This window comes from Hesperophylax consimilis, chromosome 4 (assembly GCF_061612785.1).
Source record: "Hesperophylax consimilis isolate HC1 chromosome 4, BYU_Hcon_1.0, whole genome shotgun sequence".
NCBI classification, from domain to species: domain Eukaryota; kingdom Metazoa; phylum Arthropoda; class Insecta; order Trichoptera; family Limnephilidae; genus Hesperophylax; species Hesperophylax consimilis.
This window is the reverse complement of record NC_142839.1, coordinates 32,881,632-33,169,989: the sequence shown is the minus strand read 5'-3', so window position 1 is coordinate 33,169,989 and position 288,358 is coordinate 32,881,632. Positions and strand designations below refer to the sequence as shown.

Sequence of the window (288,358 nt, the reverse complement as noted above, 5' to 3'; positions counted from 1 at the left end):
AAAAAGTAGTTGGGAGTTAGAACTCTTATGCACTAGGTATAAACAAAAAATGTATATTCAGAAACATTAAAAGTAAATGGGACTCTTATGTAGCATTCGAAAAAAATCAATATTCAGAAATATTGAAAGAATTTGGAAGTAAGAACTCTTATGCAGTAGGTTTTTCCAAAAAAAATATATTCATAAGCATTTTATGTGAATGGGACTTTTATGTAGCATTCACAAAAAATCAATATTATGAAATATTAAGAGTATTTGGAAGTAAGGATTCTTATGCAGCATTCACAAAAAACAATATTCAGAAAGATTTAGTAATTGGGAGTTAGGACTCTTATGCAGTATGTATTCAAACAAATCAATATTAAGAAGTAGTTACGACTCTTATGTAGCATTCACAAAAAACAATATTCAGAAAGATTTAGTAATTGGGAGTTAGGACTCTTATGCAGTCTGTTTTCACAACAAATCAATATTAAGAAGTAGTTACGACACTTATGTAGCATTCACAAAAAACCATATTCAGAAAGATTAAAAGTAATTGGGAGTTAGGACTCTTATGCAGTATGTTTTCACAAAAAAACAATATTCAGAAACATCAAAAGTGGTTGGGACTCATATGTAGCATTCACGAAAAATCATCATTCAAAAACATTAATAGTATTTGGAAGTTAGGACTCTTATGCAGTATGTATACACAAAAAATCAATTTTCAGAAGTAGTTGGGACTCTAATGTAGCATTCACAAAAAACAATATTCTGAAACATTCAAAAGTAGTTGGGACTCATATGTAGCATTCACGAAAAATCATCATTCAAAAACATTAAAAGTATTTGGAAGTACGGACTCTTATGCAGCATGTATACACAAAAAATCAATTTTCAGAAGAAGTTGGGACTCTAATGTAGCATTCACAAAAAAAATATTCTGAAACATTCAAACTAGTTGGCACACTTATGTACCATTCACAAAAAATCAATATTCCGAAACATAAAAGTTATTGGGACCTTGGACTCTTTTGCTGTATTTATTCACAAAAAATCAATATTTAGAAGTAGTTGGGACTCTTACGTAGTATTGACAAATATCAATATTCCGAAACATAAAACTTATTGGGACTTAGGACTCTTTTGCTGTATTTATTCACAAAAAATCAATATTTAGAAGTAGTTGGGACTCTTACGTAGTATTGACAAATATTAATATTCAGAAACATAAAAAGTAGTTCGGAGTTAGAACTCTTATGCACTAGGTATTAACAAAAAATATATATATTCAGAAACATTAAAAGTAAATGGGACTCTTCTGTAGCATTCTCAAAAAATCAATATTCAGAAACATTAAAAGAAATTGGGAGTAAGACACTTATGCAGTATATATTCACAAAAAAACTATATTAAGAAGAAGTTGGGACTCTAATGTAGTATTCACGAAAAATCAATATTCCGAATCATTAAAAGTAATTGGGAGTAAGGACACTTATGCAGTAGGTATTCACAAAAAAACAATATTCAGAAACAATAAAAGTAGTTGGGACTCTTATGTAGCATTCACGAAAAATCATCATTCAAAAATATTAAAAGTATTTGAAAGTAAGGACTCTTATGCAGCATGTATACACAAAAAATCAATTTTCAGAAGAAGTTGGGACTCTAATGTAGCATTAAAAAAACAAAATTCTGAAACATTCAAACTAGTTGGCACACTTATGTACCATTCACAAAAAATCAATATTCCGAAACATATAAGTAATTGGGACTTAGGACTCTTATGCTGTATTTATTCACAAAAAATCAATATTAAGAAGAAGTTGGGACTCTTACGTAGTATTGACAAATATTAATATTCAGAAACATAAAAAGTAGTTGGGAGTTCGAACTCTTATGCACTAGGTATTAACAAAAATATATATATTCAGAAACATTAAAAGTAAATGGGACTCTTATGTAGCATTCTAAAAAAATCAATATTCAGAAACATTGAAAGAATTTGGAAGTTAGAACTCTTATGCAGTATGTATACACAAAAAATCAATATTAAGTAGTAGTTACGACTCTTATGTAGCATTCACAAAAAACCATATTCAGAAAGATTAAAAGTAATTGGGAGTTAGGACTCTCATGCAGTATGTATTCACAACAAATCAATATTAAGAAGTAGTTGGGACTCTTATGTAGTACTCAAGACAAATCAATATTCAGGCACATTTTAAGTACTTGGGAGTTGTTACTTTTATGCAGTTTACACAAAAGAAAACAATATTAAGAAAGATTAAAAGTAATTGGGAGTTAGGACTCTTATGCAGTAGGTATTCACAAAAAAACAATATTCAGAAACATTTAAAGTAGTTGGGACTCTTATGTAGCATTCACAAAGAATCAATATTCTGAAACATTAAAAGTAGTTGGGACACTTATGTAGCATTCACAAAAATCAATATTCCGAAACATAAAAGTAATTCGGACTTAGGACTCTTATGCAGTATGTATTCACAAAAAAACTATATTCAGAAGTAGTATGGACTCTTATGTTGTATTCACGAAAAATCAATATTCCGAATCATTAAAATTAATTGGGAGTTAGGACACTGATGCAGTAGGTATTCACAAAAAAACAATATTCAGAAACAATAAAAGTAGTTGGGACTCTAATGTAGCATTCACGAAAAATCATCATTCAAAAACATTAAAAGTATTTGGAAGTAAAGACTCTTATGCAGCATGTTTACACAAAAAATCAATTTTCAGAAGTAGTTGGGACTCTTACGTAGTATTGACAAATATTAATATTAAGATACATAAAAAGTAGTTGGGAGTTAGAACTCTTATGCACTAGGTATTGACAAAAAATATATATATTCAGAAACATAAAAAGTAAATGGGACTCTTATGTAGAATTCTAAAAAAATCAATATTCAGAAACATTGAAAGAATTTGGAAGTTAGAACTCTTATGCATTAGGTTTTTTACAAAAAAAAATATATTCATAAACATTTAAAGGGAATGGGACTTTAATGTAGCATTCAAAAAAAAATCAATATAATGAAATATTAAAAGTATTTGAAAGTAAGGATTCTTATGCAGCATTCACAAAAAACAATATTCAGAAAGATTTAGTAATTGGGAGTTCGGACTCTTATGCAGTATGTATTCACAACAAATCAATATTAAGAAGTAGTTACGACTCTTATGTAGCATTCACAAAAAACCATATTCAGAGAGATTAAAAGTAATTGGGAGTAAGGACTCTTATGCAGTATGTATTCACAAAAAAACAATATTCAGAAACATCAAAAGTAGTTGGGACTCAAATGTAGCATTCACGAAAAATCATCATTCAAAAACATTAAAAGTATTTGGATGTAAGGACTCTTATGCAGCATGTATACACAAAAAATCAATTTTCAGAAGAAGTTGGGACTCTAATGAAGCATTCACAAAAAAAAAAAATCTGAAACATTCAAACTAGTTGGCACACTTATCTAGAATTCACAAAAAATCAATATTCCGAAACATAAAAGTAATTGGGACTTAAGACTCTTTTGCTGTATTTATTCACAAAAAATCAATATTTAGAAGTAGTTGGGACTCTTACGTAGTATTGACAAATATTAATATTCAGAAACATAAAAAGGAGTTGGGAGTTAGAACTCTTATGCACTAGGTATTTACAAAAAATATATTTATTCATTCAAATTAAAAGTAAATGGGACTCTTATGTAGCATTCTTAAAAAAAATCAATATTTAGAAATATTTTAAGTAATTGAGATTAAGGACTCTTATGCAGTATATATTCACAAAAAAACTATATTTAGAAGTAGTTGGGACTCTAATGTAGTATTCACGAAAAATCAATATTCCGAATCATTAAAAGTAATTGGGAGTTAGGACCCTTATGCAGTAGGAATTCACAAAAAAACAATATTCAGAAACAAAAAAAGTAGTTGGGACTCTTATGTAGCATTCACGAAAAATCATCATTCAAAAACATTAAAAGTATTTGGAAGTAAGGACTCTTATGCAGCATGTATACACAAAAAATTAATTTTCAGAAGAAGTTGGGACTCTAATAGAGCATTCACAAAAAAATATTCTGAAACATTCAAACTAGTTGGCACACTTATGTACCATTCACAAAAAAACAATATTCCGAAACATAAAAGTAATTGGGACTTAGGACTCTAATGCTGTTTTTATTCACAAAAAATCAATATTTAGAAGTAGTTGGGACTCTTACGTAGTATTTACAAATATTAATATTCAGAAACATAAAAAGTAGTTCGGAGTTAGAACTCTTATGCACTAGGTATTTACAAAAAATATATTTATTCATAAAAATTAAAAGTAAATGGGACTCTTATGTAGCATTCTAAAAAAAATCAATATTTAGAAACATTTAAAGTAATTGAGAGTTAGGACTCTTATGCAGTATATATTTACAAAAAAAACTATATTTAGAAGTAGTTGGGACTCTAATGTAGTATTCACGAAAAATCAATATTCCGAAGAGTTTAAAGTAATTGGGAGTTAGGACACTTATGCAGTAGGAATTCACAAAAAAACAATATTCAGAAACAAAAAAAGTAGTTGGGACTCTTATGTAGCATTCACGAAAAATCATCATTCAAAAACATTAAAAGTATTTGGAAGTAAGGACTCTTATGCAGCATGTATACACAAAAAATCAATTTTCAGAAGAAGTTGGGACTCTAATAGAGCATTCACAAAAAAATATTCTGAAACATAAAAGTAATTCGGACTTAGGACTCTTATGCAGTATGTATTCACAAAAAAACTATATTCAGATGTAGTATGGACTCTAATGTTGTATTCACGAAAAATCAATATTCCGAATCATTAAAATTAATTGGGAGTTAGGACACTGATGCAGTAGGTATTCACAAAAAAACAATATTCAGAAACAATAAAAGTAGTTGGGACTCAAATGTAGCATTCACGAAAAATCATCATTCAAAAACATTAAAAGTATTTGGAAGTAAAGACTCTTATGCAGCATGGTAACACAAAAAATCAATTTTCAGAAGTAGTTGGGACTCTTACGTAGTATTGACAAATATTGATATTAAGCATTAATGAAGCATTCACAAAAAAAAAATTCTGAAACATTCAAACTAGTTGGCACACTTATGTAGAATTCACAAAAAATCAATATTCCGAAACATAAAAGTAATTGGGACTTAAGACTCTTTTGCTGTATTTATTCACAAAAAATCAATATTTAGAAGTAGTTGGGACTCTTACGTAGTATTGACAAATATTAATATTCAGAAACATAAAAAGGAGTTGGGAGTTAGAACTCTTATGCACTAGGTATTAACAAAAAAAATATATATTCAGAAACATTAAAAGTAAATGGGACTCTTATGTAGAATTCTAAAAAAATCAATATTCAGAAATATTGAAAGTATTTGGAAGTAAGAACTCTTATGCAGTAGGTTTTTCCAAAAAAATATATTCATAAGCATTTAAAGTAAATGGGACTTTTATGAAGCATTCACAAAAAATCAATATTATGAAATATAAAAAGTATTTGGAAGTAAGGATTCTTATGCAGCATTCACAAAAAACAATATTCAGAAAGATTTAGTATTTGGGAGTTAGGACTCTTATGCAGTATGTATTCACAACAAATCAATATTAAGAAGTAGTTACGACCCTTATGTAGCATTCACAAAAAACCATATTCAGAAAGATTAAAAGTAATTGGGAGTTAGGACTCTTATGCAGTATGTATTCACAAAAAAACAATATTCAGAAACATCAAAAGTGGTTGGGACTCATATGTAGCATTCACGAAAAATCATCATTCAAAAACATTAAAAGTATTTGGAAGTTAGGACTCTTATGCAGTATGTATACACAAAAAATCAATTTTCAGAAGTAGTTGGGACTCTAATGTAGCATTCACAAAAAACAATATTCTGAAACATTCAAAATAGTTGGCACACTTACGTAGCATTCACAAAAAACAATATTCCGAAACATAAAAGTAATTGGGACTTAGGACTCGTATGCAGTATTTATTCACAAAAAATCAATATTCAGAAGTAGTTGGGACTCTTGCGTAGTATTGGCGAAAAATCAATATTCAGAAACATAAAAAGTAGATGGGAATTAGAACTCTTATGCACTAGGTATTTACAAAATATATTTATTCATTAAAATTAAAAGTAAATGGGACTCTTATGTAGCATTCTTAAAAATAATCAATATTTAGAAATATTTTAAGTAATTGAGAGTAAGGACTCTAATGCAGTATATATTCACAAAAAAACTATATTTAGAAGTAGTTGGGACTCTAATGTAGTATTCACGAAAAATCAATATTCCGAATCATTAAAAGTAATTGGGAGTTAGGACCCTTATGCAGTAGGAATTCACAAAAAAACAATATTCAGAAACAAAAAAAGTAGTTGGGACTCTTATGTAGCATTCACGAAAAATCATCATTCAAAAACATTAAAAGTATTTGGAAGTAAGGACTCTTATGCAGCATGTATACACAAAAAATCAATTTTCAGAAGAAGTTGGGACTCTAATAGAGCATTCACAAAAAAATATTCTGAAACATTCAAACTAGTTGGCACACTTATGTACCATTCACAAAAAAACAATATTCCGAAACATAAAAGTAATTGGGACTTAGGACTCTTATGCTGTTTTTATTCACAAAAAATCAATATTTAGAAGTAGTTGGGACTCTTACGTAGTATTTACAAATATTAATATTCAGAAACATAAAAAGTAGTTCGGAGTTAGAACTCTAATGCACTAGGTATTGACTAAAAATATATATATTCAGAAACATTAAAAGTAAATGGGACTCTTATGTAGCATTCACAAAAATCAATATTCCGAAACATAAAAGTAATTCGGACTTAGGACTCTTATGCAGTATGTATTCACAAAAAAAACTATATTCAGAAGTAGTTGGGACTCTTATGTTGTATTCACGAAAAATCAATATTCCGAATCATTCAAATTAATTGGGAGTTAGGAGACTGATGCAGTAGGTATTCACAAAAAAACAATATTCAGAAACAATAAAAGTAGTTGGAACTCTTATGTAGCATTCACGAAAAATCATCATTCAAAAACATTAAAAGTATTTGGAAGTAAGGACTCTTATGCAGCATTTTTACACAAAAAATCAATTTTCAGAAGTAGTTGGGACTCTTACGTAGTATTGACAAATATTAATATTCAGAAACATAAAAAGTAGTTGTGAGTTAGAACTCTTATGCACTAGGTATTGACAAAAAATATATATATTCAGAAACATTAAAAGAAAATGGGAGATTAATGTAGCATTCTAAAAAAATCAATATTCAGAAACATTGAAAGAATTTGGAAGTTAAAACTCTTATGCAGTAGGTTTTTTACAAAAAAAAATATATTCATAAACATTTAAAGTGAATGGGACTTTAATGTAGCATTCACAAAAAATCAATATTATGAAATATTAAAAGTATTTGGAAGTTAGGATTCTTATGCAGCATTCACAAAAAACAATATTCAGAAAGATTTAGTAATTGGGAGTTCGGACTCTTATGCAGTATGTATTCACAACAAATCAATATTAAGAAGTAGTTACGACTCTTATGTAGCATTCACAAAAAACCATATTCAGAAAGATTAAAAGTTATTGGGCGTTAGGACTCTTATGCAGTATGTATTCACAAAAAAACAATATTCAGAAACATCAAAAGTAGTTGGGACTCATATGTAGCATTCACGAAAAATCATCATTCAAAAATAAAAAAAGTATTTGGAAGTACGGACTCTTATGCAGCATGTATACACAAAAAATCAATTTTCAGAAGAGGTTGGGACTCTAATGTAGCATTCACAAAAAAAAAATCTGAAACATTCAAAAATAGTGCACACTTATGTTCCATTCACAATAAATCAATATTCCGAAACATAAAAGTTATTGGGACTTAGGACTCTTTAGCTGTATTTATTCACAAAAAATCAATATTTAGAAGTAGTTGGGACTCTTACGTAGTATTGACAAATATCAATATTCCGAAACATAAAAGTTATTGGGACTTATGACTCTTTTGCTGTATTTTTTCACAAAAAATCAATATTAAGAAGTAGTTGGGACTCTTATGTAGTATTGACAAATATTAATATTCAGAAACATAAAAAGTAGTTGGGAGTTAGAACTCTTATGCACTAGGTATAAACAAAAAATGTATATTCAGAAACATTAAAAGTAAATGGGACTCTTATGTAGCATTCGAAAAAAATCAATATTCAGAAATATTGAAAGTATTTGGAAGTAAGAACTCTTATGCAGTAGGTTTTTCCAAAAAAAATATATATTCATAAGCATTTTAAGTGAATGGGACTTTTATGTAGCATTCACAAAAAATCAATATTATGAAATATTAAGAGTATTTGGAAGTAAGGATTCTTATGCAGCATTCACAAAAAACAATATTCAGAAAGATTTAGTAATTGGGAGTTAGGACTCTTATGCAGTATGTATTCACAACAAATCAATATTAAGAAGTAGTTACGACTCTTATGTAGCATTCACAAAAAACCATATTCAGAAAGATTAAAAGTAATTGGGAGTTAGGACTCTTATGCAGTATGTATTCACAAAAAAACAATATTCAGAAACATCAAAAGTAGTTGGGACTAATATGTAGCATTCACGAAAAATCATCATTCAAAAACATTAAAAGTATTTGGAAGTACGGACTCTTATGCAGCATGTATACACAAAAAATCAATTTTCAGAAGAAGTTGGGACTCTAATGTAGCATTCACAAAAAAAAAATCTGAAACATTCAAACTAGTTGGCACACTTATGTACCATTCACAAAAAATCAATATTCCGAAACATAAAAGTTATTGGGACCTTGGACTCTTTTGCTGTATTTATTCACAAAAAATCAATATTTAGAAGTAGTTGGGACTCTTACGTAGTATTGACAAATATCAATATTCCGAAACATAAAAGTTATTGGGACTTAGGACTCTTTTGCTGTATTAATTCACAAAAAATCAATATTTAGAAGAAGTTGGGACTCTTACGTAGTATTGACAAATATTGATATTCAGAAACATAAAAAGTAGTTGGGAGTTAGAACTCTTATGCACTAGGTATTAACAAAAAATATATATATTCAGAAACATTAAAAGTAAATGGGACTCTTATGTAGCATTCGAAAAAAATCAATATTCAGAAATATTGAAAGTATTTGGAAGTAAGAACTCTTATGCAGTAGGTTTTTCCAAAAAAAATATATTCATAAGCATTTAAAGTGAATGGGACTTTTATGTAGCATTCACAAAAAATCAATATTATAAAATATTAAAAGTATTTGGAAGTAAGGATTCTTATGCAGCATTCACAAAAAACATTATTCAGAAAGATTTAGTAATTGGGAGTTAGGACTCTTGTGCAGTATGTATTCACAACAAATCAATATTAAGAAGTAGTTACGACCCTTATGTAGCATTCACAAAAAACCATATTCAGAAAGATTAAAAGTAATTGGGAGTTAGGACTCTTATGCAGTATGTTTTCACAAAAAAACAATATTCAGAAACATCAAAAGTGGTTGGGACTCATATGTAGCATTCACGAAAAATCATCATTTAAAAACATTAATAGTATTTGGAAGTTAGGACTCTTATGCAGTATGTATACACAAAAAATCAATTTTCAGAAGTAGTTGGGACTCTAATGTAGCATTCACAAAAAACAATATTCTGAAACATTCAAAATAGTTGGCACACTTACGTAGCATTCACAAAAAATCAATATTCCGAAACATAAAAGTAATTGGGACTTAGGACTCGTTTGCAGTATTGATTCACAAAAAATCAATATTCAGAAGTATTTGGGACTCTTGCGTAGTATTGGCGAAAAATCAATATTCAAAAACATAAAAATTAGTTGGGAATTAGAACTCTTATGCACTAGGTTTTTACAAAAAATATATTTATTCATAAAAATTAAAAGTAAATGGGACTCTTATGTAGCATTCTAAAAAAAATCAATATTTAGAAACATTTAAAGTAATTGAGAGTTAGGACTCTTATGCAGTATATATTCACAATAAAACTATATTTAGAAGTAGTTGGGACTCTAATGTAATATTCACGAAAAATCAATATTCCGAAGCATTTAAAGTAATTGGGAGTTAGGACACTTATGCAGTAGGAATTCACAAAAAAACAATATCCAGAAACAATAAAAGTAGTTGGGACTCTTATGTACCATTCACGAAAAATCATCATTCAAAAACATTAAAAGTATTTGGAAGTAAGGACTCTTATGCAGCATGTATACACAAAAAATCAATTTTCAGAAGAAGTTGGGACTCTAATAGAGCATTCACAAAAAAAAATTCTGAAACATTCAAACTAGTTGGCACACTTATGTACCATTCACAAAAAAACAATATTCCGAAACATAAAAGTAATTGGGACTTAGGACTCTTATGCTGTTTTTATTCACAAAAAATCAATATTTAGAAGTAGTTGGGACTCTTACGTAGTATTGACAAATAGTTATATTCAGAAACATAAAAAGTAGTTGGGAGTTAGAACTCTTATGCACTAGGTATTAACAAAAAATATATATATTCAGAAACATTTAAAGTAAATGGGACTCTTATGTAGCATTCTAAAAAAATCAATATTCAGAAACATTGAAAGAATTTGGAAGTTAGAACTCTTATGCAGTAGGTTGTTTACAAAAAAAAAATTATTCATGAACATTTAAAGTGAATGGGACTTTAATGTAGCATTCACAAAAAATCAATATAATGAAATATTAAAAGTATTTGGAAGTTAGGATTCTTATGCAGCATTCACAAAAAACGATATTCAGAAAGATTTAGTAATTGGGAGTTAGGACTCTTATGCAGTATGTATTCTTAACAAATCAATATTAAGAAGTAGTTACGACCCTTATGTAGAATTCACAAAAAACCATATTCAGAAAGATTAAAAGTAATTGGGAGTTAGGACTCTTATGCAGTATGTTTTCACAAAAAAACAATATTCAGAAACATCAAAAGTGGTTGGGACTCATATGTAGCATTCACGAAAAATCATCATTCAAAAACATTAATAGTATTTGGAAGTTAGGACTCTTATGCAGTATGTATACACAAAAAATCAATTTTCAGAAGTAGTTGGGACTCTAATGTAGCATTCACAAAAAACAATATTCTGAAACATTCAAAATAGTTGGCACACTTACGTAGCATTCACAAAAAATCAATATTCCGAAACATAAAAGTAATTGGGACTTAGGACTCGTATGCAGTATTGATTCACAAAAAATCAATATTCAGAAGTATTTGGGACTCTTGCGTAGTAATGGCGAAAAATCAATATTCAAAAACATAAAAATTAGTTGGGAATTAGAACTCTTATGCACTAGGTATTTACAAAAAATATATTTATTCATAAAAATTAAAAGTAAATGGGACTCTTATGTAGCATTCTAAAAAAAATCAATATTTAGAAACATTTAAAGTAATTGAGAGTTAGGACTCTTATGCAGTATATATTCACAAAAAAACTATATTTAGAAGTAGTTGGGACTCTAATGTAGTATTCACGAAAAATCAATATTCCGAAGCATTTTAAGTAATTGGGAGTTAGGACACTTATGCAGTAGGAATTCACAAAAAAACAATATTCAGAAACAATAAAAGTAGTTGGGACTCTTATGTAGCATTCACGAAAAATCATCATTCAAAAACATTAAAAGTATTTGGAAGTAAGGACTCTTATGCAGCATGTATACACAAAAAATCAATTTTCAGAAGAAGTTGGGACTCTAATAGAGCATTCACAAAAAAAAATTCTGAAACATTCAAACTAGTTGGCACACTTATGTACCATTCACAAAAAAACAATATTCCGAAACATAAAAGTAATTGGGACTTAGGACTCTTATGCTGTTTTTATTCACAAAAAATCAATATTTAGAAGTAGTTGGGACTCTTACGTAGTATTGACAAATAGTCATATTCAGAAACATAAAAAGTAGTTGGGAGTTAGAACTCTTATGCACTAGGTATTAACAAAAAATATATATATATTCAGAAACATTAAAAGTAAATGGGACTCTTATGTAGCATTCTAAAAAAATCAATATCCAGAAACATTGAAAGAATTTGGAAGTTAGAACTCTTATGCAGTAGGTTTTTTACAAAAAAAAAATATATTCATAAACATTTTTAGTGAATGGGACTTTATGTAGCATTTACAAAAAATCAATATTATGAAATATTAAAAGTATTTGGAAGTTAGGATTCTTATGCAGCATTCACAAAAAACAATATTCAGAAAGATTTAGTAATTGGGAGTTAGGACTCTTATGCAGTATGTATTCACAACAAATCAATATTAAGAAGTATTTGGGAGTCTTATGTAGTATTCACGAAAAATCAATATTCAGGCACATTTAAAGTACTTTGGAGTTGGTTCTTTTATGATGTTTACACAAAAGAAAACAATATTCAGAAAAATTAAAAGTAGTTGGGAGTTAGGACTCTTATGCAGTAGGTATTCACAAAAAAACAATATTCAGAAACATAAAATGTAGTTGGGACCCTTATGTAGCATTCACAAAAAATTAATATTCTGAAACATTAAAAGTAGTTGGGACACTTATGTAGCATTCACAAAAATCAATATTCCGAAACATAAAAGTTATTCGGACTTAGGACTCTTATGCAGTATGTATTCACAAAAAAACTATTTTCAGAAGTAGTTGGGACTCTAATGTTGTATTCACGAAAAATCAATATTCAGAATCATTAAAATTAATTGGGAGTTAGGACACTGATGCAGTAGGTATTCACAAAAAAACAATATTCAGAAACAATAAAAGTAGTTGGGACTCTTATGTAGCATTCACGAAAAATCATCATTCAAAAACATTAAAAGTTTTTGGAAGTATTCAAAATTAAAGTATATATATTATATATAAAAAAAAAATATATCATTCAAAAACATTAAAAGTTTTTGGAAGTATTTTTCGTGAATGCTACATAAGAGTCCCAACTACTTTTATTGTTTCTGAATATTGTTTTTTTATGAATACCTACTGCATCAGTGTCCTAACTCCCAATTAATTTTAATGATTCTGAATATTGATTTTTCGTGAATACAACATTAGAGTCCCAACTACTTCTGAAAATAGTTTTTTTGTGAATACATACTGCAAAAGAGTCCTAAGTCCGAATTACTTTTATGTTTCGGAATATTGATTTTTGTGAATGCTACATAAGTGTCCCAACTACTTTTAATGTTTCAGAATATTAATTTTTTGTGAATGCTACATAAGAGTCCCAACTACATTTAATGTTTCTGAATATTGTTTTTTTGTGAATACCTACTGCATAAGAGTCCTAACTCCCAACTACTTTTAATTTTTCTGAATATTGTTTTCTTTTGTGTAAACTGCATAAAAGAACCAACTCCAAAGTACTTTAAATGTGCCTGAATATTGATTTTTCGTGAATACTACAAAAGACTCCCAAATACTTCTTAATATTGATTTGTTGTGAATACATACTGCATAAGAGTCCTAACTCCCAATTACTAAATCTTTCTGAATATTGTTTTTTGTGAATGCTGCATAAGAATCCTAACTTCCAAATACTTTTAATATTTCATAATATTGATTTTTTGTGAATGCTACATAAAAGTCCCATTCACTTAAAATGTTTATGAATATATTTTTTTTTGTAAAAAACCTTCTGCATAAGAGTTCTAACTTCCAAATTCTTTCAATGTTTCTGGATATTGATTTTTTTAGAATGCTACATAAGAGTCCCATTTACTTTTAATGTTTCTGAATATATATATTTTTTGTTAATACCTAGTGCATAAGAGTTCTAACTCCCAACTACTTTTTATGTTTCTGAATGTTACTATTTGTCAATACTACGTAAGAGTCCCAACTACTTCTAAATATTGATTTTTTGTGAATAAAAACAGCATAAGAGTCCTAAGTCCCAATTACTTTTATGTTTCGTAATATTGTTTTTTTGTGAATGGTACATAAGTGTGCCAACTAGTTTGAATGTTTCAGAATTTTTTTTTGTGAATGCTCTATTAGAGTCCCAACTTCTTCTGAAAATTGATTTTTTGTGTATACATGCTGCATAAGAGTCCTTACTTCCAAATACTTTTAATGTTTTTGAATGATGATTTTTCGTGAATGCTACATAAGAGTCCCAACTACTTTTATTGTTTCTGAATATTGTTTTTTTGTGAATTCCTACTGCATAAGTGTCCTAACTCCCAATTACTTTAAATGCTTCGGAATATTGATTTTTCGTGAATACTACATTAGAGTCCCAACTACTTCTTAATATAGTTTTTTTGTGAATATATACTGCATAAGAGTCCTAACTCTCAATTACTTTAAATGTTTCTAAATATTGATTTTTTTTAGAATGCTACATAAGAGTCCCATTTACTTTTAATTTTTATGAATAAATATATTTTTTGTAAATACCTAGTGCATAAGAGTTCTAATTCCCAACTAATTTTTATGTTTTTGAATATTGATTTTTCGCCATTACTACGCAAGAGTCCCAAATACTTCTGAATATTGATTTTTTGTGAATCAATACTGCATACGAGTCCTAGGTCCCAACTACTTTTATGTTTCGGAATATTGATTTTTTGTGAATGCTACGTAAGTGTGCCAACTATTTTGAATGTTTCAGAATATTGTTTTTTGTGAATGCTACATTAGAGTCCCAACTACTTCTGAAAATTGATTTTTTGTGTATACATACTGCATAAGAGTCCTAACTTCCAAATACTATTAATGTTTTTGAATGATGATTTTTCGTGAATGCTACATATGAGTCCCAACCACTTTTGATGTTTCTGAATATTGTTTTTTTATATTTTTTTATGTAGTATTCATGAAAAATCAATATTCCGAAGCATTTAAAGTAATTGGGAGTTAGGACACTTATGCAGTAGGAATTCACAAAAAAACAATATTCAGAAACAATAAAAGTAGTTGGGACTCTTATGTAGCATTCACGAAAAATCATCATTCAAAAACATTAAAAGTATTTGGAAGTAAGGACTCTTATGCAGCATGTATACACAAAAAATCAATTTTCAGAAGAAGTTGGGACTCTAATAGAGCATTCACAAAAAAAAATTCTGAAACATTCAAACTAGTTGGCACACTTATGTACCATTCACAAAAAAACAATATTCCGAAACATAAAAGTAATTGGGACTTAGGACTCTTATGCTGTTTTAATTCACAAAAAATCAATATTAAGAAGTAGTTGGGACTCTTACGTAGTATTGACAAATAGTAATATTCAGAAACATAAAAAGTAGTTGGGAGTTAGAACTCTTATGCACTAGGTATTAACAAAAAATATATATATTCAGAAACATTAAAAGTAAATGGGACTCTTATGTAGCATTCTAAAAAAATCAATATCCAGAAACATTGAAAGAATTTGGAAGTTAGAACTCTTATGCAGAAGGTTTTTTACAAAAAAAATATATTTATAAACATTTTAAGTGAATGGGACTTTTATGTAGCATTCACAAAAAATCAATATTATGAAATATTAAAAGTATTTGGAAGTTAGGATTCTTATGCAGCATTCACAAAAAACAATATTCAGAAAGATTTAGTAATTGGGAGTTAGGACTCTTATGCAGTATGTATTCACAACAAATCAATATTAAGAAGTATTTGGGAGTCTTATGTAGTATTCACGAAAAATCAATATTCAGGCACATTTAAAGTACTTTGGAGTTGGTTCTTTCATGCAGTTTACACAAAAGAAAACAATATTCAGAAAAATTAAAAGTAGTTGGGAGTTAGGACTCTTATGCAGTAGGTATTCACAAACAAACAATATTCAGAAACATTTAATGTAGTTGGGACTCTTATGTAGCATTCACAAAAAATTAATATTCTGAAACATTAAAAGTAGTTGGGACACTTATGTAGCATTCACAAAAATCAATATTTCGAAACATAAAAGTTATTCGGACTTAGGACTCTTATGCAGTATGTATTCACAAAAAAACTATTTTCAGAAGTAGTTGGGACTCTAATGTTGTATTCACGAAAAATCAATATTCAGAATCATTAAAATTAATTGGGAGTTAGGACACTGATGCAGTAGGTATTCACAAAAAAACAATATTCAGAAACAATAAAAGTAGTTGGGACTCTTATGTAGCATTCACGAAAAATCATCATTCAAAAACATTAAAAAATTTTGGAAGAAAGGACTCTTATGCAGCATGTTTACACAAAAAATCAATTTTCAGAAGTAATTGGGACTCTTACGTAGTATTGACAAATATTAATATTCAGAAACATTAAACGTAGTTGGGAGTTAGAACTCTTATGCACTAGGTATTGAAAAAAAATATATATATTCAGAAACATTAAAAGTAAATGGGACTCTTATGTAGCATTCTAAAAAAATCAATATTCAGAAACAGTGAAAGAATTTGGAAGTTAGAACTCTTATGCAGTAGGTTGTTTACAAAAAAAAAATTATTCATGAACATTTAAAGTGAATGGGACTTTAATGTAGCATTCACAAAAAATCAATATAATGAAATATTAAAAGTATTTGGAAGTTAGGATTCTTATGCAGCATTCACAAAAAACAATATTCAGAAAGATTTAGTAATTGGGAGTTAGGACTCTTATGCAGTATGTATTCACAACAAATCAATATTAAGAAGTAGTTACGACCCTTATGTAGCATTCACAAAAAACCATATTCAGAAAGATTAAAAGTAATTGGGAGTTAGGACTCTTATGCAGTATGTTTTCACAAAAAAACAATATTCAGAAACATCAAAAGTGGTTGGGACTCATATGTAGCATTCACGAAAAATCATCATTCAAAAACATTAATAGTATTTGGAAGTTAGGACTCTTATGCAGTATGTATACACAAAAAATCAATTTTCAGAAGTAGTTGGGACTCTAATGTAGCATTCACAAAAAACAATATTCTGAAACATTCAAAATAGTTGGCACACTTACGTAGCATTCACAAAAAATCAATATTCCGAAACATAAAAGTAATTGGGACTTAGGACTCGTATGCAGTATTGATTCACAAAAAATCAATATTCAGAAGTATTTGGGACTCTTGCGTAGTATTGGCGAAAAATCAATATTCAAAAACATAAAAATTAGTTGGGAATTAGAACTCTTATGCACTAGGTATTTACAAAAAATATATTAATTCATAAAAATTAAAAGTAAATGGGACTCTTATGTAGCATTCTAAAAAAAATCAATATTTAGAAACATTTAAAGTAATTGAGAGTTAGGACTCTTATGCAGTATATATTCACAAAAAAACTATATTTAGAAGTAGTTGGGACTCTAATGTAGTATTCACGAAAAATCAATATTCCGAAGCATTTAAAGTAATTGGGAGTTAGGACACTTATGCAGTAGGAATTCACAAAAAAACAATATTCAGAAACAATAAAAGTATTTGGGACTCTTATGTAGCATTCACGAAAAATCATCATTCAAAAACATTAAAAGTATTTGGAAGTAAGGACTCTTATGCAGCATGTATACACAAAAAATCAATTTTCAGAAAAGTTGGGACTCTAATAGAGCATTCACAAAAAAAAATTCTGAAACATTCAAACTAGTTGGCACACTTATGTACCATTCACAAAAAAACAATATTCCGAAACATAAAAGTAATTGGGACTTAGGACTCTTATGCTGTTTTTATTCACAAAAAATCAATATTTAGAAGTAGTTGGGACTCTTACGTAGTATTGACAAATAGTAATATTCAGAAACATAAAAAGTAGTTGGGAGTTAGAACTCTTATGCACTAGATATTAACAAAAAATATATATATTCAGAAACATTAAAAGTAAATGGGACTCTTATGTAGCATTCTAAAAAAATCAATATCCAGAAACATTGAAAGAATTTGGAAGTTAGAACTCTTATGCAGTAGGTTTTTTACAAAAAAAAATATATTCATAAACATTTTAAGTGAATGGGACTTTTATGTAGCATTCACAAAAAATCAATATTATGAAATATTAAAAGTATTTGGAAGTTAGGATTCTTATGCAGCATTCACAAAAAACAATATTCAGAAAGATTTAGTAATTGGGAGTTAGGACTCTTATGCAGTATGTATTCACAACAAATCAATATTAAGAAGTATTTGGGAGTCTTATGTAGTATTCACGAAAAATCAATATTCAGGCACATTTAAAGTACTTTGGAGTTGGTTCTTTTATGCAGTTTACACAAAAGAAAACAATATTCAGAAAAATTAAAAGTAGTTGAGAGTTAGGACTCTTATGCAGTAGGTATTCACAAAAAAACAATATTCAGAAACATTAAATGTAGTTGGGACTCTTATGTAGCATTCACAAAAAATTAATATTCTGAAACATTAAAAGTAGTTGGGACACTTATGTAGCATTCACAATAATCAATATTCCGAAACATAAAAGTTATTCGGACTTAGGACTCTTATGCAGTATGTATTCACAAAAAAACTATTTTCAGAAGTAGTTGGGACTCTAATTTTGTATTCACAAAAAATCAATATTCAGAATCATTAAAATTAATTGGGAGTTAGGACACTGATGCAGTAGGTATTCACAAAAAAACAATATTCAGAAACAATAAAAGTAGTTGGGACTCTTATGTAGCATTCACGAAAAATCATCATTCAAAAACATTAAAAGTTTTTGGAAGTAAGGACTCTTATGCAGCATGTTTACACAAAAAATCAATTTTCAGAAGTAATTGGGACTCTTACGTAGTATTGACAAATATTAATATTCAGAAACATTAAACGTAGTTGGGAGTTAGAACTCTTATGCACTAGGTATTGACAAAAAATATATATATTCAGAAACATTAAAAGTAAATGGGACTCTTATGTAGCATTCTAAAAAAATCAATATTCAGAAACATTGAAAGAATTTGGAAGTTAGAACTCTTATGCAGTAGGTTGTTTACAAAAAAAAAATTATTCATGAACATTTAAAGTGAATGGGACTTTAATGTAGCATTCACAAAAAATCAATATAATGAAATATTAAAAGTATTTGGAAGTTAGGATTCTTATGCAGCATTCACAAAGAACAATATTCAGAAAGATTCAGTAATTGGGAGTTCGGACTCATATGCAGTATGTTATCACAACAAATCAATATTAAGAAGTAGTTACGACTCTTATGTAGCATTCACAAAAAACCATATTCAGAAAGATTAAAAGTTATTGGGAGTAAGGACTCGTATGCAGTATGTATTTACAAAAAAACAATATTCAGAAACATCAAAAGTAGTTGGGACTCATATGTAGCATTCACGAAAAATCATCATTCAAAAACATTAAAAGTATTTGGAAGTACGGACTCTTATGCAGCATGTATACACAAAAAATCAATTTTCAGAAGAAGTTGGGACTCTAATGTAGCATTCACAAAAAAAAAATTCTGAAACATTCAAACTAGTTGGCACACTTATGTACCATTCACAAAAAATCAATATTCCGAAACATAAAAGTTATTGGGACCTTGGACTCTTTTGCTGTATTTATTCACAAAAAATCAATATTTAGAAGTAGTTGGGACTCTTACGTAGTATTGACAAATATCAATATTCCGAAACATAAAAGTTATTGGGACTTAGGACTCTTTTGCTGTATTTATTCACAAAAAATCAATATTTAGAAGTAGTTGGGACTCTTACGTAGTATTGACAAATATTAATATTCAGAAACATAAAAAGTAGTTGGGAGTTAGAACTCTTATGCACTAGGTATTAACAAAAAATATATATATTCAGAAACATTAAAAGTAAATGGGACTCTTATGTAGCATTCGAAAAAAATCAATATTCAGAAATATTGAAAGTATTTGGAAGTAAGAACTCTTATGCAGTAGGTTTTTCCAAAAAAAATATATTCATAAGCATTTAAAGTGAATGGGAATTTTATGTAGCATTCACAAAAAATCAATATTATGAAATATTAAAAGTATTTGGAAGTAAGGATTCTCATGCAGCATTCACAAAAAACAATATTCAGAAAGATTTAGTAATTGGGAGTTAGGACTCTTATGCAGTATGTATTCACAACAAATCAATATTAAGAAGTAGTTACGACCCTTATGTAGCATTCACAAAAAACCATATTCAGAAAGATTAAAAGTAATTGGGAGTTAGGACTCTTATGCAGTATGTTTTCACAAAAAAACAATATTCAGAAACATCAAAAGTGGTTGGGACTCATATGTAGCATTAACGAAAAATCATCATTCAAAAACATTAATAGTATTTGGAAGTTAGGACTCTTATGCAGTATGTATAAACAAAAAATCAATTTTCAGAAGTAGTTGGGACTCTAATGTAGCATTCACAAAAAACAATATTCTGAAACATTCAAAATAGTTGGCACACTTACGTAGCATTCACAAAAAATCAATATTCCGAAACATAAAAGTAATTGGGACTTAGGACTCGTATGCAGTATTGATTCACAAAAAATCAATATTCAGAAGTATTTGGGACTCTTGCGTAGTATTGGCGAAAAATCAATATTCAAAAACATAAAAATTAGTTGGGAATTAGAACTCTTATGCACTAGGTCTTTACAAAAAATATATTTATTCATAAAAATTAAAAGTAAATGGGACTCTTATGTAGCATTCTAAAAAAAATCAATATTTAGAAAAATTTAAAGTTATTGAGAGTTAGGACTCTTATGCAGTATATATTCACAAAAAAACTATATTAAGAAGTAGTTGGGACTCTAATGTAGTATTCACGAAAAATCAATATTCCGAAGCATTTAAAGTAATTGGGAGTTAGGACACTTATGCAGTAGGAATTCACAAAAAAACAATATTCAGAAACAATAAAAGTAGTTGGGACTCTTATGTAGCATTCACGAAAAATCATCATTCAAAAACATTAAAAGTATTTGGAAGTAAGGACTCTTATGCAGCATGTTTACACAAAAAATCAATTTTCAGAAGAAGTTGGGACTCTAATAGAGCATTCACAAAAAAAAATTCTGAAACATTCAAACTAGTTGGCACACTTATGTACCATTCACAAAAAAACAATATTCCGAAACATAAAAGTAATTGGGACTTAGGACTCTTATGCTGTTTTTATTCACAAAAAATCAATATTTAGAAGTAGTTGGGACTCTTACGTAGTATTGACAAATAGTAATATTCAGAAACATAAAAAGTAGTTGGGAGTTAGAACTCTTATGCACTAGATATTAACAAAAAATATATATATTCAGAAACATTAAAAGTAAATGGGACTCTTATGTAGCATTCTAAAAAAATCAATATCCAGAAACATTGAAAGAATTTGGAAGTTAGAACTCTTATGCAGTAGGTTTTTTACAAAAAAAAATATATTCATAAACATTTTAAGTGAATGGGACTTTTATGTAGCATTCACAAAAAATCAATATTATGAAATATTAAAAGTATTTGGAAGTTAGGATTCTTATGCAGCATTCACAAAAAACAATATTCAGAAAGATTTAGTAATTGGGAGTTAGGACTCTTATGCAGTATGTATTCACAACAAATCAATATTAAGAAGTATTTGGGAGTCTTATGTAGTATTCACGAAAAATCAATATTCAGGCACATTTAAAGTACTTTGGAGTTGGTTCTTTTATGCAGTTTACACAAAAGAAAACAATATTCAGAAAAATTAAAAGTAGTTGGGAGTTAGGACTCTTATGCAGTAGGTATTCACAAAAAAACAATATTCAGAAACATTAAATGTAGTTGGGACCCTTATGTAGCATTCACAAAAAATTAATATTCTGAAACATTAAAAGTAGTTGGGACACTTATGTAGCATTCACAAAAATCAATATTCCGAAACATAAAAGTTATTCGGACTTAGGACTCTTATGCAGTATGTATTCACAAAAAAACTATTTTCAGAAGTAGTTGGGACTCTAATGTTGTATTCACGAAAAATCAATATTCAGAATCATTAAAATTAATTGGGAGTTAGGACACTGATGCAGTAGGTATTCACAAAAAAACCATATTCAGAAACAATAAAAGTAGTTGGGACTCTTATGTAGCATTCACGAAAAATCATCATTCAAAAACATTAAAAGTTTTTGGAAGTAAGGACTCTTATGCAGCATGTTTACACAAAAAATCAATTTTCAGAAGTAATTGGGACTCTTACGTAGTATTGACAAATATTAATATTCAGAAACATTAAACGTAGTTGGGAGTTAGAACTCTTATGCACTAGGTATTGACAAAAAATATATATATTCAGAAACATTAAAAGTAAATCGGACTCTTATGTAGCATTCTAAAAAAATCAATATTCAGAAACATTGAAAGAATTTGGAAGTTAGAACTCTTATGCAGTAGGTTGTTTACAAAAAAAAAATTATTCATGAACATTTAAAGTGAATGGGACTTTAATGTAGCATTCACAAAAAATCATTATAATGAAATATTAAAAGTATTTGGAAGTTAGGATTCTTATGCAGCATTCACAAAAAACAATATTCAGAAAGATTTAGTAATTGGGAGTTAGGACTCTTATGCAGTATGTATTCACAACAAATCAATATTAAGAAGTAGATACGACCCTTATGTAGCATTCACAAAAAACCATATTCAGAAAGATTAAAAGTAATTGGGAGTTAGGACTCTTATGCAGTATGTTTTCACAAAAAAACAATATTCAGAAACATCAAAAGTGGTTGGGACTCATATGTAGCATTCACGAAAAATCATCATTCAAAAACATTAATAGTATTTGGAAGTTAGGACTCTTATGCAGTATGTATACACAAAAAATCAATTTTCAGAAGTAGTTGGGACTCTAATGTAGCATTCACAAAAAACAATATTCTGAAACATTCAAAATAGTTGGCACACTTACGTAGCATTCACAAAAAATCAATATTCCGAAACATAAAAGTAATTGGGACCTAGGACTCGTATGCAGTATTGATTCACAAAAAATCAATATTCAGAAGTATTTGGGACTCTTGCGTAGTAATGGCGAAAAATCAATATTCAAAAACATAAAAATTAGTTGGGAATTAGAACTCTTATGCACTAGGTATTTACAAAAAATATATTTATTCATAAAAATTAAAAGTAAATGGGACTCTTATGTAGCATTCTAAAAAAAATCAATATTTAGAAACATTTAAAGTAATTGAGAGTTAGGACTCTTATGCAGTATATATTCACAAAAAAACTATATTAAGAAGTAGTTGGGACTCTAATGTAGTATTCACGAAAAATCAATATTCCGAAGCATTTAAAGTAATTGGGAGTTAGGACACTTATGCAGTAGGAATTCACAAAAAAACAATATTCAGAAACAATAAAAGTATTTGGGACTCTTATGTAGCATTCACGAAAAATCATCATTCAAAAACATTAAAAGTATTTGGAAGTAAGGACTCTTATGCAGCATGTATACACAAAAAATCAATTTTCAGAAAAGTTGGGACTCTAATAGAGCATTCACAAAAAAAAATTCTGAAACATTCAAACTAGTTGGCACACTTATGTACCATTCACAAAAAAACAATATTCCGAAACATAAAAGTAATTGGGACTTAGGACTCTTATGCTGTTTTTATTCACAAAAAATCAATATTTAGAAGTAGTTGGGACTCTTACGTAGTATTGACAAATAGTAATATTCAGAAACATAAAAAGTAGTTGGGAGTTAGAACTCTTATGCACTAGATATTAACAAAAAATATATATATTCAGAAACATTAAAAGTAAATGGGACTCTTATGTAGCATTCTAAAAAAATCAATATCCAGAAACATTGAAAGAATTTGGAAGTTAGAACTCTTATGCAGTAGGTTTTTTACAAAAAAAAATATATTCATAAACATTTTAAGTGAATGGGACTTTTATGTAGCATTCACAAAAAATCAATATTATGAAATATTAAAAGTATTTGGAAGTTAGGATTCTTATGCAGCATTCACAAAAAACAATATTCAGAAAGATTTAGTAATTGGGAGTTAGGACTCTTATGCAGTATGTATTCACAACAAATCAATATTAAGAAGTATTTGGGAGTCTTATGTAGTATTCACGAAAAATCAATATTCAGGCACATTTAAAGTACTTTGGAGTTGGTTCTTTTATGCAGTTTACACAAAAGAAAACAATATTCAGAAAAATTAAAAGTAGTTGAGAGTTAGGACTCTTATGCAGTAGGTATTCACAAAAAAACAATATTCAGAAACATTAAATGTAGTTGGGACTCTTATGTAGCATTCACAAAAAATTAATATTCTGAAACATTAAAAGTAGTTGGGACACTTATGTAGCATTCACAATAATCAATATTCCGAAACATAAAAGTTATTCGGACTTAGGACTCTTATGCAGTATGTATTCACAAAAAAACTATTTTCAGAAGTAGTTGGGACTCTAATTTTGTATTCACAAAAAATCAATATTCAGAATCATTAAAATTAATTGGGAGTTAGGACACTGATGCAGTAGGTATTCACAAAAAAACAATATTCAGAAACAATAAAAGTAGTTGGGACTCTTATGTAGCATTCACGAAAAATCATCATTCAAAAACATTAAAAGTTTTTGGAAGTAAGGACTCTTATGCAGCATGTTTACACAAAAAATCAATTTTCAGAAGTAATTGGGACTCTTACGTAGTATTGACAAATATTAATATTCAGAAACATTAAACGTAGTTGGGAGTTAGAACTCTTATGCACTAGGTATTGACAAAAAATATATATATTCAGAAACATTAAAAGTAAATGGGACTCTTATGTAGCATTCTAAAAAAATCAATATTCAGAAACATTGAAAGAATTTGGAAGTTAGAACTCTTATGCAGTAGGTTGTTTACAAAAAAAAAATTATTCATGAACATTTAAAGTGAATGGGACTTTAATGTAGCATTCACAAAAAATCAATATAATGAAATATTAAAAGTATTTGGAAGTTAGGATTCTTATGCAGCATTCACAAAGAACAATATTCAGAAAGATTCAGTAATTGGGAGTTCGGACTCATATGCAGTATGTTATCACAACAAATCAATATTAAGAAGTAGTTACGACTCTTATGTAGCATTCACAAAAAACCATATTCAGAAAGATTAAAAGTTATTGGGAGTAAGGACTCGTATGCAGTATGTATTTACAAAAAAACAATATTCAGAAACATCAAAAGTAGTTGGGACTCATATGTAGCATTCACGAAAAATCATCATTCAAAAACATTAAAAGTATTTGGAAGTACGGACTCTTATGCAGCATGTATACACAAAAAATCAATTTTCAGAAGAAGTTGGGACTCTAATGTAGCATTCACAAAAAAAAAATTCTGAAACATTCAAACTAGTTGGCACACTTATGTACCATTCACAAAAAATCAATATTCCGAAACATAAAAGTTATTGGGACCTTGGACTCTTTTGCTGTATTTATTCACAAAAAATCAATATTTAGAAGTAGTTGGGACTCTTACGTAGTATTGACAAATATCAATATTCCGAAACATAAAAGTTATTGGGACTTAGGACTCTTTTGCTGTATTTATTCACAAAAAATCAATATTTAGAAGTAGTTGGGACTCTTACGTAGTATTGACAAATATTAATATTCAGAAACATAAAAAGTAGTTGGGAGTTAGAACTCTTATGCACTAGGTATTAACAAAAAATATATATATTCAGAAACATTAAAAGTAAATGGGACTCTTATGTAGCATTCGAAAAAAATCAATATTCAGAAATATTGAAAGTATTTGGAAGTAAGAACTCTTATGCAGTAGGTTTTTCCAAAAAAAATATATTCATAAGCATTTAAAGTGAATGGGAATTTTATGTAGCATTCACAAAAAATCAATATTATGAAATATTAAAAGTATTTGGAAGTAAGGATTCTCATGCAGCATTCACAAAAAACAATATTCAGAAAGATTTAGTAATTGGGAGTTAGGACTCTTATGCAGTATGTATTCACAACAAATCAATATTAAGAAGTAGTTACGACCCTTATGTAGCATTCACAAAAAACCATATTCAGAAAGATTAAAAGTAATTGGGAGTTAGGACTCTTATGCAGTATGTTTTCACAAAAAAACAATATTCAGAAACATCAAAAGTGGTTGGGACTCATATGTAGCATTAACGAAAAATCATCATTCAAAAACATTAATAGTATTTGGAAGTTAGGACTCTTATGCAGTATGTATAAACAAAAAATCAATTTTCAGAAGTAGTTGGGACTCTAATGTAGCATTCACAAAAAACAATATTCTGAAACATTCAAAATAGTTGGCACACTTACGTAGCATTCACAAAAAATCAATATTCCGAAACATAAAAGTAATTGGGACTTAGGACTCGTATGCAGTATTGATTCACAAAAAATCAATATTCAGAAGTATTTGGGACTCTTGCGTAGTATTGGCGAAAAATCAATATTCAAAAACATAAAAATTAGTTGGGAATTAGAACTCTTATGCACTAGGTCTTTACAAAAAATATATTTATTCATAAAAATTAAAAGTAAATGGGACTCTTATGTAGCATTCTAAAAAAAATCAATATTTAGAAAAATTTAAAGTTATTGAGAGTTAGGACTCTTATGCAGTATATATTCACAAAAAAACTATATTAAGAAGTAGTTGGGACTCTAATGTAGTATTCACGAAAAATCAATATTCCGAAGCATTTAAAGTAATTGGGAGTTAGGACACTTATGCAGTAGGAATTCACAAAAAAACAATATTCAGAAACAATAAAAGTAGTTGGGACTCTTATGTAGCATTCACGAAAAATCATCATTCAAAAACATTAAAAGTATTTGGAAGTAAGGACTCTTATGCAGCATGTTTACACAAAAAATCAATTTTCAGAAGAAGTTGGGACTCTAATAGAGCATTCACAAAAAAAAATTCTGAAACATTCAAACTAGTTGGCACACTTATGTACCATTCACAAAAAAACAATATTCCGAAACATAAAAGTAATTGGGACTTAGGACTCTTATGCTGTTTTTATTCACAAAAAATCAATATTTAGAAGTAGTTGGGACTCTTACGTAGTATTGACAAATAGTAATATTCAGAAACATAAAAAGTAGTTGGGAGTTAGAACTCTTATGCACTAGATATTAACAAAAAATATATATATTCAGAAACATTAAAAGTAAATGGGACTCTTATGTAGCATTCTAAAAAAATCAATATCCAGAAACATTGAAAGAATTTGGAAGTTAGAACTCTTATGCAGTAGGTTTTTTACAAAAAAAAATATATTCATAAACATTTTAAGTGAATGGGACTTTTATGTAGCATTCACAAAAAATCAATATTATGAAATATTAAAAGTATTTGGAAGTTAGGATTCTTATGCAGCATTCACAAAAAACAATATTCAGAAAGATTTAGTAATTGGGAGTTAGGACTCTTATGCAGTATGTATTCACAACAAATCAATATTAAGAAGTATTTGGGAGTCTTATGTAGTATTCACGAAAAATCAATATTCAGGCACATTTAAAGTACTTTGGAGTTGGTTCTTTTATGCAGTTTACACAAAAGAAAACAATATTCAGAAAAATTAAAAGTAGTTGGGAGTTAGGACTCTTATGCAGTAGGTATTCACAAAAAAACAATATTCAGAAACATTAAATGTAGTTGGGACCCTTATGTAGCATTCACAAAAAATTAATATTCTGAAACATTAAAAGTAGTTGGGACACTTATGTAGCATTCACAAAAATCAATATTCCGAAACATAAAAGTTATTCGGACTTAGGACTCTTATGCAGTATGTATTCACAAAAAAACTATTTTCAGAAGTAGTTGGGACTCTAATGTTGTATTCACGAAAAATCAATATTCAGAATCATTAAAATTAATTGGGAGTTAGGACACTGATGCAGTAGGTATTCACAAAAAAACCATATTCAGAAACAATAAAAGTAGTTGGGACTCTTATGTAGCATTCACGAAAAATCATCATTCAAAAACATTAAAAGTTTTTGGAAGTAAGGACTCTTATGCAGCATGTTTACACAAAAAATCAATTTTCAGAAGTAATTGGGACTCTTACGTAGTATTGACAAATATTAATATTCAGAAACATTAAACGTAGTTGGGAGTTAGAACTCTTATGCACTAGGTATTGACAAAAAATATATATATTCAGAAACATTAAAAGTAAATCGGACTCTTATGTAGCATTCTAAAAAAATCAATATTCAGAAACATTGAAAGAATTTGGAAGTTAGAACTCTTATGCAGTAGGTTGTTTACAAAAAAAAAATTATTCATGAACATTTAAAGTGAATGGGACTTTAATGTAGCATTCACAAAAAATCAATATAATGAAATATTAAAAGTATTTGGAAGTTAGGATTCTTATGCAGCATTCACAAAAAACAATATTCAGAAAGATTTAGTAATTGGGAGTTAGGACTCTTATGCAGTATGTATTCACAACAAATCAATATTAAGAAGTAGATACGACCCTTATGTAGCATTCACAAAAAACCATATTCAGAAAGATTAAAAGTAATTGGGAGTTAGGACTCTTATGCAGTATGTTTTCACAAAAAAACAATATTCAGAAACATCAAAAGTGGTTGGGACTCATATGTAGCATTCACGAAAAATCATCATTCAAAAACATTAATAGTATTTGGAAGTTAGGACTCTTATGCAGTATGTATACACAAAAAATCAATTTTCAGAAGTAGTTGGGACTCTAATGTAGCATTCACAAAAAACAATATTCTGAAACATTCAAAATAGTTGGCACACTTACGTAGCATTCACAAAAAATCAATATTCCGAAACATAAAAGTAATTGGGACCTAGGACTCGTATGCAGTATTGATTCACAAAAAATCAATATTCAGAAGTATTTGGGACTCTTGCGTAGTAATGGCGAAAAATCAATATTCAAAAACATAAAAATTAGTTGGGAATTAGAACTCTTATGCACTAGGTATTTACAAAAAATATATTTATTCATAAAAATTAAAAGTAAATGGGACTCTTATGTAGCATTCTAAAAAAAATCAATATTTAGAAACATTTAAAGTAATTGAGAGTTAGGACTCTTTTGCAGTATATATTCACAAAAAAACTATATTAAGAAGTAGTTGGGACTCTAATGTAGTATTCACGAAAAATCAATATTCCGAAGCATTTAAAGTAATTGGGAGTTAGGACACTTATGCAGTAGGAATTCACAAAAAAACAATATTCAGAAACAATAAAAGTAGTTGGGACTCTTATGTAGCATTCACGAAAAATCATCATTCAAAAACATTAAAAGTATTTGGAAGTAAGGACTCTTATGTAGCATGTATACACAAAAAATCAATTTTCAGAAGAAGTTGGGACTCTAATAGAGCATTCACAAAAAAAAATTCTGAAACATTCAAACTAGTTGGCACACTTATGTACCATTCACAAAAAAACAATATTACGAAACATAAAAGTAATTGGGACTTAGGACTCTTATGCTGTTTTTATTCACAAAAAATCAATATTTAGAAGTAGTTGGGACTCTTACGTAGTATTGACAAATAGTTACATTGATTTGAATGTTTCAGAATATTGTTTTTTGTGAATGCTACATTAGAGTCCCAACTACTTCTGAAAATTGATTTTTTGTGTATACATACTGCATAAGAGTCCTAACTTCCAAATACTATTAATGTTTTTGAATGATGATTTTTCGTGAATGCTACATATGAGTCCCAACCACTTTTGATGTTTCTGAATATTGTTTTTTTGTGAAAACATACTGCATAAGAGTCCTAACTCCCAATTACTTTTAATCTTTCTGAATATGGTTTTTTGTGAATGCTACATAAGGGTCGTAACTACTTCTTAATATTGATTTGTTGTGAATACATACTGCATAAGAGTCCTAACTCCCAATTACTAAATCTTTCTGAATATTGTTTTTTGTGAATGCTGCATAAGAATCCTAACTTCCAAATACTTTTAATATTTCATTATATTGATTTTTTGTGAATGCTACATTAAAGTCCCATTCACATTAAATGTTCATGAATAATTTTTTTTTTGTAAACAACCTACTGCATAAGAGTTCTAACTTCCAAATTCTTTCAATGTTTCTGAATATTGATTTTTTTAGAATGCTACATAAGAGTCCCATTTACTTTTAATGTTTCTGAATATATATATTTTTTGTCAATACCTAGTGCATAAGAGTTCTAACTCCCAACTACGTTTAATGTTTCTGAATATTAATATTTGTCAATACTACGTAAGAGTCCCAATTACTTCTGAAAATTGATTTTTTGTGTAAACATGCTGCATAAGAGTCCTTACTTCCAAAAACTTTTAATGTTTTTGAATGATGATTTTTCGTGAATGCTACATAAGAGTCCCAACTACTTTTATTGTTTCTGAATATTGTTTTTTTATGAATACCTACTGCATCAGTGTCCTAACTCCCAATTAATTTTAATGATTCTGAATATTGATTTTTCGTGAATACAACATTAGAGTCCCAACTACTTCTGAAAATAGTTTTTTTGTGAATACATACTGCAAAAGAGTCCTAAGTCCGAATTACTTTTATGTTTCGGAATATTGATTTTTGTGAATGCTACATAAGTGTCCCAACTACTTTTAATGTTTCAGAATATTAATTTTTTGTGAATGCTACATAAGAGTCCCAACTACATTTAATGTTTCTGAATATTGTTTTTTTGTGAATACCTACTGCATAAGAGTCCTAACTCCCAACTACTTTTAATTTTTCTGAATATTGTTTTCTTTTGTGTAAACTGCATAAAAGAACCAACTCCAAAGTACTTTAAATGTGCCTGAATATTGATTTTTCGTGAATACTACAAAAGACTCCCAAATACTTCTTAATATTGATTTGTTGTGAATACATACTGCATAAGAGTCCTAACTCCCAATTACTAAATCTTTCTGAATATTGTTTTTTGTGAATGCTGCATAAGAATCCTAACTTCCAAATACTTTTAATATTTCATAATATTGATTTTTTGTGAATGCTACATAAAAGTCCCATTCACTTAAAATGTTTATGAATATATTTTTTTTTGTAAAAAACCTTCTGCATAAGAGTTCTAACTTCCAAATTCTTTCAATGTTTCTGGATATTGATTTTTTTAGAATGCTACATAAGAGTCCCATTTACTTTTAATGTTTCTGAATATATATATTTTTTGTTAATACCTAGTGCATAAGAGTTCTAACTCCCAACTACTTTTTATGTTTCTGAATGTTACTATTTGTCAATACTACGTAAGAGTCCCAACTACTTCTAAATATTGATTTTTTGTGAATAAAAACAGCATAAGAGTCCTAAGTCCCAATTACTTTTATGTTTCGTAATATTGTTTTTTTGTGAATGGTACATAAGTGTGCCAACTAGTTTGAATGTTTCAGAATTTTTTTTTGTGAATGCTCTATTAGAGTCCCAACTTCTTCTGAAAATTGATTTTTTGTGTATACATGCTGCATAAGAGTCCTTACTTCCAAATACTTTTAATGTTTTTGAATGATGATTTTTCGTGAATGCTACATAAGAGTCCCAACTACTTTTATTGTTTCTGAATATTGTTTTTTTGTGAATTCCTACTGCATAAGTGTCCTAACTCCCAATTACTTTAAATGCTTCGGAATATTGATTTTTCGTGAATACTACATTAGAGTCCCAACTACTTCTTAATATAGTTTTTTTGTGAATATATACTGCATAAGAGTCCTAACTCTCAATTACTTTAAATGTTTCTAAATATTGATTTTTTTTAGAATGCTACATAAGAGTCCCATTTACTTTTAATTTTTATGAATAAATATATTTTTTGTAAATACCTAGTGCATAAGAGTTCTAATTCCCAACTAATTTTTATGTTTTTGAATATTGATTTTTCGCCATTACTACGCAAGAGTCCCAAATACTTCTGAATATTGATTTTTTGTGAATCAATACTGCATACGAGTCCTAGGTCCCAATTACTTTTATGTTTCGGAATATTGATTTTTTGTGAATGCTACGTAAGTGTGCCAACTATTTTGAATGTTTCAGAATATTGTTTTTTGTGAATGCTACATTAGAGTCCCAACTACTTCTGAAAATTGATTTTTTGTGTATACATACTGCATAAGAGTCCTAACTTCCAAATACTATTAATGTTTTTGAATGATGATTTTTCGTGAATGCTACATATGAGTCCCAACCACTTTTGATGTTTCTGAATATTGTTTTTTTGTGAAAACATACTGCATAAGAGTCCTAACTCCCAATTACTTTTAATCTTTCTGAATATGGTTTTTTGTGAATGCTACATAAGGGTCGTAACTACTTCTTAATATTGATTTGTTGTGAATACATACTGCATAAGAGTCCTAACTCCCAATTACTAAATCTTTCTGAATATTGTTTTTTGTGAATGCTGCATAAGAATCCTAACTTCCAAATACTTTTAATATTTCATTATATTGATTTTTTGTGAATGCTACATTAAAGTCCCATTCACTTTAAATGTTCATGAATAATTTTTTTTTTGTAAACAACCTACTGCATAAGAGTTCTAACTTCCAAATTCTTTCACTGTTTCTGAATATTGATTTTTTTAGAATGCTACATAAGAGTCCCATTTACTTTTAATGTTTCTGAATATATCACAAAAAGTCAATATTCCGAAACATAAAAGTAATTGGGACTTAGGACTCGTATGCAGTATTGATTCACAAAAAATCAATATTCAGAAGTATTTGGGACTCTTGCGTAGTATTGGCGAAAAATCAATATTCAAAAACATAAAAATTAGTTGGGAATTAGAACTCTTATGCACTAGGTATTAACAAAAAATATATTTATTCATAAAAATTAAAAGTAAATGGGACTCTTATGTAGCATTCTAAAAAAAATCAATATTTAGAAACATTTAAAGTAATTGAGAGTTAGGCGTCTTATGCAGTATATATTCACAAAAAAACTATATTTAGAAGTAGTTGGGACTCTAATGTAGTATTCATGAAAAATCAATATTCCGAAGCATTTAAAGTAATTGGGAGTTAGGACACTTATGCAGTAGGAATTCACAAAAAAACAATATTCAGAAACAATAAAAGTAGTTGGGACTCTTATGTAGCATTCACGAAAAATCATCATTCAAAAACATTAAAAGTATTTGGAAGTAAGGACTCTTATGCAGCATGTATACACAAAAAATCAATTTTCAGAAGAAGTTGGGACTCTAATAGAGCATTCACAAAAAAAAATTCTGAAACATTCAAACTAGTTGGCACACTTATGTACCATTCACAAAAAAACAATATTCCGAAACATAAAAGTAATTGGGACTTAGGACTCTTATGCTGTTTTAATTCACAAAAAATCAATATTAAGAAGTAGTTGGGACTCTTACGTAGTATTGACAAATAGTAATATTCAGAAACATAAAAAGTAGTTGGGAGTTAGAACTCTTATGCACTAGGTATTAACAAAAAATATATATATTCAGAAACATTAAAAGTAAATGGGACTCTTATGTAGCATTCTAAAAAAATCAATATCCAGAAACATTGAAAGAATTTGGAAGTTAGAACTCTTATGCAGAAGGTTTTTTACAAAAAAAATATATTTATAAACATTTTAAGTGAATGGGACTTTTATGTAGCATTCACAAAAAATCAATATTATGAAATATTAAAAGTATTTGGAAGTTAGGATTCTTATGCAGCATTCACAAAAAACAATATTCAGAAAGATTTAGTAATTGGGAGTTAGGACTCTTATGCAGTATGTATTCACAACAAATCAATATTAAGAAGTATTTGGGAGTCTTATGTAGTATTCACGAAAAATCAATATTCAGGCACATTTAAAGTACTTTGGAGTTGGTTCTTTCATGCAGTTTACACAAAAGAAAACAATATTCAGAAAAATTAAAAGTAGTTGGGAGTTAGGACTCTTATGCAGTAGGTATTCACAAACAAACAATATTCAGAAACATTTAATGTAGTTGGGACTCTTATGTAGCATTCACAAAAAATTAATATTCTGAAACATTAAAAGTAGTTGGGACACTTATGTAGCATTCACAAAAATCAATATTTCGAAACATAAAAGTTATTCGGACTTAGGACTCTTATGCAGTATGTATTCACAAAAAAACTATTTTCAGAAGTAGTTGGGACTCTAATGTTGTATTCACGAAAAATCAATATTCAGAATCATTAAAATTAATTGGGAGTTAGGACACTGATGCAGTAGGTATTCACAAAAAAACAATATTCAGAAACAATAAAAGTAGTTGGGACTCTTATGTAGCATTCACGAAAAATCATCATTCAAAAACATTAAAAAATTTTGGAAGAAAGGACTCTTATGCAGCATGTTTACACAAAAAATCAATTTTCAGAAGTAATTGGGACTCTTACGTAGTATTGACAAATATTAATATTCAGAAACATTAAACGTAGTTGGGAGTTAGAACTCTTATGCACTAGGTATTGAAAAAAAATATATATATTCAGAAACATTAAAAGTAAATGGGACTCTTATGTAGCATTCTAAAAAAATCAATATTCAGAAACAGTGAAAGAATTTGGAAGTTAGAACTCTTATGCAGTAGGTTGTTTACAAAAAAAAAATTATTCATGAACATTTAAAGTGAATGGGACTTTAATGTAGCATTCACAAAAAATCAATATAATGAAATTTTAAAAGTATTTGGAAGTTAGGATTCTTATGCAGCATTCACAAAAAACAATATTCAGAAAGATTTAGTAATTGGGAGTTAGGACTCTTATGCAGTATGTATTCACAACAAATCAATATTAAGAAGTAGTTACGACCCTTATGTAGCATTCACAAAAAACCATATTCAGAAAGATTAAAAGTAATTGGGAGTTAGGACTCTTATGCAGTATGTTTTCACAAAAAAACAATATTCAGAAACATCAAAAGTGGTTGGGACTCATATGTAGCATTCACGAAAAATCATCATTCAAAAACATTAATAGTATTTGGAAGTTAGGACTCTTATGCAGTATGTATACACAAAAAATCAATTTTCAGAAGTAGTTGGGACTCTAATGTAGCATTCACAAAAAACAATATTCTGAAACATTCAAAATAGTTGGCACACTTACGTAGCATTCACAAAAAATCAATATTCCGAAACATAAAAGTAATTGGGACTTAGGACTCGTATGCAGTATTGATTCACAAAAAATCAATATTCAGAAGTATTTGGGACTCTTGCGTAGTATTGGCGAAAAATCAATATTCAAAAACATAAAAATTAGTTGGGAATTAGAACTCTTATGCACTAGGTATTTACAAAAAATATATTAATTCATAAAAATTAAAAGTAAATGGGACTCTTATGTAGCATTCTAAAAAAAATCAATATTTAGAAACATTTAAAGTAATTGAGAGTTAGGACTCTTATGCAGTATATATTCACAAAAAAACTATATTTAGAAGTAGTTGGGACTCTAATGTAGTATTCACGAAAAATCAATATTCCGAAGCATTTAAAGTAATTGGGAGTTAGGACACTTATGCACTAGGTATTAACAAAAAATATATATATTCAGAAACATTAAAAGTAAATGGGACTCTTATGTAGCATTCTAAAAAAATCAATATCCAGAAACATTGAAAGAATTTGGAAGTTAGAACTCTTATGCAGAAGGTTTTTTACAAAAAAAATATATTTATAAACATTTTAAGTGAATGGGACTTTTATGTAGCATTCACAAAAAATCAATATTATGAAATATTAAAAGTATTTGGAAGTTAGGATTCTTATGCAGCATTCACAAAAAACAATATTCAGAAAGATTTAGTAATTGGGAGTTAGGACTCTTATGCAGTATGTATTCACAACAAATCAATATTAAGAAGTATTTGGGAGTCTTATGTAGTATTCACGAAAAATCAATATTCAGGCACATTTAAAGTACTTTGGAGTTGGTTCTTTCATGCAGTTTACACAAAAGAAAACAATATTCAGAAAAATTAAAAGTAGTTGGGAGTTAGGACTCTTATGCAGTAGGTATTCACAAACAAACAATATTCAGAAACATTTAATGTAGTTGGGACTCTTATGTAGCATTCACAAAAAATTAATATTCTGAAACATTAAAAGTAGTTGGGACACTTATGTAGCATTCACAAAAATCAATATTTCGAAACATAAAAGTTATTCGGACTTAGGACTCTTATGCAGTATGTATTCACAAAAAAACTATTTTCAGAAGTAGTTGGGACTCTAATGTTGTATTCACGAAAAATCAATATTCAGAATCATTAAAATTAATTGGGAGTTAGGACACTGATGCAGTAGGTATTCACAAAAAAACAATATTCAGAAACAATAAAAGTAGTTGGGACTCTTATGTAGCATTCACGAAAAATCATCATTCAAAAACATTAAAAAATTTTGGAAGAAAGGACTCTTATGCAGCATGTTTACACAAAAAATCAATTTTCAGAAGTAATTGGGACTCTTACGTAGTATTGACAAATATTAATATTCAGAAACATTAAACGTAGTTGGGAGTTAGAACTCTTATGCACTAGGTATTGAAAAAAAATATATATATTCAGAAACATTAAAAGTAAATGGGACTCTTATGTAGCATTCTAAAAAAATCAATATTCAGAAACAGTGAAAGAATTTGGAAGTTAGAACTCTTATGCAGTAGGTTGTTTACAAAAAAAAAATTATTCATGAACATTTAAAGTGAATGGGACTTTAATGTAGCATTCACAAAAAATCAATATAATGAAATTTTAAAAGTATTTGGAAGTTAGGATTCTTATGCAGCATTCACAAAAAACAATATTCAGAAAGATTTAGTAATTGGGAGTTAGGACTCTTATGCAGTATGTATTCACAACAAATCAATATTAAGAAGTAGTTACGACCCTTATGTAGCATTCACAAAAAACCATATTCAGAAAGATTAAAAGTAATTGGGAGTTAGGACTCTTATGCAGTATGTTTTCACAAAAAAACAATATTCAGAAACATCAAAAGTGGTTGGGACTCATATGTAGCATTCACGAAAAATCATCATTCAAAAACATTAATAGTATTTGGAAGTTAGGACTCTTATGCAGTATGTATACACAAAAAATCAATTTTCAGAAGTAGTTGGGACTCTAATGTAGCATTCACAAAAAACAATATTCTGAAACATTCAAAATAGTTGGCACACTTACGTAGCATTCACAAAAAATCAATATTCCGAAACATAAAAGTAATTGGGACTTAGGACTCGTATGCAGTATTGATTCACAAAAAATCAATATTCAGAAGTATTTGGGACTCTTGCGTAGTATTGGCGAAAAATCAATATTCAAAAACATAAAAATTAGTTGGGAATTAGAACTCTTATGCACTAGGTATTTACAAAAAATATATTAATTCATAAAAATTAAAAGTAAATGGGACTCTTATGTAGCATTCTAAAAAAAATCAATATTTAGAAACATTTAAAGTAATTGAGAGTTAGGACTCTTATGCAGTATATATTCACAAAAAAACTATATTTAGAAGTAGTTGGGACTCTAATGTAGTATTCACGAAAAATCAATATTCCGAAGCATTTAAAGTAATTGGGAGTTAGGACACTTATGCAGTAGGAATTCACAAAAAAACAATATTCAGAAACAATAAAAGTAGTTGGGACTCTTATGTAGCATTCACGAAAAATCATCATTCAAAAACATTAAAAGTATTTGGAAGTAAGGACTCTTATGCAGCATGTATACACAAAAAATCAATTTTCAGAAAAGTTGGGACTCTAATAGAGCATTCACAAAAAAAAATTCTGAAACATTCAAACTAGTTGGCACACTTATGTACCATTCACAAAAAAACAATATTCCGAAACATAAAAGTAATTGGGACTTAGGACTCTTATGCTGTTTTTATTCACAAAAAATCAATATTTAGAAGTAGTTGGGACTCTTACGTAGTATTGACAAATAGTAATATTCAGAAACATAAAAAGTAGTTGGGAGTTAGAACTCTTATGCACTAGATATTAACAAAAAATATATATATTCAGAAACATTAAAAGTAAATGGGACTCTTATGTAGCATTCTAAAAAAATCAATATCCAGAAACATTGAAAGAATTTGGAAGTTAGAACTCTTATGCAGTAGGTTTTTTACAAAAAAAAATATATTCATAAACATTTTAAGTGAATGGGACTTTTATGTAGCATTCACAAAAAATCAATATTATGAAATATTAAAAGTATTTGGAAGTTAGGATTCTTATGCAGCATTCACAAAAAACAATATTCAGAAAGATTTAGTAATTGGGAGTTAGGACTCTTATGCAGTATGTATTCACAACAAATCAATATTAAGAAGTATTTGGGAGTCTTATGTAGTATTCACGAAAAATCAATATTCAGGCACATTTAAAGTACTTTGGAGTTGGTTCTTTTATGCAGTTTACACAAAAGAAAACAATATTCAGAAAAATTAAAAGTAGTTGGGAGTTAGGACTCTTATGCAGTAGGTATTCACAAAAAAACAATATTCAGAAACATTAAATGTAGTTGGGACTCTTATGTAGCATTCACAAAAAATTAATATTCTGAAACATTAAAAGTAGTTGGGACACTTATGTAGCATTCACAATAATCAATATTCCGAAACATAAAAGTTATTCGGACTTAGGACTCTTATGCAGTATGTATTCACAAAAAAACTATTTTCAGAAGTAGTTGGGACTCTAATGTTGTATTCACGAAAAATCAATATTCAGAATCATTAAAATTAATTGGGAGTTAGGACACTGATGCAGTAGGTATTCATAAAAAAACAATATTCAGAAACAATGAAAGTAGTTGGGACTCTTATGTAGCATTCACGAAAAATCATCATTCAAAAACATTAAAAGTTTTTGGAAGTAAGGACTCTTATGCAGCATGTTTACACAAAAAATCAATTTTCAGAAGTAATTGGGACTCTTACGTAGTATTGACAAATAGTAATATTCAGAAACATTAAACGTAGTTGGGAGTTAGAACTCTTATGCACTAGGTATTGACAAAAAATATATATATTCAGAAACATTAAAAGTAAATGGGACTCTTATGTAGCATTCTAAAAAAATCAATATTCAGAAACATTGAAAGAATTTGGAAGTTAGAACTCTTATGCAGTAGGTTGTTTACAAAAAAAAATTATTCATGAACATTTAATGTGAATGGGACTTTAATGTAGCATTCACAAAAAATCAATATAATGAAATATTAAAAGTATTTGGAAGTTAGGATTCTTATGCAGCATTCACAAAAAACAATATTCAGAAAGATTTAGTAATTGGGAGTTAGGACTCTTATGCAGTATGTATTCACAACAAATCAATATTAAGAAGTAGTTACGACCCTTATGTAGCATTCACAAAAAACCATATTCAGAAGGATTAAAAGTAATTGGGAGTTAGGACTCTTATGCAGTATGTTTTCACAAAAAAACAATATTCAGAAACATCAAAAGTGGTTGGGACTCATATGTAGCATTCACGAAAAATCATCATTCAAAAACATTAATAGTATTTGGAAGTTAGGACTCTTATGCAGTATGTATACACAAAAAATCAATTTTCAGAAGTAGTTGGGACTCTAATGTAGCATTCACAAAAAACAATATTCTGAAACATTCAAAATAGTTGGCACACTTACGTAGCATTCACAAAAAATCAATATTCCGAAACATAAAAGTAATTGGGACTTAGGACTCGTATGCAGTATTGATTCACAAAAAATCAATATTCAGAAGTATTTGGGACTCTTGCGTAGTATTGGCGAAAAATCAATATTCAAAAACATAAAAATTAGTTGGGAATTAGAACTCTTATGCACTAGGTATTTACAAAAAATATATTTATTCATAAAAATTAAAAGTAAATGGGACTCTTATGTAGCATTCTAAAAAAAATCAATATTTAGAAACATTTAAAGTAATTGAGAGTTAGGCGTCTTATGCAGTATATATTCACAAAAAAACTATATTTAGAAGTAGTTGGGACTCTAATGTAGTATTCACGAAAAATCAATATTCCGAAGCATTTAAAGTAATTGGGAGTTAGGACACTTATGCAGTAGGAATTCACAAAAAAACAATATTCAGAAACAATAAAAGTAGTTGGGACTCTTATGTAGCATTCACGAAAAATCATCATTCAAAAACATTAAAAGTATTTGGAAGTAAGGACTCTTATGCAGCATGTATACACAAAAAATCAATTTTCAGAAGAAGTTGGGACTCTAATAGAGCATTCACAAAAAAAAATTCTGAAACATTCAAACTAGTTGGCACACTTATGTACCATTCACAAAAAAACAATATTCCGAAACATAAAAGTAATTGGGACTTAGGACTCTTATGCTGTTTTTATTCACAAAAAATCAATATTTAGAAGTAGTTGGGACTCTTACGTAGTATTGACAAATAGTAATATTCAGAAACATAAAAAGTAGTTGGGAGTTAGAACTCTTATGCACTAGGTATTAACAAAAAATATATATATTCAGAAACATTAAAAGTAAATGGGACTCTTATGTAGCATTCGAAAAAAATCAATTTTCAGAAATATTGAAAGTATTTGGAAGTAAGAACTCTTATGCAGTAGGTTTTTCCAAAAAAAATATATTCATAAGCATTTAAAGTGAATGGGACTTTTATGTAGCATTCACAAAAAATCAATATTATGAAATATTAAAAGTATTTGGAAGTAAGGATTCTTATGCAGCATTCACAAAAAACAATATTCAGAAAGATTTAGTAATTGGGAGTTAGGACTCTTATGCAGTATGTATTCACAACAAATCAATATTAAGAAGTAGTTACGACCCTTATGTAGCATTCACAAAAAACCATATTCAGAAAGATTAAAAGTAATTGGGAGTTAGGACTCTTATGCAGTATGTTTTCACAAAAAAACAATATTCAGAAACATCAAAAGTGGTTGGGACTCATATGTAGCATTCACGAAAAATCATCATTCAAAAACATTAATAGTATTTGGAAGTTAGGACTCTTATGCAGTATGTATAAACAAAAAATCAATTTTCAGAAGTATTTGGGACTCTTATGTAGCATTCACAAAAAACAATATTCTGAAACATTCAAAATAGTTGGCACACTTACGTAGCATTCACAAAAAATCAATATTCCGAAACATAAAAGTAATTGGGACTAAGGACTCGTATGCAGTATTGATTCACAAAAAATCAATATTCAGAAGTATTTGGGACTCTTGCGTAGTATTGGCGAAAAATCAATATTCAAAAACATAAAAATTAGTTGGGAATTAGAACTCTTATGCACTAGGTATTTACAAAAAATATATTTATTCATAAAAATTAAAAGTAAATGGGACTCTTATGTAGCATTCTAAAAAAAATCAATATTTAGAAACATTTAAAGTAATTGAGAGTTAGGCGTCTTATGCAGTATATATTCACAAAAAAACTATATTTAGAAGTAGTTGGGACTCTAATGTAGTATTCACGAAAAATCAATATTCCGAAGCATTTAAAGTAATTGGGAGTTAGGACACTTATGCAGTAGGAATTCACAAAAAAACAATATTCAGAAACAATAAAAGTAGTTGGGACTCTTATGTAGCATTCACGAAAAATCATCATTCAAAAACATTAAAAGTATTTGGAAGTAAGGACTCTTATGCAGCATGTATACACAAAAAATCAATTTTCAGAAGAAGTTGGGACTCTAATAGAGCATTCACAAAAAAAAATTCTGAAACATTCAAACTAGTTGGCACACTTATGTACCATTCACAAAAAAACAATATTCCGAAACATAAAAGTAATTGGGACTTAGGACTCTTATGCCTTTTTAATTCACAAAAAATCAATATTTAGAAGTAGTTGGGACTCTTACGTAGTATTGACAAATAGTAATATTCAGAAACATAAAAAGTAGTTGGGAGTTAGAACTCTTATGCACTAGGTATTAACAAAAAATATATATATTCAGAAACATTAAAAGTAAATGGGACTCTTATGTAGCATTCTAAAAAAATCAATATCCAGAAACATTGAAAGAATTTGGAAGTTAGAACTCTTATGCAGAAGGTTTTTTACAAAAAAAAATATATTTATAAACATTTTAAGTGAATGGGACTTTTATGTAGCATTCACAAAAAATCAATATTATGAAATATTAAAAGTATTTGGAAGTTAGGATTCTTATGCAGCATTCACAAAAAACAATATTCAGAAAGATTTAGTAATTGGGAGTTAGGACTCTTATGCAGTATGTATTCACAACAAATCAATATTAAGAAGTATTTGGGAGTCTTATGTAGTATTCACGAAAAATCAATATTCAGGCACATTTAAAGTACTTTGGAGTTGGTTCTTTCATGCAGTTTACACAAAAGAAAACAATATTCAGAAAAATTAAAAGTAGTTGGGAGTTAGGACTCTTATGCAGTAGGTATTCACAAACAAACAATATTCAGAAACATTTAATGTAGTTGGGACTCTTATGTAGCATTCACAAAAAATTAATATTCTGAAACATTAAAAGTAGTTGGGACACTTATGTAGCATTCACAAAAATCAATATTTCGAAACATAAAAGTTATTCGGACTTAGGACTCTTATGCAGTATGTATTCACAAAAAAACTATTTTCAGAAGTAGTTGGGACTCTAATGTTGTATTCACGAAAAATCAATATTCAGAATCATTAAAATTAATTGGGAGTTAGGACACTGATGCAGTAGGTATTCACAAAAAAACAATATTCAGAAACAATAAAAGTAGTTGGGACTCTTATGTAGCATTCACGAAAAATCATCATTCAAAAACATTAAAAATTTTTGGAAGAAAGGACTCTTATGCAGCATGTTTACACAAAAAATCAATTTTCAGAAGTAATTGGGACTCTTACGTAGTATTGACAAATATTAATATTCAGAAACATTAAACGTAGTTGGGAGTTAGAACTCTTATGCACTAGGTATTGAAAAAAAAAAAATATATTCAGAAACATTAAAAGTAAATGGGACTCTTATGTAGCATTCTAAAAAAATCAATATTCAGAAACAGTGAAAGAATTTGGAAGTTAGAACTCTTATGCAGTAGGTTGTTTACAAAAAAAAAATTATTCATGAACATTTAAAGTGAATGGGACTTTAATGTAGCATTCACAAAAAATCAATATAATGAAATATTAAAAGTATTTGGAAGTTAGGATTCTTATGCAGCATTCACAAAAAACAATATTCAGAAAGATTTAGTAATTGGGAGTTAGGACTCTTATGCAGTCTGTTTTCACAACAAATCAATATTAAGAAGTAGTTACGACACTTATGTAGCATTCACAAAAAACCATATTCAGAAAGATTAAAAGTAATTGGGAGTTAGGACTCTTATGCAGTATGTTTTCACAAAAAAACAATATTCAGAAACATCAAAAGTGGTTGGGACTCATATGTAGCATTCACGAAAAATCATCATTCAAAAACATTAATAGTATTTGGAAGTTAGGACTCTTATGCAGTATGTATACACAAAAAATCAATTTTCAGAAGTAGTTGGGACTCTAATGTAGCATTCACAAAAAACAATATTCTGAAACATTCAAAATAGTTGGCACACTTACGTAGCATTCACAAAAAATCAATATTCCGAAACATAAAAGTAATTGGGACTTAGGACTCGTATGCAGTATTGATTCACAAAAAATCAATATTCAGAAGTATTTGGGACTCTTGCGTAGTATTGGCGAAAAATCAATATTCAAAAACATAAAAATTAGTTGGGAATTAGAACTCTTATGCACTAGGTATTTACAAAAAATATATTTATTCATAAAAATTAAAAGTAAATGGGACTCTTATGTAGCATTCTAAAAAAAATCAATATTTAGAAACATTTAAAGTAATTGAGAGTAAGGACTCTTATGCAGTATATATTCACAAAAAAACTATATTTAGAAGTAGTTGGGACTCTAATGTAGTATTCACGAAAAATCAATATTCCGAAGCATTTAAAGTAATTGGGAGTTAGGACACTTATGCAGTAGGAATTCACAAAAAAACAATATTCAGAAACAATAAAAGTAGTTGGGACTCTTATGAAGCATTCACGAAAAATCATCATTCAAAAACATTAAAAGTATTTGGAAGTTAGGACTCTTATGCAGCATGTATACACAAAAAATCAATTTTCAGAAGAAGTTGGGACTCTAATAGAGCATTCACAAAAAAAAATTCTGAAACATTCAAACTAGTTGGCACACTTATGTACCATTCACAAAAAAACAATATTCCGAAACATAAAAGTAATTGGGACTTAGGACTCTTATGCTGTTTTTATTCACAAAAAATCAATATTTAGAAGTAGTTGGGACTCTTACGTAGTATTGACAAATAGTAATATTCAGAAACATAAAAAGTAGTTGGGAGTTAGAACTCTTATGCACTAGATATTAACAAAAAATATATATATTCAGAAACATTAAAAGTAAATGGGACTCTTATGTAGCATTCTAAAAAAATCAATATCCAGAAACATTGAAAGAATTTGGAAGTTAGAACTCTTATGCAGTAGGTTTTTTACAAAAAAAAATATATTCATAAACATTTTAAGTGAATGGGACTTTTATGTAGCATTCACAAAAAATCAATATTATGAAATATTAAAAGTATTTGGAAGTTAGGATTCTTATGCAGCATTCACAAAAAACAATATTCAGAAAGATTTAGTAATTGGGAGTTAGGACTCTTATGCAGTATGTATTCACAACAAATCAATATTAAGAAGTATTTGGGAGTCTTATGTAGTATTCACGAAAAATCAATATTCAGGCACATTTAAAGTACTTTGGAGTTGGTTCTTTTATGCAGTTTACACAAAAGAAAACAATATTCAGAAAAATTAAAAGTAGTTGGGAGTTAGGACTCTTATGCAGTAGGTATTCACAAAAAAACAATATTCAGAAACATTAAATGTAGTTGGGACTCTTATGTAGCATTCAAAAAAAATTAATATTCTGAAACATTAAAAGTAGTTGGGACACTTATGTAGCATTCACAAAAATCAATATTCCGAAACATAAAAGTTATTCGGACTTAGGACTCTTATGCAGTATGTATTCACAAAAAAACTATTTTCAGAAGTAGTTGGGACTCTAATTTTGTATTCACAAAAAATCAATATTCAGAATCATTAAAATTAATTGGGAGTTAGGACACTGATGCAGTAGGTATTCACAAAAAAACAATATTCAGAAACAATAAAAGTAGTTGGGACTCTTATGTAGCATTCACGAAAAATCATCATTCAAAAACATTAAAAGTTTTTGGAAGTAAGGACTCTTATGCAGCATGTTTACACAAAAAATCAATTTTCAGAAGTAATTGGGACTCTTACGTAGTATTGACAAATATTAATATTCAGAAACATTAAACGTAGTTGGGAGTTAGAACTCTTATGCACTAGGTATTGACAAAAAATATATATATTCAGAAACATTAAAAGTAAATGGGACTCTTATGTAGCATTCTAAAAAAATCAATATTCAGAAACATTTAAAGAATTTGGAAGTTAGAACTCTTATGCAGTAGGTTGTTTACAAAAAAAAAATTATTCATGAACATTTAAAGTGAATGGGACTTTAATGTAGCATTCACAAAAAATCAATATAATGAAATATTAAAAGTATTTGGAAGTTAGGATTCTTATGCAGCATTCACAAAGAACAATATTCAGAAAGATTCAGTAATTGGGAGTTCGGACTCATATGCAGTATGTTTTCACAACAAAACAATATTAAGAAGTAGTTACGACTCTTATGTAGCCTTCACAAAAAACCATATTCAGAAAGATTAAAAGTAATTGGGAGTAAGGACTCTTATGCAGTATGTATTTACAAAAAAACAATATTCAGAAACATCAAAAGTAGTTGGGACTCATATGTAGCATTCACGAAAAATCATCATTCAAAAACATTAAAAGTATTTGGAAGTACGGACTCTTATGCAGCATGTATACACAAAAAATCAATTTTCAGAAGAAGTTGGGACTCTAATGTAGCATTCACAAAAAAAAAATTCTGAAACATTCAAACTAGTTGGCACACTTATGTACCATTCACAAAAAATCAATATTCCGAAACATAAAAGTTATTGGGACCTTGGACTCTTTTGCTGTATTTATTCACAAAAAATCAATATTTAGAAGTAGTTGGGACTCTTACGTAGTATTGACAAATATCAATATTCCGAAACATAAAAGTTATTGGGACTTAGGACTCTTTTGCTGTATTTATTCACAAAAAATCAATATTTAGAAGTAGTTGGGACTCTTACGTAGTATTGACAAATATTAATATTCAGAAACATAAAAAGTAGTTGGGAGTTAGAACTCTTATGCACTAGGTATTAACAAAAAATATATATATTCAGAAACATTAAAAGTAAATGGGACTCTTATGTAGCATTCGAAAAAAATCAATATTCAGAAATATTGAAAGTATTTGGAAGTAAGAACTCTTATGCAGTAGGTTTTTCCAAAAAAAATATATTCATAAGCATTTAAAGTGAATGGGAATTTTATGTAGCATTCACAAAAAATCAATATTTTGAAATATTAAAAGTATTTGGAAGTAAGGATTCTCATGCAGCATTCACAAAAAACAATATTCAGAAAGATTTAGTAATTGGGAGTTAGGACTCTTATGCAGTATGTATTCACAACAAATCAATATTAAGAAGTAGTTACGACCCTTATGTAGCATTCACAAAAAACCATATTCAGAAAGATTAAAAGTAATTGGGAGTTAGGACTCTTATGCAGTATGTTTTCACAAAAAAACAATATTCAGAAACATCAAAAGTGGTTGGGACTCATATGTAGCATTAACGAAAAATCATCATTCAAAAACATTAATAGTATTTGGAAGTTAGGACTCTTATGCAGTATGTATAAACAAAAAATCAATTTTCAGAAGTAGTTGGGACTCTAATGTAGCATTCACAAAAAACAATATTCTGAAACATTCAAAATAGTTGGCACACTTACGTAGCATTCACAAAAAATCAATATTCCGAAACAAAAAAGTAATTGGGACTTAGGACTCGTATGCAGTATTGATTCACAAAAAATCAATATTCAGAAGTATTTGGGACTCTTGCGTAGTATTGGCGAAAAATCAATATTCAAAAACATAAAAATTAGTTGGGAATTAGAACTCTTATGAACTAGGTCTTTACAAAAAATATATTTATTCATAAAAATTAAAAGTAAATGGGACTCTTATGTAGCATTCTAAAAAAAATCAATATTTAGAAACATTTAAAGTTATTGAGAGTTAGGACTCTTATGCAGTATATATTCACAAAAAAACTATATTTAGAAGTAGTTGGGACTCTAATGTAGTATTCACGAAAAATCAATATTCCGAAGCATTTAAAGTAATTGGGAGTTAGGACACTTATGCAGTAGGAATTCACAAAAAAACAATATTCAGAAACAATAAAAGTAGTTGGGACTCTTATGTAGCATTCACGAAAAATCATCATTCAAAAACATTAAAAGTATTTGGAAGTAAGGACTCTTATGCAGCATGTATACACAAAAAATCAATTTTCAGAAGAAGTTGGGACTCTAATAGAGCATTCACAAAAAAAAATTCTGAAACATTCAAACTAGTTGGCACACTTATGTACCATTCACAAAAAAACAATATTCCGAAACATAAAAGTAATTGGGACTTAGGACTCTTATGCTGTTTTTATTCACAAAAAATCAATATTTAGAAGTAGTTGGGACTCTTACGTAGTATTGACAAATAGTAATATTCAGAAACATAAAAAGTAGTTGGGAGTTAGAACTCTTATGCACTAGGTATTAACAAAAAATATATATATTCAGAAACATTAAAAGTAAATGGGACTCTTATGTAGCATTCGAAAAAAATCAATATTCAGAAATATTGAAAGTATTTGGAAGTAAGAACTCTTATGCAGTAGGTTTTTCCAAAAAAAATATATTCATAAGCATTTAAAGTGAATGGGACTTTTATGTAGCATTCACAAAAAATCAATATTATGAAATATTTAAAGTATTTGGAAGTAAGGATTCTTATGCAGCATTCACAAAAAACAATATTCAGAAAGATTTAGTAATTGGGAGTTAGGACTCTTATGCAGTATGTATTCACAACAAATCAATATTAAGAAGTAGTTACGACCCTTATGTAGCATTCACAAAAAACCATATTCAGAAAGATTAAAAGTAATTGGGAGTTAGGACTCTTATGCAGTATGTTTTCACAAAAAAACAATATTCAGAAACATCAAAAGTGGTTGGGACTCATATGTAGCATTCACGAAAAATCATCATTCAAAAACATTAATAGTATTTGGAAGTTAGGACTCTTATGCAGTATGTATAAACAAAAAATCAATTTTCAGAAGTAGTTGGGACTCTAATGTAGCATTCACAAAAAACAATATTCTGAAACATTCAAAATAGTTGGCACACTTACGTAGCATTCACAAAAAATCAATATTCCGAAACATAAAAGTAATTGGGACTTAGGACTCGTATGCAGTATTGATTCACAAAAAATCAATATTCAGAAGTATTTGGGACTCTTGCGTAGTATTGGCGAAAAATCAATATTCAAAAACATAAAAATTAGTTGGGAATTAGAACTCTTATGCACTAGGTATTTACAAAAAATATATTTATTCATAAAAATTAAAAGTTAATGGGACTCTTATGTAGCATTCTAAAAAAAATCAATATTTAGAAACATTTAAAGTAATTGAGAGTTAGGACTCTTATGCAGTATATATTCACAAAAAAACTATATTTAGAAGTAGTTGGGACTCTTATGTTGTATTCACGAAAAATCAATATTTAGGCACATTTAAAGTACTTTGGAGTTGGTTCTTTTATGCAGTTTACACAAAAGAAAACAATATTCAGAAAAATTAAAAGTAGTTGGGAGTTAGGACTCTTATGCAGTAGGTATTCACAAAAAAACAATATTCAGAAACATTAAATGTAGTTGGGACTCTTATGTAGCATTCACAAAAAATTAATATTCTGAAACATTAAAAGTAGTTGGGACACTTATGTAGCATTCACAAAAAACAATATTCCGAAACATAAAAGTTATTCGGACTTAGGACTCTTATGCAGTATGTATTCACAAAAAAACTATTTTCAGAAGTAGTTGGGACTCTAATGTTGTATTCACGAAAAATCAATATTCAGAACCATTAAAATTAATTGGGAGTTAGGACACTGATGCAGTAGGTATTCACAAAAAAACAATATTCAGAAACAATAAAAGTAGTTGGGACTCTTATGTAGCATTCACGAAAAATCATCATTCAAAAACATTAAAAGTTTTTGGAAGTAAGGACTCTTATGCAGCATGTTTACACAAAAAATCAATTTTCAGAAGTAATTGGGACTCTTACGTAGTATTGACAAATATTAATATTCAGAAACATTAAACGTAGTTGGGAGTTAGAACTCTTATGCACTAGGTATTGACAAAAAATATATATATTCAGAAACATTAAAAGTAAATGGGACTCTTATGTAGCATTCTAAAAAAATCAATATTCAGAAACATTGAAAGAATTTGGAAGTTAGAACTCTTATGCAGTAGGTTGTTTACAAAAAAAAAATTATTCATGAACATTTAAAGTGAATGGGACTTTAATGTAGCATTCACAAAAAATCAATATAATGAAATATTAAAAGTATTTGGAAGTTAGGATTCTTATGCAGCATTCACAAAAAATAATATTCAGAAAGATTCAGTAATTGGGAGTTCGGACTCATATGCAGTATGTTATCACAACAAATCAATATTAAGAAGTAGTTACGACTCTTATGTAGCATTCACAAAAAACCATATTCAGAAAGATTAAAAGTAATTGGGAGTTAGGACTCTTATGCAGTATGTATTCACAAAAAAACAATATTCAGAAACATCAAAAGTAGTTGGGACTCATATGTAGCATTCACGAAAAATCATCATTCAAAAACACTAAACGTATTTGGAAGTTAGGATTCTTATGCAGTATGTATACACAAAAAATCAATTTTCAGAAGTAGTTGGGACTCTAATGTAGCATTCACAAAAAACAATATTCTGAAACATTCAAAATAGTTGGCACACTTACGTAGCATTCACAAAAAATCAATATTCCGAAACATTAAAGTAATTGGGACTTAGGACTCGTATGCAGTATTGATTCACAAAAAATCAATATTCAGAAGTATTTGGGACTCTTGCGTAGTATTGGCGAAAAATCAATATTCAAAAACATAAAAATTAGTTGGGAATTAGAACTCTGATGCACTAGGTATTTACAAAAAATATATTTATTCATAAAAATTAAAAGTAAATGGGACTCTTATGTAGCATTCTAAAAAAAATCAATATTTAGAAACATTTAAAGTAATTGAGAGTTAGGACTCTTATGCAGTATATATTCACAAAAAAACTATATTTAGAAGTAGTTGGGACTCTAATGTTGTATTCACGAAAAATCAATATTCCGAATCATTAAAAGTAATTGGGAGTTAGGACACTTATGCAGTAGGAATTCACAAAAAAACAATATTCAGAAACAATAAAAGTAGTTGGGACTCTTATGTAGCATTCACGAAAAATCATCATTCAAAAACATTTAAAGTATTTGGAAGTAAGGACTCTTATGCAGTATGTATACACAAAAAATCAATTTTCAGAAGTAGTTGGGACTCTAATGTAGCATTCACAAAAAACAATATTCGGAAACATTCAAAATAGTTGGCACACTTACGTAGCATTCACAAAAAATTAATATTCCGAAACATAAAAGTAATTGGAACTAAAGACTCTTATGCAGTATTTATTCACAAAAAATCAATATTTAGAAGCAGTTGGGACTCTTACGTAGTATTGACAAATATTAATATTCAGAAACATAAAAAGTAGTTGGGAGTTAGAACTCTTATGCACTAGGTATTTACAAAAAATATATATATTCAGAAACATTAAAAGTAAATGGGACTCTTATGTAGCATTCTAAAAGAATTAATATTCAAAAACATTGAAAGAATTTGGAAGTAAGAACTCTTATACAGTAGGTTTTTTACAAAAAAAAATATATTCATAAACATTTAAAGTGAATGGGACTTTAATGAAGCATTCACAAAAAATCAATATTATGAAATATTAAAAGTATTTGGAAGTTAGGATTCTTATGCAGCATTCACAAAAAACAATATTCAGAAAGATTTAGTAATTGGGAGTTAGGACTCTTATGCAGTATGTATTCACAACAAATCAATATTAAGAAGTAGTTACGACTCTTATGTAGCATTCTCAAAAAATCATATTCAGAAAGATTAAAAGTAATTGGGAGTTAGGACTCTTATGCAGTAGGTATTCACAAAAAAACAATATTCAGAAACATTAAAAGTAGTTGGGACTCTTATGTAGCATTCACAAAAAATCAATATTCTGAAACAATAAAAGTAGTTGGGACACTTATGTAGCATTCACAAAAATCAATATTCCGAAACATAAAAGTAATTGGGACTTAGGACTCTTATGCAGTATTTATTCACAAAAAATCAATATTCAGAAGTAGTTGGGACTCTTGCGTAGTATTGGCGAAAAATCAATATTCAGAAACATAAAAAGTAGTTGGGAATTAGAACTCTTATGCACTAGGTATTTACAAAAAATATATATATTCAGAAAAATTAAAAGTAAATGGGACTCTTATGTAGCATTCTAAAAAAAATCAATATTCAGAAACACATAAAGTAATTGAGAGTTAGGACTCTTATGCAGTATGTATTCACAAAAAAACTATATTCAGAAGTAGTTGGGACTCTAATGTAGTATTCACGAAAAATCAATATTCCGAATCATTTAAAGTAATTGGGAGTTAGGACACTTATGCAGTAGGTATTCACAAAAAAACAATATTCAGAAACATCAAAAGTAGTTGGGACACTTATGCAGCATTCACAAAATTCAATATTCCGAAACATAAAAGTAATTTGGACTTAGGACTCTTATGCTGTATTTATTCACAAAAAATCAATATTTAGAAGTAGTTGGGACTCTTACGTAGTATTGAAAAATATTAATATTCAGAAACATAAAGTGTAGTTGGGAGTTAGAACTCTTATGCACTCGGTATTTACAAAAAATATATATATTCAGAAACATTAAAAGTAAATGGGACTCTTATGTAGCATTCTAAAAAATTCTATATTCAGAAACATTAAAAGTATTTGGAAATTAGAACTCTTATGCAGTAGGTTTTTTACAATAAAAAATAAATTCATAAACATTTAAAGTGAAAGGGACTTTTATGTAGCATTCACAAAAAATCAATATTATGAAATATTAAAAGTATTTGGAAGTTAGGATTCTTATGCAGCATTCACAAAAAACAATATTCAGAAAGATTTAAAGTAATTGGGAGTTAGGACTCTTATGTAGTAGATATTCACAAAAAAACAATATTCAGAAACATTAAAAGTTTGGGACTCTTATGTAGCATTCACAAAAAACAACATTCAGAAACATTTAAAGTAATTGGGAGTTAGGACTCTTATGCAGTATGTATTCACAAAAAATCAATATTCTGAAACATAAAAGTAATTGGGACTTAGCACTCTTATGCAGTATTTATTCACAAAAAAAAACAATATTCAGAAGTAGTTGGGACTCTTATGTAGTGTTGACAAAAAATCAGTATTCCGAAACATTAAAAGTAATTGGGAGTTAGGACTCTTATGCAGTAGGTATTTAGAAAAATATATATTCCGAAACATTAAAAGTAGTTGGGACTCTTATGAAGTATTCACAAAAAATCAATATTCCGAAACATAAAAAGCAGTCGGGAGTCGGGATTCTTATGCAGTAATCACAAAAAACAATGAGATTTCTGCTTCGTAGTAAGTTATGATTTCCAATCGACTATTTTAATTTATAAAAGTTTTGAAAATCTCTGTTTAACTTCCAAATTGCGTTTTTCCTCCAATAATCTGTGGCAAGAGAACATAGCAGCGCCCTTACGATAGATACTTACTACTGGCGGCTCCTCTACCAACAGCGGTCATTGGCCTCTAATCTTCCTGTCATGTTTGCCGACGATAGCATATACAAGTTGTCCGGTGTTCGCTATCCCGCTTCTTGTTAAATATTATATTTAATTATAAGTGCCAAACTATATAAGCGTTCTTATTTGATTTTTTGACAACCTTTGAAAAAAAAAATAACACAACGATTTATCATATGTTTTATTGTCGATTGAATTTTGGAATAATAAGCCATATTGCGCTTCCTAATATTTCTAAAACCACAATTTCATGCAACCTTGCAGTATACATCATTATAAGTTAATCCGTTTTATCCGCAGACGGCACAGTCCTGCTACTAAAAGCTAACACATGGACGGAAATAAATAACATGTCTAACACAAATAGCAATGAACTAAAAAAATGATTTAACATAAAAGTACCGGCACTAAATAAAAAATAAATTATTGTGTATCATTTTGCATAAAAAAACACAACATTACAAATTTTCAAAGATAATATTCTAAATAATACTGCACTATTAAAAAAAAAAAATGGGTGTGTCAAGCCTACGCAAGACAGAAGTGAAACTTCTAGTATTCTTCTCTCTCTCTCTTTTCATTTCATTCTCTCTTTTTTTCTGTCTATTGACATATTTATAAGTAGCATGTGATAAAAAAATTAAAAGTTATAAAAAAAGAAAAAAAAAATTAGTTAAAGCGGGGATCGAACCTCGGTTCTTCACGACCACAGTCGTGCGCTCTGCCTGTAGACAGCGAAGATGAGTTAGGAGAGTGAGTTAAACTAGGTATATAATATTTACACCTTGCTAATGTTTTCAGTATTATTAGGGCTTTTTTATACTAATTTTCATATATTTATTGGCAGGTAGAGTAGAAATTAATATTGTTTAGCGTTTGCCAACGACCATACCATGTTGAACACACCGGTTCTCGTCCGATCACCGAAGTTAAGCAACATTGGGCGCGGTCAGTACTTGGATGGGTGACCGCTTGGGAACACCGCGTGCCGTTGGCCTATTTTTTATTTTAATTTCATGTTTTTTTTATTTTTTTATCATTACTATAATTAATAATATCATAAAATTCTTTAACTTTTCAAGTATGCTACAGGCCTAAAATATTACTTAGTGGATTGATATTATGGTCAACCATTGAAAAAAAAAATTCCTACAAACTTATTAATGTAATTACGATCTTTTTCAAGCGCGTATGTAATGATTATTTTTATCAACCTCGCACACACCTTGCTAATTTTTTCAATATTATTAGGGCTTTTTTATACTAATTTTCATATATTTATTGGCAGGTAGAATAGAAATTAATATTGTTTAACTTTTGCCAACGACCATACCATTTTGAACACACCGGTTCTCGTCCGATCACCGAAGTTAAGCAACATTGGGCGCGGTCAGTACTTGGATGGGTGACCGCTTGGGAACACCGCGTGCCGTTGGCCCATTTTTTATTTTAATTTTATGTTTTTTTTCATTTTTTTATCGTTAACATCATAAAAAATTTTATATCATTCTTTAACTTTTCAATTATGCTACAGGCCTAAAATATTACTTAGTGGATTGATATTATGGTCAACCATTAAAAAAAAAAAATTCCTTAAAAACAAAAAAATAATATTCCATGGCCGAGAATCGAACTCGGATCAACTGCTTCGAAAGCAACTATGCTGACCATTACACCACCAACGCCAGTTGTCGAGATGAGCTAAGAAGCATTTATATTTTACTTCAAAACTTTTACTACATCAAATGAACTTTAATCGGTCCCGCATTTTCGTTTCGGTCATGAGTTGGTTTTACTCCTCGAAATTGCATGACGCGCGTAAAGAAGTTTCACTTCAAAAAACTCAGACAAACATCAATTATCCCTACTCCAAAATGTAATAAAAAACAACGGGGCAATTCAACTGTCAATATCTTAAAGAGTGAAGTTTTCTTTTTAATTCATTTCCAGTAAGTATCAGAAATATAAATAACAATAAAAAGAAAGTATTAACTAAATAGGAAATGAAATTAAAAGAATTTGGCATTCTCAGACTATAAAAATATTACCATTTGTTATTTCGGCTACTGGCATTATACTTAGCTCTCTCATTCAAAATTTAGGCGTATTAGATTTGTCAAAAATTTATTTAATTAAAATGCGAAAATCAGTCATTTTAAATACATGTAGGATTACGAAAGATTTTTCAAATATTTATATTGAGGGATCAGTAGGATTTATAGGTCCAATTAGAAGTTCTACCGAGCCGAACCCTTTGATATGAAAATATCTGGAGCCGGTGAATTATTTTCCCATTTGATCTCTGGTGATTTGACGTGTTTTTTTATATTATTTTGTATTTATTATGCTTTTATAATGTACTTGCATAATGTGGATTGATTAGTCACTAGATGATCATCTGTGGAAAAGTGTTTTGAAAGGTTTAGTTTTTCCTTTGGGGAAGATTTAACCCGGACATAAAGTCGGAAAAAAAAACACTATAACACATCCCCCATACACAACAGCTTGGTTTCAGTATGGTGGTATGATTTATAAATAACAACAATGGAAATCATTACTTTGTACATGTAAAATATTTCCTGTAAATCCTGTTAGAAGCCTGATTTGAAATTAACTAAATCCCGATACCACAAAGTGTGATTATTTCCGTCACTAAAATCAAACCAAACCAGGTAATTATTTATCGGCCGTATTATTTCGCAGATCAAATCAATCAAAAAGGTCGCGGTGGTATTTTAGCGATAAATCTGGCAGATAATGTAGCTGTTATTCAACCCCAATTATCTGACAACTTAACTAGTAATAATATTGTATTATGTCTATAAATATATAAATAAATACAGAACACACCAAACTACGCAGTAACTTGCGTGTTTAGTATTGATGTACTGAGAACTCCCCATGAACTTACCTTCATGTGAACATAAACCGTGAACTTGACCGACGAGGGAAATTTTGTAAACAACTCACTCCAACATTGCCCCCAGATTTTTCTACGTGACATCCACTAAATATATAATACACACTAGAAATGCTTTCCATCTACATTTGAATGGAAACCCATTTTATTAGCTCATTTAGCATATTTCTGGAAATAGTATATCGTAATCCCTGTAAAAATTAATATTATTTATTGAGTTAGTTTATACCACATTTGAATATAAACTAATATAAACAAGATAATATTTTCAAACTTTAAATATTTTTACAATAAACATAACATTTCTTTTAAATAGATTCATTCTTCAGACTTTCAGGCATACTCATCATACATCTTTAGTCCTTCGTACATTAGACAGTTCTGTGATTTTGATTTCTTCATTTATGGCAATCTAATTCTAGTTACATTTCTGGTTTCGTAATTGTGAACATCTCTATTAAAAACAATTTCATCCTTAAAATATTCTGACATTTGGTTGTTCATAACTTTATGCACAAAAATTAACACATTAAAAAACAGTCTCTTTTTTATTGGAATCCAATTAATCTGCTCTCTTATTTGATTAATGCTTGCGTACTTGCCTTTTTCCAGTAAACATCTCATAGCTCTATTCTGTATAACATCTAGTTTGTTCAAATTTTCTTCATTGGCACAAATATAACATAGTATAGCAATAATCTAAATGTGGAGCAACTATAGTTTTATTAATGAGCTCTGCAGTGTTTCCATTCAGTTTATTTCTTAATCTTCTAAGAAAATTGACTTTTTTATACCTTCTTTAAAAGTGAGTTTTCAATCGAGTATTACACCCAGGTACTTAATTTCATTTAATTTTTCAATTTTTTCATCATTAATTGTCAATTTTAATTCTGTGTTATGCGTTTTGTTGTCTATTTCCATATATTATGTTTTGTTTACGTGTAGTTTTAAATTGTTTAATTTCAGCCATTTCGCTATATTTTGTGGGTCTTCAAATAAAAAGGAATTACTAAATGATAAAATAACACAGCTACTATACAATTAGAATTGCTATTGCGCTTATGATCGAATTGCGTGAGGCTATTAGCATGCAAAAAAACTGTGCGCGGGGATTGAATTCGGTAGTTTACGGTCGTTCGCCATTAAAGTGTTGGAGGTCAAAAAGTAGAACCATCTAAATATATTATAGTATTTCAATGGATTAAACACGAAACTCGCCCACGTCGCATTTCTGGTGGTCTTCTTTATTCTATGGTGACAGCCGACAGAATGCGGAAATATCGTTGGATAATACGTCGTAGAAAATACCCTTCCCCTGTTTGTGCGTGTTATTAAAATAAAACACGAAAGGTTGTCTTTTTATTTATAAAATAGGCGCAATTGTTTTAGAAAATTAGTGAGATAATAATTAATCGTGTTTCCGACAGACATGGATCTCGCTTTCCGTAATGACAAAAATCCACTGAAATAAAGCACTTCTCAGATATAATATCATAAATAAATGTGTAAATGGCATAACGCCTACATATCAGTTATGTTGGTGCCTATTAATGTAGAAAAACGCTTTTTAAAGATTTTAAGTAAATTCACAGGATGTGTACGACGAAAATAACATTTATAATAGTTTTCTGTTTGAATAATTATAATGAATTTTGAAAGTGATTATTTTATTTATCACCGAAAAGACGCAAGTAAAGCCTTATCATTTTGTCATTTTGAAAGTACTGGTGAGTTGATTGTCCGTGATCTTCACACAATTACAAGGAATCCAACGAAATCAATTTTGCAAATCAACCCCAGGGAAGGAAAGAAAAACATACAAATAAAATGTTGGCCAGTGCTCGATAGTATGGATGATCGATTGCTCTACGATTCTTCACGCTTTATTATTTATGGTGTACGTTTTACGGCTCCATAAGTAGTAACTGTTAACTTGACAAGTATACTTGGACTGAAGACTTGCATTTTGAAATCTTTCAGATCAAAACTCTGTGGAAAAATGAATTACCGGATATTGCCGGCAAAGGAGCGATTCCACTGAGGCAACATACAAGCAGAGATGTGCAAAATGGGTACCCAAAACCATTTGAAATGCAAAATGGAAATGGGTCAAAACTTTTCCATTTGAAAATGCAAAATGCAAAATAGTTTTTAGAAAAGCATTTCAAATGCAAAATGCAAAATACCTATTTTCAAAATGCATTGAAAATGCAAAATGGTTTCTCAGGTCAATCAAACAGTTTTGTCATTTAATAATGGACATCAATGTAGAACAAACATATTACATGATGGTAAATCAAAAAATGCCACGACTACGGATTATGAACCACAAAAAATTTGCGCGGGACAAATGTTGCCAACGTAAAAACATAGAAACTGCTATCTAACATTTAATATTACAGCGTCATGGCCCCATGTTCAGTATTTTTTGTAATGGTATCACTCAATTGCCAGGGCTTCCACCAGGGAGCAACTTGACAAATGTAAATTATCTCTCATAGCGAGGTTGACGACCGACTGATATTTGGGGCTTATGAAAAAAAGATGAGTGGAGATAGTAGGAAGAATGTTGCAAAAAAGCATTTAAAATGGAAATGCATTGATAAAAGCATTTAAAATGCAAAATGCAAAATGGTTTTTAGAAAAGCATTTAAAATGCAAAATGGAAAATACCCATTTTGCATTTTGCATTTCCATTTGAAATGGATTTATTTGAAATAAAGTACATCTCTGCATACAAGCAACATGTAGCATACGGCAATGACGCATGCTACGCTCAGTCTTTCAAACGAAGAAATACAAAGCAACAAGAAGCAAGTATATTTGCCGCATGTTATATGTTGATTGTTGTTGCTGAAACGTAAACGTCACCTTTTGACACGTTTCAACATGTCGAACAATATCGCCATTATCAGCGAATCGGTGCGGCTCAAATCAAAGGAATTGGAGTGGAATATTGAAAAATTATCACAATTCACCGGAGTTGTGGAATAATAAAATAAATGGTTATGAAAACAACAGATTGAACTAATAATTGTAAAAATCACCCTGAGATTCTTGACCATCGACATCAACATATAACTATTGACTTCTACACCATCGTTTCTTTCTTCATAGCTATTACCAAATATTTATTTTATTTATGCCCGTCGGACTTTTACATAAAAGAAGAATAATTTAATAACATTACATAATGGATTCAAATTAACATAAGAAATAAATAATAATATTAGTATTCTCAGAATGAATAAATTAATTAATCGATGAATTACCAATTACAACAGCCTCCACGACTTTTTTTAAAGACATGTGGCACCAAAATTATGTTGTCTCCATGGAATCGTTTAGACGCATGACACAAGCGTAGACGACAAACTGCATGACATAGTTAAAATTTGTGGCACACCCAGAAATGGGTAACACTTGGAAATATGTAGCATGCCATTTGTAATTGATGAGTATTGCTTCAGTGGAATTGCGCATTAAGAACTGCCTTTTTTTAGATCTCAGTTGAGCTTACATCGAATAGTTTTTTTTTCTTTCCTCTTGTGATTGGGCACTTTTAAGCATTGATATCAAGACTATAATATTCACCTTTCTTCAGATATTAAAACGTAATTCTCGAAATTCTTTTAATTAATTTACTCTTCCAGCTATACGCATTACTTAAGTAGGAATGTTTGTTTTTTTTGTATTATGTTTTTGAAGCCTTCATTATAAAATGTATTTTTTGTCGGCTTCTCTTCTTGGAATATTTTAATCATTGTTTGAGATTTGAGCCGTGGTAATAAATTAATTAAAATTACCGTTGGTTATTAAAATATGAATAATTAACAGTGTTGTCAAAAAATCAGTGCTCAAAAAGAGTTTTATTTTTGCAATTTCCCAGAATTTTTGAACAGATTATTATTTTTTATGTGGTATCGTAGGTGTTATTTCTCTTGCAACCATAACTGAAAAAAGTTGAAAATTCACTCACAACATTTTTTTTACAACAAACATACCAAATTAGTTTTCTTCGCGACACCAGCACCAAATGGTAGAACATTTTCAGTGTAAATTAATTCGAGTTCTCACAGAATTAAAGAAACTCTCATGGTAAAATAATATTTTGTTACTTGTAATATAAAACCAAAAACGTGATTCGATCGAAGAATCTAAAGCTTGTGTTTGTTTTGTTTCAAGTATTGCTTTACGCTATTATTTGATCACGCAACTGATGATGCGTTTCACTTTATTCCTGGCCTTGAGACTTGTTCACGAGGAAGTTACAAGCAAATAATTTAACATTAGAAAGCTCTTGTTCCTCTTCTGTTTTAGTAGAAAGGTTTCTACTGGGGGTTATTGGTGGTAATACCTATTAGTTTTTTGGCAATTTGATGAAGGTACCAGAAGATACTCCACGTCCCTTATTTGACTAAGAATACCTATGTCAGTGGGCTTCAGTTTAATTAAATTGTGGCCCACGCCTATCTAATGAAGAAGTAATAATATTGTTTCGATTTTTTTTACTAAAATAAATCCATAAACAATATTCATTCCCGAAGGCATCCCAAATTTTGCAAATGCACTTTTAGCATTATGGTGGAGACATAATGTCAACTAGTTCAGGTTTTTTTAATAGTTAGCGGAACATTTAATTAATAAAGACCATACATTTACCCTTGATACAGGAAGTCCAACATAAAAATGGAATAGGTTTAAGACAAAACAATCTTGAAGCTTTTCAAATAAAAAAAATCGGTAAATTCAAAGCTTGAAATCATTAATAACCAATTAAATTTAACTGTCAGCCCAATTCATAGTATGTTCCCCATTACTTCCCTTATCCCACGATCCCCTCCCCCACATCTCTCACACATCTGACGCACTGTCCCTCTTAGTATACTGTCGCTTTATTTTTGATAATATATGTTATTTTATTTATTTTATTTTATTTATAGAATACATGATAATACAATAATACATTTTCTTACATGTGATACATTAAATCACCACACTAGGCGACTGCCTGTCTCGTGGCGACCAATGGTATATAGTTAGTATGTGAGGTCTAGTGTTAACATATGAATTAAATATTTATTCATGTTTAAAGTATGAAAGATTATATTAGAATGAATTATAATGGAAATAGAAAATATAAAAATGTTAAAGTAGAAAGCAGAAGACAAAAAAAAGAAAAATAAAAAGAATAAAGAAGAAATAAAAATAAAAGAAAAACAAAAAAAAAAATTTAGAAGTCTAAGACATGCTATTATGCAGGAAAAGATCAAATACATAAAATGTACTTCTATATTTAATAGCATAATTTTTATAACTGTCCTGATAATGACGGAGGTATCAAAACCGGTGGACTGTAAAATTTATCAATAAAGTGACTTAAAACCAAGTATTTTCATTTCATTTATAAGAACTTTTTAAATCAAAAGGCGTATCAAATATCTTCTCAAATATCGATGTGAGCTACTAGATTTTTTTTTAAATTATAAAACATAGGCATTAAAGAATTCGATTTTTCATGATTTCAGAGGCGATTTTGTTAATTATGTATGAGTTATATTTCGGATCAAAAGAGTATTAGATATCCATAAAAAGTATCACAACTAACCTTTGTACAATCATAAATACTGAGCGCAGGGTAGAGATGGAACATATGTTTAAAACACACCCACACACACACACACACAAACACACACACACACAAACACATACACAAACACACATTACTTCAGATGGCCGAAAATTGAATGACCTCCCCGGCCATGAAACTATGGAACACATTTTTTACTCAAATTCCTGTTTAGGTAACTCAGGATTTCCATACCATAGATTGTGTAGATGTTTCAATGCCATTGAAGCCCAACTTGCAGTATTGTTAAGAGATCCCCTGTATATGTGAATGTGTGTATGGCACAGGCAGTCATGGTAAGAAGGCTGAGAGTGAGGGTGTGAGTATAGCGACCACCCTCTTCCACCCTTTGCGGAATTCCGCAGTCCACAGCTTATGTAAGCAAAACGTGATGGCTTACAGATTGGCAATATACCCAACAGCTTTCATGCTTTCAGAGGCGGACTATTGTTTACTGGTATTCATATTGCATATTATCCGTTTATACCAGTTAATACCATTTTTCCAATCGACGTAATAGTCATTAAAAAGCTTTAAGCTTTTCATAGTTTCGTCGATTTGCAATATATATAATTTTAGACACTCAATTGGTATTTATAGAATGACGTATGAGCTGAAAATATATTTTTTAATTATTTTAAAAATGAAAGACAAACATTTCCACGTTAAGAATGACTAAGAATATTTGAAATATCCCACTATAATCACAGTAAGCGGAAAATGTTTTTTGAGTGGTGATGGAGGACTTAGGTTGGGACCCGTCAACAGTTTTTTTTTTTACATTGGAATTTTAGATTGAAAGGACTGTGTAAAATTTCTGATGGCAAGAGCTCACTGTTTTAGAGCTTTTGCTGCTTCAGCAAACCATTTTATTTTACTAGGAAGTTAAGATATCATATATATAATGGTGAGAGTGAGAACTTATTTATTTTTATTGGGGTATCAAAAGGTATATTTATATTTTTTTTAGTTATTAATCTTCCACTTATACATCTACTTATCAATAAAATCTTTTGAATGAAATATTACATACATATTTTTAAAGTACTTTTTTTCCATTATTTCTGGCTTTCACTCTTCAAGGGTGTTCTTGGCCATCATTTAAAATTATGAAGAAATGAAAGGTGAATTTAAATATTAATTTTATTTAAATAGGCAAATTTCAAAATTTTAATGAAAATTGGAGTCGAGTTCAGATGAGATGTTGAATGGAGGGAAGGCAATTTTAGATAAGGCTCGATGGAAGAGAAGATATTTGTTTAGAGAGGGAGAGCAAAAAAATATGTGATGTAAAGTTCCCACTTCTAGTCCACAGAACGTACAATCTGGGGAGTCAAGGACGAGAATTTTAAAAAGGTGGGAAGAAACGTAACAATGTCCGATCCTCACTCGAATAAGTGAATAAATTTATTTTTTGGAATAATGTGGGAATTGTTGAAACCACGGTTTTGATGGGATAGACCTTTGTATTGAGGCAAAGCTGGCTCTCTTGAATTAACTAGCAATGTGCCAATACTCTGCCAAAACATTTCAGGATCTATCTTTGATGATGGAAAAAATGTCAGATAGAGGAACGTGGTTTACGAGGGTAACAACAGGGTTGGACGCTCCTTATTTTGCCAAGGCATCCGCAATATCATTACCCATGATTCCAACATGTCCAGGAATCCGAATCAGAGTTACAGTTTTTCCAGAACTTTGAATTATATTTTAAGGTAGTTAAAATATTTAAAAAAATTGTAATTAGCCTCATTTTTTTATTTTAAACAAACCCCTCAAAAACTAAATGCGTACAATTGTTCAAAAAAATTTGAAAAAATATAGGTAGAGACGAAGTTGGAGTTCGCGGGTTCAAATCCGGGCGTGAGCAAGTAAATTTTATTTTATTAATTGTGATATTTTACAAATTACTGATTTAAAATAATAATGTAGGAAATTTGCAGCTCATCGAGCAGGAATACAATTCCATATATTATGATAATGTTTCTTTTTAAATATTGATGTATTTTGAACAGCAGTCCATCTAAAAAAAATTCCGTACGCCGCGCCGGGTAGCGAACGCGGAACCTTTGTGTCTGGAGCCAAGGAGATTTGCTTTGCTCTTGAAATTGCCTTTTGGATTGTTACAGTTGTAATTTTTTTTTGGTTATGGTATCTGAAATCCGTACCTGCAGAACTGGCTAAGTAAATACTGAAAAATGGTATCGGCAGAAAATGAGAAACATACCCTGTCAAAAAAACGTTTCAAAACAAACGTTTCTCAGGTATTTTTTAACAAAGTGTCACTAAAAGATCTACGAGTTGACGTTCATTTTATGGATCGGTGCTTAATCTGCGTTCATCTTACCTCGGGGAAAGAGATGCAATGGTTTTTGGGCAATTGCAATAAAATTTTAATATAAAATAATAATTTTGAAACAATTTTCACTTCTTGCCAAAACGTAATAATTTTTTTACTATTTAAGAAAACTTCCACAAATCGAAAGTTTTCTCTTGTCTTGCGCCACGTCGTGTACATAACATTTAGAATTGGGCCGCTAGCAATAACACCCCTTATGTAGATGTCAATACGGTTCAGGCACAAATATTTTAATGTTTTACAATCATTTTCTTAAGAACTTAATTTTCCACATTATACAATAAAACCATAACCGAAAAGTTCTTAACTTGGAGATTTTGAAATTTAACGCTGTTTTACAGGCCTGATATTTTCTTTTTTTCTAAGCTTATAAAAGACTTGCTTTGTATTTCTAGGCCTTAAGGTTAAACGCAACGCTCGTTGTATTCTACGTGTTCACAGATGGCGTTAATTAATTATTTTTGTTTAAATACTCTTTTGCAAGGTATTGCTTTACAGTATTAAGACAAATTATTTGTTTGCGCCCTCATATACGCAATATGAATATGAATAAATAGTTTTGTCCATATAAAAACTCAATTCTATCGAGAAAGGCATACAAATACAATATTGGATTGAATCATCGGTAAAATATTGTATTTGTGTGCCTTTCTCGAAAGAATTAAGTCTTTAAACGAACAAAACTATTGATTCATATTCATATTGCGTATATACGGGCACAAACAAATGATTTGTCTTAATATTGTAAAGCAATACCTTGCAAAAGCGTATTTAAACAAAATTAATTAATTAACGCCATCTGTGAACACGTAGAATACAACGAGCGTTGCGTTTAACCTTAATCAAAATAAATTAGAGACCTTCTAGTATTTTCGGGATCATTGTTATTTGAAATAAAATTAGCACTTCTGACGGCAGCGAACAAAAAGTGTACATAAATTAATTATTTAGCTATATTAACACTCTGAACTCTGAAGACTTTAGGTCACGTCCTGTGGATGGAAACCACTTCAAATCAAACAATACATGATTTCCACTTTGTTTTTTTTTTAAACTTTTTTGTTGGTTTACGTTGAATTCTGATCTATTGTCTTCTACTTGGATGGACATGTATGTACCTAGTAATTGATTGAGTATTGCATTTCGTCTGTCTCTAAATTTGTTTGTACTTTCCATTGAATAAAGTTAGGGTCAAGATTCGTAGAAAATGTATATAACAAGGCTAGCTCGTTTAAGGGGTAGAGCAGTAATTGGCTAGAAGGTCGTGACGTACCTAGAAGCCCATTTTCCACTGGTAGCTTTGAATTTAATACAAAACGAGTGGCGTCAAGCATTGATTGCATTTGCAACGACTTATTTATAATGCGTTGGTAATATAATATTAATTATTGTTGTAATCCCGAACTAATGTTCGGAATTGAGGCGAAAATTCCAGGAATATTTGCAGTGCTACTTACCAATAATTGATGACTAATTTTCGGAATTAAAGCGAAAATTCCAGGAATATTTGCAGTGGTACTTACCAATTGATGATTTAGAATAGAGGTTATTTGTTTGCCTTTGCAGACATTTAAATTTTCAAATTGAAAGTCTCATTTAAAAAACTATCATGATAAAGATATGACAAGGAAGGTGTTGAGAATAATTCAATTTGTACAAAGAGTCGCACATGGTGGTAGATACTCTCAGTATCACCTTGGTGAAAGTCGTGAAAGACCACCATACGTAAACGAAGCATTGCTGGAAATGGCTTTAGCCGTATACGGTGACCATAGGTGAATAGCCAGGCACTTCCCCACCTTCCTCTACCCCATTTCCTTCTCCTCCCCATAACAAAAGAGCCCAATCTCTTTTGATCACAGTTAAATGGAATGATAAAATTTATTTAATGCAGCATAATTATACCGAAATCAGCCAAATTTCCATATGAACAAACGATTCGGGTATCTTTTTAACATTAACTCCACACAGAATGCCTGGAAGAAAAAAAATTCCTTAGTGCTTATGTCATCTTTAGGGATGCTGTGCGGTGGGTTTTTTGAGAAGATGAGTTGTGGAAATGAGTTTTGAAGAGACCCGTTGTACGACTAGTTGTCATGAGATAAATAATGTCAACCAAGTATAAATGTTGGGCACGCGTTTGCCATGTTTCCCTACTATGCTACGGTAGTAATAATCCGGTGCCGAAGGGATAAATAACAATAGTTCCTTGGAGCATCTTCCATTGCAATACCGGTAGAACAAGGGCAGCATTCCTACCTGACGGCTGTGTTCTAAGTTTTGCAATCCGCAACGGACCGCCCGTTTCTGCACTGAGTCAAAGATTTTGTCAAGTATATTGGCGCTCCAGACCAGAGGTGGCTGCCAATTTCAACAATGGTTAAGTAGGTAATGGTTATCTTTTCAAAGTATGTAGTGGTACATTCGAATCAAATCAAACAAATTATATAATTATATAATTATTAATTATAATTATAATTATAATTATAATTATAATTATAATTATAATTATAATTATAATTATAATTATAATTATAATTATAATTATAATTATAATTATAATTAAATAATTATAATTATAATTAAATAATTATAATTATAATTAAACAAATTATTCTAATCAAATCAAACCTTACCCCATGAACCCGGGCACCCCTGCTAAGTAGTGACCTGTAGATAGGTTTATATTATGTAGGTACCTACTTAAAAATCTTACTATTTCAGATGGAATTTTTAGCTGTTGTTTAATAAATAAGAGTAAATTACAAACATAATTTTTTGAACTCGAGGTCTAATGTTTACAGAAATATTAATTATAGTTCTTATACGAGGGGTACGTACTTTCGAATACATTGCATTCTTGATTGGTTGATTAAAGGAACAAAAAGTTTAAATCGAAACATAGTTATTTATTTATTTAAATAGATGTTCTATCGATTATTTATTTCATAAATATATTTGCTATCGATTATTTATTTCATAAATATGTGTGCTATCGATTATTTATTTCATACATATATGTTCTATCAATTATTTATTTCATAAATATATGTTCTATCGATTATCTTGATTTATTTTCGTATACCTTATTATAAAAATGGAGCTGTAAATTATTTAATGTGTTGTAATTTTATTTTGAAAACCAGTTGTTTATCTTACAACAATAATAAAGTGATTTGCAATTAAATCCATTTTAAATTAAAACGCCATAAAATCACACATATATCAGACTCTCTCCGTTTAAGTAGAAAGAAAAAAACTTTAATGGTTACCTTTATATAAAAATAACCCCTACATTCCTGCATATTATATCTATCCATTAAAACTACAACATTTTACAATACATTGCTTATTTATTTCTAATATATTCATATATAAAGCCATATTTATAAAAATACAAAATCATTTTACAATTTTGATATGATTCAAATCCATAATTTTTTTCCTAAACAGTAATTTATTATTTAAAAATACGAAACTTTCTATTTATTTTAGATATATGTTTTATCACAAGACAATAATATCACATTATTCTTTGATCGCGATCGATTTTTCCACTTCTTTGATTGCATCCACCGGAGCATCATTAGTAATCCTCTTTGAGTCATCATCAGGTTTGGTCTCACTAGGAATATCTTTTGGGTCGAATTTGTATCCAAGAGATTCCATTTCTTTGACAATGTTAGGTTTACTTTTGAGAGAGTCAAGCCAAAGGGTGTACGATACGTCCGGTCTGGTTCCGCCGTATCTTTCCGGGAGATATTTGGGCGACACGTGTTTATGCAGAGATTCCATGTTGTTTCCATGGAAGAAGATCTTCTGTCGCATACGGTCGTCCAGCAGCGGCTTGAACATGGAGTAGATGGTGTCGAAGACCCAGGACTGGTTGATGATGTGAAGGGCGTGGGTCTTGATCGGGAAACATGTCTGAAAATGATTAATAATAAATAATTAATGAGTAACATTCGAAATTTAAAAAATGGAAATTCATATGTCATACGGCATATATTATAGTCTAGTAATGTGTAATTTTTATCACCTAAGAAATTCTAAAAATATAGTACTATAGGATTCATATGTCTTATACTGATTTATAAATGTGGAAATTCTAACTATACAATTTTATTGTAAATGTTCTCCTAAATGCCCTGGAAAGAATCTCAGACTTGTGATGTCCCGAAAGAAACCATTCATCTGTTCTGAATGCAATTACTAATGTTATCGAAATTGACCCTGGTAATAAATTACATCTTTGCGATTCTTTCAAGGATAAAGAAACAATGTTCTCAAAATTTGTTTTGACAGCATTGCCATTCCATTGTAAGAATATAATGTACTTAATACACAATTTGGCTGTCCTGAAACGGGAATCCTCCCCAGTTTTACAGACAAAGGTTCATTTTGTTTTGTATTGTTTGTAATTTATATATATAAAATAAATAAATATATAAATGATAAAAAATGTCGATTATTAAATTCAGAGAAGAAATAAAAACATGGCGCTGATCATACTTTATAAATATAAATATTCAACAATTTGATAACCAAATTTTTGATTACATTTTGCATCATTATTTACGATTCAGTTGACAGGTTCATGTTTTCAAATTATGCATTATCTTTATGGTTCTGAACTAAAAAAAAAACATAAAATCTCGTGAAATTGCTTCGTTATAATATGTTTTCAAATCCCTTCACCGAGAGCCATTTTCAAAGTATTTAGTCTTTTTTCTGTATAATCATTGTTATCTTCATTCACAGTACTATTTAATTACTATATAATTTGTACTATTTAAAAGAAGTCAATTTGAAAATCTTGAGGCGATGTACTACGTAGTAATTTAAAATCATGTGTTTTTGGTTTGAAAATTTGGTCACCTAGAAATGTTTCAGATGCTTTAATTAAATACATCCTGGCCTCTGAAATAATCGAGTATTTTTTACAAGCCCAAAAAAATATAATGTATAGGCCTATGAAAACTGCTTTAAAGTTCAAAATCTCATACTTACGATCCCATTTTCGGTTATGGTTTTATTGTATAATGTTGCAAATTAAGTTATTTATAAAATGATCGAAAAACATTTAAATATTTATGCCTGAACATCCACAAAATAAAATAAAAAGCACTTTTTGGCCATGTTTTTTTCTTGTATAAATCAAAACATGTGGATGGTGTGAAGCGGGATTTTAAGCCTTATCGCTATCTACGTAACGAGTGTTATTGATAGCGGCTCGATTCAAAATATTACCCGACGTAGTGCATCGCCTTAAGTAATATAATTCCAACGGTGATGTCAGGGTGTGGCGTTTGCTTTGAGGGAAACAATATTGTTTGTGTATTGATAGGTAGGTACGTATCACTGTCAGCTGCACGACATTGGAGGCCAAGGGAAGGGTGATCTGCCAGGCGTGCTGCATGGAGACCGTGCACAACGTATTTAGCTGACTTATTGATATTTACGTACCTATTACCATTAGTTCCACGACCTTGGAGGCCACAGTAGGGGTGACCTGCCAAGCGTGCTACATTGAGAGGGTACACAATATATTGTTTAGCTGACGTATTAATATTTACGTACCACCATTAGCTGCACGACCTTGGAGGCCACTGAAGGGGTGACCTGCCAGGCGTGCTGCATGGAGAGGTTCTCGAAGTCGAAGAGGCAGACTCCGCCCAGCACTTGCGCCCGCTGTTCCAGGATGCCCAGTTCTAGCACGACCAAGGTGGCCTTGAAAAGTTCCTCCACGGAGTATGCGGATGGGTCCCAGTTCCCTAAAACACATTATTTACTGAATTAAGAATAATTTACATCAATACTGGACCGATTCACACCCAGGTACTGTGAATTCAACTGGATAAGTTCTCCATCACGACACAACTTTCGGCTTAATGGTAGGTAGTAGGAGATTTTTAAATAATCTCAATTTATATAAATTCCCTGGAACTTCTATTTTAGCTCTGTAATTATATTGAACTGATATAACAAAAGAACTTGAAAAGAACTTAGTAATCACCTTTGATAATTGATAAATGGTTCATAATCTGTGTAACTACAGGCCCTAAGAATTTGTTCATATAATTTTCATTATACGCTGATTTTAGGTACATATCAGCTTTCTACTAAATTTTATTAAGCTGAAATTTTAACAACACGATAGTTGTCCTCTTCTGCTGATCACAATTTATTGAAAATCTGATACGGACTTGGAATCTCAACTTTTCAACTGTCAAAAAAAAATGGCGCTGGGGGCCATTTGATGACTTTGTTACACGTGAATTTCTTCGAAACTTGACCCAAGTAATGCTGAATTTTTCATTTGGTTTTGGTGTAGAAACAGCATAAAGAAAAATCTATTGGGTGAAAAAATCTTTAATGCAGGTACCTTTTAATTTGCAATATCTCAAACATACAATTATCCCTATATTCTGATGGTAGTATACTGCACTAGCGCCTACTAGCGGCGCGAGTTGTGAGACTTAGTTTTTTACATTACACAATACATTTTAGCCATGCTAAGCGCCTCTAGCGGCTAACATTGTCACTATTGCCAGCCAATACAGCCTAGCAAATACTGCCAATATATTACTGAAGTTAGGCGTATAATTAATATTCGAGTGTATTTGATTGTACTAAACTAAAACACTTAGAAATCTACTCCTTCAAAAGCAATCAGAGGATTAAAATCATTTTTTTAGGATATCTCCACACAGAACAAAGATCTCTCAAGGCCTACATCGTCTTTAGGAATGCTGTGTGGAGGGTATTTTTATGGAAAGGAAGTTTTGGGAAGAAAAAATGTGTGAGAGGTAAGTAGGAATCTGTCTTGAGAGGTCAAAAGGTCTCCCTCAAACAGTCTATCCCAATTTGGCTCGCCACGCAGTGCTTGAACAAATGCAAGCCGTGTTAATTGATCCGCCGCCAAGATCTAGACAAACCTCACCTCATGAACCCGGGCACCACTGCTAAGTCACTAAACGTAGCGACTCACTTGGGGTGACCTATAGCGGTGACCGGATAAATCATCACAATGATAATTCATCACATCTTTAAAAAATTATATAAAGTCATGGAAAGTTATGAAACAAAAACTTTATTAACTGGGTTAAGTAAGTTAGGTTAGGTTAGGTTAGGTTAGGTTAGGTTAAAAAAATGTTTTTTTTTTCGTCGTTTCTAATGACTTTATATCACTTTTTAAAAGTGTGTTGAGTTATCATGGAACCACTTATGGCAGGGGTGTTGGTTATCCAATAAATGATTCTCGCGCTGCGATTTTTTTTTCGGGCACACTTTTTCGACTCAAATTGTGAAATACCTGACTGGGTTTAAAGGTTACAGTTACTGTAATATTCGAATGCGTATGATTTGTTTTAATGACAATCTTATGAAAAGCAACCCCTTCTGATTTAAAAAAAGTATAAAATATGTTACCGATTCTGTACATCATCCACCGCCGCCCATCTTGATCTCGATATGGCGGAACAGAGAGGACATTAGCATCTCCAATAAACCTCAGCGCAAGTGGCTCCACGTTGTTTTGAATATCTGGGTTATCCTCTTTGAAGGTGCAGTAATTTACGAACTGAAACAAAAAACGGTTGACACATAAACAAAAACGATAATTTTTTTTTTTCAATAATTTGTTTTCATTATTTTTTTAAATAATGCTTTCAGTTATGTGACTTTGTGTAACTACCAAATATAAAAGAATGTACTATCTTTGGTAACTACCGTTCAATGAATGAAACTGAGATTTGATTTGATTTTCAAAATTAGAACTGATTGTCGGAATGATTCAGACTAGCGATAAATTAGGTACCAAAATTTGAAAAACTTTTTCGAAATTAAATCATTAAAATGATTTTACCTTTGATCAAACGGGGATAAATGAGTATTGCTAATTTAAAAACGGGATTGCAGACCCTTAACGAACGAATTGATAGGTTTCCTGATAAACTTCTAGTAAAATTCGAATATATTATTAAGATGTGAGAACATGTATTCATAAAAATAACAATATTTTCGCATATTTCGCCATTATATACCATCAAGGCAAATGCAGCTGCATTAACACGTGTTTATATATATTAGGATTTACTAAAAGTTTTTCGGGAAGTGGCCTGCTATCCCGTTTTTAACCTGACTACCAATAATTTGAAGAGATTCTTAATAAATTGGCGATACTACTCATTTTTCCCCTTGCAACTTTTTATTTATTTATTACTTCGATACACATTCGATAGAATTTTATAAGTGTGTAGTTAAGTACTAAATAACTAAATATATAATATTAGCATTTTATAATAATTAGTTCCACGTGTGCTACAAAAGTTCGAAGGAGTTTTTAATCGATTATCTTCATAGATGACATTTTTAATGGTTTTCAAAAATGTATACGTTTTCCCTCGATAGCAAATTTTGACTGCAGCCAATTTAATTATCAAATTTTGTCATTTATTATTCAAGCAGATATAATAGCTGGCAAATAATCAGATTTCGACTTGTACTGATCATTATTATCATTTTAAACAAACGCAATGTAGTTATTAATTATTCTTTACACACCGGTTGTTCCACACAAGAGGAATTAAAATGAATGCTAGTCACGTGCGGCGCCATACTATCAATGCGATATTTGGGCGTGACCTGTATCGCCATATCACTAGGCTTACAATATCGTACAAACCTCTCACACGAAACAGATAATATACTATATAGAGTGGTGAGAGGAAGATTACATCTTTCTTGTGAGTCAGAACACATCATCTATATAGGCCACGCCCAAATATTGCGTTGATAGTTTAGCACAGTTTGAGACTAGCATTTACCTAACAACGTGTACCTATATTACTCATAATGTATGTATGTACCTATATTATTATATTCGAACATCATAAAACTCGTGAATGAAAATTAATGATAACAATCATTCCATGTTTGAACACGATATCTTTTTTTATACATTATTTGTAGGTAGGGTGTATTGATAATAAAGGGTTTTTATTTTTGGAATAACTTTATTGAGTAAAACCTCAAATTGTAATATTTAATTATTGAAGTCAATATTAGCGATTTGTAAACGAAACTCTGAAACAGAAAAATCAGAAAAGGATACGGTCACATCTAGGACTCGAACCCAGGACCATTGCCTTGCCGGGGCACCGCTCTTTACCACTGAGCTAATGGGACCCTATCCCCTTCGGTCACATTTAACTGTATCATACTTCGAATAAGAACTTCCAACATGTGATTGAGTCTTAGATGGGAACGTGTCCTTTTCTGATTTTTCTGTTTCAGAGTTTCGTTTAGAAATCGCTAATATTGACTTCAATAATTAAATAAAGGGGTTTTTTGTCATAATACTAATGTAATGGTAGTAGTTGATCTGAAAGCATTCTTACCAGTCTGTGAGCTCTTTCAACAATGAAATATCTGGCCCGTAGAAATCTTAGAAGGAAAGCATCGTCCATTCTTTGTGGTGTACATTCTCCACGTTCTGTAAAAGAGACAACATGGGGTATTAAATACGCTTAACAATATCGATACTAAATATTAATGATTATGAAGAACACCTGTCTACGCTTGATTTGTAAACAAACATAAATGCATTTTTGCTGGCCATAATTTTTGCAAGGTTTTTTATTTTATTTAAGAAACAAACAGTCGTGCTATTTATTGTAAACAGTAATTATTCATATGGTCTAGAGTCTAGACCAAGGCTGCCCAACCCCAGGCCCGCGGGCCACAATGTGGCCCGCGAACGAATTATAAGTGGCCCGCGTGAACCATTTTCAAAAAACCCGCCAATCCGCCAATTTGAAAAAGTGTCGCGGGCCCGCGGTAAAACAAACATTGCAGCTTGCGCGCGGTCACCAGTGTTGCCAACGAAGGCGATTTATCGCTATTTAGGCTACCCAGAACGAGAATCAGCGACGAAAAAATCCAACCTGTTGAATTTACTTTTTAAACAAAAATACACCGGTTTTTGATATAATATTTTTCGCGTCCGAAATGGAATCTTGTAGCCACCCCCCCCCCCATGGAATTCGAAAAATTGTTGTGGGGAATCACATGTGATGTTTTTGGGTGCGCGGAATATTTTTTCTCAGCGAAGTTCCGTAACAACCCCCCCCCCCCTCATGGATTTCAAATATTTTGTGGGGAGCACTCACTTTTGATTTTTTTTTGTGGGGAATTATGTTTTATAGAAATTCTCTAACAACCCCCCCCCCCCATGGAAATAGGAACCGTCAGGTATTCAGTGGCCCGCCAGTGATTCAAAATCGTCAATCTGGCCCATCTGTTAAAAAGGTTGGGCAGCCTTGGTCTAGACCAGTGATACTCAACCTTTTTCTTCTGCGGGCCACATTCATATGTTTGTAAAGCTACGCGGGCCGCAACACTATACTGGTCAGTGTTGCCAACGATGTGAGCTTGATTCCCCCTTTTCCGGCCGCGAAAAATATTATATCATATTATATTATAGCCTTCGTTGGTAGTAACACTTATTTGCGCGCATGTTTGTCTGTCAAATTTTTGTTTTTTAGAGATAGATCTAGCGTGTGCAGTTATGGTGTGCAGTAGCAACACTCTTATAGAATATTATATTATATAGATAGTATATTATACTTATACTATCCTCTTCGAGTTTCAACGTCTGTACGTCAAAGTCGCAATTAATCTCAAATTAACGTGATATAGAATGCCAGATTTTGTAAATCATGTTCCTGATATTAAATGTATGGAGGGCCGCACAAAATAGCTCGGCGGGCCGCATGCGGCCCGCGGGCCGCAGGTGGAGTATGACTGGTCTAGACCAATAAAGTTCAATTATGTTTAGTTGTTGATTTATAATTTTTTACCTACACAATATATTTATAAATGACAAAGAAATATAAAAATAAATAATACTATAAGGAATTGCAAAATGTTATAAAACTAGTAAAAACAATTAGTAGTAATACAGTTTTCGCATGATTATTACTAAAACAATAAAATAAACTAAGATTTATTTCACATTATTAAAAATTAAGTTATCAGTTTAGTAAGCTGCATTTCTGCAAAATATGTTTTCCAGTAATAGTTGAAAATGTGTATATCTCTAGAGGCATTGTGATTTTTACAGATAAGTCTTATTAAAGAATTTTGCGCATATTTGGCTTTACAGAGTGGTGTTCTAAATAAGTCGTTCGATCTGGTGTTGTGTTCAGGGCAACGAAATGTAATCATTTCTACCAGATATGATGAATCAAAGATTGTTCACGATTTTGCATAAGAATAGGGCATCAGTAATTTTTCTGCGCTTATATAAAGCAGTAGAGTCAAACCGATGATCACTAAAGCAATACGATCGGTGTTTAAAACATTTGTTTTTAATATTTTCAATAGGATCAATGTATGATTGATATTGAGGATTCCAAATGACTGAGGCAAACTCGAGTTGTGACCTTACATAGTGACATATTTACTATAAAAAATTTGTACCAAGGAGAACACACTACCGCTATGTGTAAAACTAGTACTTTTGTGAACAGTAGACCTCGCGATTCAAAAATAATTATAAAAATATTACGTGAACAAAAAAATCCCTACAGTAGCAGAAGCTATCCCGCTCACCGAGTAGAAAAGATTGTGTAGAAAAGGAAGTGGTAGAAATGTTCCCTGGCACTTTATAATATTTTTTTAAATTATGATTTATTTATAAATCAAAACCAAAATATCCTACCCACTTTATTAATAAATCGACGATTCGACCAATAAAATTTGAAAAAAGAATATTTACTGAAACATTAACCCGTCTTGTGCTGATGCTAATTTTTTGCCATTCGTCGGCTGATTCTATTTTCTTAAAAATTAACTAGCTTTTTTCAAATTATGTTTTTTGTTAATTGTACTGTCTAATGAGATAATATTTAGTGTTTACATTTTTTTAAGTAGTTGTGCGATAACGCTGGAATTGTAATTTGGGGCAGGGAATGACGATGGTCGATGACGGTTCAATTGTTACTTGCCGAACTTTTTCCTAGGTGCGTGCCGTTTCATGTACAAAATCGAGCGCGGAGATTGAATTCCTTCTCTATGGTTGGTGGGAGCAGAACAAAGCTGATAATGCCAGAGAAATGACAAATGTCATAACGAAACAGTAGTATATTATCTACCATAAACAGTTTCCCAGAATGACTACCTACTTTGATTTTTTGACTCTGCCTATCAGCTACTGCGTCGCAAGATAGGTTAAAACTGCCACCATCGTTAACCGGAACCGGAACGTAATAAACCAATTTTAGGAAAGACGAATTGCGACACGCTTAAGTAGTCCGAGTTAAAACAGTACTCTGCGCTCATTCAATAAGGTAGGTACCAACGTTATTCGTCTAAGAATACGTCATAATCGAAACAAACAGGATGTTTGTTTGCCAGCACAGTAAACAGATATGTATTCCCTGCTGATTCAAGGACGATATTCTATTGTGTAAATAGACAATATACTCGAACTAATTCAAATATGGATTAGAATAATGTAAGCAGAATTAACATTACTACCAAACTAATTATTATTTCCCCTTTGTTCACGTGCAAGCTACGAACATTGATTACTAGTCTAGATTTTGCTGCCATTAAGTAGTTGAATTCTAATTATTGGAAATAATCGTAACCATGAGACAGGCACAGAATCGTTTAGCAAGTCAAACATGACCTAGTTTCATGATTAACCTCCTTCCCAACCCCAATCTTAGCCAGTTTATTCACTGGTGTGGTTCACCTTTCTTAGGTTGGGTTGTTTTAATCTTACGTCTATGATTCATCAAACTGTCAGCTAAATGCTGATTCTCTATGCATTTCATTTGTTTAACAAATGTATGATCAGCTGACATGTATAGCAACATGACCTTTAAACTGCATACATAATGAGAGAGGTCGAAAGTGACGTCATCGTTCTAGTATCTACTAGCGTACTTTTCATTCATAGAAGACGTGTAAGAATGAAGATTTTACGTCGATGACGTACGTACGACGTATTTCTGGGACTAATATATAGCGCAGAAGTTCTCCGACCTGTCTTATTTTTAAGAATATTGTATTTGCATTTACAATAAACTTATTTTAACTATTATTGTTTTATTTAAAGTAAATAAGACAAGGTTTTATGCAAAGCACAAAGGATAACAAATTATTATAAGCAATAATTATTAGCGTGAAACACAAATCTAAATTGAAAAAATCTTACGAGAAAAAATAAATGCCACAGACGGGAATTGAACCCACACCTTCTGATTGCCGGTCAGGTGCGCAAAGCTACTGTGCTACGTGGGGTTATTTTTAACAGCCAAATAATTCAATAAATAAAGCAGTACCTTTCCTACAAACATAAAGACGGTTGTTTTCAGGTGAAACAACTCTAAAAGCAATAATTGTTGAATGAAATACTAGTATTTATTGCATTATCTGACGGTTTATAATAAGCTGACGTAGCACAATGGTTCCGTGCACCTGATATTATCGCTATATCAATTTAGCTATTTTCTGGAAAACACCCAATTTGGCGTAATAAAGGTTTGCTAAGTTACTACACATTGCTCTGTAACTATTTTCATGGTGCCTTAAGTGCGAACTTATAATGTACTCTTGTTTTTTATAAACAATTATTAAAGTCATTTGTGCGACAGAACTATGATAATTTGTATTGTACCTGCTGATATCGTTCGTACTCGGTCTATTCTATTTTTTACTAGGTATAGAAACAAATAGTACCAGTATTATTACAGTAATGAAACAATATACAGAAATTAGATACTTCATGTTGGGTACCTATAATAGGTTTCTTTGTAATGACTGTGGTATGTTTATTCCTATAAGGAAGGTATGTTTATTCCTATATAATTATACCAGGTGACGTGTGTAGTGTAGTATGTAGGGTGTGTGTGTGTAATGTAGGAGTGTGTGTAATGTATGTGTGAGTGTTTGTGTGTATGTGTGTTTGTGTGTGTGTATGTGTGTGTGTGTGTGTGTATGTTTGTGTGTGTTGTGTGTCTGCATGTACTGTATGTATGGGCATTGAACAGTTTATATTATTGACATGATGCCACGTTTGAATTTGGGCAGTGAATCCGAAAAAATGACAATTTTAGAGTTTAGACAAATATTATTTAGGGTATGAAGAGCTCGGTTAATTGGCAAATTAGATGCTGCATTTGTTTTATAATTAAGCGAGTGAAATAGAAATGTATGTCGTGTACGTCTCAAAGGTATGTTAAAATTAATAAGGGGCAGAAGTTCGGCAAAGACGATATTATTGTTTAAAATTCTATGTATGTACAAATATTGTATCAGCTACTACTCGCCTTTGCTGCAAAGTTTCAAATGTACATTCAAAGTTATTGTTGAATTTAATAATAATTTTTTATTTTGTTTTGTATTATACGCTCATTACTGCACTCCTTAACAATTTACCGTTAAAAGTGTGTATATGTAAAAGCGTTTAAGGCGTGAATAAATCAATAAATATCCTACCGTATATCATATCCCTAAGGTCCTGTATGCTCTTGAGCCTGGTTTCCGGGGACTCCCCGAGGTTCACCCTCGCGAACTCCGCGACATCTTCCGGTAGTTCCCCAAGGTCGAGGTCCACGCAGCATTCTTCCAAGGGCATCTTGAAGGACGAAGTTCGCAAGACTCACGTATCAACGTAGGTACCTGGAGAACAAAAATATTGTGCATTTTATTTATTTAATTATTTATTTAAACGCCATAAAATGGCTTTTACAATAGAGTGGTTACAGAACAAGTAATGTGTACACAAAAATACTATTGCAAGTGAATAGAAGTGCAGTGAGATAATACATAATTAAAAGAAACATCTGCTAGTTTAGTAATAGTTAAATGAATACTAGGTTTGTACTCGTTTAAGACGTGGCATAAATCGAGCTGTTTATGTTAATGGATAGTAATTAATATAAAATAAATTCTATTAAGGTATATAATGTTATAATAACAGAGAATATTTTATTTGAACAGAATATTAATATGTATTTAAAGTGACTTGTTAACATGTATAATGTACCAAAATATTATAATATAGTATTTAGTAGTGAGTCTATTGTTACCTTCAAAATGAATTCTACTTGGAATAGCTGGGCAAGTATCGCAATTTGTTTTTAGTAATGCAGGGCTGTCAGCGATTTATGATACTCTTGGATAAGAAATAATATTTTTTAATAAAATAATACATATGATGGCTTAGATAATGATACATAAGATATCTAGAGTAAATAGTTAAGATGTAGTAGAATATCATGCCTAACATTGATTAATATGATTGAGGTATGTTATTATAGCCTTCTTATAACTATATTCCGTGCAGTTGAATACATCTACTACTTCTGAGAAAACATTGCCAACTGCATGCAATCTAGGTATAAGGGAATATCTAAATGACTATCTAAATTTTAATGTAAAGATAAAGTAAAGTAGAGAGTCCTGTGAACAGTAATGACGAAACTTAACAAAACCATAACTAAAAGCTAAAATATGAATATACATCGCCAATTTAATGAAAATATTATATAATTTTATATGTATTACAGATTTATTAATCCAATATGTAACATTTTTTACATAACTTAAAAATTATTGAAAATATGAAATAATAATTTAATGTTCTTGCTTATTCGACTCTCGAAACCTTCAAGGCCAATGTTGAAAATGTCAAAATACCCAGAGATGTCATTTAGCAGCACCATATCTCTTGTCATGCTATGCTGGGCCAGCATATCTGTTTTACCAGTATACCCGTGGTAGGTGTATATGATGTATATTAGGATATAATATATTCGTTGTGTTTATATAATCCGGAAGGACAACAAATAAATAACGCAATATTTAGCTCAATCTATTTAAATCTTTATTTATATTTATTTTCTACTTTATATAAATGCCGCGTAACGGTACCAAATTTTTAGACCCGGTGGATCAATGTCAACCCTATTTGGGCCATTTGGGGTATGTTAGGACCCCGAACAAATTGCGGAAGGGAAAGGGAATGCTGGGAACTAGCTGGCTATTAATATTTGGCCACCAATAGGCTAAAGACATTTCAAGCCATGTTTCGATTCGGAATGGTATTTTTCATCACGGCGATACTGAATGTCTTTTGGGTGGCACAAAAATGACATTATTAATGTAGCTGTGCCCGAAAATGTTTTTTTTTTCAAACTTATATTTCCTGAAAATCTTCAAACGAAAAATCGAATTTTCTAAAAAAAATAAAAAACCGTTTTGGACTAAACAATATCAATAATGTCGAATTTTTCAAATTTAGCACTCTATCACACTCAAAAGTCACGAGCCGCCACTGGTATCTACCACTCTGATAAATTATATTATATTGCTTTAGGCCCCGCATGCCTAATGTCTACGAATTTATAACAAGTTTCTCGATAAGTCTTTTAGTTTTGAATTTCCAAAAGATAATATCTATACATTTGTTATGCCGAAATGTTAACTATATGAAATTCCCTCGATAGAAAAAAATCGAAAAGTAAGCTCCGAAAATTATTTAATACACATTTTGTTCATGAAAAAATTCACATTGTATCTTAAATACAACTAAAGCATTTGTCGAGAGATTTTTGCTCTATTTAAAACGAGCCGTTTTTCATTAAATGTTTTCACCATTTTCGCAAATTATTATCATTTTTAATATTACTTTCAAACTATCTTTGAACGCGTACTACGGGACCTTCATTTTAACAGCTATTTTCCGTCAATCGATACATATAAGAGCAATGTAATGCACACTATCTTTGAAATAACATTCCAAGAACTTACAGAACATCATCAGTTGTAGGTTGTAGACTGATGGAACCTAAGCGCAAGCCAAATACTAAGTTTGGTGATCGCGCTTTCGGAGCATCTGGGCCGAAAGCTTGGAATAAACTATCCATAACAAGTCCAACAGAATTCAGGTCTAAACTAAAAACTTCCCTTTTTAAGCTGTCATACCTTTAAATTAAATATACCATTCCTGAGAGATAGTCCAATTATATCCAATTTTCCAACTATGTCATATATATCCTGTATCTAAATTTCGCTAGTAAACAATTAGTTAATGTCAATTAAGTGTTAATCTCAAGTGACCTACTAGCTAAGTATTGTACTGTATATTATCTCCATAATTAGTTAGTAATAACATAGATCATTAAGAAATGTATTCTTTATTTTTACAGCGCCCTTGAGGTGATTTTGCACAAAAACGGCGCTACACAAATCATCCAAATATTATTATTATTATAGGAACTAACAAACATGCCTTACTTAAAACTGCTCCCAACTTACTATCATTTTACCATCATCAGTGCTATTACGATTGCCTTCGCTCAGGCGCAAGGTTACTTTTTCATTTTAATAAAACATGATGTTCTTTACTTAACATCAATAAATAAAGCCTTGCTTTCATTACGACCAAAACATTACAACACATAATTAATCGTTTTTTTTAAGGTATTATTTTTCTGTCACCCTGAAAGTCGACACGTGTACTGAATCAATCCACCATTATCAACTGGTTTCCCTTTTTACAGATACGTATATAATACATAATTAGTGTTCAGATACCTTAAGGCGATACAAGACTCTAATAATTGAGGTTGGCTCGACGCTTACATTTTGATTATCTCTGATGATCCAAAATCTCAAATGTTTCTAGAGGGATCCCTACGGAAGTAATTTATATTTAAGATTAATTAAAACAGGATATAACCACTAAAATATTTTATGTAAAACGATTTAAATATTTTATAAAACGTTTTTCAATTATGAAATTAGCTGTAAGCATCAGATTTTATTTTTCTAAACGATGAATTAGTAACTTCTCGAGGGATCCCTCTAGAAACAATCGAGATTTTTGTAATACTTTCAACAGAAATAATTAAAATAAACCCCACGGAAATATCGACTTTCTATGCCTGTTAGGGCAAAGTCGACCGTAGGTCCGTCCACTGCCTGTCTTTTACACATTTTAGATTTTAGTAATAACTTTATCAAAAATAATTAAAATAAACCTCATGGAAAGATCAGTTTTCCACTTTATTTGAGAGATTCGATAGGGAAAATTCAACCGCAGGTCTGTCCAGTACACCAGGGCCGAGCGTCCAAATTTACGTGCACGACTGCCTTACTTACGTTGTTAAGATTTTGGCTTTATTTTTTAGGTATTGTCTCGTCTTAAGAAGAGCTTAAAGGCCAATGTTTGATGCCAAGTTAATCACACGCATTAGGCCATAATAGAATGCGTCAGATCTGGAGAACAAGGCCATCATGTTTATTTTTACTAAAGGTACTATCATAAAAAAATTTCTGCACTAAAGTACTTACCTTTGTAAAAACTTAAATAATTAAATGGCTCTTAATGATAGTACATGTGAAAATTCAGAATTTTTAGAGCATGCTTAATGCCGGAATACATAAAATATTAAACACTTTTTGAGTAAATTTTGATAAAGCTTAAAATGACATGAAATGTTTAGGGAAACGTTTTGACCTCTCCAGCAGTACTCTCTCGTAACATCGTCTTGCACCGTAGTGGGAGGGATGAATTCATACGTCCGCACTCTTGGATACACTGACACCCAGATTCCTACCCACCCCTCATGGCTTTTTTCCTTCCCCTAACTTCTTCTCTTTCTTTCCCTAAAAAGACTCTCCACACTGCATCACCCAATATGACATAGACCATGATGACATATATGACCATGATGACCATGATGACACCCAATATGACATAGACCACAATTATCTTCCTCAGTGACTCTCTTGTGAAGCTAATGTACGAAAAAAATAAAAACACAAAATTTAATTATCAAATTAACAAACTTGTTGTCTTTGATGTGCCTTCCTTTTCAATGAACTAAAATTTTCTTTGAATTGTCATTTTCAAAATGGAAAATTGCTTGTGTGAAGAATAATTTCCTATCTGTACATTGAAAAACAAAAATTTTCTGCATTATTTTTATCTTGTTTATTTTTTTATTTGTATAGATTACAGACCTATATATTTTTTTATAAATTTAATTTAGATTAAATTTGATAATATTATTATTAAGTTCTGCAAGTGTTTTAGTTTTTTATTATTGTGACAGCTGTTTCGGCTTACAAGGCCATTTTCAAACTGTGGTTAGTCCACATTGAGACGACGTTTTTATACTATTTCAAATGTAAATTTTGAAGGTGCATACATTGATTTATTACTGGTAATCTGATAATATTAATACTCCAGCGTCTGGACGGTGTAGGCCCTCTGATTGGTCAAATTTAAATTGTCTGTTTCGGTTAAATTCCGCTAACTTGAAAGTTAAGACACGATTTCATACTAAAATAGGATCGCCTCATAATAATACGAGATTTCTTCAAAAGCAACGTTTCTGCTCATATAATTTTTGGATAATATCGAAGAAAATATGTTTTAGAAAGTTCATAATCCATTGGATTAATTAAATTACAATGAAAATTATCCACAGTTACGTGATTATGCTTGACGTTTATAAAAAAAATCACGCGTCCCTTCAATGGCCGATACGCACGGCTATAGATGGCCGACAGAGAGCGCACCTCTGGCGGTTTAAAAACGAACCAAATGAATGGCGCGAATATTTAAATATGCAGCTCACAATATTTGACTACTTACGATTAACAAGCGTTTACTAAGAAGATTTCTTCTGGAAGCTTATCACTTTGTAATGGCATTTTTCATTACTATTTATATTTTTTTGTTTATTAATTATAACTGATTTTATATTGACATGTTTTCTAATTTCTAAAATTTCAAAATTATTTATTTGCGGTGCTTTATATCCCGAGTGAAGTATTTTAAGACCTGATTTTTTTATCGAAAGTGTGATCATTATTCAAAAGATGATTTGCAAACTCAGATTCACTATTTCAAAGACCGTTTGAAGAGAATATGTTTAATTTTTTATTTAGTATTTCAACTATCAATTTATTAGAATAACCGTTATTAAATGCTATTTGTCTTATGAATATATTGTTTTATGGTTATATGCTATTTGTTTTTTTCAGGTCTTAAAATACTTCAGTATAAATAATTTTGAAATTTTAGAAATGAGGAAACATGTTAATATAAAAGCAGATATAATTAACAAGAATTTTTTTATAAACTCTCTTTTAAATATTTTCCCACTCAACTGGTCTTTCCCGTCTAACGATATTGTAATTCCTAATTATTATAAACCCAGCCTACTGTTACCCCTCCCCCTCCTTCCACTTCTTCTTTCCCAATTGCAATCTATATTTAATTTTTGACTTCGGTGTATACACAATAAAATGTAAACATTATATTTTTTCATTTATTGGACAATTTGCATAGCGCCGCTTTTGTGAGATATCACCTCAGGGGCGCTATATTGTAATAATCTACCTTTATATATAAATTTTTACTCTCCTGATGATGTTGTATATATAATCTAACTTTAAACTTTATTAGATACAGTAAAAGTTGTAGGTAAAGAATTACCACCAGTTGGAGTAAAATTAACACCTTTTAATTAAACCGACTGCTAATCTCATCGCACAATTCCCCTCCTTTTATTCATAAACACTGGTACAATTAATAAATATGTAATAATCTATTATTTAAGTCAACTTTTTTATAACTATCTTTAATGGTGACAAACTAAACGATATTGATTCAACTTATAGACATTGACGGTTGTAACACATATTTAAGCACTGCAAGTCTCCTATGAGCTAATTATATTAGGTACCTAAGATAACAGTTAATATCAGTTGTAGACATGTAGTCAATAATAGTGTTTCATTTGAAATAATCCATCACAAATACGTAAAATTTCATTTATTCAAACAACTGTCATTCTTATTATGCGTAAATTTAGCATGTTATTATTAATTAACTCCTTCCTGTTCCGTGTTTTAACAATATATATATACTCACCCTCTCTATGTGAATGTCCTAATATCTATCTATTAAATGTAACTGTTGTTAATATCACTTTAAATGGGCGAAGCCCAACGAAGTGCCGCCCGCAGGGCCTAGCAGAAAAAAACCCGCGGAGCGGGTTTTTAACTGCTAGTATGGTATTTATTACCAGTAATAAATCAATGTATGCACCTTCAAAATTTACATTTGAAATAGTATAAAAACGTCGTCTCAATGTGGACTAACCACAGTTTGAAAATGGCCTTGTAAGCCGAAACAGCTGTCACAATAATAAAAAACTAAAACACTTGCAGAACTTAATAATAATATTATCAAATTTAATCTAAATTAAATTTATAAAAAAATTAAATGGAGTTCTACGAATTAAACACAAAAACAATAAAAAAATACCTATGTATTTGTTTACAATAATATAAACTACCTGACTTTTGTTTTGATTTTCAATATAGAGGTCTCTTTAATATAATAGGTACTGATGCATTAAAGATTTTAAGAATTCTAGCCTTAATCCCTATACATTTATTTGCTATTGCTAATGTCCCATCCGTATCCGTATCCCATTGCGGTGCAGATATACAGTATTCCTCGGGCGTCTCCGACTTTATCTAATTATTTGGTATTATATATTATGTTATTTTATATTATCTATTAATATGTATAATATGTGTAAAGAAATGAAAATAAATAAAGTTAAAAAAAAAAAAAAAAATTAACATTGAACTTCGATGTGGGCGGGGCCACTTGGTAAAATGTTTGGAAACAGGCGAATCGAACGTTGCTGAACAAATCACTTGACTGATCGAAGCCAAAGATTGATCCTTCGAAAAGTTGGGAACGGCCGTTAATCTATTAAATATATTTTCAATATGGTTTGACATTAAAGTGGACATCTATTGCAAGACAAAGGTATGTATATTGGTACATTTTTTCAATGTTTGGGCATTTAAAATATTGGTTTTTGGTATGCCAACAGCCGAATATATGATTTTTTATATCCACATCTGTTCTGACAACTTGTGCAAATAATACAAGTGTCGTCCTAAAACTGTTTGATTATTTATATAGTCTGTGAAATTGTATATTAATTGTGTAGTACTTTTTTTATTTTTGAAACACATATTCTATGGGATTTAAGAATGTATTTTGTTTCTATAAAATTCTGAATTTGGTTAGTGATGGTTCTTTCAATAATTTAATCGCAATTACATGAATCGCAATTGGTCGATAATTCGTAGGTAAACTCTTTGTGATTTCCTGATTTATATAATATTGTTCTAATGGTGGATATTTTAAGGTTGCGAGGCATGAGATATTTATTTACAAAGAGGTATAAGACCGGTATTGTATTATCAGCAACATAGATATCATGTCTATGGTCAGCAATTAATTTAAGGTCTTTAAAACTCTTAGGCCATTCGTACACGGAGATGCTTACAAGCACCTCGAGTTTTGTGCGCGTATATGCGCTGCTCGTGAGTACTATTTTGCAAGTAGCTTACTTCGTACGCAACGCGACGCGTCGACTACGGGTTAAACGTCAGTTGCACAGTTCTGGTAGCAGTGGCAGTTGCGACAGTGTTGCTCGTTACATAGAAATGACGTCCAAACATGATTTGAACGTTAAATATGTTCTGGAAAACTGTTTATAACTATAACTTACCGGAATATTTTAGAAAGGATTTAGCGGAGAAGGCGTGGGTGAGGTTGGAAAGAAAAGCTATTTTGCCATCTTTCTTATGGAGTTCCTTGACGGTGACCAATGCCCTTAAATTAGCATTTATTTCGTTGTGTTCGTCTTCTTTTAGATCGCTCTTGATGATTGTTAATATGAAGAATAACAATATGACTGTCTACGTCACTATAGTCACTTGACATCGTATTACTTCCACGGTTGCAATTGAAAAAAATATATCAAGTCCACTATGATTCGGGTAGCGCTTCTTAAAGCGCTTAACTGGCTTTAAAGAGTAGCATATCGGTAAGCTACTTTTAGTTGCGTCACATTCACGTAACTTGTGTATGAAGGATTTTGTATACATTGACTTTTTGTTATTTAATCCGTTCTTAATTTATTCTGCAACCCATGGATTTTTGTGTCTAAGATTAGTTTCAATTAATTTTTTTGAGGATGCCTAATATTATCAATAACATTTTAATATTGTAGTACAGTTTTGAAGGACATTTATATAATAATATTTTAGCCCAATTTACACTTTTTAGTTTTGAATACAATTATTTTTTTTAAATTATTTCACGTTTACAAAATACCGTAATTTTTACTATATCGAGCTTGAGGTCCGCGCTAGTTTTATACTAAAAAGTCACTCCGGAAAATACTTAAAACGTGTAAAAGCACTAAATTTAATGAAAAGACTTTAAAACGTAACAGCAAACGTTCAGTAGAGATAACTAATGATGAGGAAAGCATAAGAGTGCAATTTCTAACGTAATTTTAATAAGAAAATCGTTATTTGAAGTAAAATTTAATGACTAACCCACGATCTTCAGCGCCATAAAACCTTTCTAAAACAGTTCAATCGTAATTGGAAAGATTGAAAACTAGGTGATAGTATTTTGCACTACGCCGTAGGTAATCACTAACACTATTTAAAATAAAACAATTTCGTCGTTACACTTTTACTGATACCAGTAATGCCAACCGTTTTGCTACAGCTACCTCGGTGAAGCTAACTGTGTTAAAGTGTAAAACTAAGTACACTACAGATCATAGCAATAACTAATAAGTTTGAATTCCTTAAAAAAAATATCACTGAATGGCTAATGAGAAAAGATCACAATGAATAAGGAAGGAAGTGATACTACTTTTGCCCCACTTTATACCTAATGAGGTAGGTAATGTAAAGCATCAGTTAAATTATATAGATAATTAATTATGGCACCTACTCATATAATTTTTATTATATAAAACTACAATAATTATAATTATACAATTTTGTTTTAAACCGGGCAAACAATGTAGATTAAAATAGTCTGTAAAATCCAAACATCAAACTGATCGAAAAAATTGTTCTATTGAAAATATCCTATACAAATTTATTAAACACCTATCGTATCGCTTTAGTGATCATCGTTTTGACCCTACCGCATTATATAAACGCAGAAAATTTCTGCTGCCCTATTATTATACAAAATTGTGAACAATCTTATTGATTCATCATATCTGCTAGGAAAGATTGCATTTCGTTGCCCTGAACACAACACCAGATCGAACGACTTATTTAGAACGCCATACTGTGAAGCCAAATATGAGCAAAACTCTTTAATAGCACATATCTGTAAAACTCACAATGCCTCAAGAGATGTACACATTTTCAACTGTTACCTGAAAACATATAAAATGCAGCTTACGAAACTTATAACTTAATTTTTTTATTTTGTGAAATAATTCTATCATCTTATTTTATTAATTGTTTTTAGTATAATCATGCGAAAACTGTTTTACTACTAACTGTCTTTACTTGTTTTATAACATTTTGTAATTCCTTATAATGTTTATTAATTTTTATATTTCTTTGTCATTTATAAATATATTGTGTAGGTACAAATACTAAATCAACAACTAAACTTAATGGAACTCTATTGGTCTAGAACATTAAATGTACGACTGTTTGTTTCCTAAATAAAATAAATAAAAATATTATGTACCATAAAAATATGAGAAGTGCGTAAATAATTTTTCGAAGAAAAGCTAAAAATTGTGGGAAAAAATTCCAAATAACATTGTTAGAATTTTCTGGAAATATATTGTTTATGTCCTTGATAACAATTTATCCTTGATAACAATCGTTGAACTGACTATCGAGAGAAGTTTGAAAACATATGAATGGTTTTTAGGCCTAGGAACATTCCACGAGTATTTAGTTTCTTATAAAGCAGTGGTGCGCCATTATCCTTACTGTGAGGGCTATCTAGTATTTGGTACAAAAATCTACTGTAGGTGGGTAAAGTTAACCCTTTGTTAGCATTTATTACGTTTTTTGTTAATTCTACATGTCATGAATCTGGAGTCTGGATTCAAGCAAAAGATTACAGGACTGAATTTGAAGATAAACGAGAAAAAATTGGACAAGTGAAGCTTGAGAGGCATCTTGAATAATTAAAAAGCCATATTTTTAAAGTGATATTAGAATCAGTGGCGGCTCGTGACTTTTGTATGTGATAGATTGCTATGTTTGAAAAATTCCACACAATACATATTTTCTAGTTTCAGTTCGCGCCGCACGGATTTACTGATACTCTTCTTGATACTACTACTCTTCTTCAGGATGTAAAATACATGAGCTTTGAGAAGAGATTCTATGTGACGGTGGAAGTAAAAAGGTAAATAACTTTCTTTTTTCTCATACTTTTCATCAAATACACGCAGTACCTACGCCTCAAATATTTTTTTCGATCATTTGTTTGGCCTTCATTTGGTGACCTGATAACTCATCAAAATGAAAATTCAACACACTTTTTTTAAAAGTGATATAAAGTTGTGAAAAGTGATCAAATAAAAACTAGGTAAAATCGGTTATGTGGGTTGGGTTTATAGGTTAGTTTTTCATCGTTTTTAAAGACAGTATTTCAAAGGTGTGTTGAATTATCATTGTGTTGACTTATTATCATGAAACCCGTTTATATATTTGAACAAGTAGAACTAACTGCAAAGCTTGCAGCCGAGTTTTTTTATTCCTCGAAAAAATTTTATATTAACAAAGAGTTAACGATTTTCATCTCTCAAATCCCTGTCCTGACCTAGAAAACATAATAAACAGTTAAACGATTAGTTAGAATTGACGTAAATTTTTTAAAAAGAATGACTGTAGATTCGTTTGAATGTTTATTGGCAGATATGTCAAGTTTTTACAAAGAAACAAGAATTTTGGGCGAAGTGATGTATAATTTGAAGGGGATAATTTATATAGTAATATACTCATAGTTTTTACCCTTATCCACCTTTCTAAATTATTTTTATACATAGAACATGATGCAATCGAGACAGAAAAGTCTGTGCAAATTTGCTTGTGGTCACTTCTTCTTATTAGTAAGATGTACTTACAGATGTTCTGCTAGCACAAAAATTCTATCATACTTTTATTCTTCTCATTAGTGAGATGTACTTACAGATGTTCTGCTAGGACAAAAATGCTATCATACTTTTATTCTTCTTATTAGTGAGATGTACTAACAGATGTTCTGCTAGGACAAAAATGCTATCATACTTTTATTCTTCTTATTAGTGAGATATACTAATAGATGTTCTGCTAGGACCAAAATTCTATCTTACTTTTATTCTTCTTATAAGCGAGATGTTCTGCTAGGAAAAGTGCTATCAAACATTTATTTTTTTAGTATCCACGCCCCTGCCTCGAATTCAGCGTTACAAACTCACACATTCAATCCAAAATGTTATTATTTAGTTTGGTTGGTATTATTATTCTGAATACCAAATTTGATATGTTTGTATTTCCTTTCATGAATTTGAGAAGTCAAAGACCTTCACCAAATGACGAAGGTCACGACTTCTAGAATAATATGTTATTACATAATTGTGAACTGTTGAATATATTAATGTGGTAACGAACATTTAATAGAATAGTACATACATTTATCTAATAGACATATTGAAAAGAAAATATTCAATTTATCTCTAGTTGTTGCGGAGACTAAACTAGTACAAACAAACATCATATAATATGATTTAATAATTTAAATATTAATAAAATAATTTGTTGTAATAATTAATTAACTAACACCGTTTTATCTCGTTTTTTAACTATTTTTTGTTTTTTTTTTTATTTTATTAGTTTAATGTCTACTAAGCTCAGGGGGTCTACTCTTTATCTTACGGGTTAACAAACCAGTAAGTTCATGGTTTAACCTTTCCTTGCCGGTGCTGTCACCTGAGCGAACATCGTCTCAAATTAATATATTATCTCTGTAAATATAATAAACACGGAGTTCATATTTTAAGTATACAATACATTTATGAAATGCATGAAACAATATATAAATATTTACCAAGTGGTTTTCTTTGCTAACACTAACCTATCCTAATCTATTATTATTACAATCCGTGGATATTAAGAACTTTACGAACTATGCTATGCTAGTTTTTCATCATTGCTAATGCACATAAAACTAATAAAAAATAATTAACGTAAAGCTTTGGAATATTCTGATCTTGATATGCACTCGGGTCGGGTATATTTACTCATGGCATGATGTCCGTGTTTTATGCTTACGCTCTAAAGATAATTGACTGATAATTTCCCGCAGTTACGACCCAGTTTACTGTTACACGCGCTGAAGGCTAACTGTAGAGTTAATTGTTATTAAAAATTATTATTTAAAAAAAAACTGTTTCATTAGGTTCGCCATTTTCCAAGATAAACAATTTGTCACTGATTAAAATCATTTTATTTATTAATATGATCAGATCTCTAGTAGGTATTATAATCACTGAAAGGGTGCTGTTGAGAAGTGAGTTAGTTAAGAGCTTCACAGATGAACTCATAGAGGGCAGTGTAAAGAGTTTGCTTGGAAGTCCGTAAGATGTCAGCTAGCGGCCAGTAGTCGCCAGGGCCAGTGAGAATGCTCCCAGACAAACATACTGTTCCTAGATCTCATTTAGCTAGCTTCTAATTAGGTCGACTATCGAGCCACCATTGTAATGCGCGAAGTATTAATAAATCCCTGATTTATTACAAAGAACCATTTATTTCTAATCTCCTTCCACGACGAGATGGAGAACTGTTTGTGGGAACACAACAGGTACCTACCTACCAGTCCCACTAATATACACGAAGGGTAAAAAAAATCTGTATTTTTAATAATTATAACATTTTTGTGTAAATAAATACAAAGGTTCCTGGGTTACAAATAATTCTAAAATATTCGAAAATTTCCTACTACCAACATACTAAGCGAAAATGTTACTGTCTTGTGACAGATGGAAGACTTAAGGCTCCGTAGTAAGCGTTCAAAAATAAAAAGAAGATGGTTTGAAAGGAAGATATTTGCTTGCGTTATTTGGTCTCCATTCTATGATGTTCACGTTAATCATATCAATTCCGTACAGCATCACTTATCAGGGGAATTGTTTGGAGGTTAGGGCTAGAAAATGGTGATTAATCATAAGATGAATTTGAAGTAAAATTAAACCTTTCACCTTTATAAAAACGTAGGAAAGATTTTGATCACATTTGTATTTTCAAAATTATTAACGGTATGATTGACCCACCAATATCTCTTCCCGTATAATCAGAAATGATCAATTGCTTTTCCTCAATCAACGCTCCACCAATAATGGATAACATTCACCAATCTCCAGGATGGTATTGAATTTATTGGTGTAAGTTTTTTTTTGTCAGTGACTACGCAAATAATATTTTGTATTGACGCGTCATAAGTAGTGAACTCCATCAAAACCTCGTTCCTGTCTTGACTTAGACATAATCTTTATTATTGTTGTGCCCTATTTTGGACATAGATATAATTTAAAAAAAAAATAATAAAATAGTAGTAATATGTAATATGTTATAATTGGATAACCTGTCAATAAGAATGTCAGAGATCGAGCTAATGTGCAGAAACGATAATAATTAAGAGAAAATATTTAATAAAACACGACTCGTTTAAAATAGAGCAAACATCTTTTGACCTGCATAAGTTGCATTTAAAGATAAGTTCAGTCGAACCGACCAACCAGTGTGTTTTAATGGGAGTTCCCTCACTGCAGTTCCTTAATGATTTATTATTTTTATTTTTATATTATTACACATAGGAGGTCCTAATGAAAATAATTCACCTCAGGGCCTATGTCATCTTTGACGATGCTGCGTGGAGGGTCTTTTTAGGAAGGGAAGAATTGGAAGTTCTGGGGGTTAGTGAGTCCAGGAGTGACGGACGTATGAATCCATCCCTCCCCCTGCAGTGCAATGCGATGTACCGAGAGAGTCCTATTGGAAAGGTCAAAAGGTCTCCCTCAACCATCCGGCCTGCCATGCAGTTGGTGCCAAGACCAGGGTAAACCTAACTCCATGAACCTGGAACCCCTGCCAAGTCACCAAACGTAGCACCCTATGGCAGAGGTACTGTTAATCCAATAAATGGTACCCGGGGCGGCGGTACCCATACCCGATTCCCAAATTAATTTTCTTGAAGTTAAAAGGCAATTAGGTATGTTGTTAAATATTATAAAGCTGTAGTTTTGAAAGGTACGTAATATCTTTTAAGCCAAAGGGTGGTTACTTTCCAAAACCGCCCTCGTATATAAAGTTTTGGCATTGTTAATGCATATAGCTAAAGTACTTGATTTAATCCTTTGGCTAAACAGTTTCGTAAACAAACACTAATCATTGTGAGTTGTGATTACTTCACAGTTTATACATTAACGGAAACGAACGATTTGTAAATTGCACAAGTCAAAAAAGTCAGTTTTACAATCCTTTGTAATCTCTGTATACTGTATAATTAATGTGATTCATATCAGATGCTTTCCGTTCAATTTTACCAAAATAATGGCAATAGAATGGGGGATCTATGATTAAAAGACGATTTTGATCTTTATTTTTACATTTCGGCATCGCATGATGAAAATAGTAAGACAAGAGAGAATAATTCAAGTAAAAAAACGGACAAAATACTTATGTGGTAACAAGATGAACATTAAAATGGAAATCTTTTTTTTTTTTTTTTTGTAATTATTTTTTATTTTTAATAATATGTTTACATGGTACATAATTCATTTTACATCTTGTGTCTTTTTACTACTCTTCCATTGAAAGCATTTGCTTGTGTATGGAAGGGGAGTGTACATAAATGTTGTTGTTAGTACTTAAATAATTCATCGTACATAAATGTATGTTTGCTGTAGTATTTTTTTTGATAGTAGTGAAGGATAATATAAATAAATTTAAAAAAAGAAAGGAAGTTATGGAAAACTAAGGATATTTGTGAGATTAATTAAGTGACAGTAGTTTTTTTTTTCAGAAATTTTTTAAAGTGTCTCTTGACAGAGAGCAGTATTCGGGTTTTATCATTAATGCTTCTGATTTCTTCTGGTAGACGATTGAAAAAAGTTCTTCCCTGGTAAGTATAATGATGTTGTGCAAAAGACGTATTTAGTTTTGGGCATAGAAAAACATGTCTAAGTCGCATCTACCAGAAGAAATGATTAAAAAAAATTCCAGTACTCACAAATAGAATTATTGAAGGAAAGCTGTGTAGGTTGTTTCGTGAAGGCTAATAAAAATATAACTGAAGATATTTAAAAACTCAACTACTCGTAAAGAACAAAGTTTTTTTTAAATTTTCACCACTGTGGATACATAAAATTTTAATAAAATAACTTTGTTTTTAATACCACTCAATTGTATATATTTTATTGGGTAACTTTGTTTGTAAGACCATTTTATTGTAAAAAAATTTAATATACAAAACACACCGATTTCATCAGGGTTATATAAAAAACATTTTGAATCAATAACATGGTTGCTGATTTATAGATATGATAGAAGAGGGATAGCGAACATCAACTTTGGTTGGGGGCGTGAGGGGGGGATGTAAGGGTGAAAGTAGGTAAAGGGGAGGGGAATATGTTAAAAATGGGTATATTTGAGAAGTCTAATTGTTTATTTAGAAAATTGGTTTTATATATTTACAATTAATCAATTAATAGAATGCATTGTCATCACAAACGAGTCTATCTGACGACAATCAGCTCGATCGGATGTCGGTAAGTGGGATAATTTCCTTTTCAAAGATTTTATTAATTGATTCATTAATTTATTCATTCGTTCAAGAAAACAACATCGATTTACTTTTAGTAATTCTAGTAAACACTTAATACCGGTCAGTGGCTAAGTTGGGATTGCGTCGCGCCTTTATTTTCCTCTTTACACAAAACTAAAAACACATTTTTCTATACAAACGTATTATAAAGGTCACCTTACATTTTTTTCTTCGCTATCCACTAGTCAAAAAATATCAAAAATTGGCAAATTTTTGGCGGATTTCTGTTTTATGTAATTATTTCAAACTTTACGGGAGCGTCTACGACAAACTTTTAAATGCAAAGAGAAAACTTGGTGTTCTCTCTTTCTAAATCTGTTTATCTGATATATCTGACTAAAATAGAAAAGGAGATAGACCGAGTTTTATTAGGACATTTCATTTTATGACAGATGTTGCACTACATGACCCGAGTTATTAAGGTATGTAAAACGATTCAACCGGAACAGAAAAGTAATTGCTTTCCTCTCAGTTGTAAACAGAAAAACCTATTTCATGCAATCGCTTCAAGGTTTCTCACGAACAATTGTTTAGAATTGCTATTTCATAGACATACAGGAAATGATTCTGACAATGCAATCTCTGAGAAAATGCTGCAAAATCAGTACAAATACTTTGTTAATTTCATTTTAATGCAATGAAACGGACTCGGATAATTAATTACTTGGCATCATTGTTTTTTTCAATCAAAGTTAATTAATTTCTTAACATTGCAGACATCGTTTTTTGCAATTTAATTGATCAATTTGCATTGAAAACTCATTGTTATTTTTTTTTAAATAACATAATATTTCATTTTGATTAACTTGGGGTGACTTTAATTATTAATGGCGTGGTACATTTCTTGAAATCTCTGTGAATGAAGTCAATAATAACAACCGAATAACAATGGATGACCGACCTCGAAAGGTGATTTTATTTTTATTGAAGTCGAATACGTTAGGTACAGGGTGTACAGAAATGGGGTTTATTTTTTTTATTTGGTTCATCATACCGTTTTATGCATCAAGTACTAAAGATGACATGAGAAAGATGATAGCCTCCAGCAGGAATACATTGATGAAGGCGATTTCTGAAGTTTTCGGCCGAATTTTGGCACATCGAAAAGGCACGGCTCTCCCAATACAATGATTCCCCCACCATATGGGATTCGAAACAGTACTATCTGTTTTGCTTCACCCTGTATATTATTTGAGCAAACACTCTTCCCACAGAATGGAGTAATGACAGACAAAAGTTATTTTTTTTTGACTTATGACCCTCCTAAATAGTGGTGTAAAAAACAGGGTTTGGGTTTCCAATTATTTTTGAAAACACAATTGTTTGCGCTGTACCTATATGTGGGAGGTGGAAGGTATTCGCAAACACTTGGTGAATGTGAAGCCTCAGTATTAAATCTTATAACTGTCTTGCTTTACCCAATCAATCCATCCTGAAAATGTCACCTTGACCGGAATGATTGTTAAAAAAAGAAGAATATATCATAAACTACTCTTTTTCAAATCTACATTCAACGAGACGCATTAATATGGTATATTAGACATCGCGGAATATAACTAATTGGAAATTCAGTGGCCTCAACTGCAACAAGTCCTTTTTTTATGCTTTACTAGCTGCCGTGTACCCGGCGTTGTTTGGGGACTTATAAATAGATTGGCCTAAAGTTTTGAGGTTGTGAGGCCGACTTGAATAAAAACCACGACTTTCAATAAACAAAGTATGCATGTTTTATATATATAAACCTTTCGGAAAAAAACTTTTAATTATAATGAAAACCCTGTCAAAATCTTTTTTTTTTCTTATTCATAACAATATATTTGAATACAGTTTTTTTACATGCTTTTGGACTACCACACTAGACACATGTCCGTATTATGGTAGTCGAAATTTGTGTATAATTATATAAATGCAATAATTCATTTGTTAATATATTATTTTGTGAATTGTAATGATTTGTGAAATAGGTAATACTTTAACTGAAAATAAGAAACAGATGAAAATAAAGATAAATTAATTAATTATTTTAAAAAGAAATTTTAAACAGAATTAAAATGAAAAGAAAAGAATAATAAAGCAAATTAACTTAATTTAATGATGTCAGGCATTCTTTAAAGTAGTTCCTTCCCTTCATAAATAACCAATTCTGAATTTATAATATTAGGTAGATTGAATCTTGTAAAAATAAAAATAAGGTAGGATACAAATAAAAATAATAGATAATTTTAGGGATAATAGAAATAAAAATAAGAATAATCGCATCAGCGTGATATAAAGTTTTTGTTGAAAGTAAATTTAGAGATAAAATTTTTACTCTAGAAATACGAAAAAATAAGAACCGTTTTAAGATGTAAGGCATTCTTTATAATATTTCCTTCCCTGAGCAAATAACCAGTTCTGTACACAAATGACATAAAGATTATCAGTTTTCGATGTCTTAATATTAATACTCAGTAAGTTGAACATTTTAGGCGCTATATAAGAGAACTTATGTTGGGCGAAGGCTGTTTTTGTTGGAGGAATTTAACATTTTTGGTGTGATGAATAGCGGGTGCAAATATTTTGTTGAGTTTTGCGTGTTAAATCATTTTTCCTTATGTGTATGAGAATTGTCTTAACGTATAATTGTCTCATGTCTAGGATTGCGAATCTGTTTCGTAGTTTAGAAAAAATTAGCGCACAAACAAACAGACGTGGTTACCGTCTTTGTTTTATACCTTATGTTCCAGAAGTTCAGATTAAATATATCAAGGAATACGGTCCATCGAGTTTAGCGGAAGCGGAGTAATATATTATAATAGCATTTGACATAATTTTGAGACTGGTCCTTCGAGTTTCTTGCAAAAAAGTTTTATCCCAGCAACTCCAATCTTATACTTGTACAGTGGAGTCGCAGTTTTGCTATACCAATAATCTTAATGGTTATTACATGCAAACTCTATAATATCGGTATTATCGTTTTAAAATTGGTTTATCCTTGAGCTAAAATCGGTGTTTTTATTAATCAACTTAGGTAATTATACTATATTATACTATACTTGATTGCTGTTATTTATAAGCAATAGAAACGATTAAAGTAACAAATGGGTCATCCCATATCTCATAAATGAGTCATATAATGTAATATATTCAAAAATTATGATGATGTCTTCGTGAATTTGATAATTAATTAATTCAACGAAGTTATTTTAATAATTTTACTTTATTTTTTTCAGTTTATTGAGGAAAAATAGTTATAAATAATATTTTATTAAAATAAATACATTTTACGTTGTTGCTTGAACCAGTGAAGTTTCCCCTTAAAATTCATATTGTAGAAAAACATAAATTGGAGTTCATTTGAAAAAGAAAATGTAAATTGAATTACAATGTAAAAATAAACGTAAAGATAAAACATACACTTCCATCATAAAATAATGTTCAAATAAAAAAAATAAAGGAAGAAAAACATCACAATGAAAATGAGAAAATACTTTAAAGATCTTTAACACAGCAGAGGTTAGTAATTAACACTTTCATTTATTTTTTCGCATATACATTTAGTAAATTGACCTGAGGACGAATGGAAAATATCAGTGTCTGAAAAGATATTATTGCATTTTGTGCACCTCCTCCTGAAAAATGAACGTTGTTTGTGGCTAGTTTTTAAGTGTGGGATGGGGAATGGGTGGTTTAATTTGTAATGTGAAAAATAATATAATAACGTAGTAGGTAGTATAATGCCGTCTAAGAGTTATGTCTTAAGTCGCTCATATTTATGTGTGTTTGTTTAAAAAAATAACTAACTAACCATCACGCCGTTTCCTCACAGGGGTGAGCAGAGAGAGTGTATCGCAAAACGACTCGGTCTTGGCACACATTCCTTGCCTCATTCAAATTCATACATCATCGTCTCATACATACTTTTCTATTATTCTGACTCTTGACATGGCCCGACTCAAGTATCTGATTCACTTGGTCGTGCCGTGTATTCCTAGGGCGTCCCCAACTTCTGTTACGATTCACATTTGCACCGTATATTCTCCTTACACTCCTTTCTCCACTCATTCGCTCTAGATGCCCAAACCATCTAAGCGTCCTTTTCTTGATTTTACTCATTACACTTACATCAGCCTTGTACTCTTTGCGGATCTCCAAAAATTAATGATGCTTTTAAATGATTTTTCTGTCTTGTGAAAGATTTTTTTTTAAATTCCTTATCCATATTAGAATACTAAATAGTAATATTATTAATTTCTTACAACATAAAACTTAGCATTCGCTTGAAACTAACACAAAATGTACCACAATTAAAAAACTATTGCAGTGATGATTCCTTGAATGTATAACTCATTGGTTACCCTCCAACACATTATTTTTATTTTTAGCATGTATATTTTTGTAATTTTATTCTATACAAGCACTTTGTTGAATCCTAAAAATTAAAGTAGCGTTGGTAATGTAGTTTTAGTGATTTTACTTATATGTAGTATTGTTCTAGTTTCTATATTATTTTATGCCACTGTTACATGTTTTACTAATATTGTTTCATAGTCAGTTTATCAGCTTACTATTATTTCATGCTTTAAAATTTTTGTGTATAATTATCGAAAGGCCACCAGGTATATATATTCTGTTCTTAAAATCCACTTAAAAGCCCAGCTGGGCGTTAACCCAAATAAAATTTAATCATTAAATAGAATTGTATTATTTCCCATTCATTAATAAATTATAAAATTATTTGTTTCTCATAGTTATGATAATATTGTAATTATATTTTACCTTTAAATGTCATAATTTAATCTCACCAGCCTGGGGGCTCATGAGTTTTGGGTATACTAAAGTGATAATATTACAAAAATACTATTATTGATGTTGTTATAGCTGAAAACGATTTTTTTTTTTTTCGAAAATTCGATTTTTTGTATGAATTTTTTCAGGATATTTCAGTTTAGCCGTTCGCCACACGGATTACCTGAAAACCTTCAAATAAAATATTGAATTTGCAAAAAAAAATAAAAAATCGTTTTCAGCTACAACATCATCGATAACTCACGAGCCGCCACTGCTCACAACATTGTAATTACCCGCACGTGAAATATTTGCAATGATTTTGAGATATACAAATAATTGTAAGAAATTTTGTATACTAAACAGATTACTTCAATAAATATGATCATAACTTTTTCCTTCCCAGATCTTCCTCTCTTTTCTTTATATTATTTTCCTCGGGACCTCCTGTGTCGAGCTAATGTAAAAAAATAATGATCACGTATACATTATCATTAAATCTTGGCAATTCAAAATGTAGAAACATGTTATGAACTATTGGCATAATAATAAAAAATATTATGTCTTTTGATCTTGGGTTTGCATAATCTAACAACAAAACACTATTGTGGTCTCTCACTTTGTCATTACAAAGTTTAATTACTTGGCGCAGCTAATAAATAAGGTAATGATAGACATTATAGAATATTTCATACACAGAATACCATATTTGTATGTCAGGGCCTTTACCTGCCCGTTTGAATTACGGTGTATCGAAGTGAATGCCTCTCGGGTAAAGGGTAAAAGACCTAAAGGTAATAAAACAGGCCATACAATTATGCCACAGTTACATTTAAAAGTTTAGATACATATATTTTCACACATATACTATGTAATTTTCATTATTTTGTATAATTCGTTTGAACTTATAACTTATACGCTATTATACTAAATACGTAGCACCATTAACTATTGTCATTTGTTTGAACTTCTAACTTACATATATGCGACTATACTAAATACGTAGCACCATTAACAATTGTCATTTATTTGAACTCCTAACTTATATGGGACTATACTAAATACGTAGCACCATTAAAAATTGTGATTTCTTTGAACTTCTAACTTATATGAGACTATACTAAATATGTGGCACCATTAACAATTGTCATTTATTTGAACTCCTAACTTTTATGGGACTATACTAAATACGTAGCACCATTAACAATTGTGATTTCTTTGAACTTCTAACTTATATGAGACTATACTAAATATGTGGCACCATGAACAATTGTCATTTATTTGAACTTCTAACGTATATGGGACTATACTAAATACGTAGCACCATTAACAATTGTCATTTGTTTGAACTTCTAACTTATATGCGACTATACTAAATACGTAGCACCATTAACAATTGTCAATTGAATTTCAGGTGGTTTTATTGTGAAAAAACTACACAGACAAGAAAGGCTGATGAGTGATGACCTAAAGAAAACTGACGAATTCGATGGTAAGTACATAGGGGTACTGAACTAATAGAGTATCGTTTCCAATGCTGTTTGATATTCTGTAAATTTGTTAATAAATGCATCGTAATTGTAAAGAAATCAATAACGAAACGTTTATTTTTGATCTTGACAGGAAACCTTCAGACTGATTCATTACAACTTACTTAGATAGTTACAGATGACATCGTGCCCGATACAATAATTGCAGCACATAATAATACCAGTTTACCATACGCAATACAACATTGGGGTCACGAGCCACAGATCACAGTTTCAACACACAAATAGAATAATTTATAGATTGATATGTGTTGTTTTTCGTTTGCATCAAGCCATCAAAATAGAAATTAACACAACGATCTATAATACTAAAGTCAATGATGTTTTTCCTAAAATAGGCAGGGTCTAGTGTAAACAAATGTACTAAATTTATTTTATATTATAGAAACAGACAGTACATGATTTACAGAGATGAAACAAAATATACAGGAATAAGATATTTCATTTTGAGTACCTATGATATGTTTCCTTGTAATGTCTGCTAAGTGGTATGTTTATTCATTAATTACCAGGTGACGTGTGCAGTATGTAGGTGTGTGTGTATATTGTATGTGTGGGAGTTAAATTATTGAAATTATGCCACGTTTGAATTTGGGCAGTGAATTCGAAAAAATGTCGATGTTGGAGTTAAAACAAATATTATTTAGAGTATTAATAGCTCATTCAATTGGCGAATTAGATCATGCATTTGTTTAATAATTAAGCGTGTGGAATAGCACTGAATGTCGTGTACGTCTTAAAGGTAAGTTAAAGTTAATAAGGGACACAAGTTCGGTACAGTCAATGTCATTATTTAAATTTTTGTGTATAAATGTTGAGTCAGCTACTGCTCGTCTTCCCTGAAGAGTTTCAATTATTTCAGTTATTTAAAAACATACTGTCAATATAATGGGCCATTAATACAATTTGTATTACACTGTACTCAAGCGGGTTTATGTTTATATAAAATCCTCTTTTAGTCAAAATAAAATCACCTCCATTCACCCCTCCTTAACGTGTTAAACGGTGTGCACTTCTCATAAATATCACACTTTGAACGAGCGCACTTTTCTTCCATTTTTGCGATAAAAATTAAATATAGAAACAACCTAAAATTGTAGATGACCCGAAGCGCACCCGTCGCATTAATTTGTATGTATTACTCGGGTACATTTTTTATTTCTGTCTGTGACCTATTTAACTTAACCTAACCTTACCCCACCATTGCAATATTATAATATGCACAATCAACATTGTAATACACAAATAATACAAATTTTGTAATATACACAAGCTAATCAAAATAACACACAGTAAAAGTGATGAAGTTACGAGATTCATCCAAGCCCTCACTTCATAAATTGTGAGTATAAATTTTATTCATCGAAGTAAGATTATTCAAGTCAATTTCAAATAATTAACATCGTGAAATAATAATATTATCAAATCCAGAAACAAGAGTAAAATTATTAGCAACCAAGAAGGTGATTTCAAACTGTGAGAAAATGATATTTCTATGATATTCATTATCTCCTTGTTTTAAGGAACTACTTTGGAAAGCCAAAATAAATGGAAAGGAATTAAAATTTCCATTTAAAAATAATGAAAGAAGATGAAGAAAAAAAATAGGGAAATAAAACATGAAGATGACCTCAATAGAATGTTATAGAAGTTGAATAGTAAAAGGCAGCGAAAATATTTAATTAAAATTGGATGTTGATATAGGAAAAAAAAAGATTTTGGAGACAATACAGAACCTAAATTAACTTGCAAAAATTTTTTAAGACGTTCACAGTTTTATTTACTAAGTTTAAATAAAATAAAATAAAACTACATAAAACCTCCGTCCCAGACTCTCACAGATAATTTCCTAGAATCACTGAGTGCACTGCTTGAATCTACATCTATACAAAATAAGAAAGTCATTTTATGTCGGGACATAAATATTAATACTTTGGATTTAAGTAATGTACAAACTCAAAAACACATTTCACTTTTGGCTTTTCATAACCAATGAAATTGTCAATCATAATTTCACCTACAATAGTTTCTACTGCCATTTCAAGCTGTGTCGATCATAGGATAAAAATCTAAATTTGAACCACAGGGACCCTACCTTCAGTACTAATATAACAGATAATGGTGCAATAAATATTGCTGAGTTTTATGAGCTTTAGATTAAATAAAATAACCAATGATAGTGAAAAAAATAAAAACTGTAATAGATGACCATCAAGGTCAAATTCAAGGAGGAATCATGTTAATAGTTTCACAAAATATGAATTCAAAAATGCTAAAAAAATATATTTTTTAATGAGTTTTATTATTCACAATGTACATTTGTTACGTATAAATTTTATTAATTGGCGGCCGGTTTCGACACGTCCGTGTCATTAACTAGCTATTTTATAACTAGTTAATGACACGGACGCGGACGGGACGTGTCGAAACCGGTCGCTAATTAATAAAATTTATACGTCACAAATGTGCATTGTGAATAATAAAACTCATTAAAAACAAAAAATTTCTAGAAATTGTTAAAATTGTGAAAAAAAAAATATTTTAAAATGTTTCAAAAATAAAAATGTGGAAAGTTGTTAGTAGTAGTTATGTTAAAATATATTGTACGTGTTTTTTTTCCCTACCCTTGTCCTAAATTAATCGCATAATATATAGAATTTTTTGCGTCTACATTTCATCTTTGTTCTTTTAAATTATTAGCAAAATATGTTATTTCACATGGTCACCCTACTTGTTTACTACTTTATTGAAATAGGTTCCTTCAGCTTAGTAGGTACCATTATTTATGCAAAAATGTTGTTCTCACAATATAAACATTACTTTGTGCTATTTTTATTATTTTGTTAAATTATTAACCTCGACACGTGCTAGGTAGTGAGGTTAATAATTAAAATGTAAACGCGATACCGCATGTAAAGAAACAACAAATAAATAAAGAAATTGTTTGTTTGTTATAAAGAAGTATAAAAATATTATTCTAATTTTGTTTTTTGATATCTGGCGACCCGAATTTTAAAACCAGTGTACTAGTGTATAAGAAAAAAAATCAAGGAAGAGAAATCCATAATATGTAACAGATCAGAAAAATGCTAGTCCATAAAAAGCCAGTCCATTGTTGCATATTATATATATATATATATATATATATATATTATATAGACAGTAATTTTTCTCTTACTTCAAGTGTGCAAACTTTGTGGGTAAGGCTCTCGACTCTCAAGCCGAGAGGTGTTATTTTGATATTCAATCGTAAAAGATCAATGATTTCGTAATACCGGTAAATTTGAGTATCAATTTTGAATGATTTGAATTTATATATATTATATATATATATATATATATATATATATAATATGCAATAGATATGAGCCTATTAATTTTGTGCAATCGTAGGTATCTACTGTTTATAGTGAAAAATTAAAATACAAAGACCTTCAAGTTATATTTGTGCTGACCGCTTTCTAAGCCTACGTAGAAGGTAAAGTTTACTTGCCTTGTTTTATTGCCACTATCTGAAATTTTATTTTTCAGAGATTCGCTTGTCGGTTTTGATACTAAAACTTCTGAGTCAAGTTTTATAGACCAATTACTCTTCAGAGTGAACAACTTGACCAAAAAAATGCCGGATTTAAAAAGGAGCTGGTGAAGTTGCTGCCTAGAGACACCACTCTAAATGAATAAAGAAAAGTCAATTTTTTTAAACCGTTAATATGATCCGTTGCCACGTACAAAGCCTCAGACAAACTCATCAAAAGGTTTATTGTAAAAAAGATTACAGTATAACTAAATCTAAGATCAAAATCTTACGCTACTTGATTTACCGCAAGGCGAGTGACACCCATTCCCATCCTCGATTTCCCCTACTTAAAAACACCATCTTTCAAATTTTCGTTTTCTAACCAAAAAATTCCAGGAAAAACTATTAAACTATAATTTTACAGACTTAAAAAAAAGCATTAGAGCAAGGCCTAGAATTTAATTTTCCTCCAAACTCATCAGATTTATATCGAACCTTGACCCCAGTTGACTTACAAATCTGAATTCATAAAATTCTTACTTCCAGAAACTTTATCTGGCTCAGAGACAGAACCGCGCCTACATATTATAAACTTTTATTAATAAAACTCCAAAGTTGAGAGCAATCTCGGCAATCTCAACAAATCTAGTTTGTCTTTTAAATTTCAGCGTGACTCTTCCAAAACTTTTTGTTTAGCTTTCGGAGCTTTGTTGGCATTGGATCTTTTTATATTATATAATTTTTTTTAATTTTTTAAATGAAATATTTGATTTAGGTTTTCAGGATTTTGATTTCCCGATGTTTTTTCTTTTTGATTTCAGCAAAGTTGGCCTCGGAGATGTCGATCGGTATTCATAATTAAATAACTTGAATCGTAACTTTAAATAATTTTCTTTTGCCATGTAAATGCCTCTCCTGTAGATATTCAATAATAAATAAATAATTTATGATCTCGTGCGGGCTAATCACCCAACATTGAATATTACTTCGCAAATTTTCTGCTCAGCTGCATGCGATTTACTAAACATGTGAATCATATTTGATAAAGTTTAATGTGGATTTGTAAAGAATTTTAACAACGATATCAGTTTTCATAAATCTGAAATCATAAAATGAATTAACCTGGGAATAATACACCTGGTGGAATGCATTGAACATGTAAAAAAAACAATTCTTAGTGTTATTTACGACTTACGACTAAAAATTATTGTTTTTATGGTTTAACAACCTTAAATAAAATAGCCCAATATTTAGAATGACTGCGTAAATATTAATTAACATAATTCACACAACATTATTAAACTGACACAGTTCTCATCAATACGCTGGCATTTTAATTATAATGTATTTAAGTATCTATCGAGTTCAGTTGATCGGGCCATTTCTTCCTCGGGAACCCCTTTCTTCTACGTTAATTCGCTCTACATGCCCAAACCATCTAATCGTCCTTTTCTTAATCTTACTTGTTTCACTTACTCCAGCCTTGCATTATTTGCGAATCTTCACATTTCTCATACGATCATGCACACATCCTCAGACGCTTCAGTGATCTCATTTCCATAGCATTCATTCTACTTTCGTCTTTGATCTTCCAGCTCCATGCCTCACTGTCACACATCATGGCACCTACGCCAGCACTCCATTGTGGACTGCTAGCTTCGCTTCTTAGTACAATGTTTGTTAACGCTAACCGCGTTCAGTCCTTCATCAATGGAATCAATGAAAACTAACAACTTTTGAACATAAACTACAAAAATTCCAGTCGTTGAAGAGGGGAAGGAATTTTTAGCCATCCTCGTGAAGGGGGGGTTTAATTTTAATTTTTCGTCTCCGTCGGGGGGATGCGGGGGGCTAAAGAAAGATGTGGATGAAAGGGTGGGTGGGTGAAGGGAGACATCAAAGCTTTTCCACTTACAGCAGACATTTTTTACACAGTAATACTAATTGCTATTATGGTGATAGCTTGTGAAATTCTGCGTAAAATTTTATTCAGGTTTTTTGTTTTACTTTTCTATTGATGAAAAAATTATCGCTTCACTGCTTCCGACCGGCAATTTCACCGTTTTATTATCAGGTAATTTTATGAAATGAAACGATACTAGAGATGGCAACTATTTGCTTAGCACGTATTTATATTGTTTACACTGTGCACTCACGGTTGCCACGGTTACGGGCATAAGCCGTTAACTCGAAACTCGAGACGGCAAGTATTAGATTTCGCAATAGACAACTTCAATGCATTCCTTATCGAGAAGGTGTCGAGTGTCATCTGTCAATAATGCCATATTTCCTGGAATGCAGCAGAAGAACAAGTAGGTATTTATTAAAAATCACGATTAGTTATTTACGCTTCCGCGTTTTCTAGTGGATTTCTTTGAAATCATTTTAAGGTCATTCGATCTTGATCAAGGCATCAAAAGCAGCAGCAGTCATAATTTTATTATTCAAGTATAAAAATATTTTTATATTGCTGGTAATTACTATGCATTGGAATTTGACTCGAGATATTGGGAATTCAATTCGCCTCTCGCAAAAATGAATTAAATGTTATTCTATTTTGTGAATTGGTAGGAGGTACCCACATATTAAGCCTAACCTTAAGCAAAAATATTATTTTCGGCTGTATGTCTGTGATTTTAACTCTGGTTCAATAAACCCAGATTTGTTTTAAATTTAGGTGTCATTTTCAAAATGGAAACTTATGTCGTAAGAATTTAGAAAAGCCATAAAGTACCTACCTCAAAAATAATATTTTTAATACCAAATAATTATTTCAGTTCCGTGTTTGAAATGTTAATTTCAAACATGGAACATCCAATATTATCAATCCTATGGCTAGATGCTGATTGACCTCTGTCAGCTAATGTAATGAAATATTGTTGTATATGTTATCTTAGGTTATATTGCATATATTAACGTCCATTAACTATTTTATCTTAACTTTTCCATGTACATTGATAATATTGTTATCCCTGTAGGATAACCTACACTTTCTATTATGTCTTCACGGTTGAAAATGTATACAACTTTATAATTTATATTTGAGCTATAGTTATGCATGTATCAAATAATATGTAAATACTCATTTATGCATCCAATACGTCTGTCTCGAAACAGGTATATCCTAGTGAGACAGATTTATTAATTTATTTATTTCATTTTATTAACGCCTAGAAGGCTTTTCATATACATGTTATGGGTTTTTTTGTTCAGTAGCATTATAAAATATTTTAATTACATAGCATAATAAATTGAGTATGAACTTACATAACAATGTGTAGGGTTATTGTTATGGTGTTATTATTTTATAAACATAAGCAAGCAAAGTTTATTGTACAAAGTACGTCGGTTGAATATTTTACAGAACATAGGTTAAACTAATACATAAACTTGAGAAAAATATAACAGATATAGGTAGGTAGTTAAGTAGATACAATTCAAGTATATAGTTACGGTGTTATTGGAATTTGGACAATGAGTTCGATAAGTTTATATAAATATAGTGTAGTTACAAGAGTACAATAATGTAAGTAGGTAATACACACAAGACAAGTAAGTTTGTTATTATTATTATAAAGATAAACACTACAGTTTGTTGTAAACCATCATTGTAATCATCAATCTTTATTTTGCCCGATTGGGAATTTTACAAAACAAAGCTTAGTTAATGAAACAATAAAATATGCGTTTGAAAAAAAATTATGAATCTGTTACAAACATTCTAGTATACTGTATTTTAGTTTGTATACTGATTGGTGATGATAAACATCAATTGAGCTATACTTATTACCGAGTATGTGAAGTCTTTGAATAGGTGAGTTTTGAAAATAATTGTTAGCAGATATGGGAACATTATATAGAGCGGTCTGTCGAGTGTCGCGCGTAGGTACACGGAGCGATATAAGACTCGTCAAATCAATGGCGTCCAGTCTGCCATTCGAAATTTTGAAAAGAGATACTAAGTCGCACACTGTGCGTCTCAATGATAAATCGGTTAAATTTAGTAAGTTCATGAGGAAAGTGTAATTAAGATATTCGTTTGGAATTCCTAATTTATAATTAATAAATCGCAGAAATTTATGTTGCACTCTTTCAATTTTTAATTGGTGAATCTTATAAAATGGAGACCAGATTGTTGAGTTATACTCTAGATTACTTCTAACTAAACCAGTGAATAGCAGTTTGAAGGAATTTATTAATTTAAAATCTTTCGCTGTCCTTAATATAAAACCCAAACATTTCATGGCCTTGTTGGTTATTTCGTTTATATGAGGAACAAATGTTAGTTGCCTGTCAAAAATAATACCAAGATCCTTAATATTCTCAACTCTTTTTAGGAAAATGTTGTTGATGCTATATTGATGCGTAATGGGATTTTTGATTCGGGCAAAAGTTATCGTTTGACATTTATCAATATTGAGAAATAGTTCATTGTGGGTGCACCACTCTTGTAGCCTCACAAGATTAAATTGTAGTACGTAACAGTCATGAATATTTGTAATGGTTTTATAAATTTTGAGATCATCTGCAAATAAGAGAATCATGACTCCATCAAAAACCGTAGTTATATCATTGATAAACAATAAAAATAGTACTGGTCCTAAATGAGACCCCTGTGGGACGCCGGTAAAGACTTCTAACTGGTGTGAATAGTGTGAGTTGAGTTTAACACATATTTTTCTTTTATGCAGATAACTCTCAAACCATCTCAAAATATTCCCTGTTATTCCAAGGGCACTAAGTTTATGTATGAGAATTTTATGTGAGACTTTGTCGAATGCCTTACTAAAGTCAGTATACACTACGTCTGTTTGAAGACGCTTTTGCATTGTATTAAATAGGTATTCCTGATAGATCATCAAGTTTGTAAAAGTAGATCTTTTTGCCATGAAACCATGTTGACGATGTGAAATAACTTTGTTAATCTCAGGCGAGAGTTTAGAAAGCAGAGCAGATTCAAATAGTTTAGGGATTGACGATTGGATACATATAGGTCTATAGTTAGAGATATCTGATCTATTTCCTTTCTTAAAGATTGGAAATAGAAAACTGGTTTTCCATTTTTGTGGAAAGGTACCAATTTTTAGAGACAAGTTAAAAAGTTTAGTTAGAGGTAATGTTAAAACTGATAAGCATTTTGATAAGAAAATTGGAGGAATGTTATCGGGACCAGCCGATTTATTAATATCAAGGGATTTTAATTTAGTTCTAATATCGCTTTCTTTGAATATACATTGGCTAAAATCGATCTTGTTGTCATTGTTAGCTGTAGTTGTATCGAATAATGGAGAGTTGTTTGCAGTATCATAGACTTTGCTGAAAAATTCAGCAAACAGATTGACGACTTCTTGGGGGGTATCGGCCATTTTATTATCTAAATACATGTTTGACGGAATACTAGAGTCATTATTATTGAGCATGTTCGCAAATTTATAAATATTCTGGGGATTAACTGCTGCCAATTCTTCGCAGTTTTCGATACACCTTTTGTAACATAACTTGGACATATTTTTAGTTGTCTTTCCTTAGTTCACAAAATTTTACATAATCTTTAGGATCACGTGACGATTTATAAACTTTATGAGCAATTTTTTTGTCTCTAATTATTTTAATAAGGTCGTTGCTAAACCATTTTGGGTAGTTGTGCACAGTGATTTTAGTGACGGGTACAAACAATTCAATTGCATTATTTAAAATTAAGTAAAATTTGTCTACCATTACATTTAGGTTTTCTTCAAAGTCAAGAAAGTTCCAGTCAGTAGACAATAGAAGATTTGTGATTTGCTTAAAATCAGCTTTGAAAAAGTTTAATTTTGTTGATGGAGATGGATTTTTTTCTATTTTTGAACTGTAGCATTCGATCGTTAAAGGAGGGTGATACTTGTCAATTGGGAGAATATCTTCAGCAGATGCGGATACTTTTACAGAAGAAGAATTGGAAAACACTAGATCGAGAAGACGAGCGTTAACATTGTAGACATAGTTTAACTGCCGGAGACTTAAAAAATTTGACATCTCGATTATATCATGGGAACCATGATTGATGTTGTCCGTGCATGAAGTTTTATTGTTTTCTGTGTCCCACGTTACATTAGGTAGATTGTAGTCTCCTGTTAATTTATTTATTTATTTATTTATTGTTTATTTGCAAAAACAGTATGAACCAGAACATTGCAATATCGATAATTAACATTTACAAAAAAGTGAATAACAAATAGGTACATTTACAAGTGGGACAAAGAAAAAAGTTTCAAATTTAGATTTACAATTTTAAGTATTGAATAATAATATTTCACGTTTAAATACGTTGTAGGACATGTGGAAAATATCCACATTTCCTGCGAGGCAGTTAATTAACCTAGTGATTCTTCCCAAGGGCATCACCATTGGTAAGTTAGTTCTGCACCTAGGAAGAATCAAAAGCCTGTGTTGGTGGCCTCGCGCGTAATTATCCGGGACATAAAATCCTATTTTAGCCAGAATGTCTGGTATTGATACTAAACCGTTTAGTAGCTTATACGCCATCAGGAGTAATGCAACATCCCTTCTGGAACTAAGGCTGCATATACCCAGCATTCCCGAGATAAATGCTGTTGGAAACAGCCATGGGTAATAACCAAACTCTCTCATGTAGAGGTATCGTAAAAACTTTTTTTGTATCTTCTCGACCATTAGTACATAGACAGTGTCCTCTGGCCCCCATACCTGAGATCCATTCTCGAGAATGCTACGCACTAAGCTAAAGTAAAGCAGCCTTATTACTGCAAGGTTGGTCAAGTCTTTCGAATTGTGTATGACAAAACCCAACATCTTAGTGGCTGATTTACAGATCTTTTCAATATAAGCGTGAAATGTTAAGCGAATGTCGTACACAATTCCCAAGTCCTTGCAAGTCACCATGTGCTTCAGTGACGTATCTTTCATTTTGTAATTAAAATATATGGTCTTGTGTGCCCTTGTAAAGCACATCACTGAACATTTTTGGAAGTTGAACCCAAGTTTGTTATCAATACTCCAGTCAATAATTGCATCGATATCTTCCTGGAGCTTTCTACAGTCTTCTATCGATCTTATTCTCAGAAAGAGTTTGATGTCATCGGCAAAAAGTAGAAAACGGACGAATTTAATCTTTCCCTGAATATTGTTTATAAAAATTAAAAACAATAGGGGTCCTAAATTGGATCCCTGCGGCACACCAGAATTTGTAGGATATGCATTAGAGTTGAACTCACCATAGGACACGAATTGTTCTCTTTCACTCAAATAGTTACAAAAGAGTTTCAATAAGTTTTCCGAAAAACCAATTTCTTCGAGCCTATTTAGAAGCACTAAGTGATCAACTCTATCGAAAGCCTTTGCAAAGTCATGGTAAGATGCGTCAACTTGCTCGTTGTTATCGAGTGCTCTCGACAAGTAATCTGTAAATACCATTAAATTTGTAGTGGTTGATCGGCCATGTCTAAATCCATGTTGTTGTTCGATCAAGAATGGTTCAACTTTGGTATAAACATATTTATGGATAATTATTTCCAATAGTTTAGCAGGTGCGGAGAGAATCGCTATAGGACGGTAGTTGGTTGTTTGATACTTGTCGCCATCTTTGTGTAAAGGGGTGACTTTCGACAGCTTCCATAATTTAGGAAAAATTCCGTTTTTAACCGTAAGATTAAATATATATAGAAGTGGCTTACATAATGGTTCAGAACATCCCTTAATAATAAAGGGTGGAATGAAATCAGGACCATACGATGTTTTTGGTTTCAATTTCTTTACTGCTAAAACAAAATCTACAATATCAACGCTATGAATAGATATATTTTGAGCTTTTGTTGATTCAGTCTGTCTTGGAACATAAGATTCAAAATCAACTTTTTTTGAATTATATACGGATTGAAAATACTTTGCGAAGGCTTCCGGTATGTCGGATCCTTTGTGTGTGCTATCATTTAGATTAACATGACTTAAGAAACCTCTGTCACGTTTCTTGTCAGAAATATATTTCCAGAATGATTTCGGATCGTTTTTCACGTTATTCTCTACCTCCGAAATATAATTTTTGTGGGCTATTGAAATATTGCGTTTAATTCTAGTACGATAAGTTTTAAATAACTCGTGTTCACTTTCCAAACCTGATTGTCTCCACCGCCGGTGATGTATACGCTTCATCTTTATGTCCCCAATAATTTCGCGCGAAAACCATTTAGGATAGTTTTCTTTTCGATGCCTTTTTTTTCTTGGGAAGCATTCATCTAAATACGCGAATAGGATATCGTAAAAACATTTAACTGCCTCGTCAACATCGGAAATCTCCAAGATAGCCTGCCAATTGTGGTCACGCAGTTGGCTGTACAGCTTCTCAAAGTCTCCCTTGTAGAAATTCCAACCACGGAAGTTATTTTCTGATAGTATATGATGATTTTTTAACGGTTTATCATGTTTAAGGTTAATTTCTGACAAAAGTGTGGGATGATGGTTGTCTTCTGGAACAAGACAGAAATCAGATTTTTCTATGACCATATTAAAATTACCTAGCACTAGATCCAAAGTACGACCACTTGAGTTCAGAACTATATTAAATTGTTTCAGCTGAAATAGTTCCATAACATACGAGAGTTCGGTTTTCACAGCACGTGGATTTTGTGAAGAATTGATATTAAAATCACCAATCACTAAAATTTTCTTGCGAACAAGGTAGTTTAAATTACTAATTAGCATTTCGAAAAAAGTCGTGTAAACACTTGTTTTGGAACTGGGTGGTATATAAACCGCACAAATAAACAAACAAACGTCGTGAATAGTGACCTTGACCCATAAATTTTCATCGCCCGTTTCTAGTTGTGAAAAACGTTCTGTCTTCATGTTTTCTTCATTCAGTAATGCCATCAGTAGTCCACCACCTCGTGTTTGTCCAGTGCTTCTGTCCTTTCGGAATACGATGTATCTACTGTCAAAAATCTGTGCGTTGAAAATCGATTCATTAAGCCAAGTCTCAGTAATTACGATAAACTTATGTTCTTGGCTAAGAACATTTTCATAAAATTTGTTCATCTTCGATCTGAGTCCTCGCACGTTTTGGTACAATAGTAGTCATTGTGTTTGAAGTGGCTTTTTATTGTTTTCTTTGTCAGAAATACGTTTTTTGTAAAAACTAAAATGACGGACAACCACTCCTCGGGGCCAAAGTTCTTCTTTTAATAACAACTCGATGTTCCGCTCGTCGACTCCTATTTTAAAGGATGAGTATTCTTTAGAAAACGCCATAAACTTTTCAGCATTACAGCTGAGAGCTGTATTCGTTTTGACATGGGAAATGACTTCCTCCGTCGTCGTGTCGGGATCTAAGCGTGAAACGATAATAAATTTTTGTTTGGGTATTACTTTAATCTTACTCGAGTCATTGGTTCCTACGACTAAAATTTTGTTTTTATTGCGTAAGGCGGCACTGTATGATAACAATGGGCAGGAGGGCGGCTCGGTGCGGGGGGTTTGCTTGACGTTAACGCCGCTGCTCTCAGCCGGTGTAACCGACTCGGAGGCGGGGGCGGGCGCAGGGGAAACGGGAACTGGTTCACTGCTGTTTGCCAAACGAGGCTGGCTGACTGCAGGTGTGAGAGAGATGGTATCAATATTCTCACCTGAGTTTGAATTTTGGTTGATTTTTGTTTTCGATCGCGTTGTAATCACCTTGTCATTCGCACTGTAGGTACTCCGAAAGACTTCAATACTCGTAACGAGCCGCGAAATGATATTATTTTGAGTGATTATTTCATTCGATAATTGCCGAATTATTCGCTCCTGTTCGAGATTTTTAGTTTTCATTGACGATAGTTGCGTGTAGCAATCATCCAGTACTGCGATGCTTTGCTTATTAGACATATTTATTATTATTATTCGTTAACAAAATACGCGCGACGAAACTGTGTGCGTCTTAACTCGTGACGTAGTGTATACTCAAATATATCAAAGTGGCATCTGGAAATTTTCTTCGTATTGTTTCAGCTTCGAGGTAGTGGTCTTTGTATAATTGAGCATCAGAAGAAGGGGGTATATATAAGCAGCCAACAATAATTTTTTCCTTATTGGTAGACACCATGATGAATAGTTGTTCCAGATGAGTGTAGATGCATTTGAGTTTTCTTGAGTTGAATTTCTTATTTACGGATATTAACACACCACCTCCTCTAGTTTTATTGCTATTGCTTCTATCTTGTCTGTACACTGTGTGTTCAAAGAAACCCAATTCCGTAGTATCAATGTTTTTGTTCAGCCATGTCTCAGTGAAAGCGTAAGAATCGTAATCCAGAGTAGGTAAGGTTGATTTCAGGTCCTGTAATTTTGTTCTTAGTCCACGTACGTTTTGATAAAATATTTTTATTTTAGAATTTAGTTTTTTGGGTTCGATTTGACTATCGACGGATTATTATTTATGTATTTTATCGTGATATCCGTTTCACCAGAAGATTTTCTATTTTCCAATTCTTTTCTTAGGTCACTCAATTGTTTCCGCTGCATAAATGACTGATCTTGGTAAATACGTATATTATTTTTTAATGCGTGTTTCTTGCTTAGTAGTATTTTCGGCCATTTAGCTTCCGGAAACTCGATTTTAATTCCTCTTGGTTTATCGGCACGCCTTTGACCCAATCTGTAGATTTTCAAGTCAAGATTTAATGTTGACATATCTAAATCTGAAATTATTTTTTTCACTGACACTATGTCGGTATTTATTGATTCAGTCTGAGATAACGATGTATTCTCCGGAATATTGTGAATAATCAAATTTTTATCTCTGTAACTTTGTTCTTTGATTTCGGCGAGGATATCACAGACACTCTGAGTTTGTGAAACTGAGGGGGTGCACACATTAGGGGTTGCAGTTTTAAGAGCTGTTAATTCACCCTCAAGATTCGCCATTTTAACAGCCATTTGGCCAATTGTTCCTAGTATGTCATTGGTTCTAGGAATAATTTTAGCGATATGTTCTTTCGTGAATTTATTATTGGGATCCATAATCATGTTGGTCAGTAAGTTCACTGCGTCCTTTGCGAGACAAATATATGCCTGAGCATCCATATTAAGAATGGTTTTTGGAAAGAAAAAGTTGTAATTATTTACTTGCAGATGTGGCTAATGGGACAGCCTAGATATCTCAGCGCACTCGGAACCAATATGTTAGTAGGTACTATACTGGCCAATACACTACTCACTGCGGCTTCGGTATAGGTAGATACCCACAAAGTTAAAAATAAAAATACTAAATTGTTTGACACTTGGCGTATTCAAATATTAGTTTTGGATTATTATGAGTTGGTTAAGTGTGAATTAAATAATGCACAATGCAAGCTCTTACACTTCGCCACTTCGAGGTACCAAATTTTTACAGTGAATTTCGGTAAAACTCTTTAAATTTAAATTTCTTTGTAATGACAATTTTTGCGTCTGAACAGCAATAATAAAACTGATTGATTGAACTGATCGAAAAACACCTGTAAAACAACTCAATATTGATAATAAAAAATAAATATCTATTTATTTTACACTAGTCCACGCTAATGTATATAATATGTATTTTTGGTAAGTAATGTTATTATTTCGATATGAACTATTAAGATTTAAAAAAGTGAGTTTATTTTAGAGAATTAAGAAATGTTATTAAAGTATTTAAAAAAGTCTTTTGCGTTATTTAGTTCTTTGATCTTTGTTTTTCTTTTAAAAATTCCCACATCATCTTGACCATAAATTTAACACCGAAACATGTTTTTTTCGTATTTTCAAAGAAAGCAATATTTGGTTTTGTGGTTTGACATTAAACACAAAATAAAACACTAACAATGCGTGAACCACCATTTCCTTAATGTATTTATCGCTTACCGGTTTCGCTTGTTCATAAATCTCTCCTGATCAGTAGGTACCTACATTACCAACACCAATAACGTATAATTTCCTGGATATGCATATCTAATGAATAGCGACATGACTTTCTTATAATATTACGCAGTCTTTGAACTCTATTCATATATCACAAGACTCTATGTGTGCTCTAACGTCCGTCCTCGTAATACTATGTAGGTGCAAAATTTATTATCATGTGTATATTTTTTTTTATATGGGCAAATTGTATTATTTTATGTAAAGGTGTACGGACCGATGGATGCATCATATTGTTGCATGCTTGATGATTGTTGCATGGTCTTGGTTGGTTGTGCATTTATCGCCCCGTGTCCGTGTATTTCATAATTATATTTAATAAAATTAATTAGTTTATGACATGTCATTGTTATAATATATATACGTACCTACTGATAAATAATAATTATATAAAGATTATAAAAAACAGTTTTCTTCACTGTCATGACCAAAGATATTATAATACTCATATTAATAATATTTTAATAATAATAATAATATTTTGACCGGTCGGTGGCCGAGTTGACATCGCGTTTGGGTCCCACCCAGGCGTAGTGTGTTCAATTCCTCGGCTAGCTAAGTCCTCCATCACAACGCAAGCAACATTTTCAGCTTACTGTGGTGGTAGTAGGAGATTTTCAAATATTGTCAGGTTATTCGTAACCCGGGAATGTTTGTCTTTATTTTTAAAAAAAAATACAAATCAATTAATTATACACTATTTTCTATGGTCATGACTCATGACTAAGTAATAATATAATGACTTGTTATCTTATTTTATGCATTATTCATAATTCCAAGAGTTGCACATAGGGTTTAACAATTCAATACCAAAATGACAATTCAACACACCTGTAAAAAGAGTTATAAAGTTATGAAAAAAACTAGGTTATATTTGTAACCATTTAACCTAGTTCTTGTTTTATCACTTTTCATAACTTTATAACACTTTTTATATGTGTGTTGAATTATCATTTTGACGAGTTATCCGGTCACCATTCAGGTTCCATGATGGTGTGTTGAATTATCATTTTGAGGAGTTATCATAGAACTGTTTGTGAAATTTTGTCATTATTTCAATGTTATACCCCTTAATGAAAATCCCTGAAAATTTCTAAATTTTATGCCTAAATCTCGCGGGATGTTAAAAAGGGTGCAAGATTTGCAGTTATAATTATCTGAATTCAGTCATTTTTAAAAAATCTAAAAATGACCAGAAAAGTATTTTTTTTATATTTTAGATAGCATCAAATTTTCATATAAACATTAAGGTTTTTTTAATATGTCAAGATAATCGCAAAATCTTCATTCGGGTCAAAAGTGAAAATGCACATCAAACGAAGTTAATTTTTTTTGCATATTTTACAATGAGAAACTTACTACTCGTATTAAATTATCTTTTTTCGTTTTCCGGAAAAAAAATCAGATATCACCATACAAATACATTTATGTGTATCTCTCATATACGCCAATTTTTTGTCACTTTAATGGGATAATGACCCCAAAAAATATGAAAAAAAAACTGCATTCACTCAACGGAAGCAGCAGCAACGTGGATTGGCAACTTTCATTTAAAAAAATTGAATGTGTTTTATGACCCCAGACTTGAAAACAAAAAGCATAATGATTTCTTAATCGTTATTATTTTCTGTTTTCTTTTATGCTAAATTAACGAGATTAGTATAAGCATTTTTGTCGTGTTTCTAATTACGGATATGCATACTGGATGTATCTAAATGATTTACACTTACGAGATCAAAGTGATTCGTTCTTAGAACAGCAATGTTTGAGGTACTGCAAGTTGAATGGTTCTAATAACGATTAACAATATATAAAAGGGGCAATGAAAGGCTTATTGAGAAATTTGTAGTCTATCTCGTACCTTAACATTATGAATTTGTAAGCTTAACATCTATACAGGGTGGTAAGAGGAAGCTACAATCCAAAAATGTTTATATTTTTGGTATACCTTATATTGTAGGTAATAGGCATTAAAATCCGCTTGATAAATGGAGTCTAGAAACGTTCGATTTCAAGCACAAAACTGTATTTTATTTATTTTGTAAATAATTTTATAAGAAAGCAAAAAAATTAATCAATTGAAACTGTCACAGATAATTTTAGCTATTATACTGTATTTTTTAAAGCTTTCCTTTACGCGTTCATACTTTTTAATGAAATTTTTTTTTAGGTTTATTTTTATTTATATTTTATTCATTTATATTTTTTATTGAGTAATTTATTTTTTTATTTGTATTCTACTCAAGCGAAACGATAGGAAAACCTTCAATATGTCTATATAAAGCAAATTTTTTTAGTATTCATAATGTATACCAATTCGTTATGAAGATTAATCAAAATAGTGATTTAGCATTAAGCTTCGCGGACCTACGTGACTTACTATAACCAGTGATTCCTGACATTATTTGAAGAAAAAAATGTGAATGAAATTTTGGTCACCGGTGACTTTTTTGATGTTTTTTCGTGCTATATCTGAACTCGTGTTCAAAAAAATTCTTATATTTTCTCTTTTCGTCATTGTATATTATCAAGGCAAATGCAGGTGCATGAACACGTGTTTCGATATTACAAATTACATTACAAATAATTTGAAGATATTTTTAATAAATTAGCAACACTCATTTTTCTCCATGCATCATCGCCACACCCACACTACACATCATTTGTTATGCTACGTATACATCCGCGAGCCGAAGTACCGAACTGAACCTCAACTTTTGGGAAAGAAACGAAGCAACCGCAAATGGCGCGAAACTCCGCTTGCAGTTGATTCGTTCCTTTATTTCCCGTAATTCGTGGTACTTGGTACCCTTAGGTGTAACAGGTCTGTATGGAATTATATAGCGAGCAATATGGATAAATAACACTTAGTCAGGTTGTCAGGAACCCCTATAAAACGGAACCCGTTCAATGTATCAATTCTCTTGAATGTTTTGAGTGATTATTGAGTCTAAATATTTTTGAACACTGTTATTACAATACAATTTTTTTTTAAATCAAATCAAAATTATGAATAATGGAGATAATCGATTAAAAAGGATCTTAAAGTTTTCAGAGATGCATTTGGATATAACACAAATTTTCAAATCAGTACGGAATCTCACATTTGGCAGAATATCAGTTGCTTTTTTTAACAACCTTTAGTCAAATTTAAGCAATACAATAAGTGGGGAAACTTTAAAGGAAAATTAATGATCATTAATAATTGCCGTCATTTTACTGGGAAAACAATAAGACTTTAGTAAAAATATATTCAATTTGTTTTTTATTATAAGTATGTACACATATAGAAATAATATAAATATATTGTCTGCAAGTGGTTTCACCACAATTTGATAATGCCTTTAGAAAGCGAAACAGCTGTCACGCGTAGTAATAATTACAGGGCTTGTTTATAAATAAACGGTTGAATTGATTACGTAAAAGATAAACTTCAGAGAAACGGAAAAATCGGTTACCTTTATCCTCGCTTAGTTGTGGCCGGCCCAGCAGGAATTAACGGAAGCAACCGCGTCGAAAGGCTCGGCCGTGCGTTCTTTCAAGTCGATTGTTAGATCTTTTCCCTTGTATGTAGATACAGTCGAGTGTACGTTGTAAGTTAGCGGTGGGTCCATGATTGTAGTGGGCTAAAGCGTGTTTGGCGTGCAGATGCATTCCGGTTCTTTAGTGGACACGTAACGGTACTCGTATTTAAGTAGGTGGTTACAAAATAATCGACCGCAAGCATCGATATTGGTCGATGACCGCAAGAAAATAATATATTAATATATAAGCATATTGAAATAATACTTAATAAAGCTTTGAAAATGTTGGGATTTTTTTAAGGGTATCTAGTGATTTCAATAATGTTCAAAATTATGAGGTTCATTCACATGCGATTGAAAGAATCCAAAATAAGTTTTTAAGATACGTAAATTTTAAAATGGGCTTTCCTAGAGAAAACCTTAATTACGATAACGTACTTTGCTCATTAAATTTAATAAAATTATCTGATCGCAGAATTATTTCCGATTTTACCTGTTTGTATAAAATTTTTAATTCAATGTTTGATACCCCTGATTTATTATATGTAATCTCTTTTCATAGTCCAAGCAGGTCAGTTACAAGACAGTACCTACCATATTATTGTAGCAATTCTATTTCAACGTCCTAATATCACACTCCTATGCGACGGATTCAACAGCTAGGAAACAAATACTACGATGTTGTTGATATATTTAGTACATCAATTTCAATATATAAGCATACCCTATTGAAGTTTTTTTCATCAAGTAGTGGAATATTTTAATAAAGGTATTTAATTTGATTTGACCAACGTATAATAATTTTGTCAACTGAAACAGAAAAAAATATTTTGGATTTTTTATGTTTTGTGCCTGCATGCTGTGTAGATCAAGTTCAGTGATATTTTGACTATATATTTATTTTTCTGCATTTTTTTTCAAAAGTCGTTTCCTGCACTATTTTCGTGTATAATTTCGTAAATATTTTTTATATTTATGTATATAAAAGCCTCAATAGGCATGAAATAAATAAATATTATATCACGCCATAGTGCGCAACATTTAATGCTTTTTGTGCGGTGTGTCAACGTTCAACTTTAATTTTTGTTTAATATTAATAGCAGTGAAGCGACAATAACGTTAATACTATAAATCTACTACAGGAATAGATTAATCAAGCATCTTCAGATGTAGGTAAGTTTTTTTTTTTTAGTAAAAAATAAACAGCTTATACACAGAATATAAATATAAATATAGACATTACGTTAACTTATCTTATGCTAGAGTTGCTTAGAGATGGAGTTTTATCGTGTCTTAAAACTAATATGAGGTCTGGGAAGAGGAATATAGGAATAGGATAGGAGATGCTCCCGATACATTCCATACTCACGTTAAGAATATGTTGGGGAGTGTTATAATTCATATAAATCAAATAACTTATAATCAAACCCTAAAGAAAAATGTTTTGTTTTTAAATTTCAAAGGGTTTTTTTTACATGAGTTCCACACGGGAGGCCCTGAGGAAAATAATTTCCCTTAGGGGCTATGTCATTTTTTGGAATGCTTTTTGGAGGGTCTTTTTAGGAAAGGAAGGAAAGGAAAAAGGTATGATTACTGTCATTGCGGTGCAAGGCGATGTTATCAAGACCCGGACAACCCTCTCCCTATAAACCCGGACACCCCTACTAAATCACCACCGTAGAGAACCACTTAGGGTGACCCATGGCAGAGGTGTTGTTTATCCAATAAATGGTTCCCGAGGCGGCGGTACCCATATCCTCCTCTCAAATTGGTCATTGAAGGTCTCAATAATTCGATCTCGCAAGTCCTAGATCTTATATAACTCTCATAGTTTTCAAGTAAAATAATTGAATTTATAAGTGTGCAGATCAGAGCTAATTAATATTTAATACAACGCCAATTAATGAATTAACAAAACCTGAATTCAATAATAACAACCAATTTCGTAATCGGTAGAAATAATTTTTTGATATTCTTTCTTCATTCCAGAGGTGCCCTTTACATAAGACAAACTTGAATTTGCTAAAAATAGCGGTATTACATTAAACAAAATTATGACGATACCTGTTAAATATGAAATCATTTCACAAATATCTTGTTAAATTATGCCTGGTAACAATATAAATTTCTGTTTAAAAGCCTATATTGATTTTTGCTGAGCGAACGGCTCTTAGAAAAGACAATTAGATAATTTTAGTTGTTATTTACTACACATAAGTGGCAATTGTAATCTATAGAGAAGCTGAGGGTATTTATTTGGTTCGTAGAAATTTAATATAGGAAAAACATGTTTTTTAGGGCTTAAGGGGTTAGGGGTAGTCAGAAAATTGTATATATTTTTTTAAATTGAAAATTGTTTATTCATTAATATTTTAACTTTATTTAACAAAATAAATGTAATTATTATAGATTAAGTTATCACCATATTTGTTGGACTATGTTTTCAAAGTCGGTGATCACTGTAATTCAAAAACCACTGGACGGATTTGAATGAAACTTATACAACTTATTGAAAGCATTAAAAACTCGAAGGATTTTGTTTATTTATCAAAAATTCTATTTTTTTTAAATAATAAATTTGAGCTTTTTTCCTTGAAATCCGAGAGTAAATTATACTGTTTATTTAAGAACAACAAGCTTAGATCAGGCACTTGATTAAATTTTAATTTAATAATCTTTTGTTTAATTGTTTTAGAACCAGTAAAATATAATGATTTTTTTTTATAGTGAATACCTCACAAGAGTCCCAACTGCTCCCGTCTGGAGCCAGTGAGACTATGGCATCCTCAATTGGAGGATGTTGTGAGGCTGAAGGTAAGTGGGGAAGGGAAAGAGGAAGGTGGGGAAGTACCTGGCTATTCAGATCTAGTCACCAAACACGGCTAAAGCCATTTGGAGCAACGTTTCAATTCTGAATGGTGGTCTTACACCAGGGCGATACTGGTAGTATCTTCCACTCTGGAACGTGCCGCAAATATACTATATATTATTTTAATTAATTAATTGTGAAATAACACAAATTAATCAAATAAAATTTATTGGCGCACGCCGGGTTCGAACCCGCGACCTTCGGAATGGCAGTCCAATGCGTTACCACTGGACTATGCCGGCCGTCGTGATGGTCTCCGCAAAGCCAAATTGTGGGACGGGGTCCAAGAAATATGCGATATATATATATTTTTTAACTTTTGTCAATTTAAGTTAAAACATAAATTAATAACTTCTTCAAATTTTGCAAATTCACTTTGTGGCACCATTTTATTAATAAATTAATAACTTCGAATTATCTGTTTTATAGAATAACTTAAACTACTGTTAATTTAACATATATATGTGTGTATGTGTGTACTCATTTTTTTCATTTAACTTTCCTGATAAACTTTTAGTAAAATGCGAATATATTATAACGATGTCAGAACACGTGTTCATAAAAATCATAATCATTACGTATTATCAAGGCAATTGAAGGTACATAAACATGTGTTCCGATACATTAGAAATTTACTAAATTTTTATCAAGAAAAGGCCAGCAATCCCGTTTTTAACAGCTGAACCAATGATATCAAGGTATTCTTAATAAAGTAGCAATACCCGGCGGCCTAATTAGCGCATCTGTGGTCGAGGGGTAAGGCTCTCGGCTTACAAGTTGCTAACAAATCCCGGTTTGTGCAAGTAAATTTTATTTGATTAATTTGTGTTATTTCACAAATTACTAATTAATAATAATATATAGTATATTTGCGTAACGTTTCAGAGTGAAAGATACTTTCAGTATTGCCCTGGTATAAAACCAAATATCAGGATTGAAACTTAACTGTGAATAGCCAGGCAATTCCCCACCATCCTCTGCCCTATCTCCTTCTCTTCCCCTCTGCCTTCAGCCTCACAACATAGTCTCACTGGCTCCCGACGGTTGGGACTTTTGTTCGGTTTCACATTCGGTTTGAATAAATAAATAAGTGAAAAATAATATCATAGTTTATCTTTACTATGAATCGGATTACATTTTGAAGACCAAAAAAAATGCTTTGGATAAATTGAAGCTTTTCCTGTCGTTTCGCTTGAGTAAAATTATGAATTTCTTTTAAAAATATAAGCGTAAACTACTAAAAAAATATTTTTTCAATAGAAAATTATGAACGCGTGCAAGAAACAACTTTAAAAAATACAATTATATGACTAAGATTATTTGTGACAGTTTCCCTAGAATACCTTCATACATTTTCTTTCCATTATAATTATTCACATAATATATAAAACTCACTTTTGCGCTTAAATCCGCCACTTCTCTAGCATCTGTTTGCCAAGGGATTTTTATGCATTTTTCGTACATACGTGGTGATAAGACATAGTAAGATTATTCATATTTTTGACTTTGGTATTCCTCTTTGCAGAGCATAACAATGACTTATTTCACACAAAGTAATACACATTTCAAAGAAGTATGACATTTCAACATAGAACCGGCCGCGGCGCGCGGCGAAGGTTGAATAATTATTAAATTAAGTTTCTAGTTTAACAATGCAAATGTGTAGTAACATCCTTATTATGTAGGTAAGTAATTTGTAAAGGGAAGGTGAAATTAATTTCAAAATATTTTTCAAAAGTACTGAAACACAGCACAATATAATGGTGTATGTACATATGTGTTATAATTATTTTTATTTATTTTTTTTATTGATACAATAATATTATATATTTTCAAACATTACACGATGTTGTAATTCTTACTGAGTACTTTCCCCCCAAATGGGGCCCCCATTTGAGAACTTGATCAAATTCGTTTAAAAGATAATGTATAATAATAAATTGATATAAAATGCAATAGTAAAAGTTTAATGAAAATAATAATAAAAAACAGCAAATGTTATGAGATACGGTTGTATAATATAATGAAGTGTATATTGTAATGGTATTGTGTATAATTTTTTTTTAATATTGCCTTTTTTGTTCTTTATATTAATTCATATTTTAATTTTGTATCTGAAATGTTTTTGGACGTTTGTTGACGTAAACGCAAGACACGCTTTTGTATATCTGCAGACAGACTAAGACGTAGGAGACCGTGTAGTAGAGGTGGGTCCTATGAGTACTTTTCGTTACTGGGTACAATGAGTACAGGTACAGAAAAATACCGGTGACAAAATACTCAAAAGTATTTAATTACGACCTGAGGATTGATTGAGAATAAGTAATTCTATTGAACTCACATAAATTCTGCCCACATATTCCCCACAAATATTCTACGTGAGCTTGATTCCCCCTTTTATTATTCGAAATCCATGGGGGGGGGGTAGTTAGAGAATTTCTGGAAAACATAATTCCCCACAAAAAAATTACAAATACCCATCAAAAATACCCATCGAATTTGCCCGTCAAAAATACCTACTAAAAATACCCATCAAAAATACCCATCAAAAATACCCATCGAAAATACCTATCAAAAATACCTACTAAAAATACCCATCAAAAATACCTATCAAAAATACCTGGTAAAAGTACCTATTAAAAATATTTAGTCCCGGTATAAAATACTCATGAGTATTTTGGAACCAGGTATTTTGGAGTTCTGTCACAAGTACAAAGTATCGCATGAAAATACCCGGTACTTTTACTGGGTACGATAAATACGCCTCACCTCTACCGTGTAGCAGTAAATAATATATTATAAATACAAAATGTTGTAGTACAAGCAAATATATAATATCTCAAAACTATGCTTTGTTTTCACATTTGGGTAAACGGAATTGAAAATCAATGTACTATTGATTCAAACTGGTCGATAATGCTCATCATCATAAACAAAACTTTTATTTTTATCTAATTTTTTTATTAAAAAATAATACAAGATTTCAAATTATAACAGTGCGCAAATATTTTCTTTCCTAATTATTCTATTACTTCATAAGGTGAGCTCCAGAAGCTCCTTTATGAATAAATAAAATAATGATTGAAAGGTCAATATTCAAAGTAAACAATATTGAGGGTCTTATTAAATAACTTCAAACGTAAATCAACATACAAATTAACATAATTCAATCTTCAAATTAACTACAAACCTAATTCAATAAACCCAATTTTATAGAATTACTATTATCACAATAACCAAAGTTTTTTCAAATGTTAGATAGTATAGATTAAATATACATACATATATTAAGGGTACAATATATCACTATCCAATTTATTATATAATATACGTGCGTTTTTTTTATAAAATTCAAACGTGATTGATGATCAAAGCATAAAAACTAGTGACCAAATTGGGCAACATCCATAAATAGAATAAAATCAATGTCATTTTCAATACTTTTCAAACATAACACAACACATCAAATTCATTTTTCATTATCATATTTCATCATCGCGAAACGCTAGCGGGCATTTTGTGGCACACAATGAATTGGTATATGATTTTTTTTTTTTGAGCATCCAATCAATGCCACGATGGTTGCAGAAAATCATCATTAGGTAACTAAAATATTAAGTCATGATTCATGATGAATGGCACTATATCTGTATAGTTTTTTGTACTAGGAATAGTTTGAATTATTTTTACAAAATTGTTTTTTCCAACACCAAAAGAAAACCCTAATTTTCGGGCTGGTAAAAAAGTTGATACAATTTGTTTAATATTTATTTCAGATATTATGTAATTGAGTTCCATTTGCCTAGTGCTAGTGGATCTAAAGCACAGTCTAATGGGAAATGTTGTCAGACTGCAAGTGGAGCAGAGGAAGAAGAAGAAAAATAGAAAAGGAAGGTGTGAATAGTTGATTGCTATTCTAAAAGGGTTTCAAAATACAACTATAGGCTAAAACCATTTCTAACAAATCGAAACGGTGAAGGCTTTGCCACTTTCATGTTATCCATCTCCTCCCCCTTTCCACTACCTTCAGCCTCGCAAAATATACCAATTGGGGATGCCATAGTCTCTCTAGCTCCAGATGGTTGGAATCAGTTTGGTCTCTTAAGCGGTACTCACTAAATATTTTTTTTTGTTAAATTCATTAATTTAAGTCAATCAATCAACCGAAACATTTTTTTCTAATTTGACCTTAAAACTAAAGAGTTTTCTGTCCATGGTCGGTTCATCATACTAAACAGGTATTCTGAATCCGAACGTGTCGTATTCTTAGTTCTTAGCTGTAGTGACCTTTACCTATATATATGATGAACTCCACAAACTATACCACAAAGATGTACAAAACCTTCACTTAGAAATTGTTGTTTTAAACGACGCGAAGTGAAATAAACTTGAACAGGTATTTCAAAGGTACCTACACCTTTTGCGAAAGTCAGCTCCCAATACATTGAAATGCTTTATATGTGTATGGTCCTGCCACTAAGAACTCCGTTGTTACCTCTCCTACTCTCTCACAAAGGGCACATAATGACAAAAAGAGAGATTACAATATGTATACACGAAGTCCAGAATCTACATCACATTATTTGGGGTACCTATATATATATATTTTTATTTAAGCTTAGATTTTCGAGTGTCATGTCTGAAGTTGAAAATTTTTAGGTCAAATTTGAAAAAGATCGGTCACCAGACCTGGCTCCAAAATTTACCATTTAGTAGAAAAAACGAAAAACATATTGAAACGAACGGAGAAAACTTACTCATATAAAATATTGCTAATTTATTAAAAAATGTCCTCAAATTAACGAACATATTAACGCGACTTTGGAACCCTAAAAATTTTATAAAAATCGTCATATTAAATTATAAAAATTATTTATTTATTTATTTGAGGAACATAAACAGTCTTAGTAACACAATATGCATAAGAGGATAACAAAAAAAACCAGACCAATTATTAATGTTCACAGATAGATATTCAGAAACATAAAACTAACCTGTAAACTAGACTATTTAATAAAAATAGATGAAAAAAAAACAGAATAAAGCAGCAAATAAGAAAAATAATAATACGAATGTAAATTCAACAAACGATAAACCTATAATATGCCTACCATAAACAGCAATAAATAAAAGTGATTATAACTATACTTAAATATACTTAGGTTGGAACGGGAAAGGAGAGGAGAGGGATAAGGAAAAGTTGCCACGCAAGTAATATTAAAATATTAGGTACAATCAATTTAACAGTCATGAATGTGAGTTAGAATGTGATACAATGAAATTCTGTAGTGATAGTAACTAGCAGTGAATATGTCAGCACAAGTGTCTATATTTGCAAATTTATTATTATAGTAGTTACATGTACTTTAAATAAATTCATTTTGATTGGAATTGGTATTGCATCTATCAATGTAGAAAAGGGTATTTTGTCTGCTATATCGAATTGGCGCATGGAAATTTATTTTGTTCAGCAACTCCGATCAGTCAATTTTTGAGTTAATAATTTTATACAAGAGCATCTGATCAGCGACAATCCTCCTGTTGAGCAGTTTTGTGATTCAAAAATGTTTCTCGATGTTTAGTTCCAAGCCGGTGAACAGTATATTATAATTATATTTACGTATTTCGTGATTATATATTAGCAGGGCAAACGCAGGTTCATAAACACGTGTTTTGATATATTCTGAAAATACAAAAAAAAATGCCTTCCCGTTTTTAACAGTATTTTAATAAATCAGAAGTACTTGTTTTTCTCCGTGTGCTCAGATCGAAAAAAAAGTTATTCTTGGTTCTCTATGTGGTTTAGATCCACAAGTTTCCCGCTTGTACTACGAGTTTATGGACACCTTGTATAGCCATCAGCGATACGATTAAGAATCATTGTGCTTTTAAAAGACAGGTTGCAGGGTACAGGACACTTTTGAAATTTGGTTCAGAACGAAGTTACTTCGGAATCTTTTAATATTCCTACTACAATGTGTTGAATTGGATATTGGAGTCTATCATTTTCCAATAATGATAAATAAATTAAAATGCCTGTGCTCAAACTATTACTAATACTCTACAAAAAGTACAAAAAATGGTAATACGTGTTATCAACAAGCGACGCATACGATATTCCTCCATTCGACTCTTCACTGAGTATAATGTCGTAAATTTACGAAAAATTCGTCATAAAAAATTGACATATTTCACATGCAAAAACAATATAGAAAACACTCTTACAACACAATCACATCACTAGAAATATAACTAACCGACACCTTAACTTCACACAAGATCAGCACAAATTCAATTCATCTACCTTGCTCCTGAAACCTTCAACCTCTTCCCTGATTACCTAAAAACCGAAATCCAACTCCATACTTTCAAAACACAAATAACTTTATGGATCCTTACATCTGCAATACATTTCAATCATAACACCCATATTTTCTACATTCTAACCACCCCAATCTCCCTTCATAAGTCTCTCACATTCCTTATCCAATTTTCTTAATAAAATCAAATGAAAAAATATTTACAACTAAATCTGAAAAGTATTATTTAAAATTTCAATCTGTAAACATCACCCGCCATAACATAGAGGCATCCCCAACGTGCCGGGTAAAAATGTATCCACTGTTAAATTTTCCTTGAAGTTAATTTAAAAAAATCGTTTTAATAATATTTTTCTAGAAAATCATACAACAAAAATTGTTATTTTCATAGCAACCTGAATTTGAACTCTGGGACCTTTCACAAGTGATGTTTACTTTACAGTTAAGTATTAATTTAGGTAGGTTATATATAGTTAGGTTTTATCCATAATTTTGAATATTTATGCATAAACCTGGCCTCATCTTTAGTTCGCTAGATAAATTCAAATGATTTATTATCTATAATATTATTATGCTATCGTCTGGATGGTCTGGGCCCTCTGATTGGTCGAATTAAAATAATACGTTTCGGGTAAATTCCGCTAACTTGAAAATTAAGACCAAATTTCATACTAAAATAGGATCACAAGATTTCTTCAAAAGCATCTTTTCGGCTCATATAATTTTTGGATAATATCGAAGAAAATATGTTTTAGAAAGTTCACAATCCATTGGATTAATTACATTTCAGTAAAAATTATCCACAATTACGTTTTATATATTTGACGTCTGTCAAGAATCAAACATTCTTTGGTTCCTTAAAAATGTCAATCCCTCCTTTACCGGCCGCTTGAGTAGTTTCCCTATTGACCTATAGAATAGATATAGAAATACGTACAATTTCATTTATTCAAACAACGGTCATTATTTACGTGAAACGACCGTTTTAATACGCATTTATAAATAAAACAAACATTTGATTAAACTTAATGACAATAAACAACAACTCTTTGAATGTACGATTTTGAAAAATCTTGATTTTTAATATTATTTACGTAAATAATAATTTTGCACTATTTTGACAGAAGACTACTATTTTGCAAGTATGGGCACTGCCAACCCAATAAAATAACATGAAAGACAATCGGAAGATAGAAACGCTTCGTTGATTGTAAAATTAGCCAACAAATCTCTAATCTGACATGTACTAAAATGTCAACAAATTTAGCCGACCTGTATCATAGCAATACGGATAATTTTTTTTTTCAACTTTTCGTATTGCTGCCATGATTACCAAAAACCTGTTTTCAGACACTTTAAGTGTAGCATATACTCCCAAAAACGAAAATAACGTTTCGGAGTCGCCTGGCCGACGCCTCTGTTAAATGTTTTTTTAAATTTACAGCCTTCATAGATATTCAAGAATCTCCCTTGTCTATTATATGTACTTTGACAGATGACAGATGTCATTACTTATTTCTTTTGTAAAAGTTACTCAAGTGTGCTTTAAATAAAACCAAAACTATCAAATCAATCAGTATTTAATTTCAACAGCCTCAGAAAATTCAAGATGCCTCAATACGATTTTTAAATGATATCTGAGTATCGAAAAGTTGTCTGATAGAGAAGGTGCTACACTTAATTTGTCTGATATAAATTTTTCGCACATGTGGACAACTTATTTTATCATGTCCAACAATTTTCAGACATATTGCTATGATACCGATCGGTAAAATTTGTTAACATTTTCAAAACGGTCTCAAAATTTAATGCGTTCACATTTCCGTCTGAAAATTGTTTTGTTCGCATCAAATAACCAAAATTTACTAATAAAAAAGATTTTCAGACGTATTGCTATGAGACATTTTTTTTGTCTCATTTTTAATTTTTTTAAGTGATTTTACGGGTTTGCGCTACACCACTAACGTCTGAAAAATATGTTTCCGGTATCTCAGAACTATCATTCAACTACAGTCTGCAAATCAGACATATTGCTATGATGCAGTTCGGTAAAATTCTTTGACAATTTTGAAAATTCGGTCAGATCAAACGCTACGCGGAAAATGTCTGATATTGGTATTTTCGAGTTCAGGATAATCGCATCTATCGATTTGATGTGGTTTTGGCCGTATTGCTATGAGACAAAAATTTTGGTCGTGGGCTCTCGTACTATAAGGTATTATTCGGAATCGCTGGACAAGAATACTACGAAATATTTTTTAATAAAACCTTCTGATTTACCTTAATTAATATAAAAGGAATCTGAATGCATTTGGGAAATTTTTTATTTTAGCATTTTAATTTTTAATTACCTAAAATTAAAATTCGCTTTCGTTGTATTGGATGACAGCTGGAATAATTTCTATTGATGACATTTTCTTTTTTTGGTATTCCTGATATGAGTGGCTAGAATTTTTACCATTTACTCTATGCAAATACTAGGTAGGTAGTACTATTTTAGGCAAGCTCGAAAAATAAAATAAAGGTATTTAGGTTTGTTTTACAAGTAAGGAAATATTTGAGAAAGGTTATTAAAGGTTAGGATAGGTTAGGTTGGGTTATGCTAGGTTAGGTTAGGTTAGGTTGGATTAGTATAGTTCAAGTTAGTTTATAGGTTAGGTTAGATTAAGTTGGATTATTATAGGTTAGGATAAGTCAGGTTATGTTAGGTTAGGTAACGTTAGTTTGGGTTGTTATGGGTTAGGTTAAGATATAGGTTAGGTTGGATTATTATAGGTTAGGTTAGGTTGGGTTATTAAAGGTTAGGTTATTACAGGTGAAGATAAACAAAATAATAATGATAATTATGGCCAAATAAATCACTTGTGCTTTTTAAGTAGGCACTATTTTGCCGGAATATTGTATTACATTATTTTTTTTTTTAATTTACGTTTTTCAACTGTCTCTAGCCGCTCATTTCAGGAATACCAACAAAAGAAAATGTTATAAATAGAAATCATTCAGGTTGTCATCCCATACAGCAAAAGCTAATTTTCATTTTACGTAATTAAAAATTAAAAAGCTAAATTAAATTTTCCCAAATGCTGTTCGATTCCTTTTATAGTAATTAAGGTAAATCAGAAGGTATTATTTAAAAATATTTCGTATTTTCCGTGTCCAGCGATTACGAATATTTACCTTTATTAATTTACCTTTACCCATTTAGGCAATTATTCAGGAAAGGTAAAGTTTTACCCGAACAACTGTCATTCTTATTATGCCTAAAATCCTTCCTGTTCCGTGTTTTAACAATATATTCTCACCCTCTCTCTGTGAATGACCTAATATCTACCTATTAAATGTAACTGTTGTTAGTATCACTTAAACTGGGCGAAGCCCAACCAAGTGCCGCCTGCAGGTTATTATTATATTAAGTTATTATTGTTATTCAAAACGACACTTAACGAACGATATTTTGGAGATATAGCAGGGGTGCCCGGGTTCGTCAGGTGAGGTGTGTTCAGGATGCGCTTGCCAACCAACCAGATGTGCCAGATCGGAAGAGGCTGGTTTGGAGAAACACTCTTACCTCTCCAACTGGCGTCTTGACCTATCGCCTTGTGCCGAAGTGGAAGGGATATATTCATATGTCCGTCACTCCTGGACACACCGACCCCTAAATTCCTACCCAACCCTCATACCTTTTTATTTCTCAGAACTTCCTCTCCATAAAAAAGACCCTCTACACAGCATCCCAAAAAATGACAGTCCCATGATATCTCAACACAGTGACAATTCAACACACCCTTAAAAAGTGATATAAAGTCATTGAAAGCGAAGAAAAAACTAACCTACATAACCCATTTTACCCAGTTTTTGTTTCCATCACTTTTCATGACTTTATATCACATTTTAAAAGTGTGTTGAATTGTCATTTTGATGAGTTATCCGGTAACCTTACTACAGTTAGGTACTCTTACTTTAATTAATTATGAACCATTAATGCAACATAACTATATTTTGCAGAAATATTTATAGGTGGGTATAACCATCACATGATGACAAATATATTATTTTAATCTATTAAAGATTCCAGTAATTAATACGATTTTTAAAATAATCGCTGTGAGACGGTATCGGAAAAAAGAATATTTTCACAACATAAAAAATATTCCAAATCCTACCTTATATGATGACATTATCTCATTTTGTTTCGCCTTAGTGCCCAAATGGCTGCAATGTCCGCCAGCCGACACGAGGCAAAAACAACACGCAATTACAACGTTAATCCCGCCTCAGAGCGCCCTAACAATTACACAGCAGAATTACGCCATTATATCATTTATCGCACTTTCCTCACCAGAAAATTTCATTGTTGTCAGCAAATATTGTGACTGTTTATCGTCATCAAGTCATCATCATCAACAAGTAAAAACACGTGCTTAAATTGTGTCAAATTAAGTATCCATTGTTTACAGTGGGGCGCGTGGAAGCATTTTACTTGTTTTTTAAGCAAACCTTAGCAAATATCTTTTTAAATATTTCATCGTTTTATATAACGAAAATGGGAGGTGGGTTGAAGAAGGGGCTACAGGAAGGAATTTATAAATTTAATATTTATAAAGAGATTGATATGGAAATCCTCACACTATTGTGCTGGAGATAAAATGTAATTATTATTTTGCAAATTCTGCCAACTTGAAATGTATAAAAAAATCAAGCAATTTGATTTTTACAGATCGACATTTGAACAGTCCTCGTTGACTACCGATGCTCGGCCGGTTTCAGCGTTTAAACAATTCTGATCAAATCTGATAATCCAAACATCAAATTTATAATTGACGTCGATCAAATGTGATGAAGTTCAAACAGCCCAACCCAAAATGCGGCTTTATTAAAAAGTTTTTCTATAAAAATACCAAATATTATTTAGACCAAAATATTTTTTGATCTGTTTTTATGATCACGGATTGGTCTAGTACAGAGGTTCCCAAACTTTTTTGCCCCGTAGACCACTTGCCAAATTTTTTTTTTCCTTAGACCCCCCTGCCTGCCGAATATTGAATTTTCCTAAAACTATTAACGTCCCATGTGATAATCATTTATTTTTTTAGTAAAAAGATTCCCTTCCCTTGCCTGCCCAACAACCGGGTGGCGGTATAGTTGCTCTGTCTTTACATTGTGCAGACAGGGGCACCCTTGTGAAGAATATCTCAAAATGTAATAACACCAAATGAAAAAGAAGCAGGATAAGCAACGGGATTTTTTTTCTGTAGCTGGCCCTACAGAACTGCCCCTTAAGTTATTTGTCAGTGCTTATTCCGGTCATTTCTTCTTGTCACATGTTTTCCAATTCTTCAACGTTCCATTTCGATAATCAAAATGTCTTCAAACTTAGTTTTGATGTCTGTGTAAAGTACATTTAAATGTAGAGCGTCATTATTACCCTGGACGTTTTTCAAAAACAAGTTGGGGAACTAGAAAAATTCGCGGCTTCCAATGTGCAATGTTTTGCTTGAATATATTAATTCTGACGAGAAAAGGAACGTAGACTATATTTATATACCTCAATTAACAACTTTACGAAATATAAAAATGCAAATATCAAATAAGTAATTTCTCATTTTATTATATTTGTGTTATTTACGGAACTCCTAAATATTGACTTGAGGTAAATGGGGGTCCGCTCGTATGTACCCCCATTTGAATATCGTGGACCCCCAAATTTTTTTCTCGCTGACATAGACCCCCAGCAAGCCGATATCGACCCCTGGGGGTCCATATAGACCACTTTGGGAATCTCTAGTCTAGTATATCGCTCACCAATGGGAATGTAGGGCGGGTGACCGGATAACTCATCAAAATGATAATTCATCACATCTTTAAAAAGTTATATAAAGTCATGGAAAGTGATGAAACAAAAACTTTATTAACTGGGTTAGGTAGGTTAGGTTAGGTTAGGTTAGGTTAGGTTTAATTTTTTTTTCATCGTTTCTAATGACTTATATCACTTTTTAAAAGTGTGTTGAATTGTCACTATGTTATCATGGAACCGTATGGCGAGAGATGCGCTGAAATAGGCCAAGCCACAAACATATAGTGTGGTCTGTCACAGGCTTAATGCTGCGTACAACTTATATGAAAGGAACGAAGCAACCGCAAATGGCGCGAAACGCCTCTTACTGTTGCTTTGTTCCTTTCCCGTAATTCGTGGCTCGGTTCGCGTTTCGGTTCGCAAATTTATACGTACCATTAAGTATGATGTATTAACGCTTTGATCAATGAGTATGTATGTCACAGAGATAATCGAATATGAAATATTCTATTATCTTTGGTGTGTCAGCATAATACTATTGTTATGAATAATAAATAACATGACATTATTTGCGATAACCACAACGCCCACTCCCATTCCATTACCAACTAAACATTACTTCTAGATAACACTTCCAAAAATGATATTATGTTCACAATCATAAGTATCTCGTTTTCACATGAAAAGAATCCGTTTGATATATGTACCTACTTGGTGGACCTATATTGTAGGTACAATTCTATTGTTTATAATTTTGGAAGCGGGCTTGGGTACCGCCGCCCCGGTAACCATTTATTGGATAACCAAAACCTCTGCCATAGGTCACCCCAAGTGATTCCCTACGTTTAGTGATTCCGCAGGGGTGCTCGGTTTCATCAGTTGCGGTGTGTTCAGGATGCGCCTGCCCACCAGCTGCGTGGCTTGCCAGATCGGAAGAGACAGGTTTGGGGAGACCCTTTGACCTCTCTAACTGGTCTCTCGACCCATCGATTTGTGTCGCAATGAGAGGGATATATTCATATGTCCGTCACTCCTGGAGTCACACTGATTCATAGAATCCTACCGAACCCTCATACCCTGTACCTTCTCAAAACTTTCTCGCCTTCCTTTCCTCAAAAAAGACCTTCCACACAGCTTCCCAAAAGATAACATAGGAAAATAATTTCCCTCAGGGCCTCCTGTGTGAGGTTAATGTTAATGATTTTATCATTGCGGTTTTATTATATGCATACTTTACAAATGTTTTAGTTTATTGAGTTACGTTTTTTTTTAAATATTTATTTATTGAAATTTTCAAAATTCAAATTTTATTGGAGTTCACTCGACTACACTGTGCTAAATAGCGCATGAAATCTGACTTTATATTACATTACGCAAGATTAACACCAAGAAATTAAAGCAAAATAATTAAAATTTTAAAGTATTGTTAAGAATTTTGACTCCCTTTTCAGGCACAATAAATAGCTCCTCTTTCCTGACAATATGTATATGACCAAGAATGCCCCTAAATAAATTTATTTGTAAAAAATGTCAACACCTTGAACATAACCATAGATCACATAAACGTCTATCATTTACTTTTGCCTTTAAATCATCAAAATACACGATATATTCACAATACCCAACAGTAATACACATTCACAATCAGTAATAAACACCTATTTAAAGGTTTTTAGATTAACAAAATCAAATTAAACGAATACATTGTATTACTTATTTCTTTTAATGTATTTATGAAATATTTTCCATTAAACTGTGTTAAGTCTGTCTAGTCTATTTTAAAATCTACGTTCAGTGTTCATTGAACTCCTTTTAAATATGTTTTCTTTTAAGAAAATAAGTTTCTTTTATTTAATAAATGTCAATTAATGTTAGCTTTCGCAAAATTAGTTTTTTTAAACTCACTGGGAATAATATATTATTAATAGTATTGTTATTATTTTGTAATATATTTTCACTAAATAAGTAACATGCAACATCGCGCCACCAGACGACGAAAAAGTCAAATAATTTTCAACATCTAATTTGTACTTAAATCGATACCAAAATAGAACACGTCTTTTTTTCGGTGACCGGATAAATCATCAAAATGATAATACATCACATCTTTAAAAAGTCATGGAAAGTGATGAAACAAAAACTTTATTAACTGGGTTAAGTAGGTTTGTTTAACTTAGGTTAGGTTAGGTTAGGTTTAAATTTTTTTTTCATCGTTTCTTATGACTTTATATCACTTTTTAAAAGTGTGTTTTATTGTCACTGTGTTAAGTTATCATGAAACCCCTTTTTTCATAAGTAAAGACGATACATGTGGATACGGGAGGAAAAAATAATAGTGTAAAATACCCATAATGCATATTATAAATATTATTATCAGTTCACAAAATGCATCGCACAGCACTAGCAATTTCAATGTAACCGCGCTGTTGCAATACGATACCAATGAAAACCATTTATATGCTTCTATAAGGTGAGTTTACATAGAACAGATAGAATCCAATATCTACCTATCTGTGGCAATAAAGCTGTGTTCACACTGGCCGCTTTACCGTAATCATTGCGCATGACTTATCAAGGATAAACAGTAAATGTGCAGTGCACGGCTGTGCACTTTCAAATGGTTTTAGTATTAATGCTATGATGGAATGATTTTACAGGAAAGATTACAGATCTAATGACGACTAAAAGCAATTAAAATAATATTAAAATTAAAACATATCCGAAATAACCTTATACGTCTAACAACGATGTGGAAATGTGTCTTACATTCAAATTAAAAATCACCTTGACTGTAATAAAAAGGATTCGCCGAATGGGTGTGCAGATTGTGTTAATCATAATATACATATATAATATTCTTGAGTCATTTTTCTTTGTGCTTATATGCTAGTATCCTACGCAGGGCCGACACTGAACCAAAAGGCGCCTGGTACGACTAAAATTTTGACGCCCCTTGTCAAAACCAGTAGACGTCAAATAGGTGATTTCTATAATCAATAATATTAGGATGTGTAGTAGCTTTGTGTAGCGCCATTTTTGTGAAAAATAATCTCAAGGGCGATGTGTTAAGACTGTTAGGTGTTAGGTATTATCAGCGCCTTTGCGCCTTACAATTCGGCGCCCGGAGCAGACTACTCCAATTGCACCCACACAAGATCGGCCCTGATCCCACGTGTCTTCAAGCTATTACTTGTATCTCTGTCTATTATAGCAAATTCCAATACAACCGAAGAACGTGTACCAGAGACTAAAGGACACGTTCGTCGATTATTTGTGTTGATGATTCAACAAATATACAATTATTTATAATATTATTACAACGCATAAGATATGAATCAACATTATTCTGTTCAAGAATGATACGAGTAATTTTAATAAGGTGTGATAGATAAAATGAAAGAACATTATATGTTAATACATAATCAAGTACATGTTTCGTCAATAAAGAAATATAAAATAACGATTGGTCTTTTTGGTAATGTTATTGATACATAATAGACAACACTTGGCGAATAACAAACTATTTTTATCAGGCTCAAATACAAGTACGAGTAATAAAAATGAATCATTTTTATATTACAAGGATTGGCGTAGTTGAAATGAGCGTCACGTGTTAAAAAAATATAAAAGTATCTGCAAAGAAAACTGTTTATGTCTCTCCTAAAAATTATCTAAAAATAAGATACGCCTATTTATTCCGTTAATAAATTAAATATAATGCGCTGTTGTGATTCTGTGCAAACGTTTCGTACACTTTTATGATCACCATTTTCATTAAAAAATCACCCCTAGGTGATCGCGCTCTTATTAGAGAGTACAAACAATTTAATTCGGTGAGCAATTATTGCCAGCACTGAGTTTGAGAAGTATACTCGTTTTGATTCCTTATCTGGCTTGGCAGATTGTTCTGCAACTCAATTGAACCTTATTCGTAAATAATTGTGATAGTGATGAGATAATGCTAGATTCGTAATTCATCACATAAATATGTTAATATGAAAATAAATATTGACCTTGAGAAAATTCTGTCAGCTTGGAAAATTGATTACTTTTCAGTTTACCATATAAAAAGAGTCCTGGGATTTTTATTTATTTTTGGAATAACTTAATGTGTAAGACTTCAAATTGTAACATTTAATCATTGAAGACATTATTAACGATTCTCAAATGAAAATTTAAAACAGAAAACTTGAAAACTCTTCAATGATTAAAATTATAATCAACTGCACATTATATCTATCTATATAAATAAAAATGTAAAGTCCGTTTGTTTAAAATCTTAAATATTCGAAAGTTCTTCAGCGATTGCTTAGAAAATTTGACACAACATTACATTCGAATACACGTGTCTTTTTATATACTTATATTATATATATGCCACCTGTGACAGAAAAAACAAACTTTTTTTGTAACCTGCGACAGGTAAAAACATACTTAAAAAAACAGCGCCACCTTTTATTTTTATTTTTATATTAACTCCACCCAGGAGGCCCTGAAGAAAATAATTTCCCTCAGGGCCTATGTCATCTTTGGGGATGCTGTGTGGAGGGTCTTTTTGTGGAGAGGAAAGAGTGAACATGGGTCTTGAAGAATCCCATGTTGTAGGAGGGAGGAAACACAGAGGCCGGCAGTTCGTTCCACAGCCGAGGTGTAGGACGTAAAAGACAGAGTAAAAGAGTGCACAGACAGACTGAGCAACAGCAACTGTTGACGGGGTACAGCTAGTTCTGAATAAAGAAATAATAGACTACAAACATACTCATTTTATCAGGCTTAAATACAAGTAAGCGAACAATAAAAATAAATCCTCCATACGTTACAAAGAACTTCGCCGCAGTTTAGCAAGGTCTGTTATTTATGTGAATCGATTTTATTATGTAAGATAGGTAGCTGATAGGTATGTAATATGAATGATAATGTTGGCAATAACACAACCTGATAAGGAAAGGTGTGATTTGGTAATTCAATGACCCGTAATAAATAACATCTGTTTTTGCTGCTTTAACTAGAACGCGAGGCCACGTGTATTCTTTTAACCTTTTTATTTGGACCTAATTAAGGTTACAAGTAATAGAGCGTAAATATTATGATTTCGCGCGGATCGGCATCAAACGAAAAGCAACCACTTTAAATATTTCCTAATCAACAAATCTACTAGATTAAAATGAGTCGTAAACATTGACATACAATTTTGACTTTTCGATGGCTGAAACAGTAAGCAATGATCGTTTCGAATCACAGTTAAATTTAGAGCAAAAATACGTTAGCTGACATGTCCCGACGTTGCTGGGAGTTATCCTTATCAGATACACATATACCATCGCGTATTTATCTGTAGGCCTTTTCAAGATATACAATTCCGTAGAACTTTATTTTGATGTTTCTCATAAGGTTTAGCCAGCGTTAGCAATGTAGTGCCCGAAAATATATTTTTACGACTAGATCATAAAACATCGTTTCTTCTCTACTTTCTATAAATATAAAATGCATGTATCATATATGTAAACCTTTTGGAAGAAATTTTCTACACGGTAGTAAAAACCCTATCAAAATCCGTTGCGTATTTTTGAAGAACTAAGCGCACAAACAGACAGACGTGCATAGCGACTTTGTTTTTTACTATTTAGAGATTTATGACGGAATAAATTATTTCTAATTAAAAATAGTTCATTTTGTGGGAAAAAAAAAGTCCACTTCTTAGTACCTACTTTAAAATAGAGACACCATTAATGATAGATTTTAAAGGTTCTTGCCTTCACATAATGAAGAGAAAAGGCGGCCAAGAATGTTAAGAAGAATGTCTTTGTGTAGGAAGCTATTCAGAATCGTCTTACAGAATTCAGTGTGAAATGGATCACTGAGAAAGCAAAAATATCAAATTTAAAAAGATCAAAAAAAGTCCAACCTTTCTTTCGCTGTCCAAAATCTGCGCGGGTTGGCGCAATGTTAATCCGTAAAACGGCGGCAAATCAACTTTTTGTTTGGCCGATGAAATCGAAAGTCATCAGCACTTCTGGCACATGGCTGGAGCAACAACTATTTGTACTGACACTGATAAAGTTCTGGTCGCCGGTTGATTGTAACACGAGCGCACTGCACGATGCTGTCTGCGCAATGGGAACAGTCGCCGCTGCTACCAGCTGTAATAGCTACTCCGAGTGGCCTCAGGCAACTTGGAGTAATGAAGTGGACGAAGCAACATTTTTTTAGATACTCGTTCAAGCAGCTGGTGAAGTGGGATTCTTATGAGTATTTTCAACGCATACTGGGATATTCGCAGAATAAACAAACACATCTTGAATAATCTATACTTCTTGTAGTTAGGTATACATTACAGTAGATGTAATAGTATAATTACAATGTGTTAATTACACGATTGAATATGTGCTTCTAAACAGCAATTATAATGATATTTCTGATTGTAGTGTTAAATGGATTCTTATTATGCCATGCCAATGTGACACTATACAGACAGTACAACATTGTATTTCCCTTTGTCGATGAAACATATTATTTGTATCGTTGTTACGCTGACAACCCATAACCTGATGCTCAAAGCATTTGCTTTTGTGTCGGGAGATTGCGGGTGCGATGTAATCAAACCTCTTCAATTTGCATTACTAACCGCAAAAAAGTAATCGTGTCAAATGTCGGAGATTCTGAAGACTTTAAATAATTATGTCGATGAATTTTCTTCAATAAATATATTCATGATATCTCGCATTATACTGGGTTTACATAAAACAAGATTATTTTTCACAGCTGAGTGATTTTATCAGCGCACAAGTTTTGCTTAGCACTCTATATGCAAGCATTCAATCTCTCATCCATCAGGAATATTGCTAAAATATCTGGAATAATTTCATTATTTTTTTGAAAATGTATGGAATATTGTTTAATACATTTTATGTTTTTATTGTTATCAAGTTTTTTGTACAAATCCATTTAATAATTATATCATATATTATTATTCAATTAATAAAAAAACAGTTTATTCAGTTTAATTTTTAGAAACGCCTTAGTCATTCAGATTACTAATTTGGAATCACCTTATTTTAATGACCTTTAGTCAAATTTAAACCATACAATATGTGGAGAAACATTAAATTTTAATACTTTACACTTTAACTTTTAAACTTTTACTTTAAAACTATAACTTTAACTTTAAACTGTAACTTTTAACTTTAACTTTAACTTTAAATATTAACTTAAAACATTAACTTTAAACTTTAACTTTAAATTTTGATTTTAAACTTTAACTTTAAACTTTAATTTTAAACTTTAACTTTAAACTTTAACTTAAAACTTTAAACTTTAACTTTAAACTTTAACTTTAAACTTTAACTTTAAACTTTAACTTTAAACTTTAACTTTAAACTTTAACTTCAAACTTTAACTTTAAACTTTAACTTTAAACTTTAACTTTAAACTTTAACTTTAAACTTTAACTTTAAACTTTAACTTTAAACTTTAACTTTAAACTTTAACTTTAAACTTTAACTTTAAACTTTAACTTTAAACTTTAGCTTTAAACTTTAACATTAAACTTTAACTTTAAACTTTAACTTTAAACTTTAACTTTAACTTTAAACTTTAACTTTAAACTTTAACTTTAAACTTTAACTTTACCTTCAAACTTTAACTTTAAACTTTAACTTTAATTTTAAACTTTACCTTTAAGTCAAACCGTTATAAATTTCCGATTTTTTTTTCCAAAATCATTAAGGACGTACGTTATAAAAATAATAAATCAATTAGTTTTTCATTATATGTAACTATATATAAATAATATAAATATATCGTATGTAAGTAGTGTAACCATAGTTTGATAATACCATTTTTCATAATAATAAAAATCTAAAATACTTAAAAATAACTTTATAATATTTGATTTACATTTAAATAAAAATAATTACATGTATAAATTAAAGAAAGAGCGAAAGAGAGGGTTTGCGTATACCTCGCTATTCTGATCTAATCAAAACCTAGCTAAATCCACCTCAAGCAATGGTACTATTCTGAATTATGTTACACAAATATATTTTTAAGGCACAATAGACACAAAATTAAAACATTTTAAAGAATAATAGTTTCCTACAGTATCTTTAAGCTCGTGAACTCTGGGTTAAGAACTGATGAGAGTTTACCGCGGAGGTCATCGTAATAAACTTGTCTTATTTTTATATTAAAAACTCACTGCTACAAATAGGAGGTTCAATTATTTTTAATTATTTTTTTACATTCTTTGATTGTTTGTTATTTTTTTAAATTAGCTCCTCACAGGAGGCCCTTAAGAAAAAAATTCCCTCAGGGACGATGTCATCTTGGTGATGCTGTGTGGAGGGTCTTTTTAGGGATTGGAAGGAGAGGAAGTTCTGGGAAGGAAAAATGTGTGAGGGGTGGGTAGAAATCTGGGGGGTCAATGTGTCCAGGACTGATGGACGTATAAATCCATTCCTCCCACTGCGTTGCAAGGCGATGGGTCAAGAGAGTCCGGCTAGAGAGGTCAAAAGGTCTCCCTCAATCAGTCTCTCCCGATCCGACCCGCCACGCAGTAGGTGGGCAAAGGTATCTGGCGCCAAGATCTAGACAAACCTCACCCATGAACCCGAACACCCCTGCTATGTTACCAAACGTAGTGAACCACTTGAGGTGTCCTATAGCATATCACATACCTACTGTACAAAAAATATGTATATACATATGGGACGTGTGGGATTGCACTAACCTCCCCACATCCTGGTATAAAAATTATTATTATTATAGCAGGGGCGTTGGTTATCCAATAAATGGTTCCCGGTGCCTGGATACCCATATCCGCCTCCAAAATAGTATAATAAAGATAATACAAGAAAATACAATGTACGAGTATTAGTACAATAAAGAAATCCTTAATTGGTTTCTCAAGTAAATTGCACTTGTATAAACCAACCTCATTGTGAACTATATATTTCATTTCTAGTTCCAAAGATGATTGATACAAAAGGGTACATAAAAAAACGTATATATAGTAAATATAGATATATATGTTTCATAATATATTTTTTTCAAAGATAATGGATGCCATTCTGGGAAGTATTAAATGTTTAAAAAATGTTGCAATTATTTCAATTAAATTTGAAAAAGTGGGGGTTGAAAACCCTATTTGTGAATATCTACAGAGTTCTTTCGATAGTAGAAAAACTCCGATAAGTGAGGACTATCAGAGCAATAAAAGGTTGAATACTGCCTTATATATAGACACAGTCGTGAAATTAAATCCAACTAATTTTATCAAAAAAATATTCAATTATTGAAGACAGTATTAGCGATTTCTAAATGAAAATCTGAAACAGAAATATCAGAAAAGGATACGGTCACATCTAGGACTCGAACCCAGGACCCTTGTCTTTCCGGGACACCGCTCTACCTCTGATTTTCGTTTAGAAATAGCTAATATTGTCTTCAATAATTAAATATTACAATTTGAGGTTTTACTCAATAAAGTTATTCCGAAAAAAAAAATTCTATTTATTAAATTAAGAAAATGGGTTGATATCTGCAGACAAACTGCAATGTGATAGCTTTGCATGACTATTTTTTTGTTATTTTTAAATAAATGAATTCTTCATAGGCTGTTTTCATTATCAACAAACTGCTTGAGTAAATGTTATGGTCAAAATTATATTTTTGTACCATTTAAATTAAAATCAACTTTGTAGAGATCTTTTCTTTTCGTCAATATTTCCATTATAATTCTTACATTAAAATATTTTTTCAAAATCATCTCTTTTATCCAGCCTCACAAATATTCAAGGACGTATAACTGACCAATCCGACTGTTGACCATGAATTTGCCAACAAATTTCAAAGAAAAACTACTATGAAATTCCTACACAAAAGAAGCATAACAAATTTCTTTGTCCGGCATTCAATAAACAATCAAATTGTGTTTACGGCCTTTCAAACACGGATTGTATTTATAAAGCTGGATACACACGGCAGACCCAGTGAGTCCAATATCCGGGCGACGCGCTGAGCCAAAACTTATCTCATGTGGGGAAACTCATATGGCTTGGTGTGGCTCGGCAGCCTCCACTTTATATTCAGAGAGTCCAATATCCACTGAGCCGGGCCAAAAAGCCGTGACTCAGCTCGGACGTAAGTGGCAAATCCCCGATTCAATGGCTAGTAGGATCTGTCAAGTGTGTTCAATCACCGAACAAAAATCCGCTCCGTATGAATTCTGACATCAAGTTGGACAGTATGACTCATGGAGGAAAGATTCCTCCGTGGTATGATCTCTTCAAACGGACGTAATTTTGATCTAGATTTTATAGAAAAAAATATATGTATACCCCTCTTGTATGTTCTTTGATACCTTTATTATTTCTTACTACTTACTTAATTTTAAATAAACCTTTGTTGAATATTTGAAAAAAAAACCTATTAAATTTCCCGTTACAATTTTACTCTCACTCGATAATGATATAGAAGTAATCCCATTCCTAAAATATTCTTAGGAAAGTTTTCTCTATCCAACAGACATATAAGCTACTAGCTCCTACAAATATTTGATGGCGTACCAAGTTTTTTCTTTTTTTTTGCGGCATGGCATCACTGGACATAGATCAAACCAAGCTCGGCTCATTAGTGTGTGACGCTCTTATTTGGACCGTGTTCAAATGGATTCAGCCAAATAGTTTGGGGCCAAATGGCTCTGCCGTGTGTCTCTAGCTTTAGAGTTACGTATCCAGTTAGTTCTCGTCTTCTGAAAATTTAGATAGATAAAAACAAAACGTTTTTGTTATATACTTACCATTCATTTCCATACATAATAAAGTGGAAAACAGTTAACACTACGCCAAAAACAATGGGACAAATAAAAACCACAAAACTAAAAAGTTAGATTTATTTTTTTAATTCAATTTGTACAATTTATTCAATACAGATCGGGGTCAAGTTCTTCATAATTGTACAGTTTATATAATGCATTTGGAGTGACAAAAGACTTGTAAGTCCGTTGCAGGACAAGAAAACATATCGAAACATATCATTCCCTAACTAATAACTTTCAACAACAACAAAAAATTGTTTGTATGTTCAATTAGGTCTAATTAATCCAAAAATAATAAAGGAATACCTTGATTCAATAAAAAAATATATCTGGGCTAGTAATGGGTTGATTCCGCTTTTTACGTGAATTTGCGTGAAACGTATTTCGTCAATTCTTTGTAGCAAAAATTATTTAAAAAATATCAATTTCTGTTTTACTCCGTCTACCTGTATCATTGAATGGAAAATAACTTTTCTTTAGGACGGGTTGTTTCACAGAATTTGAACAATTCATCAAATTTCAAAGTTGATTTTCAAGTTCTGTGAAGGTTCTATTTATGTTCTCTCATTATATCATTATTGACCAGTTGCTTCACAAAACTGAAATGGTAACAGAACTTGAATAGAACCATCACAGAACTTGAAATTTGATGAACTGTTCAAATTCTGTAAATATACCCATCCTTAGTAATTGATCTCTCTATTTGCAAAATTGAAAATGTTTGTTTGGAGAATTCAGTTCAGACAAGCGAATAAGTAACTACTTACCAAAAAAAATTTTTTAACGGTGTGCCCAATGGGGTGTACCTATATTAATAATACTAGATGTTGCTGTAGCTCAGTCTGTCTGTGCAGATAGAGAACAATAGCGCGTGTTGCTTTTACGTCCAATAGATGGCACTGTTAAAAAAATGTATGTTTGTCGAAAAAATGGCCTTATTTTTCAAAAAAAGCATGTTTTTACATGTCACGAATGACATCTTTATATTATAGGTATATAAAAATACACGCGTATTCACTTGCACCGTTGTGTTAAATTTTCAAAGCAATAAGTGAAGAATTTTCGGAGATTTAAGATTTCGAACAAACAAAAATATAGATTTTAGTGTTTCCTTCTCTAATATTCGCTATATTTAAAATACGAATGATGCTTCAAGGTATTTAATTTTTTGTAAATTATACAGGTGAATTTGGTTTTTCTGCAATTTTTGAAGTTTTATGACGTTTTTACACATGTTGCATTGTTTTTCAATACTTTTCAGCGTTTTTCGACGATTTACGATGTTTTAGACCATTTTTCATGTTTTATCACAATTTAACACAAAAATAAGGTTTTTCTGCAATTTTTCCGATTTTACCACAATTTAACACAAAAATAACGTTTTTCTACAATTTTTCAGGTTTTACGACTATTATACACATAAATTCGGTTTTTCTATAATTTTTGAGGTTTTATGACGTTTTTACACATTTTTCATGGTTTTTCAATCAGTGCCACGAGAGCCTCTAGAATGCGGGGTAAAGCGCACCACGTGGGGGGAATTCTAACTAAATTGCACTATTATATTAAAATGCATAGCAATGAAAACACTTTTATTATAGAGATTCGGTCACATCTAGGACTCGAACCCAGGACCCTTGCCTTGCCGGGGTACCGCTCTACCAACTGAGCTAATGGGATCCTATCTCCTTCGGTCATATTTAACTTTATCATACTTCGAATAATAACTGAAGAACTTTGCCTTCATTTTTCTCACCGCACATTTTTATTGGCTGATATCTTTATGTATGATCGCAAGATTCAACTCGAACTAAAACAATCTAGACAGTGTCAATATATCTTATTTGGGAATATAGGTCCCATTAGTTCAGTTGAGAAAGCGGTGCCCAGGCAAGACAAGGGTCCTGGGTTCGAGTCATAGATGTGACAGTATCTTTTTCTGTTTCAAATATTCGTTTAGGAATTGCTAATATTATATTCAATAAATATACAATACAATATGAGGTTTTATTATATATATGAAGCACGTTCCAAACTGAAAAAACTCTCAGTATTACCTTGTAGAAAGACCTCCATTCAGAATCCAAAAGTTGCTTGAAATGGCTTTGGCCGTATTTGATGACAGGATATGAATATCCAGGTAATCATCCACCCTCCTTTTTTCCATACCCTTCCCCTCCCCATTTTCGTGAGCCTCACAACATACGCCAATTGGGGATACCATTTATTACCCCAGATGGTTTGGAGTAGTAATTTTGGCGAGAAATGACTTACTAAGCGAAGATACGGACAAACTGATATACCGGGATATAATTGGAGAAAAGATCGTCTACATGAATCTGCATATCACTTGAATTCAAAAACACAACCAAGTATTCTTGATCAATGTCGCCAGCGCTTAGGTATAACAATATTTCCTATTGTTCCTATTATAGGAACATAGATTTGGCCTGAGGAGATTTTTATGATTGCCGGCAGCGCATTATAATATTTCATATCTTTGTAGAATAAACTGTTTCGCGTATTGGATCTGTAATTTGTAGTAGTCTGATTTGTGTTGTGTCTGCGAAAGTCCTTGATGTATGTAATTTTGTTTGAAAAGTATTTTGGTAACAGGTTTTTTATTATTTTATGTACAAATATCATCGCGTTCACGGTCAGCATCTACTTCACTGTTAGCCAATTTAGTTCCTTTAACATTTCATTATTATTCTCAATGCTCTATTGACAATATTGTTGACTCCAGTGCAATAAAAGGTTTTGACAAAACAAACATGTTAATTGAATCTTACTTAGGTACCAGGAAAAATTTTACGTGAATTGAGATATGTTTGCAATTAGCGGAAAAACGTGCACAAATACCTTCTTTAATCAATTAAATTTATCCTTCGCCTTTCACAAATTCTATGAACGTAAACACTCAGGTGCATTGATTTTTTAATTAATATTATCTTTACGCTTAAGTAAAAAAATAAAAATACGTATAAACAAACATGTTTTAGATATATTTTTCAAATAATTGCGATTGTCAATTTGTGGCTCCTTACATAAAATACTGTTTAGTTGTCATATTGATAAAATAAAAACATTATATTATTTAAATCAGTGAAAACAATTTTAAATTAGATATTATGTATATTAGAATGAAACCAAATATTTACAGCCAATTATTGTATCGCACGTGTTGTAAAAACACTACATAAATTTTAAATTCTGTTTGATTATTATAATCACGTGTAATCAAGTGTCAACGTGTATAGTATTTTCAGAAAAAATGTATGTTTGGCAAATAACAATGTTTTAAATTGTAATACCAAATTATTCTGAGGACACGTGTATTGTTGCGTACCGAACGATTGGTACTGGACGAATGGACCGTAATTTTAACGAGGTAAAATAATCAAACGATCGTATTTATTTATCAAGGAAACTTAGGAATGGGAAAAGGAGGCCTTTACCTTAGTGAATTATGGTTTTTACTTTTGGAAGTACTGGTATTTTCTTAAAGGTTCCGTGGGCACTTTAATACTTTATAGATGTACATTTAAGCACCGTTCTACAGCACGAACTATTTTGTGATCACATACGACAATATGTAATGTATAATCACTTGAGTCTGATAATTTACAAACTTCTCATAAGATTCATTAAATCCATTATTACGAGGGCGAAAACTATGCAACAAAACAATGCTTGGCGACGAAAGGGAATACAGAAAAAATGTAAGGATTGGTTATTTCGGAGAATTTGAACAATTCTTCAAATTTAAAAGTAAATTTTCAAGTTCTGTGAAAGAATTTTTCAAATTCTGTTATTATTTTAGTTTTGTCAAGCAACTAGCCTATAATGATATAACAACAGAACCTTAATAGGACTTTCACAGAACCCGAAAATAAACGTTGAAATTTGATGAATTGTTTAAATTCTCAGAAATATCTTTAAATATCCTCAATCTTGCTTTCGTTGACGGAAAACCTTTAGCAAATGGAACAAAACAAAGTAAAAGGCAATTTGGGTATTAACTGAAATTTTGGGATAGTCATAAAAGTGTTTCAATATTAAAAATGTATCTAAGTACATTCAGTTCACTGTGCATACGATGACATTTATTTATACCTATACATTCAGTTCACTGTGCATACGATGACATTTATTTATACCTATTCAATCAGTTCACTGTGCATACGATGACCTTTTATGACAGTTTAACAGATTTTCAATATTAAACATTTATCTATTTACATTCAGTTGACTCTGCATACGATGACCTCTTCATGACCGTTTGACAGATTTTCAATATTAAACATTTATCTATTTACATTCAGTTGACTCTGCATACGATGACCTCTTCATGACCGTTTGACAGATTTTCAATATTAAACATTTATCTATTTACATTCAGTTGACTCTGCATACGATGACCTCTTCATGACCGTTTGACAGATTTTCAATATTAAACATTTATCTATTTACATTCAGTTGACTCTGCATACGATGACCTCTTCATGACCGTTTGACAGATTTTCAATATTAAACATTTATCTATTTACATTCAGTTCACTCTGCATACGATGACCTTTTCATGACCGTTTGACAGATTTTCAATATTAAACATTTATCTAACTACATTTAGTTCACTGTGCATACGATGACCTTTTTATGACCGGTTTTAAACAGATTTTCTGTCCGTGAAGGTTATGTTAGTTTTGTCGGATAGTATTGTTGAATCTTTTTGAATGGATTAAACTACAACAAATACGATTCCCGGAAGAGCAAATCTAAATTCTAAATATATAAAAATTCAGACTGCTTACGTTTGTACTCACAAAACTCGAAAGGTAGTTGACCGATATCGCTGAAAATTTCAAAGTATTAATGGTAAAAGGAGTTGAGGACGCCCGAGGAATACTTAACGCAATATTTCTGCACCAGAATGAGATAGGGAATGGAATTTAAGTAGATGTATTATACAATAGTGAATAGTTAAAGGAGTCGGAGACGCCCTAGAAAGTTATTAACAATAGCGAAGCATTGCGGGGTCCACTAACTAGTTCCATATTTAAAAAAACATTACAAAAACTACTCTTCGTGTTCATAGATGCTAACCTATAAACGGTTACCGGAAAATTATGGAAATGAAAAGATTACTAGTAATTAATCATTGGAATAACTTCTGAACAACGAATCAACTCATAAGAATAAGAAGATTTTCCCCACTTCTTACGTAAAATTTTTTCTTGGTTTTTCCGACAAAACGAAAAAAACAAAATTTGATTAATCTGCCATGTACACTGTAGGTCAATAAAATCTTTCTACGCTAATTTTCCTTTCTCAACTCAAGAACGTGTAATATTACCTATTAATCTTTGTTACCGAACAGACTTTGTGACCAGACCGGAATATACACATATCTCCCTCACCTTCCTCTACCCCATCGCTCACCCCTCCTAACTACCCTCTGCCTCACAACATATCCCAATTGGAGAAGCCATAGTTCCACTGGCTCCAGTTTGTTGAGAGTACTTGCGACTGTTGAGAGGAATGCATTAGAAAAATCATATTATATATACGTTTGATAAACATTCATATTCAACACATAATTTTGATTTTTTTAATACATCTATTAGATTTTCACCTTTTTTTCGTGAAAGAATGCAAGTGGGATGTAACCCACTTTCCGATTTCCGATCGCGCTGGTTCTCGGAAGATAGACTCGTTGTCGATAACAATATGCATTATTTATTTCACTTTTGGTGGCAATCAATTTAATTAAATTATAGCAGTTAAGGTACGAAATAAATTTCAATCCTAACCCAATCACGATTTGGCTCAATAATTTTTTTTTTTTTTTTTAAAAGACAATTTATAAGTTAACAGCCATTAAGAACCAGTCCATGGTAGAAAGGTTCAATCACCAGTCAAACCAAAAAAACTCTTTTAATGAAATTATAATGTATCTATTAAAAAAAATGTTTTTACATTTTGTTTTCTTTCACAGTTTTTCAAAATATTTTAAAACCCCTAATAATTCATTTGGTTTCTTTTCCAATGCTCGATAATGCTATATTCAGACAACCGTATTAATTAGCTAGACAGCTTCTCCCAAATCGGGGTATTTACTCTTCCAACATTTGTGTTACGAATTATACGTAATGGCGGGTTATATTTAGACACAGTGTAACATGTTCAATGTCCACGATTGGATTATTCAGGAACTTAATGAAAAAAAAACACACACATCAACAGTAAAAAAATAACCTTGGAACTATTTACGACGATTTTATTAATTTATAATTATATATTATTGTTTTCGTTTTTGTTTATTCCATGTGTTGTCAGCCCTTTATAGTACCTTCATAGAGCATATATAATAATTGTACGAAATATTTATTAGCCTTAATTATTTCCTGGTAACCCTGACTGATTTATGACGTTCAAGTGAACACGTTTTTTTTCTTATTATTTATTTATTCAGATTTAGGTAGACAGAAAGGACCATTTTACAAGTTTTATTAGTGGGTTTCGATCATAACATATAGATTATCGTACTTAAGTACATTATTTTATGAATTCTCTTCAGTTGTATATAAAAACCTGACTGATTTATGAAGTTTAAGTGAACACGTTTTTATTTTTATTCAAATTTAAGTAGGCAGGAAGGACCATTTAAAAAAAAAATAGTAGGTTTTAGACTGTTGTATAACATAGATTAACGTACTGATGTACATTATTTTATGAATTCTGTTACAGTTCTCAATGAAAACGAATGAAACTTTTTTTCTGGAGTTCAATTGGTATTTCAAATCTGCGTAGTTCAAAATGGAAAGGTAGGTGCGTGCTGGAGATAGTTAAATCAACAATTTATTCTTCTTCGGGAAACAGATTTTTTAATTTAAAAAAAAATCACAAAATCAAATTAATTAGTTTGTACACATAGGCAGGTACTTGGTAGATTCCTTTGCGTCCCGAGCAAAGGAGATAACAGCTATAACATGGAGGTCAACGTTTTAATTTAATTTATATATTTTTTTATTGAAATTTTTCATACATATGTACATAATGAACAATTTTACAAATAAAATTACAATGTAAGGCAAAGCCTGTTCGTGGGCATTATAGTAATTACTATCACAATTCTATGGTAAGAATAAAACATCTAAGGTATGCATTTTCTTTTCAAGTTATGAAAAGAAAAACAACAAATTAAATTAATGTAAATAAAAAATTACATTAAATTTTTAATTATCTGTGGAAGTTTTAAACCTCACATAAAAATAAGGTAAGAAGTTTTATAAAGTGTATAAATATTGTGGTATTGGAACATTGTAGGGGACCCCACCACTTTCCCAACTGCGTTATAAGGAAACATAATATGTTTAACATAAACTATATTATAGTTTCTTTCTTCACTGCACATGTCGAGAATCTATTTTTTTTAATGAAGCTACATTTTTTTAACGATTCTCCAATGTCCCTGCATACGGGGTTAGCAAGCAATATGTAAGTACTTCCATGGTTAGTTTATTATTACAGACACTGCAATCTGAAAATAGAAGATTAATACACAAGAGATAACGTAAAAGACAAAAAAGGAGATCTGAAATCAATTATGTAAGTAAACAAGGTTATGAACTTGCGTCATCGCATACCCAAGACAGCTAAACCGTTTTTGCCGTGCAATCCCATTAAGAATTAACACAGCGGTCATCCAGACCGCAAGCAAAACCCGAATTCCGCGCCCCTTTGCCGCCTTCCCAATTGTCCCTAGACGAACTGTATTGAGAAAGAGGGGAAAATGCCCAAAGAGCCTGGCGAACAAGTGAGCACCGGTTCATCTTACATCCTTCATTACCTTGAATGTGCCTGGCTTCCTAATTATCACCACATGCTCAATTTGGGTAATGAAAAAGGGTCAAGCTGTAAAGTCGACCGCTGAATTCTCAGGTAGTCTTCAAAGTAGTGAGCCAGTTTGACGTTGTCCCCTCCCATTCTGAGTTTAAATAATTTATTAGAAGTAGAAGATCCATCTGCCCTCGCTCATCACATCGCTCCTGCCAGATACTCAGCGTCCTTTCACACATCGCTTTGAGCAAGCCAGGGGGGGCTGCTGCTACTCCCGGTGTCAGCTCTACGTCCAGGTGGACCACAGCTCTTCCTCTGATGAGTTCCTTTTTTGACCAAATTTACTGGTCCTGTCGGAGACACTCTTGACATGGGCTGGGAACGAAGAAGATCTGTCCATAATGACGACTAGATACCCGGTATTCTCCACAAATCGGATGGATGAGTATTCCATTCTGATGAAAAGATTCCTTCATTAGGAGACCCACAGTCTTGTGAGGAGCAAATTTCTCAGCAAGTTTCTCTTTCCCCGTGCGAGGATCTCTCATAAACCTTCTTCAGCCTTAGATTCAACTTCCCTACTACGGTCCCCAGAGACTAAATACAATTTGTCTTCCGCGTAGTCGATCGATGTATAACTTTCAGGGATGGGTAACTTGGGGGAGTCGATTGGTCGGGTCCGAGGACCAAACCTGCGGACATACCATGTCGACTGTCCGGGTGACTATAATTTCCCCGTGCCTTATGGTAACTGTCCTATTGTTTAGATAGCCACTAAAAATCTCAAACAGTTTAGGTGGTCAATAATAAATTTATATTCCTATAATCTTCAATTTCCGTCCTCGGCTTATCGTTGTCCTTTGGTATAATCCGAAGAACGCCCTTCTTCCATTCTGTAGGGAATTTGCCCCTACGCAAGCACATCTCCAACACTTGTTACAACTCTTCTGGCATGGATCCAGATATTCTTTGCAGTTATCCCATTCAATCTGTCAAATCCCGGTGTCTTTTTCGGACCCAAACCCTTAACTATTTCTTCAACCTCAACTCTTTTTAACGGTGGCACGACTTCCCCCGGGCGGGTACACTAGGTGGCAGCCGTGACAGATTTCTATCTATTTCAAATCCTGGACACACAGATCCATAGATTTCTACACACCCCTCAAATCTTTTTCCTTCCCAGAACTATCTCTCCTTCCTGTCCTTAAAAATACCCTCCACACAGCATGCCCAAGGATGACATATGCCATGAGGGAACTTATTTTGCTCAAGGCCTCGTGTGTGCGGTTGATGTATAAAAATGTTTAGAGGGGTATGTTTTGATTTTATCACACAAAATCCAGATATTAATGTATCCTACAGAGATGTGCAAAATGGGTACCCAAAACCATTTGAAATGCAAAATGGAAATGGGTCAAAACTTTTCCATTTGAAAATGCAAAATGCAAAATGGTTTTTAGAAAAGCATTTTAAATGCAAAATGCAAAATACCTATTTTCAAAATGCATTGAAAATGCAAAATGGTTTCTCAGGTCAAACAATTAAAATAATTAAAGATTTTTTAAACAATTTTGTCATTTAATAATGGACATCAATATAGAACAAACATATTACATGATGGTAAATCCATGTAAAAACACCACTACTACAGATTAAGAAACCACAAAAAAATTGCGCGGGACTAATGTTGCCAACGTTAAAACATAGAAACTGCTATCTAACATTTAATATTACAGCGTCATGGCCCCATGTTCACTATTTGAAGCAGTATTTTTTGTAATGGTATCACTCAATTGCCAGGGCTCCTACCAGGGAGCAACTTGACAAATGTAAATTATCTCTCAAAGCGAGGTTGAGGACCGACTGATATTTGGGGCTTATTAAAAAAGATGATTGGAGATAGTAGGAAGAATGTTGCAAAAAAGCATTTAAAATGGAAAATGCATTGAGAAAAGCATTTAAAATGCAAAATGGAAAATACCCATTTTGCATTTTGCATTTCCATTTGAAATGGATTTATTTGAAATAAAGCACATCTCTGGTATCCTATATCGCAGTAGATTTCTGTAATTCTTGAACCTATTTATGTATTAACTGACTTTTTATAGCTAGATTGTTCTCACGTAAGTGAGACCGTCTGTAAATGTATCAGAAAATAGTACTAAAATTATGTTCAGTGAATGAATTTAAAAAGGCTTGTGGTCTCTAGGACATCCAGTGTGTAAAGCAGTTCTAAGCAAGCTTGAAATGGCATTAAATGTTGGCACACATACTATAATAATTATTCTGTTGTGAACACTCGCGTACAGACTGTAAAATAAACATTACGGCAATTGTAAATTATTTACATCACGCATAAAATGGCATTGACCTAGGACGGTAGTAGCCCAAAATAACACGCTATTTTTTTACAATTGGCTCACTGTGTTACTAATAATAGCATTGGGTATTATCATAATGAATACATTTATAATTTACTTTTTATGGCCTACGCGTGTACGAAGGCTACAAAGTTTAGAAAAATTAAAAACATTTAATTCTCATTTTATTTTTATTTCGTAGTTAACTACGGGTAAATCAAAGTATTTCATTTATAATTTACTTTTTTATGGCCCATGTGTGTATGTAGGTACAAGGTTTAAGAAGTTTAAAACATCTCTTTGTCGTGTTATTTTGATTTCGTAATTAACTACAAGTAAATCTAAGTATTTCATTTATAAGTTACTTTTTATGGCCCGTGCGCGAATGTAGGTTACAAGGTTTGAAGTTTAAAATATCTAATTCTCAATTATTTGAATATCGTGATGTAAGTAACTACAAGTAAATCATTTTAAAGCTACCATTACTTGTATAGTGCGGTTCTTGATGTTTAATTTTTTTTTATATTATAATATATTTTGTTGTGTTAGAATGCCGGTGAATGGAACAAAAAAAAACACATCAAGAACATTGTCAAATTGAATCGCAAGTCTAAATTTAAACAGAATTGATATCCTTCGCTATGCAGCTAGTATTTTTAGGAACTTACAGGGTAAGAGGGGACTAATGGCGGGTGTCCCAAACTAGTTTGAAAAGCTTTTTGAAACTTTCGATACTATCGGTGTCTACAAATTTTTCCTCTTTAAAATATTTTCCTTTATCTAGAAAGGCAAAATTCAAAATAAAACACAATAATATTATTAACTACAAGTATGTTTGTACTTTGCATTGGCGTACATTGCTCTGTGATCAAAGGTAGTCTGTGCGTAGTTTTTCAAGTACGGGTATAGTGACGAAATGCTAAAAAAACTTTCAAGTTTTAAATGTTCAAAAACTTTATTTTTATATAAACTTTACATAACTGAATAAATACTCTACTGCAAAAAATCTCAACCAGTTCAATTAGTCAAAATATACTGCTTATTCCCAATTTGAATACATCTTTTGGACAGAGAAATCTCAATATGTAAAAAATTAGCCAGCGTGTGTTGTGCTCGCAAAAGTCCGAAGTAGAAGAAGTTGTTGACGCCCGAGGAATACTTACTGCAATATACGGAGTCAAATTAAAGTAGACGTAACGTAATTTTTTAACAGTAACATTGAGGTATAAAGACATTAGCAATAGAAAAGCATTGTGGGCTTTACTAGTATTTAATATCATCTCGCGGAACTATGTAATGCTCTACCAAAACAAACAAAAAAAATAAGAGAAACTAATTAATTTAAAACAAAAGTCAAAACATGGCGGTGAGAATTGACCAATAATCAACTTTTAAACATTATGAATAATTTAATTTAAAAAACAACTAGAACAAAATATGAAAGTATGAAAACTTCAGGCCGCCTCAAAGGGTTAAGTCGATGCACTACGTAGTAATGCAAAATCATGTGTTTTTGGTTTAAAAATTTGGTCGCCTAGAAATGTTTCAGATGCTTTAATTAAATATTTCGAGTAGAATACATCTTGGCCATTGAAATAATCGAGTATTTTGTAGATTAATCTTTTTATAAGCCCAGAAAAAATAATGCATAAGGCCTATTTTGTATAATGCATTTTCGGTTATAATTTTATTGTATAATGTTGAAAATTAAGTTATTTATAAAATGATCAAAAAAATTAAATATTTATGCCTGAAAATCCACAAAATAAAATAAAAGGCACTTTTTGGCCATGTTTTTTTCTTGCATAAATCAAAACAGGCGGATGGTGTTAAGCGGGAATTTAAACCTTATCGCCATCCACGTAAGGGGTGTTATTGATAGCGGCTCGATTTAAAATATTACACGTCGTAATTCATCGCCTTAACTCACTTTTTAGAATCCTAAATATTTAGAAAATACGTTGTTGTGAGCAACGAAAATTCCTTTAACATTTTCAGCAGCATAAAAGCATATTTTTTTCAAAAATGTATTAAAATAACTCACGGTTACGTTAACGCGCGTTACGGTGACATCTACCGCTGATGATGTAAACTACTCGCAGACTTTCTTTCCCAAGTTCTAGCCCAGCCTTCGTCGTTTACTAGAAAATTACCGCCGCAAAATGAAAACTCGCCTAGTTTGCCCGGTCCCCGCTAGATGTCTCCCATCGGGTCAATAGGTTCAACACAGCTTTATTTTCGTTCGGCTGTCAAGTTTAGCGTTATAAGGAATCGTCAAACAAAGTTATAATCCAATAGACTTCCGTCAACTTCTGTATCTCACGTGTAAATAAACTAAATAGTGTTTTAAGATCACTCTCTAAAAGTGTTATTAGGTTAATTCATCTTTATTTTCTCGTGCTATTTGCTTGCTTTAGGCATGTTAGTATTTGGCTCTAATTATTATTTATAAATAGTATTTGTTTAGCTTTGTCGTTGGAAGTGACCTATCAAACTCGTTTAAAATCTCCAATTTGGTAAGTTTATAAATCAACACACGAATTCTTTATATTTCCGACTTAATTGGGGACATTTTAACGTTTTATTCATATTTTAAATCATGTTGTTTTGATCGGATACCATCGATTCTGGCTTATAATTTGTGCGAAAGAACCGGTTTGCGTATCGAACCGTCGAGTCATAGAATAAATTAATTAGGAAATAAGGACAAAAAGGTATTGCATTACTTTGTCATACCAACATGTAAAATTAAAAATGTAAAATGTAGCAGCAGTCTACTTCTATCTTAGGCGCGAGTCATCTTTGCCATTAATAATATTTTTTGTAAAAGTGTACAAACTGAAATGGTTTTCCTTAATGTGTGTGGTTATTTTATATACCGTGACTATGTTGCAACCATCGCTAACGAACATTAAGGACGGGTTGTTTCGGAGAATTTGAACAATTCATCAAATTTCAATGTTCATTTTCCAGTACTGTGAAAGATTTTTTAAAGTTCTGTTTTAATTTCAGTTTTGTCAATCAACTAGCCTATAATGATATAATAACAGAACTTGAATAGCACTTTCACAGAACCCGGAAATGAACGTTGAAATTTGATGAATTGTTCAAATTCTCCGAAACAACCCGTCCTTAGTATTTTATGTGTTTTACCCGCAATTATATTTGCATTTTACTTAAAATATCCTTTTCTTATTAATAATATATCTTGGATATTTTTTATGAAAAACTACCACCAGAGGGACGCGCGAAGCTAAAGGACAAGTAAAACTTTTATTAAATTTCATGAGCATAAAATATTTTCATGAGCGTAATATCGGTATTTACAAGTTGTGAGCTACACTTTTATAAAAAATCAACGAATGGATAAAAGCTGGTAATTTATTTAAACGCGTGATTGGATCTTCTTTAATTGCATATTATATTATACTAATGATGCACAAAGTAGTCGAGCTTTCAACTGATTTGTAATTTATTGAGATCGAGATCTACTGCCCAGAAGTTTAGGTATTGGATGGTCATTTAATATTGCTGCAGTGAATAATTGGTTTACGTTTTCGTGAGAAAATCACCGCAAGTGCGCTTTAACAAGAACAGAAAAACAAGCGAGAAACAAGTGATTATATTATATATTATATTTAGTTGCATTTATCTGGAACTATATATTATATTGAGGTGTTCCCAGTACTGTAAATACACCAGCAATAAGTAGGTACTTTTACAAACAGTGCGTACCTAACTTCGTATATTTCCTTCTATACCGGTCTTTTCGTAGATAAATAATGATCGCGCTGGTAAATAGTCACCATACACCAGATGGTCTTATTGAACTCATTTTCTATTTTTCCTCTCTGACAAAGTTCTGAAAAGCGGCTTTTATTACGTTTGCGGCGTTACATGCAAATCTAATCTACGTCTTATTTAACTCTTTATTTTTTCCAAAAAGTTTTTGTGTAATTGTTGTAAAAGTTTTTTGTAATTTTGTGATTTTGTGATTGTATAATTTTGAGGGTTGTATATTGTAAACACCACTTTCTACCATAAATAAAGTACCAACTAATTGTTCTAAAGATTTGCGAAAACCGAAAGTAACCTATTTCTCTTAATGCAGGTATTATGTGTTATTTTGTAGTAAGGTATAAAACAGGAAACTTTAATACGAAACTTTTCATACGAAACTTAATTTTGGATTTGTTGCAAAAATACTCGAAACATTATTTTTTATACAAAAGTTATAGTAAATATCTAGTACAAAGAGGGCTATTTATTTAATTGTGTTTAAAATTATAATAAATAGGTCATTAAAAAATTCAATTTTAGAAAAAAAAAATAGTTAAGTTAAGTCAATGACAATTATTTATAAATATAAATTAAAATTTCGATCCAAAGAAACTGTCTTTTACGATTTTACGTCAATTCTTTCATTATATTATCACAGTGACCAAGATATTTTTTTTAATATTAAGGTATAATTAACTCAAAAAAAATCCAAAATTTTGCCTCTAAAATCGTGAAAATCGAATTCTTTAATAACCTGTTTTTTTCATAATTTTAAACACAAAGAAATTAAACAGCTTGTTGTTGTTAGATATTAGTCATAAACATATACATGTATATTTTTTAATGAATTATTCATTTCGGTTAGGCCCAAAATCCTAAATTAAGTTTTGTATGAAATCCGCCGCGGAGCCGTTCCCCGTAACAATTGTTTTGCTTTTAAAAAAAATCTCTTCCGTCAACAATTTTTTTTACCATTTTCACGGGCACAAGAAAACAATTTACATGTTTTTTTATGAAGCAGATTACTGTTTTCAGGGAGTCAACTTACTGAGAGACCTTCAAACTAAAAGTTGTATAAACCAAAACGCGCCGTTTTTTATCATTCAAACCGTATAAATTATCATAAGATTACCAGGTCAGGTACATTATTTATACCCTTCAATGAAAAAAGGAATATTTTAAATATCCTTTAACGTTATAATTAAAAAAACATTATTATTTATCTATTATAAAATTATATTTTTATTCTCAATGCAAATGAGGAAAACCTTGATTAACGAATAGATAGAAACCAATATATTATTCACAAACGTACTAATAATTACATACATGTTGCCTAATTTCTTTATCATTGTTGAATTTCACTGTTGTTTTCGGTAATGAAAATTAATCTTGAAAGTGGAAATTAATCCACTTTCCGACACCCGATCGATATGAAACTCGACAAATTTACTCGATGTCGATGACAATGCATTCTATCAACTTTTTGTGGCAATCAGTAGCACACACGCATATATACGCATTTCTCTGAAATCGTATGATATTACGGCAGATAATATACGAAATAAATGTCGATTCTGCCGATCGGCATTTCGCGAGGTTAGTAGAGTTGTATACTCCATTTTATGGGTAGGTAGGTTAAATATTAATCCAAACCAAAAAATCTTAAGTTTTAAAGACATTTTAAAATAGATGCTTTACATAATAACCCCATTGCAAGAACAACCAGACAAGATACCTTACATTTTTAAGTAGCGTCTGATAATCAGAAGCGAGTTATAATACTCCCGAACAGTGATTCGATGTTCTTCAGATATTCCTTTTTTTTCCTTCATTGTAATTCGAAATTCGAATCTTACTATTGAAAATTGGTAAAAATATGTATTTTCCTGGAGGTCTAGCAAAGACGATCGATAAATCCCCATATCAATAAGTTATTAACTAAATTCGTCATCCATGGTCAGTTAGCGATATTTGCGAGCACGGTCAACGATGGATAAGAAATATTCCGACGCCGACAGATAAACTTTAGCGTGGCCTCCATAGTATCAGATATTATTCGGTTAACTCTCAATATACACATCTTTTTTTTAAATGTCATTCGTTTTGCAAAATATCTGGATTATTAACGAACGAAGTTGAGCTTACGAAGCTCTTAGAATTGAAAGAAGTCATATTCGCGGCAAGTTGAATCTGTTAGGCCAATGACGCTCAATTGTTTCGGGCTTGGAGAAACGAAATTTGTTTACATAACAAATTGTTAATAAAGACCTCATTGAGTAATTGAGCCACCTTTTTTAGTGTCAAAAAGTAAATGCAGACTGCCAATGCACATTAAGGTTAGTTTTTTTAATTCAACATTGTCAATTAATTCATATTTTTACGTACTGAACGGCATTTGACGTTCGGAATGTCAGTTATAGACAATACCTCCATTGTTGCCAGCGTATGTCGATTTATTATTAATTGCGTTTTCGCAAATACAGCGCAACCGTGCTCGAAAAATCGGTATAAAATCATCGGTAGTTACGCCTATCGATCTGATAGTGTAATGTTATCGATTTCACTATATTGTGCATAACCGTGTCTTCTATTATCACCTGTTACATTGTATCGTCTCGTGACCGCTACACGTGGATATATGCCAAAGATAGATTTGGATTCTTCATGTTTGTTAAAAATAGACAGTATATATTATGTAATACATGAATTAAGTGTGTTTGGTTTTATAGCCAAATGAACAAGATTGGGTTACTGCCAATACTTCAGCATAAGTAGCTTACATTGAAATTGATACAAATTAAGCTTTTTCTTAAAGCAATTCAAGTTAATAACACCAATTAAATTTAAAAGCAGAGCGCAGTGGATATTTAATGTATATTACCGACTAATCATTACACAACCAATGCGCTATAGACTGACGTAATATTATTTATGGTGATATTTTTCTAAAGTATAAATGTTTATAACAGACCATTTTCCACATAAATAACATAGTTTTCTTTGTGTATTTTAGTCGCTAAGGCTTGGCACGCACTGCGATCAAACGCAAGCGTTTTGAGAAATGTTACATATAGCTTTCGATACAAGTGCACGCACGATTTTTTTCAGTGACGATTTTAAAACTTTTTATTCGGTTTTCGATTCAATATTGACTGGGCGAACGCAGTTATAAACCAAAGCTACAACACTCGCAGCTCGCCATAAATCCGTGGTGATAAGAAGTAAAAGCGCCAACTGCAGTGCGTGTTTGTACGCGGTTTGGCGTTTTCAGCTATTCCAAAACCGCTTGTGTTTGACCAAAGTGCGTGCTAAGCCTAAGTTCTGTTTTGAGTATCACTTAATATTATGAATCGTGATAAGACAGTTGCGCATAACAGTGGTAAATTGATTAGTAAAGATTTTGATGAATTTGTGTATAAGTAGAAAAATATAAACATCAGAAATAATTAACTAGATATGAATTATTAAATTTAATCTGATGCCAATAATCAAAAATAAAGTGTTTTTATAAATGGTACTAACATCAAAAACTTGAGTTTTTTTATGTTTGGTTTTTTTGAGTAAAATAAAATTATTCCTATAGATCCTTATCGTTATAGATGGCATAATTTAATTGTTTTAGGGAAAAATACATTTTTTCGTTTTTTTTGTTTGCATATAAAAACTCTTTCAAGAAAGTCATACAAATAAAATATTAGATTGAATCGCGGATACAATTCCACATTTGTATGCCTTTCTTGAAATAATTGAATTTGTAAACGGACCAAACTATTTATTAATACTCATATCTCTGATGTACTGGCGCAAACAAATAATTCAACATAATATTTTTAAGCGTAACTAGCAAAATGTTTTTTTACCTTATATAATTAAATTAGTGGTTGCCACCGATACGTATGATACAATGCATTGTCGCCGACAATGAGTCTATCTGCTGAGTTTCAACTCGATCGGGAAGTGGGTTAATCTCCACTTTCAAGATTTGCATTCATTCAAGAAAACAAATGTGAAATTCAAATGGATATATTTAAAAAAAAAAACATATTAACATTAAATTTCTCCACTTATTAACATAGCATGCTTCGACATTTTGATTGTTATTCCACCTGAAGATATAATATTATATCTTCAGTAGTCAACTATTTTACAGAACTCGACACCATGGACTAAGAGTCAATGACTGATATAGAATATTGAATGGTTTTTTCTTGTAATCGCAGTTTGAAATAGGACGTACTGTTTCTAGCACGCTTGGTGAAAAGTAGATCAGGATATTCAATAATACGTCAAAAAATACTACGTCAAAATTACTCGTCTCTGGGACAAACTTACAACTTTCAAGTCTTGTTTCCTTTAGTAAAAATGATTAATTTATGAATTACATATGTAATATTATAATATCAATATTTATAGTAATATTATGTAAGGTTGCTTGAAAAAAGCGCACATCCTCTGCGCAAGCGAGCTCCGTGCCTCTCATAACATTTTTATCGAAATTTCAGAAAGATAAGAATAATATTGTAATGTGCATATAAGCTTATTGTGAACATCAGATGATGGGTAAACCAAACATATTAATATCGCAATAACTTCGCAACAGTATGAGTAAAAAGATACGCGTATACTTTGTACATGCGAGGATGCTAACACAGCTTATAAGGATATCTATGAATGTCGGGTATCATTGTCACCCGTCCATATACAACTGTGTGTTACAATATTACAATATTGTGTAGAAATGTAACAAGTAGCAGTCGATTATTTTACTGGCCATTGTCTTTTGTTTTGAACAGTTGAACTCTGCCATTTGCTTAGGTGACATCAGGCATAAAAAGCATTAAATAATTGTTTTAAATCGTTTATTTCAATCCATTGTTCGTTAGTGATGGGTGTTTAAAAATAAGTTATCGTTGACCTAAAGTTGCGTTAAATAAACGAACATTGTATTTGGTTCAGTTTCAGGGTTCAGGTGCAGCCACAGTAACCAAAACTCAGGAGCGAATACACATTGAATACGCAATATCGACATTAAAATAATTAACTTTCAAAAAACGGACATTACGTGATTTTTTTCCATCATTAAAATGATAAGTGATGAAATAGATTACTAATAAAAGTGATTGTTTGAAGAAACTTGCGTACGAAATATTGAGGAAACAATATTATAACATTGTTATAAACTGTTTGACAATCTAAGCCGATTGATTTCGTTGATAATATCACGTTCGCTTGTCCAGTACACATCGTGTGTGATTCTCTCGATTGTCGGTGATTTCTGCAGCAAGCATTTTGAATGTTTAAGTTTGTATATAACTCCCAATTTCCGTGACTAATTCACAACGTTTCGGGTAGATAGTAAAACTATGAAAACACACGTCCAATAGTGTATGATAAGTTTTAGTGGAGTGACTCTATAGAATCCCAACACCAGTCGAGTGTGAACGTTCATCAGGGAATAGTGAAAAAAAAAACTTATCTGTAAACAGAGAGAGAATACAAACTTTTCGGAGTCTGCGTGAGAGTGTTTGAGAGGTAGCAGTTTCCAGAATCTGTGAAAATGACAGCTGTCGTCAGAATGAAAGAACCGGTTATCGTTTACGTCAACGTCCCTGAATCTGGTAAGCGTCTTCCCTTTGTCATTTTTGTTTCATCAAATTCACATTCTTGAAAAAAACTAACCAAAATGCATTACCATTGTGAGCTCATTTTAACTAAATGCATTTTAACACGCCTTCAAAAAATACAATCGAAATCTCGTTTATGGGTTTATTATCGCAAGTGACGGTATTTTTTGAGCATGCATATAATTTTCATAATTATAAAGTACTTAATTTGTTTAAAAATGGTTTCTATGTTCGCTTTTAAAGTAATACTTTTTTAATCTACGGTAAGTCGTAAGTACAGTTCAGGACGTACAAAAACAAAATATGCATAACTTCACTTTATGCGGGTTGTAAATAAGTCGTTTTCATAAATAAAAATCTTATTCACCATTTTTTGTTATCAAATATCCTATAATATTAATAATACGTCCAACTCCATTAAAATAGTGGCAGTATCAACAACTCTCGTCGCTAGAAGCGCTTGACTATGACATTTCTTTCAATGACGGCAAATTAAAATTATTTAAATTTATAAATATAAAAAATGACACAAAGAGTAGGTTCTGTGTGTGCAGTTTACGAATTCAATAATTACAAATAATAAAAACCAGTCGTTTTTTCGGATGCCAAAAAAACTTAAATAAACAAAAAGATTAATTAGCTTTTGAAATATAACACAGGGTTTTCCAATAAGAGGTGTTATTTTGATATTCAATCGTAAAAGATCAATGGTTTCGTTGCTTGTGTGGCATGTAGCGCCGTCTTGTTGAAAGTAAACGTTGTCCATATCAATACCATCCAATTCCGGCCATAAAAAATCATTAATCATCTCTCGATAGCGCAATCTATTCACCGTAACTGTTGCTCCAGCCTCATTTTCGAAAAAGTAAGGTCCAATGACTCCGCTGGACCATAAACCGCACCAAACAGTCACACGTTGAAGATAGAGAGGCTTTTCAACAATAACTCTTGGGTTTTCCGAGCCTCAGGTGCGACAAATTTGCTTGTTGACGAAGCCACCGAGGTGGAAATGGGCCTCATCACTCAAGATGATTTGCATTTGATTCACTCAAGTGAATTTTAATCATTTCAATGTGTTGTTGAAGCGTGTATCGTTCCATTTTTTATAAATGGCGTTTATGTTCAAGTTTCTACTTTGTCAAAAATGACAGCTTCAAAAGTAACATCTACCGAAATAGCGGGCTATTCAAAATAACACCTCTTATTGGAAAACCCTGTATTTGTTTGATCAATCCTAGCAAATAAAGTGTTCTTGATTACGTAAAAAGTGGATTATACATTGCAAAATATTCTTACATAATTTTAAAGATTAATTCAGCAAAGCTGTGTTAGTTCCATATAGCATTCTGTGTTCATATTGAAGTTACAAATCATCGTCAAAGTTGATGATCAAACACACATTTTTGTATGTGTTTTGAATGATCAAATTTATTAATTATATTATTACAAATATTATAATATATTATTACAACATTATACTATATTGGATATATTATTAAATACATTATAATATATAATAATATATTAAATATATTATTAAATACATTATAATATATTATTAAATACGTTATAAAATATTGAATATATTATGAAATATATTGAAATCTTTTTGTTAAATTTCTCACAATTACATAAGTATTTTATTACCTTTCTGAACCATCAAAGACAAAGTTGTATGAACGAAAAACTATTACAACGTATGTGGGTTATCTATTTTTTTTGATTTCTATAACAATTTTTTAAACGTAAGAAAAAGAATTTATTTCATACAAAATCCATGAAAATGTAAGAGAGAAAACCAAGGCACACAACTCATGCCGCTAGGAGGCGCTAGTGGAGCAGGTCGCCATCAGAATGTATGGGATATATTAGAGTTTGGAGGTGTTTATATTATAAGATATTTAGTGTTATTTAGCGACACTAAAAAAATTATCTTATGGGCCTGTGTCAACATTTACTTCATTTGCTCCGATATTGTTGATATATTTTTATTTCCTCCAAAAACATGTATTTGCCGATACGATGGTACAAATAATGATATTATTTTTTTGTACGAAATTAGTAGTGGAGGTGTACGCGGTAATATATTGCTTTTTTTATTATGTCATGTTATACAAGAATCCTATTGTTCGGAAACAGTAGGACTATGAAATCCATATTTCCGGAATGTTGTAAGAGAAGTAAGAGTGAATGTCGGGGACGAGAAATAGAATGGAATAAGTAAAACTGAGTCAGATTGGGCCAAATCTGACAAGTTGTCAGATTTGGTTACTTAACAAAGCTTCAGTCATTCAAGTAACGATTTCTTTTGGTGATGCCTCAACAGGATGATATTGGAAACTTATTTGATTCCGGAATGAACTACAACTAATATACGTACCTATTTTGTTTCTGCCAATTAAATAATGAGGAAAACATTTCTTTGAAGTGTGAATGAAAAAAACATCGTAGGTAAACAAGTTTATATTGCAATCCAATCTGTAGCACTGTATTTGTTAACCGCATTAAATATTGTGGAAAAACAATTTCAAAGCTGTCATCACGAGATGATAATTTTTAAATAAAGGCAATCACTGACTAATCAACATTGTTGGATTTATAAATTGGATTGCCCTTATTGTCTTCCTCGTGTTTTTTTTCCGCCACAGAATGTTTTATAATGATTATTAATAATTGAGATAAGAATTCATTTTTCTTAAAAATAACAATTGATGTCTTTGTCTTTAATTAAGTTGAATCGAAGTATTCTTCAAAACAAAATTGCATGGAATACGAGTGTATCTTTCGATAGTGAAAGTCAAAATCTGAAACCAGGGAATTGTTTAAATTATCATAAAAAACCGTAAGATTTGTAAAGAAAAATCTCAACTAAAAAAATATATATATTAGTTTTACTTCGCCAATTTGATGGCCTCCATGTGAGTGTGGTTACTTGGATACAAATGCCGAGGAAGAGATTCAAAACAAAGATTCAAAACCCGGCGTGGGCAAGTAAAAGTATATATTACCCACATTTACGGCAATATTAAGATTCTCTCAGTATTGCCCTGTTGAAATACCAACATTCACAATCAGAGCTTTGCTCGAAAATGGCTCTAGCCGTCTTTGGTGAACAGTTCTGAATTGCTTCCCCATATTCTTATCTTCTCTCACAGATCTATGATCTGCGTCCTCTGTACTACCTTCTGCCTCGCAACATATGGGGAATTCGATAGTCTCACCGGTTCCAGAAGCGAACATTGGGGCTACAAATTTAAATCTAAGTGGCTCATTCATAAAGTCAATAAAAAAATATAAAATTTTTATTTTCTACCGCAACAGCTGCGTGGATATAACAAAGTCATGTTTGTTAGAAAATAATGAATATTGACCTCACTCTGATAATTGCATACTAATGAGCACGTTGTATGAGAAACTTTGTACTCTTTGGTTTTTTACTGCTCCAGTAATAATTAAAACCATCTAATAATATGTTTTTATGTTACACAATAGTTAATACGTACTTCTGGGGTCTTTTCTTACTAATTTTGCGAAGAAAATTTTCATAATATATGCAAATACAGGATGTAACAGCACGTACCCGAAGGGTGTTAATATATGCGTAGACATGGTGTAACAGCACTTACCCGAAGGATGTTAACGAGCGATTCCTGAGCAAATTTGGATTAAAAAATGAAGATGCAATCTATTTGAATTTCACTGTTGTTTTCGGTATTGAAAATTAATCTTGGAAGTGGAAATTAATCCACTTCCCGACACCCGATCGATCTGAAACTCGACAAATAGACTCGTTGTCGATGGCAATACATTCTATCAACTGTTGATGGCAATCAGTAGCACACACACGCGGACATGTACGCATTACTCTGATATCAGATGACATTACAGCAGTCAACATACAAAAAAAATGTCAGTCGTACCTTATCGGCATTTGGCGAGGTTAGTAGAGTTGTACACTCAATTTCCTGTATAGGAAGGTTCAATACTAAGGCAAACCATTTTTTCGTTTGTTTTAAAATACGTTTTATAATAGACCTGTAATAGAATGTCAATTCAGAGATAATGTGTCAATTTACATTATCAATATCGGTCTGAGTATCAACAGTGCAACCGTGCTCGTGAAATCGGTATAAAATCGTCGGTAGTTACGCCTATCGATCCGATATTGTAAACATATCGATTTCACTGTGCTAGACCCCTCGTCGGTGTTCGGAATAAAAAATATATGTGGTGTTTAGAAATTGTTTTACAATACCTTCTCCATATTGCAAGGATACAACAATGTTTATATTATAGGTAATTATTCATCTATCTGCCTTTTAGGATTAATATTATTATATAATTAACTTAATTAAGATCGGAATAAATTATTTATATAGTTTTTCCCATTCATATTTTTGCAAGTCATGCAGTTTACAGATGGTAAAAAAATGAATATAAATCGCTTTACGAATGGTCAATTACAAAAGATTAACACACTTATATAACATACGTTATTATTTGACAGTCGCAGATCGGTAGAGTATAGTAGGAGTCGACGATTTAAAAATCATCCCCGACTTTCAACACGGCTTTCGATCGGGCCATTCAACTCTCCACCAACTTCTGCGGGTGGTCGAACAAATTTCAAACGGATTCAACTCTCGCCAACACACTGTAGTCCTCTCCCTAGACGTCTGCAAAGCATTCGATAAAGTCTGGCACAGAGGTCTTATTTATAAAATGTACCTCCTCGGTATCCCCCTTTCAATGCTTCAACTCATAGCTAATTTTATTAAAGACCGTAAATTTAGAATCAAATTAGATGGAATTTTTTCCACAGTGAGATCGCTAAGAGCAGGTGTCCCTCAAGGCTCTATTCTCTCGCCAGCTCTTTTCAATATATACCTAAGCGATATCCCCCGCCCCAGCATCTATAACTTTCGCACCAAAAAAACCAAAATAGGCAAATTTGCAGACGACACTGAAGTCATGTCGACTTCAGTAAGCGAAATGACCGCTACACGACGCGTCCAAGACCACGCGTCGAAACTAGAATCATTTTTTAAACAATGGCGAATTAGCATCAATCCCTCAAAAAGCGCCGCTTGTGTTTTCTCCCGTAGACGCCCTAAACGACCCCCTAACATCCACTTGTTCGGCGAAAACGTACCTTGGAAAAAAACATTAAATACCTCGGAATAACTCTAGACAGTAGATTAACTTGGAAAAAGCATATAACCGAAACTTTAAATTCAGCCAATAGAACTCTTGCAGCCCTTTATCCCATGATATCCAAAAATAACAAAAAATTATCTCCAAGGAATAAACTACTAATATATAAATCCACTATAAGACCTAAACTCACTTACGCTAGCCCTATCTGGGCACACGCTTCAGAGCCTCAGTTAAAAAGACTACAAACATTTCAAAACAAAGCCATACGCATTGCCCTGGGAGCTCCTAGATGGATGAGGGTTGCTCAACTACACCGGGACTCTGAAGTTCCCCTCCTTAAAGATCACATCTTAAGTCTCGCGGAATCATTTTATGCGGGCCTCCCCACCCATGAAAACGCATCCATCAACTGCCTCGCACAGTACGATGAAAATGAAATAACTACCTTTAAAAAACCCAAACAAATCCTCCGTAAATCTTAAATCCCCCATATTGCAGCCATGTTTCCTTGCAAAAATATTTTTAAAAAACAACCAAAATTAAACTAAAATTTATCCTACAACCAATATTTAAAATCATGATGAAAGAGAAAGGGGCCTTTTTGGCCCGGAGCTCTGTATGCCAATATTTCATAAGTCATAAGTCATCGGTAGAGTATCAGTGTTGCAGTGTAGTGGGTGGGTCAGTGTCGCCCTAGTGAAAGACTACCATTAACTATCGAAGCGGTATTTAAAATGGATTTAACCGTATTTGGTGACCGGATCTGAACAGCCATGTACTTACCCCTCTCTACTCCTTTCAGCCATACGACATAGGTACTCTTTCTGAGGATGCCGTAGTCCAACTTTGACTGGACATGTCATGTATTCATTCACATTAAAGCGAAGCTTAGTACGAAATCACTATTTTGATTCATCTTTATTACGAATTGGTGTACATTATGAATACCAAAAAATATTTTTTAGATAAATTGTAGGTTTTCCTATCGTTTTTCTTGAGTAGAATACAAATAAAATAATAAATTACTCTAATATATAAATTTAAACTACTAAAAAACAAAATTTTCAGTGTAAATGTATTATCGCGTAATGGAAACAACTTTTAAAAAATGCAGTATTGTAGCTAAGATTATCTGTGACAGTTTCACTTGATTAACTTTTTTGGTTTCTTATAAAATTATTTACAAAATAAATAAAAACCAGTTTTGTGCTTAAAATCGAACTTTTCTTGACTACAAGCGATTTTAATGCCTATTACGTACAATATAAGGTTTACCTAGAATATACACATTTTTGGCTTGTAGCTTCCCCTTAAAATAGTTTGACATTAATTTTAAATTATACCTATAGGGGAGGGCGGGGCTGGTACTAACAAATTTTGTAATATGGTTTATATTTTCAATGATAGTGAACTTTTTTGTTTTTTTTTTTATTCATAGCATGCTTTGGTTATTCAGCTATGATATTAGTAACAAAAATCATCAGTTAGGTAAGTCCTTTCAGAGACAGAGTCATCAAAACCAATAAAATCATTTGTTAATACATACCCCGTATCTGGGGTAAATATTAACGGAGCTGGGGTAAGTATTAACGCAAGGGGCAATTATTAACAGAAGCTAAAATTCTATGAAATAATTAAATAAAAGTCATTAGTATTAAAGATATATTTATTTGAAATGAAACAGTAATTTTTATGATAGGAACTAGGATAGGAACTATGATAGGAACTATGATAGGAACTATGTTAGGAACTTTGACAGTATATTTTTATGATAGGCAATAGTTATTCGGAATACGATCCCTCATCATCCGAGAAACAATTGAGGCATATGTATTTTCTGGTGTCACCTCTAACACAGGTGATATGAGCCCATCTTTTGCATAAAATACATTGTATCCAGTCAAGTCCAGATGTGTCTTCGTTATAAGACTCAGCGCAAACTAAGCAGAAGCAGGCTTCTTCGTAACTGTGATCCTGTAGAATATGTTTCTTTACCTTTTTCACTTCTGCTCTCCGGGTTTCTTTGCCTTTACCTTTTCCCTTTCCTTTGCCTTTGACTTTGTTTTTCGCTTCCGTCTGACTATTTTTTATCTTTTTGGTTAACTTTAATTTGGCATCATCCTCTAAGGCCAATTTTTCTGGAGTATCGGTGAGGATCGTTGATTTTCTTGAACGTTTGCGTTTGGAGTCAAGACGTGGTGATGCTTTTGGAAGCGGTCGTATGCTTTCAATATTAAAATTTTCTGTGGGATTTGTAATTGAGTGGGGTAAGTATTAACGTGTTAATACTTACCCCACTCAATTTGTTAATTTTAGCCCCAAGGTAACTTTTTTTACTTCATCATTTACAGAAAACAAACTAGTTAAAATAATTACAAACAAATAATATAGTGTTACTGTCAATAAAATAGAGCTCGATTCATGATAAAACTATAATTTGATTCAGCGAATGAATAAATCTTAAATCAATTTATTGTAAAGAACAAAAAGTTCGCTTACCTGTCAATCTGAGGTCACTACGCACAACCACTACAAGCGACGGCCGGTTGGCAAATGACAAGTCAGGACACGTTCGGCTGTGTATATACTGTTTCTAAACCGAGTATCATATTTTTGACACATCACGTTTGGCGGGAATCAGCTTGTTAATTCTTACCTCCGTTAAAACCAACCCCGCTCTCCCCTACATTATATTTGCGGCTCGTTCTAAGATGATACTTTCAGTATCACCCTGGGAAAATATCAGAATTCACAATCGAAATTTTACTTGAAAATGGCTTTAGCCGAGTTTGAAGACCAGATCTGAATATCTAATTATTCCCCCACATTTTTCTATCCCATCTTCTTCCCCTCCCCACTACCTATCCTCACAACATTCCTAAATAGGGTATTTTCACTGTTTTTTTTTTTTATTTTCGAAAAATATATTACGATAACGAATTAAGTAAATTATTTTTAAACGATTTAAAATGTGCCATTTTCGGGTTGCCTTCAAAACGACATGTTATTTTTATTCCTGCATCCGGCGGCGCCTACGTCACGCCGGACAACGTTGGTGACAGCCGTCTTACCAGTCATTGGCGGTTTTATGTCATAACGACGTTGCAGCCAGTTGGAACCTTTCGGAATGTGCTGCTTTAGATCGCTTTTGAAATCAATAAATATGAATGAAAACATTAAAATAACATATTCTTAGTTGATCAGATCTGAAATCTTAGTAGGATAATCGCAATCAGAAAAATAAACGTTAATCTTCCACACTTTTATAACGGTATTTATAGTTAGCGAAAATACTGGGAACACTTGGATATTTGATAACTCAGATTTTTTTATTAAAATGCATCAGCGCGTTTCGGAAACGATCCGACACGTATTTAAATATAGAATGTGATTATTAAAAGGCCGTATTGATCCCGATTACAACATGATGTCCTATTATGTCCCTTATCACTGCGAGATACCGCGGTGGGCAGGTACCTGTTGGTAGGCACCGGCTAATAGAATATTAGGTAGGTACTTGTAAAGGGTAAAGCAACAATATTTGCACTACGATAAGTGGGCCATCATCACAAAAGCGTTCACCTGTTGCTTCCAAACGTGTGGGAACCATCCGAAACATCTCTTAATGCTTTGCATCAGTTCACTCGTTGAGTTAAGGCCCCGTAGTAAGCGTTCAAAGATGGTTTGAAAGGGAAATATGTAAATATGAATGTTAGAGGGAGCGCGATAATATTTAAAAAAAAATAACGATAATACTTAAGCGAAAATGGTGAATCTCTAGACAAATGCTTAGTTGCATTTAAAGATCCGCTGTGAATTTTTTCATGCCTATAACATATTAAATAATGGATCAAAACATGTTTTTAATAATTTTCGGAGCTTTGAGATTTTTTCTATCGAGGGAATTTCATATAATTGACGTTTCGGCTTCACAAATTTATTAGATATTATCGTCAAAAATAAGTTTTAAAAATAAGTTTGGAAATTAAAAACTTAAAGAGTTGAAAAATCTTTAAGAAACTTGTTATAAATCGGGTAAGCGGGGGCTTAAGCCATCTTTGAAATGACGAGATGATAAATATATTATTAAATTCTACAGTTCTTCAGTTTTGGTTGCTTTGCAGAATGTTAAGCGAAATTCTAGATCGCGCAATTAGAATTGACCCAAAGAACACAAAACAAGGATTGTATATTTTGGTAGTTCTTTATTTAATAAATCAAAAGCAAAATTTCCTCTGAAATCATAAGATTTTATGTTCTAGTCTGGTGTACACGTAGCTGTCTGAAACCGGTACGGTAAACAATAAATAAGCGAAACAAAGTCGTAATTCAATGAAATTCCATCGACTTCAAAAGCTGGCAATTTTCTTTTGAACGCCATCCAGAAATAAACGTATATTATTGAAAAACCAAACAACGCAGCGTTTGCATAATAGTGTGTATAATTAATAATAGATTTCGAAAGAATTTCTATTTAAAATAAAATAAATAGGTAAGTAGGTACTAAACATTGTTAGTTCTTTCCTGTGCTAAAGCGTGACACTAACAGGTGCGTACAGATGGGTATTGCATACAATTACTATTTCCTGTTATTATTTATTAATAATTATTGCAGATTATCAATATAATTATTAATTTTGCACGTATTTAAATGAAATTAATTTTAAGTACGGCCTCAGCAAAGGTTAATAAAATTTCAAACGATTGTGCTCACGTATTCTCAGTAAGTACAATAGATTTACTAACACGTCGTATTTTTCAGGGATTTTTTTCTCTTTTATGTAAGTGACAAAAGATTTTACTTGTGATTTTACAAAAATACAAAGTGAAACTCACCTTGAACTCGACTTTCCGCTTTTTGTTTATTTTGCTAACTTTTCATTTATAGTTTCACGCAATGAAATGCCAATGTTTTAAGATAGTTTTTAGAAAAGTTGAATATTTTGTATGGGAAAATAAACACTCAACTTTTTTACCTAAAAACTACCTTCAAACATTGGAATTTTTTATTTCTATCATTATGTAGAAACACCTCCCGAAGCAGTGCAATTTACCTCCGGACACCCTGTATAATACACTATTACTTCACGATTGACCTATATTCATGGATTTCCTTAAATAATTGGCATTATACTAAAACATGGGTTTTCAGGAACATAAATATCCTGTCTGTAAATATCCTCGATATGAAAATGAGTTAGTTCTATTTTTTACTGACACCATTATCCAATACAACCTACAAGCAATTTGTTTTTATGTGCGTTTTATAAATATGGGTGCTGTCAGTCATTGATGAAAAATATTGTTTCATATACCTCATAAAAAAATGCTACAGCAACGTTGAAAAAAAATGTTAACATTTCAAGTTCACATTTCAGGTAGCTTCCTATCTATTAGAAAAAAAATTTAAAACATGTGCATGTGTATAAACGGTGTTCGGAAAGTCGTAGCACAAACGAGAAATTGGTGAATCTACATAACATTTGGGTTCGATTTTGTGGTATAACATATTTTGATTTGAGCTTTCGTTTTCGAGTAAAATGAATCCGAAGTTATAATTTTAAAGTTAAATTTGAAAAAATATCTGTCGCTAGAGGGTTAATAACAGCAGTTTAAAGTCTTTTAAAATGTATGGAAATGTAGACTCGGCTCTTAAAGCTTTTAAACCATTCTGTTGCCGAGAAAAATGGAAAACGGTTTTAAAAAAAATCGAAAAAAAAGTGTTTTGGGTGGTTTGTGTGAAATAGATTCACCAGTTTCCCACTTTTACTGTAAGTTTTATATTTTATTGACTCGTGTTCATATTGTGAAATGAAATTAATTTAGTTAAAATGGAATTATTGACAAATAAAATTTCTATGATAGTTCTGATATATCCGTAATTTTAAAAAAATTTACAAGCAGGATTATTCATGGTCAAGTTGAGACTAGTTACCTCGCATGAGTTCAACAGATCGAACAAAGGTCTGAAATGGGACAACGCGAAAGAAGTTTATTTACCTCCACTGCATTAGATATAAAGTGCGGCGCATGGCTCTGCACTTTTTTTATTAATGTACCGGTTTGAGTTCCGAAAAAATCTTATTTTTCTGCCTCTTCCTAATAATAGATTTATCGGCGCGTGCAATGCACAAAAAATAGAACTGTTGACCTCGATATTAATTCGTAGACGTCACGCTAAAATTATATTGTCTTCATAACGGTGTTACCTTATTTTTTTTTCTTTCTTCATTTATGTCTTAAGTTCCAGCTTTACATGTTTACACCACCCAATTTTTGGCGGCTGTCATCAAAACCAGGAGGTGGTTTTGCTCGAATGCACCGATTCGAAGCCGGTAGTTCTCTTTTCAAGCAATCGCATCTGAAAAAATAACTCTGTTACTTTTCAGACAATACCAACGGTCATCTGGTATTCGTACATCTTGTACCGTCAATGCATAGTTGAGCACTGCCCATAAATAAACCACTCACTATATCGATAACTTCGGGCTTTTTGTATGAAATAAATTTTACCTACAAAACCATAGATTTGCCAATATATAGACAGTAAAATTCTCATTCGGAGCCTATTTATTATACTATACACCAATCAAAAACTTTGAAAGTTTATTCCATAGATTTTCGGAGATTTTCATTGGTCGATAAAATTAGGCAACACTGAGGTCACAATATTCACGGTTCCAATTTTAGATCGGAGTTATACCCCCCTGGCACTGCCCCATTATTCTTTTGTTGTCGAAATATATTTTATTTTATTATTTTTACATCACATCATTGTATTTACTTAAATACTTTGCTATTATAATAAAAATAATTGGTAGCTACTTAATAAAACCGGGTAAATATTAAGAAGGACGGCAGGTCAACGGTTAATAAATCTTGTTTCCGGTATTATACGGTTACACCAAAACAAACGCAGAAAAAAGTCAAGCTTAAAACCCGGTATCACTTTAACATACACACATAAAGACACTTCACCATAACCTACACATCTGCCCTGACGATGGAAACTGAAACGCGCTGTCCGAAACGTTTGCTAAAGATGGAGGAAGCGCAACACGGCATATTAAACCCAAAATAAATCACCAAGTAAAGTAAAATATTACTTGTTTTTAAATAATTCATAAGTAGGTCTAGATTCCACTTTACTATGTAATAATACTTGTTTATTGACAGAGCGTACCGATCCTGTTTTAACTTGTCAATTTGACATTTCATCTGTCTGTAAATTTGTTTGTTCCGGTACTGGTTCGAGATAATCGCCGCGTTGGAAACTACCCTTTTATCGTGCCAGAATTCGCATGATAGTGTTTACTACTGAGCTGTCAAATTGGAATAATCAAGATTATGACAGGTACCTACATGCCTGAGGAAAGTTCGCAAAAATAAAAATATTACGTATAATATTTATGGTTTATTATTAAGTAGGTAGGTATTTAAGTACCTACTTACAAATCTTACAATTTTGGAGGAGTTTTGGGTTCGATTTATTAAATAAGATAAAATTAACAAATACTTATAAGCAATAATTAGTCGCCTGAAATATCAATACAAATTGAAAATATCTTCCGAGTAAAAATAAATGCCGCCAACGGGAATTGAACCCGTACCATCTGATGTGCACTGAGTACCCTGCATCCGAAGGCACGGGTTCAATTCCCGTTGGCGGCATTTATTTTTACTCGGGAGATATTTTCAATTTGTATTGATATTACAGGCGACTAATTATTGCTTATAATTATTTTTTATCCTTTATGCTACGTATAAAACCTTGTCTTATAAACATTAGTTTATCATTATCAAAAAAAAAAAATAAGATAAAATTAGAACAATTTTTTTGGACACGAGGTGTAGGTACTGTTCATACTGTAAGTTAGTGTAAATGCTAGTTTACTATATTACCATTTTCTCTTATCAAGATAACTACTAACCCTTTATCCGGGACAAAATTCAATTCTACGGCATTTACTGACGTAAAACAAATTATTTGTTTGCAGGACTCGACTGCCTACGTCACTAATCAATGTGACGTCAATCACGATTTTAAAAAAACAACACAACTCACGTAATAATTGCCATGATAAAGCTCTCAACAATCATTTTGGATAGCAACAACCTTTGTGAACAGGATTACAAGGAATTAGAATAGCATCTTGAGATTTTTTCTTAGTCGCTTCAAATTTGCGTGGGTTACAGTGTATTTCAAATCTTTCTTTTGCTTCGAAATACTTTTTTATGTTTTAAATAAAAAAGTTTTAAATAAATTTGTAAATACAAGTTCTCGAAAGTTATAAAAATCTAAATCATTTAACATACTTCAGTCCGAACTTTTTAAGTTGATATTATTATTTTATTAGCATCTAGTGAAGGTTAAATCAAATAAACTTAGATAAATAATCGAAATATATTAGCGTGATTGATTTTTGGGATATTATGGCGTGTTTCGCTTCCTCCTCTTTTAACCAATGACAGCTTTGCAGTGTTCATCCAAGGGCGGGGGTTTTGGGGATTTAAGTATCCCAGAAAAAAATAGTAAAAGTAAGTATGTTAAGACCAGAAAATACCTTTAAATAGAGCCAGAAATTTAACGACGTAAGTGAAGCAGACGTGCACAACGATATAAAACGCGCGTCCAGTGTATTGGACAGACCTGCGGTTGAGTTTTCCCTATCAAATCACTAAAATAAAGTGGGAATCTTAGCGATATAAGTGATGAAGTCGCGTAAAAACAATATTAGGCGCGCGGCCGGCGTAATGGAAGCACCTACTGTAGACTTGGTTTTTTGTTTTTTTGCTTCATATTTTCTAAATCGTAGACATTTTGTTTATTACAAGGGTTCCAGTTCTTTTGAATTCATAGTTTTTTCTGGAGTTCCTCAGGGGTCTATCTTTGGACCACTTCTGTTTCTGATTTTTATTAACGATATTGGTTCAGTCATCACACATTCGCTGTATTTACTATTTGCAGATGACTTGAAACTATATCGCTCAATAAAAAACCATCTTGACTGTATTCCCCTTCAACGTGACATTGACTGCGTCTGAAACTGGGCCAAAATAAATGGCTTGAACTTCAGTACACCGAAGTGCAGTATCGTCTCGTATACAAGATCAAAGAAACCGCATGTATTTGAATATACAATCAATGAAATTATTCTCCAACACCTAAACCAAATCAAAGATCTAGGAGTTATTTACGACAGCAAACTAACTTTTCACCAACACATCGATGATTTAATAAGCAGATCATACAGGCTTCTCGGCTTCGTAATTAGAAACTCATATCCGTTTCGTAACACAAAAACACTGACGTTATTATATAACACACTAGTCCTAAGTGTACTTGAATCAAATTCGATCATCTGGGCTCCACATGAATTAACATACACTTTACGCATTGAAAGAGTCCATAAATTTTTTTTAAGGTTTTTATTCTCGCGGCTCTATGGACGTTACCCTTGGCTTTACCCATCGATTTATATATTAGGCATGACCAATTACCACTCCCTAGAGACACGTAGAGGTATTGCTTTGCTTAAATATTTTTTTTAACTAATAAATGGTCACTTATCTAATAATGAGATACTGGCCCAGTTAAATTTTTTTGCACCAGAGTCTCACTCTCGAGGACGTCATCACAATCTTCTGTATAGTAGAGCAAGCCGCACTAATTTATTTATGAACTCACCTGTGGGGAGAGCTACGTGCTTTTTGAATGCGGTAGATAAAAAAAAAGATTTATTTTTTGTGTCCTATAGCGCATTTGCGAGATTTTTGGCATTGCATATACACTGCATAAATGGTACAATTATAACGTCACTGTATTACCTGTAATTGTTATAAATACATGTACAAATTATACATAAATAAAATGAAATGAAATAAAATATTTTCATGTTTTCGATCATTTCAATTCGTATGAATCGTATATCTTCTTTAATAAAACAACATCTATAAAACATTTTTTACTGACGCCTATTGTATAAGTGATGTAATAATTAAGAAAGTGTAAGCATATGAATCAAAAAAACAGTTTTCGATTACCAATATACTTACATTATGTATAAATATTTACATGAATCGCTAGTACCTACCCACGAATGTCGTATTTAAAAACACCGTTCCATGTTAACTCAACACAATGACAATTCAACACAGTGACAATTCAACACCCCTTTAAAAAGTTATATAAAGTCATTACAAGCGATAAAAAACTAAACTCTAAACCTAACCTATTTAACTTAGTTAAACCTTGTTTAACCTATTTAACCCAGTTTAACCTATTTAACATTCTTTCATCACGTTTCATGACTTTATTTCACTTTTTAAAGGTTTGTTGAATTTCGGTCACCTAAAAACACATTGGTAAAATAATAAGGTATTATCATGGAGGAAAGAAGGAGGAGGGGATGGCACTAGGGCAACTGGGGACATCACATCGAATAAACTCAACCGGGCTCAATTATTGTTATTTCACAAGCCATAAAGTACTTTTCACGTAAAAGTATTTTTATTGTTGTTTTTTGTCGCTTTTCTGCCACGTGTTTTTGACGCGTTTTGTCGTAGCAGCCTCCTTTATACAGCAATGTTATTCGATAATGGGCTTTGCATAAAGTCACATTAGAGGGCACATTCGCACAGCTTTGGCTTGTCAGATCGCACATTCTTATTCCAAGGGGTTGGTACGCGATGTTGATTTCATTGTTTCTTACATAGACATATGAAATTCATATGTCTGTGGTTTCTTATAATTCCGCTAGATGCCTCTCGTCACATTTCAATCAAGGCATTTTATTATCTAGTGTACGTAGCCTGGCGTGTTAAATATTATTTTATAAATTAGATATTTGTTTACTTCGTTTTTTGCACTTCACAACCAGTTTTATTCATAGTTTAATTTATATTCATGTTTTAATTGGCGCCATCTCTTGCTAATTTGAATAACACTTGGCAAGTGTACCGCGATGAATGGGCGTGTTAATTTGAAATTCCGCCCCTGTACCCCAGGCTTCTGTCCTCGAAGTAAAGCGACAAAAATCTCGTAAGAAATTATCTTATTACCGCCTCCTCTCACTTCTTTCCTCCATGGGTATTATACTTCCAATATCTCACAAGCAGGGAATTCCATCACCATGGGTACACAAACACTTTTCTATGAAATTTCTACCCTGAAATTCTAAAATATTGATAATATTTTATGGTTTGCATATTTATACACGTTGATCATGACCGTCAATACATTGAAATCTCATTACATTGTCCTTATGTATATTCGATCGGTGATGTAATTCAATAATCAATAATTATTGATAGTGTAATTCAACACATCGTGTTGCATAATATGTTAGTATCAATTAAGAATTCTTTGCGTTTGCCGGCGATAGACATTTCGTCAACAGAACTATCCGGGGAATTCGACTGCGATTAACATTGAGCCCACCAAAGCATAATGGAATTTCATCACAATTATTGACCTTCATCAATCATGCCTAGTGGCGTAGCGACAAATTAACGAGCCCGCGGGCATGTACCACCCCACACAAATATAAAGACATTTTATTGAAAATTTACATTTAACACAATAATGATATGTTCAAAATTTTCTTAATCAAAGGTAACACAAATATTCGCTTGAAACTCTCAAAACAAGATGGAATTCCAGAGTATTATAATTATTTTATGATTTTTAATCTTTATGATCAAGACACTTATTTAATCAGGGCCTTACTAATAAATGTGTTTCAAATTTTACACGAATGATAAACAACCAATAATTTATGATAAATGGTTGGTTATCAGTTGTTTAAAATTTAAAACACGTTTATTGTTGAAGTGGTAAATATTTTAGACCGGACCGCTTTTATCCAGCTACTACGGATTCGCATTATTCTAGAACACGAATAATTTGAATAAAGGGTAAATATTCTTGCTTGTCGTTTTTTTTACGTGAGCTTCTTTTTTAAATATTTTTTTTCTGTAAGAGCTGGTTTTGAGCTCTTTTGATTCGGTTTGCCCAAGCGATCGCTACGCCTCTGACACGTAATATTGACTTTGTAAAAATATCTAATTAGCAAATTATCGTTCCCTAATTCTTCCGTTCGCTTACTAGCGGTGTGTTTTTGAACCAACTAATAGTACCGAATGGAATGTTGAGAAACGCTAAATACCTACAGTTAAATTGAATAACGTGTTCCTGTGTCTAAATGGTGTATCTTGGGTAATTTCGAATGTGTACTTATTCATTTATTATGTCTGAAACAATATTTCTTTACCAACAAATATTTGTTTCGGAATCTATTTAATTCATTCTGTAATCATCTACACTTGATGTAGTTTTATTGGATTATTGATTTTTCTCATCTTTATGTCTATTTTCAACGATTCATGCAGTATAATGGTCGATTTCAGCGGTTCTCAACATGTGGTCTACGAATATATAAATAAATAATTGGAAATACAACATTTACAAAACTGCACTCAATTGTATGTACGTAGCTAAGTTTTAACCCCCTTTTATTTTATAAATACGAAAGATCGAAAAATATTCAATAGCTTGGAACTTTTGCCTATCAAAATATTGAGTAAACTTTGGTCTTTGAGTTCTCAATCTTTATCTATCTTAATTTATCTATCTTATGTATCTTTTATCAGGAGATTTTTCAATGTGGATGAGTGTTTCAGGCGAGTAATTATTGCTTGTAAAATAATTGTTTATCTGTCAACATTTGAATTTTGACAGTTAAAGATTGAGTTTACACTTTGACTTGTGAATAATGGGGCTGACACACTTGCTCTATACTCTCAGCAATAGGTCTAACCACGAGAATTCAGCGCGCTTGTAGCGTGGTCTGTCACAGGCACAACTGTGTAACTTTAAATGTTGATGTGAGTTTTGTTTGATAATTATTCTCTGAAAAACTCTCTTTAGCCTCTCCTGCCTAAAGCGCAAACAATGATTTAGTATTGTTTATTCAGTTGTGTGGAAAATCTACACATCAAGGGTAATTTCCTTTTTATGCGAATCGATATACATACAATGACAATGGTCTACTTACAAGGCTCATAAAATAGGCGATTATAGTTCTATCAGCCTATTGCACACATTATATATATAATATTGTATAACTTAAAATCTACCAATGAAGAGCAAATAATGGATAAGTTTCGATAAAAATAAACTGGTTAAAAGAGTATAATTAGGTTGTGAAAACAAAACGGAAACATACATAGGATATTATTTAATACAATTTAAACAACTTTAAATATCTTTGTTGTTATTTATTATGGTTTCAAGTTCACTGCACCTAAAATTGTTTTATTGAAACTAAGACTAACTTCTAAGGTATTGACCATAGACCTATTCACCCAGCATTACTTTAAATACGAAAAACTGTCGGAATTATCATCAAATTCATGACTCGGGTCCGATGATCAGCGACGGTTCGTGCAATAAAACAGGATATTTCAATTTGGTAGGCGGGAATGGGTACCGCCGCCCTGGGAACCATTTATTGGATGACCAACACCTCTGCCACAGGTCACCCCAAGTGACTAGTTCGCTACGTTTGGTGACTTAGCAGGGGTGCCCGGGTTCATGGGTTAAGGTTTGCCCAGGTCTTGGTGGCGGGTGCGTCGGTCCACCTTCTGCGTGGCGGGCCGGTTGGGAGATGCTGGTTGAGGGAGACCCTTTACAACCGGTTACCGCTGTCCGGGCCGCTCGATAGTACAGGGGCCCGACCCTCAGGCTCACGACTAAGGGTGGGCTGCCCCATCAGCGAGTGAAAAAACCCCGCCACTGCTGTTGTGCCGGTTCGTGACCGGAGGGGACCCAGCAGCAGCGTTTGGGGCGCATTGGATGCCCTCTCCAGCCGGACTCTCCTAGCCTATCGCCTAGCACCGCAGTGGGTGGGCTGGAACCAAACGCTCATCACTCCTGGACAGCCTGAACCCCAGATTCCTACCCACCCCTCATACCTTTCCTTTCCAGACCTTTCCTTTCACCTCCTACCCTAACAAAAAAAAAAAACTTTAAATTCATGAACATACAACACAACAATTTTAAAATCATTACAGCGGCGAGTAGCAGGCGTCCCCGGTGCGGGCCAAAACTGTTGGTAAATTTTGCCAACATTCGTGGCCTGCACACAAATTTAAATTCCGTCCATCACCATCTTTTGTCCCAACGTCCCAACCTTCTTTTCCTATCCGAAACTCAGATAGCCGAGCCGCCAGACTCCTCCTATCTGGACTGCCCGGGCTTTACCCTCGCAAGCAAATTCCGACTCAAAGGAGGAGTCTGCCTCTATAGTCGAGCTGACGTCAACTGTATACGACTATTGAGTCTGGAAAACTCCAGATTCGACGTAATGTGGGTGCGCGTCAATCTTGCCAGTACGGCAAGATTCTACGCATGTCTATACCGCTCACCGAACCATAGCGAATCAGACACTTCCGAGCTCTTCAAACATTTGAGCGATACTATTGATGATCTCTTGCCCCGCTACCCTTCGGCCGAGTTTGTTGTTCTGGGGGACTTCAATGTTCATAACGAACCATGGTTGAAGTTCTCAGGCCCAACGGACTCGGTTGGCCGACAGGCGGAATCCTTTGCCATTTGCTACGGATTAGAGCAATTAGTTCAGGAGCCTACAAGGGTTCCTGATGTCCAGACTCACCGCTCCAATCTGTTAGATCTATTCTTAACTACTGTGCCACACAGTTATAAGATTGACGTCACAGCGCCTCTGGGATCATCTGACCACTGCCTAGTGACGACATCAATCCCTGTTAGCCTCAGACCAACCAATGAGAGACTGAGGAGAAAAGTGTGGCACTATAGGTCAGCAGATTGGTTCGGTATGCGGGCCCATTTCAACGCTTTTCCGTGGTTAGCTGTTTGTTTTCGGACTTTGGACCCTTCAAGATGTGCCCAGGAGATTGGTGAAGTCATCAAATCGGCGATGGATGGCTTCATACAATCGACTACTAAAGAAACTGGTGTGGGCTCAAAGCCGTGGTTCAGTCGACAATGCTCCGAAGCAGTTCGACAAAAAAACGCGGCTTACCGAGCCTACAACACATCTCGAACGCCCGAAAGCAGATCAGCATACAACAAATCGGCAAAGGAATGCAAGAGAATCATTAATAGGTCAAAATTCGAACACGACCTGCAGATCAGCAAAAAGCTGGCTGCCTGCCCGCATGGCAGCAGAGCATTCTGGTCGCTTGCGGGCTCAATAGGTCGAAATTTTTGCAAACCCAGTTTGCCACCTCTTACCAGACCTGACGGCTCACTAGCAAACACCGCCACCGAAAAGGCTAACTTATTAGGGAAAATGTTTGCGGAAAACTCGACCCTCGACGACGGGGGTGCTGTTCCGCCGTCGGTTCCTCACTGCGGCTTCTATATGAAAAAGCTGAGGATCCGGCATCGGGATGTACTCCACGTCACACGGGGGCTCGATGTTAACAAAGCTAGTGGACCTGATGGAATACCTGCCCTGGTATTGCAGAGGTGTGCTGCGGAAATAGTTCCAGTTTTGACAAAGCTCTTCAAAATGTCCCTGAAGTGTGGCACTGTGCCCTCTGGTTGGAAAAAAGCGGTAATTCACCCTATTCCCAAGAAAGGTGACCGCTCCAACCCGGCCAACTACCGCCCCATAGCGATCACATCAGTTCTGTCCAAAGTGATGGAACGTGTGATCAACGACAAACTGCTCACATACCTCGAGAAGAACAAAATTATCAACGACCGTCAATACGGATTCCGGCGGAACCGCTCGTGCGGTGATCTTCTCGCGTATGTGACGCATGTTTGGGGGCGGTGCCTGGAACATCACGGTGAGACCCAAACGGTCGCACTAGACATATCCAAGGCCTTTGACCGGGTCTGGCACCGAGGACTTGTCAACAAATTGCATTCTTACGGACTTCCCGCATCCCTGTGTACGTGGATTGCTGACTTTTTAAGGGATAGGTCGATTCAGGCGGTTGCTGACGGTTTCACCTCTTCCTCACACTCCATAAATGCTGGCGTCCCACAGGGATCGGTTCTGTCTCCGACTTTGTTTTTGTTGCACATCAATGACCTTTTGACATGTGCACCGATTCATTGTTACGCGGATGACAGTACAGTTCATGATAGCTTTTTGTTTGACAAGCCCCCAAAGGGCACACAAACTCCAACGGCTCGGAGGGCTTTGAAGCAGAGAATGGACGGTTATCTCGAGAGTATTTCCTCCTGGGGTAAAAATAATCTCGTCGAATTTAATGTTTCAAACACCCAATCCTGTCTGATTACGTCTAAAAGGGATCCAAATGATAATCTAGTCTCCTTCAACGGAAGCAATCTTCCGAACAGGCCTTCCATTGATATGCTTGGTGTAACTATAAGTGACCAGCTCAGGTACGGGGGCTCCATCGAAGCCAGAGTAAAGTTGGCCTCTCAGAAGCTGGGCGTACTGTACAGGGCCCGCAGATACTTTAATAGTACACAACTGCTCACCCTGTACAAATCACAAGTGCGCCCTACTGTCGAATTTGGCAGCCATCTCTGGTCTGAAGCCCCAAAATACCTGAAAAAAAACCCTTGACTCTGTGCAGAAACGGGCGGTCCGTTTGATAGATTCCCCAATCTTAACAAACGGACTGCAATCTTTAGAGCACAGGCGTCAGGTAGGTATGCTGTCCTTGTTCTATCGGTATTACAATGGAAGATGCTCTGAGGAACTAGCGTCATTGATCCCTTCGGCACCGGTGCGTAGTCGGGATACACGCCAAACGCGCGCCCAACATTTGTACACAGTTGACACTTGTCACATGAGAACGGGTCGCTTCTACGATTCGTTCCTAAGTTCAACAGCTCGGCTGTGGAACGAACTGCCGGCCTCTGTGTTTCCTCCCTCCTACAACATGGGACTCTTCAAGACCCATGTTCACTCCTTCCTCTCCACAAAAAGACCCTCCACACAGCATCCCCAAAGATGACATAGGCCCTGAGGGAAATTATTTTCTTCAGGGCCTCCTGTGTGGAGTAAATATAAAAAAAAGGGGAGGCTGTGCCTCCCCTAAAAATGAAGAAGAATTGGGGAAAAAGTTACACGCAACCATGCATCCAAAATATAGTATAACATTATTTTACCAATATGTAAATTATATAAGCCATAAGGTTGTGTTATATAATGTAACTAATCACACCAGTGTAACCAAAACCTCACTGGATAACAAGCAGCCTCCTAACTTGTTTAGGATTTCACAAAAATTGTCGTTTTAATTTTTTTATCAATTTATTCTTATTTATCAAAAATCATCTTAAAATGTATTACTTAATTTAAAAAAAAATAGGATTAATTGGAGGTTCTCATACAAGTTAGGAGGCTGATTTGATTAAGTGTCCAGGCCTTGTGATCTAGGAGGATTTAGTGTAACGCAACAGGCCCTACTTATGTAGATAGGCCAACGCAGTATAATAATACGCTAGTGAGGCAGAGTTAGGGTCCGCCTCAGATAGGCGCTGATTTCATGTGGGTGGAGGGGTATCAGGAAGCCACATGTATTCGAAATGAAAGGTAGCCAATGTGGTCATGCGTTGTTTATGAGGCGCGCCTCATTTTTTTTATTTAAAAATATATTTCTTTTATATAAAAACATAAATATGGTACTCTAAAAAAACTAATTACAGTAAAAATGTTTTCTTTTTAACGTAACTACCCAATTCAATAGAGAAAAACTTTTCTTATGTTTGAGTTGGGGAGTAGTGCCATTACAATATACATAGGGTAAAGAAAAGAAAGAAAGTTTTTATTTATAAAATAATAAATAAACAAATTGTATAGTATAGCATGATGACAAAAGTATAGATAATGAAAATAGCAGTTACTAAATTAGATACACAGTAAATGTAAATAAATTTAAGAATATATTTAATTACATTTAACATTAATTTAAGAATAGCAGTAAAATAAAAATATTATTATTACATTTCGATTAATAAGTAGGTAATAAGTTGTATAAGTACATGGAGTTATTTTATTCATTTGGAGTAAACGGGGCTGATAATATTGCAAGCGAAGGTACATAATAAATTGCGACAATAAGCTATTGGTAGTTCGAATGCTGATATAATATTTCAAGAGGATATGGTAAAAAAAAGGAAAATATTTTTTTTGTTAATTAATGATAAAATTAAATAGTTACTTTTATACTAAGTGTGTACTATTAAAATTTGAATTTGATCAATTACTACTAATATGTACCTTTAATCAAGGGATACGTAAAAAATTCAATTAAAACTTATAATTATTATTTGGTTGATCAAGAAGTTGTTTTATTTGTAATTTAAAGGATTTATAATTTTTTTCAGATTTGATTTTATATGGGATTTTATATCTCATAAAACAAACACTATCGATGTAGAAACGATCATTTACGATTAACTCTAGCGCTCTAGTGAGAAAGTTTTGTTTGGTTTTTTGATTACTTGTGATAGTACGCGGCAGTACTGAAGTACGAATTTGCACTTGGCTGTCTTGTGTTTGTGTGTCTAGTAATCATCTTGATCACGTACACATTATTAAAGTTCGGCGTATTTATTGGAGACGTTTTACCCCTCTGCCTAACTACCCCTTCGGGGAAACGGCGTATTGGTAACTAAATAGTCAGAATTATTTGCAATCAGAAGCGACCACTTAAATTCTCGGAATTGTAGTGCAAATTGTACTTACTAGCACTTTGTATAACTTATCTTGCCTTCAGTGAGAAGCAGGTTTTTAAGCACCTGTGAAAATGAATAGATAAAATACAGGTAAGCTATCCTCGCTCGTGTAGTAAACAGGGTGGATCAAAAAATTATTTTACTTAATAATATTTTTTTTGTTGCGAAACTGAAGAACGAAACAAAAAGAACATTGTCAAATTACTGGTAAGTTTTTAGATTTTCACAGCCAAAATTCGGACATCGTTGCAGTGTCCATCATCAGGGCAGATCCGGTAGATCCGAAGATTTGTCCGAAACGTCGGCTAAAGAAGGAGTTAGCGCAACACGGCATAACACCCCAAAAACAAACAACAAAAATTTTCAAATTACTGTATAATTTTATGTTAAATATGTTGTTTAAATGTATTAACACGGCACAGAGAAAAAGTGTTTGCTGATTTATTAAGAAACTCTTCAAATTATTCGTGATCCGGTTAAAAACGGGATTGCAGGCCGTTTCCTATTAAAATTTTAGTACATTCTTAATTTATCGGAACACGTTTTCATGCACCTGCACCATGCGTTAATAATATATAATGACGAAATGCGAAAATATTATGATTTTTGTGAACACGTGAAACAGAAAACCGTAAAAAAATACCGAAACCTATCAATTCAGTCGTTAAGGATCTGTAGTCCCGTTTTTAACCTGATTACGAACAATTTGATAGATTTTTAATAAATTTGCATTATAACAGTAAGTTTTATCCGTGCAGGCGTTTATTTTGATTGGCCGCAAAATATAATATTTCAAAAACTGTCGTACATAACCATTTTATGAATGTGAATAGTAACAGCTGCTAAAAAAATATATAAAATGTTTAAAAATACGTGTGAAAAGTTGTTCGTTTTAGTTATGTTTAAATATATTGTTTGTTTTTTTTCATACTTATCCTAAATTAATCGCGTACTATATTGCATTTTTATATTATACTTTTCATCTCGGTTCTTTTAAACTAATAGCAAAATATTTTATTTCATGTGGTCACCCTACAAGTTTACTACTTTATTGAAATATGTTATTTCATCTTAGTAGGTATCCATTAATCATGCAACAATATTGTTCTTTCGATATACATATTACTTTGTGCTATTTTATTATTTTGTATAATTATTAACCTCAACACGAGGTAGTCCTAGTGAGGTTAACAATTAAAATGTAAACAATGATACCACGTGTAAAGAAACAATAAATAATAAATAAATATATTCAGACGCTAACAATGAATTCATCGGTATATTTTAAAACAGAAGTGTTTTTTCATAAAATAATAAAATCAGCGCCATCTTTGAAAGAGCAGCTAATGTATTCTTCTACGTATATACCCTTGAAGAAACACTGAGAATTTTTCACACCTACAACATGTTAAATAACAGAACCAAATGTTTTTTTATAATTTTCCGAGCATACTTTGAAATTTTTTTTTTCGAGATAATTTCATAAAATTACTCTTTCAACTCGGCAAATGTATTGAGAATAAAATAACATAAATCTATTATGTGAAAAAAATTGTAATAAAATTTTATCCTGCTTTCGTATTCGATGACCTTACCCCACAACCACGGAGGCAATCATAGAATTTATTTGCGCACTCTGGTATTCAAACCCATGACTTCTGGATTCTTGATACTAAATAGCCGAAATTCAATATACAACCTATTCTGAACCGGGTCCACTCCACAAGGTAAGTGGTGTACCGCTATCCGCCGTGAGAACAACATTGCATCACAAATAATGACGAATCTGGTTTCAATTTCGGTTACACCTTGTTGAATATAATGTCCATGGTGCGGCCAGAATCGTCAGTTTAGTTTTTGCTTCGGAGGCGAGAGTGCATATTACCCATTCCCTCCAAACGCCATAGAACCAGGCGTTTACTGTGAAATAATTGGTTGCTTTTCGCATTGAAGTTTTTTATTTTGTGCTCTGGAACACGCAGCCGAGATGCCGGAATGTGAGTTGATAAAACAATTATTCAATGTTACTTGTAATTACGTATTGTGTGTGTGTTGTCGCAATTAGCTTATGTAAAACAAACACGTTTAAATTTATATAATTAAGTAGCTCTTTTTTAGCAATTTTAACATTTTTTTAAAAGAATAACATTCCAAGCTTACGAATAACCTGACAAAATCTACTACTACCACAACAGTAAGCAAAATGACGCGATGCCAACTCAGCCACTGACCGTGGTACTAATCTACTTTACTTACCGTATAATTTATTACTATTAGTAAACTAGCTCACGTGTACCCGGCGTTACTCGACTTTTCTCTACTTTCAATAAATATAATATGTATGTATTATATACATAAACCTTCCGGAAAAAATCTCTAAATGATAGTGAAAACCCTATCTAACTATTTTGCATAGTTTAGAAGAACTAAGCGCACAAACAGACAGATGCGGATAGTGACTTTGTTTTATACTATTTAGAGATACCTTAAGTTTGTAACTATTTTTTTTATCAATTTATTAATTCATGGTTTTAAACAAATTATGTAGTACTTCAATGTCGGCTAAATTTTATGTACCTACTAGGTGCATGTTATTATTGTTTTGTTTTCTCCCACTTTTGTGTAAAAATCGCTAATAGTTAAAAAATCATCACACATTATTTCTATTTGGCTTTTAAATTCACGATTAGTTGTTATAAGTAGCGTTAAAGTCGTAAAGTTACGAGAGTTTTAACTAAATTTAATATTAACTTAAAATCTCCATCTGTTGTTTTATTCCAGTGGTGAATAATAATTGTATTCGTTGAAGGTCAAACCATAATTATTCCGGTCTCTTATGCAATTAATAATCAACATCATTTTCACTAAACTTTATTTATTTTTAATGAACTCCTAGTTTGCTACGCATGACTAATTGCTTAGGAAATTTTTAACTCCATGAGCAATTTTGGGAGATATTCTCCCAAGACAAGAAATAACCGTAGAGTTTTTTGGGGAAATATAATATCCCGGCCTGACGGTCTCATAAAAGTTATACTAAGTATATCATGTTGAATTACAGTGTGAATTACCGTAAACGCTTCAAAAAATTTTGAAATAATTATATGAAACAACACTTGTCACTTGAAAAATATTTGTGAAGTTTTGCAAATTTAAAAAATATATTTTTTTATTTATATATAAAAAAGTGAAGGTAAATGAATTGAATTAAATGAATTAAATATGTTTCTTTTATTATTTTATTTCGTGTAGAGTAGTAATTACAGGATAAAACCGTCGGTAAGTGACTTTCAAAACTTTATCTTTGTTCCTAAATGAATTGTAATACTAAAACCTTTTATCAAGAACAGTGTTTTGTTTCGAAATACGTTCAGAAACACCAAATTTATCTAGAATCTGTATTTTGACAGTTCTCCTAAGCCATTGCAAAATGTCAGAGGCTTTTTGAATTTTGAACACATTTTTTTTTTAAATTGATCAATGTCTTTGACACATTAAGCCTGTGACAGACTCGCTAAATGTTCGTGGCCTGGCCTATATCAGGATATCGCTCGCCATACATTCCCATTGGTAGTGTATGGCGAGCGATATGCTAAAATAGGCTAAGCTGTGATGCGAATAGCATAACTTGTCGCCTACCTTACGTTATATTGTGTGCGCATAATTTGGGCGTGGCATATACGTATTATATGCTGGGGTGACACACTGCGCTATAATCTTGAACTGCCGTCCAATATCATTTCTCTGTATGGGATCTGTCACTTTGACAGATGACAGCCGTGTAATTATTGCGCTCCATAAATTATTCTGACCCCTTCTCCTGCCGTAGATAGGAGAGGGGGTCGTTTAATTTTAATCAAATATAGCCTGGCTCGCAGATCGCAGCGCATATCGTCGCCACGCCCACACTTATAGCACCTCATTTTTTTAGGTGTGACAGGTCAGTATGGGATTGTAAGGCGAGCAATTTGGAGCTATATAAAATGCTTTGAACTTGTAGCGTAATCTGTCACCACCTTAAAGTGCGCATAATTTATTACATCTTAGTCATTAATATTATTTCATTAGTGGAAGATACTATCAGCATCGCGCTGGTGTAAGACCACCATTCAGACACGTTGCTTGAAATAGCTTTAGCAGTGTTTGGTGACCAGATCTGTATAGCCAGGTACTCCCCCACCTTCCTCTTTCCCTCCCCAATACCTTCAGCCTCACAGCATACCCCAATAATTGGGGATGCCATAGTCCACTGGCCCCAGACGGTTGGGAGCAATTGGGTCTCTTGTACGCTATTTACATAAAAATTGTTTTTTTCTTCCTTAAATACGAAAAACTTTTAAAAGTTTTCTACTACATACGTAAATTATGCCCCTACGTACGAATTATTTCTACAAAAACATGTAAATAGTCGAAAGCTACATTAATTACGAATTTACGTAAGTAGATAAGCTTTCACGTTTGATTAGATTTCGTGTTGACACAAGCATATTAATTGTATTACATATTACGTAGGTACCTGCAAGTAAGAAGATAACAAAACCAACCATTACTTTATTTTATTCCTACGTATTGTAAAAAAAAACACGATTTCGGTTAAAATATACATTGAACTAAATTTTAATTGGCGGCTAGCGGAAGAGAATATACTCAGGGTAGGATGAGAATATAAAAGTTTATTTACCAAATAGACCATATTTTAATACAATGTAATGTATTTATATTTATTTATCAGTAAGTTAGGTAACAAATCAGGCATATTGATGAAATAAGTCGTTTATGAATACAAATCTCTCCGTTTATTATTTGTGCCTGTTAGCACAAATAATAAAGGCGTATATTATTTAAAAAAAACTATCAACACAGTGGCGTGGCTACTGTTCCTGTTTCCTCGTAGCAGCCGCCCGGGCTGCCGCTAAAAGCATTAGAATACACAAAAATATCACAAAAACTATCATAAAGATTCGTGAAATTTCTACATCTCTATGTATATTATCCATGATGATAATTGATTTCATAAATATAACTTAATGTCATTGCAAAAAAAACTGCCTTCGGCGCTTACTCTCTAATTGCTTACTTTGATTGTTGCGAGTAAAGGTCTCATATTACGAATACATCATTAACTAGATAAACAATGTGCATTATTTTATTATATTTCACTGTCATTCTATTATTCCCTTCTACGGGGACCCATAAAACGTTGAAAGTTTTTTTATTCATAAGTAGTTTCCTACTGTGCATCGAAAAAAATCGTAATTTCAAATATATAAAAAGTTTTCTCTGCGAACCCACAAATACCCCAAAAGTTGTCCAAATTTAAAATCTTTTCATGCAGTCTCGAATCAAAGAGATTTAAAAAAAATCGAAGTTTTCGTCTATTTTTTGTAATGAAGCTTTAAGAGGAAGCTACGAGCCAAAAATGTGTATATTCTTGGTATAGCTTATATCGTAGGTAATAGGCATTAAAATCGCTTGACAAACGGAGTCTAGAAACGTTCGATTTGAAGCACAAAACTGGTTTTTATTTATTTTGTAAATGATTTTATAAGAAAACAAAAAAGTTAATCAAGTGAAACTATAACTATAATACTGTATTTTTAAAAGTTGTTTACTTTATGCGTTCATACATTTCTATCGAAAAAAAATTTTTTTTTAGTAGTTTATATTTATATTTTTTACTGATTAATTTATTTTATATTTGTATTCTTCTCAAGCGAAACTATAGGGAAGCCTTCAATTTATTTAAAGCGTATTTTTTGGTATTCATAATGTACATCAATTCTTTATATAGATTAATCAAAATAGTGATTTGGCATTAAGATTAGCCTTAACAGATTTTTTTCTATGTTTAAAAATATAAATAATAGTGTTTGAAATAAATCTATTTATGTACAAGTGAACTCTAATGCAAGGTTTAGGTCTCCCGCACGTAGCCTAAAATTGGGTAATTTTAACAAATTTTGCTCAATTACGATGGTGCTGAAAACGAAACATCTCTGAATCGGCAGGTACTTCCCCACCTTCCTCTTCTCCACCTCCCTCATCCCCACCTTCCTCTTCCCCACCTCCCTCATCCCCATCTTCCTCCTCCCCATCTTCTTCTCTTCCCCACTACGTTCAGCCTTATAATATACCCCAATTGGGGATGCCATAGTCTCACTAGCTCCAGATGGTTGGGAGCAGTTGGGGAAGTTAGAGCAGTTTCACTATTTTTTTAAATGACAAAAAATCTGTAATATATTCCTGGAGTATTGCACAACCAAGATTTTCCGTTTTTAATGGTGGAAGTAGAAATAGTTCAAATATTGTCAGATTATTGGTAACGCTGAATGTTTTTATTCTTTAAGAAGGTCGGTTCGCAAAATGGTAATTTATGTTGAATTAATCCCATCAACTAATAGAAATACTTGATTGGAATGAAAGAGTTATTCTTACCAAAGCAATGAATTTTAATGACTGTTTCATTTGTTCTGCTTATTCATGCTGCAGAGGTTAATCGATTTATAAATTGCACCTAATGTTTGCACATGACCCGAGAGGTCAACTCTCTGAACTGTAGACAATGAATTATAATGGCTTTGTATCTCTCTACACTTCTAGCCTCCAGATCCCCAGGTCTTGCGCAAAGTGCAAATTACTAATAAGCTCTGTTGATTAACGGATGCCCCATAAGAATCTGCATCTGATTGCGTATCCTTAGTAATTCCCTAGATATTGAAGCAAGCGGACTGTCTTTCAACAGTGCTGTGGACTAATTATTTGTCGGAAAACCCTTCATTGTAATCTTGTGTTAAGTGGATGTAGTAATTGTTAGCTGGTGGTATCATTCAACAAGTGTTTGTGTATATCACAGTAATCTCTCGTCAGTTGTAGAGATCCTTCAGTAATTTATTGATGTAAGTATACATAATAAGATTGTTTCAATAATTATTACTTGTTCCTACGAAAAGACTCGCTCATTTGCGATATACTGATTCATATCATGAAATTAACGAGTATTTTATAAACAATTTTATATTCATTCAGTGGACTATTGCTAATATATTCCACGGGCGTATTCGGCTTTTTCCACCATTCACTATTGTATGCCACAATGTTACTGTTAAAAACTACAGGGTGTTCAAATAAGAGGTGTTATTTTGATATTCAATCGTAAAAGATCAATGGTTTCGTTGTTTGTGTGGCATGTAGCGCCGTCTTGCTGAAAGTAAACGTTGTCCAGATCAATACCATCCAATTCTGAACATAAAAAAATCATTAATCATCTCTCGATAGCGCAATCCATTCACCGTAACTGTTGCTCCAGCCTCATTTTCGAAAAAGTAAGGTCCGATGACTCCGCCATGACACGTTGAAGATAGAGAGGCTTTTCAACAATAACTCTTGGGTTTTCCGAGCCCCAGATGCGACAATTTTGCTTGTTGATGAAGCCGCCGAGGTGGAAATGGGCCTCATCACTCAAGATGATTTGCATTTGATTCACTCAAGTGAATTTTAATAATTTCAATGCGTTGTTGAAGCGTGTGTCGTTCCATTTTTATCAATGGCGTAGTTTCTAATTGTCAAATGTCAAAAAATGATAGCTTCAAAAATAACACCTACCGAAATAGCGGGCTATTCAAAATAAAACCTCTTATTGTAAAACCCTGTACATTACATCGATTACAATTTCTAAACACTCCTGGCACTTATAAAAGAAATTTAAGCTAGCGGTCGATTACTTTTCGAGTTTTACAAGCACAAACATAAGCAGGCTGAATTTTTATATATTATATTCGCTGACGTGTACTTTCTATACATATAATATGCATGTATTATATATATATAAAATCTTTCCGGAAGAAGTGCTCTAAAAATAATTAAAAGTATCAAAATAACTAGCTTTAGAACTTCGAGAATAACTAGCTGACGTGTTCCCGGCGTTGCACGACTTATCTCTACTTTCTATCAATATAATATGCATGTATTATATATATATAAACCTTTCACAATAAATTCCCTAGAACTGAACGCACAAGCAGACTAGGATAGCGACTTTTTGATACGATATGATTAATATCTTCGTGTTATCCGGGCTCGTTTCATACGCATTGGGCCTATGCGCGGTCCAACGTTGGTCGGCCAACTCTATATTGTCGGTGTTCGTGCACACATCAAAGGATCTTGGCGCCAACAGCGTTCACGCGTTGGCGATTAACCAACGTGTACTAGGGACTTAAAAAGATATTAATTAGGCCATTTTGAGTCAAATGAGATAATGACTTGTACTCAAATCATAGAATTACGCGTAATCTGTACCAGCAAAAAATGCTAAATCCGTCAAATTATATTAAGTTTTAGTTATTTGTTTCGTAGTATTGTTTTAGTTTCTATTTTATTGGATGTTGTTATTGTAACACGTTTTAATGATTTTATTCCATATTTAGTTTTTCAGATTACTGCATTCTTTAAAAACTGCGTAATCTAGCAAAATCTGCTCTCGTAAATATAAACAAACCGTAACGTTTGGTTCTACGTGAGTGGATTTCTGTTACAACCATCATTATGTTATGTAGTACGCTTTGTGATTCAAATCAAACCCAACGAATGCACTTATATTTTCAGCATAGATTATTTTCTTACTCTTATATCACAAATTAGAAGCGTATATTGAAACGTTCGATTCTGAAACCACGTAATAACAATCAAAAGATATTTAGATTTATTAGCTCTCTACACCAAATGTATTCTTGTAAATATCGTAATAATAACACCAATATCTTTGTTCTTACCACTCGGACCACATTGTACTATATATGTGACCAAAAGACAAACACACCAACAAGATCTGAAATGAATTTAAGAAATGTTTCAAAGTGGTTATAAAGTAACGTCTTAAGGCGAAGCTTAATGCCAAATCACTATTTCGTTTAATCTTTATTACGAATTGGTGTACACTATGAATACCAAAAAATATGCTTTAGATAAATTGAAGGCTTACCTATAGTTTCGCTTGAGAAGAAGACAAATAAAAAAATTAATTACTCAGTAAAAAATAAAAATGTAAACTACTAAAAAAAATTTTTTTTCGATAGAAATGTATGAACGCATAAAGTAAAAAACTTTTAAAAATACAGTATTATAGTTATAGTTTCACTTGATTAACTTTTTTGCTTTCATATAAAATTATTTACAAAATAAATAAAAATCAGTTTTGTGCTTGAAATCGAACATTTCTAGACTCCGTTTGTCAAGCGATTTTAATACCTACAATATAAGGTATACCACTAATATACAAATTTTTGGCTTATAGTTTCCTCTTAATATGAAAAATGATACAACGCAATATGAGATTCTTAAAAAACTCTAGTGGTAAACCAAATACAACATATAAAAATTACATAGTCAAGTTGCGCCTCCAATAAATCTAATAGCAAATCAATATTCTTACTTGGATTATGAAAAGTGGAATTGGTAAAATACATAGTGATAATATATTATGAAAATACATAAATGCAACAGCCTAAAGAGTCCGCAATCTAGTTATCCTAAAGATATCGTTAGGATGGCAACCATTATGCCACTCGACATTAATATAAGTGAATAGGTTGGGATAAATTGGTATATTTCAATATAATTCCAATCACTGAATAGATAATTCAGAAGTGTCGTTCATGAAGATTTGAATGATTATTTAGTTTACACGTATTTTTTCTACTCCTTTCTTACTAGGGTATATTTAGATACAGATATCCTGTGTCGAAACAAGCTAGTATACAAATATTTTCTTTTATTTATTTATTTTATTTATTTATTTATTGTTTATTTGCAAAAACAGTATGAACCAGAACATTGCAATATCGATAATTAACATTTACAAAAAAGTGAATAACAAATAGGTACATTTACAAGTGGGACAAAGAAAAAAGTTTCAAATTTAGATTTACAATTTTAAGTATTGAATAATAATATTTCACGTTTAAATACGTTGTAGGACATGTGGAAAATATCCACATTTCCTGCGAGGCAGTTAATTAACCTAGTGATTTTTCCCAAGGGCATCACCATTGGTAAGTTAGTTCTGCACCTAGGAAGAATCAAAAGCCTGTGTTGGCGGCCTCGCGCGAAATTATCCGGGACATAAAATCCTATTTTAGCCAGAATGTCTGGTATTGATACTAAACCGTTTAGTAGCTTATACGCCATCAGGAGTAATAATATTAGGTACCTAGATTTAAGGTTAATTTGGAAAGGTGCTTTTTTGGAAACAAAAATATTTGATAGAATTATGTAATTCAGGTTTGTATTGGTATTTAGTGGCAATAATAGGATTAGAGAACTTATAATTTATATTTTGGTGAGTTGACTAATTATTGCGCCGCCTTTGTTGATGATCCAATTGTTTAGCCAAGATTCGAAATTTTTTTAGATTTTTTAATTTTCTTGTTTTGTCAGGTATATTTGTCGAACGTACTCGAAATGTGTTTGTCCAAATGTTGTATTTGTTTTAGATATTTGTAAGTGTTCGTTATTTTTAAACCGTAAGTTTTGTGTGTTTTGTGTAAGTAAAATTAACTTGTTTGTGTTTAAAGAGATGAGTTCAAATGTTTTTTGTTTAAATTTGTCGAACATCTACTTGAAATTTGTTGAATGTATATTTACAGTATTTGTTATTATGAGGAATTCAAGAATAACTAGCTGAAGTGTTGACGGAGTTGCTCGGGTTTTCTCTACTTTCTATAAATATGCATGGATTATGTATATAAATCTTTCAAATTAAATTCCCTAAATGACATTTAAAACCTTATCCAAATCCGTTTGCGTAGTTTAGAATCGCGGATATTGACTTTATTTCTTCTATTTAGTTAGGGAAGAAAAAAAATCGTTTTCTTAAGGAACTTTTTCGTGATAAGAAGGCAATGTGTATTCCATTTAAGATGGGCGCCAAACGTAAAACTAAGGAATTTAACTTGGTCCGTTCGATCCTTGACAGTATTCATCATCAATACATTAAATTTCATGTACTTTTAATTTCAAAATGCTGATTAAATAGACCAACTTTATTAAGATTTTAAGTTATGTATTTAGTTTTAATGATGTTTTATGCAAGAATTAATGGAAACCATTGTTGCCACTGGCTCAGAACCTTTTGGTTCTAACTCATTACCTAAACTCATTTCATAATGATTCTGCATTTGAAATTTAAGCAAATAATGGTCATTCTGTTACTAACACTGTTATAAACACTCGGCATTTCTTGTGTTCTTCTTTATTCTATGATTTCAAAAGACGGAATTTATGTTTGAAAAATGCATTTATTAAATATCGAACAATTATAATAATGCACAGTGTTAGCAACCGCAATACTACAAAACTCGGTTGACCCAGTTGACCACAGAAGATAACATCGCGATAAAAAAAATGCAACCATGTGACAAGATGAATCCAAAAAGAATAACTAGTATAATTTTAAATCGTTGCATATTTTCCATCGGCGTATTAAGAATATCCAACAAACGTTTTATTATATTAAATTTTATTCTAATAGTTCTAAACATATGACGGGTTGTTTCACAAAATTTAAACAGTTCATCAAATTTTAATATAAATTTTCAAGTTCTGTATAGGTTCTATTCAAGTTCTGTTTTTATTTCACACATTTATTTTAAACAACTTACCAATAATGATAAAATAACAGAACTTGAATTAAACCTTTAGCTATTCAAATTCTGTGAAAGGACTAGACTTTTTTGTATTATGCAAGTCTATCAAAAGTATGACTAAATAGCGCATACCCGTGAAAAATCATGGGATATTCCAATTCCAATTTTAAAATGTCTAATTAAAATAATTTCTATTAAAATATATTATTATATAATACTGACTATATTACTTGTCTGAATTTATCACACAACCAGTTCCAATTATGAAAATGAAACTTAATCAAAAGCAAACCAAATTCTAGAGTTACAAACAAACACACAACTGTTACACACAAAAGTGTGTACATTAATTAATTTTTCATGATGATTAAATTATACAAAATTATGTGTGCTGAGGCGCAATTTGAGGTGCTGTAAAGATTGTAAGCACCACTACACGACTATTCGTAGTCATTCTATTTTGGAGCTGAACATTTATTTTTCTATGCAGTTCTTCACAAGAACCATGATCTAGTGAGGTGACCGAGTAACAAAATGTACTGTGGTAAATACACTGTAATTATGTTGCACATAAAAAAGTAACATTAATTAATCGAAAAAAAAAATAAATGATCTGCTAAAATCAACCACCTTTAATTAGACCATTAACGGCTGATATATTTCTAATTATGATTTCGTATTTTTAAAACCGTTTCGATTATCATAATAATGTGTCATTCTACAATTACTTTGCTCAATGTGCCCCAGGACAGATGAATATTATGGTAACACTAATTGACAGAGAAATTCATATAAATACTGATATTGATATTGACATACTGATTTTGTCGTATTCCGTCATGTTTTTAATTAGGAAAAGAATACGTGTTCTCGATACATTCTGAATGAGTAATATTTTCTTTTTTAGCAGGATCATTTTTCTCCGTATATAATCTATAAATAGAATAAAACAAAGTCACCATCCGCGTCTGTCTGTTTGTGCGCTTAGTTCTTCTAAACTTTGCAACGGAGATTGATAGGGTTTTCACTATAATTTTGAAACTTTCTCGAGAAGGTTTATATATATAATACATGTATATTATATTTATTGAACGTAGAGAAAACTTCGAATACGCGTCAGCTAGTGGCTTTGTAAATTATCGATATTAATATCCATTTCAATGGAAACTGTCCGTAGGCGTTAATAGTTTCTGCAGTAAGCCACTTTATTTTATCCTCCGACGAAATGTCATGGGAAATATATTTGTATATTGCATTCGGATTTACGTGCATGCATGCAGTCGACTTTCTGCGATTGGCTGAATTCACATCTCTAGTTCCTGGAAAATGTGTTTCATTTCGTTATTGACTCACAACTGAGATTACACTTAATAGAAGCAGAGATATAGTTAGTTAATTTAATAATTATTTGATTTATTCAATCATTCAATTCCGATTCTGAATATTAATGTACTCATTTCTTATAAAATAGCAACTCTTTATTTATTTCAGACAGGTTTTTACATATCATATGTCAATATGAAATTGTCAAATAAAATACTAAATCGGAAATGTATAATTGACTTACAATTATTGTACTCGTTATTATGAAAAACTTCAATCTGTCAACTTACACCCGCTTTATTCACAAGGGCATCCCTAGCATAGCGGGTGAAATAACACTAAAAATGTATCCACTGTAATTTTTTTTAAACGAATAAATAAAATTAAAAATGAAATGTGAAATAACAACAATTAAAGTAAATACATTTTATTTGGGCACACTGGGCTTCGAACGAGCGATCTCCGGATTTGATGATATAATAATAAGAATCTGCACTGCCATCAAGTAAATTAATATCTTAAATTTTAAATTAACGATATCAGAAGTTATTAGATATTTATTTTTAATTAATTTTCCAGATATTCAGCAAACATGTTTTAATTAGAATCCAATTAGAAATTGATTGTTTTGAAAATAAACAACAGAGTTCCTTGTGTATGAAATAATTGACTTTCTGGATGTCTACTTACCAGCTTAAGACGACATTAACAGACACAGAACTTAACAAACAACATGGCAGAGGCCAGAAGTATTACAGACAATTTATTTTGACAAAGGATTTCGTCATGTTTTTATTCATGACGTAACTTCTTTTTTTTCGTCTTTTTTTAAAAACACGTGGCTCTTAAAAACCCAAATTTCCATAAATATTTGTATCACTACACTATTAATAACTCATTGAATATTTGTATAATTTATTTTTCCTGTTTTAAAATTACCATATAAACTTGTTAATGAATTTTTTTATAAAAATAACGACATATTTCACCTCAATATACCCACGTGAGAATCATTATTGTTTCGTGATCGTTCTTCAAATTTCGTCATTTAAATTTTGTGAGGTTATACACCTTCTGACCTTTAGTAAATCATGGATGTTTCGATCCATGGGTTTTTTTTGCGAAGTTTTAATTTTAAATCATCGGATATGACAAATAGTTATAATTACAGACTTGGTATGTGATTTGGAGTTTAATGTAGAAAGGTACATGAATATGTAAAATAATTTTGTTTCACCGAAAAATGCTGAACATGATGAGATGATGTTAATTTCTTTTCTGTCTTTGTTTTAGATAATAATCATAATGATATAATTGTTATGTTTGTATTTACTTGATATTTGACAGACTTCACAAAATATAGATTATACATCTGTAAATGGATATTTCTAAGCTCCATGGCTCGGGATTGTTAATGGTTGAGACAAACAAATCTGTGAATATTCGTTACGCCAAAGCTCACAGTTCGAGCTTTTTGCTGCAAGGAATAAATTTCCCTGTTACCGTGCCATGATATGTATTATATATAAAAATCAAGTGTCACTGTGTTTGTACACTCTAATCTCTGAAAGGTTCCATGATAACTCAACACAGTGTCAATTCAACACTCTTTTAAAAAGTTATATAAAGTCATTAGATACGTTGAAAAAAATTTTTTTTAACCTAACCTACTTAACCCAGGTGGCATTTTTAACAAAAAAATATTTATTTTTTCAGATTTCTCATCCAAAAATACATCCAACCACAAATTTTAAGTTCCCTACATAGACGGCGGTCTGTGGCAGGACAACGTCTTATATTATAAATTGCATTACAAATGGTTGAGTTAAAATCTAACTGGTTTCCATTCTTAATTTACAAAAATTCAGCCTACTCGCTGAATTTTCTGAATTCCTTTGTGCTCGCAAACTTGAAAAATAGTTGACTGATATTGCTGAAAATTTCAAAGTTTGTTTTTATCAGCGCCAGGAGTATTTACAGATGTTTAAATGGGAGAAGATGTTAGAGATGCCTGAGGAATACTTAAGGCGAAAGTTAATGCTAAATCACTATTTTGATCTTTGTAACGAATTGGCGTACATTATGAATACCAAAAAATATGCTTTAAATAGATTGAAGGTTTTCCTATCGTTTTGCTTGAGTAGAATACAAAGAAAAAAATAAATTACCCAATAAAAAATATAAATGTAATCTACTAAATATATTTTTTTTCAACAGAAATAGGTATCTAATGCACATAAGTTTCATAAACTTTTCTTAAACTGAACATTGTAAAGGTTGTTCTTATTAGGTTTAAAATAATTCAGGTAAAATAAACGCAATCAGTCAAAACACGTGCTATGCCAAATCACTATTTTGATTAATCTTTATAACGAATTGGTGTACATTATGAATACCAAAAAATATATGATTTAAGATTTTCACGGCCAAAAATAAATAACACATAAACAAATAAATAACACATCTGCCCTGATGATGGACACTGCAATGCTGTCCGAAACGTTGGCTAAAGAAGGAGTTAGCGCAACACGGCATAACACCCCAAAAACAAATAACAAAAAAACCAAAAAATATGCTTGAGATAAATTGAAGGTTTTCCAATCGTTTCGTTTGAGTAGAATACAAATGTAAACTACTAAAAAAATTTTTTTTAATAGAAATGTATGAAGGCATAAAGGAAACAACTTAAAAAAATACAGTATTATAGCTAAGATTATCTGTGACAGTTTCACTTGATTAATTTTTTTGCTTTCTTATAAAATTATTTACAAAATACAAAAAAAATAGTTTTGCGCTTGAACTCGAACGTTTCTAGACTCCGTTTGTCAAGCGATTTTAATGCCTATTACCTACAATATAAGGTATACCAATAATATACATATTTTTGGCTTGTATCTTCCTCTTAATGCAATCTCTTTGCAACGAAATGACGTACGGAGTCGAATTTAAGTCGATGTAATACAGTTTTAAGTCGATGTAATACAGTTTTAAGTCGATGTAATACAGTTTTAAGTCGATGTAATACAGTTTTAAGTCGATGTAATACAGTTTTAAGTCGATGTAATACAGTTTTAAGTCTATGTAATACAGTTTTAAGTCTATGTAATACAGTTTTAAGTAGATGTAATACAGTTTTTCAACAGTAACATTGTGGTAAAAAAGAAAAGGACATTAGCAATAGCGAAGCATTGCGGGAGATCCACTATACGTATATAACATTCCATATTGTGTAGCATTATTTTACTTTTGCATTAAAATACGAGCATCAATCTTATTTTATTTACAGTTGTTATTTAAAATTCTTTATTCTTAAAACGTGTTTGAAAAATTATCCTTGTAATCTTTATGCCATTTCCTGCGAGGTTGGTTTGTTATTGCTGTTAATATCAAGGTCGAGGTCAGTAGCATTGTGAACCTTTCATTATGGTATTTACTACTCTTCTTTCGCATGTACCTATTGCCATTCCTAATAAATTAAATAAAACAATAAAAAGTTTAAGTCGGTACCTACTTAACACAATTTATAAATTTTTACTAGACATTTATTGAATAATTAGATTTTATGAGTAATCTAGTACGTAAACAGAGAAAAAGGAATTTTGCTAATTTATTAAGATTCTCTCCAAATTATTTATAATCTGTTTAAAAACGGAATTGCAGGCCTTCAACGAATGAATTAACAGGTTTCCTTATAAAATTTCATATAAACTTTCATGAAAATCCGAATATTTTTTGCATTAGGTATGACGAAAATTCTTTCTATCATTATGATAATTTATTAAGGCAAATCAATAAAACATTATTATCTTGATGTTTTGTTAGTAATGTGTTTAGACATCGTGAACATATTATTAACAGTTTATCAGGAAACCTGTTAATTCATTCGTTAAAGTCCTGTAACACCGTTTTTAATCGGATTACCAATCATAAAGAGATTCTTAACAAATAAATAATACTAGTTTTTCTCCGTGTACACATGACATGTACGATGAAATATATTTACTTCTTCCTCAGAATCAAGGTTTTGCAATAGGTTCAATAATTTTATTTTTAAAAAATAGTCTTGACTAGTCAAGAGAACTTCTTTTTTTAGTACTTCTAAATTAGAAAGATGATTCAATCTGCAGATATTTTTTTGCGTACAGCTACTCAATACGGTCAAGGATATTCCGCAATACCCCTCGTCAATAAAGTAATAAATAAAAAATGTTTCCCATTTTTTTAATTAGCATCATAAAATCTATTATATTTCACAATAAATTATCGGCGGGTTTTCCGCACGTCGACAAGTAGATAATAATAATTAAGAAGTTACTGGCGGCTGTGAGAAGAAAAAAAAATACGCACTTTAAACCTTATTGAAATCGAGGGCCAAGTAATAACTAACCGGATTTTAAAATCAAATGCCAAATATTTTTACTGTACTAAAAAAATATACAAACTTTGCATTATTCATGATACCGTAAATCTTTTTATCCGGATAAAAAAATCTTTAAAAAATGCGTATACGCGAATTTCGTTCAACAATTCAACTTAAAAAATTAAATATTGATCAAATTAACATTTAAAAAATTAGGGTTATTTGAATATAGCGATACTTGGAAAGATTTTACGCGTAGAACAATTTATGATACTAACATTTTGGTCGGTAACTTCGTGAGTATCTGTTTTCATATACCTAACATGAAAACAATATTTTTTGTAAGATTATACGCATACATATTGTAGGCTTATAGCCACTTTACATAAATAGAATTAGCGTTGCTCGCTGTTGTGAGAAGTGTATTTTCAAGATTTATTTATATATTTTTGCAAACAAAATCAACCCGTAGAAACAAAGTATTTTTACTATGATACATACGTACATTATAAAATGACTTTAAAAATTTTACAAAAAAATGTTACTTTGACTGAGGATTGAAGCTTCCTACACAGGAACTGGAGTCGACAACGCTACAAACCTCGCCAAATTCCGATCGGGTAGGACCGTCGTTTATTTTGTATTTTAAGGCGAAGCTTAATGCTAAATTACTATTTTGATTAATCTTTATAATGAATTGAAGTACATCATGAATACCAAAAAATATGCTTTAGATAAATTGAAGGTTTTCCTATCGTTACGCTTGAGTAGAATACATATAAAAAATAAAATTAACAATAAAAATATAAATGTAAACTGTTAAAAAAAAAACAATAGAAATGTATGAACGCATAAAGGAAACAACATTAAAAAATACAGTATCATAGCTAAGATTATCTGTGACAGTTTCACTTGATTAACTTTTTTGCTTTCTTATAAAATTATTTACAAAATAACTAAAAACCAGTTTTGTGCTTGAAATCGAACGTTTCTAGACTCCATTTGTCAAGCGATTTTAATGCCTATTACCTACATTATAAGGTATACCAAGAATATATACATTTGTGGCTTGTAGCTTCCTCTTAACTGCTGTAATGTTATCTGATTTCAGAGAAATGCGTATTTTTCTGCGTATGTGTACGTAATTGCCACCAAAAAGGGGGTTTCTACAAAAACATTGTTTTGAGATAAACGCAAATAAAGATTGGCTAGCTCTTATGCCCAATTGTATCTCTTAAGCGGCTGTGTATATACGAGATAGAGCTTCGTGGCACATATAAATATGAATATGACATTACCGAAATCGGGCTTCTTAAAACACCAGTTTTTGTAGTTAGTGATCCTGTGATCCTAAACCCCCGAGTTAAAAGAATGCATTGTCATTGTCAACGAGTCTATGTATGGAGTTTCAGCTTAATCGGATGTCGGGCAGTGGGTTAATTTTCTCTTACGAGATTTGCGTTCACTCATTACCGAAAACAAAAGTCAAATTCAAATAGATGTGTTTAAACAATGAGTATAAAAAAGAATAGTGAAAACATACACGTAGAAAACTTTTAATATAAAATATTGCTGATTTATTAAGAATCTCTTCAAATTATTCGTAATTCGGTTAAAATCGGGACTACAGGCCCTTAACGAATTAATTGATAGGTTTCCTTTTAATAACTTTTACTAAAAGAGGAATGTATTGTCACGATGCCGGAACACGTGTTCATAAAAATCATAATATTTTCGCATTTCGTCATTATATATTATCAAGGTAAATGCATGAACACGTTTTTTAAATATTTGGAAAATACTAAAATTTTAACAGGAGACGTCCTGCAATCCCGTTTATAACCGGATTGCGGATAATTTAAGAGATTTTTATTAACATGATAAAATAATAGATTAGGTTAGTTCAGGTTGGATTAGTTTAGATTAGGTTAGATAAGATTTAGAAAAAGCATACTGGCTGTGCTTATACTTTACATTTATCCGTTTAAGGGTTAAACGCAACGCTCGTTGTATTCTACGTGTTCACAGATGGCGTTAATTAATTAATTTTGTTTAAATACGTTTTTGCAAGGTATTGCTTTACAGTATTAAGACAAATTATTTGTTTGCGCCCTCATATACGCAATATGAATATGAATCAATAGTTTTGTTCGTTTAAAGACTTAATTCTTTCGAGAAAGGCGCACAAATACAATATTTTACCGATGATTCAATCCAATATTGTATTTGTATGCCTTTCTCGATAGAATTGAGTTTTTATATGGACAAAACTATTTATTCATATTCATATTGCGTATATGAGGGCGCAAACAAATAATTTGTCTTAATACTGTAAAGCAATACCTTGCAAAAGCGTATTTAAACAAATTTAATTAATTAACGCCATCTGTGAACACGTAGAATACAACGAGCGTTGCGTTTATCCTGCTACGTATACATACTCGAGCCGAACTGCCTAGCTGAAATTCAACTTATGGCAAAGGAACGAAGCAACCGCAAATGAAATTTTAAACAGTTTTGAAGTAATCGTGCATTTCGTTGTCAGTAAGTTGAATTTTATTTGGATTATATTGCATTTTATTCAATTGATTCATAACAATCGATTATAGAAACAATTGAAATAAAATAACAAAGTGTCCCTTTTAATTGAAACAGCAGGTGCGTGCGACCTTCATATAAATTGAACGGGGGTACTCGCAAGCAGCCTACTAATTATTAATTCACGAGCCACAATCCTGATACGCGAGAGTGTAGGCAAACAAGTCAACGCGTACTCGGGAAGTCCAATACGCGGTGAAGGAGAAGGACCAACTCAGGTATTATTACTGACGGTAGGTCGTGATAGACCACAGTTTAAGCCGCAGACGAGTCTTGGGTAACAATCATTGACTCTTCAAACGTCCTTGAACCCATTTCTTGAGAAGATTTAGCTGCTGATTGTACGAGTATATATGCATAAAATATTTGTGTTTTTATAGCTTTTTTAATCGAGGTTCTTTCAGTGCTATAGAATGCACCACTTTAAAGCTTTATAGCCATTATTCTTACCACGCACATATACCCGGCGTTGCTGGGGGTTATTTATTTATCTATTTTTTTATTTTTTTTTTAAATAAACAAACAGCTTTTATATAATATGCAGTGATAGATATAAGTATACAAGTTAACTGAAGTCAAGCCACAGAAGTTTCTTATGTTAAAGTGCATTAGAAATGAAGTTTTAGTTTCTTTAAATTAATTTGGTGTTAAAGGAAGGGGAGAGGAAGAGGAAAATAGGAAGAGGATAGGAGACTATAGATTCTTAGGACATAGACATATATACCATCGCGGACTTTTCTGTAGTCCTTTTTACAATATAAAATTTCGTAGTAATCTATTTGAATGTATCTCATAAGGTTTAGCCAGCGTTAGCAATGTAAGCGACCGAAAATATTTTGTTTACGTCTTGATTACAAAACATCGAGTTTTCTCTACTTTCTATAAATATAATACGCATGTATTATATTTATAAACTTTCCGGAAGAAATTCTCTAAATTAAAATTAAGACCCTATCGAAATCCGTTCCTTAGTTTAGAAGAACTAAGCGCAAAAACAGTGAAAATTATTGACAATATGGAAAGAAATGAAAAATATAAGATTAAACAAGTTAACATGAAAAAAGAATACACATTAGTACAAAGTTATTAAAAGAAATGAAGAAGAAACAACAACAAAAGATTGCTATGAAGAGATCTCGTTAAAATAAGCGCTGCTAAAATGTTTAATCAGTACAGACTTATATTTCGTTGGGAGCTTATTAAAAACATTTTGAAAATAATAAAAATATTAGGTTTTACAAACAAAACCATGCCACACTGTAGTGTAATTAAAACAGAACTACGTACAAAATTTTTCGAAAAATACTGTAAAACTAAATATTTTTTTTACTTTTACTAGCAACAGCGAAATAATACATAATACCATTTATCTGATTCATCTCTTGCCCAAATGATTTTACAATGTGATAGAGGTAACAATTAAAAATTTCAACTAAAAGCAGAATCGTTAAAACTTTTTACACAACACGGGTTTTATATCTTTACAATTTAGATTCAATCAATGAAAAGCTTGATTCACAAGGCTTGGAAATTGATCCAATAATTTATGACTCCATTAGCTATCATTAAACAACAAATCAAAGGTCACTTAAGTTTTTAATTCAGTTAATTTTTTGTGCAAATTATGGACATTTCATAACAAAAGATTAATTCAATGCATGAGTATTAATGTGCTTTACACCAAAATAAATTCAAAATATTTATTTATGTTTTGCAAAATCGGCAATTTACATTTTATCAGTTTTTACATGTGTAGTATAGCCAAAATAACACAATTTATGACTGCCTTACGACTGTACCTCTAATAAGACAACATAATAAAAATAGAAATTTATAAGAAAATCGTATAAAAAACTAAAAATTGCTTGTGAAAAGTAAGAAAAACATTTTTTAAAGAGCTTATTCTAAATTGGGAATATAATCTTCTCAAATTTAATTATATAAAAAAAATTATTCCCGTACTAAAAAATATTAGCTGTTACTCGATGTAAATCGATGTATTCTATAAAAAGAGCACGTTCGTGCTCAAACGATTAAAAATTACCTTCGAATTCTCATCACCTCCTCTTGACGTCGACAATACAGAATTATTTATTTTTTTCAAATGTATTAAAAAAACACATACATATAAGTCGTTATGCGTAGTAACTGCTTCATAAGAGTTTACTTTTAAGGCCAAGGTCGCAAGTTACTCTCAATGCCCGAAAGACAATTATTCGAATTGCCATAGTAACAGGCAACGGTTTAGGAATGCATTATAAGTAGTAGCTTATTTTGTATTCACAATGTCCAACGCATTTCGCATAATCAAGCATTCGTAATAAAACTTCATATTAAACAGATTTGTTTTCTGAAGCAGAAAAAACTTTCTAGCTCACTGGTGTCTTAAAATTTGCGCAACTTTTCCGTGTTTATTATCAAAACAACTATTTTAGCTGGCAGGATCAATTCCTTCACGAGCTATGCAACTTTTAAATTTCCATGTAACTGTCATAAAATAATGAAAAATCGCATCTTGTTTTTTTTCAACTGTACAATGAGAATACGAGATACTTGCACGATGTGTGTAAATTATCTTAGAATTAAATCGCATTTGATTAAAGAAACTACACATACCTTAATCAAACTGTCCATCTTCAACTCAACTCTTTATTTAATTATATTTGGATAGATGTATACGGTACAACAGTAGAAAATCACGATTTAGCTCATTTGATCCAAGGAAAAATAATAATATATTTCAGAAAAAAAAATGTTGTTTCGTAAAAAAATCTAAGCTCTTCAAAACATTTCCTGTATAATTTGCTTCAATGAACTGCGCAATAGTTTGAATAGAAGTTACAATAACATTAATTAGTACCTACCTTATTTTTTTTAAATCATATTCAAATACAAATATAAAATACTCTTGAAGTTTGTATCTTTTATCTAAAAAGTATATTATGAAGATATCTGTATGAAATCATCATTATACAGCAGTCCTCTAGCCATCTCATAATCTTGACAAATCAAAGTATTTCGATACAATCGAATTCCTACTTCAACTCTTTTGGCTTTGCTTTGCTTACTAGAATAAAAAAAACGATCCTTCAAATGTGATTCTTGTCATGTTTTAATGATATCATGGAGCACTCTTTTACATTTATTCTCTTATAGAATTAATCTTTGTATTTTTTTTTCTTTTTTTCCACTCACAATACTGGCCTTTATTCCACATCCCCTTAATAATTCGTTATTTGACTTTTGTACCTACATAATGTGATCATGTGACATTGTTTTTTTACGGCAGGCTAGGTCCGCAATGAACGTTCTTAAATAAGTTTGATTAGATCATTATATTAAGAGTGGGTACGGCGAAAATCAGAAAAAAAGATACGGTCACATCTGGGACTCGAACCCAGGATCTTCGCATTGCCGAGGCACTACTCTGCCAACTGCGCTAGTGAGATCATATTTCCTTGGGTCATATTTAACTGAATCATACTAGAAGAACTACCAACATTATCCTCATTTTTCTCAATGCACATTTTTATTGGCTGCTATTTTTATGTGTGATCGCAAGATTCACCTCGAACTAAATGCAATCTAGATAGTGTCTATATAGCGAAGTATGTAGGTGTATACACATTCCTACCTATAATAAGTAATATAATAATATTTAGTATAGGGCTAATATTATTTGATTCAGCAAAAAAAAATCTTAGTTCAATTAGCAAGTCAAATTAGGTACATACCGTGATTATTCACGGGTAATAATCAAATTACCTGTACGATTGAGGTTCACTGAATGTTAACTGAGTGACATGTTTAGAAAAAGCCACGGGATGCACTCATGTTGTTGCAAGGTATCGCATTATTCATGTGAACAAGATGTAATCGGTGTACATTAATACAACTTAATTGGCTATTTATTCTAGACAATGATTACGGAATAACCAGTCATATTTAATTATGTTTTTTTATAGCCACCATCTTTATGATGGTTTCACCTGACAGTAAATTATTAACCTTAAGGACGGGTTGATTCACAGAATTTGAACAATTCATGAAATTAAAAGTGGATTTACAAGTTCTTAAAAGGTTCTATTTGAGTTGTGTTACTATACCAGTATTGGCCAGTTGTTTCACAAAACTGAAACAATAACAGAACTTGTATAAAACTTTCACAGAACTTGCAAATCATCTTTGAAATTTGATGAATTTTTGAAATTCTGTGAAACTACCAGTCCTAAGAGATTTACAATCGTAATAGGATATTTTAATAATCACGTAGAGATTTTTATCTCTTGTCGATTAAAAAACAATTGTTTTTTATGATTTATGATTATTGAAGTTACTGATATTATCCAGCACCTCGATGAGTTTCATCTTTGTGTTTCTGTTATACACGGTGTCGAGAAACTCTTAGCACAAGCGGGGAGACTATAACTTTTTATTTGAGTATTGGTTTCCGAGTAAATTAAAGGGGAAGCTGGAATTTTTTAAGCCAAATGTTTTTTTTATACCAGTCGCTAGGGGTTATTATCAGCTGTTGAAGGTCTTTTATAATGCGTTGAAACGTATCCCCAGCTCCAAAAGAGGTGGTTAAAAAAAATTATATCTATGATATGTAAATTCAAAAGTTTCCCGCTTGTACTGTGAGTTTTTTATGATATGTAAATTCAACAGTTTCCCACTTGTACTGCGAATTTACTATGATATGTAAATTCAACAGTTTCCCGCTTGTACTGCGAGTTTTCTATGATATGTAAATTCAAGAGTTTCCTGCTTGCACTGCGAGTTTTCTATGTAATGTAAATTCAACAGTTTCCCGCTTGTACTGGGAGTTTTCTATGTTATGTAAATTCCACAGATTCCCGCTTGTACTGCGAGTTTTCTATGTTATGTATATTCAAGAATGGATTGTTTATGTAAAAGTATCAGAAATACCAGATAGAAAATTTAGCAAATTTCATGATAACAGTGCTTACTCTTTGAGAGCTTTTGAAGCTTCCAGTGAACAGGTTTTTTGCATCACAAATAAGATTAATTTAGTTTTGTTAGTACATATTTTAATTTAATCGACTGTAGTGCTTTATATTGATGACATTGAACTTAAAAAGACTGAACAGAAAATACCTAGAAGTGTGATCGATAATCAACAAAAATCTAATAACAATATCGTGGTCCAAGATAGGCTAATGAAAATAATTATTTGTCATTTGAATTACACTCGAGGAAAAAACCTCGAAAAAGAAATTAAATATCTGGAATTCTTTGGTATATATTACCTCCAGCATACATAGAGTAGGGTTCGCAATCCCGAATCCCGCGGAATTTCAGCAATATTTCATATCGCGGGTTTGCGGGATTTTCATGTGCAGAAATTGTGGGATTTAAAAAAAAAACTAAATTTAAACAAAAATGTGCTGTGACGACAGCTCAACCATCTAGTAAAGAAGTAGAGAGAGCGTTTTCCGCTGCTGGGCTTTTGTGCACAAACGTCTGATCACGGATGGGTGATTGGACTCTCCACAATCTTATGTTTTTTTCGATCCTTTTTTTATCAATTTTTTCTTTAAATACTTAAAATTTTACTTTTTGAATAGCTTTTTATAACATTACTAGTTTCAAAGATTATTAACACGAAAAGTCTTCTTGTATGACGTACTATATGATCCCGTTTTAAGGCGATGCCATACGTAGTAATGCAACATGTACTTTTGGTTTGAAAATTTGGTCGCCTAGAAATGTTTCAGATGCTTTAATTAAATACTGCGAGTGGAATACATCTTGGGCTTTGAAACAATCGAGTATTTTTTAGATAAGTCTTTTTATAAGCCCAGAAAAAAATAATGTATAGGCCCATGAAAACTGATTTAAAGTTCAAAATCTCCTACTTACAAACCCATTTTCATAAAATGATCGAAAAAAAACATCCACAAAATAAAATAAAAGGCACTTTTTGGCCATGTTTTGTTCTTGCATAAATCAAAACAGGCGGATGGTGTTAAGCGGGAATTTAAACCTTATCGCCATCTACGTAAGGGTTGTTATTGATAGCGGCTCAATTTAAAATATTACACGACGTAGTGCGTCGCCTCAAAGTCTTTATTATAATACATTAGCATCAAAGATAATGGATAACAAATATTAAAAAAATGTTCATTCAATGTTAGTATTACTTAAATTTAATAGCCTTTATTAAAAATCCCGCAATCCCGTGGGATTTTACAAACTTGCAGTATTTTCAAAACTTAATACAGACACGCCCACAGATTAATATTCAGTAAAAAAATAAGAAAACATGAAGACTGAACATAATCAGAATATTGCTAAAATATCATAAAATTACTGTCGAATTCGTAATATCTTTAAGCCCCCAACTTTCAGATGATGGCCATATATCATATATTACTTACTTAGGTAAGATACATTTGCATTGGTGTTTAATATACAAACGTCATCTGCAGAGATTTCTACTGTTTTCTCTATTATAAAGCCAAGGTTTTCTTCGTCATAGGCCGCAGACTAACAATTATAAGGTCTTAATTACACAACCAGCGACTACGGAAATGTGCATTCTCTATTGCAACAATACTAATTTATTGCTTTATAGATTATTTCCTCGCTCGTTAAGTTGGTACCTAGAAACAATGATATTTTTATAAGAAAAACAATAAATAATCTTATAAAAGATAAGAAAACTTTTTTTAAATACGTATGGCTTTGTCTGAACGTTTTTTTTTTTTATCAATAGGTTAGGTTAGGTTATGTTATCGTAAAAGCTATACAACATAATTTATAGTCAAATCGAAATTATAATGTAAATAATAATCACAAGATCAAAAAGAAAACAACAGTTTTATTTAAATATTTTAAACCGCTTTTAGTGGTTATTTACGTTATAATTTCGATTTAACTACAATTTATGTCAGTCTCCAAATTAAGTGCTTTAGAATATTTGTTACACCACGGCAACAACACAAATAAAGCATAAACCGTACGTTATTTATCACAATAATGCTGAAGTTTTTTTCTTGCACATTGAATGAGACAAACGATGTACGTATGTCTGTTTCCCCAATAGGGAAAATATAATCATTATCGTTCATCTCCCTCACTCATATTAAATAAAAGAAAAGCCGAAGGAATTATAAAGAAACACATTTAGTTCAATAAAATTTTTAAAAAAATCCTGAGCTAATTTTTATACTAAGCTTTTCTTAAACACATTTTTTAAATAAATCTCATCTTATTTGCTAGCTTCTGTCGCATTATATTAAGCTACTACTTATATATTAATATATGTGTATATGTTTTTGTTAATCCAGACGCAAACACTATGCTGTCCACACTGGAGCACCTCCCCTCCATCCAGTATGGTGATTTCACCCTCCAGTTCGAGCTGGATGACCTTCCCAGCGAGGTTAGGGAGAAGGCTAGGATCGAGCTCAGAGAGACGCCAGACAGGAGCAGGGAGGCTGTCATCGCGCTGAGAGAACTGCTGAGAGGTAAGAGTGAAAAATAAAATCATCAACATATTCTTCTACTTACCAAAGTCGATAATTCGACATCGACTGTAAAGCGATAATTCTGACGGCCTCTGAGGTTAAGCGTTTACGATCCTTGGCTATGATTCCGGAAATTAAATTAGATTTTCGAAATAGCCCTTGTGAAAGGCATCGGATTCGAAAATTTGCTCAAAATTTGTTGACTTTAATTTAGTTTTACGTCAACTAAGTTGGTCGACGTTCCGCCACCATTTTAACAGTTTGGCACTTGCAGTCTAGCTTGAATTCAGTTACATACATAAACGTATATTTGGAATAACGTCTGATCACCAGACTAGGCACATGCGCGTATTATTTCGGCTGACTCCATATAAATTATTAATTTTAAGATATTACCTTGAAGGTTAAATTCGGATTTCCGTTATTGTCATAGAAACAATTGATAAAATCAATGAATAAACACATCGGCTAAATAACTGAATAGTAATGACAGTTCTAGGTCAAAACATATATTTGAGGTCTTTATTGTTGAATGCAGCACTCCGATATGATCGTAATGACCTCAAAAAACGAATATGACATCATGAACATCAAATATTTACTATGGCCCGGTGTATCAGTCAGTCCGTATCCTCGCTTTGCGCGACATTCCTTGCGCAAATTTAAGCGGACTAAGTCGGCCGCTAAGCTTGGTAAGCCACAGAATAGTTCAATGTTTAGACACCGCGGCGCTAGCAGTAACAAATGTCAAATATGACGTTTATGCAAGAATCTTCAATCTCTCCGAAATATATTTAAACTGCATAATTTTATCTGTATCGACTGTTACATTCATCGAGTGATTGGGGATGTTGATTGTATTATTTTATAATCAATCTAAAATAGACAAATAGTTTTGTAAGGTATTATAATGCATTTTTCAAAGTTAGGACAGTGTTTTCAGCGGTGTTTTTCATAATTTTATGAATAGTGCATTGACTACAGCAAAAAATACTATTTAAAATTACTATACTCGCGAATAGCACCATGCTGATCGAAGTGAGGAACTTAATAAAAAAATCAATTCGTAAATTAGCCCGCCTAAAACATTTGACATTTTGAAAGCTAGTGATGTCCCGATAACGTAGGAGCATAGATATAACACTCACGTAACGTAGAAAATCGAGTAGGTACTTTACTCTTATAAAATTTTAGACAGTACGTGTAATATTGCTAATATCTAGGTTTTATGTTCCAAGTCGCGCTAAGCTCCACATTCCAACCAAGCTGAGCTTAAATCAACCTGTATACCGGGCGTATTTATTTTACAACTAGTCAGTTCTTGTCGAGTTTGGTCAATTTTTAAACTCGATTTTCTTTCCTTTATCGCTCCTATCACCATGATCAAAATCTATTTTTGCAACCGGCCCATTCTTCAGTTCTTACCAGGTTTAGCAAGCATTTAGGGCTTTTTCGTTTGGTTTTACATGGAATAAGCCTGTTTGTGCACCACATTTATTATTCCTTATCGCTAGGATCGAGACTGAGTTAACCTGTAATTAGTGCTAGACCTATGCCCTAGAACAAACAGACTTATCTCGTAGGGGGACAATTAAGAAACAAGTTTCAATCATTAAATCATTGATAAATTACAAATTATCTTAGCCATTACGAGTTTGTGGTTGTGATACCAATATCTAATAGTTATGGTGACCACTTATCAACATTTATTCAACACGCTTTGAATCTTATCTCGTGGGTTGGATTAAACTTTATTTATTCGCCTACAAAAACATGGTTTCGGGGTCAGAAGGCAGTAGTACTACTTGTCTGCCATGTGGAGGTTGCCAAGTTGCAAATGGAACCGAGTGAAGGTGATTGGGTATTTTCGAACCAAAAGACAAAACTAAAACCGGACTGCGAACAAATGTTTTGGCATAAATAAAATCAAGGAAAAGTGAAAGCAACTTTGGAAAACTGCCCACGTAAGTTTGATGTACGAGTAAGTTAATACAGATCTTTGGATCAGAGGTAAGAACCTATATAGGACAAGAGAAGGGCTTCTTTTTAACCACATATTCTACAACTTTGTCATCAACTAACATTTCTTAACCCTTAACTTGATTCTGTATCTTTTAAGATACACTAACTCAAGGCTGCCCAACCTTTTTAACAGTTGGGCGAAATTAACGATTTTAAATCACTGGCGGGCAACTGAATACCTGTGACGGTTCCTATTTCCATGGGGGGGGGGGTTGTTAGAGAATTTCTATAAAACATAATTCCCCACAAAAAAAATTAAAATGAGTGCTCCCTACAAAATATTTGAAATCCATGATGGGGGGGGGGGTTGTTACGGAACCAACAATTTTTCGAATTCCATTGGGGGGGGGGGGATGGCTACAAGATTCCATTTCGGACGCAAAAAATATTGTATCAAAAACCGGTGTATTTTTGTTTCAAAAGTAAGTTCAACAGGTTAGATTTTTTCGTCGCTGATTCTTGCCTTCGTTGGCAACACTGGTGACCGCGCACAAGCTGCATTGTTTGTTTTACCGCGGGCCCGCGACACTTTTTCAAATTGGCGGGTTTTTTGAAAATGGTTCACGCGGGCCACTTATAATTCGTTCGCGGGCCACATTGTGGCCCGCGAGCCTGGGGTTGGGCAGCCTTGCACTAACTGAAAGTATTCATTAATCCTTAATTACCTTCATATCCCTTGTGGTATCCTACTGTTAATTTTTTTTTAAATGTTTACTGTTTGCCATCTGTCGGATAGTTACATACGGTTTTAATCGCCTTCAAACTTGACTCCTTTCATTTTGTGCAAGTTTTTTGCAGAGGAACTTTTTTAAAAATTCAATAAGTTCACAAATCAGATATTTTTGGTGTTTCTGACACTCCGTAGGTAAAATTACGTACAAACATAGGTCATATTTTTTCATCCTTGTCTTTTCTTAAATAATAAGATTTTAAATAAGTCCCATTTGCTAAAAACTGAATGTCACCCTATCTGTCTATTACCTACTTTGCTTCTTCTTTTGAATAATGATTAATGATTAGTTATGGTTCAAATATTGTTACAATATACTGTAAAATTACCCATCTGGTAACACATCTAATACTTATTTTTTCTTTAATTTTGAAATATTTTGTATTTTTATGTAAAATTACTTTATGTTTGTGATTACTCTTATGTTTGCTTCACTCAAATGTAAGTTGTTAACCTCGACACAGGCTTAGTCCTAGTGAGGTTGATTTTATGTGAAAAAAAATATTTTATGTATAGTGTATTAATAAATAAATAAATAAAAATACAAATACAAACGTAGGTTAAAATCAATATTCTCTTTTTATTTATCGGGAAATAATTTAGTCAATAATTTTTTGCAATATAAGAAAAGATACAATCTATATAACCCTTCTTACAATAATATTTTCTAAAATAAAATACCAAATGCAGAAAACCTTGCATAACAAATATTTTTTATTTGAATATTTATATTAGTTAAAAGTCTTGGCACATCGTAAGATGTCCATACAGTTCCTTCAAGCCAGCTTATAAGTCAACTGTCACATTCCTGGAATAATTTCTCACAGAAAAAAACAAACATCAGAAATCGTCAGACAGCGCTATGAAAGTTCTCAAATTGACGCATTGAAAACTCTTTTTTCTGAATCGTTAAAGGTTTTTTTTACTTTTTACGTAAAACAGCATAATTTTTATATGTATAACATAATGTCAAACTTTCAAATTAATATATCAAACAGTTAAAATTACAAAATTCGAATGTTTACCGTAGTGATAAAATGAAAACACATAAATGATTATTGATTTTCCAACACAATATTTTTTATTAAATTCCTTTCACATCCTTGTAAATGTAAAACCTGTAAGAATCCTTATTTTTTATTTATGAGTCTGACGCACATACGCTATACTCTCAAGGTTTGGCCTATTTCGATATGCTGAAATAGGCCTAGCCACGAGAATATGGCGTGGTCTGTCATTGGCATTAATTTGTAATTTACAATTCCTTTTTTTTAAGTAAAAAAATGTTGCCTAAAATGAATTTTATATAAGATAAAGGTAACTTAATTTTAGCTTTATCCACATGCAAATAACTTTGCTAGTAATACGACACTCTAGTGGACTACAGGTGTAACTCAAATATTATCGAGTTATGACCTTTGCTGGGGAAACGAAATAAAGGTCGCTCACATAATATGAAGTGGGGTGATGTCGTAAAGTAACTTTTGCTTTGGTGTGCCGCAAAAAATCACAAAAATATTTTAAAAAGTATATCTGGAGGACAGAAATAAGAGGATCAGAAATTGGACATAAGAAATTTAAAAAAAGTGTTCATTCGACAATAGTTAGAGGTCGCGGGTTCAAATCCTGGTGTGTGCAAATAAATTTTATTTAATTAATTTGTATTATTTCAAAAATTACTAATTTAAAATAGTATATTTGCGGCGCGTCCAAGGGTGGAATATACTCTCAGTATCGCCATGGTTTAAAAATAATAATAAGACCACCATTCAGAATTGAAACGTTGCTTGAAATGATTTTAACCGTGTTTGTTGACGAGATCTGCATAGCCAGGTACATCACTACCTTCCTCTTCCCCATCTCCTTCCTCTCCCACTACCTTAAACCCCACAACGTTCTTGGTTATCCTACTTAAAATGAGGCATAACGTAACATAACTTGATGGTATACTGAATCATGATAGTATACTGAATGTATGTATTATACCGCAAAAACATTCGGATCCTGGTGCTCTAGTGTCATAAAATTCAAAATCGACTATGTTCAGCATAAAACAACATTTTAATTGCAAGCCATATAATTTTGAAACATTTATTTAAATTTTTATAAGGAATACAGCGCCGCAAAATTGATTCGTATTTTAGGAAAAAAGATTTTTTTGAATATTGTTGAATCTTGGAAAAATAATACACGACAAACCATTTAGGTAATGGGTGTGAAGTTACTAAATGGGAATTCACCTCAGCCTATGACATGGAAAAAAACACTAGCTAGCTACATCGTTTATCATCCAACGGAAAATTATTCCGTGATTATTGTTCATTGAATAAGTAATCAGAACCTTAAGTAAACCAATTTTCTTTAATGAGTTTCTATTCTCTGGCGCTAATGACAACCAGTGGAATAATTGATCATTAAAATGATTTTCTTATTTCACCTATGTCTTAGTGTCTTTGTGTTTCCTACGTACTATGTACATCAGACAGCAGATCTCGTGACAACTTGTGAATCTGTAATTAAGATCAATCTTCATTGAAAAAATCCATCACGTCGGTTGTGCAAATTGGTATAGGTCGCACAATTTAATTTATGTTGTATCTACTTAGAATTGTATGTATAAGTATATATTGAGTTTGATTCTGATGTCCTTGCGAAACATCACGGAGAAACCTCATTTTGTCTTGCTCACGCCTACTTAAATCTTTAGCAAAAAAGTGGCAACAAAATCATACATTGGTCGAATTTTAAATAGACGCTAGAAATTTTTGAAATCTCCAAAAGGATCTCAGAACACTTCAGAGCTTGTAAACTCGGCCACCCTGACAAATCGGCAATTGACGAGCATTTGATTGACACCTGGCATTACTTTGGATTTGTTCCTGAAGTCCTGGGGAGACCCAAAACTTATAGAGCACGGATGATTATGGAGGCCATTGAAATCCATAAAAATCCCGTAAACATTAATAGAGACGATGGAGCTAAGCTCAATAGTTCCTGGTATCCGGTAATTGACGGCTACACCATAGCTAAACGAAGAAAACAACTTTAAAATAAAAAATAATAAAAAAAATTAATAAAAGTTGATACGTTAATGTTAGCTCAGATTTTTGGAGCTGGCAACACGGTATCACAACCTCATACATAAGGTCACATTTCACCACAACCTCAAATAACACATTTGCCCTGATGATGGACACTGCAATGCTGTCCGAAACGTTGGCGAAAGAAGGAGTTAGCGAAACACGGCATAACACCCCAAAAACGAGTTAAATTAGCCCATTCGGCAGATAGTATCATGTCAACCACAATACATTCTACAATACATTTTTCTGAAATTTGATGATACTTTATTAAATAAATAAAAATTTACAGTTGTTAATTAATACACGAAATACAAGGTACTATCCTTTTTCATTTTGGCTTAGGTATTAGCGGTGTTGACTCCAGTCTCTGGGGAGGAAGGTTCAATCCTCACTAAAATTGACTACTATCCGGCCCAAGAGATGGCGCAACTATTGAAAAAAATTAAAATAGAACTATTATTCTAAAAATATTCTTATCGGTTAATTTTTTTTCCATGTTTTGTTATTTAAAAATATTTTACTCCGAAAAAATTGCGAAATATAAAAAGTCCCCCACGATGGTATAAATATGTTTTTTTGCTTTTCAAAGCCATACTTTTTATGTTATACTGGGATATGTAAGAGCGCCCCTGTCTACCGTATAAGGAAAAGGGGACCATATCGCCACCCGGTTGGCCAGTGTTGTTAGGCTCTGTAGGAAAGGATTTATTGGGTTTTGAAGAGGCCCAGATTATATGGAGGAGAAAAAACAATAATAATATAATTACATGTTATACCGTTCCCTGTCCCGTTCCTTTTGTTTAACAACACTCGCAAATATTCAAAACGAACGCAACGCATAAAATAAAAAGATTAACGAAAAACAATAATCTCTTATAAAACTAGTATCAGTTTATTTTACTCATATAAGTTGATCAAGAAAAATCTAGTCAGAATAAACAAATCTTAATTAATTCATGATTAATTCGCAATCCACGTGGAGCTAATAAATAGATATAATAATTAAATACTAATTCCATCATTTCAGAACGTAATCGAAAAAACAAGTTTTGATAATATATACAGTATTGCTTAATTAATGTCTCAAATTAACATAAGCATATTATATGTCAAGAATACTTTCCGTACGGGAAAGTACTCACTACTACCTTGTAATGATCTGCCCTTTCTACTTCAAACTTTTCCTTCTCTTCTTTCTACGATAAATTTTCTGTAAGTCCCATAGGAAACTTTTCCATAAGGCTTTGGTTATGTATATCCGGGGTAGGAATATCCTCCCTGTGGTCTTTATAAGCCTTTGCTCCTCTATTTATTACACACCCCTTCAAGTGTGTACATCCTAGATTGTCTACGTGACGTACGACCTTGAACGTACTCATTTCACGTGACGGGTAAGTATAAAAAGGCTTCACCGAACGTTGTGTTGGTTTTTTGTTTCTCGGTTTAGAATCCTAGTTATGTATGTATGTGTGGTATCCCTCGGTTCTTTTGAGATAGAGTGAGTTGAATCCATTACCGCTGTGTTTTAAACCCATTTCATAAACCTTATCTTCTAAGTCGCCTGCTCCCTCAACTTGTAATGTTTCACCTTTTTGGGTGTGAGAGTAATTTTATATATTTCTTTTTTTTTGTTTAAAACAAATAGAATTTTCTTCTCTCTTGGCTATGATCGATATTTGTTTTTCTTTTCTAAGGCTTTACATATGTGTTCGTAGGGTTGGAAAATTCTTCCCCTACAACACATAAGCCTCCATGAAAATTGGACCCTTAATTTCTTTGATAACTACAGAAAGCCACTTAAAGCTCTCTTGTACTATATATCTTTATAGACATATGTACTTAACTAATTAATACGTTATTTACGGCCTTGAACGCAAATATTTTCGTATTTATATTGTAATTAAATTCCATCAAACGTTGTGTAATTTTTTTGATTTATGATATAGGATTTTAATTACTTTCATTTTGTGGTAACTTTGGTTCTTTTCAGGTTAGTGATTGGGTAAGGAGATTGGATTACGTCGAGATATTGCGAACGCTGGTATCATTTAACCTAACTAAATTTTTCCTGATAATCCCTATCTCCTAATTCTAATTCCTTTAGAAACCGTAAAACCTGTGGAAAATACATAACATTTAATTTAGTGTCATAGCATACATATATAGTTAAAACAATCGAATATAGGTTAGTACAATATTAGTTATGAAACATATGTTCTCCAAAATTCTCTCCAATTCTGCGACGACCTGTGGGGTACATACATGTTGATTTAATCTTTGTAAGTATGGTTAGTGTTTATGATTTTGTACGAAGACGAACTCGGAAAGCAATATTGCTGTTAATAATTTGGCGCCTCCTCCTGCAATGTAACCGGGTGAACCAAGGTCGAATAAGACTTTCACACCGTCGTCAGGTGCCTCTAGTGGTAGGTACTTGCGAGGCTTTCCCACACCTCCAGATCCACAACCCTCTAGCGCTACGATCGAACCTCCCCTGGGTCCAGTACACTCCAAATTCCATCACCTCCGGATTTACGACTACTGAAGCGAACCGGTTTCGTCTTCTGAACAATCATATACTCACGGTTGTTGTAATGACAAGTTTCCTAGGCTTGCCACCACTCCAAGAAGCGATGTGACATGACCATTCTTAGGCCTAAAACGCCAGCTGTAGGCGGGTTCACATCACCCAGTGGATTATACATTCAAATACATATATGTATACATACGTTTTTTTTTATAATTCACAATGTAACATTTTCTCACATGAAACATTGGGAACCAAGAATCTCAAATCCCAGGGTTGTGAGTCCTGAGTCCGATATCTCGATACATAAATACTAATAGGAAATACGAATAAATACGATATACTAAGTAATATATTTGTTTGTTTGTTTGACAGTTTTGGTATCGCGGTCTGACAACCACATATTTTTTTGTTTTCCGTTGATGGGTTTTGTAAGGAGTGACCCCTCCCCTCTTTTGGTTGAATTTGACTGAGTTATTTGACTGAGTTATTTGACATTGGGCGGAAATAGGTTGTACTCATACGTACAAAATTATTATGACACTTAGATTTGGCCACTTTGGATATGATCACATAACTAGTATGTGCGACTTAATTGAACCATAATTAACCGAATAGGTATCTTGAGTGAGCTATTCATCTCTGACGTGCGTAGTTAGGTATTTAGGATGTTTTCTTATTGATATTATTTTGACTTCTAGCCAGTGTATAAAACACACATGAATATGCTTGCTGTGATTTGGTATGAAGGACTAGCTTTGAGAAACCTGCCCTTATCGGACACGATGTTTTATTTATTTTAGAGTTCGGTTGGAATGCAGTTCGTCTAATTAAAAGGACTTTGACCTATTTTAGGGTCTTATGAATTCTTTGTGGGTTATATTTGTATCTGCTATCAGTGACATAATATCTACTATCAGCTGATAGTTTAGAAGACAAATCGTACATTATCGCCTTTTTGATTGTCATAGTACAAGTAGGTAAATAAGGCTTACCTAATTTCGAAAGGATATTTAGAAGTAGGTATTTGTTTTTGACACGAATGTGGTAATAGGTATTTGAAGTAGACATTTGTGCATGACACAAGTGTGATAATAGGTATTCGTGATATATACATCTTTATATGTGAAATGGTGCAAAGTTATACCATATTATAGGTATCATATGTACCTAATTCTTGGGATAGATCTAGTTGCTGAAATATCGCAACCAGAGGCTGGACCGAATTATAACCTGTATATATAAAATATAAAATATTATAAGATTTCATTTTTTTGATTTCTCGGCTTTCAGGAACGTTGCCGCCAATGATTTTCTCTCCCCTCTCGGCTCTCAGGAACGTTGTCTTTTGATTTCTGATTTTTTTATTTTATATTTTGATTTCTTTTGACTCACCCACCTTGATCGATCATGCAAATATATCCATTCGGGTTTACACGAAATTTGCGATCAAGGTTCCAAAATATTACCTACTTGCTGTTTAGAATGTAGTCTTAATTAAATTGATTCGTGACTACCATTTCTTTTTCATTTGACCGCGGCTTTAAAGTTTTGATTTAGTTTTCGTAAATGTTGATTGACGTAAGGACTGAGGTTAATACTTTCCAAAATATATCGCAAACAATGATAAGATATTTAGTATTATTATTTATACAAAATCTGAACTAATCGTATTATTATTACTCCTTTTATTTCGAAACAAAGGAGAGTGATTATTGTTATTTTTCCCGAAACACTATTTTAAGACAAAGAGGTAACGTTTATTTTAATTTTAAACTTAACTTTAAAGTATCCGATGAATCCTTTATTTTCAAATTTATTTCATTATTACTTTTTAAACAAAGAGACAATATTTATTTTTATCATTTTCACTTTTTTTTAATCCTTCCGAATTCTCTTCGTACTTATTTTAACTGAATAATAAAATCACAAAGAGATTAAATTTAATCAAATCTAATCATTGATATTACTTTTCGAACTGTCTAAATTGTGTTTCTTTTTTAAGCTAATGATGTACGTATCTACTATTAATATTTTTTTTCCAAAATTGATACTAAATTATAATCTATTTTTAAATATCAATACGCGATCACGTTCACCTTAGATATCCGATAAAACACTTAAATTGAATTTAAATGATTTTCACTTTGAATGAAATAATTAGTTTAGAATTTAAATAATTTACAAATCACTTTTTTGCACTTTTCACATTAACACTCCTAAACACTGAGTTTAAACTCTATTTTATTATAGGATTTCACTGATGGGATTTTCAAAGAGGATTTGGAATAACTGAATTTAACTTTTATTGAAAGTCACTGAATATAACCCTACTTTATTAACACTGTTTAATTAATTAAAACTGACTTGTTCAAATTTCACTGATTGGATTTTTTTTCAAAGAGACTTAAAACTGAATTTAATACTTTTATTGAAAATCTCCTAAGTCCAGGGACTTATTAGTTACCTTTCTCGACGTACACACACGCGTAATTCGCACTTCCCGTCCTTTCAAGCCTCACAAAATTCCCCGAGAACTGTCCCGAATCCTCTCGCGCACTCGTTTTTATACTGTCTTCAATACCAAAATGACTTAAGTCGATTTCACCCTTCAGGCAAATAGATCATCAATCAACTCGTAAATTGGAACATATGTGCCACTAGTTTTGATTATTTAAATCTGGTCACTTATTCATACGACATAGTCATCTCTCGGCTACGCCTTCAAATTTACCGTCTTTGTCCTCTGCAGTTGCAGGGCTGGATCAGCATCCTTTAATTGTTTTCATAGAGTTCGTCGTAAGGTTAGATGTGTTTTTCTAGCTGTGCTTAATTTCGTTTATTTTTCTGGGAATATAATCAGTCCATTACCGTACTCCCTACGCACACTTCACATTCAACGTTCCTTATCTAATTCTTTATCTTATAAATAATTTTCCCTCTAATTTTTGTTCTTCTCGGGATTGCGCTTCATAATTCAGTCATTATTGTTCCTGTCTTAGCAGGCAAGTTCATGTTCGCATTGGATTCCCTCAATCAAATCATGTTTATTAGTGCTTACCTTTATTTCATCCTTCCTCTGGTTATTATGGCACTTTAAATTCATCTCCACGCTCCTATGATGCCGAAATCAACTTCATAATGCTGCTATTTTCGTGTATATTCCAGTTCTTGCCAATCTGTCGGTCTGTATGCGTCCTTTCTTCCAAGGCCAAACTTTCTATTCGAATTTCGCTTGGAAAACAGAGTTCAAATGTTTTCATTTATATCTTTATGCATTATCTCAGTTTAAGTGTACAGGGTAGTACTCCTAACCACCTCAATCTTTATGCACCTTAATGTCATTAGACCCGAAATGAACATTATTTTCGCCCCCTTTCACCGTTTCGCCACTGTAAAGTAATTAAATATTAAGGCGTTACCCGTATTGCATCTTGTTCCCTCAAAAATAGTCATTAATTTTTGATTTATATGGAGTCATTATCATGAAATCTTTGTACCTCAGCCATCAATTCCAGTTAATGTGTCTGCCTGTCAATCTAATGTATTTGGTCTTAAATAAATAGTCCCATATGTCCCATGTTAAATTTTATGACCAATTCCATCTTAATTGTCCTTCTAATGATCGTGGATCTTGTATTGTTTATTTCGATATAAACACATAAATTTATGAATCAGGCCATTGTATTTAATCTCATCGATCCAAAACCATTGGTTCCTCGGCCGGTAGTTTCCTAGTACGATCCTCTCAAATTTGCATATCGATTACGCGTTTTTCTTGTTGATCTGTAGATGTATTTCCCTCCATCATTCAAAACTATAATTAAATCACTTAGTTTTGTCTTGTTTTCACCTCTCTACACAGTTTTTTTCGGGTTCTCCTGAGTCTACTCTACCCTCACGCGTTAATTTCACTTATTAGAAGTTTCTTGCCCCTTCCAGATAACAGTCTATCATACTTTATTTGATTTCGAATGACAATCAATCCTTTTTTTTCATTTGTATCAATCTCTCTTCGTTTCTTACACCGAAAGTTTATGACCAATGTTTCCCCCGTGAGAACATGTTTATCTTATAGTGCATTATCCTTTGACTCGATGTCTTCGTTCCCATGTTAATAAATAATGTAGATTTCTCCTTTGTCCTGTCAAAAACCCACTGTGATTGGCTAATTTTAGTAATAAATTTGGGTAGACACATCCCACTAGAACGCCTCTTTTTTCCAATTACAGTCTCCTGTATTTATTTCAATAAAGTTCGCTAGGTGTCTCTAGTGTGATGATTTCTTCGTAATTGAGGTTTTGTTTTCATTAAATACATTTTCTTTTGGAAGAAACCTATTTCATCACAAACTAGCTACGCGATTCTATCTATCGTAGGGTTATGTGAGTATAATAAAGTGTTAGATTTTATATATGTGATATACATACGATAAATTTATGGTGTTAGTTGTCGGCGCCATCCATGTATATATTTTGGGAGGGGAAGGAGAGGAAAGGAAATGAATTTTTTTCAAGTTAAGACTGGCTCCTCCGCTTACCAAACAAAACTGATGGATGATAATTCGAACAAGGCAATCGATATCTGCGTGTCTGGATATCACAACCGGCCGGGTCTCCCCTTGTTCCAAATCGGCAACCTTCACGCCAGAATAAAGAAAACCAGGTCTCTTCACCAATTTCAGAATTGCCCCAATCTCAAACACCTCCAGGATAAACTACTTTACTGAGTGTAGAAGGGGAAAACCATAACATCCCTTTATCACGAATCTAGTCGCGAAAATGTGACACGTAAGGTCCTAAGTTACGTGCCACCTCTAGAAAACGTTGTAACTCCCACGTCGTCGGGGATTTACATCCCTTTCTAGGTCAATACATATATAACACACGACGATCTTGTCGACATTTTGCCCGCTTATTAACGATAGGTTGTGTGCCTACCCATTCAGCCAATTATCATGTGAGATATATGTAAGGTCTACTCGATATGCCAAATTTGGGATGAGGACTGTCTGTATTTTAATATTTGGTTCCAGTATTTATTTTATGAGGTTACTAGCATCCTCGTGTATTAGGTATGGGTAACTCCTACTGAATACCTATCCTCTCAGGTAAGGTATAAACGGATAATTGGTTTGATTTTTTGCATTTAATTTAAAGAGGCTGCCTACCTCTCGAAAGGTACCTGTTGAGAAAAGTTGTTCGGTTGGTAGTTTTATTTCGGAGATTACCATCTCCCTCTTCCGACTTTAGATTTGTTTTTGTGCATCCCAATTCGTAACTTAGAAAGTCAAACAATAGATGAAAAGTATTAAATTAGAAAAGTCAAATAACAGAAGAAAAGTTTTCATTTTGTTCCGTCTGGTTGCATCCGAACGCTTTCAATTCGGGACGGCAAAACTTCCCCTTTGACTGACTGTACCTGCGTCTTGTCCTATATATGAAAAGGTCGTTGACTCGTCTCTCGCTCACAGCTGATTGACGGTTCGCCTAGCACATCCCTGTTAATGATAACATTATTTGGGCGGCAGGTGTCGTAAACTTAGTTCCTGTACCTCGGTTGTATCCGTCTTTTAAAAAGGTCCTCTGAAATTTAATAAATAATATAAAAACTCACCCAGTTAGCCACCTCTCATTCTCAGCGTGAAGCTTACCTGGTTACACTATATAGCTAAATCACTTTAATTTTCGACCTCCTCCCTACGCTTATAAAAGGGTAATTAAATATTCCTGTAAATAAAATTGTACCTCCCTAATCTGTTAGGATTCGAACCCACAGTTAATAATCTATTTGATTCTCTGGTTTTTCGGTCTCCGTGGATAGAATGCCATCTCGCCAAATCAATAACCTAGCCCGATTAAAACTTGCTGCCTTTATATACGGTCACTCTGTTTTAAAACGCGATCATTATTATTATTATTTTCATGTTTTTAAGACAAGTAATTTAGTTTGAACTACACATTTAAATCAACACAACTTTATAACACAATCGCGATTGCACAACACCGGGCGCCCCTGAGGTGGGTTTTTACAAAACGGCGCTCTACAAATTATCCAATTATTATTATTGTCATTATTATTAATTGTTTTCTCACTGAGTCGAACCACTTTCACTTCACACAAGCACCGGATCAATAATCTTTCACTTTAGTTCAAAATTCCACAATGCTATTAACACCATCTGGATCCACTAATTCACTGCAATTTCACACAACACTTCTCATTTGTATCGATTTCATGGAGCTGTCAACGCACTCAAGTTCCAAACCTGACTCCCCGTCCCTGCGCCCTGTCCCGTGTGAATGTGTTTACTCCAGGCCTGTCTGTCCATAAATCTCCCGTCGTTGTCTAAACAAAAATTTTTTTTGAGCATGTTCGTTTCGTTTATTTTATGTGAGTGTCCAAAACATCACAACCTCAACTACTTATCATAAATTAACTAATAAGCCTCATTAACTTAGACATTCACACTTATACATACACACTTGTACATAACTTGTAATAAAATTATATATGGCCCATAAAATGAAATAATATACTTTGACCAATATTTTTTTTCATAAATTAAAAAAAAAGGTAAATATATTATATAAAAAATTGGAGAATGTGCAAATACACATTACTACTTTTCTCTACTTTCATTAAATATAATATCCATGTATTATATATGTAAACCTTCCGGAAGAAATTCTCTAAATTAGAGTGATAACCCTATCAAACTCCGTTGCATAGTTTACAATACAAATATTTTTTAGAGAATAGAGAGATCTTTTTTTTTTTAAGTGTTAAACAGGGAAATGATATTGTATTATGTATATGGGAAGTATGTCGAAGTTCTTGTTTTTTTTTTAATTTTTTTTTTATATAACAGCTTTCAATTGTCTACTAAAAGTACTGCAAAAGACTATGTCCAAATCCTTTAGGTGTTGGTTTGATTTTGATGAAACAATTTGCACTTTCTTCTGATTGGATCCCCAACACCACAATTGTGCGCAACCGGCCAATGTGGAATAGGTCGTTAAACCTGGTTGTTCTGGGTGATATTTTAAAGTTTATGAGTTTAAGTAAGTCATAACAGTTGGTAACGTTATTGCAGACTTCTTTACACGGGGTAAGAGGTTAGATATTGCTGTTAGGTTTAAGTGTGCTCTTTCAGAAACTACGATGCTTTCAATATTGTACTTATAGGTACTGTAAAGTGGAGTCCATATAGATGTACAGTATTCAAGATGAGATTGGACCAGCAACGTATAGTAAAATGTGGGTTTTAGGTTTTCGTTTCGATGTACCCGGCTGTTTCTGACAACAAAGCATAGCATGCAGTAAGCTTTATTTACAATATTCGCAATTTGCGCATGTATTATATCATTTTACATAGCCGTCTACGATTTCATAACTCGTCAATAAATTATTTTAACTTAATAATTCATATGTGGGTATATTTGTTGAATGACAACCCGGGGCGTCTAGACATCTTTTACAGACGGATGCTTTTTACAGTATTTTTTTGCGTTCTTGAATAATTTTATTCCTAAAATAAAGTTGTGATTTTCTTCATTCTTTAGGTAGCAAAACGATCTAAGGTAAAAAGTTTAGACGCCTACTGAAATATAAAATTTAAAAAATACATATGTGATCGAAGATTTGTATTAGCTATTGAAAAATCATGGGATATTATGAAATCGTAGACTATTGCATGTTAGCTAAAAAAGAAACTTGAAAAATCACGAAATCCGTCTTTACTTGTTTAGACTTATCTTAAAAAATTTTAACAAAAGAAATACACATTTCAGATACCGAATTTATTGTTAAAATAATTTTCTGATAATTTTTTTTTCGTTATTATTCGTAGATACTCTAAGTACTTCCAACAAAATTTATTCAAAATAAATCTGGTAAAAATATTACGTTATACGTAGATACTTTAAGGATTTATCGCTTCGATATAAACAGTTTCAATTTGAAAAATATGAATTAAATTCAAAGCAAATAAAAATTCTAGAGTTCATTGAACCATAGTTACAGACAGACAAGCAAACGAAATTAGTATTTTAATTAAATCCTTCTGTTGTGGAACTTGTATTCACACGTTTCACGATAATGCTTGACATCATGATGACTCGCATAGTGAAACGTCCAAAGAATTATTGATGATTTAATTTATGCATAGTCGCATAAAACCTGAGTAAAATCTGAATATTTTTTTTCTGTTTTTCACATACACTTTTAAAAAAGAGACATAATCCGTATTTACAAAAAAAAACAAAATCTTGTTTTAATTATTATTGACGTTACTTCTTGTCATAAGGAGAGATGAGAATGCTCATAGAGATATAGAAAGAATGCTTAATGCAGATAATTCCATTAATGGAGGATTCAACGCTGTTGGCGCTAACAAAAAACTGTATAAAGAAGCGAAGCTAGCAGGTCATTTAAAGCAACTTTTCATTTCCGATCGGTCTTTCACCAGAGCGATAAAGGAGAGGTTGTTTCACAGAATTTGAAAAATAAATCTTTTTTTTTTTTTTATTAACAAAATTTTTGATAATATACAATTCAGGTACATACATAGTAATATAGATTGAAAGAGTAACAAAAAAATCCCACAAAGGCGAAGCCTGAGCGTGGGTATTATAGTGTAAGGATAAAACAGTGGTGTTTAAAATATATATTTTTTTTAACTTGTTAAAAGTATCTATAGAGATCAATGTGATTGTTTTTTTTACAGAAACACACACACATACACAAAATATAGATGCATGTATATTTCTTTGATTTACAGAAATTAATCTTTAATTTACAGAAAGACATGTGGTATTTTAGTTATTTAGAAACAGATAGCTTATATTATAGAAAAAAGTTACTCGCTTCGAAATTATTTCTTATCCAACTTTTAACATTTTTCTTATACAATAAGTTCAAGTTTTGACACATGTTTCAAATCAAATTTCATTATCGGGTTCTGTGAAAGTCCTATTCAAGTTCTGTTATTATATCATATAGGCTAGTAGCTTGACAGAACTGAAATAATAACTTGAAAAAATCTTTCACGGAACTTGAAAATTAACTTAGAAATTTTAAAAATTGTTCAAATTCTCTGAAACAACCCGCCCAAAAAGTGTGATTTGTTTCCTAAGAAACGAACATTTTCACAGTGAAATTTATATTATTTTCTATGGGGATTGGCTGTGTTAAAAAAAAAATATCGTATTGCCATATTGGTTATTCCGTGGATTAAAATTCTTCAAAAAACTCATCAACTAAACTTGAACATTTACAAAAAAACTGCATTTTTCTTTTTAATAATTGAAGGCAATATTAGCTACTCTTAAACGAAAATGTGAATCAGAAAAGATTCGGTCGCATCTAGGAACAACCAGGATCCTAAGCCTTATAAAGGACTTTGCTCTTTTTATGATTATATTGCACGATTGCCTTTTCACAGTCGAGTAAACCAATATTAATAAAGGTTAATGTTTCGTCTCAACAAAATATTTATAATTTAATTTTGCAATAAAGCGAATGACCGTGCTAATTAAAGAATACTATTACTTAACGGTGACAAATTTCTAATAATTGATTATTGCACCCATAATCCGGTTCGATTTAAAAAAAAAAAACAAAAAGTTGACCACTCTACTATATCAGTTGTCATTTAAAATCCAATAAAAACTTGCTTCGACCTAAATAATTTCATAAGAATAAAACCAGATCACTTATTATAATAAATTATTATATATCCATTGAAAATATCTCCCGAGTAAAAATAAATACCGCCGACGGGAATTGAACCCGCACCTTCTGATATCCGGACAGGTACTCTGGACCACTGAGCCACGTTGGCGTATTCCCAACCCGCTAGCTACCCAATTTGTATGGATATTTCAGGCGAGTAATTAATGCTTATAATAATTTATTGTCAATTAATTATAATAATAATAATATAATAAAATCAAAGATACAAATCAAATTGATGATTTGTGTAGAAAATGTTTGGCTTTTCCGGAAACTATAGAACATATTATATCGGGATGTTCTATATTAGCACCGTCCGAGTATACATTTAGGCACAATCAAGTTTTAAAAATAATACACCAAAATTTGGTAATTAAACATAACTTGATTGACTGCCGTAATATAGTACCATATTATGAATACGAACCAAATTCATTTTTAGAAAACGAATTTTATAAAATATATTATGATAAAACTATACTAACAGACCGAACGATTAGTCATAATAGACCCGATATTTAGTCATATATACCCGAGAGTTTTACATGACAAAATTAAAAAAATAACTTATATCATTGATGTCGCTATTCCAAATTCCTGTAATATTCAAAAATCTGTTAATGAAAAAATAAGAAAATACACAGATTTAGGAAATGAAATAAAAAGAATTTGGCATTCTCAGAATATAAAAATATTACAATTCGTTATTTCGGCTACTGGCATTATACCTAGCTCTCTCATTAAAAATTTAGGCGTATTAGATCTATCAAAAATTTTATATATAAAGATGCAAAAGTCGGTCATTTTGAATACATGTAGAATAGCGAAAGATTTTTTAAATATTTATGTTGAGGGATCAATAGGATTTTTAGGCCCTGTTAGAAGTTCTACCGAACCCTCTGATATGAAAATATCTGGAATCGGTGAATTATTTTCCAATTCGATCTCTGGTGAGTTGACGTGTTGTTCTTGTATTGTTTTGTATTTATTTTACTTATATAATGCACTTGCATAGTGTTGATTGACTAGCTGATCATTCGTGGAAAAGTGAGTGGAAGGGTTTAGTTTTTCCTATGGGGAAGATTTAACCCGGACAATAAAATAATAATAATGGACAATTTTTATAACGCCGCTTTTGTGAGTTATCACCTCATATTGTGCTATGCATAAAAACCTTAATTTTAACCTTATATTTCAGGCGAGTAATTAATGCTTATAATAATTTATTGTCAATTAATTAAAATAATAATAAAAATAACTTATATCATTGATGTTGCTATTCCAAATTCTTGTAATATTCAAAAATCTGTTAGTGAAAAAATAAGAAAATACACAGATTTAGGAAATGAAATAAAAAGAATTTGGCATTCTCAGACTATAAAAATATTACCATTCGTTATTTCGGCTACTGGCATTATACCTAGCTCTCTAATTAAAAATTTAGGCGTATTAGATCTATCAAAAAAATTATATATAAAGATGCAAAAGTCGGTCATTTTGAATACATGTAGGATAACAAAAGATTTTTTAAATATTTATATTGAGGGATCAGTAGGATTTATAGGCCCTGTTAGAAGTTCTACCGAGCCGAACCCTCTGATATGAAAATATCTGGAGTCGGTGAATTATTTTCCCATTTGATCTCTGGTGAGTTGACGTGTTGTTCTTATATTGTTTTGTATTTATTTTGCTTATATAATGCACTTACATAATGTTGATTGACTAGAATCTAGTCACTAGATGATCATTTGTGGAAAAGTGAGTGGAAGGGTTAAGTTTTTCCTTTGGGGAACACTTAACCCGGACAACTAAATCGGAAGTTAGAGATAAAAAAAAAAAAAATAAAAATAAAAAAGCATAGAAAAATAAAAAAAATAAAAAAAATATTGGACATTTTTAAAGCACCGCTTTTGTGAGTTATCACCTCATATTGTGCTATGCATAAAAACCTTGTCTTATAAACATTAGTTTATCATAAAAAAATTAGATCACATAGTACTAGGGCAAAACAATTTTATTACCAAAAAAAATTTACAAAAGTTTTTTACAAAAAAAAAATTCAATACGGTGTAGACACAAAATTAACAATCGGGCTATAGGAAACAAAATTTTCACTAAAATAACTGTTGTTAAAAAAATGCGAAATTCATTTTAAGTTTCTCTGATGCTAAAAAATATCTATCATCGACAGCGAATCTATCTGCCGAGTTTTAGCTGGATCGGGAAGTGGGTTAATTTCTGCTACCAAGATTTGAATTCATTAATTCCCGAAAACAAAATTGAAATTAAAATAGATGTATTTAAAAAGCAAATAACATTATTTAATAATCTCTCATTTGCACCCTTTTTTAATCTTGATGTTTTTGGTCGATCTAAAAATTTTCAGATTTCAAAGAGAACATTTAACCTTAAGATACAAGAAAAGGTACAATATTTTTGGTTCTATTAGAAAAATATATCGAAAAACTAGGCCCAAGCCAGGTCATAACTATTAGTATGTAAGAAATCGATAAAATAATCAGTGTTTTAGTAGTCAGACATGAGTGCGATAAGTGCCTACATAATTGTAACTTCACCCAAGCAACTATAATATGTGTGTAGTGATTTGACATCAATCTGAAATTTGGTAGTTTAGCTCGAAATGTATCGAAGGTCAATGTACCAGTTACTGGTGTTTATCGTAGAGAAGAAATATTTAAAGAATCGGAAAATCATCCCTTCATTTTGCGTTTTAAATCAAATTCACTTCAATGGATAGTTAAAACCTACAAGTATTTAAAATAATTTATTATCGACTTAAGAAACATAATTTCAATTAATCTAAAATAAAAATATTGAAAAATCGGCGTCATGTTTCATGCATTGTATGTATATTCAGCAATTACCAGGTGACATGTGTGTGCGTGTGTGTGTGAGTGTGTGTGTGTTGTGTGTGCGCATTGAACAGTTTATAATATTATTGACATGATTCCACGTTTAAATATGGGCAGTGAGGCAAATGTCGATGTTGGAGTTTAGACAAATATTTTTTTAAAGTATGAAGAGCGCAGTTGATGGGTCGAATTAGATGCTGCATTTGTTTTTAAAACTAAGCGTGTGGAATAGCATTGTATGTCATGTAGTCTTAGAGATATGTTAAAATTAATAATTGACAGAAGTTCTATGTATGTTGTTAAAATTCGATGTATATTTGCTAAATCAGCTACTAATCACCTTTACTGCAAAGCTTAAAATGCATGTTCAGAGTTATTGTTGAATTTGTAAGGTATTTAATAAAAATTTTTTGAATACTTTCTATGTTAGTTAAGGTTTATACACATCAAAATGCTCAGATGAGAAAAAAAGGTTGGAATGTGATGTAGGTTCACCAGTTTTCCGCTTGTACTGCGGGTTTTCCGGCACCGTGTATATTGTTTTGTTTTAAGAGGAAGCTATAAGCCAAAAATGTGAATATTCTTGGTTTACCTTATTTTGTAGGTAATAGGCATTAAAATCGCTTGACAAATGGAGTCTAAAAACTTTTCAAACAATTTCAAGCACAAAACTGGTTTTTATTTATGTTGTAAACAACTTTATAAGAAAGCAAAAATGTTAATCAAGTGAAACTGTCACAGATAATCTTAGCTTAAATAGTGTATTTTTTTTAAGTTGTTTCCTTTACGCGTTCTATTGAAAAAAAAGATATTTTTAGTATTTTACATTTATATTTTTTATTGAGTAATTTATTATTTTATTTGTATTCTACTCGAGAGAAACGATAGGAAAACCTTCAATTTATCTAAATCATATTTTATGGTATTCATAATGTACACCAATTCATTATAAACATTAATAAAAATAGTGATTTAGCATTAAGCTTCGTCTTAATGTGAAACCGCACAAGAGTCCCAACTGCTCCGTACCGTCTGGAGCCAGGGCATGGCACCCCCAATTGGTGTATGTTGTGAAACTGAAGGTAGTGGGGAAAAGATGGAGATGGGAAAAGGAAGGTGGGGAAGTACCTGGCTATTCAGATCTGGTCACCAAACACTGCTATTTCAAGCGACATTACAATTCTAAATGGTGGTCTTACACCAGGGCGATGCTGAAAGTATCTTCAACTATGGAACGTGCCGCAAATATATTATATATATTATTTAAAATGACAAAATTGTGAAATGACACAATTTAATCAAATTAAATTTACTTGCGCACGCCACCATCCAAATATCTAGTCAATATTCAATGTTACACTAAACAAGTTTAGTGTGAAAAACTGCCGGGCCAAGGGAACTAAGACAATATATTTAAGAAATTGAACTTTGCATGGAATCTTCAAACAAGCGAAATTTCAGCTATTTTATATTGTTTAAAATTTGTATCACCTATTCAGACTCGTGTGTACGTACATTCCCCATGCATAGGAGTATCACATTTGCATATGCACCTTCTTCCTATGATTACACGTACCACACCCCGAAATATCAACTTGTACAATTTATTAAATGCAATATTTCTATTACAGAAGCAGATGACCTTCTGGTGCCCCTCGACAATGACCCTTGGCTCATTCGTTTCCTCAGGCCTTGCAAGTTTTACCCAGAAAGCGCATTTGAATTGGTAAGTCATTATTTCTTGGAAATCATTATTCAAATAATCTTCAATAAAGCCGACAATATTATTTACTGTATACATTACATGCAAAATTTTTACCTCTCTCTAAATACTTCGATCAGAATTTTCGAGAATTGTATGACTTGATGTTTATTATTATTTGTTGTGCAAGAAATTATATACGTCACACCTTGCGAAAATGAAGGTCACCACATAATTATTAACAGCTTCGACATCATCATTCGATACGTAAACTACGTCTATGAGTAAACTTAAGGAAATCCCAACTAAAGTGTGAAAAAATACTTTTATGTCATGGTGAATTGAAACTTCTTCCTTATTCCTCGTATTTCTTGTCATGTTATTAATTAGCATGGGTCTGTGAAATACGATTGTAAATCTGTATTTGCTCCAAGAATGGAAAAAGCAAAATAAATTAAAACAAATTTCTGAAAAGTTATTTTATTTTACAATATTTAACCATTTTTGTACATTTGTTGGTTTATCATGATTTATTTTTGGTGTATTATGCCGCGTTACGCTATCTCCTTATTTGGGCAACGTTTCAGACAGCGTTACAGTCGATTATAGCCCTGATGGTGGATACTGTAATGTTGTCCGAAACGTTGATTACATATCTCTCTTGATGGTGAACACTGTATTGCTGTCCGAAACGTTGGTTACATATCTCTCCTGGTAGTGGATACTGTAATGCTGTCCGAAACGTTGATTATACATCTCTCTTGATGGTGAATACTGTATTGCTGTCCGAAACGTTGGTTACATATCTCTCCTGATGGTGGGATACTGTAATGCTGTCCGAAACGTTGATTACATATCTCTCCTCATGGTGGATACTGTAATGCAGTCCGAAATGTTGATTACATATCTCTCCTGATGGTGGATACTGTAATGCTGTCCGAAACGTTGATTACATATCTCTCTTGATGGTGAACACTGTATTACTGTCAGAAACGTTGGCTTGAGAATGAGGAAGCGCAACACGGCATAATATCCCAAAAATAAATCGCGATATTACTTTTGGCCATGAAAACCTCAAATCATATTTGATTTATTTTCTTTCTTCTTTTCTTGGGGCATTTACAGCTGTACTGCACTGTAGACTGTACGTCCCTGATAATTAGGTTCCTACCTAACTCACTAACTAACGACCTTTGATAGTTTGCTCCGACAGGTAAATACGTGTGTATAATCCATAATGTTGATTCTACAATTAGTGTGAATTTATTTCAGCAAACATAGTACCTACCTAAAAACACCGAAATATCTACGGGTAAAATTAAACAAAAGAGCTAAAAATATTTGCTAAGATTTTCCATGAAATCCATTAAAATTTTATACCAAAATCAATATTGTGACTTTAAAAAGCTAAGCGCATGTCACGAAATATATTAATTACGTAATTAATTACCTATTTTCTTCAAGTCCTGGGTAATTTTTGTATCTACTTTAATAGTACGTAGGTTATTGCTTGGTATTAATACTAAGCGTAGCCCAGTAAAAGGTCTTATTAAAACATACAGGGTTTTCCAATAAGAGGTTTTATTTTGATATTCAATGGTAAAAGATCAATGGTTTCGTTGCTTGTGTGGCACGTAGCGCCGTCTTGTTGAAACGTTTTCCAGATCAATACCACCCAATTGCGGAAAAAAAATCATTAATCATCTCTCGATAGCGCATTCCATTCACCGTAACTGTGGCTCCAGCCTCATTTTAGAAAAAGTAAGGTCCAATGACTCCGCCGGACCATAAACTGCACCAAACAGTCACACTTTGAGGATAGAGAGGCTTTTCAACAATAATTCTTGGGTTTTCCGAGCCCCAGATGCCCCAGATGCCCCAGTAAAAGGTCTTATTAAAACATACAGGGTTTTCCAATAAGAGGTTTTATTTTGATATTCAATGGTAAAAGATCAATGGTTTCGTTGCTTGTGTGGCACGTAGCGCCGTCTTGTTGAAACGTTTTCCAGATCAATACCACCCAATTGCGGAAAAAAAATCATTAATCATCTCTCGATAGCGCATTCCATTCACCGTAACTGTGGCTCCAGCCTCATTTTAGAAAAAGTAAGGTCCAATGACTCCGCCGGACCATAAACTGCACCAAACAGTCACACTTTGAGGATAGAGAGGCTTTTCAACAATAATTCTTGGGTTTTCCGAGCCCCAGATGCCCCAGATGCCCCAGTAAAAGGTCTTATTAAAACATACAGGGTTTTCCAATAAGAGGTTTTATTTTGATATTCAATGGTAAAAGATCAATGGTTTCGTTGCTTGTGTGGCACGTAGCGCCGTCTTGTTGAAACGTTTTCCAGATCAATACCACCCAATTGCGGAAAAAAAATCATTAATCATCTCTCGATAGCGCATTCCATTCACCGTAACTGTGGCTCCAGCCTCATTTTAGAAAAAGTAAGGTCCAATGACTCCGCCGGACCATAAACTGCACCAAACAGTCACACTTTGAGGATAGAGAGGCTTTTCAACAATAATTCTTGGGTTTTCCGAGCCCCAGATGCTAGAATTAGAATTTTGCTTGTTGGAGCTGGAAATGGGCCTCGTGATGATTTGCATTTTATTCACTCAAGTGAATTTTAATAATTTCAATGCGTTTTTGAAGCGTGTATCGTTCCATTTTTATTAATGGCGTAGTTTCTACTTGTCAAATATCAAAAAATGATAGCTTCAAAAGTAACATCTACCGAAATAGCGGGCTATTCAAAATAACACCTCTTATTGGAAAACCCTGTATTTGTTTTACCATTGGGTTTGTGAACAATCACTTCCATTGAATTTGTATTCATGAATATTTTTAAACGTTGTTTCCTATTTATTTACAGATCAAGAGGTATTATGCTTTCAAAGTCAAGCACAAAGACATCTACGCTGACCTCACCCCGGTCAAAGAGCAGAATATCTTCAAGCAGAACATCCTGACGGTAATGCCCAACAGAGATCAAGACGGAAGAAGGATGCTGGTCATAGAGTTAGGAAGTAAGTGATGAACTCTTTATATTATGTTAATTATCGATTGTCAGTAGTTAATTTACTTTTACATAGGAATATTAAAATCACTCCGTTTTTTTCTTTCTTTTTACACTTAACTAAACTGCCCCAGTATCTATATATAAATGCAGAAACCAAGGTATTTTGATACTAAGGGTGGGTTGTTTCATGGAATTTGAACAATTCATCACACTTCAATATTGACTGTGAAGGTTCTATTCAAGTTCTGTTATTATATCATTACTGACCAGTTGTTTCAAAAAACTTAAATAATGATAGAACTTGAAAATCAGTTTTGAAATTTGAAGAATTTTTCAAATTCTGTGAAAAAACCCGACCTTAGTGTTCAGCTCTGAAATTTTAGTGCTATTCTAATATTTTGTTGATATATTAAATTAAAAGTTATTAAACTATTTTTCTATGAAAATTTCTATTATTGATATTTTTGTATATTTTGTCTATTGTAGGTACACGGGATATTGTAAAAGGGTTTCAATAGAAAACCAAGTTTTTTTTTCAAGATTTCCTTAATTACCAATCTTTGAATTATTTTAAGAGAATTTAAAATGATGTTACGTTATTGTTGGACACGGTGCTAATAACAATACCACCAAATAATGTTATGCATTGGAAAAGCACCTGAAAAATATTTGTGTTTATAAAATTGACCAGATAAAATTTTATATTTATAAGTACCTATTATACAAAAAAGTAAGTAACTAAATTCGTTAATTCATGAAATAATTGTCGGTTTTCAGAGAAATGGAAACACAACAAGGTGTCATTGGACGAGGTTTTCAAGGGTTGTGTTCTGTTCGTTGAGGCGGCCATGTTGGAGCCCGAGACGCAGGTGTCAGGGGCGGTGGTCATCTTCGACATGGACGGCCTCTCCCTGCAGCAGGTCTGGCAGTTCACACCCCCCTTCGCCAAGAGAATTGTAGACTGGCTACAGGTAATATATACTTTTTTAAATAACTTTTACATATTCTTTTCAGTGCATATAAATCATAGAGACTGCAGACTAAATTGCTAAACAAATACCTATTTTACAGACCAAGCTTCCGTCTTTTGGTAGATTAGAAGAAGACCGCAATACGGTAGTGTATTGATGCCGTTTTCTTCATTCGCCGATAAAGATGGTAATATATTGCCGTAAAAAGTTTACCAGACCCTTTAGAATGCGTGAGGAGAAGTGAATACGTAAAGTATCTACGTTAAAAAACCAAGAGATTTGCGTTTTAAAAATAAAACAAATTATTACCACAGCGACACAGCATTCAATTTTAACTCTTTACAGGCCAAGATGCCACGAAACCAAGCATTTTTCTCTATTATGCGCTTTTAAACTATAGAAATCCCAATTATTCAGTTAATTATTAATGGTAACTTATGTATTTGCGCAGGAATGCGTAAAATACTAAAATGATATGTCAAGTATTTAAGGAGGATAGTAATTTTTGGTACTACCTACTCCCCCACTTGGCTGCGTGATAGTTAATATAAGTCAAAACCAATTTTCCAATAATCTCTATTTATTATATTGGATTGTTTTTTGGGGTATTATGTGTAATCAGATTACACATCTGCCCTGATGATGTACACTGCAATGCTGTACGAAACGTTGGCTAACGAAGGAGGTTACAACAAGGCATAATACCCCAAAAATAAATCACTATACTTTTACAAAATACTTTTGGCCGTGAAAATCTCAAAACATCTCTATTTATATTTTTAGTCACATAAAACCTTGATAACTATAGGAACTCGTATATGGACAATTTTTAGGTATAGATTGACTTTTGAAATAAAATGAATTCTGATTTTACCTAGAAATTATATAGTTTCTCCTCTTCTTCGGCAGAAAAGTATTTCTGATCGTCTTTTGTAGGACGTCTGCAGCACTCCCGAAAAATACTTTCAAATCAAATCAACAACAAATAATATACTAATTTAAACTCGATCGTATGACGTATTTACGACTATCGTGGTGGTCGTTATCTTGAAAATAAATAAATATAACATGTGTAAAAAATAGGGAGGTGCAATATGAAGAGATACAAATATATTTTATATTCTTTTTCATAACTTCATTGGGAATGTTACTTTTCAGTTGAACATAATAAAGTAATTTTTGCTAATTGAGGCATTTTTAATACTTAAAACTAAATGTATGCGTAAAACTTTTTCAGATTATTTCTAGAAAACCGTAGATGAAATTATTCCACTCAAAATCTCTCATAATCACAAATATAATTGCAATATAAATCAAGATATAATTTATTATTTTTCCTAATCTGTAAATATTTTTTTATCCTCTCCTGTAAAGTGTTCAGTTAGTGGCTTGAAGAGTTTTAACTATATATACAGTCGATAATATTCTCATAAATTTGTTTCCAGGACAACATTCCACTGAGGATAAAGGGCTTCCACATCGTGAACCAGCCCTATGTGTTCAACATGGTGTTCGCCCTGTTCAAGCCCTTCCTGCGCGAGAAGCTGAAGAGTCGCATCATCTTCCACAGCACCGACAGGAACAGCCTGCACCGGTACATTAGCCCCAAGTGCTTGCCCGTCACCTATGGGGGCACCTTGGAGATGCCCATGATCAGTGGACCGCAGTGGCTTGAGCTCCTGCTCAAGTGCGAGGAAGAATACAAAGGTTACTATTTTCCTAATTCATCAACGCATCTAATCATACCTGACTGGAAATGCTAACCTTCTATCTCTACTTTGCTCACAAGGTCGAGTGAGTTTACTAATTAGGTCGAGTGTGTTTTCTAACTAGGTCGAGTGAGGTACTAACTAGGTCGAGTGTGTTTTCTAACTAGGTCGAGTGAGTTTACTAACTAGGTCGAGTGAGTTTACTAACTAGGTCGAGTGAGGTACTAACTAGGTCGAGTGTGTTTTCTAACTAGGTCGAGTGAGTTTATTAACTAGGTCGAGTGAGTTTACTAACTAGGTCGAGTGAGGTACTAACTAGATCGAGTGTGTTTTCTAACTAGGTCGAGTGAGTTTACTAACTAGGTCGAGTGAGTTTACTAACTAGGTCGAGTGAGGTACTAACTAGGTCGAGTGTGTTTTCTAACTAGGTCGAGTGAGTTTATTAACTAGGTCGAGTGAGTTTACTAACTAGGTCGAGTGAGTTTACTAACTAGGTCGAGTGAGGTACTAACTAGGTCGAGTGAGTTTACTAACTAGGTCGAGTGAGGTACTAACTAGGTCGAGTGTGTTTTCTAACTAGGTTGAGTGAGTTTACTAACTAGGTCGAGTGAGGTACTAACTAGGTCGAGTGTGTTTTCTAACTAGGTTGAGTGAGTTTACTAACTAGGTCGAGTGAGGTACTAACTAGTTCGAGTGTGTTTTCTAACTAGGTCGAGTGAGTTTATTAACTAGGTCAAGTGTGTTTTCTAACTAGGTCGAGTGAGTTTACCAACTAGGTTGTGTTAGTTTTCGTTTACTGCGTTTTCATTCGCTCTGAATCGAATGAGACCACTAGTAAGTCGGTAGTTCCAATATTTGATGAGATAAGATAGGTTTTGAATAAAGAAACATTTAAATTACAAGGTAATAAGGTTAACCCCATAAGCAGGGTACTCACCTAGAGTGTAGCATCTAATGTATCTGAAACTATATCAATCTGCAAATGGGTACGGCTCGTCCACGGTAACCGCGTATCTAGCTACGACCTCCCGGATCCGTCTTTAGTGCTCGCTATGGTGCTCGCAGTGAAACAGGTCACTGCGAGCACACTGCGCTCCACCCGCGAGCGGCTCGCAGTAGACTCGTGCCTACGTACTCACTTGATACAGTATCAGATACGTTACAGGTTACACGGTTAGGTGAGTACCCTGCTTTAGAGAAGTATTCCGTCATTTTACTTTGGGCGGACTTCATTTCTACTACCACGAAGAATGTACGAGTAAATTGAAATTTGTTTTGTCCATTTTGCTATTATTTTACCTGCATCACGTCCCCTTTCTGTATTTTAAATTTAAATTTAATCAGTAAGCTTAAAAAATGTGTGGGTATTTTTTTTAATTTATCTTTATTTAAACATTACTGTTCCTGTCTCGTTAGGAAATCCTGTTGATGTCTAATTACCATTTCCAATCAAAATGGCTTACTACATTTACATACTGGGTTGAAGTTAAAAAGACAGCAGTTTATTAAATACCATGATCGCTATGATACTATTTTATCAATTATATAGGAATGTATTTTAGTTTAAAATAAAACTTTTTGTTTGGGTATTGTACTGTTCATTTTCTTTGACCGGTCGGTGGCCGAGTCGGGTTTAGGTCCCATCCAGGCGTTGTGTGTTCAATTCCTCGGCTGGCTAAGTCTTCCATCACAACACAAGCAAAAGGTTCCGTTTGCTGTGGTGGTAGTAGGAGATTTCCAATACTGTATAATATGGTTCGCTAAAGTAGAGTTATTAGTAGGTAATAATTACACAAGCTCTGGAATAAAAGTTCATTCTTTTTACTATGATTTGACACTTTTGACAGGTGGGTATCTACCTGATAAATATTTAAAACATGCCTAAATCATGTATCGCCTTATTTACCAGTATATTCCCCTATTTTTTTAATAGTTTTCTTGATAAAAATACAACAATAATAATTCCTCAATTTTCTCAAAAAAAACATATTTAAACATCGCCACGGATGTCTGTTTATTGTGATACTTAAATTATGTATGTTTTCAAACCCTTTGATATAATAATCTTTAGATTGACATTTCTCTAAAAGGATTTGTAAACTTTTAAATAACGAATAGTAAAATTAGGTTATACATTTTTTTAAACATTTGTAATCCTTAACAATATTGTTTTTTTCTTATTGCAGCCATCAACTCGTACGGATACAACAAGAAGAAAATCATCAAATGAGAGATAGAGACAAACGCAGCCATTTAGTTTGATACTTAAGAAGTAAAACATTTCATTTTGTCATTTGTTATATTGTATTAGTAAAGTTGTATTTAGTTAATAGTAATTGGTTTGGAAAAGCGCTGAGCGCCAGGTATTGATTTTTATGATTTCTTATTTATTTAATTCTGCTTTGGAGGACGGAGAATATTTTTTTATATTGTGAGTAGTATATATACGAATTCATATAAATTTCACTTTTGAGGCTATTTTAAAAACAATGTATTAAATACGTTATTCCTAGACATCGGATTATATGCACTAACAAAATGGTGAAAAAATGCAGGCAAATATGCACTATAAATCCAGAATATGTATTAACAATGCCCAAATATGAACCATCATTGCCTAAATTAAAGGGTCAAATCACAGGAATGTTTCTTGGAACCCAAATATGTATTGTACATATTATTCAAGTATGAAAATGCATATAATCTGATAAATATCTAGTTATATATAAACAATTTCTATATATTTTTAAGTACAGTGGAAATCAAATCTTCGTAATTTCACGTGTATACACTTAGATACCTCTCTGAGAAGATAATTGGGTTGTATGATTATAGTTAATTTTGAAGAAAACTATATTAGGATGGGATGTTTCACAGAATTTGAACAATTCATCAAATTTCAAAGTTTCTGTTATCATTTAAATTTTGTGAAGCCCCTGGACAATATTGATATAACAATAGAACATGAATGGTCAACCCGTCCTAATTGTTTATAATAAAATGAACTTCAAAATGTGTAAATAATGTTACGCAATATTTAAACTTTCGACTGAATTATGCGGTTATAGTCGAGATAAGCAAATGTGAAATAGTGCCACGCATGACATATCTTATTGGTCATTCTCTTAATCTTGCCAATGTTGTAATATCCTAAAATGAAACATTTTTTACTGTTGTTTTTAATTAAAGTGTTTTGATAAAATCATACATTATGCCTATTACCTATATATATTATTAAGCTGTGATTTTAAAAACAAAGGTTTAGTGGAAAGCATTGTGGTGGAATGAGTATAACAATGTTTGAAGTGTATAAATCATTCCATTTTTTGTATAAATAAAAATTTAAATGTGATTATAAATAATATATTTTTTTATAAACATCACTTAAAAGAATATATGTAATAAGTATCTTATTTAATATAAATAAAATTGGTTTAGCTATGCAGGTGGTTTGGAAATTAGTTTTTGCTCCTAAAATTCGGCCAATGAAACAAACATATTAGATTTTAGTAATATACTATTAGAAATAAAACAAAGCTTTTGTTCATGTGATTAAATAATCATTCTTGTAAGTAAAAAATAATTTTTGTACTTCCCTATTTTTCAATTATTCATCACATTTACTGGTTTTAAAATATACGGTTTTTTTTAACAAGTACAGTAAAATGTCGGGTGCCAAATTTTTATGAATTGCTTTAACCGCAAACTTTGTAGGAATTAAATAGATTTTCGAAGAAAAGTGCCTATCAAACAGGGTACGTCAAAAACCGTACAGGGTTACCCATAAATATTTTAGTCTATAAAAACAATTATAATATAGTTGTTTAAAATTAACTAAATGGTAACAAAACTCCAAGAAACATGTTTTCACATTTATCAGGAATATTTGGCATTTTACTGTTCTTGAAATTGTTTTTATTTTTTATAAATAATTTTAGTATGGAAAATTTGTATTCTGTTGGCAAGACAGCAGCTTATTTTAATTGGATGCATTCATAAATAAAGTTTCTATAAAATGCATACATTATTGTTTTATTAAATAAATAAAAAATTATTTATTTTTTCATCGACACAATCCTTTTTCTTGCTAAAATCAACTATTTCAAAATATTTTTAACCTAAATTAAGTCACAATTCAACTTATTACTCTTTAATATAGTAAGAAAGATCCACAAAAACTTAAGTTATAATTATTAGAAATAAATAAAAAAATCGTCTATATTTTTTGAAATTTTATTAGTCCAGACGTTATACATACAAAAAAACACACCTACACTTTTGAAAAAAAAATAATGTAAGAAATTAGGCAATTAAGTGAACTAGGAAACATATACATTCAAAAAAATTGTTACAAAACCAGTAATTATATCAAAACATCAACCACTCTAGCGATTTTTGGCATATTATTTATTCATTTATCTATATGTTCTACGGTCATGCGGGCTTTTACAAACATTTGAAATACATAATAGTTTAGTGCAACAGTAATCAAGAAATAAAAGTTTGCTATTAATTATACATGTAGAAATTCTCTGCGGAAGAAGTGAGTATCATGCTTAACTTGGTTATTAACATTATTTAGGTATTTTACTATACTTATATAGCCTTCGTGCAGTTGAACACATCTACAATTTTTGCAAAACTATGGCCAACTGCACGTAATCTAGGTACAAGCGAGTATCTAAATTACTCATTCCTGATAATGTTGTTGAAATTCGATCGAGTAGTTCTTGTTGGTATGTTGAAGGTGATTAGGATTAATAAATCAGGACTGTCTATAATTCCATTAACTATCTGAGAGTTTAAAAAAAAATTATTCTTAGAAGTTGTAATTTTATAGTTTCTATTGGTATAGTGATTTTATAGTTGATATATCTTTTTACTGAATTTTTTCGATGGAATCTGAGTGGATTTTATAGGGAGGGGACCAGTTAGAAGAAGTATACTCAACTTAATTAAAAAACAATATAAGATTTTTAATGTTGTTGATTTTTTGAATTCTCTGCCATTACGGAGAATTGAAGCCAAGTATTTTCAATCCTTTATTTGTTATTGTGCTGACGTGTAAAAATAATTAAATTTTCAAAAAAAAATGCCAAGATCATTTATTTCATTTACAGAGCTAAGAATAACATTGTTATTTTTATCCTAAAAATCTTATTATGTGAAATTTACTAATGTTTAAAGAAAGTCTGTTAAGTTTGCACCAATCTTGTAATTTATTTGAATGTGAATACAATCATCTATAGTTTTTATTAGTTTAAAAAACTTTAGATGTTCTGCGAAAAGCAACACTTTAACATTATTATCAAATACAGTAAAAAAAAGTATTGGACCTAAATGCGACCCTTGAGGTACACCACTTATGGCCATGAATTTGTATGACAGGTTAGAATTATATACTATGCCAAGTTTGCAAAAACTTTTTGGGTGACCGCTTTCCATAATGGGAAAATTTATAAAACCAAAAAATATAGAAAAAAGGTGAAATGTAGGTGGGATTTATTGGCTTTAAACCGTAGTAAGCAGTTTTATATGTTTCCATATCAATATTTTGAGGAACTGTATTTTTGAAATATCATGGTAGCTGTGTATATAGTGTGTATATATATATATATATATATATATATATATGATCACCGTGCTGAATTATATTTAAATTTCTATCCACTCGAGCGATTGGTGTCATATATATATATGACACTAATCGCTCGAGTGGATAGAAATTTAAATATAATTCAGCACGGTGATCAAAAATATTTAAAATATTATAAAATCACATTTTCATTGCTTGCCTTAAAAATCTAATTATTTAAATCAGTGCCTAAGCATAAACGTGTGTAACATTTATGTAAGTACCTATAATTATTTATATCAGTAGGTGCCTAAACATAAACCTATGTAATTATTATAGCAGTTAAAAATCATAAAAACTTAAATCATTAAAAGTCATGGTACTTTGACATGGTATTAAGGAAATATCACACAAATCTTGTTAATAAGATAGTAGGTAGGTAGGTATGACCATAGTTATAACGATTCTTTCGCCAATTTCTTATTGTAGCCAAATTTGTCAGCTCCTGAAAAACAAGTATTTAAAATTATTTCCATTGTTATTTGCGGGTGGGTACAATAAATAAATTGCCATACTGCAACAAGAAAAAGTTCAATAACGATAAAGATTTTTTAGAGTAGTTTTCTATAGTTGTTTCCAAACTTCCATATGTGTTTTTGTTTTAATATTTTAGAATTTTTGCAAAAAAGGTGTGTATCGCGTCATGTTGGTATAACGCATAATTCAAAGGGGTTATGTTGCAAAAGTAATGCACTTATTATTATTATATAATACGGAACTCCAGTCCTTCTTTATTATTTTTAATCAAATACCAATATATATTTTTAAATTGTTATAATCAAAATATTTTTCAAATTTTTGGTTTTTCTGATCTCCCGAAAATGCATCAAATACGCGGGTTGTCTATGTGACGTAACCAGTAACAAAAAGCTTATGTTTTACTTCAACAGGCACCGTATTCTGTATGGCGGCGTCGAGAGTCGAGAAATTCTATCTAACCGCTTTTGATATAAAAGAACACTAGGTAAAACATCTAAACAATATAAATCATGTTCAAGCAGTTCAAAATTCTCTTGTTAAATTATTAGCTCATAAAAGTTTATATGAACAAAGGCATAATGTTCCACACCTTTATCAAAATCTGAAAATCCTCTCGGTAAGAGCAATTATGTGGTATAAAATAATTTTTCAGCACATAAATAGCCCTATGTACATAAATAGACTGGAACACACTTACAATACTCGATTTACATTAAATGAAGGACTAATCGTACCAAAGCATGTAAACAAATATGGAAAAAGAACGCTAGACTACATGATACCAAATTGTTTAAATATGTTACCTGCAGAAATCAAAAAATGTACAAATATAAAAAGAATTTTTTTGTTGAAAAATTGGCTAGCTGAAAGAAATAGTTTGTACTAGACTCCAATACAAACTATTTCTAACTGCATACGCTTTAATTGTTTTTTGTTTTTTTATTTTTATTGTATTACACCTCTCATGATATGAATGTATACATTTGATATAATCTGTTTAAGTTAAAAGCACCCAATGACAAACTACTTTAAAGTAGTTTATTGGGACTTTTTGATTTTTGTATATTATTTTGATATTTAATAAAAAAAAAAAAAATAAAAAAAAAAAAATCTCTTCACTACAGTTATTGTACTCTACCAATGTGCAAAAATACATCCGTGACCGCTCCTGGTAAACAATTTCAGTCTTCCAAAACCTGCACTGCTACGAAAACAATGGTATGATGCCATCAAGATAACAAAAAAATGCTCCTTTTTCTCTTTTGTCTAAAGTCGACTGCATTTTGTTGCGAGGATTATTTGTGATGCAACCACAAAATAGTGTAATTTAGGTGATCTGATAAATGCTTGCTACAAATTTTATCTATATCGTACTTGTAAGTTTGATTACCCCTTGGTATTTCAACTGAATATTTTCTTTCATGAGCGTTTCTAGAATTTTTCCTCTGTGATACCATTCCGTTGTCAAATGAGATGTTAATGAATCTCATTGTGTGGTACCCATTATTATGTTAGAATGATTATAATCAACAATAATAATGTCATATATGTACATTAGTTTGGTAGCAGATTACCAAATATTATTATCAGTTATTAATTTATTTAAATGTGTTATATTGTTTAGGTTTTGTGAACATACTTAGAAGCGGGGAATTTTTATAAAACCTAAATAATATAACACATTTAAATCAATTAATAACTGCGACATCATTATTAAACAATTAAGATAACATTAATGTGGGGAAAACAGACTTCGAAATCCCACCACAGAATATGAAATGTATCGTCACAATTATTTTATCAGTAAATCGGTTTAACCGGTAATAAATCATTTTAAATTGGGAGGGGGTAAAATAGAATCATATTAATAAGTCGTCTAAACGTGGCTAAAACCACAGTTTTAAAATAGCCTTAAAAGTCGAAATAGCTGTAACAATAACAAAAACCAAAAAATACTTGCAGAACTTAATAATTAAATTTGAATTTAATTAAATTAAAAAAAAAATTAAATGGAGTTCTACGAATTAAACACAAAAACAATAAATATAGGATGTTCTAATGTGACGGTGTTTTATTCACTTATAAATGACGACTTTAAATTCTACGTAAAATAATATATAATAAAATTTAATTCAGAATTAGCGTTTGTTCATCTACATGAATTTATTTGTTGGCCATACTATTTTTCACTAGAGTTTCTTATTCATATCTCTAATCGAGAATAAAATGTACTTGTAGATATTGCATATAATTTTAAACCTACTGAATTCCTTTCGTTTTGCAGGCAGTATATCAGTCAATTCCTTAGAATTTTTGTACATAAATGGTTATCGTTCTTCAAAATATTGAATATCGCCTACTATTATAGTGTGGCACGAACTTTCACATCACGTTAATAAGGAATTTTAGTGAAAAATATTATGGCATAAAAAAAATATAAATCAACAAACAAACATATAAATCAACAAACAAACATATCGATCAACAAACGCTGATTCTGAATTTATACGTTGTATTATTTATTATTATACGTAGAATTAATAAATGGTCATAAAAAATCTTGTATACACCACTATTTAATCAAAAAGGATCGACATGTTTCGAAACCAATGTTTTCAGAATAAAAAAATCATTGGTTTCGAAACAAATTGATCCTTTTTAAGTAAACAATAGTGTATAAAAATATTTTGTTTTCATTTAATTAAATTAAAGTAGTTTACCAATTGTAATTGAAGAAGTAATACATATTTATTCAAAAAGAGCTTTCACTTTGCCCCAGGACAAGCTGTAGATAAACGATATATTGTAATCATTACATCGGGTTTCCTAAATTATTAAAAATCATATTTGGTTACTTACTTGCATAATCTTCTTCATATTTACAAAGCAGATCGCATAACAATGATCCAGCCAGCTCAGGCATGTCCATTGTTCCTCCGAACTCTGGTCGCAGTGCGTTGGCAGGGATGAACTTCATGAGAGAAGCTCTGTTTTCCCCGTGGAAGTGGATTCTGTTCCTCAGCTTGGCTCTGAGGAAAGGTTTGAAGAGGGCGAACACCATGTTGAATATGTAGGGCTGGTTGACTATGTGGACGCCCTTCAGTCTTAGAGGAATGCACTCCTGGAAAGTTAACATTATAACATGAATTAACAATTAATATGAATCACCAATATTCTTTAATGGCCATTAAAAAGTTTTTATATCATTAACAGGACAATCTTCCTCTTCCCCAACTCCTTCCCTTCCCCACTACATGTACACATACTACATAGTCTGACTGATTCCAGGCGGTTAGGAGCAGTTGGAACTCTCGTGCGGTATTCACATAAAAGGAACAAAATCACTGAAGGGATAAATAAACAGAAGTGTATTCTGGACGTATATGTGTGCCTAGTGAATACACATTTTTTTCTTACTATTGTGAGAGAACAGGCTCCGATGAATCAGTGCAAACGAACGTCACAAAAAACGTGTCTACCTGTGTTTTTTTCTAAGTAACAAAGAAGAAACAAGATTATCCTTCTGACAAAATAATCAAAAATTAATAAAAAGAACACTCTTTATTCTACGTCCGGACCTTCTTGGAAAAGAGGTATCAAAAAGCCAACAATATTGATCCTTTTTATAATACAAAAGGGCTACGATCTTTTAAGATGCTTGGGAAATTGCAAACAACACAGATAATATTATCGTCAAAGATAAGTAAAGGTTTTATTATAATGATGTATGTATTTTCTTCCTTTTTTGTAAGAAATAGAGATAACAATTTCTTCGTTGGGATCTCCCGTGCTAAGGATTTCATTTACATATTATTAAAACTTAGTAGAACACGGAGAAAAATGAGTATCTATCGCTAATTATTGGTAATCCGGGTGAAAACATCGTGATATGTATTCGTATTTTACTAAAAGTTCTAAGTATCTCAGGAAACCAATTAATTCATTAATTAAGGGCCTGAAATCCTGTTTTTTAACCGGATTACTAATAATTTTAAGGGATTCTTAATAAATTAGCAATACTCATTTTTCTCGGCGTTTGTATAATATGAAGTCATTTTAAATATATTATGTAGTGTTTTTTTCTGAAATAATTATAAATAGTAATAATAATAATTATTATTATATAACAGTTTGAGTGATTTCGGTTTCAGTCTATATTTGGTGTTAATATGTTTTCTATTTATAATCTCCCTATGATTTTTTCCTGCTTTTTATTTACAATTAAATGTTATAATATTGTTGTGAGTTTTGTTATAGACCGTACAATAGATGAATGCTGCATCCTTTTAAATGATGGTTTATTACGTCAATTTATTGCTATGATGCTTTTTCGTTACCGATATGAGTTTAATCAAACTCACAGCAGATAACGATATGATTTTTTTTGTAACATTTAATATTTTTTATCACCGGAAATAGAATTCATTGTGTAATAAGGATACTCAAATGTTTTGGTGTCCATTGTTATGAAGTTTGTTTAATGAAGAAGAAACCGAATACGCTTAAACCTTCAGGCCTCGGAAGGACATTACTAGCCACAAACATCATATTCCATTAGAGGTTCTGAAGGACAAATCTGATCGGGGCGACCATACATTATAATAAGCATTATTATCTTTTTGCTATAATGCGTAGACATGTGATTTTTTCATCATCGGAAAGATAAATAATTATTCTTCTCAGTTTGTCTCAAATATTCATACGTAATTAGATGAATAAAATAAAATTAAAATGTCAAAGTTCTTAATTATGAATTGGCGGTATTTTTTCATTGAGAGTTAAAAAAATATTTAATTTTTTTATTGTATAAACTGCATAAAAAATTATGTGACAATTTTCTTACTAATTGCCTACACAAAAGGAATGTGATTAATGAATAACGAATTCTTTCAAAATTATGGACGTTTCGAATCAAAATGTCCCAATAATAACATTTTCATGTTTGATATTAAAAATTATCTTTTTAGAAATACCAATTTGTATTAAAGTACAAACATTTCGAAGATAATTTTATCTTGTTTCTAAAATTGTATTTCTTTTTAAAACAATTTCAAAAATAAGCCATATGAAGCACATTTTAGATACCTCGAGAGCGTATCGAAATTCCATTAAATTTCACCATGTCGTTGGGACTTGTTGATAAAAATACGTTAAAACCTGAAGGGTTAATATATTGAATCTAACCAAACCTAATATTTCAACAAAGTATAATAATGAAATAGATGCGTATTTCCAAAGTGATAATAATTACGTTGAATTATTGTCATGGGTTTTAAAAAGATTTTACCAACACTATAACTATGTGAGAAATCCTTATTGTCATTACAGATGGCCTAGTTCCTAGAGAGTCAATGTTGCCCAAGTTCTCAGATTTAGTTTTACGTCGTACGGACAATACTTGGAATCGTCATTTTCCCAGCACTGTAAAATCTTCCGCACAACATCTTACAGCAGGATGACCAGTACATAATTTCTTTATTGTTTTGCGCACCGCGAAATAGTACGCAAATAGTACCTACGTAAAGAACATTCAAGTAAGGCCAGCGATCTGGGAATTTCCCATCGGTCAGGGCCGGAATTCACGTATATTATATTAAATAGTTCGCTATTTATTTCGAGTTTGAACCTTAGCTTATAAAATGAATATTGAGTTTTCTCACTAAAAAAAGGTTGAAACAAACAAACGAACTGGTCTAAATAAAACTACCGATTTGAGAAAGAATTCAGTGACTGAATTGGTAGATCTCAGGTCAATGTAATCATCTGATTTGAACCCGCGGAACATCTCGTCCAGGGTGATTTCAATTCACTACAAAATTTATAAGAATCATTACCACAAATAATAACTGTAAGATATTCATGTTTATACGATTTATATTTGCAAAACTCTAAAAGTAAGTTTAGTGTACAGCACCGGAGCGCCGTAAGTTAAAAATTAATTCAGAATCAACTAACGGATAGCATTTGCGCAGCAGGCCAAATTCCGCCCTGGGGTATCGCGCTGTGTTGCTTGTGATATAAGTCAAGATGTCGCCTGTAACTAATTCACTAATATCTTGACAAAGCTGGAGGTAAACTGGTAGATCTGGTTTAGCGAGAAACCTGCAGCACCACCCCTTCCAGCTACGTATTGACTTATTTTTTATTATATTTGTAGCGGCATGCTACGAGATCGAGATCAAAATCGAGCCGTCAAGATCCACATCATCTTCGGCTCTTACTTCACAATGGAGCACCTGGAAGACCCATGGTCTTCACCAATGCTAAACATCACTCACAAGTCCGGTCTCCACCAACGCGGTGGACAACCACCGACTTCATTGCTATAAGCACACCACCACCGTTCATCTCCGATTCATACGGTGTTGACCATCGTCTTGGAAGATTCGCCATCGACTACTTCCACCGCCAAGTGTCAAGCCTCGGTCTGGGGAATTTGCCACCGATCACGTCCACCAACAGTGTCGAGCATCGGTTCGGAGTCATCTCTGCAACTTCACGGACTACTCAATAAACACTGTGATATTACACATGTCATTCCTCTCTGCCTACCCTCACCCAAATAGTATTATGTTAGAGGAAGTGAAGTCACCTGTATCCAGTCCACCACCATCTTTGCGAAGCTGGGGGTGAACTGGTAGACGTGGTTGAGTGAGAAGCCGCGCATGTCCAGCAACACTACCACCCCTCCCAGCTGCGTGTTGGGCTCTATCATGGCGGCCTCCAGCGCGATCTGCACCCCGCGGAACATCTCGCCCAGCGAGCACAAACTCGGCTTCCATTTTGCTATAATATGAAATAACATTCATTATCCTCCCCATTCTAATATTTACAAATACAAACAGGACCGTAATCTTAATTTGCCATTCATGAAATAAATCCATCAACTGAAGTTGCTTACTTGAACCAGTAATGAATGGATCTGTTTGTGGCTAGCTGGTATCTAGCTTCATCAGCGCAGTATATCGTCAACACTTGATGTAATGCATTGCCTTTGATAAAGCAAAAGTTTAACAAATATATCAATTTTTTTTTGTTCGTGCAAAGTCATCAAGAACCTACCTTTATTCCATAAATAGTGTTGATTTACTGGTGGAATTGAAAAAATTGTAGAAAATTATATAGATAATCATTTTGTTTCAGTCTCGAAAAATTTAACTTACTTATTACTAGAATATACGCATTGCGTTCATTCTTTTTTTGAAAAGATGAAAATCAGTACTTTATCAATGTAATGATTCACATCGTTATTATTTTTTCGCATCCGAGGAAATGCAAATAGAGATGATGTAATATTTAATCAACAATGAAGGTGACCTGCAAGCAACATTTTTTCTAAGAACCTGAAGGTAAAAAAAAATACTTTCCTTATTTAAATAAGCTAACAAATATTACAAGCATCCGGGAAAAACCAGATACTGTAAAATCAAGGCTTAAAAGTGTGACATCTTAAATGACGCACATTTCTGAAAATACTGACACATTCACAGACATAGGAATTAATAGACGAGAAGATAAAGGCGAGGGGTAAAATCAACTGTTGAAGAACGAAGGGAGTGAAGATGACTGTGATTCGTCAATAAATCAATCTGACAGTAAATAGGCATCTCGCATTATAATATCACCATTTACTTCTTAAAAGTAAAATCTGCTTTGAATGAATAGACATTTTTACATGGGAGCGCAAATTACTCGCCACGTTATGAACAAATTTGCGAAGTCCAAATTCGGCAAAGTAAATTTCTTCTGTTTGCAGCGTCGTAGTTAGTTTCAGAGTATTTAGTTAAGACCCTTTTACGAATGTTCATAATTTACTTACCCCAGTAAACAGCGACAAGCACACTTGACAACGGCTATATTATTACTCTAAGCAACGGCCACATTCGAACAATGATCTAGGGTTGTCACAACCGCTTTTTTTCCTATTAATAATAAAATAATGTAATTATCACTTTTAATTAAAATTAATTTACGCGAATTATTTCAAACATTATTTCATCACAATAATACGTAGCATTTACATTATTATTTGCTCCTTGTTTTTGTAGATACTCTCAGTATCGCCCCAACTACTTGAAATGGCTTTAGGCGTGTTCAGTGACCAGATTTACATAGCTAGATACTTCTCACCACCACATAGCCAGGTGTGGGGTATTATTTGGGAGTATTTTGTCGATGAAGGTGCTTTTTATTTATTTTTTGGGTATAATATTTGCATTTTTTTAGGTACATTTAAGCATCATAATATGTCTGCAAGAAATTAGTAAGACAGTATTATATACACCGACATAATAACAGTATTCTAAGACTATGCATAATATTATTAAAAAATATACGAGTTATACATATAAATTATGTATATATAAATATATACGGACAATGGAAGAAATCAAAAGAAAAAGACAAAAGGGTTAATAATTAAAGTATATTTGTGAGAACAGCATCCAATAAACAACTTACAGGGGTTTAAATAATGTACAAAAATAAAAGCACAGTTTAAGAGAAAACAACATGTACAATAGTTATATTATCGATGCTAGATAAATAATAACAGCTGAATAAAAATATATTTTAAAGATGAACCAACATAGAAAGAAGGTATTAATCTGTTGACTGTGATGACGCCCGTGTCCGTGAGAAAAATTACAAATCATAGATATGAAGGTCTCCGTAGTCGAGGGGTAACGCTCTCAACTAGCAAGCGGGAAGTTTCGGGTTCGAAACCCAGCGTGCAAATAAAATTTTTATTTGATTAATTTGAATTATTTCACGATTTACTAATTTAAAATAATTTAAAGGATGTTTGCGGCACGTTCTAAAGTGGAAGATAATATATTCCAACGCCGTCAAAGAAGCTGCGTTTATCAAATAAAAAATATTTCCTAAAGAAATATTTAGCGCAAGCGATTCTGGCCGTATTATTCATACAGTTCCTTTGTAAACACGGGTTAAAATTGATTTAAAAAAAATCTTCGATTTTAGTTTGGAGGACTCCGGAGTCCCTCCCACAGTTGATAGGTTAATAATTGAATATGATCGAAAACAACGTAATACCATAGACATATGAATATTAGTAGACCTGCCCTAAGTGATTAAAAGCGTATTATCCCCACTCCCCATACCGGTTCCATTGGAGCCGGCTGGGCTCGCGTATGGCCTCAAGTGAAATTTGAAAACGTGACGTCATCATTCTTGTGCGAACTATGGTCGAGGCATCATCGGTTCATTTTACGAAATAACACGGCAAAATGTTGACTTGTGATATGAAAACTTGTAAAAATAGATGTGAAAAAGAGAATAAACCCAATTGTCGTATTACATTCCATAAGTAAGCATTATTTTACTTTATTTTAAGCTTATTCACACCGTATTATATGGATCAGTTTTAGAAACACAATATCACATCACAATGTAGCGATTCTCAAGTGTGCTCATCGTTGTTTACTGGGGTAAGTAAATTATGAAACATTTGTAAAAGTCTCTTAACTAAATACTCTGAAACTAACTACGACTCTGCAAACAGAAGAAATTTACTTTGCCAAATTTGGACTTCGCAAATTAGTTCATAACGTGGCGAGTAAAAAAAATAAATATATATATATATATACATATTTTATCAAAGCGCAAAAGGCGAAGGCACATCCCTGATTCTTGTGGACACGGCTTTGTTGTTCGCGTCCATCGCGTGATAGTATATGTTTCTAAAACTGATCTATATTATACGATGTGATAAGCTTAAAACAAATTAAAATAATGCTTACCTATGGAATGTAATACGACAATTGGGTTTATTCTCTTTTTCACTTCTATTTTTACAAGTTTTCATAGCGCAACCGACCATTTTGCCGCGTTATTTCGTAAAACGAACTCGACCGTAGCTCGACGCTAGTTCGAACAAGAATGATGACGTCACATTCTTTTGATTCATGGGAAGCCATACGCGAGCCCAGCCGGCTCAATGGAACCGGTATGGGGAGTGGGGATAATACGCTTTTAATCACTTAGGGCAGGTCTACTAATATTCATATGTCTATGGACACATTCTAAATTAGATAGATACCTTTGTAAAATATGCGTACGAAATCATATGGGCAAAATTCTTATTTACCTCTTTAGAAGCCATATTTTAAGAGATTGTCACTGACGTCCAAGTTAAACAAATATGTATACCTATTTAAAGTTTTAAGGTGCGAGATTCTTAAATTTGAAAGTAAATTTTGTTAAAAATTGGTTTATTGGATTGAACTAAAACCATGAGACTAAAAACGGTTTTTTTTAAATGAAAAGTATGTAAATCAAATTTAATAATGTTAATAACTGTTTCGGCGATCAAGGCCATGATCAAACTTTGTTTATGACATATTGCCACTCTGCCTTGTCATTGACATTGTCACAATGCCACTAAGACAAAAATAAAATTTAAAAAAAAAAACAAAATACTTTCAGAACTTTATAATAACTTTAAGTATATTTAATTAATTTTTAAATATTTTTAAATTAAATGCGTATATTTAAGTGAAAATCTGTAATCTGTTTACAGAATTGAGAATAAAGCTTTTGAAATAAGCCAAAATCTTACCTCCAGATTGAATTTTCATAATTCTGGAACCGTTTGCATCCCTCACCTCTTGGAACTCTATGATCCCCTGTTTCAACATGTTCTTGTCCCGACTGGGGGAGAGGCCGTCGCAGTACTGGGGGTGCTTTTGCTTAAACCTGTAAAACCTTTGCATCTGCAATAACACCAACATTACTAAATTATTGTTGAACTTTCAAATATCATTGAAGAAAAGGATAATGAAAATAAATATAAACAAATATGAAACAGAACCAGACACGGACAAATAATAAACATGTAACAGGGAATCGAACCCAGGTTTTCTGTCTTACCGAGACAACGCCTCAACCAACTCGGCCATTGGGACCTAATTGTTTAACATCATGTTCTTTGATCTCTTCTTTCAAATTCAGAATTAACGATATTATCTTGAACTAATTTTTATTTTTATATTTTGTTTACATTTAGTAGTATTATCTTTTTCTTAAATGATTAATATTGCATTGATGGGTAAAACATTCACAAGTTATTCCAACAATAACTTGTGAATGAAAAGTTCCACAGGGTTCACACCTCGGCCCAATCTTATTTATCTTGTTTATAAATGATCTTACAAAAATATTTCAAGATGTATCCATCTTTCTTTTTGCTTGTGACCTCAAATTTATAGAACTATTCAAAAAAATTACCATTGCAACATTCTTCAAGACAATATCAACAAATCATTAATTTGGTGTAATACAAATAGACTTTACTTAAATATCTCAAAATTTCAAATACTTAGATTTTCTCGAATAAAAAATCTAGTGATTTTTGATTACAACATTGATAACAATGCTCTTGAGACATTAACACAAATCAAAGACTTAGGCATCACTTTTCAATCAAATCTTTCATTTGTTAACCACATAACAGAAATCTCTAATAAGGACTTAAAAATGTTCGGATTTATAACTAGGCTAACCAGAAATTTTGACAATATAAAGTGTATTAAATTGTTATATTTTGCCTATGTAAGAAATCAACTTGAGTACGATTCTCCTGTCTGGAACCCATATTATAATATACATGTACAAGCTGTTGAAAGAATACAACACAAATTCTTACGTTTTATAAATTTTAAAATGGGTATTGCAGCAATTATGTTGAACTACAACACTCTGTTAAATTATATGAATACGCTCAAATTGTCAGACAGAAGAATTTTCACTGACTTGGTTTTTCTATTGCTAGAATTGATAAGATTCCGAATTCAACAACGTAATACTATAAGTCAGGATTTATTTCAGTGCAGAATTGCCCAGAATTCTAATGGAGGGAAACAATTATACCAAGTCAGTGGACATCTTCAATTTATCTTTAAACAAATATAAAATGTTGTTAGTGAAGCAATTGAGTTATGTACAATAAATAATGTATATTTCTTAATATTCATATGTAAAAGCCCCGAAAAAGGGAGTTAATTAATAATAAATAAATAATTAAACTTTTATTTTTGGAACCGCTCAAGAATCCAACTGCTCCCAACCGTCTGAAGCCAGTGAGGCTATGGCATCCCCAATTAGGGTATGCTGTGAGGCTGAGGGTAGTGGAGAGGAGAAGGAGATGGGAAAGAAGATGGTGGGACAATATTACAAAGTTTGTTATTTTAAGAAGAATACGTTTTTATTACCTGCGCAAAAGCACTCGTAGCATAGAATTTGCAGGGCCTCAGAAATTTTATTAAGTAATCATCTTCGTCCAAAGGTACGTCGAAATTTAGTTCCTCTGAAAACAAAATACGAAAAAATCAGTCACAAAGTTTAAAGGATTATTTTTCATTACAATCATGTAAGAATTTTTAAAGTTACCAATATATCTTTTTTTTCGTCACTCGTTATCAAATTTAGATATTACTTATTTCATCATTAAAATTATTGTAACTACGCAAATAAAAACAATTTTTTTAATGTAGCAAATAAATTCAATAAAAGTTTCCTATGGTGGATTGTTATAACCGTAACTTACATAATGTACGTTTATTAAACATCATGCTATTGTGTACTTTAATTAGGTACAGAAACACAAATTAACAAATAATTAACACGTCTGTTATGTCAGTACTAAGATATTGCGCCATTTCAGTGTTTAGCATAGACGTTACACGTTGAATAGAGATTCTAGTTGGAAAATCTAAAAATTATTAAGACAATCCACTTACTTTACTACAAAGGCAATTTTCATCAATTTTAAGACATTTTTACCTATACACAGTATCTGAAAAGTCGTAATACATTCGGGCAATCGGTAAATCTATGTTACATTTGGAGTCGATTTCGTTGTGTAACTTTTTTTTATTTGATTTTTCGTTTCCAAGTAAATCGGGTCCGAAGTTGGAATATTTTAGATTATTTTTTTATAAATCGGTCGCTAGGGGCTCACATGTATAAGTTGCTTAATGCATTTTAAAATACTTCCAAGCATAGAAGCAAAAAAAAATAAAGTTAAACGCAGAGTTAAGTGCAGACGAGAGACTTTAGTTGCGGAGACAGTTGCAGTCATAAAATCATTATGGACTTGCTATTGAGGTGCCAAGAGAGACTTTTTAGTTGCGGCTACCAACAACCGAATTCAAATTTTACACATACTACCATATTTTTTTACTTAATTACTTACTACCCAAACTGATCAATTTTGTAAGATTTGCTTGAAATAAAATATGTACTTCAAAAATTGAATTAACTACTTACTTAGTAATTTTGTAGCAAAAAATATTGTGTGTGCGCACTCAATTTGGCGACTGCGACGAAATAGTTGCCGCAACTAAAGACTCTCGTCTGCGGGCTTGGGTTAGTGTTCATTTCAAACAAATTTTCTTCTGTTTGTTAAATCTATAAAATATGTTATTTATTTGACCTTTTTCGCTTTATACATAGGTTCATAAAAGTAGGTTTATCCGAATGGGTGATTATTAGTTCTTAATTTTTTTTCTTTTTAGATTATCTTTTACATTTTACATTCCATGTTCCGTTTTCTTGTACATCATAATTGAAATAAAATGTCATTGATATTTGATGTAGTTAATAGATTTCTTAATTGTCGTGAAATTCACTTTTTTTTTAAATTGTTGCTTTTGTTATTTGCAATATTTTACTTTTTAGTATTGCCAAATTACATTTCTCTTCATCGCGTGCAAAAAGAATAGATACTTTAACAATAGTTATAGTTACCTCATAGTATTCTATAAGTAAACATTTCAACATGCTTGTCAACTTTAGCACGAAGTTTTACAACATGGGGGAGATGGTAACGGTGACCGGATAACTCATCAAAATGATAATTCATCACATCTTTAAAAAGTTATATAAAGTCATGGACAGTGATGAAACAAAAACTTCATTAACTGGGTTAATTAGGATAGGTTAGGTTAAGATTTTTTTTTCATCGTTTCTAATGACTTTATATCACCTTTTTTTTTAAATGTGTTGAATTGTCACTGTGTTGACTTATCATGGAACCAAAATAATTTTGCGTGAAATCTGATTTAACCATCATTGAATAATATATCACATAAATTGGTTTTTGACCACTATAGTTTTATTGTCACTCTACCGGTTTCGGAAGAACCCTTCCTTCATCAGGAGAATATTAAAAACTGATCTACTACACAAAATATTGACATATATATACAAAAATGTTAAGTGTTTGAGGGAGGGGTGGACAAAGTGCAAGGGGTAAAACAAATTTATGTGTTTTTATTGTAAATTATGATGAGCCACAAAGTGAATGCTTTTTACAATTACGGAATAATATATCGTTGAAACTTGCTGGGGTTCTTACATGGCACATTTAAATAATATATCGTTGAAACTTGCTGGGGTTCTTACTTGGCACACTTAAATAATATATCGTTGAAACTTGCTGGCGTTCTTACTTGGCACACTTAAATAATATATCGTTGAAACTTGCTGGCGTTCTTACTTGACACACTTAAATAATATATCGTTGAAACTTGCTGGGGTTCTTACTTGACACACTTAAATAATATATCGTTGAAACTTGCTGGGGTTCTTACTTGGCACACTTAAATAATATATCGTTGAAACTTGCTGGGGTTCTTACTTGACACACTTAAATAATATATCGTTGAAACTTGCTGGGGTTCTTACTTGACACACTTAAATAATATATCGTTGAAACTTGCTGGGGTTCTTACTTGGCACACTTAAATAATATATCGTTGAAACTTGCTGGCGTTCTTACTTGACACACTTAAATAATATATCGTTGAAACTTGCTGGGGTTCTTACTTGACACACTTAAATAATATATCGTTGAAACTTGCTGGGGTTCTTACTTGGCACACTTAAATAATATATCGTTGAAACTTGCTGGCGTTCTTACTTGACACACTTAAATAATATATCGTTGAAACTTGCTGGGGTTCTTACTTGACACACTTAAATAATATATCGTTGAAACTTGCTGGGGTTCTTACTTGACACACTTAAATAATATATCGTTGAAACTTGCTGGGGTTCTTACTTGACACACTTAAATAATATATCGTTGAAACTTGCTGGCGTTCTTACTTGACACACTTAAATAATATATCGTTGAAACTTGCTGGGGTTCTTACTTGACACACTTAAATAATATATCGTTGAAACTTGCTGGGGTTCTTACTTGGCACACTTAAATAATATATCGTTGAAACTTGCTGGCGTTCTTACTTGACACACTTAAATAATATATCGTTGAAACTTGCTAGGGTTCTTACTTGACACACTTAAATAATATATCGTTGAAACTTGCTGGGGTTCTTACTTGACACACTTAAATAATATATCGTTGAAACTTGCTGGGGTTCTTACTTGACACACTTAAATAATATATCGTTGAAACTTGCTGGGGTTCTTACTTGACACACTTAAATAATATATCGTTGAAACTTGCTGGAGATCTTACTTGGCGCACTTAAATAATATATCGTTGAAACTTGCTGGGGTTCTTACTTGACACACTTAAATAATATATCGTTGAAACTTGCTGGGGTTCTTACTTGACACACTTAAATAATATATCGTTGAAACTTGCTGGGGTTCTTACTTGACACACTTAAATAATATATCGTTGAAACTTGCTAGGGTTCTTACTTGACACACTTAAATAATATATCGTTGAAACTTGCTGGGGTTCTTACTTGACACACTTAAATAATATATCGTTGAAACTTGCTGGGGTTCTTACTTGACACACTTAAATAATATATCGTTGAAACTTGCTGGAGATCTTACTTGGCGCACTTAAATGATATATCGTTGAAACTTGCAGGGGTTCTTACTTGGCACACTTAAATAATATATCGTTGAAACTTTGTGCAGTTCCTACTTGGCACATTTAAAAAAAATGGTGACAGGGTATGTCATCAAAATGACAACTCAACACACCTACAAAAAGTGATATATAGTCATGAAAAGTGATGAAACAAAAACTAGGTTAAATAAGTTACATACGCAACTATTAAACCTTGTTTTTGTTTCATCACTTTTAATGACTCTATATCACTTTTTAAAGGTGTGTTAAAATTTCATTTTGATGAAATACCTATAATGGAACCATTTTTGGTGTATCAGTACCATACAATTTCAATTCTATTTTATAGAATTATATATTTGTCTGCACGGGCCCAAACTCAAAAGCTTATACCATTGTTCCAACTTGTAGGCAACCTGTTAATCATTTATAACAAACTTCCGTCCTTCGTATAATTATAAGCTTTATGGGTTTTCTCAATAAGATCTTGCTTTCGCTGTTGCTGCGCTTATTTGTAGTATCTTCATAATTATTCTCTTTTAATTTTATGTTATTGTATAACCATGTAAAACCAAATCTGATGGTATTATCAATGTTTGTACAGTTTAGGATTTTTGTAAACAAATCAAAAAATAAAATTTCAGCTTTTACAATTTACGAAAAATTTTCAAAAAATTTCCGGGTGCAGAAATTTTCCAACATACAAAAATTATTATTTTTTATGAAAATTTCCCGATTTTATTTTCCGAGGTACGAATTTCAGATTTTCCAAATTTCCTAGAGAACTTTTTTCTGAAAAGTAATAATTTCCCAACTTGAAAATTTAAAAAAAAGTTCACATAATTTCAAAAAATATATTCTTAAAAAAAATCCGGACTTATTTTTAAACCTATTTTCACATTTTCCTAGAAGAAATAAATTCAAATATAAAAATTGAAAAGAAAAATATCTTACATATGAATCCAACTTTTGGAATCGGTTCCTTTTGGATAAAAATTAGAGCTCCTTTAAAATTTAGAGCTCTCAAATCATAATGGTTAAAAATTACTCTAGGGGGCGTTGAGTTTTATTGTCAGATAAAAGTAACTCAAATTTTATGTCAAAATACAATTTCGGCGGCGTTCTTTAATTTTTTGAGTTCTTATTCAGTAAATATCTTGGTTAATGGTGTTTGTTACTTAGTAGGAATTAGTTTTCATTCGTCTTGTAAATTCAAATAAACACAGATAAACGACATACATATGTAACATAGTAGGAACATATGTGATAAGTTAATTTTTGGACATTCTAATCATTGTTGTTAGGGGCAAAACTCTATGAGAAAAATTCACTAAATTTCCTATCAAATGGCCGCCTACACGGCCTAACAGCAAAAAAGCCGCAGTGGCAGGTTTTCATCTCCTAATAAAAAAATAGATATATCAAGATAATTATGAAGCATAACTATATTTACTTAATTTAATTTGACAAAGCATAATCAAACATCCTCTTTTTCATAAACAGCTTTCAGTACGGAAATTAATTTATGGTTCTTTGACCTTAGTTAAAATTGCCCATAAAGATTTCTGGTTTTGTAGAAGCGCACACTTGCACCACGACGTGGTTTTTTGTGAATATTAAAAACATCAATTGTAGAATAATTCAAGAATCTAGTATTTTTAATGACGCCATCTTAACAATGTAACCTTCCCGTTGTCTTCTAACATGTCCTTCTTTTCATCTGCTATTAAAATATGTTGTAGCCAAAGAACAACAAACACAAGAAGGATTAGGGTATTAATTTGATTTGATTTGGGATATTCACAGTATTATCGTGATTTATTTTTAAGTTGTTATACCGTATTACGCTTCCTACTTCTTTAGCCAACGTTTCTGACAGTGTTACAGTGTCCCCAAGAAAGATCCTCAGGGAAAACCCAAAACGCATCGAGCACGCCTAATTACGGAGGCAATTGAAATTCACTAAAACCCTATTAATATTAATAGGCAACAATAGAGCTAAGCTTAATACTTCTTGGTATCCGGTACTTCACGACTACGTCAAAACTTAACGGCGAAAACCACATTTATTTAAATAATTATTTTTTTCGAAAACTAGCACCTAAAAAGATTGACACGCGCAGTACGGTATCTCTTTTACATTTATAAATACTTCACTACTATCTACACATCTGCCCGGGTGATGGAAATTGTGATGTCGCTTGTGTAGTACCGCGCTAATGATAAGTACCATAGTAGGTACAAACCTTAAAAACTATTTCGTGCATTTTATTAATTTATGAACTTGTATCTCGCACTGGGGTTATAAAACAAGAAGCAAAAATGGGTTAAAAACTTGGGGTTATTAAAAAAAAGGATATATTAAAAACCCACCTCTTTTTTATTTATGGTTTACCGGGTTATTAACCAGCGACCTCTGAGTGTAGAGCCAAGGATCTTAAAGACGAAGGTTTGCAAAAATCATTGCATTTATAGAGAAAACCGAAACCAACATCTAAATTTTTGAAATTATTTCGTCACACTTATGATGGCAAAACGTCTCACAAAATCATACATAAAGAGAAAGGAACAATTATTCAAAAAAGTACTTACCTACTCAATCGATACAAGAAAACCATAAGAATTCTTCGAAATATTAATCGTTCAGATAACTTCAAGCTTTAAAGCAGGAAAATACAACATTTTAAAATGTATACGTGTAAATACGGAGAACACAATACAAGATTTCTTAAGATTATTTTAATTATTTTTTTTAAGAATATCAACAAATTATTAGTAATCGGGTTAAAAACAGTATTGCAGGTCGTTAACGAATTAAATTATAGGTTTCCTGATTTAGTAAAATATCGTTGCATTGTCACGATGTCGGAACACGTGTTCATACAAATCCTTACATTTTCGCATTTCGTCATTGTATATTATTAAAACAAACGCAGGTGCATAAACACGTGTTCCTATATTATTACGAATTTACTAAAAGTTTATTAGGAAGCGGCCTGTAGTCTTGTTTTAAACCGAGAATTTGAAGAGATTTTTATTTTTAAATAAGTACTTATTTTTGTCCGTATTTTCATTTGCCTCGAAATGGGTAGATCATCCAGTGAAGCATATGAGGTAAGTCAGAATCCTAGTAAGGATCACAGTAAGGATAGCAGTTACATAAATGTAGTTACCTTCAGAAACCAAGAGTATGATATTAACAACGAAGATAATACTTTAGCAACAGCCTAACTTTTCACACGATTGACTATGTGTTTCCTCTCTCCTATGTTCTCTCATGTTTTCTCTTCCATCTCCTCAAAAATACCCACCACACAGCATCCCCAAGGATGACACAGGGCCTGAGAGAAATTATTTTCCTCGTGTGTGGAGTTAGCGGAAAAAAAGACACTGAATTAAAGTAAGTTTTTAATGTCAACTTTTAATGACAACAACAGTGTTGTTGAAAAAAAAAATTGATGTATTATTTATGTAACAACTTACAACCTAACCTTAAATTAGCATACCCGTATAAATTGAAAATGGTAGTCTCAAGACGGTTAGAGCACTCAGTGAAGCCCATCGCCTATGCCATGACAAGTGTATTATTATTACAGTTCATCGGATTATATGCACTAACAAAATTACAAAATTATAAGCACTGTCATAATATCAATTCCAAAATTTCCAATAACAATTCCCAAACATGCACTATGAATGCAAAATATGTAATAACAATGCCAAAATATGCAATAACAATGCCAAAATATGCAATAACAATGCCCAAACATGCACTATGAATGCCAAAATATGCACCATGAATGCCAAAATATATAATAACAATGACAAAATATTCACCAACTAGGCCCAAATATGCTCTAGCAACGCCAAAATGTTTACATAAAATGTTCAAATAAGCACCATCAATATCAAAATTTACACTATTGATGACAAAATATGCACTCTCAATGTTAAAATATACATATATTTTTAAATGTCACATGGAACCGTTTCTTTAGGGATTTTTTAAAAGGCTCAAATATGCACTATTGACCAAAAAGGCTCAACTATGCTTTTTGCATAATATATAAACATGAAAACACATATTCCGATGTCTCATTATTACTATTGTAACAAACATAACAATTGTGAATTTAATGAAACATTTAAATGTCACACTGCGAAGTGTTTTACATTCAATAAAAGAACAATGAATTTATTCGGCTACCTCAGGAGTGACTTTTAAGGTAATTTCACGGTCAAACGAGTTTCGACGCATGGCTTAGAATGTTGCCTCAACAACGGCCCAACACGCAGAAGTAGAACATGGTGCAAGCCGGTGAATGGTGGAGCCGCAGCAGGTTGCATCACGGCTGGCATTAAGAACAACGGTGAGTCTGGGGCACTTATTGAGACATTGGTTACATCAGCGGCCTTCTTCTGAATTTAAGTGCGCAGAGGCGATTGTCTTAGACTGCTATTTTGTTGGAAATAAACAGTAACGTCATCCAATTTCCGTGACAACGGGTTAACAACAAGGCATGCAATACATACATATATAACGTCTTTTTAACCTTGCTGCTAACGTTTAAGACTCTCGACTAGTAATCCGGAAGTCGCGTTTAATTTCCTAGCGTGCGCAATAAACTTTTATTTAATTAATTTGTGTTGGTTAACAATTCATTCACTTTAAAAAATTTACGTCATTTTTGCGGCACTTCAGAGTGGAAGATACTCTCAGTATCCCCCTAGTGAAAGACCGCCTTTCAGAATTGAAACATTGCTTGGAATTGCCTTAGGGATGTTCGGTGGCCAGATCTGAATAGCCAGGAACTTCCCCATCTCCTTCCCCTTACCACTACCTTTAGTCTCAAAACGTACCCGAATTGAGGATGTCATAGTCACATTAGGTCCCAACTGCTGCGAGCAGTTGGGACTATAAATTAATGTATAGTTTCCGTAATGTCGGGTTTTCAAAAAATAAGTTTCCAATTGCTGTGGTTACAAGAATCACGTTTTGCAACGTGTAACTATTTGCTATATTATACAACATACATCGCATATATTATGCATGTTGCTCTTCTTATTTTGTATAGCCTTCTGGCTTTTACAAATAGAACTTCCATTTAGCACGGTATCGAATATGGAAAGCGAGCTAAGATGAGAAATTTTAAGAAAGGACTTTTGTAACCCCCGCTGGATAACACTGGAAATAACCAATAAATATGGTGTATTTTTATTTTTTATTTTGGTACTTTATTTAGTACAATTTAGTAATGTTGGCCTCACTGGGTGGCTTACCCGTGCTGAGGCCGTCTATTATGACCCAAATTATTACCCTATTATGCTCGTTGTATTATGACCCAAATTAATATTTATAATTTTTAATATATTAACATACCGCGCTGTCCAGGCGGGGTTGTGTCCATTCCTTATCCTTGCATATTTAAAAATAATTATTTTTAAATTTCTATAATATACATCGGCAAAATACCTGGCCCCATGGCATGCTTGAAAATCGATTTCAACGAGTTAATATTTAAAATAATTATAGTAATCTATCTAGAAAATTATCTGAAAAAATAAGCGCCACAGGTAAAAAAGGTGTTTATTTTAGTGCTCTAATAGTTTCCTACGTTTGATATCAAATAAATTCATAGAAAATCTATTGACCGGTGCTTTGCCTTTTACAATTATTCCAACAATTGCATCTACATTTTATAAACAACCTTACAACTAAGTAATGAAGTATTAATTCTAATTATTCGATACGCCATGATTTATGGGTATAAGAATGATAGGAACCTATTGCAAAAGATTCGCTGACCCACTCTGTCCGAATGGCTTCAATACTTATTACAATATGATAATTGAACATCAATTTTAATTCATTATGCATTTAACATTAAATTACAACGTAGGTACTGATATTATTGCATTCTCGATCTTACTTAACGTACTGTATATTAAGGTGTAAATGATTTTATAATAGGTATTTAATTAGCATTATGACCTTGATCTGTAATGTGGTCATTGTTGTATGCTTCGTGAAAAGCAAACGCAATGTATTCAATAATAATTGGACAACCAATCAATTCTTTCGTACAAAGCAATTTATTAATAATATTTACCTAAAACGATTCTACTTTGTATTTATATAAGAAAATTTTCTACCTGTAACTGTAAAAAAAAAATTTTTGTGCCAGAGGAAATCACTGAAAGTTTATGGAGACGGGGATCAACAGGGACAAAGGGTAATTTGTAGCAGTTCACTTTTGCTAACAGCTGAAGGGGGTTGAGGGGACTTTGACCCTTTCCTCTGATCAGAACGGCTGTCTGCCAATTCAATCAATTTACCCAATCTTTTGAGGGTACCAATATCCGGAATGGAGTTTAAAGCAAGCTTTTGAATGTATCTAGGCAACATATTGGAGAATCTCTGAAAATGTTCTCCTCGGGTGGCTCAAGAGGCTTCTTGTTTAATATTTTATCCAGATAAGGACATTAGTGATGAAAGTGCCAAGAGAATCATTTGGCGCTTGCATAGTTGACCTCAGCTGCGCAAGGAGTCTACGGTCATAGTCAAGAATTTCATACCTTGAGGCCTACTACAAGATCGTCCTAGGATTCAATAAGAGAGCGATTGACCCTCAGCCAATCAAGAGCAATACCATAAAATAATTCAAAAACGCCTAAAAAAAGATTGAGCTTACTTACGGAAGTAATATAACTAGCAACAATGATATTGAAGATGATGACAGCATATATTACTTAAAACAGTTTTATTAGTGTGCTTGATTACCTGTTGTTGTTTTTCTGTCTCAACACAGGTATATCCTAGTGAGACATACATCGAAAAACACCTGTAAAAAAACCTTAGATTGATAATAAAAAAACCTTGGAGACATAAAACGTTTTTCGAAAAAGCTATTTCATCTGTACTTTTTATTTGCTTCTATTGCAATTTAACTAATTAGCATTTTTTTAATAATTAGGGTTAATGTATGCTTTGATTATTGCGTAAAATAATATTTCGTAGCTGGGGTCAGTGGCAAAGGTGTATTTTAAAAATCCAGAAACGTTTGTTTGAACGAAATGAAATTTTTGATTTGTTCCTGACCTGTTTAGTTCAGTCATTGTTTAATAGTTTTACACACTACAGTTAAACCTTATTTGGCCACATTTTGTCCAATTTGCAAACGCCCGCGAGCTCACGCTGGTCAAAATGTGAGCAATTTGAAAAGATACTTTAAATAAAATTATTGGAATTATTTCATAAGTTTCAGCGCGATAGAATCTTCAATTAATCATAAATCTAACTTAGGATGGTTTTTTTAGGGAATTTGAACAATTCTTCAAATTTAAAAGTTAATTTTAAAGTTTTGTGAAAATTATTTTCAAATTCTGTTATTAATCGAGTTCTCTCAAGTAACTGGCCTATAACGATATAATACCAGAACTTGAATAGGACTATCACAGTAAAAATGAATGTTTAAATTTTATGAAACAACCCAATACAAGACATCAATCGTTAGTAGTTTCACAATCTAGCAATAGATGTCTCGCACCTCTTTTGACTTATTTGTTATTGACGGTGACCGGATAAATCATTATAATTCATCACATCTTTAAAAAGTTATTTAAAGTCATGGAAAGTGATGAATTAAAAACTTTTTTAACTGGGTTATGTAGGCTAGGTTAGGTTAGGTTAGGTTTGGTTTAGTAAAAAAACTTCATCGTTTTCAATGACTTTATTTCACTTTTTAAATGTGTGTTGAATAGACACTGTGTTGAGTTATCATGGAACCGTTATTGACATTCCATGAACCGAAATTATTTAAATATTTTAAATATAAATTAATAGCAGTGCTTATTAAGTAGGCCATAGGCAATATACAGAAGTCATAATAATTAAGATTGCTCAAAGTGCTACGGCAATTTTAAATAAATAATAAGTAGAATTCATGCTTTATTAATTTAATGATTTTAATATATATTTTTAATGAATCCTTACAATACGCGATAAACGTTCAAATGTAGGTGCATTCAATGGCCCTTTAGCACTATAAGAAGTTTATATGTCTTCATATTAAAACTCAGAGATATAAATTTTTGAAAGAGGGCGGGAAATTTCCAAGCCAAACACTTAAAAATTTTCGAGCGCTCAAGACTGAAATTGGTTGTATAGCAGAACGCTCCAGTGGTTATTAACGTAGTTACGCATCCCAAGGTCAGTTGCAGTCAGTTGGGTTATGAAAGTCAAGGTGTTTTATGTTAGATTCATTGTGAACCATCACAAAACACCGGTAATTGCTCATAAGAATATTGATTTGAAAATTTTATATTATGTTTATCTGAGAAGCCCACTCCGGGCGTTGAATTGTCAAGGCGCTAATAATACATATCACCTTAACAGTCTTAACACGTCACCCTAAAGATTATTTTTCACAAAATCAACGCTACATAAAGTCATCCAAATATTATTATTGATCACAGCGATCAACTATTTACCTTTTTTTGACAAGGAGATTCAAAATTTTACTCGCGCCAGGCTAGTTTTTGTTAGGGCCGACCGGGGTGTTAAAATCACCTTCTATACAGGGTGTATCGGCACTAACCCGACAAACTTTAACCAGCTATTCCTTAGCACATTTGGAGTAAAAAATGTTATGGGCACTTTGCTGTCCAGTAGCATTTTTTTTTCAATTAAAAACAAAAAAAATTAAAATTTCCACACTACATCACTGTCATTGGCATTGCGTTTCGTGTTCAACAGCTGTTATAAGCAAGTATGTCAAAAAGCGTTTTCGCTCTTTCGCACACACTAAATAATAATAGTTGAAAATGAGACGAATGGTGCCGTGCCATTTCGTTGTGATTGTAAAAGAGCGCCAATATAGGTACACACGTGCATTATTCAACGGAATTCGAATAAAATATTTGCCAGATGGGTTTTCAAACTTTGACAAAGGATAAAACAGTGGTGACATGTGGTGAAAATATGAATAGTAAATTTTTTATTAAAAAAAACGTTACCGGACAGCAAAGTGCACATAAGATTTTTTACTCCAAATATGCTAAGGAATAGCTGGTTAAAGTTTGTCGGGTACGTGCCGATACACCCTGTATAATAACAAAATGTACAAGGGGACAAAAGCTATAGCGGTTTTATATTTAAGGCATAGTAAAAATGGATGAATTAGGAAAACCAATAACAAAAAAATTTTTACGTATCTTCTAACTTAAATATCGGTATTTTTTTCAAATTTCGATTTCCTAATTAAAATAATTTTCAAAGTAAATCTGACGTTGTACGCGTGACGTCATAAGTACCTCGGTTTTGTCGGTTAACAGTTAGGTCAATCCGACTCGGGTCGGTATGAAATCAACAAATCACAATTTAAATATTTAACACGATTTCCAAAAAACAATAATTCTTTTAAAACAACTTGTATGCGAGTCTACGCAGCACAACTTCGCACAAAACTGTCCGCATTCTAATGCACGCGGCTGGCCGACCCGTGAGGTAGCTGTGTAAGTTCTTTCAGAACCCGTCGAACAATCACAGGGCGTTTATGTCTCTTACGGTTTTAATCCATTTTCGTGGCCAATTATTAATACTAATTACTTATAATAAAATTTACATATTCAGAATCAGCGTTTATTGATCTACATGAATTTATGTTTTTAGTCGTAATATGTTTTACTCAAGTTCCTTAAAACAGTTTAAAAATTAGAAATTAAGTATTTTCGTGTTAAATTCTGTCTGCCTTAAATGCCAGTATGATGTGAATTTTTCTTTATATAACCTTATGGTGTTAATTAACGTTTTATTAATCAACATGACTAAGTAGGTACATTTAACTTTGGCAACCTCTATAGAATATTTTATTTGTGTCACGAACATGCCAGATTATTTGATAATACCTACTTATAAATTTATAAATTATGAAATCAATTGTTCTATATTATTCTTAATTTTAAAACGAACAAATTTGAATACTTAAGTAATAATGTATTGTTAGTATTGATCGATAAACTACTTATCTGACATATTTACAATGCAAAAAATATGATAAATCTCCAGTTTCGTTGTGTCTATGAAAGGACTTTGACTCATTTATCAGTTTAGTATAATATCTGTTAACGTCACGTTGGACAGTCCAAAATTATCTAATTGAAATGTTCGCAACTCGTCGCTTAGGACCGTTTATTTCAAAGAATTTAAACAATTCATCAAATTTCAAAGTTGATTTTCAAGTTCTGTGAAGGTTCTATTCAAGTTCTGATATTATTTCAGTTTTGTGAAACAACTGGTCAATAATAACAGAACTTGAAAATCAACTTTGAAATTTGATGAATTGTTCAACTTCTGTGAAACAACCCGTCCTGTGTGTTCATTAATGATACACTCGCACGAAGTTCAGGAACCTATGTTGACAATCAAAATACATTATCTTACAGTCACTTCAAAATACCTAGCAGCAATATCTTGGCCACGTCATAAAAGGCTAAAAGGTACCAATTACAAGATTTTAAACCGGGGAAGACAAGACGGAAGACAAGCGGTGTGAAGCCGCGTAGTCACCCGCGAACTATAACCGTTACCGTGGACATTGCATGTTATAGATATTGCAAGACTTTCATATTTTCGGTACACAAACATAGGTCGTTTTGTGTCGTGAAAGAACTTTTTTTTATTTCTTGTCTCCAATGAGGGTTTTTTGACTTTCGATCATAATTACAATTACAGTTTAAAGGTAAACGAATAATAATTTTCTTACAAAAAAAAAATGAAAATTTCATTATCACTAGCTGACTTGTACCCGACTTTTCTCTACTTTCAATGAATTTAATATACATATATAAAGCTTCCCTAATAAATTAAAACCATATCAAAATCCGTTGCGTAGTTTAGAATATTTTCTTAAATAATTACAAAATTTTAATGACAAATTAATTATTTTGGGTGAAAAATTAACATGGAATTTGGTCTCGCGATAGATTGTCTTTTCGAAAACTGGGATGCTCTTTACGTCTTTCCTGGCTTTTGAAAATAAGTACACGATCAGGTGCATCATCCATCATACATTTGAACGTGGACTTTCTACCTCCCGTCTACCAGCATATGAAAAACTATTTGCGTAAATAAGTTTAAACCATAGACATATGAATATTAGTAGACCTGCTCTAAGTGATTAAAAGCGTATTATCCCTACTCCCCATACCGGTTCCATTGGAGCCGGCTGTGCTCGCGTATGGCCTCAAGTGAAATTTGAAAACGTGACGTCATCATTCTTGTGCGAACTATGGTCGAGGCATCATCGGTTCATTTTACGAAATAACACGGCAAAATGTTGACTTGTACTATGAAAACTTGTAAAAATAGATGTGAAAAGGAGAATAAACCCAATTGTCGTATTACATTCCATATATAAGCATTATTTTACTTTATTTTAAGCATATTCACATCGTATAATATGAATCAGTTGTTACTATCACATCGAGAAACGTCTGGACGCGAAACACAAAGCTGGTTAGTTGCTGGGAAGTAAATTATGAACATTTATAAAAGTGTCTTAACTAAATACTTAAACGAAATATTCGACTATGAAAATAGAACCGAATTTTTTTGCCGAATTTGGACTTCGCAAATTTGTTCATAACGTGGCGAGTAATTTGCGCTCCCATGTAAAAATGTCTATTCATTCAAAAGCAGATTTTACTTTTAAGAAGTAAATGGTGATATTATAATGCGAGATGCCTATTTACTGTCAGATTGATTTATTGACGAATCACAGTCAGCTTCACTCCCTTCGTTCTTCAACAGTTTATTTTACCCCTCGCCATTATCTTCTCGTCTATTAATTCCTATGTCTGTGGTTTAAACCGTTTTCTGCTATCCTCCAACTAAAGGAAAGGTCGGTTTTAAAAATGAAAGGACTCAATCGTAATAGGGTATAATATACACATGTATATAATTTGAGTAATCTACATAAATAATATATAATTATACTTCGAAATACAAGACAGGTCACACGGAAAGGCACGTATTTCAGGTAATAAATCTACATCGTCTATCTTTATACTTATAAAAATGGTAGAATCCTAACCCGCATTCAATTTCATAAAATATAATAAATCAATCGTTAGCGATGTGAATGGAAACCGCGTACCTTAATTCAGTGTTGCATTGTGACCTTTTTTATTCGAAAGGGCTGATTCAGCAAAATAAATATATATTAAAATAAATATATTAAAAATAAACATATTAACAGAAAATAAAATGTACATTACTATATTTTCGGTTCTAGGTAATAATGTTCCTCGTAACAATGTTCCTGGTAACAATGTTCCCTGTCAAAATGTTCCCAGTAAACATGTCCCCAGTAAAAATGTTCCCGGTCAAAATTTTCTCAATAATATTGGTCCTTCCCAAAATTTTCTCAATTAGAATCATGATATCATTATCTTGAGACAGTCAGTCAGCAGTCTCGGCATGTTACAATGAACTTAACCTAACCCTTGTTTTTTTTAATCAACGACAAATTTAGTAAACATACCTGAATAGCCAATTTATTTATTGCTATTGTGTTATCTATTTGATTTTTTTCCACTGCGCGACATTTTGGTAGGGAACGTTTTGACCCAGCGCACTTTGGTAGAGAACATTCTAACGGAGGACATTTTTGCTGTGAATATTTTGAAAAGTAACATTTTGACAATGAAAATTATTGCAATGAACATTATTTCCGGCCAAGCATAATTTCGACCACAACTGGAATTAGTATCTAGCACAAACATGCGCCAGCGGCCACTGTTTTTAATTAAGATCAATTTAAATCCATCAGACCTAATCAAGGATCCAATCCAACCTACCTATAACTGCCGATGAACTCCTCTACCGAATTTACCGCGTACAACGCCTTGCTGTTTATAAAAGTGCGATGAAATTACGATTTATTTTTGTTCTACGAAATATACAGGGTTTTCCAATAAGAGGTGTTATTTTGATATTCAATCGTAAAAAATCAATGGTTTCGTTGCTTGTGTGGCACGTAGCGCCGTTTTGTTGAAACCAAACGTTGTCCAGATTAATACCATCCAATTCCGGCCAAAAAATCATTAATCATCTCTCGATAGCTCAATCCATTCACCGTAACTGTTGCTCCAGCCTCATTTTCAAAAAATTGAGGTCCAATGACTCCGCCGGACGATAAAGCGCACCAAACAGTCACACGTTGAGGATAGAGAGACTTTTCAACAATAACTCTTGTGTCTTCCGAGCCCCATATGCGACAATTTTGCTTGTTGACGAAGCCACCGAGGTGAAAATGGGCCTCATCACTCAACATAATTTGCATTCGATTCACTCAAGTGAATTTTAATAATTTCAATGCGTTGTTGAAGCGTGTATCGTTCCATTTTTATCAATGGTGTAGTTTCTACTTGTCAAATGTTAAAAAATGACAGCTTCAAAAGTAACATCTACCGAAATAGCGGGCTATTCAAAATAACACCTCTTATTGGAAAACCCTGTATATCGGCAGAGTTATTATTTTATGGCATAAATTACGTAATTCTCACAGATTTATTATACAACTCTACATTTTATTAACTGGTCGGAACTTGATTGAATTCGAGTTCCAATTAGTGTATTTCACCAATAACGGACAGCAACTGCAGTTATTTTCGTTGCAAAGCGATAATATTTTGAACAAATTTATATTCGACATCCTACGTGAAAGGAAATATCAGACTAGGCCATTAGTAACATTCAGACATCCGTGAAGGCTAAACTATTATGGAAAGTGGGTTACAATACTATTTTTTGAACAAAATCACTCAGAGACACGCCATGATTTGACTTAGATGTAATAAAGTTTCACTTTCATTTCCACTACACAATACATAAGAGCATTTTCACCATTGACAAGTGATAGTTCCCTGCAGTCCTTCATAAAGTGCCTACATATCTCTGCATGTATACACTCCTAGTATTTGTATTATTAAATCGAGGGCTTATAGTCTAACAACTTCATCTGCAAAAGTAGGTACAACTTTACAGAGAATCAAACGACACCCTTGCGTTGATTCAATAAAGGAATTTGTTTTGCTCTCTAATATAATACATCGCAGCGGATAACTTGAATCATTTATTTGTCGCAAATACGTCGATTTTACACCGAATACAGTTAAATTATGAATATTGTATAAGTATTCGGTCTGGTCGTACTACTATTCTGTATCAATGATACATTCAAACTACTAATGCTACGTGACGTCCTTTAGGTCATGACACCGACATGAATTAATGACCGTCGACTTACACAATGTACGAAAATTTACATCATTTTTATGTACCAAAATTCAAAAAATATAAATCTATATTATAGCATTAGCATTAAATTGCCTTTGGATAAAACACAGATAAAAAGTTCTCATCACCAAAGGCAATAATGATTTTGTAATCAGTGTAATCAATTTGGTGTGTCATTTTGTAACGTGTTGAGAACAAACTATTGTATAGATTATGGAGATTTGCGATTTGGTTGGCAATAGAATGGTCCCTTATCCTGTTATGACGAGATCCTAAAACTATGACTTCACAAGTGCAAGGATCTATTTACTCATAAGGTGATATTTTTCCAATTCAAAATGACGAATTCACTATTATTTTGATTCCTTTAAGATACATAATGAGTTATTTATTAGATAGAAGAATAATAATAACTTCTTAAATATATATATATATATATAATTATTGTGCCTTTATATAATTATTTGTTTTTGTCGGATAGACTTTAAATCACATTAGACCGATTTGACTAAAAATTTGAAAGTTTGTTCTTATTAGTGCTAGGAGTGTTCAATGCGTACTTTGAATGGTATAAAAAGTCGGGGACGGCCGAGGAAGACTTTAGCATTATCTATGCACAGGAATAAGATACGCAGTCGAATTAAATTCGCTCGAGGAAGATACGAATCAAATTATTATTTCTGGTTAAATGAAGCGTACGTCATGAACGAAGAGAGATATGTAAGAAGAATGTACGATGAGTAAGATAATGGTAGAATATGTCGGGGACACACGAGTAAGACATGGCACGATCAAGTGATGCAAATACTTATTTACGGTAAAATATCTACTTATGTTAGGTCAAAACTTTACTCCAAATCATTCATACCTTCAAGCAACGCCGGGTCCACGTCAGCTAGTTAAATTACAAAATTCAAAACTGTGGAAATTTTTTCTCAAATTAAAATTTATCTTCATTAAAATAAATAAATTGACATAATAAAATAAACACAGGTACTTATTGTATTATCACTTCCACTTCGCCACTGTATACATTTCTCCTTCCAATAGAACAAAACAGACCACTCATTTTACTACTTCAATGATGTTTTACGTGTATATTTTAATCCATTCATAAAGTCAAATACTATGTTTAATTCAATAGCATATTAGTCAAAATAGTGTATGCAGACCATAGTAAGCATTTCAAATCAAACCAGTTTAGTAAAATAAAAACAAATCGTAACCAGTTTAGTGAATCATGTAAAAAAATTAAACTAATTCAGTGTATCGAATGGGATTTTTGAATTTGCGTCTACGAGTGCGTAATTGCATGATATTAGAATAGTATAGCCTTGTGCTTTGATATGTAATGTCCTAATGAAAATGAGTAATGTCTTATGTATCGAAATAATGAAAAATATTTTTTAAGCCATTTGTAATTCCTCCCAGTTAGACATGCATAACAAAACAAAACCTTAAAAAGATAAATAAAGAAACAACAAATTACAAAGAAAATTTAGTTTGTTTACATCCACATATTGTGAAATATCCAGGAGAACCAACCGAGAACCAACAATTTTTAGTCAGAAATCATAAGTAAACATAGAGTGTATTAGGAAAAATATTCTGTTATTTAATTAACTACACGAGATAATTCAACTTCACACCCATTACCATTACCCTTAACACCCACCATTGAAACATTGATTTTGGTAATTATTCTGGATCGCTGGCCACTCTTAATATGATTTTTTTTAAATAAAACCTTTTGATTTACCTTAATTAAATATAAATATTATAATCCCAATAAAAAAGGCAACTATCTGCAATTGGGAATTTTTACTTTTAATATTTTATTTTTCAATTAAGTAAAATGAAAATTCTCTTTCGTTATATGGGATGAAAGCCATTTACAATAATTATATGAAGCGTAGCCAGCGATTTCGAATATTTACCTTCTTACATCTCATAAGTGAATTAAATTTACTAAATTTACTTACCGCTTATCAAAGCTCTCAGTTCTTTTAATCCTTGCTCCACAATTTCAGGGGTTTCCCGTAATTCCTCTTCAGCTTTCGCTTTTAACTTCTCCGTAAGTTCTTCCTTTTCCAATTTAATCTGATAGTTCCCCAGTTGGATGTATGGGACACCATCATCATTTATCAAGAGACTCATTTTTACTTATCGAAACGAATAACAAAAAAACTTTAAAATCGTGATAAAATTTGAAATAAAAACAGGTGTTCGCAAAATTATTAATAATAAATTAAAATTTTCACTTGTCACTAGGTTATCTTAAAGATTATAATTAGATTTGACAAAACAAATAAATCATGTAAATAAAAGTTATCACATTATTTGAGACCGCTTCTTCAAATGACTTTTTTATCTCATGGCAAGTATTTTTTTATTGTATCATTTTGATTAGGAACCAGAACGAGGTGTTGAAAGGTTTGAGGTAGACAGTGAACTGACTTTATGGTCAGAGTCGAGCGGACATCAAATCTGTGGAGCGAGTTCAGCGATTGTTTTGATTAAATTTCGAAACCTGAAAAGCCGGAGGCGAATTAGTGCGGGAGCCGCGTGTAACTTCGTGTAAGATCGGCAACCTTCGGAACATTCGTTCATGGGCCGATGTAAAATTTAAATTACCACCGTGTGTTATTAATTTATTCTTCTTCGCAATGGCTACTTTGGCACCGGCCGGACAGTGATTATGCGGTAAATAATCGACTTAATCGATTTTAATTATATGCACGTAGACATACCTTCACCGTTATTTACACTTCCGTTTCAATTATGACAATGTACTAGTAGATACTTATCTCCATGTTGATTTGGAGAATAGATAGTCTGTACATTATAACTTCCATTGTATAATACCTCTACCTGTGAATATGTATATTTTTGTGAAATGTGAAATCGCACCAAGTCTTAACTGCTCCCAACCTTCTGGAGCCAGTGAGACAATGGCATTCCCAATTGGGGCATATTGAGAGGCTGGAGGTACTGGGGAGATGAAGGAGATGGAGAAGAGAAAGATGGGCAATTACCAGACTATTAAGAGCTGGTCACCGAACACAAACTAATTCAAGCATCGTTTCAATTCTTATGAATGATGATCTTATGCCAGGGCGATACTGAGAATATCTTACATTCTGGAACGTGCCGCAAATATAATACATATAATTTAAAATTAGTAAAATGTGAAATAAAATACTCACATAAAATTTACTTGCGCATGCCGGGTTTGAACCCGCAACCTCTAGCTTGCTAGTCGAAAGCCTTATCCCTCTACCACGGATGCCCCCAGAAGTAGTTGTTCTACTTATGTATTTAATAATCAGAACTCATTTAACTGTGTTTAAGATACACATTTTCAATAAATTGCGTAATTGATGATTCTGTTAATTGATAGATTTTTTTTATTCATCGGTGTAACGTTAAAAATTAATGGAAAATATTACGTGCTGTTTAGAATACATATTAAAACTAGCGCAGACATGTGAAAATGTATTATATTTAAAGAGTTAATAACGATAGTAAAATTAGTTTTTGGGTATCTACAAAAATAACGAAGTATGCAATGGTGACTCGTGACGAAATATGAGACACGATTCGGTATATGATTCAGAATGGCCACGCTGCAATACCGCCGCGAACATTATAAGTAACGTAATGTCACAAGGTTTTCGGCCAGCCGCAAATATCAACATTTAGACGGCTTATATCACGATACATATAATGTCACAAGGTTTTCGGCCGGCCGCAAATATCAACATTTAGACGGTTTATATCACGGTACATATAATGTGACAGGGTTTTCGGCCAGCCGCAAATATCAACATTTAGACGGCTTATATCACGGTACATTTAATTTCACAAGGTTTTCGACCGGCCGCAAATATCAACATTTAGACGGCTTATATGACGGTACATATAATGTCACAGGGTTTTCGGCCGGCCGCAAATATCAACATTTAGACGGCTTATATCACGGTACATATAATGTCACAGGGTTTTCGGCCGGCCGCAAATATCAACATTTAGACGGCTTATATCACGGTACATTTAATTTCACAAGGTTTTCGACCGGCCGCAAATATCAACATTTAGACGGCTTATATGACGGTACATATAATGTCACAGGGTTTTCGACCGGCCGCAAACATCAACATTTAGACAGCTTATATCTTGGTAGATACTACAATATTCAGAAATTTTGTAAAAGTTCTTTCCTAATACTAACTAATATGATGCATTTATATAATTTAAAATTTAAATAATTTATTGCTTAAAATATTATATTATGGGTAGGTTTATCGATGTATTCATTGCTTTATCACATTCAGTTCCAATTTAAAAAAAGTTCTAGAGTTCTTTGACCTATAATTACAGACACACACCCGAAAAAAAATATTTCCTTATGCACCTACATATATAGGTACCTACAAAATAATATTTTTTTTAATTAAATTCGTTGTCAATATAATATATTTTAATAAATTGTGTAAGATATATTTTAAAGTTTTTTTTCCAAATTTTTGACTCTGTGGATAAAATTATGGATATGAAATGAAATCTAATCATTTATTGCAATAATGTTATGTTTTTTTATTACGTACAACCAGAATAATATTAATTCAATATTTATGATAATATTGTAGAACGCTGTTAAGTGATAATAATTTTTTGAAACTTCCATGTGCAACTGTGCGTTTATTACATCACGGTGTTATTAATTTGTTAGGAACAACGCTAGATGTCGCTTACAAATTAATATAATCATAAAATATATTATTAACATGAAACTTAAATATTTTAATTCAGTAAAAATAAGTTATTAACTTTTCAATCAAGGTACTTTTAACTTAAGATAATAACAATGACTATCCGTTTCACAATAACTACGTTAATAACTGTTAACATGTTAGAAGCCCTTGAGGTGATATTTCTTAAAAAATATAATTAGATAACTAATTATTAACCATCGCTTGATGGACTTCAATGCAAATCAGGGGGTCACCATGTGTATCTTGAGAAAGAAGCTTTTCACTTCGAATATTGCATTAACTCCTCAAACCTGAGTTACCGGTTCCATTAAGGCTGCTTTGAGAGTGATTCGGAGACATCAGAAAACATTTACATATTCCTACATTTACAGGTTCCGTTTTGCTATGCTAACTAGTTTTAAAAAATACGAAAATTGAAAGAAGTACCTTATACGATCATCTTCTACTTTGATGAATTTTTATAACTGACCTACTCATACCTACCTACAAAAATACAAAATATTATACGTTGTCCCTCCAGCTAGAATCGAACCATTGACTTATTGGCTCTAATGTCAGTATTGTGATATTGTTTGTGTGCAAACCAAAAACCGAAAACCTCAAACGAACAATTGCTAAAATTAGGGTCTTAGATATTGGCCAGTTATTTACTAAAAAAAGCTTGTGTTACATACGGAAAAATAACCTGCTGGTATCTCCACAACATCAAGCATAGACCCGCTTTTCATTAAATCAAATGCGTGCTCCCTAAAACTAGAACAACATTCGCTCAGCAACAATTGTGGTTCACTGCTCCTAAAATATAGAATTCTTTAAACACCCATATAAAGACAATTAATTATATATCCCTTTATTATACTTGTTCAACATTGGCTATTTGAAAGGGGACGAGCTTTCTTTAAGGAATGCATGCGTTCCTATCACCGTTTAAAAAAAAACTTCTGATTCCATCATTTATTTGGTTTCATCTTTATTTCTATTTCTAATATGGCATAGTATGGTAGTTGAGAAATTCACAAAAATTGTAATTTTTTAATATTTATAAAATAAAAAAATACACAAATAAAAATAAAAATGCCGGCCCTGATCGAAAAGGCGCCTGACGTAAGAAAATTTTTTAAGCCTTTTTTCAAAACCAATAGACGTCTAGGTAGTGTAGGTAGACGAATACTGTAATCGATAATATTCTGATGATTTGTATATTTGTGTAACGCTGTTTTTATGAATAAATCTCAAGGGCGATGTGTTAGGACTGTTAAGTGTTCAGCGAACTGCTCCAATTGCGCCCGCATAGGGCCAGCCCTAAATGAGGATATCCAAAATTAATGCAAGTTCGAAGAAAAGATTTAATTAACACGAAAAAGAAACAATTGCCTCAGGTGCAAACTGTAAGCAAGAACGGATGTATAAATTCATTATGTTTGCTGATAATATAAAATATATGCATTTTTTCAATTTTACTTAGCAACAACCGAAATTTTACGGTTCTATGATAACTCAACACAGTGACTATTCAACACACCTTTAAATATAAAGTCAAAAAAAGGATGAATAAAAAATTAAACCTAACCTAACCTACTTAACCCAGTTAATAAAGTTTTTGTTTCATCACTTTCCATGACTTTATATAACGTTTTAAGGATGTGATGAATTATCATTTTGATGATTTATCCGGTCACCGGTGGTTTTGCATTTGGGTTGTTTTAAAATTAGGTGTCCATACATAAAGTGGTTTCTATTTCTCACAAAGTTTGTAGTACTCATGACATTCTTTGCTTTTGTCTTTACACATTTTAAAAATAGAAACTTTTTTTTAACAATAAATCAGAGGACGGGTTGTTTCGGAGAATTTGAACAATTCATCAAATTTCAACATTCATTTTCGGGTTCTGTGAAAGTTCAATTCAAATTCTGTTATTGTATCATTAAAGGCTAGATGCTTGACAAAACTGAAATAAAAACAGAACTTGAAAAATCTTTCACAGAGCTTGGAAATGAATGTTGAAATTTGATGAATTGTTCA

The 288,358-nt window shown here is 31.9% G+C and overlaps 3 protein-coding genes and 2 non-coding genes across 8 annotated transcripts; 3 read left to right on the top strand and 2 right to left on the bottom strand.

The window, feature by feature from the left end:
• Positions 1-54,137: 54,137 nt before the first annotated feature.
• LOC149424588 (5S ribosomal RNA) lies at positions 54,138-54,256 on the top strand. Its single transcript, XR_016302175.1, has one exon. It is a non-coding gene; the product is annotated as a 5S ribosomal RNA (ribosomal RNA).
• A 322-nt stretch (positions 54,257-54,578) lies between these two features.
• On the top strand, positions 54,579-54,697 carry LOC149424587 (5S ribosomal RNA). Its single transcript, XR_016302141.1, has one exon. It is a non-coding gene; the product is annotated as a 5S ribosomal RNA (ribosomal RNA).
• A 12,679-nt stretch (positions 54,698-67,376) lies between these two features.
• Positions 67,377-141,358, bottom strand: LOC149424586 (alpha-tocopherol transfer protein-like). The gene is made up of 6 exons (XM_089631428.1): positions 141,111-141,358; positions 78,679-78,861; positions 73,569-73,663; positions 71,599-71,749; positions 69,748-69,941; positions 67,377-68,094 (listed from the first exon to the last, which is right to left on the bottom strand). The coding sequence occupies exons 2-6, from the start codon at positions 78,815-78,817 to the stop codon at positions 67,696-67,698; spliced, it is 978 nt and encodes a 325-aa protein (XP_089487554.1). The 5' UTR covers positions 78,818-78,861; positions 141,111-141,358; the 3' UTR covers positions 67,377-67,695.
• Positions 141,359-158,463: 17,105 nt separating this feature from the next.
• LOC149424585 (alpha-tocopherol transfer protein-like) lies at positions 158,464-247,884 on the top strand. Of its 4 annotated transcripts, XM_089631423.1 has the most exons (8): positions 158,464-158,739; positions 164,963-165,624; positions 216,736-216,915; positions 239,517-239,611; positions 242,467-242,620; positions 243,391-243,584; positions 245,030-245,291; positions 247,480-247,884. In XM_089631423.1, exons 2-8 carry the CDS (start codon positions 165,564-165,566, stop codon positions 247,521-247,523), a joined length of 990 nt encoding a protein of 329 aa, XP_089487549.1. In that variant the 5' UTR covers positions 158,464-158,739; positions 164,963-165,563; the 3' UTR covers positions 247,524-247,884. The 4 variants fall into 4 exon arrangements, with proteins under 4 accessions (XP_089487549.1, XP_089487552.1, XP_089487553.1 ...); XM_089631426.1 differs by lacking the exon at positions 164,963-165,624; XM_089631427.1 differs by lacking the exons at positions 158,464-158,739; positions 164,963-165,624 and adding an exon at positions 159,368-159,487.
• Positions 247,885-250,930: 3,046 nt separating this feature from the next.
• On the bottom strand, positions 250,931-283,994 carry LOC149424584 (alpha-tocopherol transfer protein-like). The gene is made up of 6 exons (XM_089630886.1): positions 283,543-283,994; positions 263,639-263,733; positions 261,988-262,141; positions 258,001-258,194; positions 254,268-254,529; positions 250,931-251,373 (listed from the first exon to the last, which is right to left on the bottom strand). The coding sequence occupies exons 1-6, from the start codon at positions 283,715-283,717 to the stop codon at positions 251,324-251,326; spliced, it is 930 nt and encodes a 309-aa protein (XP_089487012.1). The 5' UTR covers positions 283,718-283,994; the 3' UTR covers positions 250,931-251,323.
• Between the last annotated feature and the right edge of the window lie 4,364 nt (positions 283,995-288,358).

Excerpts from the sequence above, each read along its gene's own strand:
- LOC149424584 (XM_089630886.1), bottom strand. The coding sequence starts at position 283,717 with ATGAGTCTCTTGATAAATGATGATGGTGTCCCATACATCCAACTGGGG. Across the intron at positions 258,195-261,987 it reads TATGAAAATTCAATCTGGAG|CAAAATGGAAGCCGAGTTTG; the intron begins GTAAGATTTTGG and ends TTCATATTATAG. Across the intron at positions 254,530-258,000 it reads TGGTGGTGGACTGGATACAG|GAGTGCATTCCTCTAAGACT; the intron begins GTGACTTCACTT and ends TTAACTTTCCAG.
- LOC149424585 (XM_089631423.1), top strand. The coding sequence starts at position 165,564 with ATGACAGCTGTCGTCAGAATGAAAGAACCGGTTATCGTTTACGTCAAC. Across the intron at positions 165,625-216,735 it reads CGTCAACGTCCCTGAATCTG|ACGCAAACACTATGCTGTCC; the intron begins GTAAGCGTCTTC and ends TTGTTAATCCAG. Across the intron at positions 243,585-245,029 it reads GAATTGTAGACTGGCTACAG|GACAACATTCCACTGAGGAT; the intron begins GTAATATATACT and ends ATTTGTTTCCAG.
- LOC149424586 (XM_089631428.1), bottom strand. The coding sequence starts at position 78,817 with ATGCCCTTGGAAGAATGCTGCGTGGACCTCGACCTTGGGGAACTACCG. Across the intron at positions 73,664-78,678 it reads CCTTAGGGATATGATATACG|AACGTGGAGAATGTACACCA; the intron begins GTAGGATATTTA and ends TCTCTTTTACAG. Across the intron at positions 68,095-69,747 it reads AGGTCGTGCAGCTAATGGTG|ACATGTTTCCCGATCAAGAC; the intron begins GTACGTAAATAT and ends AATCATTTTCAG.